Genomic DNA, 206,570 nt, shown 5'->3' with positions numbered 1-206,570 from the left:
AACCATTACCACCTGCTCCTGCAGTGTGTGTGTGTGTTTTATTTTTATTTACTTTATTTTTCTCCCTGCCCACTCCACAACATGTGCCCAATCCCAGCCTCTCCCGCAATGTGTGTGCAATGCGCCAGCTATCATTTACGCAAATGTTAAGGCTAGGCCAACTAGAAGTAGATTTGCCATTCAGAAGCCATAAAAAGCTAGGTGAGACGTTCTTACCTAGCTTTAAATGCAGTGATCACGAGGGTGCAGATTTGTTGTTCAGGTGCAGTCAGTGTATGGTGTGGTCTGATGGGTACTAAGGTGGCTGTGTAGAAGTATGAATATATGTAGTCTTCTTGTATTACTATGTATTTGCCTGTGGCCATATAATGTATGCAATGTACAAGTGAACTAGAGTTGAGCAAACTTAGTCAATTGGCTCGTAGCGAACCTCGCAGCTCGGCTGTTGATGACTTCAGTCTGCATAAATTAGTTCAGCTTTCCAAGGCTCCAGTTGCCTGGGAAAGGTGGATACAGACCTAGGAGACCTAAGACTGTCATCCTGGACTTTTCCAGGCAACCAGATCACTTGGAAAGCTGAACTAATTTACACAGACTAAAGTCATCAACAGCCGAGCTGTGAGGTTTGCTACGAGCCAATTGACTGTAAGTTCACTCAACTCTACTGTGAACCATCACAGTGTAGTACTAGATGATTTGGGCAGAGGGAGAAGACGGCAGCTCGGGACAAAAGGTGGTTGCGCGTGCACACACGTCATGACACTGGTTGAGCTGTACTTTGGGAGACTGGGTAGGTAGGACTTATAACTGATAAGAGGTTGGGTCTGCTCTGCAGTGTAGGATAGCTTGCGCCCGCCACCACCTCATTACTGTGCCTGCAAATTTTTTTACTGGGTCCTATGGGAATCCTTATCCTGATGCAGTCCTCTAGTGTACATTTTAAAGGCAATTGCATTTGCTGTATTAAGTTGACAGCTTTTAAATTGCATGTGTGTACTTCTACACACTTTTTAATGTCTACTTGCTGTTTCAGCAAACTTTGCATAAATCAATAGTACAAGAGAATAAAAAACTTTAATACATTTTATTAGACAAAAGTGCTTATTTTTCCTGTTAATCAGGTTTCTTCCCTCTCCTATCAGAATGTATTCCATTCTGAAAATAAGATGAAACCTGTCTTATCCACCAAGCCTACTTAGGCATCCCATTACAGACAGTGAATACAAGCTGGGGAGGCGCCTGTGAGCACAGCAGCACTACAGAGGGAGATAATACAGACAGCTGTCAGTAACAAACCTCACCCCAGGGCTTTATACACAGTTTAGACTGCTCACTGCTGGTTTGTTGTCTTGTCTTCCAGGCTGTATAGTTTGTATGGAGACACAGGAGTGTAGGCCCCCTCCTGTCTGTGCTTTGTATGGATGTTAGGCTCAGCCCACCACCTCTGAGAGAACTGTAATTACATATCAGGTATGCTTTAATATAAGGTGTCATGTCATCCTGAAAAACTACTTTATCACCAAACCTGTGTTAGGTGAATGAGTGTGATTTTATACATATACATTGATTATTGAGGTAATAACTGCCATATCTCCTGGTCCTTAAAGGAGTTGTCCTATTAAGAAAGATAGATCTAAATTGATGAATTATGTGAAATTACAATATTTAAAATGTACGAGCATTTCTGAAAATGTACTGATTCAGAGGATGGGAATCTTTTTTTATTCATTTTTTTTGTTTTATTGAAAAAACAAACATTGGCATTACAGAAGAAAAAAGTAGGCAAGAGCATACAAATTCCAGGGATGATATAGTATAAAGTACATATACCTAACCAAATAACAGTGGTAAAGACTGACATAAGTGAGCTAACCGATTAACAATTGTAAACAGAACAAGCACCCGCAGGTGCCTTTAAAGTCAAAAACATAAACACAGGTCCTTTATTCTTTTAAGGCTCTAGGTGAGAGTATACCCATAAATTAAAGATAATGACAGTTATGCATGAATCGAGGAAACACTAAGCTGCTGCCGCTGAGAGAACTCATTTTATAGCAAGGTAGACATAGTAAGTATACACAAATTAGATACCGTCTTGAGGCAACGAATGATCAGTTAGGCCACAAATGGAGGCTTGGGAGCAATGAGTGGATGCAGAGGAGGCCAGGGACCACACTTTCTCAAATTTGGCTGGACAGTTCCTGTGTTTATGCACCACCTTAGAGAATGGGATAGTAGAGTTCACCAATTCCCTCCCCCAAAAATGATGCCACATAGGAGCAGTCCCATATAAGGTGCCTAAAATCTGCCCTGGGGGCCGAGCACCTGTGCACCCAAAGACACACGCTCCATCTGACACTGAAGTGGCGTAATGTAGCTTATATTAAAATTCTAGAAGGGGCACTAACACAGACTTGGACCAATTAATGAAAAGTCCAGAAAATGTACCAAATCTATTCTTTGGTAAAATAAGATTATATATAAATGTGCAAATTGCAATATTGTTTGCCTTAAACATATATGCATCTACCGCTTGGTAGCAGTAGTTATATAACTCCATAGCATATAAGCTAACAAGCCAACGGCATGAACATTTGTACTTTTATTTTACTCTATTAATGTTTTTAAAAAAAAGTTAAACTGAATTAGTGTTTTATGGGTGGTCTGCATGGGCCCTGCAGACACCACACATATAGCACGATTTTATCCATATGTAGATTTTATTAATAAACACTAGGGATCGACCGATTATCGGTTTGGCCGATAATCGCGATTTTGGACATTATCGGTATTGGCAAAACCTTGCCTATAATGCCCCGCGCTGCACCACCCACCGCACCACTCCCATGTGGGTCTTTACAGACAACGGTGGGCTCCCATCATACAGACCTATGCACAAGAACAGATCCCCCCGGGATAAGTAGGTGTGGAATGTGTGCTGCGACCACCGTACCCAGGGGTGAATAAGCAAATGAATAAGCGGCTGCATAGGCATAAAGAGTGAATATTAAGGACCGTGACACATACAGGTCATCATGGGTAACTAAACATTATGTGGGTATAGAATGGGTAGGATCCACTGACCAGAGTACCGACCAGGTAACAAAAGGAAAGAACAAACATAATGTGAAGAACAGCATACAGAGGAAGTTTCCCTGTGGTTATGGCTCTATCTAGTGGGGAGAGCCTGCAATGACACATAAGAACATGCTTCTCGGAGAGGAGAAGGGCCAAGGAGAGTAAGAGGAAACCAGAAGAGCAAGAAATGAAAAAAGGAGAGGACGGGGAGACATGGGAGGAAGAGGGAAGAAGAAAAGGGAAAAAGAGCGGAAGTGGAAGGGAGAGGAAAGAGAGAGGGAGGTAGAAGGTGCAAGGGAGAAAGGATGGCAAGAGGAGAGACCAGAGACAAGAAAAAGGATGCAGAGGGAAGAGGAGGAAGAACAGGAGAGAGGAAAGGAAGAAGCAGAGGGGAGGGAGGATATTCAGACAGGCAAAGGGAAGAAGGGACAATGATATGGTAGGAAAGCGACCGAGGACAGAAGTCAGAAGAATAAGGGAGTGATCCCAACCAAGCAGTATGCACAATAGCACAGCAGCAGAGGTAAGTCAGCGTCCAGCCAGTAAAGAAATTGAAGGCAGGGATCTTCAGCAACAGCGCATGTGACCATACCATCAGAGGAGGGAGAGTAAGTCACTAAGCAGCAGCGTTGGATCACACAGTCCCGGATTAGAAGGAGCAGTTAAAGCCATAGGGTTGTAACACACAGTCCTGGATTAGCAGGAGTAGTCAAAGCCACAGCAGGAAGGTATGACAAGAGTCCATGCAGTCACCGGAGCAACAATTAACCGCTCTCAACTTGCAAAGTTACTCAGTACTGTGTTGTCGTCTTAGCCAGTCATCAGCCTCTTGAGGTGTGGAGAAAAACAGAGCGCTCTCTTCGTTCACCACCCGCAATCTAGCAGGATAAGCCATGGAGTACGCTATTCCTTTACTGTGGAGGCGTCAAAGGCAGCAAACGTGGCTCTGTGGCGTTGCAGGTCAGATGAGAAGTCCGGGAATATAGATACCTGTGCATTTTCATAACAGATCTCTGGAAGCCTATGGGTAGAGCACATGACCAAATCACGGTCATTATAGATCATGAGCCTAGCTAACAGTGGCCGCAGTGGAGCGCCCGGGATGGGCGGTTTAGCTGGGACACGGTGCGCCCTCTCCACTGCAAATGTGGGTGAAAAGTGCACATCAGGGAACAGGTCTTTGAGCCAGTTCTCTACAAATGCCCCCAGGTTTTGCCCCTCTGCACGTTCAGGCATGCCTATAATCCTGATCTTGTTTTGGCGCAGCCTGTTCTCTAAATCATCATCATTCTTCTGCTTTGTCTGCTGCACCTAAGTACGTAAGGCAGCAATAGAGTCCGGGATCCGGCCCATTTTGTCCTCCAGCACGGAGACCAGCTGCTTTGCCTCCGTCTCCCGGTCTCTAAGATAATGCATGTCCTGTCGCAGGAGCCCTACCTCCACCCGCACCTCTTCCATCTTGCCGTGAGGACGTGCAGCTGGTCTGTATGACGGTAAGCAGCATCTCACTAACCTCCCGTAGAGTAAGCTCAGGGACATCTGATTCCGGCTCCGAGGTGTCAGTAAGTGCAGGCTGGGGTAGAGAGTCAGTGTGGGAGTCCTGGGCCGCAAATGCTTGGCTGGCACCATCTTGTTTGCCAGCGCGGGCGAACTCTTTTAGCTTTTCTGCCACCGATTTCTCCTGCCCTCGGATCTTGCTTAGGGGTCATCTCCTTAGCTTTAGATCTGGTAATCGGTGTCTGGGACGCCAGCATGGGTATTCAGGATGGAGATTCAGCAGGCTCTAAGCGGGAGCACTCACTCAGCTGCTGTAGCACTTATCAGCTGCTGTATGTTCCACAGGAAGTTCTTTTTGAATTTCTTTTGTCTGACCACAGTTCTCTCTGCTGACACCTCTGTCCATGTCAGGAACTGTTTAGAGCAGGAGCAAATCCCCATAGCAAACCTCTCCTGCTCTGGACAGTTCCTGACATGGACAGAGGTGTCAGCAGAGAGCATTGTGGTCAGACAAAAGAAATTCAAAAAGAAAAGAACTTCCAGCAGATAAGTACTGGAAGGACTAAGATTGTTTTAATAGAAGTAATTTACAAATCTGTTCAACTTTCTGGCATCTGTTTTTTTTTTTTTTTAAACGTGTTTTCCAGTGGAGTACCTCTTTAACCCCTGATGTGGCTGTATTGCTTTGATAACTGTTGCCCCAAGTTACCACACACTGGGGGAGATTTATCAAAACCTGTGTAGAGGGAGAGTAGTGCAGTTGCCCATAGCAACCAATCAGATCACTTCTTTCATTTTTCACAGGCCTCTTTAAAAATGAAAGAAGCGAGCTGATTGGTTGCTATGGGCAACGGCACCACTCTACCTCTGCACAGGTTTTGATAAATCTCCCCCACTGTGTAGGGTCACACATGCTTAGTTCAACTGTCTTCTGAAGGTAATGGCAGTTGGTGTCCACTGTTCATGATTAGACACACAGGTATAGGGCGCAACTCCAGCTGACACGCCGGCAACAGAAATTTAGGTGAGTATACACATGAATGTTATGACTCACTGTTTAGTAGAAAGTTTCTTTCAGGTTTATTCAAGTGTATTCAAGTATATTCAGGTATTTCATTGTCTCGCAGGACATCAGGTTAGCAGCATAATATGCAAGCAGCAAAGGTGGATACAAGCTCCGTGCTCCCTTCAGTCATGGCCCAACGTTTCAGGGGCAAGCCCCCTTAGTCATGCGCCTCTAAGCCATGACTGAAGGGAGCACGGAGCTTGTATCCACCTTTGCTGCTTGCATATTATGCTGCTAACCTGATGTCCTGCGAGACAATGAAATACCTGAATACACTTGAATAAACCTGAAAGAAACTTTCTACTAAACAGTGAGGTCATAACATTCATGTGTACACTCACCTAAATTTCTGTTGCCGGCGTGTCAGCTGGAGTTGCGCCCTATACATGTGTGTCTAATCATGAACTATTGAACAGAGAGGCTGGAGCTCTGTCGTATAGGCGTTGTATATACGCTCTACACATTGAGATAACTCAATATTATCGTGCATACCAGTGTCCATTGGTGTCCATTGTGCATGAAAGCAAGGGGGATTGTGGGAATATGTGTGCTCGGTTACCTGGCAACAGCAGGGTCAGAGCTCAGAAACCTTATTTTCCTCAGCATCTACCTTCATGATGGCACAATGTTCATCACTGTATGGACAGGAAACAGATTAAAAAAGGCCCCTCCCCAGTGTTTAATGCTGTGCTAGTACTCCTTGGTGCAATTTCCTGGCAAAGATGCTGCTTTGTTCTACCCCCAAGATGGAATGCATGGAGGTTGTGAGAGTGTAGCATGTCTTCCCTAAGCGGAAAGTAGTGCTGGCATGGAGTCAGGCTAGGGCCATCATAAAAGCTGATCCGGACCCCATGATTTTGTGGCTAAGGTCCCGATCAGCTTCCCTAAAGGTCCAGCACACTCATTTTCCTTAGTCTAATTTTATTAGTCTAAAGGACTAATGCCAGAAATCAGTCTGATCAGTAATGTCTGAAATTAGCTTTGGGTGCTGAGAGAAACAAGATCAGTAATCACTGGACAGATCATAGGGAACCATCTTAACAAGTCTCTATATGAGAGGTGCTGACAATGGCAAAATTTGCACTTTATGCAAGAGGGGTCACATATTGCTGGGCGGGCCAGGGAAGATGGCCGGCTGGGCCAGGGAAGATGGCTGGGCGGGCTGGGCATCCAGCAATAGAGAAAACACGCAAAGACATGGGACATGTTGTCTTTGCTGGCGCGTGCCACTGAGTGAAAGCAGGAAGTTGGTCAGTTTGTAGCCTGGCAAGCTTGGCTAGAGGACCAGCATTTTCAGGTGAAACAAACAGGTAATAGAAAATGTCATCTATACCTTCTTTAACCCGTTAAGGACTCAGGAAATTTTATTTTTACGTTTTTGTTTTTTCTTCCTCGCCTTCTAAAAATCATAACTCTTTTATATTTTCATCCACAGACAAGTATGAGAGCTTGTTTTTTTGCGTGACCACTTGTAATGACATCACTCATTTTACCATAAAAAATACTATTTGTGTGGGGAAATTGAAAAGAAAACTGCAATTTAGCAAATTTTGGAATTCTTTATTCTTTGGGTCAATACGATCAAAATGATACCTATGATTACATACTTTTTTATTATTGTATCACTTTAAAAAATCGCAAACTTTTTAACCAAATTAGTATGTTTAAAATCCCTCTATTTTGCTGACTTATAACTTTTTAATTATTCTGTATAAGCGGCGATATGAGGGCTCATTTTTTGCACCGTGATCTGTACTTTTTATTGATATATTTATTTTATTTGATCATTTGCATACTTTAAAAAGTTTAATAATTATTTTTTAATCAGTATTTTGGCGAATAAAATGTTACAAAAAGCAACAATTTTGGACTTTCTTTTTTTTACGTTCTTGCCGTTCACCATTTGGGTTCATTAACATTTTATTTTTATAGTTTGAATATTTATACACACGGCGATACCAAATATGTTTGTTCATTATTTTTTAAACACTTTTTGGCGGTAAAATGAGAAAAAAATTTATTGGGGGAGGAGAGTTTTAAATTTTTTTAAAATACTTTTTTACTTTTATTTACTTTTATTTTTGCACTTTAATAGGGGATTATGTATAGCAATCATTTGATTGCTAATACTGTTCAATGCTATGCATAGGGCATAACACTGATTAGTGTTATCGGTCATCTTCTGTTCTGGTCTGCTCGATCTCAGACCAGAACAGAAGACCCCTGGAGACGGATGGAGGCAGGTGAGGGGACCTCCGTCCGTCATTATGGATGATCAGATCCCCGCGGCAGCACTACAGGCGATCCGATCATCCATTTTAGTGACCGCATTGCTGCAGATGTTGTGATTTGTATTGATCTCGGCATCTGAGGGGTTAATGGCACACATCAGCGCGATCGCTAACGTGCGCCATTACCGGCAGGTCCCTGGCTGCTGATAGCAGCCGGGACCTGCTGCGCATGACCCGAGTATTGGTTCAATGCTCGCGGTCATATACAGGACGTAAATGTACGCCCTGGTGCGTTAAGTACCAGCTCACCAGAACGTACATTTACGTCCTGCGTCATTAAGGGGTTAAGCTAGGGGAAGATTTACGCTACAAATTAAGTACTTTTCTGGCTTTAAAATTATTAAATATATCGGACTGTTGGAGATAACTTTTTACAATAAAGTCCATCCAAGCTTTTTGCAACACTTTAAACTGATTGGAAAAGTCACAAAAGTTTGCACAAAAATTGCAGGCGCCATTTTTAACCCCCCCAAAAAAAAAAAATGCCACGAATCAATTGAATGATTACCCCAATGTTTTTGTATGTTTATGATCTGCCTGTCACCCATGGGATGAATCTTGTGTAACTTTGTGCCCCAAAATCATGGCAGCCTTACAAGATTGCACCACTGACCAGACTGCACCACTGAAACCGCAATGTGATATTCAAATCATCTGTAATACTTTAAAACATAAAACCATTTACTTGTACAGAAATATTTCTTACATCATGACATACTTCTACATGAGATTCATCTACATTCATGTAAATTTGAGGTTTATTGCTGAATGAATGTAGAAAACAGTGTTTACATTCAAGGGGTATTCTGGTTTTAGTAAATAAGTTTCCAATACACATTGTATATCAGTACATAACACTTTTCAAGATCTCTGCTTGCAGTCATTCAATAGAAGCATTTTTACCTTTATGTTCATAAGAATCATTTGAGTAAATTTAGCTGTTAAAGAAGACTGCTGTTAGGTATGCTAAATATATTGCACTAAATATGGACTTAAAATCCTTAAAGGAGAACTCCGGAATATAAAAATTGTCTCCCATACTGCCGGCAGTAAAAAAATAAAGATGTACATACCTTCCTCCACTCCTCCAGTAACCGGCTTCGGGCTCCGCCGCGATCCACTTCCTGGTGGTCGGATGAATCATACTGCGCTCAGCCAATCACCAGCCGCAGCGAAGTCCGACTCGGCCGGCGAAAGGCTGAGCGGCAGTGTGAGAACGCTTCAGGACACAAAATTCTTCACTAGTCGGGACTTCACTGCGGCCGGTGATTGGCTGAGCGCGTTAAGACTCTCCGACCACCGGCAACCAGGAAGAGGATCACGGCGGTGACCAGAGCCGGTTACCGGGGGAGCGGAGGAAGGTATGTACATCTTTATTTTTTTACTGCCGGCAGTATGGGCGACAATTTTTATGTTCCGGAGTTCTCCTTTAAAATCACCTTATCTGTATTTAGCTCTATGTACATATTTTCGGAAATGTATCAAAACCAGTGCAGGGAGCAAAACCTGTGCAGAAGAAAAGTTGACCAGGTGCCCATAGCAACTAATTAGATTGCTTATTTTTTAGAGGCCTTGTTAAAAATGAAAGTGATCTGATTGATTGCTATGGGCAACTGGTCAACTTTTCCTCTGCACAAGTTTTGATAAATCCCCCTCATTGACCCAGAGCTACCAATCTCCCTGAGACAAAAATTGATTTGCCAATCGCAACCAATTACAGCGCAGCTTTCCTTTTACCAGCGCTTGTTAAATAGGCACTGTAATTTTAAAAAAAAAATGTCGTAGAAGACATATCCAAAGTTTTGATCAGTCAGGGTTTGAGTATTTAGACCTTGACTGATCACTAGGTAGAATCGGGAAAAGTGCACACTAAGCACTTTCTCTCCTGGCTTTCAGCCATTTGTCTAAAATAGTCTCATAATGCAAACCTATGGGACTATCTCAGTCCCATAGACAGAGAGCAGGGAGTGAAGCCCCAGATGCTCACTTCTCTCCCTGCTAATACTAGAGCTAGGTCAAGACCGAGCAAAACTTGTGACATGTCCCTAGGACAAGTTAAAAAGTAAGTAAAGTAACAGGGAAATATTAAGATATGAAAGCTGAGCTCGGATTGGTTGAAATGTGAATGTAGGACCAGTTTGTGTGTCCAGCAAAATGATAAATCTGGGCCAACTGAGAATAAGTAAGAGGCAGAAGATGCATCTATGTTATTATGCTTTGCCCTATGATGTGTGCAGTGAAACATTATAAAACGCTTATATCATAGTTTTACTTACAGAAAATTAACTTGAATTTCAGCAACTGAATTTATCATATATAAATATTTGTGGAAAATGTTTTCATTCAGTCAACATTCCTTTTTAAAGAGTCTATACTTTTATATCACTCAGTTGTCCTTGATGGTTAATGCAGACGTTGCCTCTTGTGGGATATCACTGCTCGCAGCTGGTGGCTCGTTCGATTCTGCTGGTTGTGTATCTTTATCTTCTGCAGCTTTTTCAAGCTCGGCTTCCACTTCAAACCTCTTCTTGGGTTCTGGGCTCTCTTCGGACCATCGTCCCACTCTTCGAACTCCCTTTGCTACTTTAGGCGCATTTTGACATGGATTATGGTCGTAGATAACAAGCTTCAGTCCTGTCAAGTGCATCAGACTTGGGAAAAATCTTATACCATTCCGGTCTACGTCAATTATGTCTAGGAAAGGCATTTGTAGTAAAACAGGTGGAAATTCCGTGAGGAGATTCCCTGACATCCAAATGCTGCGCAATTCTACAAGATTTTTCAGCTCCATGGGAATGTTACGTATTTGATTGCAGCCAATATGAAGTGTCTTCAGGAGGGTCAGTTCACATATGAAAGAAGGAAAATGGGTTAAATAATTGGATTCAATCCAAAGAGTGTGCAGGTTCTTGAGGTAACATAGCTCCTGTGGAAGGTCTCTAATATGATTATTTCCAAGGTATAATATACATAGCTGCTTTAAGCTGCATACAACTAGTGGAAGAACCTTAAAGTTGTTAAAGTCCAAGGCAAGGATCTGGAGGTTCTGTAGTAGTTCAAGCTCTGGAGGAAGGTTGTTTAAATTGTTGTCGCTCAAGTATAACTTGACAAGTTCTGTAAATGCACATACCCTTAGTGGAAACCTCCTCAGCTGCATACTGCTCAAGTCAACCATCTTATCGATAGGCATTTCTTCCAAGTCTCCTAGAAGGTATTTTTGGCAAGTGTTAGATGGGATGAAAGCAATAATTCCTCTGATCGTGTTGCCCATCTTCTATGCATTTACATACGCTTCATGCTCAGAGCCTTCTGTTTCCTCCTGGACATTATTTTATGGAGTATGCTGAGAGTGGCATTTCCATTGTTCCATTGCGACACATTGTTTACATGGTAACTGTGATTAAACTCAAGAGTTACTGATAACTGGAGGAGCGTCTGGTGATGAGAAGGACAGAAATGACTTTAAAGAACATTTCTCCCATGTCTCTAAGGTCTGAACAACTATACAAACAGTAAGGTTAACATACCATTTCAGACTCTGTGAATTGACTGTTTCTGGCAAAAGCTTACGAAAAAGCAGAGGGGGAAATAAAACATGATGTGCTATGCACATTGTTATTTATGGAGGTATCTACATCCTGATAGTGGATGTTTAAAAGTTTGGATTTTTAAACTTGGATAAATCTCCGATAAACATTCCAACAAAAGTCCAGATGTAATCGGATTCTGTTTAGAATACCTGTCAAGTGTAAAAGTAATGTTGATGGCTAATGGGTGAATAATGAAATACGTCTTTAAAGAATCCCAATTGCTAATGCACACTGGCTCTCTCACATCTCAAGTGCACCCTCAAGTATAGGTACAGAGTTGTGCAGGTATGAACAGATAAACACATTAGTAACTTCAAAGGACCCCTTTATGTCTCATATTTTCCATCTATGATCTATTTTAGCTATGAGAGGCCAGCTTTGTAGTTTACCATCTTGGCAGTTCCAAAAAGAATCCTCCAAAAGTGAACTCCATGATGTCACTACAAGACCTATAACACTACCATGCTCACCCAAAATAAGACCCTAGTTGCTAAAAACGTAATGTATGTTATTTTAGCAGTAGAAATGCTGTGTACATATCGCCTTAATTATACTGACCCACAGAATAAAGATAACATCATTTTTACAGCACAGTGAATGGCATTAAAATAAAAAGTTGCATCAAAATGTACCCCTTATATAAAGTTCAAAATGTCACAGAAAAACAATCTCAGAATTACTTCACTCAGAAAAAGCAAGTTATTACCACTGAAAGAGAGACAGGTCAGATTTGAAAGATGGGGCTCGGTCATAAAGGTAAAAATGAAGAATCACTGAAACAGTCTGTCATTCCTTTGCTGCGCTCCTGCTTGATGCTTTGGCCACTTTCCCTCCCTCCCTGCACCGGGTGTATTGTTGCTATGTGAGTACTGAAGCTTGAATAAAGTACAGTTATTTATTTACGACTGGTGAGTGCTATATAGTTCTCTTGTATTTTGGACATGTATTGGATTCTAGCTTTCATATGAACTCAGCACCGCAGTCTATGATTCACCTGATTCCTGTTATCCTGTCGAGAGCTTGTAATAGTCTCCCACAGTGCCTATCCAGTCTCCTCAATGCCTATGACATCACATAATACCACTTTTGTGACGTGTGGCAATCAAAAGAAATCCTGGCTAGGTGTGTGTGTGTGTGTATATATATATATATATATATATATATATATATATATATATATATACATATATACACACACACACAACCACCATCATTACCACCATATACTGTGCCATAAACAGTATTGCTCTTAGAGGTATTCCCAAAATTTAAAATCCTGTGGATAGGGGATAGATAGGTTATCAGTAAGGTCTGCCTGCTGGTACACCACCGATCACCAGAATGGAAAAGTAATGTCCTTGATAATGCTTCATACGTGTATGAGGGTATGGTTAGGGCGTGCCTGAGGGTGTGGTTAAAGGGGAACTCCGGAATATAAAAATTGTCCCTCATACTGCCGGCAGTAAAAAAAATTAAGATGTACATACCTTCCTCCGCTCCCCCGAGGCCTCCAGTAACCGTCTCCGGTCTCCACCGCCATCCTCTTCCTGGTTGCCGGTGGTCGGAGAATCATACTGTGCTCAGCCAATCACCAGCCGCAGCGAAGTCCGACTCGGCCGGCGATAGGCTGAGCGGCAGTGTGAGAATGCTTCAGGACACAAAATTCTTCACTACAACGGCACCTGCTGCCGGGGCCGAAAACATCACACTGCCGCTCAGCCTATCGCCGGCCGAGTCGGGACTTCACTGCAGCTGGTGATTGGCTGAGCGCAGTAAGACTCTCCGACCACCGACAACCAGGAAGAGGATCGTGGCAGAGATCGGAGCCGGAGGCCCCGGGGGAGCGGAGGAAGGTATGTATCTTAATTTTTTTTACTGCCAGCAGTATGGGGGACAATTTTTATATTCCGGAGTTCTCCTTTAAGGGCATGTTTGAGGGAGTGGTTTGGGAGCGTGGCTGGGTTATGGGTTCTAGCCCCGGGTCTTTTGGAGATCTAGCAACGCCCCTGATAAATGGTATCCTCAGTGCTGAGAAATACATGCAGATACGTATTCATCATGCAATACAACCAAGGAGGTATCAGATTGGCTCCAAATGTATTCTGCAGCAAGCCAACTCCAAACGTACAGACAATGTCATTAAGAAATATCTTCAGTCCTGGAAGGGATGGCATGGCCCCCAAAGAGCCCTGATCTTAACATCAGTGAGTCTGTCCAGGATTACACGAAAAGACCAAAGGATTTGAATGAGATCTGTGGTTAGTTCTCCAAGATGTTTAGAACAACCTCACTGTCAAGTTATTTTAAGAACTGTGTTCCACCTCTCTCCATACCATAACCTAGTGAGAATATTGTGTGCATAGTTAAAAAAAAAGTTAGCAGTATCCAGTCCCAGTATCTTGCATCAAACTATGTGGCAATATGCTTAAAGTATTCACTACATTATAGCTTTATAGCAGGATGTTTTGTTATAATGTCAACTGAATTAACTGAATAAATACTTTTGTATAAACATAGGCTACCAAGTCTATAGTTATAAACAGGGCTGGCTCCAGGTTTATGTGGGCCCTTGGGTGACAAAGCCTCAGTGGGCCCATGTGAAAGTATCTAGTGCACCTAGAAACATCTAGGGGACCCTACTGTGTTATACAGCCTTACCTTGCTGTAGCCAAATGTTCATATGTTCTGAATGGGGATTTGAAGTCATTTGCTGACAGCCCTTGTAATGTGCAGTTGAAATGTAACATGCCCAGTCCTTTTCTCCTACCACATCACCTGTTCAAGGAAAGTTTAGAAACCACCATACACACTAGATAGTCAACTGATCCAGCGGAAAATTGTATATCCAGCCAACTTTTCTCTAATGTCCTGTATTAGAAAAAGTTATAACTCTTCATTATATAGAAGAATTCCAGCTCTTTAATAGATCTAATAGCCGTCTTTATTCACACAAAGTTACATGGATCACAGGTACAGGACAGGATGTGACGCGTTTCGGCCAGGTGCTGGCCTTACTCATACACTGATTACACACTCTAAGAATCGTATATATGGACATAACTCTTCATTATACTTCAAATCAGCTTTATTTGTCAAACTGCAATACATGTTTTGGCATCTAGTTCACATTTTAGATAATTCAGGAATATAAAAATCTAACGTGTACATGTTTAATTGGCTTTCTAGTGTAATACTAAATAGTTGGACTGGAGGAATTTTTTTTCAACCTCATAGAGAATGGCGTTATGTATAAATTATGTTACAACACATTTTAGGAATGAAGTACTTATCTGTGTTCCATAACTTTTACATATGGCATACATTTATCTCTTCACTGCATAACTCTCTTCATGAAACATAAATTTTCGGTCTGCAAGTTGCCCCCTTATCTTCTGTCAATATTATTGTACTTCATGCAGCAGAACAGGTATTGGTATATCAAGCAATAATCTATTGAGATATTGCTGGGCCAAGTGGCAATATCAGGCAATGTTAAGAAGCCCCATAGAGAATAAATAAAACGTGGGCTGCAGGTGCTATTTAGGTGCAGTTTTCCTCCACACTTGTGATTGGTACGGGTCCCAGCTGTCGAAGCCCCACTGATCAATTTCTTATCCTCCGAACAGCTTCAAATAAAATGTGTGCAGCCATCTGCAGCCATCTAGGGGGAGCCTAAAATCTTTCTGCGTGCATGTAAGTTTAATGGAAGCTGTATGTATTCTATTTGTATTCTAAAGCATCCATTGAAATAAAAGTGTTTCAATGTTATACATGGCCACACCAAGTAATAGTTTTAGACACTAATTTAGTCCCCAGAGGTGAAAAGCCTTCTTTACCAGAATAACTGTGAATTTATGGAACAGTCTACCTCAGGAACTGGTCACAGCAACAACTGTTGAGGGCTTCAAAACAGGCTTAGATACATTCTTAGAAGACAATAACATTTATTTGTATGTAGAAACATAGAAACACATCCCCTTCTTTTTATACACCCATACCCCTTCCCTTCATCCATCTCCACTCCTCCTTGGTTGAACAACTTGATGGACATGTGTTATTTTTCAATGGTACTAACTATGTTCTATAACTTTGTAACCCCAATCTTACTATAATAAATGCTTTTAAATCAATCATTTGTTCCAGGACAGAATATGATCTTTCTGGAGAAAGAAACATGAGTGAACCAACAGAATTAATCATTATCAGAAATCATCAATTGTAAAGGTCATCGTGCCCCTTGGATCATTCTGAATGGCATCGGTACAAAACAGATTGTTAGCTGGAGAACGGAGGGAACATGTAATGTTGTCAATTACGCACATAGATTAAAAAAAGTGTTGTCTGCTGTTAAAGTAAAAATGTCATGGTAAGTAAACCAGACCACAGAGAAGAATTCAGTCTTTTCTAGCAAGTAGAAAGCTCAGTAAGGGCAAATAGAAATAGATATTTCCCATAATAAGAATCATTTCCCAGAATTTGTTTTAGTAGTAGTAGTGATGCAACAATGTCTATTGGTTGGAATATATGAATATATATATATATATATATATATATATATATATATTTATTTATATTTAGTGTTCAAGGAACAGCAGCACACAAAATTTGTGCAAAAAGTGGTATACGTTTATTCAGTCAATCCAGTGCAATCCAGAGCTACCTCCCTTTCTATGACTTTACTGTTATATAACATTGGAGCTGATATTTAATGTTGTAGGTCTTAGTTTGGGTCAATAGTAAGAAACACCCCAAAAACGTAATGTTCTATTTTAAAGGACAACTGTAGTGGAACACTTTTATATATGCTCGTGCCCGGGCCTCAAAAATAAACAAAATAAACGTATACATACCTTCCTACGAGCCCCCGTTGGTCCGGCACAGGCCTCACGGTCTGGCAGTGCTGACCTCATTTCACTTCCTGGGGACGGGGTCGCCGCAGAGCCGTCGGCGTATAACCGGCCACAGCGATGTCCAGCTCCGGCCTGTGATAGGCTGAGCCCAGTGTCATGTAAGAAGCCAGCCAGAGCTCCTTACATGACAGTGGGTTCAGCCTATCACAGGCCGGGGCGGGACGTAGCTGCAGCCGGTGATACGCGATGGGTCTGCGGCGACCCCGTCCCCAGGAAGTGGAATGATGTGAGCACTGCCAGACCGTGAGGCCTGTGCCGGACCAACGGGGACTCGTAGGAAGGTATGTATGAGTTTATTTTGTTTATTTTTGAGGCACGGGCATATATAAAAGTGTTAGGCTGGGTTCACATCACGTTTTTGCCATACTGTTTTCAACCCGTTTTTCAAAAGAAAACCGTATTGCAAAAAAACAGATGGAACAGTATGGGAAAAAGTAAACCGTATGCGTTTTTAAACAGTATATTGTTTTTAAAAGTGCATACAGTTCTGTCAGTTTTTGTAGAAAAAAAACCTATACGTTTTTGAAAATTTTGTACATTTTTAATGGGAGGGGTCTTGGGTGGGGACTTTAGGATGCAAATGCGCATGTGCAAAGTAAAAACGTATACGTTTTTCCCGTATGGAACCGTATACATGTGCGTTTCCCATTGACGTCCATGTAAAAAAAAAACGTATGCGGTTGCAGTACGGTTTTTAAACCGGAGACAAAATCGTGGTCAACCACGGTTTTGACTCCGGTTCAAAAACCGTACTGCAACCGCATACGTTTTTTTTTTATATGGACATCAATGGAAAACGCACATGTATATGGTTCCATATGGGAAAAACGTATACGTTTTTACTTTGCACATGCGCATTTGAATCCTAAAGTCCCCACCCATTAAAAATGGACAACATTTTCAAAAACGTATGTTTTTTTTTTTCTATAAAAACGGACGGAACTGTATGTACTTTTAAAAACAGTATACTGTTTAAAAACGCATACGGTTTACTTTTTCCCATACTGTTCCATCCGTTTTTTTGCCATACGGTTTTCTTTAGAAAAACGGATTGAAAACAGTATGGCAAAAACGTGATGTGAACCCAGCCTAACACTACAGTTGTCCTTTAAGTGTTATTTATTCAGTCAATAGTTACCCCCCAAAATTAAGAGCTAATAATATAATAATAATGCCATATATGTCTGCATTGTATAATTTATGACAAAGAGAACCAAAAATATATTTTGTTTTATATGTGTCACTTTACATGCAGCCTCCAAACATGGAGGATAGTCATCCAGATGCAGATATATATTCTTGGCACAGATCAGGCTGGGGTAAAACAGAATAAAATTGATGTCATCAGGTTAAGGTGTGGTCATTGGTGCCTGATCCCCTGGCACCCATGCCAATTGCAGTTGTGTCCCACGGGATATTTAATATTGTGCAAGCTGATATAAAGTATTGTGCACTTTGCGAAGAGGGGAACTTTGTAAGTTCTTTATGTTTTGTTAGGCTTTATTTTGTAGGTTTATCTTTTTTTTTTTCATTTCTATATATATATTTTTCATTGATATATGGGTATTACAAAAAGCCCTTTGGTTTCAGTGATGTTATCTGGACCAAGGCTGTATTTACCATTAGGCACCCTCAGGCTTGGGCCTAGGGCAACAGAGTTGAAGGGGTCAGCACTTTAAGTAAAAATTATTGCAAACACTTTTAATGCAGCTGCCCCCATGCTGTGGCCTGTCGAAAAAAAATTCCCCCCTTTTGGGTGAATCTACATGGGTCAGAACTACTGCAAAATTTACCTGCAGATTTGCAGCCCCAGCATGGTTTAGTCCAGGCATAGGAAACCTTTGGCACTGCAGATGTTTTGGACTACATCTCCCATGATGCTCTTACAGCCAAAATGCTGACAAAACATCATGGGAGATATAGTCCAAAACATCTGCAGTGCCGAAGGTTGCCTATGCCTGGTTTAGTCAATCACAAATCCATAACATATGGTTATGGATTTGTGATTGTTTTCACCGCTTTATGTGTTTAAGGGTAAGATCTATGGTGAATCTGCTACAAAATCCACATGTAACACGTCTTTTTTGATGCATATTTGTAATACATTTGCATGAAAAATTTCTAACATCTGTGGAATAAACCTAATAGGGTGTATTCAGTCCGAGTGCCATGGGGAGCACAAGCTATAAATTTGGCCCTGATCTGGACCTGAAACAACCAGATCCCGATGACTGCATGTGCACGAGAAGATGGAAGTTAAAGCCATATCTACTGGAAATATAATGCAGCTCTGCAGACTGCCACACTTGTAGCTGCCATATATTACATGAAGTGATCATGAAGGAGTTCTTTGCTATTAAAGGAGTTACCCAGGAATAGAAAAACAGAGCTAATTTCTTTTTACTTTTTTTTATTTTTTATTTTTTTAATGCTCCCTGCCCGAATCCAGGTTGGGTGTGGTTCTGCAGCTCAGTTCCATTGAAGTGAATGAAGCCAAGTTGAAATACCACACACCATCTGGAGATAGACGGGGAGAGGTTTTTCTATTCCTGGATAACCCCTATCCTTCTTTTTTTGAACAGTAGTAGTCTGGTCACCATTAACCCTTCTGATCACCAGAATAAAAGGGCTGCAGCACTACTGATCAGCACATTAAAGAGGCTTTCCAAGTAAATCTAATTGAATGTCTATCCACAGAATTGGCCATCAGCGTATTGCCCCCTGAACCCCATCCGATTAGCTTTTCTGCATAGCTACATCGCCTGCACTACATAGAATGGGGTCAGCTGGGTTACTATAATGGGAGCTACACTGCAGAACTGAGTACAAAGCCAACTACTTCTTTTCCCTATTCACTAGGTGCACCATGCTTATCAGCTTATGATGCCGTATCCTATGGATTGGTCATCAATTAAGTTTCACTGGAAAACCACTTAAATGGCTTTGGTAGCACTGTATACTCACAGAATATGCCATAAATGTGTGATAGGTAGTGGTCCTACTTCTAGGACTCTCTCTTATTGGGAGAATAGAGATCTTCTGCCCCAATTTCATATATATAGATGGAGCAACTTTTCTACCTTGCAGGAGACAAGCTTTGCATCAGCACCTCCTATTCTCTGAATATTTCACAATGACTGTGCAGGTTAATGCCCTGCAGTAATTGATTGACCTGAGCAGAAGCACATTGTGACCTTAGGAAATATACAAAAGACAGGGCATCACTTCACCTTATCAGTGACTAGCAATGAAGCTCGCAATTGTACTCGTAGTCTGTAGTCATATAACCACAGCCCTACAGAGGTAAGAATGCATAAGAAATGCCACCACAGCTGCTCTGGATGTGTGGAAGAGAAGACTGTGGTATATTATTTTTTATTTAATTTTTTTGTGCTACAGCATGGATGGTTAGGAATAGTTTTTTGTGCTTTATTACGTTATAAGGGTTTGGACTAATGAAAGTATACAGAGAATACTCTTTGTTAATGTCTGTTTTGCTGTAATTGTAGTGAGAAAAAGGAAACCTGTCATCACTTTTATGCTGCCTGAACCACAAATCATTGGGGTGGTGCGGGCTTCTTCTCTTAGTCTTAACCAGCCTTGGTTGATAGATCTCTCTCCCTGCTTGGGTTTAGGGAAAAGTCTATCAACCACAGCTGTTGGGGATGGAAAAAGCCACTGGGAACCACCTTCATGATGTGCGATTCGGGCAGCATAAAGGTGATTATAAGGTTATGGATGGTGTTGTCTCTCATCTCATTGAAATGACTGGGACTGAGCTGTCATATAACCAAAGGACAGGCGTGTTGCCATTTTCTTTAAAGAAAACAGCCATATATTTGGGTTACACTTGGCTTTTGTATTTCTTTCTTTTAGAATCCCCCTGGTAAAAGTCCAAACGATCCGTCAGCAGTTGCGGCAAAATAATGAACTAGAGGAATTTTGGTTAAATCATCGATCTCAGGTCTTTGCTCAGAAGTATGCTCAATGTTTCTCAGATTCTATCTCATTTGCAGCTGGATCAACAGCAGAATATCTCTTTGACTACATGAATGTAAGTGTTCCCCCAATAAATGTAACAAAAAAGATCCAGGATGGGGGCATCCATGTGTAAAACAGGACTATGGGATATCTGCACAAAACAAATATTGTGGAGCACTCGGATTTTACTTTTATTCATTAATTGCTAAAATGTATGTAAGGAAAAAAAACTTTATAGGGACATGTCAGACGTTTTGCTGGAAATCCGGGTGCTAAGACCTCCAAAAATGACTAAAATGAAGGAGCAGAATTGCTTAGCTAAACACTGTGCCCAGTTGGCACTGCATGGTTCTAGAAGGGCAGCTTGAGCAGTGTATGGATTTATAGAAAACCAATGGGACTTTTTATAAATGCATACATGGCACGCCTGGTTTTCTGAACAGAAATGAGTGATGAGCACAGGGTGTAGCTATGACATGTCAGAAGTTAAAATTAGTAGTGCACCTTTAACCCCTTGAGAACATGCAATATGCATATATGTCGCTGTGTCCTGGTACTCCCAACACAGTGATTGAGCCAAGCCGGCTGCGATGTCTGCCATTAACTAATAAATCCTGGAATTTTTAAACAGAAGTAATTCACAAAACTGTTAACTTTCTGGTGCCAGTTTATTTGAAAATGTTTTTTTCCTTTGAAATACCCCTTTAAACAATTATAGGGGGTTTTACCAGGATCTCAAAAACAGGGATCCAAGTTGCATCTCTGAATGAAGCGGCAAGATGCACGTGTGTCGCCACTCCGTTCATTGCCTGTAGACGCTCTGGAGCAGAGTACTCCTTTAGTATTCTTATTGGTGTGACTTAGGTCCCCGTTTCTGAGATCGCAGGGTGTCCTGGTGGTCAGGATACTCTAGATTCCCTGTGGATAGGGGATAAGTGTATTAAGTTGGAATTCCCATTTAAAAGAAAGGAGTGAAATCAGAGACTTTGAATTGTGTAAAAAGCAACCACTTTATATATTTGTAGGTCATTTTGGCATGCAACGGGTCAAGGTGATTTTGGAAACAGTTAGTAACTTAGCTGTCACTGACTCCTAAAGGCACCACCAGGGCATCATATACAAGTAGCTGATTCAACCCAACAAACAATGCCTTGCTAAAAGCCATCAGTCATCTTGGTGTCTAACTTTGCCCGTAAATGAAACTGCAACTGCACCCTGTTAAAGAGACTGTGTTTATTAGGTGTGTGGGAGAAACCAACCTGTTCTAGAGACTGTTACCATGATGTTTGTGTACAACGTCTACATAAAATAATATTATGCACCAAAAATGTTTGTTTCTGAAAGTTATGTTTTTCTATTCTTATAAAGCCCCAGTAATATTCAGTAAAGTTAAATATGTATCTTAATGGAGGCATCGATTAACTTATCAATAGATGAACTGAATCATATTACATTGTGCTGGAATATTGGATTCCATCTGTGTGGGATATGGTTCGAGGAAGGAGTTCAGGATGAGGATGTTGACATATCATGAATGAGAGCATGCTCATCCTTGAGAAAAATCTCGTTGTAAACAACAGGATGGGAGATATATGTAGAGGTTATGAAATTATGTAACTTGCAAAGCACCTATGGGCAAGAATGAGCTATAAATGCTACTATAAACAGGAATCACTCAATGTAAATATGTAATCAGAGATGTGAATGAGGCATGGGGTGATGGAAACCAGACTCAGTGTTCTTCCAGTCTGCCTGTTCATGAGCGGGCTGCACATGCTCAAGCTTTATTTTATACTTTACCTTCTAACATCCATTATGTCTGTGCAGCGCTGGTGCCCTTTAACACAGTACAAATCTATCTATTTCTTTCTCTCTCTCTCTCTCTCTTTACTATCTATCTCATATCATCTGTCTAATATCTATCTATTTATGGACTATGGGAGCGCCGGAGATACTTGAGTACATTGCTTGTGTATCTCTGGCTCTCCCATAGAGAATACATGAAGCCAATGCTGACACGCTGGTCCATGCACAGGCAGAGATGGGGCTCGGTTCTTGTGATTGCAGGGAGTCCCAGTGGTCGGACCCCTGCAATCAGACACTTATCCCAGGTCCTTCGGTTTTAAAGTACTGAAGTAACCCATTAAAGTTATAATCCCTCCCGTAAAAAATTTCTGCGGATGTCCATGGTAGGATCTCAACTATGGAACCTCCCCCTATTGGGCAGTCAGGGATCAACTAACCCTCATTCCACCAGATAATCCCTACCTATCAGCTATTATGGCTCATCTTTTTTTTTTGAGGAAAAACCCTTAAAATACCGTATTTTTCGTCATATAAGACTCTCCGGCATATAAGACGCACCCAATTTTAATGGATAAAAATCCAGAAAATAAAGATTCTGAACCAAATACAATGTAAAGTATAGGACAGTGATCTTCTCTTCAACCTGCGGACCTTCAGATGTTGCAAAACTACAACTCCCAGCATGCCCGGACAGCCGTTGGCTGTCCGGGCATGCTGGGAGTTGTAGTTTTGCAACATCTGGAGGTCCGCAGGTTGAAGACCACTGGTATTGGAGGTTGTACTCACGTGTCCCCGCCGCTCTGGACCCGTCACTGCTCGTCACTGCTGCCCTGGATGTCGCCTTCCATCGCTGTCGCCGCGTTCCCGGGGGGTCCCCGTCGCTCCGGAACATCTCTGCTGCCTGGTATCCTCGCTCTCTGTCGCCACCATCACGTCGCTACGCACGCCGCTCCTATTGGATGAAGGGATGGCTTGCGCGACGACGGGATGACGACGAAGGAGAGCGCCAGCCATGCAGGGGATCCCGGCATGGAGCAGACACCGAGGAGGCAGGTAAGGCCCCTCCCGGTGTCCTGTAAGCTGTTTGGGACGCTGCAATTTCACCGCGGTGGTCCCGAACAGCCCGACTGAGCAGCCGGGTTAGTGTCACTTTAGCTTCAGGTGCGGCGGTCAGTTTTGATCGCCGCGTCTGAAGGGTTAACACAGGGCATCACCGCGATTGGTGATGTCCTGTATTAGCCGCGGGTCCTGGCCGTTGATGGCCGCAGGGATTGCCTCGATAGGACAGGGTTTTAATGTGTATTTGCCGTATAAGACGCACCAACTTTTCCCCCCCTAGTTTTGGGGAAGAAAAAGTGCGTCTTAAACAGCGAGAAATACAGTATGTTTGTTTCCAATAAAAATGGTCCATTAGGTCCATATGTTATCAGTCTGCCTTTAACTATTTGTGAGATTCTTTTTTTACTTAACAGAATGGATGCAACAGGAAACAAAATGTTTTAAGGTACCCAAAGTTAGTCTCCATGCCCTATTATAATGGTTATTCCTGCACTACCCAAATGTTGTAGATATTTTCATGGATTTTTAAAATTGTGACATAAAATTAATCTTTATTTAGATTCCACAGCACTGTACAAAATAGGGGATACTTGCACAAACAAAATCAGTCATTAGGTTATTAATCAAAGAGGCATGAGGCCCCTGCTCACAAAAGCTTAAAATCTACGAGGAAAAAGGGGTGACACAAGACATAAAAAAGTGCTTGATTTGCACAATGGTCAAGCCATATTTCTAAATGTGAATGATCCTGTCACCCAGCTAGTCTCTGTGTATGTACGTATATGAAGCACATTAGAATGCTAAATATATTTGCGCTTTTATTCTCCTTTGAGGAGATATAATAAAATAAGTACAAGAAGTGTAACCTAATACAGCATAGGAATGCTTGTGTGTCCTCACTGGCATGTCACATTGTATTTTAGTCATCTAAAACAATTGCAAAATAGATACAGATAATGTTCTTCAAACTGTGAAAGATAATGTTTTATTTTTGGCATATCTGGTGTATAACAGGCGCCAGAGGGCAGAGGTGTGGCACTGCTTCTGAATCTCCCCCTGTATCACAGGGCACAAGCTGAACATACTATTAGGGCTGTTAGCATGCTACAGTAAATGGATAACCACTCTATGGCGACAGCTCTTCATGACATTGCCAAGGAATCTAAATACGCTATAAACTTACATAGTTATTACAAAAAGCGTATCATTTGTAAAAGAATTCTTAGAAAAGAATAAACAGTGAAAGCAATGACTGGGGGAATATAATCCTTTAGTATTGTCCTAGAGAAGCTCTACAGGTACATATTGATCAGCCATGGGTTTTCTACTTGCAGGCCCAGTATTATGGACAGATTAGTCTTGGGACTCCTCCGCAGAACTTCAGTGTAGTCTTTGACACTGGCTCCTCAAACTTCTGGGTCCCATCCTCCTTCTGTGTCAGTGAAGCGTGCCGTAAGTTGTACGATATATACCTTACAGTAAAGTAGTTATTGTAGCTACCATTTTGTAAATAATAGAGAATATAAGCAAGAATAATTTATTCAGAATGATTGATAATAACACTTGCAGTATAGAAGGTTTTAAGAGCTTGTTCACACTGCAGAAACCACATGGATTTTGACATGAAAATGCATTGAAATCTATGCAGTTTCATATAAAAAAAAACATCTCTTTTTGATGGCCACTTTTTCCATGCAGTCCAAATTGTTTCCCCCATTTATTTTTAAATATCTAAATCCAATGAATAAAATCTTTAGAAGAGAAATCACTTTACTATGTTATTAAGTAAAATGACGAAAGAAGTGGGAACTAAGAGATAGGACAGAGATCACAAATACAGTGCATAATTCCTTATTTCAGGGAAGAGATATCTTGATGGGCTAGATTCACAATAGATGTACTACTCAGTTGCGTTGCTAGGGTTGGTGTCACCCGATGCGGTAGAAAATGATGTCACCCCCGCCCTAACAACATATTTTTATGTCCTGTTGTAATGGATGCCACTCGTGTAGCACTTTGTGGAAATTATTTGCAGTGTAATAAACAAATATACCAATGCAAGAGAAGTCTTTAACTTTTAAAATGTACAGCTCCCAGTATGATCTAGGTGTATGCTGGGAGTTGTTGTTGTTTCACCTTTCATTACTGCAAAACGTACAAGTGACTACAGCTCTGATGATATTAGTGACTACAGGTGACATCTTCTCTATAGTCTTTCCTTATCTAATTCAGATGATACATACCGCCAGGACTTGTTCCAGATAGATCTTCTCTCTACTGAACTTGATGCCCATGTGGCATTGTTCCTCACTTCGTCAGTGGATTCTGATCCTCTATATGAAAACAATAATTAATATAACCCTGCCAGACACTGTACCCTCTGAATATAATACTTCCACACACTGCACTCTCTGAATATAATAATGCTACACACTGTACCCTCTGAATATAATACTTCCACACACTGCACTCTCTGAATATAATAATGCTACCACACTGTACCCTCTGTTGATAATACTGACATAAACTGTTCCCCCTGAATATAATACTGTCACACACTGAACTTGATGCCCATGTGGCATTGTTCCTCACTTTGTCTGCGGATTCTGATCCTCTATATGAAAACAATAATTAATATAATCCTGCCAGACACTGTACCCTCTGAATATAATACTTCCACACACTGTAACCTCTGAATATAATACTACCACACACTGCACCCTTTGAATATAACCTTGTTTTATACTGCAGCCTCTGGATACAATACCACAACATATTGTGGCCCATAAAAACTGCCACCCTAGAATTTTCTTATATTATACATCATACCTCTGAAATTCAAAACACTCCCGCTCCACCACTCTATTGTACTGCCTCTGCTGATATATATATATATATATATATATATATATATATATATACAGTACAGACAAAAAGTTAGTTTGGACACACCTTTCATTCAGAGTTTTCTTTATTTTCATGACTATGAAAATTGTAGATTCACACTGAAGGTATCAAAACTATGAATGAACACATGTGGAATTATATACATAACAAAAAAGAGTGAAAATATGTCATTTTCTAGGTTCTAACCTTTTGCTTTGATTACTGCTTTGCACACTCTTGGCATTCTCTTGATGAGCTTCAAGAGGTAGTCACCTGAAATGGTCTTCCAACAGTCTTGAAGGAGTTCCCAGAGATGCTTAGCACTTGTTGTCCCTTTTTGCCTCACTCTGCGGTCCAGCTCACCCCAAACCATCTCGATTGGGTTCAGGTCCGGTGACTGTGGAGGCCAGGTCATCTGGCGCAGCACCCCATCACTCTCCTTCTTGGTCAAATAGCCCTTACACAGCCTGGAGGTGTGTTTGGGGTCATTGTCCTATTGAAAAATAAATGATGGTCCAACTAAACGCAAACCGGATGGAATAGCATGCCGCTGCAAGATGCTGTGGTAGCCATGCTGGTTCAGTATGCCTTCAATTTTGAATAAATCCCCAACAGTGTCATCAGCAAAGCACCCCCACACCATCACACCTCCTCCTCCACACCAGCACACCTGTGAAGCGAAAACCATTTCAGGTGACTACCTCTTGAATCTCAACAAGAGAATGCCAAGAGTGTGCAAATCAGTAATCAAAGCAAAAGGTGGCTACTTTGAAGAACCTAGAATATGACATATTTTCAGTTGTTTCACACTTCTTTGTTATGTATATAATTCCAAATGTGTTAATTCATAGTTTTAATGCCTTCAATGTGAATCTACAATTTTCATAGTCATGAAAATAAAGAAAACTCTGAATGAGAAGGAGTGTCCAAACTTTTGGTCTGTACTGTATATATATATTTTCACACCCCTCCTGCATACCATACCCCATCTCACAAAGCCACACCCACCATTTAAGCCACAACCATTTTATTTTCTACCCTTTTTGTGCATTGGTCCGGCATGCAAGTCCCGCCCACTTCCACAGGATATGAGGATTGGATATGAGGATGGGATATGACAATGAGATTTAACGGCAGGGTATGAGAGCGTGAGATGAGGATGGGATATGAGGTGAGGATGGTAGGTTTGGGTATGAGGACGGGATATGAGGTCCGGATATGAGGATGGAATATGAGGTCGGGATATGAGGACAAGAACTTCCTCCTATATTGCTTTTCCTTCCCCACAAGGATTAGATAGGAAAAACCGTGAAACGCCAAGGACCCAGCTAGTGTATTTGTGTGTGTGTATATATATATATATATATATATATATATATATATATATATATATATATATATATATATATATATACATTTTTTACACGGCATGTATACTTCCTATTAGCACATGTACTATTTTGTGGGACTAATACCGTTTATATATACATAAATATCAAACTAATATGTCATCAATTACTCTCAGGTGTGCATGAGAAATTCCAGTCTTTTCTATCCTCCTCCTATCAGCATGGCGGAAAAACTATCTCAATCCATTATGGCACTGGACAACTTGTTGGGGTAACGGCTAAAGATACACTCCGGGTAAGAGAAGGTCTTTGTAGTCAGAAAAATAAGTTTAAATGACGCTGAGTGAATCTATGTCACAAACTATTATTACAAGTTCTACAATCCTGTTAGTTTCAGGATATGGTAACATATGGCACCTGTGGTAAAAAAAAGATGTGTGACTAGATCTTACTCAGATTCAGGTCACTGTCATGTAAACCTCTAGAGACATTTCTTCTGTGAGAGGGAGGGCAGGTGGATGCTGGGATATCTCTGTATAACAAGCATTATTGTCCAGTAGATTACTATTGTACCTGCAGGGCAATACTGTAATGTTTAATTACCAGGTATATTCCAGGTTAGATATACTTTGTATGTAAAGGTAAACAATCCTTTCTAGTCACCAGATATTACCTATTTACACTCCTAAACGGAATGTTATGGAAAAAGAGAGTCCAGGCCTATTCTCTTTTACCTGTTTGAATACAATCAACCTATAACCAATACAATCTCACTGCTGCTTTGCCATGGCTCTACATTAAGGGCCCATTTACGCTACATATTTTCCAAGCAGAATTCTGCTCCGGATGTCCGCTTGGAAAATATGAAAATGCATGAAATATGCATGAAAATATGAAATGCATTGCCGTCTATTGAGATGGCACACTTCCAATCGGTCCTAGAAGAGGCTTGTTTTACTGGCGCCCGCTGCAGACGGAATCTTCGTCCAGAATATATTCATGTAGAGATTTGTGTTTGTGTTTATCTGCTCCTATGGTAATGTGTCCTCTGTTCCCATTCAGATCAGTAACCTGACAATTGTTGGGCAAGATTTTGGACAGTCAGTGATGGAACCAGGCAGGACTTTTGTACTGGCCAAGTTTGATGGCGTTTTGGGTCTGGGTTACCCTTCACTTGCTGTTGGTAATGCAGTCCCAGTATTTGACCAAATAATGAAGCACAAATTAGTGGATAAGCCAATATTTTCCTTTCATTTAAATAGGTAAGTATAAAACTATAACACCATGATACAGGGTGAACAGTTAATTCTGTGTTTTCAACTTATCAATAATTTTTCCAGAGATGACACTTTTAAATATGGAGGAGAACTTATACTAGGGGGTATAGATAACTCCCTGTACAAAGGACCAATTCACTGGATACCCCTTACAGAAAAGGGGTACTGGCAAATACGGCTTGATAGGTAAGTGCAATATGAATAGATAGAATGTTATAATAGAGTTTTAATCATTTTGATAAACTTTTCTGTTTAAATAATGTCTAGGCAGTAAAATTCCTGTGCTTGTTTAGAATTCTAGACATATTTAGTTACTCCTTTAGGCTATGTTCACACAAAGGGGGGACTTTATCATTAGTTTTACACAGTTTGTTTTTTATGGTGGTGTAATGTCACAAATTTCCCGCAACACATTAAGACTACTTGACTACTTTGTAGTGTGATTATACCAATTACACAGATAACAAACCCTCACTGTAAGAGAGGGGTATCTAATCACCGCTATGTACTCCGAGGGTATAGATTACTGGACAATGTACCAGCTGCATAAACAGCAGCAAACTTCAAAACCATACCAAAAAAGGCTGTAAGCAGACACGTATGCAAAAAAGTGACAATCTTCTGTTTAAAAACAAAAACATATTTATAAAAATACATTGATTAAAAAGTACGAACAGATACCCTCATGCAGAGAGCACAGATGCAGCCAGCAGACGTCCACTCCTACGACCTTTTCAGACGGACTTTAGGGATGGACATCTCCTGGCTGCATCTGTTCTCTCTACATGAGGGTATCTGTTCGTTTTCCCCATAGCAGGGCTTTGTACAGCCCTCTCTAGTCTTTATATGCACTTTCTATCTATTGTAATGCATGGTGTAACCCGCGGATACCTGCTCTATTTTTCTCTTCAATAAGAATTTTATTGTAATTTTAACAAATATAGAAAAAAGTAACAAATTGAACTTCTTGTTATAGCACAGTTGTGTAAACATATACAAAGAGAGCAAGACAAATATGTAAAAGTTCAAAAAGTCTCGACAAATATGCAAGTAATATACGATAATAAACTTCTTGACAAGTTGTCTTAATAAGCTGAAACGGAGCAACTTCAACAGACCCTTTATATATCTTTCCATCTACCTGCTCTATTTTTCACTTGTATTTGTGCTATGATGTACATGCCCTTACAGATGGGATTTGCACTACTGTTTAAAGGAGTAGTCCAGTGGTGAACCCAGTGGTGAACAACTTATCCCCTATCCTAAGGATAAGGGATAAGTTTGAGATTGCGGGGGGTCCGACCGCTGGGGCCCCCTGCGATCTCCTGTATGGAGCCCCGACAGCCCGCGGGAAGGGGGCGTGTCGACCTCCGCACGAAGCGGCGGCCGACACGCCCCCTCAATACAACTCTATGGCAGAGAGGAAGCGCTGCCTTCGGCAATCTCCGGCTCTGCGTTAGAGATGTATTGAGGGGGCGTGTCGGCCGCCGCTTCGTGCGGAGGTCGACACCCGCTATCTGGCCGGAGAGCCTGGCCCCTGTACAGAGAGATAGCAGGGGGCCCCAGTGGTCGGACCCCCCGCGATCTCAAACTTATCCCCTATCCTTAGGATAGGGGATACGTTTTTCACCACTGGACTACCCCTTTCATACCTCTTGCCCAGGAGACACCCTATTTTCCAGTTGCCATTCCTTTCATTTTTATACATGTATTTTATAAATGTGCTTTTGTTTTTAAACAATAAAAATTGTCCCTTTTTTGCATACGTGTGTTTGCTTACAGCCTTTTTTTTTGGTATTGGTTTTGTTGAATGTAGTAGTTGGGGATTTATCAACTGTAACAAAAAAAATTCCCAATTTTTTTACACAAACACTCAGCCCAGGACTACACCTAAAAACTTGTTTACATCTAAGCTAGTGCACCTCTTAAAATGTGGGGGAAGTACACATGACATATGCCCAGGCAAATGGGGATATCAAGAACTTGAAAACCCTACATATGCACACTACATAATGGCCCAGATTTATTAAACTGTGTGAGAGAAAAATTGGAGGGATTTTCCCACAGCAGCCAATCACAGCTCAGGTTTCACTTTACCAGAGCATGTCAACTGAGCTGTGATTGGCTGCTGTGGAAAAATCTTTCCACTTTTTCTCTCGCACAGTCTGATAAATCTGCCCCTTGTATTAGACTTCATTCTGTATTAACGCCATCCTAACGGTCTTATTTTAACATGTTTAGCGTGTTACTTCTTTTCATGTAGTATCAAAGTTCATGGGAAAGTAGCATTCTGTCCGAAAGGATGTGAGGCTATAATTGATTCAGGCACTTCTCTTATTACCGGACCTAGCGAAGATGTCAAAAAGTTGCAGAAACTGATTGGAGCTTCACCCTGGATTTTTGAAGAGGTAAAAACATCAGATTTTGGAAATGTAATAAATATTATGTTTTTACAGCCATTGAACTGTTCTTTTCAATCCCAGTGAATGTCAATATGTGGCTTTTGTCTTATAAGTGAAATACACTGGTACGTTATCTGTCCTGGTATGAAACTGCCCTACTTTTAGGGGGACATTTATCAAAGCATTTAGTAGGGGTTTTTTTTGCTTAAAATTGTCGCAAAATTGTCGCACGTGCGCCTACACTCTTTTTTTTCTGCAACTTTTTGCATGTTCAGTGCCCTAAGCAAAAATTGAAAATCTTGCTTACCAAAGCAAAAAGTGATTTTTGACTTGCAGTGGTCAGAGATTTATCAAGTGCAAAAGTCGCAAAAAAGTCGCATGGCATGAAATAAGCTACGAAATTTACTCCAGCTCAAACATGGAGCAGAAAAAGCCGCTACCTAAGCAAAAACTGAAAAAGTGCTTACGTGAGAAAATTATTACGTAAGAAATTTATCAGCAGGCTGAAAGCAGTTGATAAATAAGTCACACATAAGCAAAAAAATTAGTAAGAAAAAAATAACTAAAAAAAGGAATACATAAGCAAACATTGATAAATGTCCCCCTTAGTGATTCATGTGACACCACTTCCAATGTTGCAGGGACACGCACCTCTATTATATTGTGTTGCCATACACGTGGCTGGCATTTTATATTTGCATGGAGTGTCATCCTCATGCATCCTACTCTGAAAGACATAGCATTGTGCTACACATGCCTAACTATGGAAATAAACTTCTATATTATAGAAATAAAATGCTACTGCTACAATGACTAATGCAATGTAATATTTTGGTGCTACAAAAGGTGTTATAAATATATATACCGTATTTTTCGCCCTATAGGACGCACCGGCGTATAAGACGCACCCAATTTATAGGTGCAAAATCTAACAAAATAAAGATTTTGAACCCAATAGTGGTCTTCAACCTGCGGACCTCCAGATGTTTCAAAACTACATCTCCCAGCATGCCCAGACAGCCGTTGGCTGTCCGGGCATGCTGGGAGTTGTAGTTTTGCAACATCTGGAGGTCCGCAGATTGAAGACCACTGCATAGGAGGTAATACTCGCGTGTCCCCGCCGCTCCGGACCTGTCACCGCTGCCCTGGATGTCGCTCCATCGCTGTCGCCGTGTCCCCGTCGCTCCGAAACGTCTCTGCTGCCGGCCTGGTATCCTCGCTCTCTGTCGCCGTCATCACGTCGTTATGCACGCCGACGCACGTACGCGATGACGAGGAAGGAGAGCGCCGGCCATACAGGGGATCCCTGAACGGAGAAGACACTGAGGAGGCAGGTAAGGTCCCTCCCGGTGTCCTGTAAGCACTAACCCGGCTATTCAGTCGGGCTGTTCAGGACCGCCGCAGTGAAATCGCTGCGGTTCCGAACAGCCGGGTTAGTGTCACTTTCCCTTCATACGCGGCAGTCAGCTTTGATCGCCGTTTCTGAAGGGTTAATACAGGGCATCACCGCGATCGGTGATGTCCTGTATTAGCGGCGGGTCCCGGCCGTTGATAGCCGCAGGGACCGCCGCGATAGGGGTGTATTCGCCGTATAAGACGCACCAACTTTTTCCCCCCAGTTTTGGGGAAGAAAAAGTGCGTCTTATACGGCGAAAAATACGGTATATATAAATATATATACACACACACATATATATCATTTTTTTTCTAATATGCAGTAGTTCTGTTGCTATGTTCACTAAGGTATTTTACTACGCTTGGATTCAAAAGAACTAATACTTTGTGATGGAAGAATAGAAATAATATAAGCATGTGTATTGCAAAATATAACCATATAAAACTGATAACTGGTACTCTAGTGGTAAAATCCTATGACAACTATCACCGATCTTTCTGTTGAATTCTTATGCCTGTGATGTATTTTATAGTACACAGTAGACTGTAGAAGCATAACAAATCTTCCAACGGTGACGTTCACCATTAATAAGAGAGATTACACCATAACTCCTGAGCAGTACGTACTAAAGGTAAGTACACTGCCAATATTTCTGTAGGCCATAGGTAACACACAATAAGGTAGCATTATTATGGTGTTTTTTCTTGGTGTTAGGAGCACACCGAAACATCAGCAAAGTGCTTGACTGGCTTTCAGCCTCTGGATTTGTCTACAAAATCTGGGCAGCTATGGATCCTGGGAGATACTTTTATGTCAAAGTTTTACAGCATATTTGACCGTGAAAATGACAGGATTGGACTGGCAAAATCCTGCAAAAGGAAACAGACTTCCTAACACAGAACCTGAAGAATCCTCTAATTTGGAAATGTTCCAATCATAATTTCTGAATATTATCTCTAGAAGGAAAACTATCACACATTCATTTTATCATGTGATCTTCATTGCTCTTTACAGAAATGTTTAGTAACAAAGCTGTAGATAAGCCTGTTCCCTGAGTTATGGAATTTTTTTGTATACACTTTCCTGAATAATATCATACCTCAATTATGAACTATGATCACCCAATTATTTTTTTTTAAATAAAATATGTAACCTTTATAAATTCTGAGAATAAATAAAAACTGACAATGTGGGACAGTTGCCAATAGCAACTGGTAACTTTACCTATTTTATTCTCTAAAATATATTTTAAAATGTAGAACGTTTGAGCAAATATTTCCCTTGTACTTTGTTTTATTTAATTTTCTCTATATATTTCTGATACATATCGTATTTATCGGGGTATACCACGCACCGGCCTATAACACGCACCCTCATTTTACCAAGGATATTTGGGTAAAAAAAGTTTTTTACCCAAATATCCTTGGTAAAATGAGGGTGCGTGTGTGTGCATGCGTATACCCCGATACACTGTTTCTGACCCCGCAGAAGCCTCCAGGAAAGGCAGGGGAAGAGAGGCCGTCACTGCCCGCTTCTCTCCCCCTGCCTTTCCTGGGGTCTAGAGCCCTGCTGCCACCGCTTCTCTCCCCCTGGCTATCGGTGCCGCTGCCCGTTCTCTCCCCCTGACTATCGGTGCCTCCCCCATCCCCGGTAGTATAATTACCTGTTGCTGGGGTCGGGTCCGCGCTGCTTCAGGCCTCCGGTGTGCGTCCCCTGCGTCATTGCTATGTGCTGCACGGCGCGGCGCAATGACGAGTGACGTCATTGCGTCTCGCAGCGCATAGCAACGACGCAGGGGACGCACACCGGAGGCCTGAAGCAGCGCGGACCCGACCCCGGCAACAGGTAATTATACAACCGGCAATGGGTACCGCTGCCCCTTCTCTCCCCCTGGCTATTGGCGCCGGCACCGATAGTCAGGGGGAGAGAACGGGCAGCGGCACCGATAGCCAGGGGGAGAGAAGCGGCGGCAGCAGGGCTCTAGACCCCAGGACAGGCAGGGGCAGAGAAGCCGGCAGTGCTGGCGGTCTCTGCCCCTGCAAAGCCGCTGCAGTTCATTGATTTAAAGTGCCCGCTTTAAATCATTGAACTGCAGCGGCTTATCGGCGTATAACACGCAGGTAGACTTTTGGCTAAAAATTTTAGCCTAAAAAGTGCGTGTTATACGCCGAAAAATACGGTACATTAGATAAATCATAAATGTATGGCAAAATGATTTTTAGAGCCAGATTTCAGATAGACACGAGTTATATACAGTATAATAAAACTGAAAATCTGTAAATATTCAAGATATTCTATCATCAAAGGGGTACTCCCCTGGAAAAACATTTTTTTTAAATCAACTGGTGCCAGAAAGTTAAAAAGATTTGTAAATTACTTCTATTAAAAAAAAATCTTAATCCTTCCTGTACTTATCAGCTGCTATATGCTCCACAGGAAGTTCTTTTCTTTTTTAATTTCCTTTCTGTCTGACCACAGTGCTCTCTGCTGACACCTCTGTGCATTTTAGGAACTGTCAAGAGCAGGGGAGGTTTGCTATGGGGATTTGCTCCTCCCCTGGACAGTTACAAAATGGACAGAGGTGTCAGCAGAGAGCACTGTGGTCAGGCAGAAAAGAACACCAGAAAAAAATACAACTTCTTCTGTAGTATATAGCAGTATAGAAGTAATTTACAAATCTGTTTCACTTTCTGGCATCAGTTGATTAAAAAAATAAAATAAAAATGCTTTCCAGGGAAGTACCCCTTTAAATAGTATTGACATCTTGCCTTAAAAGTATAACTCTGCATGTTTTTGTATTCTATTTTCCATTTGTTTTTGTTTTTATTATAATACAAATTTTATTCATTTCTTGCTGGTATGACTTCTCTATAGTCCCTGGACCTTACCTTAACCATATTGGATATGCTCTTTTTTATAACTCATTTTGAATATTCTCCTGTAAGATCATCCTTCCCCAATAAAATATTTCTTTAATCCCTTAAGGACCAGGCCAATTTTATTTTTGCGTTTTCGTTTGTTCCTCCTCACCTTCTAAAATCCATAACTCTTTTATATTTCCTTCTACAGACCCATATAAGGGCTTGTTTTTTGCTTGACCAATTGTACTTTGTAATGAAACCCCTCATTTTACCATAAAATGTACTTTTTATTTTTACATTATTCAACTTTTTTTTTAATACACTTTTAATGTCCCCATTGGGGACTATCTATATCAATCCTTTGATTGTTAATACTGTGCAGTGCTATGCATAGGACACAGCACTTCTCAGTATTATCGGTGATCTTCTCCTCTGGTCTGCTCGATCGCAGACCAGAGCAGAAGACCCCGGGAGACGGCATCTGAGGGGTTAATGGCGGACATCCGCGCGATCGCGGATGTCCGCCATTACGGGCGGGTCCTGGGCTGCTGATAGCAGCCGGAACCTGCCGTAAATGACGCGAGCACCCTTCCGATGCTCGCGGTCATACACAGGACGTAAATGTACGTCCTGGTGCGGGAAGTCCCGCCAAACCAGGACGTACATTTACGTCCGTGGTTGTTAAGGGGTTAAACAGATTTCATGCTCTTGGCCAATGCCGGTCCTGCATTTGGGATTGGTACAAAATATTAGCCCATCTGTCCTTTATCAGGTCACAAATATAACAAAATAGGAGTATATAATCATGAAATAACTATAGCATATTTATTGTAAATGACAAAAGGATTTTCCTTTGGCTAGATACATTATTTCATTCTTCCTCATGTCTGTTCAGTCATCCAGAATGCTTGATAAAGCAATGGACTCATTGGGTCCGATGGATGTAAAGCGTGATCTCTCTATAAACACTTTAGACAAACATTTTAATGTGTTTCTTGTAGGCAAGTGACAAAGGTAACATCAGCTATAACATCCAGTCAACCAGTGGCAGCCTAAATTTCATATTACAATCAAGTATTGGCAGAAAGTATTGGAGAAACACAATAGATTACAATGATGGCTGTTGACAGTTAAAGGTAGATTCCATAGTTTTATCTAAGAATAAACAATTTGGATCAATGTAATTTTGGAAGTATACCAGTGAGGGGAAATGATTAGATAAGGGAGTATTCCAGCTAGGAAAAATGTTTTATAATGGAGTTAGGTTCTTTACAAATAAAAAGGGAAGCGTGCTTAACTGTCCTGCTTCCCCCCAGCTACTGCTTTGACAGCTCCCAGTCCCCCCTGATCCCCATTCCCTCTGATGGATCAATTGTGCAGGAAATACCCACTAAGCCAGTCAACTGCCACAGCTGTGGGTATTTCCTGAAGGATCAACATGTAGGAAGTAGGGCACAGCAGTGAGCAATGGGAACCAGAAGACGTTGGAACGGTAGCTGGGGGAAATCAGGGCAAGTGATTACTGATAATAATCAGCAGGTTTGGTACACGTGTGGCACTCCAGGAGCAAGCTTACAGTCCCTAGTTTAAACACTCCTCCATCCTTCGGGTCAAGCACAGTTGCAACCTCCCCATGAGGTACAGCCCGTCCCTACCATATAGTCTATAGCTGAGAGAGAAATTCTCCATGAATCCAAACCCTTCCTTCCTACACCAGTTTTACCTCCCTAATCTTCCACTGCCTCTCTAGTATGGCACATGGTACAGGTAATATTTTTGAGGACCTTTTACCTATAACTTAGTTTGTCATTGGTGCCAATGTGCACCACTAGGTGAACTTTAGTTCCTCCTAGTAATCAGTCAACTTGATCTGTCATGTGTGAACGTACGCACCAGAAAGACAACACTGATGATCCTGGTCTTTGAGACAGATTGCCCTTGAATTCCCCACTACCACCACCAGTCTGGCATTCCCTGCTCTCCTACTCCCCTTCTAACTGGAGCAGACTTTGGTTTCAGGCTTGTTCACACTTGTTCATATGTACTTTTTGTAGCAGGAGTGTAAGATATTGCAATACAAAACCTTGCTCAAACCAAGGTAGGCACTGAAAAAATTTCAGCCCTTGCACAAGTATGGCAGAACCTTTATACAGCTGTTGGTGTGGCTAAAACCACTCCTGTTCAGCCAAGGGAGGGGAGAAGAAGTATATAAAAATTCTATACTTCTACATAAGTGTTAACATTACAACATTAACAGTATAAACATTTGCTCTACAAATTTGGGTATGTTCAGAGTCCCACAATAAAACAATGTACACTCAGAAATGTGCTGAATGGAGTCACTGACAGACTATGTTTGGCACTCGAGTCTCATTTACATATTAGGAAAAGGTTTTGTATCTTGGCGATGGAAGAGACTATGAAGATAAAAAAGGTATAAGCCCTGCCTAGCCATGGCTTACTTTTACCCCTGCTTAGCTACCGATGGGTCTGCTTTAACAATTTAGGCTACACAGGGCCTAAAGAACAGTCACTGCATTCCAAATGTTTAGTGGTACTAATAGGAAACAATATGGCACCAGTTTCACATGGAATGCTTTTGTTTTGGTCAACTTGTAGTCATTAAAAGACACAAAAATAGTATTGACTATCAGAACCCTTTGATTAGACTAAACTGAGAATGTACTATTCTATGACTATGTGTAGCAGGATACACACAGGTCAAATAGCCCTGCATTATATTCTGTAGTAAACTATGAAAAGCACTGTTTGTAAAAATAATCTTTACACAATTATAGAACTAAAGCATTACTTAGATTAGCAGCATCCCTCCTCTTCTAAAATGTTAGAGGCCCAACTAACTTCATGGCAGAAAAATGTATTTGTAACTTTTATAATAGGTTTCACTAGAGCTATTGCCAACCCTGAGCTGGTTGTACATGTGTACACACCAGGCGTTTACGTGAATGACTCACTTTATAATACATATAGAGGAAGAGCTAACATGGCCATTCTACGTTAGTGTCTCTCTGCTCTGAATGAAAAAAGGAGGTCTCAAGTGGAGGACCCCCTTATGGCACTTAAAGGGGTACTTCCCTGAAAAAAAAAATCTTAATCCCTCCTGTACTTATAAGCTGTTGTATGCTCCACAGGAAGTTATTTTCTTTTTGCATTTCCTTTCTGTCTGACCACCGTGCTCTCTGCTGACACCTCTGTCCATTTTAGAAACTGTCCAGAGTAGGAGCAAATCCCCATAGCAAACCTATCCTGCTCCAGACAGTTCCTAAAATGGAAAGAGGTGTCAGCAGAGAGCACTGTGGTCAGACAGAAAGGAAATTCAAAAAGAAAAGAACTTCCTGTGGAGCATACAACAGCTTATAAGTACAGGAAGGATTAAGATTTTTTAATAGAAGTAATTTACAAATCTGTTTAACTTTCTGATTTAAAAAAAAATGTTTACCAGGGGAGTACCCCTTTAAAAGTCTAGCTGTATAATGGGGCATAATATACAAGTTACATTACATGCCTCTACACATTAACAATGGTGAAGGAAGTTTAAAAAAATCTTAAATATGTTTGTGAATTGTAAAAACCTTTCTTCTCTTTATTAAGGTTTGAGAGTTACCAAATAGTTTATTGACAACCACAGTGTTACTTTTCTTTCTTTTCATTGTGAAATTCCACTATATCAGTTTCCTTAGCATTGATATGTTCCAGTATATGTAACAGTTCTTCAGATGGACCTTGCGGTGCACTTACATTGGAGCTGTTTTCTTGTACAGCTGCTTCATTCTGTAAAGTCAAAGAAAGGGGGATGTTTGGGAACGATGTCCTTAGTGGTTGTGAACTTAAAAGAAGACTTTGTTCTGGGAACACTGTTTCACTCCATCTATGGGAAGACAGCTGCTCTTTTTTTGTGGTCTTTCCTTCTTTCTCCTTTTCTACATTCATTTGTTTCTTTACTAAGTCTTCTTGGTTGCTTCCTTCGGAAAGAAGATCAATAGGATGCTGTTCACTTTGTTTCTCTTCAGCTTTTTCTTCTTTATATGTGTTGATGTGTGGAGCTGACTTATATTTAGCGTCATTTTGTACTACTGTTTCAGAAGCTGTTGTAACCACAACTTGAGGCACTTGTAGAGGGGAACTAGGTGTATTGTTACTGTCACTAGAAGGCTGCTTGTCTGATCCAGGGGATCTGCTAGATTCCCGAATAACAGATAGATCTGCCCTAGGAATACCTAGCTTAGCATTTCTGTCAGCAGATTCACGTCTTTTAACATGTAATAGGTGGTTTCTTCGAGGAGCCATTTCATGATAACTACCAAAATAAGTTGGTTCAGCAGGAAAAAACATATTCGATGCATCACTTCCTTGTCGACTTAATGCAGATCTGACCGGAGACTCAGGATGCTCATGAACACTTAAAAACCTCTTTACTCGTCTTATAACAGAATGTTGTCGTCTGTGCTTTTCTTCGTCAAGAAGCCAGTCTTCACTTAGAAACACAGAGTCAGGAAGTCTACAACAAGCAAAAGGGTTTTTGTATATTACTTTACTAACAATTATAACACAATGGCACAATAACATTCTTATTTCTCTATTTGTCATATCCTTTTTTGAGGGCCCCCCAGTATCACTAGTGCCACTGGCATAATGATGCTAATAGTAGGAAAAGGAGATTGTCAGGAACAGAGAGCCATGGATGGCCTCACACCTCATCAAAGACAAGACCAGAATGATCAGCTATTTGTCAAGTGTACAACAGGCTAGAACTCCTTAGCGCATGTCAGGCTACCTGCTCTGGCTTATCTCAGCCCATTTATCATGTCCGTAAGTTTTAGGCATAGTACTTTAGCTTTGGAGCTGCTAGACACAGAAGTAAATGACCTGCCTCTGACCCCAGCCCCTAAACAGCAGAGTGGGAGCAGACAGCAGCAGAGAGATAATCAGCCAGAGGAGACTACCCCTTTAACTTCCAATGAAAGTTGTGGCCTCATCTTGGCACACATATAAAAATACATTTATACAGACACTGGTTAACTAATACATATAGAAATTGGTCAACATGCGAACACTGAAGAACTTTATTTTAGCTAAAATTGGCATGCATGGATATTGAGTAATGGAATATGCAAAATATTTAGCAATATAGATCTTAAAATGCATATGTGCAGTGAAATGATATATATAGTAAATTTAAATAAATAGTCAATTAATCATAGTTACCCCTTTTGGACTGTTGATCCCAAAAATGAAGGAATACAGTAGTCAGCAGCTGCAAGTGTGTATGGTGGCCGTACATCAGTGTCATTCCAGTAGATGTCTCTGGCCATCTTTGGTAAATTCAAATGCATTTCATCTACAGCCATGAGGGAAACCTAGAAACAATGAATAGACAGTCTATTTTAGTCAATGTATCCATTTATCCTCTTTACATAAAAACTTTGGGCCATTTCTTGCAACGTAAAACAGCAAAAATTGTTCAATCTTTAAATGGTGCCACTCTATTTCAGTGTTGTACCTAGACAAAGTACTCACATTCTAATCTCCCTATCTCACACATAAATACCAGCTATGATCCTGAAGCGGATTTATGACTTAATATTCTTTAAAGGGGTATTCCAGGCAAAAGCATCTTATCACCTATCAAAAGGATACGGGATAAGATATCTGATCGTGGATGGCCCGCCGCTGGGACCCCCCGAGATCTCCCTGCAGCAGCCCGCATTCTATGCGTAGCTGCGTCTGAAGTTTCGGAAACCTCCGGGCTTCCGAGACGGGGACGTGATATCACGCCACGCCCCCTCCATTCATTTCTATGGGAGGGGGCGTAATGTCCGCAACGCCCCCTTTCGATAAGGGATAAGATGTTTTTGCCCGGAATACCCCTTTAACACAGGGAAAGCCACACACACTCCATGAAGACATTGCCCTTGTCATATTTTTTCACAGGACCCAATAACAGCAGCAATGTTTATGGGCTTGGCAAAAAAAAAAATTTTTTGTTGCTCAAGTTATAATAACAAAATGCACTTCATGATGAACTAACCTGTAGATTTCTATCTATGCACCAGTTAGTCTCAAAATCATCATCATCTTCACCAAATGGGTTAATGAGTTGTTCAGCCACCTGTGTAAAACAACCAAAATACATTTCTCAACATGAATTCTACATGTTATGCACACACTTTATTCAGAAAGATTTACCTTTAACCAGCCTGCATAGAAAAAGAACTGCAGGAGCGTGAATATGGGAACATAGAGATCCAGATCATGTCCTGCATACGCCTGTGAAGGGTCTAAAAACTGACGTCCAATTATGCAAGCAACAAAGAATGTATACACAGCCAGTGTTACTACCTGGAAAAGAAATGTGACTTTATTGTCAATCTTACTTAAGGAATCTGTCAGCACTATTTGCTGCTAAAAGCTGTAGTCACCATTGGATAACCTTTAGGTTATAAAAGTAAACATTTAGGGCTCTGTACATCAATCAAGGAATTACTGGGAGGTGAGGGTCAGAGAGTTGGCATGCCAAGAGGCTCTGGCACTTGAGCAGCTCAGCACCACCTCCTAGACACTTAGCTAAGAAATAGAAAAAGCTATTTTATAAGTTTGGCAAAACCCATCAGCTCCAAGAAAGGTTAAGTTTACTTTTATAACCTAATAGCAATACAACTGTGTCTGCAGCTCATTGCAGCACATATAGTTGACAGATTCACTTTAATAACAATAAATAATTGCAAGATATGATTAAAGGGAATCTATCATTAGTGTCACCCTCACTAATCTGTTGGTACAGGCTTGTAGTGCAGGTGACAATGATGATATTAATACTTATCTATCCTCAATCTGTGGTCCTGTTCGCCTGTTGCCTTCCTCATGGCAGGCTTGGTAGCAAGAACGAGAAGAAGCAGCAGCGGTGACAACAGCGAGCTCCTGGACCCTTCACCAAGCCTGCCACCCAAATGAGGAAGATAACAGGTGAACAGGGACACAGATTGGGGATAGGTAAGTATCATTATCATCAGTATCACCTGCACTACCAGCCTGTACCAACAGGTTAGTGTAACACTGATGACAGATTCCCTTTAAAACATTTATGTACCTGTGTATACACCAGAGGAATGCCAACCCAATCATAACCAAAGAGGAGACCACACCAGGACCTATACCGATTCATCTCCTGAGATAAAGAACATATTAATAATTATAAATAGGTGAGTACAACGATATTAATACACATGTATGTATAGTATCTCACATAAGTGAGTACACACCTCACATTTGTAAAAATATTTAATTTCATTATATCTTTTCCTGTCATAACACTCATACACTCACTACAATGTAAAATATTGAGTGCACAGCTTGTATAACATTGTTTAATGTTGTGTCCCCTCAAAATAGCTCAACACACAGCCATTAAGCCATTCTAAACTTTGGCAACAAAAGTGAGCGCACACCTAAGAGGAAATGTCTAAATTAGGACAAAAAGTGTAAATATTTTGTGTGGCCACCATTATTTTCCAGCACTGCCAAAAGCCTTTTGGCCATGGAGTGCACCAGAGCTTTACAGGTTGGCTCTGGAATCCTCTTCCACTCCTCCATGATGACATTACGGAGCTGGTGGACGTTAGAAACCTTGGGGGAGATTTATCAAAACCTGTACAGTGGAAAAGTTGACCAGTTGCCCATAGCAATCATATTTCTTCTTTAATTTTTAAGAGGCTTTTTCAGAAATTAAAGAAGAGATTGGTTGCTATGGGCAACTCAGCAACTTTTACTCTGGACAGGTTTTGATAAATCCCCCCCCCCCCCCAAACCCAACTTATGGGTCCCCACCTTTCATTTGAGGATGCCCCACAGATGCTCAATATGGTTTAGGTCTGGAGACATGCCTGGCCAGTCATTCACCTTTACCCACAGTAAATTATTCACAGTAGTTGTCTTGGCGGTGTGTTTGGGGTCATTATCATGTGTGTTGGCTGTGTGTTATACAGGCCCTGCACTTACTAGTTTACATTGTAGCAGAGTGTCAGTTCTTTATTGTTGGCACATGAAAAGACATAATAAAATATTAACAAAAATGTGAGGGATGTACTTACATGTGAAACACAGTATATGTATTTAGGTGTTCTGAAATAAAATCACCATGCAAAGAGATCTCATCGCTACAGAAACACAATGGCCCTCATTTACTAAAAGTGCAGTGTTTATTGTGGAGTGTTTTCTATATCACTCCATTTTTTTCCAGCCTTATTTACTATTCTGTCGCACATGTCGGTTATTTTTCTGTCGCATGTGTTTTTTGTGTCGCACCAGTCAATTGTGTCGCACAAACTCCAAACACGTAACACAACCTTTTTTTGGACCTTAAAGACCATTAATAAATAAAAATGTATTTGTGTGAGCCAAAAGGTTTTGGACTAGTCTGTTTATAAACAGTTTCATTAATTAAAATTATTCAGGTGTTAAATAAATAAAAAATTATTACCGTACCCAAACATTAAATACTTTATTCATAAAAGTGTTGAACTGTACAAAATGTTTTCAGGTTAGAAAACAAGTTACTTTCACACAAAACACAATGGTAAACAGTCCCTTGTTAGAAATCACTCTATTTTTGGAATTTCACTCGGCCTCTTGGCTGTCGGTTATTGTGTGAGGCAAATTCACACTTTTTCTCAAGTGATTTTGGAAGTACTCCGAGTATTTTTTGTTTTTTGTCGGTAAAACGCCCATTTTTGCATAAAACACGCCCATTTCAGAGTGAAAAAAAAACACTCCGAGTGTTTTCTAAAATGTCGGTTGTGCGACAAAAATTTGGTCGCATAATTAGTCGCACAGACGTTGCGACTAAAATTTAGGCGTAATAACCAAGAAAAAGAGTCGGTCGGACATTAGTAAATGAGGGCCAATGTGTTGTTTTTGTGCTAGGAGAGCATTCTAATATTTGTATATAAAGTACATGCTTGACTAGAAAGCAAATAATAGATTCCATTAAAGAAGCTAGTACTGTCTGTACTTACATTTAACATTAATTGTAGGTCAACACTGTCATGAATTCTTCCTTCAGACCTGGCCTTTGAAGCTATATTTCCAAACCAAACCACTGGCACCCAGTATTTAAGATGTGGGGATTTAAGGTTGTCAAATATTTTTCTTTCATCTGCTGTCATAAATCCTGTTTAGAATGAAAAGGCACAAACTATGAGCACTGACAGAGAATGTCTTTAGATTAGTCGTGAAATAGTAATATGAACTCCTATACAAGTGATATCAGTATTACTACAATGTATCATCAACATATGTCCTTGGTGAGTACAATTTTGCTCAATATATGACGGGAATGTATTAACTTGTGTAAAGGGAATCACATGGAAAATACAATCAACAGGCATCATGTCATAGATCAGGAGAAGCTGAGTAGACTGATATAAAGTGTTTTGGGGAAAGATCCAGGATAATTTGTAATTTATTCATGTAAAGCTAGGATAAGTAGTCATGTGGGCGGTTTTACTCAGTGGATGAAAGTTACGTCTTTAACCGTGCGTATAAGGGGCATCACTGAGATGGATCGCCCACACAACTACTTAGCTCAGAATAAGCTGAGAGGTCACTGAATAATTACAATATATCCTGGAACTTTTCCCACAAAACTATATTAATCTACTCTGCACCTCCTGCTCTATAACATGATGCCCGCAGACTGGACTGCATTGTTAACGTGACAGGTTCCCTTTAAAATCCATACGGGCAGATTCCCTATGTTTTAATCTTCTTTTTTATCATCATATTGGTGCTTACAATCAGCACTATGGGGGACATTTATCAAGGTATTTAGAGCCTTTTTTTTTGCTTACTCCGGGCACACAAAAAGTTGCATGTGCGCTTAAACTCTATTTTGTGTGACTTTTGTGGGTAAGCAAAAAGTTACAAACAGCCTTACCTAAGCAAATTTCAGTTTTCACTTTGCAGTGGTCATGAATTTATGATGTGTGAAAGTTGCACGTAGGCAAAAAAAAAAAAAAAAAAGTCAGATCTACTCCAGGTCTGATCTGGAGTACTAAACTCCCGTACGTGAGCAAAATTAAAAAATTGCTAAAAAGCCTCAGCTACGACTTTTTTTTTTGTTTTACTTAAGTGCTCCAAATTTATCAACCCCCTGTATAATAAATATGTAGCACATAAGCAAAACTAAAGCAAAAAAAAAAATATGTAAAAACTGCCTTCAGAACTTGCTTACCAAAGCAAACTATGATAAATGTCCCTCTATATGTTTAACTAGGTCTACAAAGCCCAGGCCTTGGACAGCACTTTATCAAGGGGTGGCAGCTGGAATAAATAAAGAATATTTTATATATATATATATATATATATATGTATATATATATATATATATATATATATATATTATTTATTTATTTTTTTAATCTTTGGCCACGATGCTAACAAAGATTTGTTACAAATCCTATGTGAAGGTGAAGCCTTTCTTACTATTCACTAAGTTATATGTATTGAGGCCACTTTCCCTGCTGGAGAAGTACTGCCCTGATTCATAAGGCAGCTGTCACTGGCACAGTGGCACCCCCAGACTGGCCCCAATCCACTCTAAAGGTGGGACCAAAAGAGGAAGGGGTAGAGTTTACAGAGCAAGGAGCAGGTCTTAAAAGGGTTCTCTGCCCCTTGACAGTTTATCCCCTATCCAAAGGATAGGGGACAAGATGTCTGATCGTGGACATCCCACCGCTGGGAACCCCCGCGATCTCTCCTTCAGCACCCGCTTGTCATTAGCTGCACGGAGCGAAGATTGCTCCGTGCTGATGACTCACGATACAGGGGACGGAATATCGTGATGTCACGGCCCCGACCCCACCCCCTCGTGACGTCTAGGGTCAGAGTACCCCTTTAAACAGAAAAAGGTGTGGTCCTGATATGAATTACGATTACAGAGGTATATGAGTTTAGCCAAAACCCAAATCTTTCATCAAAACGAGTTTGCAATCCCTCTTTCCTAGAACATATATATATATATATATATATATATATATATATATATATGGCCCAGAATATGTCTGTATAATTTCTTAAATAATATTTTATACTTGTGGTATAATATATATTTTCTCTTATATGAACTAAACAGCATTCATAGTTCTTTTGGAAGATCTATTGGCATTGAATATTTTCATACCTGCTTCTACAACGTGGTCCATGGTTGGGAATCTTTTGTAGACTGCAGTACTAACAGAGCGAAAAATAAGCAATGATGTAAGATTCACGTAACGCATAAGTGTCCTGCGAAGCAGTCGTCCATACTCATCTCTTCCATGCACATTGCTGGAGATGAGTAACATAAGTCGGTCAGGCCAAGGAAGATTTACAAACTGATTCCACCATCGATTCACAACAAGGGTGACATAAAATCCTGCAGGCAAAAAACAGCATTTAAAACTGCTACATGTATTTTATGCAGTGGATGTAGCTGAGCGTTCATTGCCATGCTCTGTAAAATGCAAAGGAAGATGGCCATCTACAAAACTATCTACAAAAATGTTTCTTAGTAATATTAGTGTCTGAAGAGGACATCAACATTCACATGGTAGCTTATACATGCAGTCTTTTAGTGCCATGCACCCTATATGTGTTTCTGCCCCTGACACTCTATCTGCCCATCTATCTAGCTTTGTCATATAATATAAATGTTTCCTGTAAAACTTTAAAGGGGTATTCTAGGCAAAACCTTTTTTTTTATATTTCAACTTGCTCCGGAAAGTTAAACAGATTTGTAAATTACTTCTATTAAAAAATCTTAATCCTTCCAATAGTTATTAGCTTCTGAAGTTTTCTGTCTAACTGCTCAATGATGATGTCACGTCCCAGGAGCTGTGCATGATGGGAGAATATCCCCATAGGAACTGCACAGCTCCCGGGACGTGAGTCATCAGAGAGCAGTTAGAAACAACAACTCAACTTCAGAAGCTAATAACTATTGGAAGGATTAAGATTTTTTAATAGAAGTAATTTACAAATCTGTTTAACTTTCCGGAGCCAGTTGATATATATAAAAAAGTTTTGGCCTTGAATACCCCTTTAACACATATTTCTATTAATGCTACAAAAAGCTTACCAATAATCAAAGCAATGTCTGTCATTTTGTTACTTAAAGTGTACCTGTCATTTAAGGGGTACTCCACCAGAAAAAAAAACATTTTTTTTAAATCAACTGGTGCCAGAAAGCTAAACAGATTTGTAAATTTCCTCTATTAAAATTTTTTTAATCCTTCCAGCACTTATCAGCTGCTGTTATGATCCACAGGAAGTTCTTTTCTTTTTGAATTTCCTTTCTGCCTGACCACAGTGCTCTCTGCTGACACCTCTGTCCATTTTAGGAACTATCCAGAGAAGGAGCAAATCCCCATAGAAAACCTATCTTGCTCTGGACAATTCCTAAACTGGACAGAGGTTCTCAGCAGAGAGCTCTGTGGTCAGGCAGAAAGTGTTGTGTGGGTTTGACCAATGGGACCCCTGCAATCTCCTGTACGGGGAGGTATATGGAAGGGCGGGGCGGGCCTCTGTTATCATCAAACCTTATCCCCAGTGGAGCTCGCATGCCAATTTCTTCATTTCAGACACACACAGACAAATTTAGTTAGATTTTAGAGTGTTGGGGGAAGCCAGAGTACCCAACAAATGTGTGGAGAACATACCAGCTTCATGTAGATGTTGCCCTTGGTTAGCATGGATGGAGGCTGATGAGGTAGCACCGCTAGTTTACCGGCACCTAACTCGGCACTAAATGGCAAATTGGGACCCGATTACTGGGATTGGAACAACGGAGAGCTGTTTTAGAACCCGCTTTGGAACCCGGGAATATGATGCGCAGCAAAACTAAAAAGAACAGTCCGGGTAAACGCACAACTTTCTATTCACCAATGGAACAAAGTGGACGTACCGGCTCGAGATGCTTTGTGACAGTGAGAGACTCTCCTGGGAACCAGCGCAGCGGAAGGGAGCAGTGGTTGGAGGAAGTGCTACAGGCTCAGATGGAAGCAGAAGAGGAGGAACCAATGACAGCCGCAGCATAGAGGACCATGAGGGGAGCGCTTCCGGAGGCAAGCGGAAGAGACAGGCGCAGGAGCATCTGATTTGGAGACTCTCCAGTTGGATGAAGAACAACCAGCGGCAGAGGAATTGACAGTGGCACGAGAAGAAACAAGGAGACAGGGACGGACACATGCCGGAGTGGGGCGAGCAAGCGGGTGAGGCAGAGAGCTGGGAAAGACAGCAATCGCCAAAGGTCAGTGCATTTGGGGGCTCGGGGGAAAAATCGGAAAATGGAGACCAAGTGGCAAGGGGGAATGAATGGCTGAGTACAAGACAAAAGGTGGATAACAAGAATGGCAGCATGGCGAAATCCTGGAATATGGAAAATATATGGGGAGTCGATTTAATTAGTGGCCCTACAATAAAGGAAGGAACTAATACTGCTAAAAAACGAATGAAGGAACCCTTAGACTAACAAAATACTCCTAATTATCGGTTAACAGTATGTTCCCTAGCAAGCCTGTCGACACCAGTGGCCTTCAGTCCGGCGTCGCGAGTAGCAGTTAACTTAACTCCACTGCTTCACTCACCCCCTTCTGGGCACCCATGGGTGCCCAGAATCCTCCAACCCACAGAGACACTATAGAAGAAGGGACTGGTAATAGCAGCATGTATAAGGGAGAAATTGGAACAGCCCCAGTAACTGAAACTGCAATGAGGCAAATGCTGCCGGAACTACAGACTTCCTTTGCGAGTATACTACAAAATGCAGTAGTTAACATACATAAGGAAATACAGGAGTTGGGTTCCCGGACATCCCATATTGAAGAAAGAATGGATGAAACTGCCGTGGCACATAATGTTGTAGTAAAAGAAGTGGGTGATATGAAAAAAGAAATAGTTTAAAAACTCTGATAATCAATATGGAGGATCGTTCACGGAGGAACAATCTTCGGATCAGGGGCATTCCTGAAACAACCAAGCAAGAGGAATTGTTCCCCTATGTAACAGAGTACTTTAATCTTTTACTCCCACAGCTAAATAAATCGGATTTGTTGAATCGATAGAATCCATGGACTACCGAAACCAAAATCAATACCAAGCTCCCAGCCAAGGGATGTCATATTGCGGATCCATTTTTTTCATATTAAAGAAAAAATACTCATGGCGTCCCGGGACCATTCCCAATTACCAGGAAACTATAGTAAAATCTCCCTATTCTCCGATTTATCAGCTGCTACCTTATCAAAAAGAAGAGAATTTGCCCATGGGACACGAGTCATAATTTCGCACCATGGGATCAAACATATGATAACGAACCTCTGTGCATAATGGGGACGCTAACCTTCTTCTCCCCTGCCCCCTCCCCTCAGGAGACAAACATACCTGTAAGCAAACCTCTGCCTCAGCTCTCACCTGAATGGACAATATTCAAACACTTGAAAAAAAAAAAGGACCCTGTAAAAATCCCCCAATAGTAATAAAGTTACAGGATAATACCTAATGGAACTCTCTTTATACCCTAGGGAAGGGTTAATTTAACCATTATTATAAAATCCCATAATAGGCCGGTTTAGCCTGTGGAAAAGGTTGGATGATTTCCAACTCCCCCTTGAATAGGGCGTATATGGATCCCCCACAAGAAGATGTTCTATGTTTGATTATTGTTTTTCCTTTTTTTGTCTTTTTTTTAGTTCTGTTTTTGTTCTTTTTTGTTCCTTGTCACTGTTAATCTTGAGATAAATTCATCACTATATATTGCTACATTAGTCTATTGTTTTCTTGACCTTAATACCCTTTTCTGGTTATCCCTTCTTTTTTTCCTAATTAATGGGGCACAATTTAGAAGGTGGGAGGAATTTTCACCATGGGAGGAAGGTGGGAGAAGGTTCGTCATGGGAAGGGTGAGTACCAACTTTTCTTGACTCCCTTGATCAACATAAAAACCGTTTTGAAGCTGTCCATGGTACTTACATTTATGTCACTTAATGTTAAAGGTCTCAACTCTCTACGCAAGAGGTCACTTCTGTATGGAGAGTTGAAATCGCAATCTGGAGACGTGTGCTGTCTTCAGGAGACACATCTTAATCAGAAAGATCTTTTCCGTCTAAGCCATAGATCCTTCCCCTTGATAATTTCATCACCGGCAGTGGGTAAAAAGGGAGGAGTTTTTATTTTAATTAAAGATTCAGTTAAAACTACAATCCATAAGCAGGTTATTGATGAGAGGGGACGCTATGTGATTCTGACGTGCAGCTTAAATGACATGCAATATACTATTGTGTGTTTTTTTATAGCCCTAATATTAAACAACATCAATTTATTAAAAGAGTATTAAAAAGGGTATATAAGATCAAAGAAGGGACCCTGGTAATTACAGGGGACTTTAATATGCCAGTATGGCCATCCATAGACTCTACATCTTCAGAAATTAAAAATGAGCCAACACCTTATGTAAGGACATTGAATGCATTTCAAATTTCAGATCCACCGGGGGAGAGGGATTATACATTATACAACAACTGGGGGAGAGGGATTATACATTATTCTCTGCAAGACACGGTACATATACCAGAATTGACTTTTTTTCAAATGGAAAAATACTGTCTAGGTAGGGTAGAGTCCACAGCAATTGGCACCATGACTTGGTCGGACCACAGCCCCATCTTCCTTAACTTAAGAGAATCTTACAACTCTTACAAAGACTCCGTATGGAGACTAAATGCATTTGTATTAAACCAACCTGACTTTTTGCCAACAACAGTAGAAACAATTAAATCATACTTTGATATTAATGATAATGGGGCAGTGTCTGAAACCACCATAAAGCTACAATAAGGGGCCATTTTATCAAACAGACGGCCTTTTTCAAAAAACAATCAAGACAAACCATATTAAAAACCTAACAGCGATTGGCTGAACTACATACCCTGAATAAACGGCAATACAATACTGAAATTGCTGTTGGAATTTCAGAGCTTAATAATAAATTGGATCAATTATATTGTAACGGAGCTGGATGTGGATCCTGTGTGGCTGATGACTCAGACCGTATCGGGGAGTGAAGTCCAAGGTGCAGCTGGTCTTCACCAGAGCCAGCCGCAAGGCAGGATGGGCTTGCTGCAGCAGGCGACACCCAGGTCACTACCCCTGACACGGCTCGACCACACATGTAACTGTGCAAGGCGAGGTACCGAAGGAAGAAGCAGTAGCGTAGTCAACGTAGCAGAAGGTCAAGGCAGGCGGCAAAGGTTCATAGTCAAAAAATGTAGCAGGAAGGTCTGGATACACGGGTAAGGAAAACAGGCAATAGGAACGCTTTCTCTCAGGCAATAGGCACTGAAGATCCGGCAGGGAAGTGTGGGAGGTGCAAACAACTTATAATGTGGCATCAGGTGTATTCACGAATTACGGGCGTACTGGCCCTTTAAATTTCAGAGCTCCGGCGTGCGGAGACGTAGTGAGAGATGGGCCGGGATTCGCATGCGGGCGTGTCCCGCGATGCGAATCCCGGCCCTGCCAGCTGGTGCTTGCGGCCGGAGCGCAGGGTAATAGACCAGGGGCACTACTAGCCAAGCAATTGAAGCATCCATTACATTTATAACCGTAATAGAGACAAAATTATAGACCCTAAGGGTATAGCAGACGTCTTTGCTGAATACTATAAGGAGCTATATAATTTAAAAGATGATGCATTGACGATTCAGCCAGCTACGTCTGCTATCACTGCATTTTTGGATAAGTTGAAACTACCACAAGCTACACATGACCAATTGACTGACATATCAAAACCTATAGTTGAGTCAGAAGTTTATAAAGCCGTATCTGTATTAAAACAAAATAAGTCTCCTGGACCAGACGGGTTGACAAATGACTATTTTAAAATCCATAGAACACTCCTAGCCCCTTACTTAACAAAGCTGTGCAATAGAATACTGATACAAGGTACATGTCCTCATGAAATGTTGAAAGCATTAATAGTTACACTACCCAAACGGGGCAAGACTGCAGATGAACCAGCACATTATAGATCAATAGCATTACTCAACACAGATTTAAAATTATATTCATCTATTTTAGCGAACAGACTAAACAGTATATTGCCACAATTGATAATTAATGACCAGGTGGGATTTGTGCGGGGCAGACAAATAACGGATGGTACCAGACATATCCTAAATATTATGTCAGTTATGGAGAAGTGGGGAATGCCTTCTCTGCTTCTCACAGTAGATGCAGAGAAGGCATTTGATAGAGTCCATTGGGGCCATCTAGCCTTGGTCTTAAATAAATTTGGGCTGGGAGGAAGTTTTGGGAAAGGACTATTAGCTCTATATTCAGAGCCCCATGCAAGGGTCTACAATTGTGGAGTAAAATAAAAAGAGTTTAATATTTCAAATGGAACTAGGCAAAGTTGCCCCCTTTCGCCATTAATATTCACTCTGATGATTGAACCACTAGCCGAAGCCATTATATGTTCATCAGATATTACGAGGGTCCAGATAGGGGAAAAGAACCATCGCATAGGTCTATTCGCAGACAACATAATTTTATGCCTTACAAACCCCAAACACTCTTTAGCCATCACTACTGTCCTATTGGACGAATTCAGAACATTTAGTTACTATAAGGTCAATATATAAAAGTCTGTGATTTTAGGCATTGTGATCCCCCCAGAAAGCAGCCTCTACCTACTCTAAATTTCCAATATCATGGACAGGACGCTTGGCGGTAGTGAAAATGACCATATTGCCCAAAGGTCCTGTTTTCTCTGAATAATCGTCCTGCTTGGATACCCAGGTATGTGCTAAAAACATTGCAGCGACAACTCATGCAGTTAATATGGCGAAATCGCAAAGCACGAGTACAGGCTAGAATATTATACCCCCCCCCCCCAGTTGATAGAGGGGGGGATGGGATGCCCAGACTTGCTAAAGTATTATCATGCTACATTACTGGATCAATTGCAGTATTAGTGGCGTAATGATATTATGAAACAGAAATAAATGAAAGTAGAAATAGAAACCCAGCTGGTCACGGAAAAATCCCTAAACGAAGCACTATTGGTCGAGAGAGTAAGACCAAGTTGTTATAGAGTTGGGCACCCTACAGTGGTGGGGATATATTATATTTGGAAACTTCCAATAGTTAAAGACCTGTTATTACCATTGACCATAGAGGAAATGCCCCTGGGAATAGTTCAATCTCAGATTTCAGACTCTGACTATAGGAAATGGGGGGACCATGGAATAAATACGGTGGCTGATATGATGAGCGGAGGAGGAAATCTCCTTACCTTTGAACAAATTCAAAGGAAATATAACTTCAACCACAGACTTTTATAAATTCCTCCAATTGAGACATTTTATCGATTCAGTAAAACTTCCAGGAAAAATTGGAACATCCCCGCTAAAACAAACACCGTGCGTTCACACGGAGTAAACGAAGAGTAATTCACGCTTAAAATTTACAGGCGGAAATTTTTTTTTTTCCGCACGAAATTCGCGGGAAATTCACGGGCAATTTGCGCGCAATTCGTGCGGAATTGCGCGCGGAATTGTGCGCGGACATGGGGGAGAAAGAAGTGAAGTGTTTTTCAGCCATTTCCGTGCAAATTGCGTGCAAATTCCACGCAAATTGCGTGCAAATTTCCTGCAAATTGCGCGCAAATTCCGCGAGAAAACGATGTCGGGCGGAATTTTTTTTACCATTGACTTCAATTGATTTCTGCTAGCGGATTCCGCTTGAAGAATGAACATGTTCTTTCTTCAAGTGGAACGGAATTCAGCGTCGGAATTCTGCTAGCAGAATTTCATCAGTAGGAACAGGCCTGCAGAAATAACATTAAAGTCAATGGGCAGAGGAGATGTGCATTAATTTGTAGTGGAGCATTCAAGAGGAATTACTCAAGTAAATTCCTCTTGAATTACTCCGTGTGAACGCACCCTTAGAGTGTTATTTCTGCTGGCCTGTTGACACTGCGGAATTTCTGCTAGCAGAATTCCGACGCTGAATTCTGTTCTGCTTGAAGAAAGAACATGTTCATTCTTCAAGCGGAATCCGCTAGCAGAAATCAATTGAAGTCAATGGTAAAAAAAAATTCCGCCCAACATCGTTTTCGCGCGGAATTCGCAGGCAATTTGCGCGGAATTCGCGTGGAATTTGCACGGAAATGGCTGAAAAATCCTTCCCTTCTTTCTCCCCCATGTCCGCGTGCAATACCGCGCGCAATTCCGTGCGAATTTCCCGCGAATTTTGCGCTAAATTTTTTTATTTTTTCCACTTGTAAATTTTTCAGCGTGAATTACTCTTCATTTACTCCATGTGAACGCACCCTTAGCCTCTGTTTCATACAGTGGGACAAAAAAAGCATTTAGTCAGCCATCAATTGTGCAAGTTCTCCGACTTAAAGTTTGAGTTGCATCCAAACAACACCATACCTACTGTAAAGCGTGGGGGTGGAAACATGCTTTGGGGCTGTTTTTCTGCTAAGGGACCATGACGACTGATCTGTGCAAAGGAAAGAATGAATGGGGCCATGTATCGTGAGATACCCTTCCATCAGCAAGGGTATTGAAGATGAAATGTGGCTGGGTCTTTCAGCATGACAATGATCCCAAACACACCGCCCGGGCAAAAAAGGAGTAGCTTTGTAAGAAGCATTTCAAGGTCCTGGAGTGGTCTAGCCGGTCTCCAGATCTCAACCCCATAGAAAACCTTTGGAGGGAGTTGAAAGTCCGTGTTGCCCAGTGACAGCCCCAAAACATCACTGATCTGCATGGAGGAATGGGCCAAAATACCAGCAACAGTGTGTGAAAACCTTGACCGCTGTCATTGCCAACAATGGGTATGTAACAAAGTATTGATATGAACTTTTGTTATTGACCAAATACTTATTTTCCACCAAAATTTTTTTCTCATTATGTCTCTGATAGTTGAGGTATACATATGATGAAAATTAAAGGCCTCTCTCATCTTTTTAAGTTGGAGAACTTGCACAATTGGTGGCTGACTAAATACTTTTTTGCCCCACTGTATGTCTCTGCAGCAAGCAGGCTTTCGGCTGGATATTTTTTCTTTTCAGGAGCCAGGCCGCTTTAAAAAAACAAACAGTGGCCCTTGGAAGGTAGTATTTGGACATTGCAATAGCTTACTGTGGCAAGCCTTCCAGGATTCTGATATTACCATGGTCACTTATATTGACATATGTATATCACAAACAGAACATCTTTAAGGATACACTGAAGACCAAAAATATTTTGTACCTCCAGTGCACTCATCCGAAGATTGCTCAATGTGTATATTTTAAAAATAGGTTGAGAACTTAGCAGGATGTGAGCATGGCTGCCCTCTAGTGAAAAATGTAGGTGTTACTATTCAAGAGAAAATAAAATGAGGATCATCATATGATATTGCATGGTTAAAAAAATGTTGTGCTTGGGAAGAGAGCCCTCCGTACAATTATAAAAAACAATTTGTTTAAAATGTAAACATCCAATACTATGTTGAATACTTATAATAAATATTAAAAACAGCCATTTCCAACATTTGTTAATTAATATATTCATTCTTATTACTACTATAACATTTTATGTTAAATAACATATAAAGAATGGCATATGGTGTATGATGGTACACAGTACATGTTCTCCAATATAAAAGTGGAAGAAAAAGACACTATAATATATCATAAGATTAATTCTTGAAATATCTCCCAAAGAATTCACCAAATGTATTGGACTATATGCAATACAGTTTAAAAAAGTCTGCCAGTGACTTCCATTGTAAAAGAAAACATATAGCTCACAGGTATTTTCTTTTTTTTTTTTTTTTGCATGATGCCCTTGTATTAAAAAGCACCGTGGACGGAATAAAGAAAAGCTGACACATACTGGTCATGGACAATATTTTGTTTTACATCCTGTCTATTACATGCCATGTTTGCATTCGTTATGTACCCTGGTGGCATCTCTTATCATTCAGGTTACATGTACACACTGAATGCTGTGTGAACCAGGGACAAACTGACAGTTCAGGCTTTTGACAGTGCCCAAGGACCAGAATCAGAGGACTGGCTGCTGCTTAACCCCTTGGGGACGGAGCCCATTATAACCCTAAGGATGGGAGCATTTTTTGCAAATCTGACCACTGTCACTTTAAGCATTAATAACTCTTGGATGCTTTTACTTATAAATTTGTGTCGATACTTGCATCATTTCTTGGTGAAAAATTTCAAAATTTGATGAAAAATTTGAAAATTTTGCATTTTTCTAACTTTGAAGCTCTCTGCTTGTAAGGAAAATAGACGTTCCAAATAAATGATATATTGATTCACAAATACAATATGTCTACTTTATATTTGCATCATAAAGTTGACATGTTTTTACTTTTGGAAGACATCAGAGCGCTTCAAAGTTCAGCAGCAATTTTCCAATTTTTCACAAAATTTTCAAAATCGGAATTTTTTAGGGACCAGTTCAGGTTTAAAGTGGATTTGAAGGGCCTTCCTATTAGAAATACCCCACAAATGACCCAATTATAAAAACTGCACCCCTCAAAGTATCCAAAATGACATTCAGTAAGTTTGTTAACCCTTTAGGTGTTTCACAGGAATAGCAGCAAAGTGAAGGAAAAAATTCTAAATCTTCATTTTTTACACTCGCATGTTCTTGTAGACCCAGTTTTTGAATTTTTACAAGTGGTAATAGGAGAAAAAGCCTCCAAAAATTTGTAACCCAATTTCTCTGGAGTAAGGAAATACCTCATAAAATACGATAGGGCTCTGAAGTGAGAGAGCGCCATGCGCATTTGAGGACTAAATTAGGAATTGCATAGGGGTGGACATAGGGGTATTCTACGCCAGTGATTACTAAACAGGGTGCCTCCAGCTGTTGCTTAGCTCCTAGCATGCCTGGACAGTCAGTGGCTGTCCAGAAATGCTGGGAGTTGTTGTTTTGCAACACTGCCATACAATACGTTTTTCATTTATTGGGGGGGAGGGCAGTGTAAGGGGGTGTATATGTAGTGTTTTACTCTTTATTATGTGTTAGTGTAGTGTACTGTAGTGTTTTTAGGGTACATTTGCACTGGTGTGTTACGGTGAGTTTCCCGCTAGGAGTTTGAGCTGCGGCGAAAAATTTGCCGCAGACCAAACTTGAAACAGGAAACTTACTGTAAACCTGCCCGTGTGAATGTACCATGTACGTTCACATGGGGGGACAAACCTCCAGCTGTTTCAAAACCACAACTCCCAGCATGCACTGACAGTGCATGCTGGGAGTTGTACTTTTGCAACAGCTGGAGGCACACTGGTTGGAAAACCTTCAGTTAGATTCTGTTACATAACAGTATTTTCCAACCAGTGTGCCTCCAGCTGTTGCAAAACTACAACTCCCAGCATGTACTGACATACCGTGCATGCTGGGAGTTGTAGTTTTGCAACAACTGGAGGCACCCTGGTTGGAAAATACTGTTAGGTAACAGAACCTAACTGAAGGTTTTCCAAACAGTATTTTCCAACCAGTGTGCCTCCAGCTGTTGCAAAACTACAACTCCCAGCCCAGCATGTACTGACAGACCGTGCATGCTGGGAGTTGTACTTTTGCAACAGCTGGAGGCACACTGGTTGGAAAACCTTCAGTTAGGTTCTGTTACCTAACTCAGAATTTTCCAACCAGTGTGCCTCCAGCTGTTGCAAAACTACAACTCCCAGCATGTACTAATCGCCGAAGGGCATGCTGGGAGATGTAGTTATGCAACAGCTGGAGGTTACGCAACTACAACTCCCAGCATGGTGAGACAGCTGTTTGCTGTTTGAGCATGCTGGGATTTGCAGTTTTGCAACATCTGGAGGGCTACAGTTTATAGACCACTGCACAGTGATTTCCAAACTGTGACCCTCCAGATGTTGCAAAACTACAAATCCCAGCATGCCCAGACAGCAAAGAGCTGTTTGAGCATGCTAGGAGTTGTAGTTTTGCAAGATCTGGAGGGATACAGTTTAGAGACCACTATATAGTGGTCTCAAACTGCAGCCCTCCAGCTGTTGCAAAACTACATATTCCAGCATGCCCAAACAGCAAACAGCTGTCTGGGCATGCTGGGAGTTGTAGTTTTGCAACATCTGGAGGGCTACAGTCTCAGACTGTAGCCCTCCAGATGTTGCTAGGCAACTTACCGGCTTCCGTAGGATCCAGGGAGCCGTTTTCTTCTGCCGCACGCCGCCCGTGCCGATCTCCGTCGCCGCCCACCGATCACCGTCACACGCAGCCTCCGGAGGGGTAAGTGGACCTTCGGCGTTCGGTCCCCGTCGTTTCCCCGTCCTGCCCCTCCTATTGTGGGTGGGCAGGACGGGGAAAACAAAAGTAAACCCCTCCGCCCCCGATCTGCTATTGGTGGTCGCGTCTAGACCACCAATAGCAGGGATAGGAGGGTTGGCACCCCTGCCACCTCACTCCTATCGCTTCAGGGGGATCGTAGTTGTCTTAGACAACCGCGATCCCCATTCTATTCCGGGTCACCGGGTCACCATAGACGCGTAATGACCCGGAATCGGCGCAAATCGCAAGTGTGAATTCACTTGTGATTTGCGCCGATCGCCGACATGGGGGGGGGTCTAATGACCCCCTGGGCATTTGCACGGGGTGCCTGCTGATAGATCTCAGCAGTCACCCCGGTCCGGTCCCCGCCCGGCACGTGGCGGGGACCAAAATTCCCACGGGCGTATGGATACGCCCTTCGTCCTTAAATAACAGGAAGCAAGGGCGTATGCATACGCCCTTCGTCCCTAACAGGTTAAAGGATATCTGCAGTGAAATAAACTTATCCCCTAGCCACAGGATAGGGGATAAGTGTCTGATTACGGGGGTCTGAATTCTGGTCTGAACGCAATCTCCTGCACGGGGCCCCACGATCTCCTGCATGGGGCTTTGCATTATGGGCTCCTGTGCATTAGGCGTGCTGGCCGCAGCATGATGCTGCGGTCGACACGCCCCCTCCATGTATCTCCATGGGAGAGGCGGGAATGCAGAGTTCGTGCATCCCCGCTGCTAGCATAGAGCTGTACGGGGGGTTGGGGGGGTGTTCGTCGACCTCAGGGAGGTCGACAACACGAGCATTCACTGGCGCACAGCGCGGCAATGCCGGGGCCCCTCACAGGAAATCGTGGGGGGTCCCAGTGGTCAGACCCCCCGCGATCAAACACTTATCCCCTATCCTACTACTGCACAGGGAAAGAGGACAGAAACAAGTAAGGTATGTAAGTTTAGTCTGTGTGTGTCTGAGTTAGTAATGTCTGTAAGTGTGTGCAAGTACATGTGTGTGTGTGTAAGTGGTGTTTGTGTGGGTAAGTGATGTCTGTGTGGGTAAGTAGTGTCTGTGTATGTGAGTGTTTGTGTAAGTGAAGTGTGTATGTGTGTTAGTAATGTCTGTGTGTGTGTAAGTGATGTCTGTGTATGTGTGGGTGGGTGTAAGTAATGTCTGTGTGTGTGTGTGTGTGTGTGTGCGTGTGTAAATGATGTCTGTGTGTGCACATTAGTAATGTGTGTGTAAGTGATGTGAGGGAAGTCAGCTTGTTATACGTTTCATATATTCTTTTATATTACTCTTTTTATATTTTATACTCCATCTTGTATATCATCATATGAACAACATATGAAGGAATCCATTGAATTCCCTATCAGTGATGTCTGTGTATGTGTGTGTGTGTGTGTGTAAGTGATGTCTGTGTGTGTAAGTGATACAGGCAGCCAATCTGTTGTGCTGCCTACACTTACAGGGGAGGAGAACACTGTACATGGTCATCGCTACTACCCTGACAATCTGACGCACACTTACAATCTGTGCTTATTGCTGTGCTACTTACACTTATCCAGGGGTGGTGAGTCAGTGCAGCCAAGCATTAGGCACTACAGGAAGCCTGCATGCCTAGTGCCCAATGCCTGGCTACGCTGACTCCACCTCCCTATGGGTGTATGTAAATTAGGCAGTAAGCGCCAGCATTGTGACTCCCTTTTGGCCGTCAATAACTGGAGTGGTGATTTAATTTCAATAGGAGCATTGTGGCCTTCACCACGTTCCTATCAATATGAGATCTCAGCATGTACAGGCTGCCTAAGAGTAATAGAAGTGTGATTAAAACAACCACAGTACAATCACCCTCATCAGACGACAGCAGGCTCATGGACACATGGAGGTGCTATGGTCTTCTATTTCCAGGGGGCCACATGAGCTGTCAGTCCACCCCTAGTGTGAACACATCTCAAACTGTGCAAAACATTATAAAATGTATTTGCCACTTTCCTCAACCCCACATATGGGGGATAAAATGTACACTTGACTTGGTTACATGTTCCAAAATTGAAATGACATAACTATTTAGACCTTGTGTGCCGCATCAACAAGATGACATTTGATGATACCAGTAACCTTATTCTAATATTATCAGCATTGTTTACATTTCAGAGATTCTTTCATAGATGTTTGTGTGTACCTGCTATGTGGTGTGATGAAAAGAAGGAATTATAGTATGTGTACTATGTGGCGCTGTGGAACTGATTTCACTTAGACTTCTTATAACAGTGGTAGTGTAGGCCTTTACTTAGAGCTGTACACTATGACCATTGTGTTAGTGGTAATCTAGGGCATTGGAAATCTACTAGAGTTTATTGAAAGTCATCACATGATTCTCTTTATCATGGTCAATATTCTTACAAGAAAATATTAACTCACTAATCGGAAATTCAGAAATCTGTGCAAGTCTCTAAAATCCAGTTATTTCAGCCACACCTCATCACATATTAGCTGAGTACCCGGCGTTGCCCGGTTTTTCCTTCCTAATCCTTGTTGGGGAGGAAAAGCAACAAAGGAGGAAGCTTTTAACCTTATATCCCGTCCTCATATGCTGTCCTCATATCCCGACCTCATATTCCAACCTCATATCCTGTCCTTATATCCTGACCTCATATCACATCCTCATATCCCGGCCTTTTATTCCGTCCTTATATCCTGTCCTCATAATCTAATCCTCATATCCCGTCCTTGGGATATGAGGAATTGCAAGAAAGTGAATTGCAAGAAAGTGAACGAACTATGAAAAACAGGAGCAAAAGTGATGTAATACTGATGAATAAAATAATGGGGATGTTTCAGTGAATACCCCTTTAATAAATACTTTTTAGTATAACTCCCTTCTGCCTACTTGCTAGGGGTCTACTTCACCTGTAACAATTTTAAGAAAGGTGATATGTGTCAGACAAGATGGGCTAGCCTTCGCTCCCCATATACATTAGTTAGCCTTGGGAAAACAATACTTTGTCGCTGGATCAAGACGGTCTTCCCTTGGAGCATTTCTGATAAGCACTAACCCCTGAATACTGGGAACACACCTCAAGACCTGCGGTTTTGGAAATGCTCGGACCAACATATGTCCAACCAAAACAATTTTGCCATTGACAAATTCACCCACATCCTTAAATTTTTTTCTGCTTCTGACAAATAAATTTTAAGAACTGACTGGTCATTTGCTGCCTAAAGTTCTACCCCTTGACAGGCACCATTATAACAATGCCCCTTGTCACGGGGTATAATCTTACTGTGTAGCACTTTACCAGTTGCTTTATCTACTTAAGTTCAGAAAAGTTGTGTCACATGCTCCCTCTGATTCAATTACCTGGAGCCCAAGTTATGTGTAAGGAACACTACAGATTGTTTGTAAAATATATGGTGCGCACAGTGGCGTTGCTAGGGGGTGCGGACCGCAACGGGTGACAATCCCATGCAGGGTGACATGCAGGAAATTGCTATCTCCAGGGCCTTATTTACCACTTTTGTCAGGAAACATTTCATTCTATTTTATTTTTTAAATGCCCTCCCTCTCCCACCTGCCAAACTCATGAGATGTGTGTGTGTTTTTGGCAAGGAGAGGGGCGCTCACAAGAAAAGCATGGCAGATGCAGTGAGGGAGAGAGGCAGCTAATCTCCTCCCTCTAGTTGTTACTAAGCATGGAGCTGACACAGACACAGATACGCCTCTGAGGAAGCTGTATACAGCAAGAAATGTCATATCTTTTCTCTTTCTTCATGGGTGAAGACTCTTATAGTTCATTACAATCCCAGGTCAGGGGTGGAAAGGTAACCTCGTCATCAGGACTAGAAACCTGCACCTCAATCTGGCTGCTCCTTTCTTCTTATCACTAAGGTTTGCTTATTTCAGCAAGCCAGTAGGTTTAACTCTTTCACTGCCTATCTGGCACTTATGTAAAAGGAGTTTATGCAGGAAGGCAGGGTCTCCTGGCTTTCTGGTATAATAAGTGATAATAAAAGAGCAGAAACATATACAGTAGTTAATATAACAGACAGTATGTCCCCTCCAGACCCACTATTCCTTGCAAACCCTTTTGTCCACCCCCTCTAGACCATCATTTCCTCTCCAGATCTCTTTATCCATCTGTGGCCCCTCTGTCCTCCACCAGACACGTCTGTCCATTGCTGACGCCTCATTAATTCTTCAGACTCCTTAGCACTTCCCCAGACCCCACTGACCATTCCTGACCTCTCAGTACTCCTCCAGACTCCTCTGTCCCCTGCAGACCCCCTTGAAGCCTCAATACACCCTCTATATGTCTATATTGCAGTACAGAGGGCATTATGACTATATGGTGGCACAGGGTGCATTTTTACTATAAGGGGGGCCGGCACAATGGCATTATTACCATTTCCAATGGCATTATTACGTATATTATGTATAGGGGCACAGGGTGCATTTTTACTGCATGGAGGCAGAGAGGGGGCATAGTTGTATAATTGCTGGCAGGGAATCAGAGACCTTTAATGGAGCTGTTGTGGCATTTAAATCCACAATCTTAAGTTCACATGCATTGACAATGAAAATTGTGTAAACCTTCAACACCACTCCTGTGGCTCCCACAGACATCTTGCTAGCCTGCCACAGTCAGTGATCCATAAAAAAAATTACTTCCAGGTAGCGGCAATGAGACCAACCCTAGTGACGCTACAAGGTGCAAATAATTACAATTATTTTGATGGTCAAAGCCGCTGATTAGATTACATTTTTAAAGTGAAGGTTAGGAAACAAGTATCTGGTTACTGAGGGCTAAAAATTAGGCACAACTGGGCACAACTAACTAAACATGACCGCTACTGCGTATAGTGTCAGCTGCATGCACTGTGCACCACACCTTCACACAAGAAGCTGCTGTGTGCATCAAACCACCAGTGGCCACCACTTACCTAGCACAAAGGTTACTGGGATTTGTTCTGCGTATCTGTCACAGTAAAGTGATAGCTTTTCAAAATAGCGTTTTTGAGAATCTGTAAGAAAAAATCTACAGAAGAAGTAAGAAGATTGTACAACTGAAGTTTGATTTTTTTTGTGTGAATGTGTGCTTATTATTTAAAAATTTACAAATCATCATACATGGACTCAACATTCTTCACAAAGGTGCCAGTGTGTCTGCCAAAATTGTTAGCAACAGGCAACATGCCAAAAAGCAAATTTCTGTTACAAGAGGCCACAAAAAACACACTAGGGCTTATTTTCAGGGGTAAGTGTCTGATCGCGGCGAGTCCAACTGCTGGGACCCCCTACGATCTTCTGCATGGAGCACCGTCTCTCCCTTGCACTGAGCGGAGGTTGGTGGGCACCCTTCATTCATCTTTATGGGATAGCTGAAAGGCTGTACTTGTGTATCTCTGTCTCTCCTATGAAGATGCATAGAGGGGGTGTGTTGACCACCACTTGGTTAGGTGGTCGACATTGCCCTGTACATGGGGAAAGCAGGGGCCCTAGGCAAGAGATTGCGGGGGTCCAAAAGGTCAGACCCTCTGTAATCTGATACCTCATACATTTTATTAAACTGCACATATATATATAAAAAATTAGATGCATCAAATACTCCATTTTTTAACGACACAGGTACAAACACATTAGTGAATCTGCCACACTGTGTTCATGTTGAGAAAATGGTAGTCCAGTAATATGAAAAGGAAATGTTTCATACATTAAAATTACAGAAAAATGTATCCCCTTCCAGCAGGATAAGGCATAAGTTTTAGTACAGGGGGGTCCAATCGCTGGGGCCCCCGCGATCTCCTGTACGGAGCCCCGGCTCTCTCTGGGAGCGGCATGTCACGACCCCCCCCCAAACCAGTGGCTGCCACGCCCCCTCTATATATGTTTTTGAGAGAGCCCGAAGATAACCAATTGGTTCTCTTATAGAGATATATGGTCGTCACGACCGCTCCCGAAGAAGAGCCAGGGCTCAGTCCAGGAGATCATGGGGGGGGGGGGCAGTGGTCGGACCCCCCCAAATCTAAAACTTATCCCCTATACTGCAGATAGAGGGTAAGTTTTTCTGTAATTTTAAGGTAAGACATCTCCTTTAAGACCACCTTGTCTTATGACTCAAGGCTCTTATTAAGTGTTATTCTAAACTTTTTTTTTTAACCCATGTGGCATTGGTCCATTGGCTTAAAAGGAGAAAAAGTCCTACCAGACCTCATGGATCAACATTCAACCAGGTGCTTGAATAAATACAATGACTAAACATCATGCCACAGTTCAGCTGCCATCTGTTCTCTAGGTAATATTCGACACGGCATGGCATTGTCCACAGAAAGTGTACACCAGTAAGTGTAACTTACACTTGTAAACCAGATAATGACTACTATGTCATAGAAAGCCAGGTCATGTGAGGAAATTTCGGAATGGCTGACACATGACTGTCACTGCTAACTAAGAATTGCACCAGTAAGGATAACTGACATAGCTTAGGAATGCCACTGGGACCTCTGGGTTAGTATGAAACTCTATAGAGGCTACAGTACAAGCTGACACATGCTTACTAGATGTGAAGCAATATTACCAAGCAGTTGAGTATGATACCAGACCTTAAAGATGGAAAATCTGAACTAATTCTTCCCTCCTAATATATTTCTATTAACAAATTCCTGATCAAATAGCTTTCTGCAGAAACAATTTCAGCTCACCCAATGAACAGTTTGTGTATAAGACCATTGCTGATAAGCACCCTCACAGAGAAGACTTCGAAAAATAGAAGAATGTCCAGCGCGGATAAATGCACTTAAAGGGGTACTCCAGTGAAAAACTTTTTTTTTTTAAATCAACTGGTGCCAGAAAGTTAAACAGATTTGTAAATTACTTCTATTAAAAAATCTTAATCCTTCCTGTACTTATTAGCTGCTGAATACTACAGTGGAAATTCTTTTCCGTTTGAAACACAGAGCTGTCTGCTGAATCATGAGCACAGTGCTCTCTGCTGACATCTCTGTCCATTTTTAGGAACTGTCCAGGGTAAATCCCCATAGCAAACATATGCTGTTCTGGACAGTTCATAAAATGGACAGAGATGTCAGCAGAGACCACTGGGCTCGTTATGTCAGCAGACAGTTCTGTGTTTCAAAAAGAAAATAATTACCGCTGAAGTATTCAGCAGCTAATAAGTACATGAAGGATTAAGATTTTTTAATAGAAGTAATTTACAAATCTGTTTAACTTTCTTGCACCAGTTGATTTAAAAAAAAAAAAGTTTTTCACCGGAGTACCCCTTTAACCCCTTAAGGATGCAGGACGTAAATGTACGTCCTGGTGAGGTGGTACTTAACGCACCAGGACGTACATTTATGTCCTAAGCATAACCGCGGGCATCGGAGCGATGCCCGTGTCATGCGCGGCTGATCCCGGCTGCTGATCGCAGCCAGGGACCCGCCGCCATTAACCCCTCAGGTGCCGGGATCAATACAGATCCCGGCATCTGCGGCAGTTCGCCATTTAAATGAACGATCGGATCGCCCGCAGCGCTGCTGCGGGGATCCGATCATTCATAACGCCGCACGGAGGTCCCCTCTCCTTCCTCCGTGCGGCTCCCGGCGTCTCCTGCTCTGGTCTGTGATCGAGCAGACCAGAGCAGGAGATGACCGATAATACTGATCTGTTCTATGTCCTATACATAGAACAGATCAGTAATAGCAATCATGGTATTGCTATGAATAGTCCCCTATGGGGACTATTCAAGTGTAAAAAAAAATGTAAAAAAATGTAAAAGTAAAAAAAAGTGAAAAATCCCCTCCCCCAATAAAAAAGTAAAACGTCAGTTTTTTCCTATTTTACCCCCAAAAAGCGTAAAAAACATTTTTTATAGACATATTTGGTATCGCCGTGTGCGTAAATGTCCGAACTATTAAAATAAAATGTTAATGATCCCGTACGGTGAACGGCGTGAACGAAAAAAAATAAAAAAAAGTCCAAAATTCCTACTTTTTTAATACATTTTATTTAAAAAAAAATTATAAAAAATGTATTAAAAGTTTTTTATATGCAAATGTGGTATCAAAAAAAAGTACAGATCATGGCGCAAAAAATGAGCCCCAATACCGCCACTTATACGGAAAAATAAAAAAGTTAGAGGTCATCAAAATAAAGGGATTATAAACGTACTAATTTGGTTAAAAAGTTTGTGATTTTTTTTAAGCACAACAATAATATAAAAGTATATAATAATGGGTATCATTTTAATCGTATTGACCCTCAGAATAAAGAACACATGTTATTTTTACCATTAATTGTACGGCGTGAAAACAAAACCTTCAAAATTAGCAAAATTGCGTTTTTCGTTTTAATTTCCCCACAAAAATAGTGTTTTTTGGTTGCGCCATACATTTTATGATATAATGAGTGATGTCATTACAAAGGACAACTGGTCACGCAAAAAACAAGCCCTCATACTAGTCTGTGGATGAAAATATAAAAGAGTTATGATTTTTAGAAGGCGAGGAGGAAAAAATGAAAACGTAAAAATTTAATTGTCTGAGTCCTTAAGGCCAAAATGGGCTGAGTCCTTAAGGGGTTAAAATCCCAGTTTTATTTTGTAAATGTGCAGGACATCACAAATATGTGGATGCAGAGTAACAGTGATGCGTTTCAAGCTCTTTTGGTGCCCTTGGTCTGGTAGTCTACTACATGTATTTGATGCCCTGCACACTAACAAAATAAAACTGGGTTTTTAAGTGCATTAATCCATGCTGGACATTCTTGTATTTTTTTTTTTTTTTTATAAATCTTTCTAGGGCCATAGAATACAAGTGCAAAATAATCCTAAGAGAACCTTCACTTAAATGAGTCCAACTCATATTACTCATATATAAGGTTAGATTCACATGTCGGGCCGTATGGTGGTCAGGGCCAGATTAAGGCTGCCTGGAAGACAGAGCTCTTCAGTATGATAGGGCGCCCAAGACAGTCCCCCCTCCACTCCCCTCCCACTAAGACTTGTTCCCCTCCCTCTGAGACTTGTTCCCCTCCCACTGAGACTTGTTGCCAGCTAGCAGGGGTGGACTGACAACTCATAGGGCCCCCCATGCACACACACCCATATAGATGCCCTGCCCGCATACAATAAATGCATTTTTCAATTCCTAAAGAAAATATAGCAAAGTAACGCAATTTTGCGAAGTTTTTGGGGGTTTGGGTTCATTTCTACGCAATATATTTTATGGTTAAAACTACACATTATCTTCATTCTGTAGGTCCACAGATTACAACGATACCCAATTAATGTAGGTTTTGTTATATTTTACTACTTTTTGTGAGAAAATTTACATGCATACAATTTTCCCAATCAGAACCCTATAAACACTTATTTTTCCCTATACAAAGCTATATGAAGGACCATTTTTGTGTCATGATCTGTAGTTTTTATTGGCATCATTTTTGTTTAGATGGGAATTTTTTTTATCACTTTTTATAAAAAATTTTATGGTTTATGATGTGACCAAAAAGAAGCAATTCTAGACTTTGGTATTTTTTTTATATTTATGCCATTCACTGTCCTCTCCTAATCTCACCACTGAGTGCTGAGTGACATCACCCCCGACATCACCACTGAGTGCTCACTGACATCACCCCACGACATCACAACTGAGAGCTCAGATATCACCCCCGATATCACCGGTGACATTACTCCTGATATCAACACTAACTGCTCACTGACATCAACCCCCAACAAGTAATGTAATGTATGTACACAGTAACCCCACCAGCAGAATAGTGAGTACAGCTCTGGAGTATAATACAGGATATAACTCAGGATCAGTACAGGATAAGTAATGTAATGTATGTACACAGTGACCTCACCAGCAGAATAGTGAGTACAGCTCTGGAGTATAATACAGGATATAACTCAGGATCAGTACAGGATAAGTAATGTAACGTATGTACACAATGACCTCACCAGCAGAATAGTGAGTACAGCTCTGGAGTATAATACAGAATATAACTCAGGATCAGTACAGGATAAGTAATGTAATGTATGTACACAGTGACCCCACCAGCAGAATAGTGAGTACAGCTCTGGAGTATAATACAGGATATAACTCAGGATCAGTACAGGATAGGTAATGTAATGTATGTACACAGTGACCCCACCAGCCTCCAGATGTTGCAAAACTAAAACTCCCAGCATGACAAAACAGCCTTTCACAGGCTTTGGCAATCCAGGCATGCATTGAGTTATAGTTTTGCAACACTTGGAGGGACCCTGGTTGGGAAACACTGATGTACACAGTGACCCCACTAGCAGAATAGTGAGTGCAGCTCTGGAGCCTACATGTATATACTGTATATTAGTGTCTTCCAACCAGGGTGCCTCTAGCATGCTGGGAGTTGTAGTTTTGTAACAGCTGGAGGCACCCTGGTTAGGAAACACTGCTGTATACAGTGACTTCTCACCAACAGATTGCAGGAAGAACTCACCACACTACTCTCCTGGCTGCTCCGGGAACTTTAGCACCGCCCCCCCAAGTCACATGGTCGTGACATCACCACAGGACCTCAAAGCAATCACCCTCTCCAGTACAGTGGTCCCTCAACATACGATGATAATTCGTTCCATCCGAGCCATCGTTTGTCGAATCCATCGTATGTTGAGGTATTCGTGCAATGTAAAGCATAGGAAGCTGTACTCACCTGTTCCCGCCACTCCGGACCGCGTCCCGCCACTCCCGATGGTGTCCCCGCCACTCCCGATGGTGACCCCGGGCCTCCGCTGGGCTCTCCTGGTCTTCTCCGGTCCTCTGCTGGGCTCTCCTGGTCTTCTCCGGTCCTCCGCTGTCTTCCACAAGGCCTTCCTAGGCCTGCGTAGCGACGTCATTACGCCGCTGCGTACGCCGTTCCTATTGGATGACGGGACGGCGTGCGCAGCAGCATATTGACGTCATAGGAGAGGGCCGAGAAGACACCGGAGGACCAGTGCTGGACCCAAAGGGCACCCCGGAGCATCGTGGAGGGGTAAGTAATACTCACCGCACCACACGGGGAACATTAAGCTGCTATCCGGCAGCAGCTTAAGCATTTTGCGCTGCCAGATAGCACTTAATGCGATGGCCCCGACATAAAAAAAGCATGGTATGTCGATGCTGACATCGACATGCGATGGCCTCTGAGAGGCCATCGTATGTCAATTTGATCATATGTCGGGGCCATCGTATGTCGGGGGGTCACTGTATTCAGAAGGTACAAAGCAGGTCCTGATCGGGCAGTCACTGCCATTATGTTCTGTGTGGAGATCCCTGTTTTTTAATGACTGCCGACCAGGACCTGCATGATGCAGAGGAAGCAGGGCCCCCTTTCTTTCCTGGCCGTTCCAATATAATCCGGCCCTGGTTGTGGTAATGTGACAATGAAACCACATGCTGTGAATTTCCTATTGCTTCACCTTTACTTGCAATGAAACCATGGCAATGTGAGTTTAACCACATGAACTTACCTTCCTACCAGAAACTCAAGTGACCTTGAAGAGTTTTTCAGTAGAAGAAACTGGTAAACACTGTGATATTTTATTTGAACGTTGTATATAAAAACAGGTGCTGTTCACAAAAATGTTCTAATGTGGGGGTAAGGTAGTGTATTCCCCTCTGATGCAATATATTGCGCCATTCCTCCTTACTTCTTTGTCCAGACTTCATACTGTTGCCTTAGTTCTGGCTTGTGGTTAACCTAAAAATCCATGGCTCTATCTGCTTGATAGGCATGTCCCTTTCATATCTGCCTTGGCCCTTTTAACCTTCCTCCCCCTTCCACTATTTCTCCTTCTTTCCACCCTTATATCCCCTTGATGTATTTTGATGCGATTCATTGGTTCATTATTGTACTTTATTGTGATTTTCTTTATCTTGTTTACAAAGTGTTTCTGTTTATGTTTAAAAGTACATTGAATACTTTTATGTGATATTGTTGTACAATGATGTTACAAAAATTGTGATGTTACATTTTTATTTTTACATATGTAACATAGTAACATAGTTCATAAAGTTGAAAAAAGACCAAAGTCCATCAAGTTCAACCTGTAACCCTAATGAGTCCCTATTGAGTTGATCCAGAGCAAGGCAAAAAACCCTCATACTAGAGGTAAAAATTCCTTCCCGACTCCAAATACCTATGCTACTTTTCAATAAAACAAGTTAAAAACTTGTTTTGATACAGGATTCCCGGTCACGATGTATGATATACAGTAGCTCCATAGCTGCAATAAGTACAAAACAGCCATAAAATTAGAGCTAAACCTTTTTTTCTTCTGGTCATGCACAATAATACAACCATATTTTAGAATGTAGATAGGGAAGTAAACATCCCCAAAACATCCCAATTGAAAACAGCTGCTTTTTGGGCTATAACTATTGCTGCAGGCTAAAAGAAGGAAGTTTTACACGTCACTCTTAAATAAACCATCGCCAGTGTAGGACTTCACTGGATTTATCAAGAGACACATGCCTCTTTATAAATCCAGACGTATCTGAGGCTGTGTGGTGCGACAGCCACATGATTGTACACCAGCTCTGAGTTGGTTTTGATCTCTACTACAATTTAAATTGTAGCAAGCAAGGGAATGAAGTGCACTACTGCACACTTCTCCCCAATTGTTCTCCTGATTGGTGGAGGTCTCCGCAATTGATAAAAAGTTTTGGCATGTATCTGTGACATGTGAAAAGTTGTTTTATTTTTTATTTTTTTTAAATGACAAGTAGACATTAAGTAACCTATATATAACATTTCTATTAGCTGTAATGACCGCAGTAAAAAAAAAAAAAAAAAACACCCATATGTAATAATCATTACAAAAAGTAATATTAAAAAAGAAAAAGAAACACAATAGTAGTTGTGTAAGTGGAAATTCCCAGTAATCGTATTTTATGCTGTCACATAGTTCATTATGACCTAGGTCAAATTACATATAAGGAAATAAGTATTAAGCAAATGATAAGACAATTAAGACAAAGAGCAGCCCTGGCAAAAAGGCACTAACAAAAACCTTCCAAATATTTATATGTTAATCTGTCTTCTTTCCTAATACTATTGTTCTTGATCTTTTTTCAGGCAAGATTACTGGACCACCAACAATGAAGACATGCAATGTAAATTTTAAAGTAAGAAAAACATGCAAGCACTGACAAAATTAAACAGAGAGGACTTTGTTAAATAGTGAAGTGTGGCTGCAATTTCCAGTGTGGCTTAAACTTCAGTCATTATTCTACGGTTTGTATATGGATACCCGTATATTGCGTATAATCAATGGCATCAGACTGCATCATGGGAGTCCCTTTTTTACAGTACTTTTTTTTAGTATATACAATTAGGTCCAGTAGTATTTGGACAGTGACACAATTTGCATAGTTTAACCTTTGTACTCCACCACAATAGATTTGCTACAAACAATGAATATGTGGTTGGAGTATAGACTTTAAGATTTAATTTAACAATTTTACCAAAAAAAAAGTAGCATTGACTTTTTAACAAATACAGCTATTTTGTCAATGGAAATGTCATGGTCCAGCATAACATTTTACCACATTGTTTTTGTGACAAATTATAGGGGTATACCAACATTAGGTAAAAAAAAAAAAAATTTAATTCTGCAGAAGTAAATAGCACTGCTTACCTGTCTGACATAGTTCTGGTTGTACTTCCTTGTTGAGCAGTTGCTCAGTACTACAATTCTCAGAATGCATTTCTTTCCCTCAGCTTTGCTTCACAGTCCTTCCTCACACCAGTTTAATGCCCAGAGCTGTTGCAGAACATTGGATTTCACAGCATACTATTATTGAGGTTGCAGCACCTGCTATTCATTGCGTAGTGACGTAATAACGACGCCGAAAAGCAAGGCCCGGACCCTGGAGAAGATGCGCAAGACACCGGAGGATCGCGAAGTGGACCCGGAGCAGCGGGGATAGGTAAGTGAACCTGCCAGGGATGCTTAAACTGCTATCCGACAGCAGCTTAAGCATTTTGCGCTGTCGGATAGCAGTTAATGCGATGGCCCCGACATATAAAAGCATCGTATGTCGATGCTGACATCGACATGCGATGGCCTCTGAGAGGCCATCGTATGTCGATTTGATCATATGTCGGGGCCATCGTAGGTCGGGGGGTTACTGTACAGTAAAATCTCCCTTAGCTTACACCTCCCAATAGGGGACACCTCTCAATAGTGGACAGTTTTTAATTCCCCGGCAGGGTCCCATAAGACTTAATGTATTTGACAAACCCAATAGGGGACAAAGCACTCCCACTAGAAGAAAAAACACTCCCATTAATGGACAAAAAACTCCCAATAGGGGACATCCAGGCTTTTGTGCCCTACCTTGTACACAGGGCCGCTGTCAGGGGGTACAGCCAATACCCCAGTAAGGGGCCCAGGTCCCCGCTGCTCCTCCCTGCAGAAGCCCCAGCACAAAAGCAGTAGATCAATGTTTAAATAGTGGTCTCCTGCTTCTATAAATCCTCCAGCCACATCATTCACCCCCCTCCTTTCCTGATCCCCCCCGTGCCACTTTATTCCCCTGTGCCAAATCATCCCTCCCTCTATTATCCCCTGTGCCACATCATTTCGTCTTGATCCCCCCTGTGCTATTTTATTCCCCCTTTATTACCCTCAGTGCAAATTCATCACCCCCTCTTTACCACACCCTGTGCCATTTTATTCCCCCTTTATCCCCCTGTGTCACTTCATAAAGAGGAGGGTGATAAATTTACACAGAGGGTAATAAAGGGGGAATGAAATGGCAAGAGGATATCAAGGGGAAATTATGTGGCACAGGGGGTAAGGGGGAGGGGTTATTTGGCACAATGCACAGGGGAATAAGATGGCACAGGGTATAAAAGGGGGGATTGAAATAATACGGGGGTGATAAGGGGAGATTAATTGACACTGCAAGATCCTACTGTAATGCTGCTTTTTATTGTGTTTTATAGGTAATTACACTCTGGAGTAAGTATAGGACAGTATTCCATCATATAGGAAGAATTTTGAGCCTTTTTCCCAATATGGGACATCTCTCAATAGCGGACACTTTTTTATTCCCCGTGAGTGTCCCCTATTAGGAGATTCTACTGTAATATATCTTGGGGTAATAATTATTTGAAATTTAACTACCTCTTTTAGGAGTTGAAAAATTGTCAATAGTCTACAATCAAGAGGCGCCTTCAAAAATACAAATGCAAGTGGTTTATCTTAACTTGCAAACCCCAAGGAATACTCAAGAAGAGAGAGACCAGGTAAAACTTTGATATAAAAAAAAAGCATCCAAAAAGCAGCCCATTTCAGGAACAAGATTGCTTCGACAGATGAAACCAAGATACCATATAAAATGACCCTACACATTATATTACCGTAATGTTAGCTAAACCAGCCAACCATAACAAATGACTTGAACACAGCTAACTTTGTACAGAAGCCAAACATCTATTGTGATATCTGAGCAAATCTGTGATATCTAATCAAAACACTCATACAATGTCTTTCTATCTTTATAGTGGTCAGACCTTTATTTTCTTCTGTACAAGCCCCCAAAATTTTTTTGCATACACATAGATTTGACACATTACACTCAGTCTGCTTGCTGCTGCCACTAGAGCAGGGGTACCCAACTAGCCAATTGTCCACATCGGCAAGCAGGACCTCCACCAGAGCCACTTGCCTTCCCCAGCCAGTTAGGGGAACTGGCAGGTGGAGAGATCCGATCCCCTGCACTCAATTGTATCAGTGTCTGTAGCCGTCTAGCAGTGGCCGTAGACAGTCAGCAAGTCATCTTTTGAATCTATACAGGGGTGCTGGTGCTTTGTGTCAGGCAAACAAAGCTCTAAATTCTATAAAGATACAGAAGGAAATTAAGCAACACGGTTTCTTACATTTATCTAGAAAAATGTAAACAGCTTCATAGAGTTGGCATTTACTTTCACAGCATACACAGCATAGCAGTGAAATTGGATCTCTGCATAGGAGAAAGAGAGCTCTGACCCCTATGAGGTAAATGCAGAACTTCATGTTTATTTATTGAGAGTAAGGCTTTCAAAAATAGAAAGCATGGTACTAGGTAAACCATAAGGTACAGAAGAAACACATACACAACATCTGCGCCACACATGCTGTTAATCTCCATAAATATGTAGGATGCATTTTGCTGAACAATACCAATATAGTCTATGGCAGAAAGTTATAAACATCACTCCATTCTGAATCCATTTCACCAATTCACCAGATAAAACCCAAGATAATTAAGACTGATAGTTATTCTATATGTAATTATGACTTGTGACATGTGGACTCCTGGCAAAAATACCATGCAAGTGGCAATGGTGTAACAAATTTCATGCAGGACTTATTTTCATACCGTTTCACAACCACAATCTGGTTTAAAAAAAAAAAAATAAGCATATATATACATGACAATTCTACAGTGCGCATAAAAAAGTAAGAAAAAGTAATTTATACCTGTATATAACACTCAATGTGGTATATAAACTGATGAACAATAGGAACTCCCTGTAGAGCAATTTGTAAATGCTACCTTTCCACCGGAGCAGCAGTCGATGAAACCCAAAGAATGTGGCATTTGCCACTTTACTGGAGTAGGTGACTGTCATCTTCTAGCAGGTTTTCCTTCTGAAAGATAGAATACACTTTTTTAGAGCAGTTAATAAAAAATACAGATATGCATAAAATTAATGTAAAATTTTGTGCAGTTTTTTGCACTTATTGTGTGCATATTGTAGCGGAAACTGAAAGTGAATACTAAAGCAAGGAAGCTTTGGGTACTACAGAATCTCCACCGTTTGCTCGGACTGTCTCCATAGATGGCAATGCATTTCCAAGCACATTCTGCTGAACTAATGAATATTTTAAAGAGTAGTCCAATCCTGAAAAACGTATCCCCTATCCTAAGGATAGGGGATAAGTTTCAGATCGCGGGGGGGGGGGGGGGGGGTCCGACCGCTGGGGATCCCGCGATCTCTTGTACGAGGCCCCGGCGGCCCGCAGGAAGGTGGCGTGTTGACCACCACACAAAGTGGTGGCTGACACACCCCCTCAATAGGGGGGTGTCGGACGCCACTTCGCCACTTGAGGTTACAGGAAGATGTACTAATTTCCTTACAGGGCCGGCCTTAGGGGTGTGCGAGCTGTGCGGCCGCACAGGGCGCCATAGCAACAGGGGTTCCGGGCGACCGACACAGCTCGCACCAGGTATATGTCATTTGTATTGCCCGACGTGCAGTCCGGGCAGGTAACTTTAGCGCTGCTTCGGGCAAGCAGTGCTAAATGCCAGTGTAATGAAGAAAACTATGCCCTGTAGTGGAATGTGACCCTCCGCACAGGGACACAGTTTTCTGCTTTGCAGGCCGCTCCCTCTCATTCCATTCCCACTACCCTCCCTCAAGCTAACCCACAAGGTTAGCTTGCACAGGGCACATGAACACCTAAGGCCGGCCCTGCTTCCTTATATATCACGTATAAATCAATCTACAATGACACGTGCATAGTATTTATTTAGTCTAGTACCCATCTAATCATAAGTGTTTAGTTGCTGATAATAATATGGGTGGTTTGGGCAGGTATAGGGGGTCCTATGGCCTCTTAATCATTGCTAATAATCAGAACAATTATCTATCTATCTATCTATATATTTATAGCACCAGCATACTCAGCATCAGTCAGCAAGGAGTACTCCGGTGGAAAGCAAATGTTTTCAAATCAACTGGTGCAAGAAATTTATACAGATTTGTAAATGACGTCTATTTAAAAATCTTAACCCTTCCAGTACTTATCAGCTGCTGTATGCTCCAGAGCAAGTTGTGTAGTTCTTTCCAGTCAGACCACAGTGCTCTCTGCTGCCATCTCTGTTTTTGTCAGGAACTGTGCAGAGTAGGAGCAAATCCCCATAGCAAATCCTGCTCTGGACAGTTCCTGACACGGACAGAGGTGTCAGCAGAGAGCACTGAGGTCAGACTGGAAAGAACTATACAACTTCCTCTGGAGCATACAGCAGCAGATAAGTACTGGAAGGGTTAGGATTTTTTAATCAACATAATTTACAAATCTGTTTAACTTTTTGGCACCAGTTGATTTGAAAACATTTGTTTTCCAACGGAGTACCCCTTTAACAATACAGGGGTACATATATTGTAAAATCAGACATATTGGCCCTGATTTACTAAGAGTGGAGTGGAGTTTTGTTTGTGGGTTTTAATTCCCTACAATTTTTTTTCACGGTATTTACTAAGGTTTCCCTACATTTTGCACTTTTCCCCTACATTTATTTATTTATTTTTTACACATGCTCTCATGTAGTGTTTTTCTCAGCTGAAATCCACCACATTTTCTGTGGAAACCTTAGTAAATATGTTTGGTTTTTGTAAAAATGTTGGGAACATGCCCCTTTTTGGTGACCACACCCCCTTTTATTGACGTCCACGACCCTTTTTCGTGTTCTCTTAGTAAAATGGAGAGTTAGTCGTTTTTTTTTTTCAATTCTGGCCCAAATTCTGGCGCAGACAGAATTTCTGAGACCCCTGCCTTAGAGACCCCTGCCTCTAAGACCCTGCCCGCCGAAGCTATGTATGCGCAGCAATACCTACAATAAAGATCCCTGAATGGTGAGTGCTGGGTACTGTCCCTTCTTCAGTTTTCTTGCATATTTGATGTGACTTGGCTATGTGCAAACAGGGCAGGTGCATGAAGTGTAGCGTTACATTGGATCACTTTGTTAACTACTAGTGGTGTACGTGCCGGGGCTTCTGCTTCTTATTTTTTGATTTATGTCTACTTTACCTCATAATAAATAGAATAAAAAGCAACCAAAGTGTTACATGTACCCAAGAATAGTACCAATAGAAATTTCAACTGATCTCGCAAAAATATTTGGTTACCCCTCTGCAGCTCTAGATGATGTCTATAAAATATGCTAAATATGAGAGAGCCCCACAAATAAACTTCCTCAATGTCGTTTTAAATACTTTGAGAGGTGCAGTTTTTTAAAATGGGTTGATTAATGGGGGTAACATACAGGTGCTTTAAATCTACTTCAGAACAAATCTGGTTTCAGAATCACCTGGACAGGTAAATGCATTATAAATTTATCCCTACAGAAAGTTGTTCATGTCAGGTTTTGAAAAATAGGACTTTGGTATTGAGGCAAGAACTGTGTGCAACGGCAAGGGGTTAAACTGTGCACCTATGCAATAACAAGTTAGCCATTATTTAAATTACAATAGCTATATGATTATGGCAAAATGCTGTGGAGTGTCAAAAAGTGTGCAAAATGGCCAATATTTAAATACCCAATATTAGGAGACATTCCATAGACCGTCTAATGGGATACTTTGAACAGCCTTGTAACTCTTTCAATGACAAAGGTGCAATAAATTGGATGGATTGGATAAAAAAATGCAATGAATAGACAATATTTATAGTAAATTATTTGTCACCTCCTAAATCAAGGGGTTTCTTCTTTTGTTTGGTCACCCTATTTGTTCTACAAATAGAAAATGGTTTACTCAATTTGTCATGTTAGATTTATCACAGATATTAAATTGCTCTTGAAAAAAAAATGTTCCTACTTTAAAAGGTCAAGTTGGCTCCTTGAAGGTTATAGTCTGACAAACAAGTTATTATTTACCTTTTGCCAGAGACCAATGTGTTTGGTTTTCTACTTGTGTCCAGTGCATCTTTTACGGCTATTGTTTAAGAACATTAAATGCAACATTTTGGGAATTATAAAAAGTCCATGTAGTTGTCTTAAAGCCCAGAACTCACATAATGACACATTTTCGAATGATATTATAGCAATAATGGAATAAGATATGCTGGTTTGTTAGTGCTAAATTGTAGTGATGTTGAGTAACATAAAAATAGACTGAGGTCAATGAATGTGTCATATAAATATGTAATGGGTAATAATTTAAAAATACAGAATGAGTACATAGGACTAGAAGTACAAATGGCACCCCTTGCTTGGCAAGACATATTCAAGTTCTTAAAATAATCATAGTTATTGAGAAATTGTCACCAACCTGATATGTGAATCCGAACAATATCCCCGATGAGTCCTTGTGTTAGAGAAGGATTGTGAATGTCAGTATTGGTACAGTCCCAGTTGTCTGCTGCTGGTTATGGTGTCTCTTCTCAAGGAGGAGTGAGGAGTCCCTGGAGACCAGCTTTATGAACACAGCAGGGAAGAGAGTCCTTTTCACTTGTAGCCTGTTTGTGCCAACATACACTCTGTAAGTTACATCACAGACTGTTCCATGCCACGAAAACAGCCAGCAGCTGCTGATCTTGCTCCCTCTTAGTCTATATTTATAAATACACCTGCCATTTAAAGAACGCTATTGACTAAGTGAATCTTTGGAGACATCTAGATGTCACTAAAGCCTCACAGATAACCATTCTGTGCAGAACGTTCCCTAAGGAATCTGAGTAGCTCTCTAAATTTATTGACTACCTGGAAGTAAAAAGATCATAATTGTAGAAAATGGCAAAAATACATTGGGGGAGATTTATCAAAGGATTTAGACAGTTTTTTCCGTTCTAAAATTGTCGCACAGAAAATCGCAGTCTTAATACGCGCGACTTTTTCGTGACTTTTGCTTTAGAGGATTTTTAGAATATGATGCATTCAAGTCTATTTTAGACGGAAAATGCATTGGTGCTGAATTTATCTATTTTCTGCCAAAAGTTGAATCGGCCAAAAGTACGCTGAAATGTCAGACCATGCTGGGGCAGGTTTAAATACAGTCTAAACTGTAGATCCCGAAGTCTGTGTACAGAGTTTATCAAGAGCCTTACGCTCTGTAGGTTGGTCTATATTGATGCAGGAAATAGACAGCTTTGATAAATCCCCCTCCATTGTCTTGTGTGATGTGTATCTGTATTTTTTGGACTATTAGATGCACGTGACTGAAACTGAAGACAGAAAAAAAATATTTCATATTAATTAAACTTAAACTTCGTCCACCACCACATATGCAAATAAATTCATAACTTATTTAAAAAGTGTTTGTTGCAATTCAGTCTCTTACTGTTTAAATGAACCTGCCATCAAATTATAGACTGATCATTTCTTTTGTCAGTGGGAACACAAACAACATCATCAGGGGGTCAAATATTTTTTCCTTTATTGTATATTTGGAAATATAGTGTATTGATATGGACCAGCTTAATTATAGAAATGAAAATAAAAAAATATTACCATACAATAATATTAACTCCTTAAGGACCCAGCCCAAATATACCTTAAGGACCCGGCCATTTTTTGAACATCTGACCACTGTCACTTCAAGCATTAAATGGGCACTGTCATGAAGAATTATTTTTGATATCTTGTAGTACTTAAGTACTACAACATATCTCTAATATACTTTTATTTAAAAAAAATGCTTTTAAAACCTTTTAAAAGCTATTTGAAATTCGGCCACTAGGGGGCGCCCTCCTAGTGGCCGAATGCAGTGTGGAGTGACGTCACTGCAAAATTCCGACTGATTCCGGCAAGGCATCAGTCGAAATTTTGCTCAGGCGCAGTAACAGCCAGGGCTGCGCATCGGCTTCCCGCACTCGCCGACGGCCCTGCTGCAAGGTTCGGGGGGTGCTGCTGCAAGGTACGGGGGGATGGGGGGTGCTGCTGCAAGGTACGGGGGGGATGGGGGGCGCTGCTGCAAGGTACGGGGGGATGAGGGGCACTGCTGCAAGGTACGGGGGGCGCGTGGGGGGGGGGGTGTTTGGGTTTACTTACCGAGCAGCAGGAAGAGTCTCCAACGCACCCTTCCCTCCCGCATCGGCTCCTGGCTCACTCCTTCCCCCATGAAACTCCTGTCCTGGGGGCCTCCAGTTGTTTTACCACTACAACTCCCAGCATGCCCTGACAGCCAGTAGATGTCAGGGCATGCTGGGAGTTGTAGTGGTGAAACAGCTGAAGGCACCCTGTTAGGAGAACTAAGGGCGGAAGTGCCGGCCCCAGCAGGCATCAGTGACGTGGTGCCTGCTGGGGAAGTCTGCCTGGAAGTCTGCACACTACCAGCCAGACTAAATGCCATTTTAAAAATAGTAAAAAAAAATAAAAATAAAGGCAGGGAGGGTGTTAGGGATAGAAGGGCAATAGGCAGGGACAGAAAAAAAAATCATGATGTTGGGAGCTACCCTTTAATAACTCTGGGATTCTTTTACCTTTCATTCTTATTCTGAGATTGTTTTTTCGTGACATATTCTACTTTATGCTAGTGGTAAAATGTTGTCGATACTTGTTTCATTTCTTGGTGAAAAATTCCCAAATTTGATGAAAAAATTGAAAATGTTGCATTTTTTTTAAATTTTGACATTCCAAATAAATTATACATTGATCCACATATACAATATGTCTACTTTATGTTTGCATCATAAAGTTGACATGTTTTTACTTTTGGAAGACATCAGAGGGCTTCAAAGTTCAGAATCAATTTTCCACAAAATTTTCTAAATCTGAATTTTTCAGAGACCAGTTCAGTTTTGAAGTGGATTTGAAGGGCCTTCATATTAGAAATACCCCACAAATGACCCAATTATAAAAACTTCACCCCTCAAAGTATTCAAAATGACATTCAGTAAGTATGTTAACCCTCTAGGTGTTTCACAGGAATAGCAGCAATGTGAAGGAGAAAATTCAAAATCTTCATTTTTTACATTCGCATGTTCTTGGAAACCCAGTTTTTGAATTTTTTATAAGGGGTAAAAGGAGAGAAATCTTCCTAAAATGTGTAACCCAATTTCTCTCGAGTAAGGAAATACCTCATATGTGTATGTCAAGTGTTCGGCGAGCGCAGTAGAGGGCTCAGAAGGGAAGGAGCGACAATGGCATTTTGGAGAGTGAGTTTTCTGAAATGTTTTTTTTGGGGGGGCATGTCACATTTAAGAAGCCCCTATGGTGCCAGAACAGCAAAAAAAAAAAAAAAAACACATGGCATACTATTTTGGAAACTACACCCCTCAAGGAACGTAACAAGGGGTACAGTGAGCCTTCACACCCCACAGGTGTTTCATGACTTTATGTCAAAGTTGGATGTGTTAATAATTTTTTTTTTCATTAAAATGCTAGTTTTCCCCCAAATTTTTAATTTTTACAAGGAGTAATAGGAGAAAATGCCCCCCAAAATGTGTAATCCCATCTCTTCTGAGTATGGTAATACCCCATGTGTGGACGTCAAGTGCACTGTGAGCGCACTACAATGCTCAGAAGAGAAGGAGTCACATTTGGATTTTGGAAAGCACATTTTGCTGAAATGGTTTTTCTAGGGCATGTAGCATTTAGGAAGCCCCTATGGTGTCAGAACAGTAAAAAAAAAAAAAAAAAAAAACACATGGCATACTATTTTGGAAACTACACCCCTCAAGGAACGTAACAAGGGGTACAGTGAGCCTTATCACCCCACAGGTGTTTGCCGACTTTTCGTTAAAGTTGGATGTGTAAATGAAAAAAAAATTTTTTCACTAAAATGCTGGTTTTCCCCCAAATTTTTACAAGGGGTAATAGGAGAAAATGCCCCCCCCAAAATTTGTAACCCCATCTCTTCTGAGTATGGAAATACCCCATGTGTGTACGTCAAGTGCACTGTGGGCGAACTACAATGCTCAGAAGAGGAGTCGTCACATTTGGCTTTTGGAAAGCACATTTTGCTGAAATGGTTTTTGGGGGGCATGTCGCATTTAGGAAGCCCCTATGATGCCAGAACAGCAAAAACAAAAAACAAAAAACCACATGGCATACTATTTTGGAAACTACACCCCTCAAGGAACGTAACAAGGGGTACAGTGAGCCTTAACCCCACCGGTGTTTCACGACTTTTCATTAAAGTTGGATGTGTAAATGAAAAAAAAAATTTTCACTAAAATGCTGGTTTTCCCCCAAATTTTAAATTTTTACAAGGGGTAATAGGAGAAAATGCCCCCCAAAATGTGTAACCCCATCTCTTATGAGTATGGTAATACCCCATGTGTGAACGTCAAGTGCACTACGGGCACACTACAATGCTCAGAAGAGAAGGAGTCACATTTGCTAATTTTGCTGAAATGGGGGTGCATATCGCATATAGTGCCAGAACAGCAAAAAAAAATTTAATTTGTGAATACATTTCTTTGGAATAAGGACATACCTCATATCTGGACCGGTCACAGAAGAACAGGAGTGCAGTCAGGGGTCTTGAGCTTCGAAATCGCTGCCTGTTGAGCCAGAGCAGTGGGACCCCCCCCCTCAAGGGGCATTACATGGGGTAATTAATAAACCTTACATGGGGTAAGTTACTAAAATGGGGTACAGTGGGACATGAATTATAAAACAGGTTATGTTCCCAGAATGATGACCCAGAGCATAGCCAAAACTAAAAAATATGCCCACCCAAACCCTATGCTCTAAACCATTATTCTGGGAAAGTGATGTATGTGGCCATCCCTAACCTGTTGCCTCAAATGCGCACCCCGTTCACGTGGAGAGAGAGCGCTGAGCATTTGAGGGAACATAAAAAGTCCCCAATGATATTGACTCAGTGACCCATGACCGTTTTTTTTGAAAAAATACCCCCAGAGGTCTTATCAGTTTATTTTATTTTTTTGCTGAAAATTTTTTGGGGCAATTTAGTGGTTTTATGGGGTTAAAATTTGGAATGTACTCTGGACTTGGTACATTGGGGTCAAATTATGAAAAATTTAAATGAAAAGGGAAAATTTAGTACCGCATGGAAGTGTGATACTCCCTGAAGCAGTTTTTAATGCAGAGGCCCGGATGATCGGAGCAAGTGTCACATTGATAGGTGGTATCCTTCCGTATCCCCCTCCTGTGACACACTCTGCATTTTTTCTGGGTTCGTCCCTTTTTTCCAGTGTGGGGGATCTCACCTGGAAAGTGTTGGCCTGGGACGATCCTGGCACCTATATTTCCAGTTTCTTGGGAAGTCCGGCCTGCTCTTTCCCGATCAGCAAAGATCAGGGCCTTTAGGACTTCTTCTTGGAACTGGAGGAATGTCCCTGTGCTGCCAGCGTTCTGGTACAGTACAAAAGAGTTGTACATGGCAACCTGTACCAAGTAGACCACAACCTTCTTGTACCACACACGTGTTTTCCGCATGGCATTATATGGCTTCAGGATTTGATCAGAAAGATCAACTCCCCCCATATACCGATTGTAGTCCAGAATACAATCAGGCTTGAGGACCGTTGTTGTGGTACCTCGCACAGGGACAGGTGAGCTGCCGTTGCCATGAATAGTGGTCAACATAAGGACATCCCTCTTATCCTTATACCTGACCAGCAATAGGTTTTCATGGGCAAGGGCACGGGACTCACCCTTTTGGAGGGAGGCCTCTCTGATTCTTCCGCACGGTCCCACAAGCAGACATGGATCTGGCGGCAAGGGATGTGAAGAGAGGGATGCTGGTAAAAAAGTTGTCCACGTACACGTGGTAACCCTTATCCAGCAATGGGTACATAAGGTCCCAAACGATTTTCCCGGTAACACCCAGAGTGGGGGAACAATCTGGGGGTTCAATACGGGAATCTTGTCCCTCATACACCCTAAACTTGTAAGTGTACCCGGAGGTACTCTCACAAAGTTTATAAAGCTGCACGCCATACCGCGCCCGCTTTGAGGGAATATACTGGCGGAATATGAGTCTCCCCTTAAAACTGATGAGAGACTCATCTACAGAGAGCTCCCTAAGCGATACGTAGGCCTCCAAAAATTTGGCCCCAAAGTGATCGATGACCGTCCTCACTTTGTAAAGCCGGTCATAGGCGGGATCACCTCGGGGTGGACATGCCTCATTATCTGCATAATGGAGGCATTTCCGAATGGCCTCGAACCGCTTCCGTGCCATGGCCATACTGTACAGCGGGGTCTGGTATAGGACATCCCCGCTCCAGTACTGCCTGACACTTGGCTTTTTGACCAGGCCCATGTGCAGCACGAGGCTCCAAAATTTCCTCATTTCGGCTGCACTGACAGCGTACCATTCATTGGACCTGGCCAAAAAAGAATCAGGGTGGTGGGCGATGAACTGCCTGGCATACAGATTCGTCTGCTCCACCATTAGATTGACCAGGCCGTCACTGAAAAAATAACTGAAAAAAGTCAAATTCAGTGAACCCAGCCGTGTCAATCCAGATTCTGGAGTCGCCAACAAACTCCGGAACCCGTGGCTGATAACCCTCTTAACCCTCTGGGGGTCTCCAGACAGGTTCACCGGAAAGGAGCTCCGGTAAAATCGCCTGGGGGGTCGGACTCCTAGTATGAGCGGCATTGTCACTCGTACTAGTGCCGGCCACTGGGCCACTTTCATGGGGGGTGCGTGGCCTCGCCTGGGGGTGTCTCCGCCGCTGTGCAGGGGGCTCATCATCACTGCTAGATGATGAGGAGGACGATGAAGAACACAGGAATGTTGGATCTTTATCGTCCTCACAAATTCGGAGTCGGAGGCAAGAAAAGCGTATGCCTCAGCTGCCGAAAATGCCTGGCGAGCCTTGGCTTTTTTCTACGGTAGCGGGGGGGGGGGCGGTACGTTGGCGGGTTTGGGAGGGTGTGTGTGGGGGGGGGCAGGGATGTATGTGGTGAGTGCTTGGTGTAACTATTAGATATAATGGTGTGTGATTAGAAATCACACACCGTTATATAAGGGAGGATAAAAAGTTGCGGACAAAAAAAAAATGGGGGGGGGGGGGGTGCAAATGCAGCGCCCTGAACCCCTAATAGGGCCCGAGTCACACTGAAAAATTTAAGGTGGACCCTTGGAGACCTATTAGGGTTTTTTTTTTTTTTTTTACTTTTTTACACTCACTCCTACCTTGCCCTGGAGTGTATTATTTCCCTGCTCTGTCCCTGCAGATCTTCTTCCCTGAGGGGGCTCTGATCGCACAGAGGGGGGGGGGGTCCCTGGCACCTTCGAGCAGCTTTGCCCGCTGACTGAACTCAGTTAATGGGCAGAGCTGCAAGAACAACTTATCCCCTATCCACAGCATGACGCCGCAGCCACACACCTCCTCCATGTAGTTCTATGGGAGAGGTTGGAAGGCAGCATTTGTGCCTCCCCACCTCTCCGATAGAACTGTATGGGGAGGGGGCGTAACCGTTGACCTCTCTAGGTCGACGCTACACGCATTATCGCTCTCACTGAGCCCCGTTCAGGAGATCGCGGGGGGTCCCAGTGGTCGGACCCCCCACGATCAAACACTTATCCCCTATCCTGTGGATAGGGGATAAGTATGATAACTCTGCAGTTGTCCTTTAATAATGTGTGGTGAGCCACACGGAGCCTTTGTAGCTGTGTGAGTGGTGGGGTCGGATGGTATTAACCCCTGGAGCAAGCTGTTGTTAACCCCTAGTGTTCGTGACACCAGGATGTGGTTGTATGGTGTAGGGCACCGCAAACAAGCAACCCAAAAGAGCATATATTAAATGAGAGTCCAAAGCAGGTTTTGATGCAACTGGACCTTTACTGAAGAAGGCATAAAACTGTTCTTACAGACAGCCAACTTACACAGAGGTGACCGGGACACAGGGAACCTCTCAGGCTTGCTTGGATTTGTAGTGGTAATAATGATGATGCAGGCCACTGTGCGACTGTTATGACTTTGGTTGGGACAGTAGAGACTTGACTTGTAGACAAAGAAGACTTACTGATTAGATGTGGCTGCAGGTTTATAGGCTTTGGCCGAGCTGGACTGAACTTGTACAGGACTTGTGCTTGCTTTAGTCCCTTATATATCAGGGGCTGGACTAAAGCCCATTGGTAGCTGGTTGCCTGTGGTTACTTGTGCCTCTGGAACTCTGGGTATCAGGTTATCACATATCATGACCATGTCACATGACATTAGGAAGGTCATAGACAGCATAAACATCCTAATAACCTTTATACACAGTTTATATTCACTGTACAATACTTATAATAAATATACATAAGTAATATACAATAATAATGACCCAGGAGGATTCTGCAGGAGAGCCCTGTGGACTTGACGGACTCTACCTGAGGGGACTTTAGGACTGTACAGAACCAGGTTCTATACTGGGACACGACAAATGTAATGACATTTTTTAAACTTCAAGAACACTTATGGAGTCCTTATTTTATAATAGGCGGATATGGATGGGCTTCGGCACAATAATGTGTCTAAAACTATATTTTTGGTGAGTGATCCAGTCCTGAGACTAATCGCAGCAAATTATATAAAAAGTGGCACTCATCTTCCTCCTGGATTATATAAAAAGTGGCACTCATCTTCTTCCTCCTGGATTATATAAAAAGTGGAACTCAGATCTTCCTCCTGGAACTGCAAAAATGTTAGCTCTGCTTGTAATTATAATTTTTTTTGCAAATGACATAGCCATTTTAGGTATGTATTAGGTAGACTGCTACTTTTTGTACCAGGCTCTGGTTTTGTACATTCCTAGATAATGTTGAAGCACCTGGTCATACATATCTACAGCATCCATAAAGTCATAATCTGTCACACAGACAGGTTTCCATGTATCATGGTAGTCCCTCTCTCCCTCACCACCACTAAGGTCATAAACAGCGGAAAGCATATACAGTATATGTCTTTACTGTTACTCTAGCTGCTTGCTTGTGCAAATGGCACCCCCCCCCCTTTCTACGTGTCTTGACATTAGCTATGGTTGGAATACTGCTGTAGTGGGAGTCCCCCTATTTCTTTAGATACAGGAACAAATAGGTCAGCACAGTAGTAGTGTAGGTGTCTGTCTGTGGACAATGATGCAAATAGAAGTAGAAAAGATCCCAGCACTTAAAATCTTCATGCAGTTATCTCTTTTTATGGAAAAATATATCAGTACAGGTATAACACAGCACTGGTTCCGGCCAGAACATGTGCTGCGTTATGCCTGTACTGATATATTTCAATAAAAAGACAAAGAATTGCATGAACATTTTAAGGACTGGGATCTTTTCTACCGCTCTTTCTTCATACTGTCCCACAGGCCTCTGTGTTCGCAACATGGAGTGATTTTAAAAGGGCCACACTAGAGAAAAAGCATCTGTATGGACTGTACCCTATCTGCTTGAAGAGCGCCATAAACTCCCAAATATTACACCTGTGTCTGGGCAGCCTGGGGGATTAAAGTGGTTGTTATGCTTGTATAATTTTATTTCATATCTAGCTTGTTTTGAGGAGACATATTTGTAAAAGGAAAGGTAGCCTTTAAAATCCATTAGGTAAATTTTGCTATGGGGGTACATAAAGGATTCTTTTAAGAGGGACATAAGAGGTTTCAGTTTATGTAGGCGTTAATAATCTATGTGAATTCTTAAGAGGGGATTGTGCATTATTCCATAAATGCATTAGTATTTCCATAGTGTTTGCCATAACTGCTGCAAGTGTACAAGCGACAGCGCTAGCAGTGCCATAGGACCATAAAAGTGGTTTCTTCACCAGCCCCATTAGCAAAGTTATTCCCAAAATATTTTTTTTATTTCAGGGACAGTTGTGGGGATCCAGGCACTAGTGTGGGAGAACATGGGCATTTGGGCTTCTGCTAGACAATTCCCCTGTAAATAAATAAAATAAAAAATTAAAAGGATAAAATTTATGAACCCATGTTAAAGAAAAACTGACAGATGGATCAACCTCACTAACCTGAATATCCAGGTAGTTAATGTGGGTGATTCTGAGTAAAATTATGTATTCCTTACCCCCAATCCATTCAGCCATTTCCTAAATATAGCCCAATCTTGCGATATGCAAATAAAGACTATAAAGACTATCTGCACCTCTGACACCATCCACTTCATCCCGTTCGCTCCACCCCACTCATCAATATTCATCTTCTTGATGAGTGGGGCAGCACAAACAGGACTCAGGGGACAGTGTCAGTTGTGCAGATAGTCTTTAAACTTGTCCCTGGTGCAGTTAAAGGGGTGCTCCGGTGCTAAGACATCTTATCCCCTATTCAAAGGATAGGGGATAAGATGCCTGATGGCGGGGGTCCCGCCGCTGTGGGGTCCCATCTTTCACGCAGAACCCCATTACCATCAGCCCCCGGACCATGTTCGCTCAGGGTCTGATGAATGCCGATCACGGGGCCGGAGTATTGTGACGTCCGGCCCTGCCCCCGTGTGACGTCACGCTTCAGGGGCTGAAGGCAACGGGGTGCTGCGTCAAAGATCACAAGGGTCCCCAGCGGTGGGACCCCCGCGATCAGGCATCGTATCCCCTATCCTTTGGATAGGGGATAAGATGTCTTAGCGCCGAAGTCAGTGGCGTAGCGTGGGTTGTCAGCACCCGGAGCAAGTAATTTGCGCCCCCTAACCCGTGGATTTTAGCACTCGAGTCTCTTCCACTAGATTAGTTAAAGAAACCCTTACCCCCTAAGCACATGTATTGTTTGTTATAAAAATACTGATGTAATTAAAGTAAAATGCATCTAAATACAAGTTTATTTTCAAACACTTTATTGAGTGCGAACATGCATTACACATTCTACACATTTTCAGCAGGTCTATGAATACAAATCTATAAATGTAGTAACTTAGCATGGGCCATGCTATTATATGTCGTCTCACAACCATCCTAAACGACAAAAAATATCAAGAACAAAAACTAAACATCAAAATGGAACCATACCCTGGAGATGATCCAAGGCACATGACTTTGGGTATTATAAGTAAGCGGCAAATGTCAGGGGGGCCCCTGTCATGTGCCCCCACATATATTTCCCCCTGACATGTGCCCCTCACATATAATGCCCCCCTGTCATGTGCCCCCACATATAATGCCCCCCTGACATGTGACCCTGACTTATAATGTCCCCTGTCCTGTGCCCCTCACATATAATGCCCCATGTCCTGTGCCACTCACATATAATGCCCCCCTGACATGTGCCCCTCACATATAATGCCCCCTGAGGGGGCAGGACAGGGGGCATTATATGTGAAGGGCACATGTCAGGGGGGGCATTATATGTGAGGGGTACAGGACATGGGGTATTATATATGAGGGGCACATGACAGGGGGGGGTCCTGTCATGTGCCCCCACATATAATGCCCCCCTGACATTTTCCCCTTACTCATCATTTGCCCCTCTCACTTATAATTTGCTCCCCCCTCCCCTTTCTCACGCCCGTCACCTTTCTCCCATGCTGCGGCTGCTCCATTCCTGCAGTCAGTGAGAGCCGCGGGGACGTGATCTCCGGGTGCCGGCGAGATGATGTGATGTCATCGCGCTGGCCTGCCATGATTGGCTCTCACTGACTGCAGGAATGGAGCAGCCGCGGCGTGTGATAGCAAGGTGACGGGCGTGAGAAAGGGGTGGTGGAGCGGGACAGCCGACAGCTCCCGCTCCACCATGCGATAGTTCAGGAAGAGGGGCAACAATCTCGGGGGGGGGGGGGGGGGGCAATTGCCCCGTTGCCCCCCCCCTGGATCCGCCACTGCCTCCACAGTGGGCGGTGACCCGGTGGCTCGGATCGGATTCGCACAGCCAGAACTGCAGAGAGAGTGAGTGAGCCAGGCAGGGGCAGAGAGCTGCGAGTGCGAGCGCGCCCCCCCAGATGTTGCGGCCGGTGCGGCCGCCCCCCCCTGCACCCCCCACGCTACGCCGCCTCTGGCCGGAGTACCCCTTTAAAAGTACATATTGCAAGATTGTGATACGGTATATCTCAGGAACGGCTGAACAGATTGTGGTAAGGAATACATCTCTTTAATTAGGATCACCCACACTAACCACCTGTATATTCAGGTCAGTGGGGTTGATCCATCTGTCAGTTTCCCTTACATACCTGGAGTAGCCAAAGTTTGGGTAGCTTGGGGGAAAACTAAATTGCAGGATCCTAAAAAGCAACACTATGGGGGAGATTTATTTAAACCTGTGTAGAGGAAGAGTGTTGCAGTTGTCCATGGCAACCATTCAGATTGCTTCTTTCATTTTTCACAGGTCTCTTTAAAAAGGAAAGAAGCAATCTGATTGGTTGCCATGGGCAACTGCACCACTCATCCTCTGCACAGTTTTTGATAAATCTCTCCCTATGAGCAGGGACACTACCCAGCCTTCTGCCTGACAATTCCACAGTGCATCTACAAGCATAGGACTATGGGGTCCAAAAGTAGATGCAGAAATAGTGTTGTCAATATTGCTATGTTAGTTTCTGGAGCACAGCCTGGTGTATGCATGCTCTGCACTAAAATTTTACTCAAACAACTGAAAAGGTCAAAAACATTTTTAAAACATTTAGAGGGAATTTTTTCTAGATGGTGTGTAAACTGCAACAAACAGATGATGTTAAAGCAAACCTGTCTGGTCCTTTGGACCTCACATACCTAAAGGGTCAAGTCTGGACTTTGTATTCCCGCAAAACGACAGTATATGTTTAGAAAAGGACTGAATGTGGTCACTAATAGGCAACATTCAGTCCTAATGAGCATGGCTTAGGAACACTGCATTGTATGTGGGCATAGCTTTCTTCTGGTATGCCAACATATACCCATATACCTCTAAGACTAAGTTTCTACTTGTTTTTTTTTTTTGGGGGGGTGGGGGGTACAACGCCAAGAAAAATGCCAATTCTACCGCATGGCGTTTTTTCGGCCAAGAAACGGTGCGGCCAGATGTTAGCTGTAAATCAATGAGAAATCGCTAAATTCTTTTTCCACTTGGCGTTTTTCAGTTTGGCTTTTTTTTTATCCATTTGGCATTTTTTCACTCTTTTTTTTTAGCTCCTTGGCAGTTTTGCAAAGTTGCAGCATGTTTAGCCAATAGCGTTTTTTACCCTGAAATCGTGGCGTTTTTCTCCCATAGAAGTCTATGGGAGTGAAAAAACGCCAAGAAAAACATGTGGGTTTTAAATTTGGCGTTTTTTGCAGGCGGTTTTTATTCTTTATTGGACTTTAGCGATCCAAAAAAGTGATGGAGATACCTTTTTTAATAAAAATTCATAGGGTACCATTAAAAAAAAAAAAAAAAAAAAAAGATACAGTAGTGAAGGAAAAAAATGTATTTAGCGAAATGTATCTTTTTTATAACAACATTTTTATTAATTTTTAAAACAGGGATCAATTTATGTGGGCGGGCAGGGACCTAAAAATGTAGCCGACAATAATAAAAATGTAGTGTGTGTGTTTTTCACTTTTTTTCTTTATTTTTTAAATATTTTTAGGTAGTACTACTAATCCCAGCATGGAACACACTGATCACTCGGGTCCATTGTGATCCTCCTGTATAATGTATAGATGCAGGCTGCTGCTCTTCTATGGTCCCCTGCACTGACGTATATATACACCTATTCATATTTCCCGCAGCGAGATGTAATTGGTCAGATGGTTCCAGCCAATTCCAACTCTCTGTGGGAAATATGAATAGGTGTATATATACGTCAGTGCAGGGGACCATAGAAAAGCGTCCGCTGCATCTATACATTATACAGGAGGATCACAGCGGGTGTCAGGAGTGATACCTGCTGTGATCTGTTCTTAAAGTGTACCTGTCATCAACAAAAAGTTTTTAAATAATGTAGATAATACAATTATATGTATATTTGTAATATACATTGGTTAAAAAATGTGTATATTTATGGGTGAAAAAGTGCTGTCCCTTCAGCTATTGCCTGTGAGGAGTCCAAATACAGGAAGTGAGGGCAGGACAAGCAGGGCTCTGTGCAGGCTCCTGGCTTGTCAATCATCCTCATGTGTGAGCATGTCACAGAGCCCTGCATGTCCTCACTACACGGAGCCCCACTTTTCCACCCTCACTTCCTGTATTTGGACTCCTCATAGAGGCGATAGCTGCAGGGACAAAAATATACCAATTTTTTAACCAATGTATATTACAAATATACATATAATGGTATTATCTATGTTATATAAAAGTTTTTGTTGATGACAGGTACACTTTAACTGCAGGTACTACTACTCCCAACACGGGGCACACTCTGCTCCATGCTGGGAGCTGTAGTACCTGCATTAATAGACAGATCGCAACAGGTGTCAGAAGTTACACTCGCTGCGATCTCTCTATTAATGCAGGTACTACAGCTCCCAGAATGGAGTAGAGTGTGCTCCATGTTGGGAGTAGTAGTACCTGCAGTTAAGAACAGATAACTCCTGACACCCGATGTGATCGTCCATAATATAGCAGAGATGCGGAGCGGCTCTATACAGCGCTCGCATCTCTGCACTATACTGACATGACTGACACCCGGGGCGATATATCCATTAGTACAGGTACTACTACTCCCATCATGGAACAGTCTGTAGTAGTGTAGTAGTACTACTTAAAAAATTTTACAAATAGAGAACAAAAAGTGAAACACACACACATTATTAAAAATTAATTAAAATTCAGTTATAAAAAATATAAATTTTGTTAAATACATTTTTTTCCATCACTACTGCATCCTTTTCTTTTCTTTTTTTTTTTTTTTTGGTACCCAACAAATTTTTGGTACCAGAAAAACGCCAAAGGGGACAAAAATGCAATTTCCACTCGAATGCAAAAAACACAAGAAAAAAAACGCCAAACACAGGAAAATGCTGTGGCGTTTTTTCTGGCGTTTTTTTGGGCCACAAGCCACAAGTAGAAGCTTACCCTAAATGTGCTGTACTTTTTAAGTTGGAACATACCAAATTTATGGGGTGGTGGCAAAAAATAAAAAAAAATAAACTAAACTTCAGTGGTTTTAAAATCTGCAATGCATACTTTTTTTATACTCTAAATTTAACAGGACTTTATAGCACAGTAAACTGTGCTATTGAGCCCCATTAAATTAGTGTAAACAAGCCAAAAGTGGCCTGAACAGAGTCACTTGGCGACTCCATTCGGACCACTGAAATAGATAGGGATGATAAATACTAGAGATGAGCGAACTTACAGTAAATTTGATTCGTCACGAACTTCTCAGCTCGGCAGTTGATAACTTTTCCGGCATAAATTAGTTCAGCCTTGAGGTGCTCCGGTGGGCTGAAAAAGGTGGATACAGTCCTAGGAGACTCTTTCCTAGGAATGTATCCACCTTTTCCAGCCCACCGGAGCACCTGAAGGCTGAACTAATTTACGCAGGATAAGTCATCAACTGCCGAGCCGAGAAGTTTGTGACGAATCAAATTTACTGTAAATTCACTCATCTCTAATAAATACCTGTGAGGGACAGATTATATGCAGTGTGAAAAGACCTCAGTTGCAAATGACAACAAATCTATTAAAAGGGTATTCCAAAGAAAAAACTAATGTTTTCAAATCAACTGGTGCCAGAAAAGTATACAGATTTGTCAATTACTTCTATTTAAAAATCTTAATCCTTCAGCTGCTATATATTCCAGAGGAAGTTTTGTAGTTCTTTTCAATCTGAGAAAATCCCCAAAGCAAACCTATCCTTTTCTGGACAGTTCCTGATAAGGCGGCAGCAGCGAGCACTGTGGTGAGACTGGAAATAACTGCACACCTTCCTGTGGAACATACAACAGCTGATTGATAAGTACTGGAAGGATGAAGATCTTTAAATAGAAGTAAATTTACAAATCTGTTTAACCACTTGGGGATGCCGGGCGTACGGGTACGCCCCCGTTCCCAAGTCCTTAAGGACTCAGGGTGTACCTGTACGTCCTGAGTCCTGTTATCAGCGTTTAAAGCGTTCTCATGGGCGGAGAACGCTTTAAACCTGGTGGGTCCCGACTACTATTAGCAGCTAGGACCCAGGGTTAATGCCGGGCATCACTGATCGATCCGATGCCCGGCATTAACCCTTTAGATGCCGCGGTCACAGTAGATTGCGGCATCTAAAATGAAAGTGAAAGAATCTTGGCAGCTCAGTGGAGCTGATCGGGACTATTGCGACAACATCACGATGTCCCAATCAGCTGAGAGGACGGCAAGATGGCACTTACCTGGCTCCTCGCTGTGCGATCCGTGTTCTATTGCTCCAAGCCTGCCGTGCAGGCTGGAGCAGCAGAGCACCGATAACACTGATCAATGTTTTGCTATGGCATAGCATTGATCAGTATATGCAATCAGAAGACTGCATGGTTTAGCCCCCTAAGGGGGCTAAAAAAATAAAATAGTAAAGTGTAAAAAAAAACTAAAGAAAAAGTTAATATATGTGAATAAGCCCCTCCCCTAATAAAAGTTTTAAGTACCCCCCATTTTCCATTAAAAAAAAAATTTTTTTTTATAAAAAATAAAAATAATCGTATGTGGTACAGCCGCGTGTGTAAATGTCTGAACTATTTAAATGTAAGGGTAGCTAAACCGCACGATCGATGGCGTACATGTAAAAAAATATCAAAGTCCAAAATGTAGCATTTTTGGTCACTTTATACACCATAAAAATATTAATAATATGCGATTAAAAAGTCCAATCAAATAAAAAATGGTACCAATAAAAACTGAAGATCGCATAGAGCCCTCATAGAGCCCCAAATGTGGGAAAATAAAAAAGTTATAGGGGTCAGAAGATGCCAATTTTAACCCCTTAAGGACCAGGCACGTATGAGTACGTCCCTGCGCCCTGGGTCTTAAGGACCAGGCACGTACTCATACGTCCGTGGGAATTTCGCATCCCGCCACGCGCCGGGCGGGTTGCGAAACCTGACGCCTGCTGAAATCGTTCAGCAGGTGTCCAAGGCAAACGCCGAGGGGGGTCCTGAGACCCCCCCATGTCGGTGATCGCAGAAAATCGCATGTCAATTCAGACCCGATCAGCCCGGAAAATAGTGATGATCTGACCTGTCAGTGACAGCCCAGATCATCTTGCAGGGTAGGAGTGAGGTCGCAGTGCTGCGATCTCCTCCTATCCCCTGCCATTGGTCAGAACTGATTCTGACCAATGGCAGAGCATGACAGTGGGTTGCCATGGCAACCCCCGTTCTGCCCATCCCTGGATGTCGCGGGGAACATGGGGAGAAGATGGAGGTCGGTACCTGCAGGAGAAGATGCCTGGGAACAGCTGATCGTTGCTGCAGACTGCTGGATCCTGGCTCAGGTAGGGAAGCGACGTGGGGGCTCAGGTAGGGTAGGGGGCTCAGGTAGGGAAGCGACGTGGGGGCCAAAGGGTGTCTGGGCATGCTGGGAGTTGTAGTTTTCCAACATCTGGAGGGTCACAGTTTGGGGACCACTGTTACAGTGGTCCCCAAACTGTAGCCCTCCAGATGTTGCCAAACTACAGCTCTCAGCATGCCTAGACTGCCCAGGCATGCTGGGAGTTGTAGTTCTGTAACACCTGTCCCTTGAGATTTTGCAATTTTCATGAAATTTTTGAAAATTGCTGCTCTACTTTGAAGCCCTCTAATTTTTTCAAAAAGTAAAAATGTGTCCATTTTATGATGCCAACATAAAATAGACATATTGTATTTGTGAATAAAAATAAAATTTATTTAGAATATCAATTTTCCTTAGTAGAGAGCTTCAAAGTTAGAAAAATGCTAAATTTTCATGAAATTTGGGGATTTTTCACCAAAAAAGGATGCAAGTAACGACGAAAATTTACCACCAAAATAAAGTAGAATATGTCACGAAAAAACTATCTCAGAATCAGAATATTCGGTAAAAGCATTTTAGAGATATTAATTCTTAAAGTGACAGTGGTCAGATGTGCAAAAAACGCTCTGGTCCTACAATGAAAATTGGCCTGGTCCTTAAGGGGTTAAACATACTAATTTTGGTGCATGTAGTTATAATTTTTTTAAATTGGTATCCTTGTAACCGTATGGACCTACAGAATAAAGATAAGGTGTAATTTTTTTTCGAAAAGGAAACTGTAGAAATGGAAGCTCTAAAATGTTGAAAAATTGCGTTTTTTTTATTTCACCCCACAAATAATGTTTTTTGTTTTTTTTTCGCCCAGGTTATGTTATCTAATAAGTGATGTCCTTACAAAGTACAATTGGTGACGTAAAAAACAAGCCCTTATATGGGTCTGTAGGTGCAAAATTGAACGCATTATGATTTTTAGAAGGTGATGAGGAAAAAACAAAAGTGCAAAAATGAAAATTGTCCTTAACCACTTAACGACGCAGGACGTAAATGTACGTCCTGGTGAGGTGGTACTTAATGCACCAGGAAGTACATTTACGTCCTAAGTATAACCGCGAGCATCAAAGCGATGCCCGGATCATGCGCGGCAGGTCCCGGCTGCTGATCGTGGCCAGGGACCCGCCCGTAATGGTGGACATCCGCGGCGCCATTAACCCCTCAGATGCCGTGATCAATACAGATCACTGCATCTGCAGCATCGCGGTCACTAAAATGGATGATCGGATCGCCCGCAGCACTGCCGCGGCGATCCGATCATCCAGCACGGCAGACGGAGGTCCCCTCACCTGCCTCCGCTGCCTTCCCGGTGTCTTCTGCTCTGATCTGCCTCCCGCAGACCAGAGCAGAAGATGACCGATAATGCTGATCAGTGCTATGTCCTATACATAGCACTGAACAGTATTAGCAATCAAATGATTGCTATAAATAGTCCCCTATGGGGACTATTAAAGTGTAAAAATAAAAGTAAAAAAGTAAAAAATAATTGAAAAACCCCCTCCCCCAATAAAAACGTAAATTGTACCATTTTCCCTATTTCAGCCCCAAAAAATGTTAAAAAATATATTTTATATACATATTTGGTATCGCCACGTGCGTAAATATTTGAACTATTAAAATAAAATATTAATGATGAAAGAAGAGATAAATAATAGGGCACTCACCGGTCCGGTCTCGTGTGAAGAGTTCTTCATTTGAAATGTAAAACATACATGGCGTGGGAACACGGTTGAAGGTGCAGGACGGACAGACTGAAAAGCAGGGCTAACTGGGCGGGCTACGGTGCCGTTTCACGCTGGATCACGCTTCGACTGGCCCTTCTGCATCATCCCGTTCTCAGGTACATAATATTTACGGTGTCTCCAAGTAGCCATGGAAACGAGGTAAACTACTGGCACTTGGAGACAGGGTATATTATGTACCTGAGAACGGGATGACGCAGAAGGGCCAGTCGAAGCGCGATCCAGCGTGAAACGGCACCATAGCCCGCCCAGTTAGCCTGCTTTTCAGTCTGTCCGTCCTGCACCTTCAACCGTGTTCCCACCCCATGTATGTTTTACATTTCAAATTAAGAACTCTGCACACGAGACCGGACCGGTGAGTGCCCTATTATTTATCTCTTCTTACGTTCTGGATTACTTTGGGGTTACTTCTATAGTGAGCACCACCACTTTGCCGGATCATCAGTGTATATGCCGAGCCATTGGACCGGTTGTTTTCCAGTAGACTGTTGCGGTTGTGGGTTGTCATTGACTGACCAGTGGATACAGTACTGACTGCAGTGCCCAGTACCTACCAGTTTTGAAAAAAATATTAATGATACCGTACGGTGAACAGCGTGCTTTTTTATAACATTTTATTCCCAAAAAATTACAAAAAAATTGATTAAAAGTTAAATATAAGCAAATATGGTATCATTAAAAAGTACAGGTCACGGCGCAAAAAATGAGCCCTCATACTGCCGCTTATACGGAAAAATTAAAAAGTTATAGGTCTTCAAAATAGGGGGATTTTAAACGTACTAATTTGGTTAAAAAGCTTGCGATTTTTTTTAAGTGCAACAGTAATAGAAAAATATGTTATCATGGGTATCATTTTAATCCTATTGACCCAAAGAATAAAGAACACACGTAATTTTTACCGTAAATTATACAGCGTGAAAACAAAACCTTCCAAAATTAGCAAAATTGTGGTTTTCTTTTTAATTTCCCCACACAAATAGTATTTTTTTGGTTGCGCCATACATTTTTTGGTAAAGTGAGTGGTGGCATTACAACGGACAACTGGTCGCGCAGAAAACAAGCCCTCATATTAGTCTGTGGATGAAAATATAAAAGAGTTATGATTTTTTGAAGGCGAGGAGGAAAAAACGAAAACGTAAAAATAAAATTGTCTGCATCCTTAAAGGGGTACTCCCACCCTAGACATTTTATCCCCTATCCAAAGGATAGGGGATAAGATGTCTGATCGGGTGGGTCCCGCCGCTGGGGACCCCCGCAATATTGCGGCACCCACCTGTTTCTTGTCTGGAAGCGCTGGAGGGTCTGGGTCGCGACCACGGGAACGAAAGTCTGTGACGTCAGGACTCCGCCTTTGGATAGGGGATAAGATGTCTAGGGTGGGAGTACCCCTTTAAGGCCCAAATGGGCTGCGTACTTAAGGAGTTAAAGGGGTACTCAACTGGAAAACATTTTCTTTTAAATCAACTGGTGCCAGAAGGTTAAAGGAGAACTCCGGAATATAAAAATTGTCCCCCATACTGCCGGCAGTAAAAAAATAAAGATGTACATACCTTCCTCCGCTCCCCCGGGGCCTTCGGTAACCGGCTCCGACCTCAGCCATGATCCACTTCCTGGTTGCCGGTGGTCAGAGAGTGTTACTGCGCTCAGCCAATCACCAGCCGCAGTGAAGTCCCGACTCGGCCGGTGATAGGCTGAGCGGCAGTGTGACGTTTTCGGCCCCGGCAGCAGGTGGTGGTGTAGTGAAGAATTTTGTGCCCAGAAGTGTTCTCACACTGCCGCTCAGCCTATCGCCGGCCGAGTCAGACTTAGCTGCGGCTGGTGATTGGCTGAGCACAGTATGATTCATCCGACCACCGGCAACCAGGAAGTGGATTGCGGCGGAGACCGGAGCCCCGGGGGAGCGGAGGAAGGTATGTACATCTTTATTTTTTTACTGCCGGCACTATGGGCGACAATTTTTATATTCCGGAGTTCTCCTTTAAACAGATTTGTAAATTACTTCTATTAAAAAAATCTTAATCCTTCCAGTACTTATTAGCTGCTGTATGATCCACAGGAAGTTATTTTCTTTTTGAATTTCCTGTCTGTCTGAACACAATGCTCTCTGCTGACACCTCTGTACATGTCAGGAACTGTCCAGAATAGGAGCAAATCCCCACAGAAAACCTGTCCTGCTTTGGATAGTTTCTGACATGGACAGAGGTGTCAGCAGAGAGCACTGTGGTCAGATGGAAAGGAAATTCAAAAAGAAAAGAACTTCCTGTGGACTGTACAACAGCTGATAAGTACTGGAAGGATTAAGATTTTTTAATAGGAGTAATTTATAAATCTGTTTAACTTTCTGGCACCAGTTGATTTAGGAACCAGTGGAGTACCCCTTTAGGGTCTATTCACACAGATTTGATTCTGCGTTCAGTCATTTAGTTTACATTGAAATCTGCAGCAGAAAATCCTGCGCATCAAACCTGCACAGAATACTGTACGTGTGAATAGACCATTAAGGTGAAAATGGGCTGAGTCCTTAAGGGGTTAACTTTCTGCCAAAAGTTGACTTGAAAACCTTTCTTCCCTCTGGAATAACCCTTTAAAGGGGTACTTCGCTGCCCTGTGTCGGAAGCTCCGCTCCCCAGCGTCCGGAAGTTTATTGTTCCAGATGCTGTGTGCGGGCTTCCGTGTTCAGGGCCGCCCCTCGTGATGTCACGCCTGCCCCCTCAGCGAAAGTCTATGGGGAGGGGGCGCGATGGCGTGACGTCACGAGGGGCAGCCCTGAACACGGAAGCCCGCACACAGCGTCCGGAACAATAAACTTCCGGACGCTGGGGAGCAGAGCTTCCGACACAGGGCAGCGGAGTACCCCTTTGATTCATGTCACCGTTTGCAAATTCTGTGATACATTGGTGACCACTGTAGCCTTGCCTAATACCATATACAGTGATCCCTCAACTTACAATGGCCTCAACATACAATATTTTCAACATACAATGGTCATTTCTGGACCATTGTAACTTGAAACCAGACTCAACATACAATTATATGGACAATCCAGATCTGTGAAACCTGTCAATGACTGGAAGAACTGACCAATCGGAATGGGCAGTTCACTGGTAAAACACCTGTAATCTTAAAGTGCAAACACTGACTGGCTTTCTGGTAGCGCCCCCTACAGTACAGGGAGGTACTACATGTTCTGTACTATTTACCTGTGCCAGGGATAGCTGCTGCAGGTGGGGGGCAGCTCCATTTTAGGACACTGTGTGTACTGTACAGGACCCTGAAGAAGCTCCTGTCCTCTACATATACAGTGATTTACAGCCCCCAGCAGATCTTTCTTACTTTTATATGGAAGGATTTACTTTATCTATATTAGTTATCTACTTATTTTTCTTTAATCCTCACTTTTTCCTATTTTGGATGACATTTTGATGGCTTCAAAACCAATTACCGGGTTTCCAGAGTTATGATCTCAACATACAATGGTTTCAACATACAATGGTCGCCCTGGAACCAATTAATATTGTAACTTGAGGGACCACTGTATATATATATATATATATATGTATGTGTGTGTGTGTGTGTACATATAAATAGTCTTTTTTTTTTTTTTTTTTACAAAGAAGTACTTCACTGAGAAGTAAAAAGAAAACTGGTATTGTCGTATTATTCAATATCTACCCAAAACGTATTTGAAGCCACGTGCTCGAATAAAAAAAAGAATATAGGTCCTGGACTCATTCATAAACACCCCCGTCCTTCCATACCACACGCAGTCCCCATCTACAGTCCAAAGCTGAGAGGACGCCTGGCCTCTGCACGCTCTGACGTCACACACACTCACAATCCCTAGCGAGCTGATTGGTAACAGTTCCCAGTCTGGACGCAGGTGCAGCTGCTTCTCGAGTTCCAATTGGTCGCCTCTCCTGTGGTGACGTCACGTGGGCGGATCCAGTCGGTGTGTGCTTGTGTGTTCTCGCTGTGCACCTGCCCGTCTTTGTTGGTGGCGCGCAGCGCGGGCAGGGCGCGGATCACCTTCCCTCTTGTGGTTGTGGCTGGTGAGTGTGGTGGGGTTGTACGGGGGGTTTGGGGGGGGCGGCACATGGTGTTCTTGTTCGTGGGAGGCTTCCTGTGAGAGGTGCGGCTGTCGGTGTGTGAGTGTGCAGGCTGACAACAGGCGCTGTGGCTTCCATGTTTACATAGCAGAGCCCTGGGGGAGAGGGGTTACGTAGAGGACGTCTGCTGCCCTGTGGATAGTATCCCGTAAGGAAAGACAAGTGTTCGCGTTACCTCAGAATTTTCTACACAGGTCCTTTATGCCAGGGAGGCCTCTACGCCGGTGCCCACTATTCACCTTGGCAGCCCCATAACTGCACAGTCCTAGGGCATAGAAGTTTCTGGGGTGACGTTCTGTGTATATGGCATCTCAGGAGGGTATATACTGTAGGGCTGGGTGCTCACATACTTCATTCTTGTTGTGTCACCTTACCCATAGGGCCCAGGCTCCAAAGGAATGTCTGCTATGCAATGCCTGGCACAAGGTGGTTTATAACTTTTTCCCTTCCCTGTAGGCCAGTGTTTTTCAACCAGCGTGCCTCCAGCTGTTGCAAAACTACAATTCCCAGCATGCCCGGACAGCCTTTGGCTGTCCGGGCATGCTGGGAGTTGTAGTTTTGCAACAGCTGGAGGCTAACTTTTCTAACCCTGCATACTTGATGAGTCCATAAACATCAACTTGGCACACAGCAGTAATGTGCGCTGACTCTATGCTTATTATGTGTGCCAGATGTCACATGAACATACCCGCTTTGGGTTGCCTGTTCTGTGCCACGAGATCCATTGTTTTTGCTAGCTGATGCATGCTTTAGGGCTGGACAGCCAGTTTAGTTCCGACCTCTTATTTGACACATTACTCGGCACTACAAGTTAGTAAGTTGGCATACAATATATTCGGTCATGTTCACACTGATGGCATGGCTTCCGATTATAACAGCCATGTGGGATCTATTTATATATGACATAACGTGTATCGTTCACATGATGCGCCAGCCAGTCACTGGCCTTAGCGGGCACATGCAGGAAGGGACTGATAAGGTCAGTGATTGGCTCCAGTGCAAGGTGTACAATGTACTTGGCATCATTGCAGCAGGCCTGGAGGTGAGTGATAGTGGTGGCTTGATGGGCCAGTAAAGATATATTTCAGACTATTTTGTAGGTCCAGCTGCTGGGATCCTTACGCAATAGGCTTCATCAATTTTCTCCTGCATGGCGGTGTGCTATTCTCTCGTTCACACTGAGGAATTCACGAGGAATAATTTCGGTCAGGAAATTGTTGCCTTCTCCATCGAGTGGAATTCGAGCGGAATCTCCATGCGGAAATGAAGAGGAATGAAGGAGGAGGCTATTAAATCTACTTTTCTGTATCCTGCTTGAAGGGTACGGTCACACGAGCGGATTTACAGCGTATTTTACGCTGCGGATCCGCTGGTGAAGGCCCGCTCTATGCTGTCTTTACATGTGCCTGCTCGTAGCAGCAATACGCCGCTATGAGCAGACACACTGCGATATGCGAGTTGCAGTATACTCTCACATCGCGGGAGCTCTCTGCCTAGCTCAGAGCAGGGAGAGTGGCCGCAATGGGCGCAACGAGCAGGCACATGTAAAGACAGCATAGAGCGGGCCTTCACCAGCGGATCCGCAGCATAAAATCCGCTGTAAGTCCGCTCGTGTGAACGTACCCTAATTCCGCTTGAAAACTATGTCGGGCAGAATTTTTTTTAACCATTGACTTCTATTGAATTCTGCTCACGGATTCCGCTTGAAGAATGAACATGTTCTTTCTTCAAGCGGAAAGGAATTCAGCGTCAGAATTCTGCCAGCAGAATTTCCGCAGTGTGAACAGGACAGCAGAAATAACATTAAAGTCAATGGGCAGAGGAGATGTGCAGCACATCCAGAACAACTCCACCAGTGATGAAGTATCTTGGCATACTGGAACAATTGATGGAACCCCAGAACACAAGTGTACTCAAGTCATTTATCAGTACATCATTAGTAGACTGGTTTCACACAGGCATATGGATAACTTGGTCCGGTCCAAGCCTGGCTTGGTCTGTTTTCCTGAATTGACAGGTGTTTGGGTCATCAAATCTTTGGTCAGGCCAGGACTTGGCAGCTGTAATATGAAAGAATGTCCATAATAAGCCTGTGTAAGACTTCTTTCACACTGCCGTAATGACACGGCAGTGTGGCGGCCATCGGGGGAGCCGGGAAGAATAGCGGGAGAAAACTACTGCATGCGCCATCTTTTTCGCCGCTATTCCTGTAAAAAATGGAAGGAAATGGGAGCTGTCGGGACCTGTTGCATCCCATCTCTAGAATGGCCGTTAAAGTCACAAAATAAAAGACTTTAACAGCCATTCTTCACAGGAGCAACGGCAGTATGAAAGGGGCCTCAGACTGGCCTTGATGTGATGTGGCTCATAATAAAGTAAATTGTCAGGGAATTGATATTTTATGTACAAATTATATCACACTATAACTGGCTTCAATGCAGTGTTGCAGTATGGTTTTTCAAACTTTAGAGCGTTCTAATCATTAAAAAACAAAAAACTTGCATGGCAGATTTTAATTGGTTGGGAGCTCTGTGCTGAGACCCCCACTGATCACTAGACCTAACCGGGCAGCGTGCTTAACTCAGTCTCAGCACCCAATCCGTCAAATTGCAGATGACAGTGCAGTATTATACATTATAGTCTATGAAGTCTGAGTGCCAAGTTATATCTAGAGATTGGTGGGGATCTCAGCACTGAAACCCTGACCAATGTCTGGATACCGACCTTGTGGCGTCCTATGGCGTGTGATGTCACAGGCAATCGGCAAGATTACCTGGATGCTGGATCAGGATAATACGGCTGGCTGGATAAGAACCTTTGGCTGCTTTCAGGCTGGTCTGGAAGTCCTTAGGTAAATATGTGCTCAATGGATATCGGTGATATAATAAAATTTGTTAGAAATCACCTAGACGCGTTTCAGGGCTTTTGTGGATAAAAACGGCCCTTTCCTCAGTGGGCATTCCTTTTATGCCTACTGAGGAAAGGGCCGTTTTTATTTCTAGGTGATTTCTAACAAATTTTATTGTATCACCGATATACATTGAGCACATATTTACCTAAGGACTTCCAGACCAGCCTGAAAGCAGCCAAAGGTTCTTATCCAGCCAGCCGTATTATCCTGATCCAGCATCCAGGTAATCTTGCCGATTGCCTGTGACGTCACACGCCATAGGACGCCACGAGGTCGGTATCCAGAAGTCGCTTGTTACCATCTATCAGCGAGCACCTTGGGAGCAGCACAATTCCAATTACATCTCGGTCTGTGGCAGGCAGACCGCCGCGGTAACGCATGCCAGCGTTGTACACCACCAAAGGATTGCGGACCTCATCTATTGTCCCAAGGAGACCACAGCTGAGCCATCTACCAGGCTGGTAAATATATCTCTATCCTATCATCATATCAGGACTTTAAGTACGGGACATTCTATCATTGTCTGGATTATCAGATACCGGATTACCGGAAAAACTCATCTTCTAGTTATCGGTGTTAATTAAGTTGTGATAATATAACTCCATTACACCGTATTTATCAGCGTAAAACACGCACTTTTTAGGCTAAAATTTTTAGCTAGCTAAAGTCTATGTGCGTGTTATATGCCGATACACCCCCAGGAAAGGCAGGGGGAGAGAGGCCATCGCTGCCGGCTTCTCTCCCCTGCCTTTCCTGGGGTCTAGAGCCCTGCTGCCGGCCCTTCTCTCCTCCTGGCTATCGGCGCTGCTGCCCGTTCTGTCCCCCTGACTATCGGTGCCGGCGCTCCATTGCCGGCGCCGATAGCCAGGGGGAGAGAAGCGGCGCCGACAGCCAGGGGGAGAGAAGGGGCAGCGGCACCCATTGCCGGCGCCGCTGCCCCGTTGCCTCCCCCCATCCCCGGTGGCATAATTACCTGTTGCCGGGTTCGGGTCCGCGCTGCTTCAGGCCTCCGGCGTGTGTCCCCCTGCGTCGTTGCTATGCGCTGCATGGCGTGGCGCATGACGTCAGTGCGCCGCGCCGTGCAGTGCATAGCAACGACGCAAGGGACGCACGCCGGAGGCCTGAAGCAGCGCGGACCCGACCCCTGCAACAGGTAATGGGGCACCGGCACCGATAGTCAGGGGGACAGAACGGGCAGCGGCGCCGATAGCCAGGGGGAGAGAAGGGCCGGCAGCAGGGCTCTAGACCCCAGGAAAGGCAGGGGGAGAGAAGCGGGCAGCGACGGGGTATACATGCGCACACACGCACCCTCATTTTACCATGGATATTTGGGTAAAAAACTTTTTTTACCCAAATATCCTTGGTAAAATGAGGGTGCGTATTATACCCCGACAAATACGGTATCTGTTTTTCTGATACTAGCTTTGAGGGGTTGGTTTATGTTAAATTTTTACTATATTATCCAACACCAGGTGTAGGTGTACAATCTCCTTACCTCAGCTAGTTAATTGTGAGCTGCACATCCCCTTTCTTTACCCTTCCAGTACTTTTTAGCCGCTGTATGCTACAGAGGAAATTCTTTTTCTTTTTTAATAAATTTTTTGTCTTGTCCACAGTGCTCTCTGCTGACACCTCCTGTCCATGTCAGGAACTGTCCAGAGCAGCATAGGTTTGCAATGGGGATTTTCTTCTGCTCTGGACAGTACCTGATATGGTCATCAGGTGTCAGCAGAGAGCACTACAAGACAAAAAAGAAATTCAAAAAGAGAAGAACTTCCTCTACAGCATACAGCTGCTAAAAAGTACTGGAAGGGTAATGATTTTATTAATAGAAGTCCTTTACAAATCTGTTTAACTTTCTTGCACCAGTTGATTTAAAATAAATTTCCACTGGAGTTCCCCTTTAACCCCTTAAGGACCAAGCGTTTTTCTGTTTTTGCACTTTCGTTTTTTCCTCCTTGCCTCTTAAATCATAACCCTTTCAATTTTGCACCTAAAAATTATTTTTTGCGCCACCAATTCTACTTTGTAATGACACCAGTTATTTTACCCAAAAATCTACGGCGAAACGGGAAAAAAAATAATTGTGCGACAAAATTTAAGAAAAAACACAATTCTGTAACTTTTGGGGGCTTCCGTTTCTACGCAGTGCATATTTTGGTAAAAATGACACCTTATCATTATTCTGTAGGTCCATACGGTTAAAATGATATCCTACTTATATAGGTTTGATTTTGTCGTACTTTTGGAAGAAATCATAACTACATGCACGAAAATTAATACATTTAAAATTGTCCCCTTCTGACCCCTTTAACTTTATTTTTCCGCATATGGGGTGGTATGAGGCCTCACTTTTTGCGCCGTGATCTGAAGTTTTAATCGGTACCATTTTTGTTTCGATCTGACTTCTTGATCGCTTTTTTTTTTTTATGGTATAAAAAGTGACCAAAAATATGCTATTGACCGTGCTGTTTAATTAACAATATATTTTTATAGTTCGGCAATACCACATATGTTTTTATTATGTTTATATTTTTTACATGGAATTTGGGAAAAGGGGGTGATTTAAACTTTTTAATAAGGAAGGTTAATGTGTTAAACTTTTTTTTTAAAACGTTTAATTTTTACACTTTTAGTCCCCTGAGGGGACTTTCAGGAGGAATCATTAGATTCCTCATACAGATAATTATGGTTCCATAGAACCATATTGATCAGTGTGCTCTGCGCTCAATTGATAAAGCCTGGCCCTGTCAGGCTGTATTATTCAGAGCACCGGAGCCGCTGCAGCATGAGAGGTAAGCCCTCAGGCTACCTCAGCAGTGGATCGCTACCTCAGCAGTGGATTCCCAACAGTCGTTTGAGGCTACCTGGCAACCTTGGGTGGACTATCTGGGTAATACTTCTTGAAGTTTCTGTCTCTTTTCTTTTCTCCTCTTACCTTCCTTTCATTTTCTCCTACTGGAACTATTCTCCCTCCCCTGTTTCGTTCCTTGTGCGGTTTCCCCTTGTGTGTATGTCTTTGTATTGTTTAAAACTCGGTGTCTCCGGGCTAATTTGTCTGATCATATACTGGTTGATTCAGGTAGCTTTGACTCCTTCATCTTGTGTCTCTTGTTCATGCGGAGGAGCCTACATAGGAATCCCTTAAAGGGGTAGTCCAGTGGTGAAAAACTTATCCCCTATCCTAAGGATAGGGGATAAGTTTGAGATCGCGGGGGTCCGACCACTGGGGCCCCCTGCGATCTCTCTGTACGGGGGCCAGGCTCTCCAGCCAGATAGCGGGTGTCGACGTCCGCAAGAATCGGCAGCCGACACGCCCCCTCAATACATCTCTATAGCAGAGCCGGAGATTGCCGAAGGCAGCGCTTCGGCTCTGCCATAGAGTTGTATTGAGGGGGCGGTGTCGGCTGCCACTTCGTGCGGAGGTCGACACGCCCCCTTCCCGCGGGCTGTCGGGGCTCCGTACAGGAGATCGCAGGGGGCCCAGCGGTCGGACCCCCCCCCCCCCCTGCAATCTCAAACTTATCCCCTATCCTTAGGATAGGGGATAAGTTGTTCACCACTGGGTTCACCACTGGGTTCACCACTGGACTACTCCTTTAATGGGAAGCCACAATTGATTTGTGACTTTGCGATCCGAACCTTTCGGACTTATGCCTAATATATTGCTAATTACTTGTTGAAGTTTACAATTCTTTACAGTTGGCATAATGTGTACTGCTGACGTTATATGTTTTGTCTGCTTATTCATTTTTGATCACCTTAATAATAATAAAAACATTGAAACAGAAAAATTGGAAGGAGGGGGGGGGGGGTGCAATAAAAAAAAATGTTGTAACACTTGGGGCTTCTGTTTCTACGCAATGCACTTTTCGGTAAAAATGACTCCTTAGCTTTAATCTGTAGGTCCATTTTATTTTACCACTTTAAAAAAATTCTAACTACATGCACCAAAATTGGTATGCTTAAAAATGTCATCTTCTGACCCCTACAGGGATATGAGGCCTCACTTTTTGCACCGTGATCTGTAGTTTGTTTTATTTTTTATTATTTTTGTTGGGTCCTTTTTGATCCCATTTTTTATAATTTTTTTTTTGTATTGTAATAAGAAGTAACCAAAAATGCACAATTTTGGACTTTTTTTTTAAAATGTATTTATTTTTTATTTTTTGTGTAAGCCATGACCGTACATTTAACTAACCTATGTTTTATTTTTTATTACATAATTATTTAAAAATGGGAATAGGGGGGGTGATTCAAACTTTGGCAGACTCTCTTCAACTTTGGTGTCCTTATTCTGTTTTCATCTGTATCTTTTGTTGATATCTTTACATAACTGCTCATGGCAGCTGGTTTTGGCACTGAAACCTGTGGTTTAACTTGGATAATCCTGGCTAAAGTTTGTAAGTAGCTTTAGTTGGAAGAATTCTATTTATGAATCCTCAGAGAAATACCGTAAATAACGTGTGTGTGTGTGTGTGTGTGTATGTATAATATATATATCTATATAATGTGATATATATATATTGAGAAAAATGTTAGAAATGAGAACAATGTTGTGCGCCCCAACTGTCAATCAATTGCGCAACATAAGCAATAAGAAGCAGTGCGGCATCAGAGCAGAGCAGACCCCGACTCTCTCTCTATTTGCCTGACTTCACAAGCATATTCTTGGTGACAGTTGCGCTTTAAGTCCATTAAAATTGATTATTTCAATCAATTGATTGGGTTATTTTGTTTGGGGAAAAAAATGGCTAAGGGGTGATCTGATGTACAAATATATAAATGGATAAAAGTAATCTTAATACTTAGACCTATAACCATGGCAAGGGGCATTGCCTTAGTCTATAACAGGGATGGGGTACCTTTTTTCTGCCAAGGGCCTTTTGGATATATGTGTGAGCACTTGTGAGACATACAAAATTATTGTTTGCTGCTATATTTGGTCAAACATTTAATAAACTCTGCCCTAATGTTACGGCTGGTGAGCGTGGGATGTAACCTAGTGTTGATTGTTTGTGTAGAGCTGTTGGGCAGTAGATTAGCCGAGCGCACAGCCCCTAAGCAGGTTTATTATTTTTTTTATATGTATGGCACACTGGTTACTGCTACAGATGTTGCCAGGCAAAAGCAGAAAGTTTTGTGTGCAAAAAAAAAGTCTCCGGGGCAGTAAGCACAGATGTTGCTGGAGTCGGAAAAAACCCATGCACAAGTTTAAAAAAACGCACCAACTTTTGAGAGATCCCCAGAACCTTCTTCGTTCACCATTTTATAAAGAAAAATAAATCTTCTTTTAGATGTCCGAATTCCACTCTTCTTCCTGTGAAAAAATAAATAAAAGGTTATTAAAGACAAAAAAAAATAAAAACTATTCAGAATGATATCCCTCCTCAGACTCACACTTCTGCTCTCCTTTTAAACTGTATCTCAAATAAAACTGTATAGTGTTTGTCTAGTCACGAGAGTTGAGTGGAAAAAAAAATGACAATGTCCGAACTTATTTTTTTTTCTCCTAAACTTCTGTAAAATAGGGGATCTGTCGGGACTCGGGGGGTGTCGGATGTGCTCCAACCCATCCTTTAGGTACAGGGAAACAAAAAAACTGGCACAATGGCGGTAAGAACCTAGCCTTAAAGGGGTACTCCGCTGCTCATCGTTTGGAACAAACTGTTCCGAAGGCTGGAGCCGCCGCCGGGACCTCGTGATGTCATAGCCCCACCTCCTCATGACTTTTTTTTTTTTTTAAACAAAGTACATTAGAAATATTTTTTTATTTACCATAAGGAGTGCAATAGCAAAATACATTTTAATGAGTGCCCATTTAAAAGGAATGGGGAAAACTGCAGTGGCAGCTTTCCAAAAACGCCAGAAAAACACAGCTGTGGAAACCTAGCCTTAGGAGAACCTTATCAGAGGGAAAATGAATGTTGTGCACTCCAGTGGACCAACGTACATACTTTGATTATGGGACAAAAGCAGAATACTGACCATGAGGTCCTAAAAATGTATCACCCCTATTCCGTGCGTCCATTGCGGAGATATAAAGGAAAATGTTTGCTAATTCAAAGAAGCTAGCAGTGTTCCCATTGCTCTTTTAGCAATGCTTTTGGTGTCATCTCCCTCCCGTCCAGCCCGCCTCCTTTGTCTGAGCAGAGCCGGAAGCTGCGCAATCTCTTCTGCAGCCGCCCTGTGCATGTGCCCCTGAATCTCTACACCTGGATATTTGGTAGTGATTCAGAGAGAGAGAGTAGTGAATAATAATGAAGGGCTGGATGGTAGGAAGATGCCACCGTAAGCATTACAAAAAGAGCAATTGGAGCACCCCTATTGCTAGTTTGTGAATTAGCATGTATACGTTTTCTTTTATATCTCTGCGACTGCCTTACAGAAGATGGCTGCCGCACAGTTGGAAAGATGGTCACCCGCGCTAGAAGTCTGTATACTCAGGGTAGTGCGGGTGACCCTCCTGTCAGTTGGAGAAGGTCGCTTGCTGCTTATTCACATAAAACCTGTTAGACATCTATATGTGCATGCAATAATGGAATTACTGTAAAAGTAAAAATTCACATTTTCTCCAGATCTGTAGCTAAGACCCCCAAACCCCTTCAATATGTCATCAATTATCAGCACAGGGTTTGAAAGATGAAGGTGTTCTTGTACTTATTGAAAGTTTTGGGAGGTATACAGCTCACCAGAATTTTCTAGTTGGGTTATGTCTTAAGTTTTTTTTTTAAGCAGTCATATTTATGGTTTCCCTTTTTTTTTTTTTTTTTTTTTTTTTTTTTAAATCAGCTAATATCAGTATAAGCCATTACAAAATTGTGCCTAGTGGAATGAACTTTAAAGGGGTTATCCATGAAAACAGAGCTAAATTCTTTTAAAAACATCTGTCTGTCTCCAGGTTCAATGTGGTTCTGCAGCTCAGTTCCTTTGAAATGAATGGAGCCAAGTTGTAATACCAGACACAACCTGGAGACAGATGGGGAGCATTTTTTGAAAGAAATAAGCTCTGTTTTTCTATTCCTGGATAACCCCTTTAATTTGTTTATTGTATGTTGTCATATAATTTAGTAACACTAAGCTACAGTATATTTGTATATTTCAATCAAGAAATGAATGTCATGGTACAGTGGTCCTTTTTGAGTTACTGTGGCCTCACGTGACAATATTTTCAGTTCAGATCTGCAGCACATGTGAATAGCTAGGATGGCTGGTCATTTTACTGGTATAATTCCTGTATTATTCAAAGGTTTGCACTGTAGGTTGGCTGTCTATTAATTAATTCCCTGACATAGTGCAGTACTAAATGTTCTATACTGCACTTTACCTGTGCCAAGGCTATCTGCTAATTTGAAAATTGGATGAGGACAACTCTATGCTGTATTTCTGGTACACTGTGTTCTGTACAGAATCATTAAAAAAAAAAAAAAAAAAAAAAAAAAATATCCCCCCCGCAGCCCATTTATATATGTGTCCCCCCCCCCCCCCCCGCAGTGCATTTATATATGCCCCCCCCCCCCGCAGTGCATTTATATATGCCCCCCCCCCGCAGCACATTTATATATTGTTCCCCCCCCGCAGCACATTTACATATTGTTCCCCCCCTCCCCCGCAGCACATTTATATATTGTCCCCCCCGCAGCGCGTTTATATAAGGTCGCCCCCCCCCGCAGCGCGTTTATATATGGTCCCCCCCGCAGCACGTTTATATATGGTCACCCCCCCCCCCTGCAGTGCTATCATAAGCCCCCCGCAGCGCTATTAATGAAAAGTATTCTATATAGAATATATAAGTATTGTATATAGATGCGCTGCAGGGGTCAGACATGTATCCATATGTCTGGCCCCCACAGCGCTTCTATAATCATATGAAACAAAAATGTAGCCAGCACCTAGCCCAATACACGGATGCATGCTGCTGTGGCAAGTACAAGACATATAAAAAAAAGTAAATGGCAGCAGCACACTTGGTCAACAAAATGGAGGCTCTTAGCGCACTTTTTGATCAAAACGTGTCCCCCCATACACCACGTGGAGGTGGCCTCATATAGGATGGGACCCTAACATTCACTCACCTCAGGCTGGGCGACATGCTGGATCCACTAACAACCTAAAACCACCTCCTGTGAAATAGGGGAGGGGATGCACGGCTAAAGTGGGAGCCACTCCCCCCATATTGCACAGCAAAAACAAAATGAATCGCAGGGGAGTGGAGTATGCCGCTCGCTCCCCTGTTTTTAATAACTTCTAATCGCATCGGGTCTCAGAAGTGAGACCAGGTGCGATCAATCCCTCAGCCCCTGTACTACAACCCCAATCATAGAGCAGAGTCTGTTCCATGATGGGGGTTGTAGTACAAACACTAATGTAGCCTCCGCAGCTGGGGTACTACTACTCCCATCATGGAAACAAGTCTGTTCCATGATGGGGGTTGTAGTACAAACACTAATGTAGCCTCCGCAGCTGGGGTACTACTACTCCCATCATGCAAACAAGTCAGTTCCATGATGAGAGTAGTAGTAGTCCCGGCTGTGGGAATCTGTAGGCAGAGGTGTTAAAACGGCCGTACGTAAGGGATGTTATGACAGCTCTTGATGGATGAATATGCCCGTTATTTTGACACATTATTCAGCTGTTAGCACCCGTTATTTCATACGTTATTATACATCCGTTTTTACACAGAAAACGTATGTTTAATAACTGATGAATACTCATAGTGTGAAAGGAGCCTTAGTAACCCCCATTAATTTCAGTGTTGAACAGATGCACGTGCAGAGGCTATTTCCCCCCCCCAGCAAGTAGTAGCAATTCCTGCCGTTCTCAGGACTAATGAATGTCGTGGTATCCTATTGAGTTGCCAATGATTCTACAGCTATGTGTTAATGTGTCTTTCCCACCCCAATTCTTGGAGGGATGGGGAGTCCGATGGTGGGATGTTATCTTTGTCTTCTAGTATTTTAGTATTTTGCTAAGCGTTTTGCCTTTCACATAGTTTTCACATCAGATAATGTAACCCAAACCTTTTTAATAATTACTACTTGTTGACAGTCTCCTGGCATTTTAGATTAGTTTTTACTGTAGTCTTTTAAAAGCTTTTAGAATGCATCATCTATACTTTAATCCGTTTTGGCAGAATGTTTGCTGTGTATTAGATCGTGGCTTAGAAAATGAGAATATTGCAGTATCCCCCGGGTTGTCATTGCCAGGAATATGCTCAAGAATCTTTGACCATTAGGGAGTCCTGCAGCAATTAGTTTTGTTTCAAATGACAATTTTTTTTTAATTCTTTTTCTTTCTTTTTTCTTTTTTTTTTTATAACTTATAGCACACTTGTAATTTCAGGTAACATTTCTGGTTAAGGCTGCATTCACATCTCGTTTTGTACATACGGGTGCCGGATCCGGCTGGGGGAGGGGAAAACCGGGCGCTCCCGTACCCCAGCCGGATCAACCTGTGAGTCCATTTACATTAATGAGCTGCCCGTAGCCTACCGGAGTCAAGCGGTGACTCCGGTCAGCTCAGTTTTGAGCCGTATGCGGTTTCCTGACCGGACCTCAAACTGTAGTATACTACGGTTTTAGGTCCGGTCCAAAACCGCATACGGGTCAAAACTGAGCTGACCGGAGTCACCGTTTGACTCGGGTCGGTTACGGACAGCTCATTAAAGTAAATGGACTTACTGGCTGATCCGACTGGGGTATGGGAACGCCTGGTTTTCCCTCAAACTGCCCCCCCCCTTTCCGTATGTACAAAACAAGATGTGAATGCAGCCTAAGCTGTCGTGTGTGTGTGTGTGTGTGTGTAAGTGAGGAGTAAGACTATTTGTGTATATGGCATTATTCATCCTATTCTTTACAGGTTTCATGGAGACAACTGGTGCCAAAAAGTTAAACAGAATTGTAAATTACTTCCATTTTAAAATCTTAAACCTTCTAGTACTTATCAGCTGCTTTATGCTGCAGAGGAAGTTCTTTTCTTTTAAAAAAAAATTTCTATGTGACCACAGTGCTCTGTGCTGACACCTCTGTCAATGTCAGGAACTGTCAAGAGCAGGATAGTTTTGCTTTGGGGATTTGCTTGTACTCTGGACAGTTCCTAAAATGGACAGAGGTGTCAGCAGAGAGCACTGTGGTCAGACAGAAAGGAAATAAAAAAAAATTATACAACAGCTGATAAGTACTGGAAGGATTAAGATTTTTTAATAGAAGTAATTTACAATTCTGTTTAACTTTCTGGCACCAGTTGATTTAAAAAAATAATTTCAGTACATGCGTGTAATATATTTTGATGCATGTGTGGGATTTTTGATTCTGTAAAGTTGTTGTTAGCAAGTTTTGTAAAGGAATAGATTTCTGTTATTGGTTTGGGACATTTGGAGAAAAGTCGCACATGATAAATTCACAACCATTGCAAAGTCAAAAGGCAATCTTGTTCAACTAAGCAAGCTTGACAAAAACCACTTCAGGACAAAAAGTCGCAAAACAATTGATGCACCTAATTTGCTTCTTTGTTAAACACCAAAAGTAGCGTTTAAGGACCCTTGGTAAATTCCCACCTGTTCCTGATCTAGTGGGTGAAGTATAGCCTTTGTCTCCCTTATGCTGTGCGCACACACAGTACCTGGATCATAGCGGGCTTGTCATAGTGGTGATGCCCAGAATGAACCCCTTAGACGCCAAAATCAATGTTGAATACGGCGTCTAAAATGGGACCACTACAGTGAAATCACGGTGTCCTGATCAGGCGAGAGGAGGGCAGGAGGGCCCTTACCTGTCTCCTCGCCGTCCGATCGGTTCTTCAAGGCTCCAGTCAGCCTAGGCAGGCTGGAGCACTGATCAATGCTATGCCATAGTCTTGAACAGTGTGTGCAATCTGAAGACTGCATGTAATTGTGGTGAAATGATTGATGTCATTTAGGGCTGCAGCTAACAATTATTTTAATTTTAATCGATTAGTTGTTGATTAATTCATTGATTAATTGGAAAAAATTTTAAAATGCCAAAAAAAGGGGTTCAGCTGATTCTACTTGAATACAATGACCATATTAAAAGTTTCTAGCATGTGATGTGACCAAACAGCAGCTATTTTATTTTATTTTTTATGTTTATGCCGGTTGCTGTACAGGATTATAATTAATGATCCTGTAAAGAAACCAGTGTAAATTTTATATTGCCACATGGGTAACTGTCTGAACTATTAAAATAAAATGTTAGTGATTCACTAATATTTTACTTGTTCAGACAGTTAGCCATGCTGCAGTATCATGTATGTAAAAAAAAAATTATATTCCTTTTTTTTTTTTTTTTTGTGGAGCAGTAGGAAAGGGGAGCTAATTTTTATTGGGGGGGGAGCTGTTAATTTACACTTTTTTTTTTTTTTTTTAAACTCTTTTTATATAGCACTCATACACATGGGAGTATATGCAGACGGCAGAGCATTGCACCCGACCCATGTCTCAGGGATGTACCTAGAGCATTTGGCACCCAGGGCGGACCCTGTGTTTGGCACCCCACCCGGAGCGGACCCTGTGTTTGCCCCCATCCCCCACAACCCAAGAAAGTAAGAAAACACACACACAAACTTTTTTCAATGTTTTCAATAATATTTATTGCACAAATGCAGGAGTTTTGCAGAAGGGGGCCAGGATGGTGGGTTTGCAGAAGGGGGCCAGGACGGGGTTTTTGCAGGGTTTTGCAGAAGGGGCCTGTGAAAAACTTCTAGAAAACGCCTGCCTTGCCCCTGTCTACAAATCCCTGGTCTACCCCTTTATACAAAAACCCTGTACCCCTATTCCATAAAACTCTGCTTCGGCACCCCCCACACATCAAATCCATACCCCTTCCCCCTTCATATAAAAATCCTGCACAGCCATCACATAAAGTTCATGCACCGCCATCACATAAAGTTCATACACCCCCTTAATAAAATAAAACCTTGCACCCCCTTAATAAAATAAAACCCATTAACCCACTTTAATAAAACCTTTTAACCCCCTTTAATAAAATAAAACCCTGCACCCCCTTAAAAAAATCACTTTCCATCTGCACCAAATAGAAACAAATCCAAATCCCCAGCAATAAAACGAACAAATCGTGCTCCCCCCTTAATTACACCCCCTCCCTTCACATAGAATTATTTACTCACATTTTGATGATGCCTCCGTCTGACCGCTGGTGATGGGTCCTTCCGCTCCTTTAAAAGATCCGTGAAGGCGGCGTCAGCGTCGTGACGTCACGTTGCGCGCCACTGCAACACTCCTCTCTGACTCCACAGATGCAGGCACCAGGCGGAAAAGCGTTGTGGTCGTGGTGCAGCAGTAGATGAGGGCGGGGGCCCCCGGACCAAAAAATGGCATGGGCCCCTGCTAGGCTCTGCAGCTCGTCAATCTTCTGCCACGCCCCTATTCCACCCAAATCTCACACTAAACTAAAATTTATATATGTAAGAAACAATTTAACATAGGTAAATTTCCATGACTAATACTGGTATACAAGAAGTAAATATATACTACCACACAATAATTTTTTTTCTGGCGCAAAAAACAAGCCCTGAAAGGTGGAACATTGAAAGCATTATGATTTTTAGAAGGAGAGGAGAAATAACAAAAGTGCCAAAATGAAAAATGGCCTAGTCTTCAAGGGCTTATGAAAACATAAGTTTATCATTTTAAACTACTTTTTTATTTTTTCCCCCAATGAGCCCTTGAGGCCCTAGGTCATTGGCCACTCAATTAGCTGATCAGGGGGGTGCTTAGTTTCGTTACCCTCTTTAACAACCTGAACTGCATTATTATAATGTAGGTCAACTTAGGACTCTTACACCACCAGCAGAAGGACCATTGCTGTAGCCGGTGTGGTGAAGAAAAATGGTTCCCTGTGGCTGAATGTGACCGCACAGCTGATCAAAAGTGCGGAGTCCTCAGAGGCACTGTGATTGGCTGAGACGGGTTCCTGATGCAAAAAATTTGGATCAGACAGAAAACGTATTTGAACAATTAAACTCTCCAGAGGCTACAGTCAATAGCAACCTCAGCATCTAATGTCTATGGGGGCATTCAGGGCCAGAAGGGACCTTTCAGGGGTCTGCCTTTTAATAGCTACTGTCAGGAGGTAATGTCTAATCAAAAAAAAGACTGGGTTTTGTCCAGCAATTCCTACACATTAACCCCTTAAGGACAATGGACGTACTCCTACGCCCCCGTTTCCGTGTCCTTAAGGACCGAGGACGTAGGAGTACGTCCTGTCCTTTCCCGGCCCCCCGCCGCTAGCCGGAGGGGAGCCGGTGCCCGATGCCTGCTGAAATCGTTCAGCAGGCATCGCGGCATATCGCCCAGGGGGGTCATTATGTCCCCCCATGTCGGCGATGGCCGCAGATCTGCGGCGATTCCGGGTCAATCGGGTCTCCAGTGAAGAGCCAGAGCCTGCAGGGGTGAGGTGGCACTGGTGCCACCTCACGATCGCCCTGATTCGTCGGCCGGATTACCGGCCGACCAATCAGGGCGCCTGCTGCGGGTGTCACTCCCACACCCGCTCCGCCCCTCTTCCGGAGGACGTGAGCGGGTGCGGGACGTGCACCCCTGGTGCTGGGGACCCCGATCCCTGGCGTTAATGTTGGGATCGGGGCCCCAGGAGCGACGACGGCGGCGGCGGTGGGACTGACCTGTGCGGCGATCAAGCAGCAGCAGGAGGTGAGTGACAGCCTCCTGCTGTTGCTTAGCAACAGCTCCCAGCATGCAAAAAGGGCATGCTGGGAGCTGTAGTTATGCAACAGGAGGAGGCAGACCACCACAACTCCCAGCATGCACTTATGGGCATGCTGGGACTTATGGTTTTGCAACAGCTGGAGGCACATTCTTTCTATGGAAAAGTGTACCTTCAGCTGTTGTGTAACTACAACTCCCAGCTTGCACAAACAGCTTAAGTGCATGCTGGGAGTTGTAGTGGTGCATCTGCTGGTTGCATAACTACAACTCCCAGCATGCCCGTTGGCTGTCGGTGACTGCTGAGAGTTGTAGTTTTGCAACAGCTGAAGGCACACTGAGTTAAGTAGCAAACCAGTATGCCTCCCGCTGTTGCATAACTACAACACCCAGCATGCCCTTCCGCTGTCCGTACATGCTGGGGGTTGTAGCTTTTGCAACAGCTGAAGGCACACTGGTTGCAAAACACTGAGTTTGTTGCCAAACTCGGTGTTTCACAACCTGTGTGTCTCCAGCTGTTGCAAAACTACAACTCCCAGCATGCACTGATAGACCGTACATGCTGGGAGTTGTAGTTTTGCAACAGCTGGATGTTCCCCCCCCCCCCCCCCAATGTGAATGTACAGGGTACACTCACATGGGCGGAGTATTACAGTAAGTATCCGGCTGCAAGTTTGAGCTGCAGCAAATTTTCTGCTGCAGCTCAAGCTGCCAGCGAGAAACTACTGTGAACCCCCCGCCCGTGCGACTGTACTCTAAAAACACTACACTACACTAACACAAAATAAAATAAAAAGTAAAAAAACACTACATATACACATACCCCTACAATAAAAATGAAAAACGTCTGGTACGCCACAGTTTCCAAAACGGAGCCTCCAGCTGTTGCAAAACTACAACTCCCAGCATGCACTTATAGACCCTACATGCTGGGAGTTGTAGTTTTGCAACAGCTGGATATTCCCCCCCCCCCCCAATGTGAACGTACAGGATACACTCACATGGGCGGAGGATTACAGTAAGTATCCGGCTGCAAGTTTGAGCTGAGGCAAATTTTCTGCCGCTGCTCAAACTGCCAGCGAGAAACTACTGTGAACCCCCCGCCCGTGCGACTGTACCCTAAAAACACTACACTACACTAACACAAAATAAAATAAAAAGTAAAAAACACTACATATACACATACCCCTACACAGCCCCCCTCCCCTCCCCAATAAAAATGAAAAATGTCTGGTACGCCACTGTTTCCAAAACGGAGCCTCCAGCTGTTGCAAAACAACTACTCCCAGTATTACCAGACAGCCACTGACTGTCCAGGCATGCTGGGACTTTTACAACAGCTGGAGGCACCCTATTTGGGAATCACTGGCGTAGAATACCCCTTTGTCCACCCCTATGCAAGTCCCTAATACAGGCCTCAAATGCGCATGGCGCTCTCACTTTGGAGCCCTGTCGTATTTCAAGGCAACAGTTTAGGGCCACATATGGGGTATCGCCGTACTCGGGAGAAATTGTGTTACAAATTATGGGGGGTATTTTCTGCTATTACCCTTTTTAAAAATGTAAAATTTTTGGGAAACCAACATTTTAGGTAAAATTTTTTTTTTTTTTTTTTTTTACATATGCAAAAGTTGTGAAACACCTGTAGGGTATTAAGGTTCACATTACCCCTTGTTATGTTCCCCAAGGGGTCTAGTTTCCAAAATAGTATGCCATGTGTTTTTTTTTTTTTTTTTGCTGTTCTGGCACCATAGGGGCTTCCTAAATGCGGCATGCCCCCAGAGCAAAATTTGCTTTCAAAAAGCCAAATGTGACTCCTCCTCTTCTGAGATCTGTTGTGCACCAGCAGAGCACTTCTCACCCCCATATGGGGTGTTTTCTGAATCGGGAGAAATTGAGCTTCAAATTTTGGGGGGTATTTTCTGCTATTACCCTTTTAAAAAATTTAAAAATTTTGGGAAACCAAGCATTTTAGGTAAAAAAAAGTTTTTTTTTACATATGCAAAAGTCGTCAAACACCTGTGGGGTATTAAGGTTCACATTACCCCTTGTTACGTTCCACGACGGGTCTAGTTTCCAAAATGGTATGCCATGTGTTTTTTTTTTTTTTTTTTTTTGCTGTCCTGGCACCATAGGGGCTTCCTAAAGGTGACATGCCCCCCAAAAACCATTTGACACTCCTTCCCTTCTGAGCCCTCTACTGCGCCCGCCGAACAATTAACATAGACATATGAGGTATGTGCTTACTCGACAGAAATTGGGTTTCACATACAAGTAAAAATTTTCTCCTTTTTACCCCTTCCAAAAATTAAAAAATTAGGTCTACAAGAACATACGAGTGTAAAAAATGAAGATTGTGAATTTTCTCCTTCACTTTTCTGCTATTCCTGTGAAACACCTAAAGGGTTAATACACTTATTGAATGTCATTTTGAATACTTTGGGGGGTGTAGTTTTTATAATGTGGTCATTTATGGGGTATTTCTAATATGAAGACCCTTCAAATCCACTTCAAACCTGAACTGGTCCATGAAAAATAGCGAGTTTGAAAATTTTGTGAAAAATTTCCAAATTGCTGCTGAACTTTGAAGCCCTCTGGTGTCTTCCAAAAGTAAAAACTCATAAATTTTATGATGCAAACATAAAGTAGACATATTGTATATGTGAACCCAAAAATGTTTTATTTGGAATATCCATTTCCTTACAAGCAGAGAGCTTCAAAGTTAGAAAAATGCAAAATTTTCATTTTTTTCATCAAATTTTGGGATTTTTCACCAAGAAAAGATGCAAGTTACCATAAAATTTTACCACTAAGTTAAAGTAGAATATGTCACGAAAAAACAATCTCGGAATCAGAATGATAACTAAAAGCATTCCAGAGTTATTAATGTTTAAAGTGACAGTGGTCAGAATTGCAAAAAACGCTCTGGTCCTTAAGGTGTAAAATGGCCTGGTCCTTAAGGGGTTAAAGGGGTACTACCATTGAAAACTTAATTTTTTTTTTTTTTTTTTATCAACTGGTGACAGAAAGTTGAACAGATTTGTAAATTACTTCTATTAAAAAATCTTAATCCTTCCAGTACTTATAAGCTGCTGAATACTACAGAGGAAATGGTTTTCTTTTTGGAACATAGAGCTCCCTGCTGACATCTCTGTCCATTTTAAGAACTGTCCAGAGTAGGAGAAAATCCCCATAGCAAACATATGTTGCTCTGGACAGTTCCTAAAATGGACAGAGATGTCAGCAGAGAGCACTGTGGTCATGATGTCAGCAGAGAGCTCTGTGTTCCAAGAAGAAAAGAATTTCCTCTGTAGTATTCAGCAGCTAATCAGTACTGGAAGGATTAAGATTTTTTAATAGAAGTAATTTACAAATCTTTTTAACTTTCTGGCACCAGTTGATTAAAAAATAGTTTTCCACGGGAGTACCCCTTTAATGATATATTCCTAACCCCAGAGCTTTCAGCCGCTCTGGATATATAGCACAATCTTGCAATATGCAAATTAACGCTTAACGCTTGAAGCGGTTTGAAGACTATCTGCACCTCAGACACCATTCCATGGGTCCCATTCGCCGTGCCTTATCAAGGAGATGTGGGAGGGAGGAGATAATTAATGAGCGGGGCAGCGTGGACAGGACTCAGGGGACAGTTTCAGAGGTGCAGATAGTCTTCAAACCTGCCTCCAGTGCAGTTAAGTGTTAATTTGCATATTGCAAGATTGTGCTATACCAGGAATGGCTGAATGGAATGGGTTAAGGAATATATCCTTTTACTCAGGATCACCTGGACTAACCACCTGGATACTCAGGTTAGTGGGGTTGATCCATCAGTCTGTTTACCTTAAGGGTGCGTTCCCACACGGCATATACGCAGCGTATTTCACGCTGCGCAAAATTTACGGCAGCAGCGGGAAATGCGCTGCATATACCTTGCTCACTATACACACAGGGCTTTACGGCGGCAGCCCTATGCGTGTACTGAGTTTTGGAGGCGGAGCTGCTCGTCAGTCACGCCGGCACACGTCCCCGCCTCTAAAACTCAGTATACACATAGGGCTGCTGCCGTAAAGCCCTGTGTGTATAGTGAGCAAGGAATATGCAGCGTATTTCCCGCTGCTGCCGTAAATTTTGCGCAGCGTGAAATACACTGTGTATACGCCATGTGGGAACGCACCCTAAAATAGGGATTCAGATATCAGTAAAGACCACCTCTTCTTTTAGATTATTTTTTTTCTTCAAGCATTTGTTGTTTGAGGGGAACGTTAAAAAGATAAGAGAAAATGTCCTAGTGTATTTTCTATAACTTGTTGCTAGACTACATTTCACTCCAAAGCAAACACCTCTGTATAAAACCAGCATGAGATGTGTGCGACAGATAAGTTATCTATTCAGTGGGTCTGTTAAATGTATTTTGCCTTTTACTTTTTGATTCTTTCTTGCACTTAAACAGCTTTAACCCCTTAATGACCAAGCCCATTTTCACCTCAAGGATCAGGCCAATTTTATTTTTGCATTTTCTTGTTTTTTGCATGAACAATTGTACTTTGTAATGAAACCTCTCATTTTACCATAAAATGTACGGCGAACCCCCCCAAAAAAATTTTTTAGGGACAAAATTTTAATGAAAACCAAAATTTTGCACATTTTGGAGGGTTTTGTTTTCACACTGTACACTTTACGGTAAAAATGATAGGTGTTCTTTATTCTGTGGGTCAATACAATTAAAATGATACCCATGGCTAGATACTTTTATATTTTTGTACCGCTTAAAAAAAAAAAAAAAAAAAAAAAAACTTTTTGTACAAAATCAGTAATCTAAAATCGCCCTATTTTGACCACCTATAACTTTTTCATTTTTCCGTATATAAGGTGGTATGAGGGCAATTTTTTTGCGCCGTCATCTGTACTTTTTTTAGATACCACATATGCATATATAAAACTTTTAGATCATTTTTTTATAAATTTATTTTTTTGAATAAAATGTGACAAAAAAGCAGGATTTGTGGACTTTTTTAATTTTTTACGTTTACGCCATTCACCGTATGGGATCAGTAACATTATATTTTGATAGATCGGACATTTACGCACACGGCGATACCAAATATGTTTGTTAAAAAAAAAATTTACGCTTTTTGGGGGTAAAATGGAAAAAAATGGACAATTTAAATTTTTATTGGGGGAGGGGATTTTTCTTTTTTTCTTTTTATATTTTTCAACTTTTTATTTACACTTTATGTCCCCATAGGGGACTATCTATAGCAATCGTTTGATTGCTAATACTGTGCAGTGCTATGCATAGGACACAGCACTGCTCAGTATTATCAGTGATCTTCTGCTCGATCGCAGACCAGAGTAGAAGACCCCGGGAGACAGCCGGAGCTAGGTAAGGGGACCTCCGGCTGTCATGCTGGACGATCGGATCGCCGCGGCAGCGCTGCGGGCGATCCGATCATCCAATCCAATGCCGCAGATGCCGTGATCTGTATTGATCATGGCATCGGAGGGGTTAATGGCGGACCATTACCGGCGGGTCAGCAGCCGGAACCTGCCGTGTATGATGCTCGCGGTCGTATGATGCTACCGATGCTCGCGGTCATACACAGGACGTCCCGCCAAACCAGGACGTACATTTACGTCCGTGGTCGTTAAGGGGTTAATAGTAGAAACTGTGAGCAACTGAACCTATTGCTTTATCACATAGTCCCCGTACACCCGAGAACCATTCTGTCATGCAAGAGATCTTAAAAGGCTGCCAAACCCTTCACTTCAATGGTTCAAAGAGTTAGATTTATAACTTGCCGATAATTAGTTTTTCAGGAGTCCATCATGACAGCATCCTTTAATTTACTTATGGTGGTGCTGTCATGACAACCTGAAAAGAAAATTACAGAGTAGCCAAGGATCCAATGAATTTCCAGCTGCTTAATTTAGTTTAACAAGTGCAACATTTCAGCATGTATAATATCTCCTCCTTAAAGCATCATCACTTGAAGAAAAAAAATCACAAAACTGCAGGAACGTGTGTGTAATGACCATGACTTCCTTGCAGCAGTACTATTTTCATTTTTTCTCTTCACTCTGTTTATAAGCTACCCACCTGAGGATATGCAATAAAAGCCATTTTGCTTGAAGTGCTGGTGAGTGCCGGGACCTCCTTTTCTACTATATAAGCCACGCACCAGCAGCATCACAACTTGCTGTCCATTTTCTAACTGGGTGTTCCTTGGTAGTGGGACTCATATCTTCTGCCCTCCATTCTGTGAGAGGAGGACTACAAAAACAGGACAGCACAATGTTGCGAGGGAAAAGAATGGATAGTTCCCAAGAAAGGTTGTAATTTGCCACAAGTGCTCTGTCTCCCTTTGCTCTAAGAGCCAGCCAGGAATGTGCTACAGGGAAGGTTAGGCCTGCCCAACTTCCAGAATTCCAACTTCTCTAGTTGTTGCTAGAGAAAAAAATATAGCTAACGGTCAGTAAAACTCCTATAGCCTGGTAGTGAGACAGATAGTGGCAATCGTATAAAAGGTTTCTTTTGAGGCAAAAATTTTCATGCAAAAGTTCATTTTCACATGCTATTTTGGGGAGAAAGAAATCACTATACACACCTATTGTTATAAGCACCTCAGACTAGAGCCCTGCATTGGGATTGGGAACCTGTGGGACTCAACCCAAAATGTGCGGGTGCTCAGGAGGCTGCTGCGGGCAGTCAGGCGCTATGCCTCAGTGACTCAGCCCCACCCTCCGCTTACAGTCAAGGTCGGATGCCACCAGGTAGGCACCCACCTAGAGCGCACAGTAACATCCTGGCTGGTGCCATAATATCTCTCTCAATAGCTGCATAGCAGCAGACAGCATGGAGGAAGAAGCAGAGGAGACTTGTAGTATTGTTTCTGTACACCCTTCTTATCAGGCTCCCTCCCAATCTGTGCTGCTTGAGCAGACACACAGGGGGCCGGAGGTGACAGGTCCCGGAGCTTCTGATACAGATTTCTTGTGTACACAGAGGGAGAGTTTAACAACTTTTGCTGTTCCCTCCATAAGCACATTCTTCTCTTGTTTCAGGTTAAGTCAGACTCTGGAATACACGGACACTAGAAATGAGCGAAGTTACAGTGATTTGATTCTTCACAAACTTCACGGCTCTGTGTTTCCTGACTTTAGTCTGCATAAATTAGTTCAGCTTTCAGGTGCTCCGGTGGGCTGGAAAAGGTGGATACAGTCCTAGGAGACTCTCTTCTAGGACTGTATGTATCCACCTTTTCCAGCCCACCGGAGCACCTGAAAGCTGAACTAATTTATGCAGACAAAAGTCAGGAAACGCCAAGCCGAGAAGTTCGTGACCAATCGAATTACTGTAACTTTGCTCATCTCTAACTGACACTGCACACTACAGTTGCCCTTGCACATTACATTTATCCAAGTGTATCCCAGTGTTTACAACCAGGGTGCCTCAGCTGTTGCAAAACTACTACTCCACGCATGCCCAGATAGCTTTTGGTTGTCCGGGCTTGCTGGGAGTTGGTTTTACAACAGCAGCAATGTGCATTTTTTTTATATTTTTAAGAGCCATAACCTTTTTATTTTTCATCTATAGAGCTGTATAACCCCTTAAGGACTGAGCCCTTTTTCACCTTAAGGACTCTGCCATTTTTTGCAAATCTGACCACTGTCACTTTAAACATTAATAACTCTGGAATGCTTTTAGTTATCATTCTGATTCCGAGATTGTTTTTTCGTGACATATTCTACTTTAACATAGTGGTAAAATTTTGTGGTAACTTGCATCCTTTCTTTGTGAAAAATCCCAAAATTAGATGAAAAATTTGAAAATTTTGCATTTTTCTAAATTTGAAGCTCTCTGCTTGTAAGGAAAATGGATATTCCAAATAATTTTTTTTTTATTCACATATACAATATGTCTACTTTATGTTTGCATCATAAAATTGACGTGTTTTTACTTTTGGAAGACACCAGAGGGCTTCAAAGTTCAGCAGCAATTTTCCAATTTTTCACAAAATTTTTAAACTCTCTTTTTTTCAGGGACCAGTTCAGGTTTGAAGTGGATTTGAAGGGTCTTCATATTAGAAATACCCCATAAATTACCCCATTATAAAAACTTCACCCCCCCAAAGTATTCAAAATGACATTCAGTCAGCGTTTTAACCCTTTAGGGGTTTCACAGGAATAGCAGCAAAGTGAAGGAGAAAATTCACAATCTTCATTTTTTACACTCGTATGTTCTTGTAGACCCAATTTTTGAATTTTTGCAAGGGGTAAAAAGGAGAAAATTTTTACTTGTATTTGAAACCCAATTTCTCTCGAGTAAGGGCATACCTCATATGTCTATGTTAATTGTTCGGCAGGCGCAGTAGAGGGCTCAGAAGGGAAGGAGCGACAAATGGTTTTTGGGGGGCATGTCACCTTTAGGAAGCCCCTGTGGTGCCAGAACAGAAAAAAAAACCACATAGCATACCATTTTGGAAACTAGACCCCTCGGGGAACATAACAAAGGGGTAAAGTAAACCTTAATACCCCACAGGTGATTCACTACTTTTGCATATGTAAAAAAAAAAATATATATATTTTTACCTGAAATGCTTGGTTTCCCAAAAGTTTAAAATTTTTAAAAAGGGTAATAGCAGAAAATACCCCCAAAATTTGAAGCCCAATTTCTCCCGATTCAGAAAACACCCCATATGGGGGTGAAAAGTGCTCTGCTGGCGCACTACAGGTCTCAGAAGAGGAGGAGTCACATTTGGCTTTTTTGAAGGAAATTTTGCTCTGGGGGCATGCCGCATTTAGGAAGCCCCTATGGTGCCAGGACAGCAAAAAAAACAACCCACATGGCATACCATTTTGTAAACTAGACGCCTCGGGGAACGTAACAAGGGGTAAAGTGAACCTTAATACCCTACAGGTTGTTTCACGACTTTTCCATATGTAAAAAATTTTTTTTTTTACCTAAAATGCTTCTTTTCCCCAAAATTTTACATTTTTAAAAAGGGTAAAAGCAGAAAATACCCCCAAAAATATGTAACACAATTTCTCCAGAGTACGGCAATACCCTATATGTGACCCTAAACTGTTGCCTTGAAATACGACAGGGCTCCAAAGTGAGAGCGCCATGCGCATTTGAAGCCTAAATTAGGGATTGCATAGGGGTGGACATAGGGGAATTCTACGCCAGTGATTCCCAAACAGAGTGCCTCCAGCTGTTGTAAAAGTCCCAGCATGCCTGGACAGTCAGTGGCTGTCTGGTAATACTGGGAGTAGTTGTTTTGCAACAGCTGGAGGCTCAGTTTTGGAAACCGTGGCGTACCAGACGTTTTTCATTTTTATTGGGGAGGGGGGCTGTGTAGGGGTATGTGTATATGTAGTGTTTTTTACATTTTATTTTGTGTTAGTGTAGTGTTTTTAGGGTACAGTCACACGGGCGGGGGTTCACAGTAGTTTCTCGCTGGCAGTTTGAGCTGCGGCAGAAAATTTGCCGCAGCTCAAACTTGCAGCCCGATACTTACTGTAAACCTCCGCCCATGTGAGTGTATCCTGTACATTCACATGGGGGGTGGGGGGTAAAATGTGGGGTAAAATGTAATGCCATAAAAAAAATAATGAAAAGCGATCAAAAAGTCCCATTAAAACAAAAATGGTACCAATAAATCTACAGACCATGTGCAAAAAAATTAGCCCACATACATCCCCATAGGCCAGGTATGTGCAGATCGTTTCATCTGTCAGTGAGTTCTGGGAAAAATGCAGATCATTGTATTTTTTTAAGTTATGGCAGTCCTGTGCAGGGCTCTACCTCAGACCTTGCTGGTTATCTACAACATGATCTTCACACATAGGATATGTGACATTGATGGCTGCATGTGACTAAAGAGGGGGAGTGAGACGTTATAGGTGACTTCTCCCACTTTATGCCTACACAGTGTACATGTCTGTAGTCCTGACTTGTTTAGCTCATTGATAGATCCACACGTGATATGAACAGCACCTAGCATTGATGCCAGAAGCCTATACTAATCTTTTAATGAACACCTAAGGCCTCATGCACTCAAGCATTATTAGATCTTTATCACACACATCCAATATAGAGCTGCCATACATTTAAGTGAGGATGCAAAATGTAGCAAGTTATGTAAAACATTGCGAGTTGCTACATCATATGGCGCATTATGACCTATACCTGGTTATATGGCACCCAGTAATTAAGAGTGGGCAGAGCCTTTTTATTTTTTATTTTTACCCAAGCAATAGGAAATCTTAAAGCATACACCAGTGTTTGGATGTAATGGTCATGTATCTGTAAATTCTGTAAAACCTGAAATCTTTAACAATTATTTTTTTGTTAGATTTTGCCTGAATATCTGCAGTGAGATGGATCACTGCTGTTAGTTCATCCTTGTATTTGGCAACTGTTGTGCATTGTCCTTATGGGATGTCTTTTGTATTTCTGCTTCCATCTTCCCACTAGGAGGGAATTAAAGATGCATGAGAAGCTTTAATACCATGTAATTTTACCCCTGGCCAAGACAGATATTTGCTTTTCTATTGCACGGATAATTATCAAAGTAATTTACTGTAACATGAGAAGAGAATTTCCTAGAGCTCACAGGTTACATTCATCTCATTGCCATCTTACTTAAAGTGATTTTCCCACTAAGCTAATGCAGGGTTAAGAAAAAGTCAAGAAATGATATCCACAGTTTATTTTTTGTGCACTTCTTCTGTCCCCCCCCCCCCCCCCATAAGCAGATGTTTACATAACTAATTGTGGGTTTCAATCTCTTACTGCTTCATTTTTTAGTGATCTCACATGCACAGTTCCATTGTCCTCTTCTTAGATGTAGTCCCCAGTGTTTGATCATGACGCCATAACACTGATGGACTACATTGGCTAATTCTCCAGCATGTGGGTATGTCCTGGGAAATTAGTACAGAAAGCATGTAGAGACATACCCTCAGAGCCTGGAGTGTTATTTTGGAAGTGAATGGCACCAATGGGGTTATCAGTCTACTAAAAAAAAAAAAACTTAGGCTGCATTCACACTTCGTTTTTACATTACGGGTGCCGGATCCGGTTGGAGGAGGGGCAAACCGTGCTCTCCCATACCCCAGCCAGACCAGCACTGAAATCCATTTACTTTAATGAGCCGACCAGAGTCAACGGTGACTCCGGTCGGCTCATTTTTGACCCGTATCCGGTTTTGTGACCGGACCTAAAACTGTAGTATACTACGGTTTTAGGTCCGGTCAGGAACCGCATACAGGTCAAAAATGAGCCGACCGGAGTCACCGTTTGACTCTGGTCGGCTCATTAAAGTAAATGGATTTCAGCGCTGGTCCGGCTGGGGTATGGGAGAGCCCGGTTTGCCCCGGCACCCAGAACGTAAAAACGAAGTGTGAATGCAGCCTTACATTGGGTTGGGATATTTGACTGTCCTTTTATTAGTTGAAAACCCCTTTCAAAGTCCTATTGTACCACCTTTTGTGGTAATAGACCATGTCCGCCATTAACCTCTCAGATGCCGTGATCAATACAGATCACGGCATCTGCAGCATCACAGTACTTTGAATGAATGATCGGATCGCCCGCAGCGATTCCGCGGCGATCCGATCATCCAGCATGGCGGCCGGAGGTCCCCTCACCTTGCTCTGGCCGTCTCCGGGGTCTTCTGCTCTGCGATCGAGCAGACCAGAGCAGAAGATGACCGATAACCGATGACCGATGTCCTATACATAGCACTGAACAGTATTAGCAATCGAATGATTGCTATAAATAGTCCCCCTATGGGGACTTTTTTTAAGTGTAGTAAAAAAAAAAAAAAAAAGTACAATTGGTGACGTAAAAAATAAGCCCTTATATGGGTCTGTAGGTGCAAAATTGAACGCATTATGATTTTTAGAAGGTGTTGAGGAAAAAACAAAAGTGCAAAAATGAAAATTGTCCTTAACCCCTTAACGACGCAGGACGTAAATGTACAACCTGGTGATGTGGTACTTAATGCACCAGGAAGTACATTTACGTCCTAAGCATAATCGCGAGCATCAAAGCGATGCCCGGATCATGCGCGGCAGGTACTGGCTGCTGATCGCGGGCAGGGACCCGCCCGTAATGGTGGACATCCGCGATCCCGCGGATGTCCGCCATTAACCCCTCAGATGCCGTGATCAATACAGATCACTGCATCTGCAGCATCGCGGTCACTAAAATGGATGATCGGATCGCCCGCAGCACTTCCGCCGCGATCCGATCATCCAGGACGGCAGACGGAGGTCCCCTCACCTGCCTCCGCTGCCTTCCCGGTGTCTTCGGCTCTGATCTGCCTTCCCGCAGACCAGAGCAGAAGATGACAGACAATGCTGATCAGTGCTATGTCCTATACATAGCACTGAACAGTATTAGCAATTAAATGATTGCTATAAATAGTCCCCTATGGGGACTATTAAAGTGTAAAAATAAAAGTAAAGTTAAAAAAAAATTTGAAAAACCCCCTCCCCCAATAAAAACGTAAATTTTCCCATTTTCCCTATTTCACCCCCAAAAAGTGTAAAATAAAAAATAAAAATGTTATATACATATTTGGTATCGCCGTGTATGTAAATATCCCTACTATTAAAATAAAATGTTAATGATACCGTACGGTGAACTGCGTGAACGTAAGAAAAAGGCCAAAATAGCTGCTTTTTTTATAACATTTTATTCCAAAAAGAATCAATAAAAAATATTGTTTTATATAAGCAGATATGTTATCAATAAAGTACAGATCACGGCGCAAGAAATGAGCGCTCATACTGCTGCTTATACGGAAAAATGAGAGTTATAGGTCTTCAAAATAGGGGGATTTTAAACATACTAATTTGGTTAGTTGCGATTTTTAAAAAATTTTTTTTTTTTAAGCGCAACAGTAATAGAAAAATATGTTATCATGGGTATCATTTTAATCCTATTGACCCAAAGAATAAAGAACACGTCATTTTTACGTGAAAACAAAACCTTCCCAAATTTTTCTAAATAGCGGTTTTCTTTTTAATTTCCCCACACAAATAGTATTTTTTTGGTTGCGCCATATATTTTATGGTAAAGTATGTGGCATTCCAACGGACAACTGGTCGCGCAAAAAACAAGCCCTCATACTAGTCCGTGGATGAAAATATAAAAGAGATGATTTTTTTGAAGGCGAGGAGGAAAAAACGAAAACGTAAAAATAAAATTGTCTGCGTCCTTAAGGCCCAAATGTGCTTCGTCCTTAAGGGGATAAGGGTGGGAATAAAAAGGTGCTGTCGTGATGGACTCGTGAAAATTGAATTATCCGTAAATTATAATTACGACTTTTCAGACCATCCCTCACAACAGCACCAAGTGAGACATATGAGGTAAATGTAGACTTAGGGAGGGACCACTGCCTGCAGCATCTTTCGACCAAATTAAAGGTCCTGCGAAAAGGCCACATCCAGCTTATAATGCTTTTAAAAAGTGTGTAAGAAGACAATGTAGCCGCTCTGCAGATCTGTTCTACACAGGCCAAAGCTATAAGCCAAGGAGACTGAAACAGCTCTAGTGGAATGAGCACTTATGCCTACTGGAACATCTTGACCTGTAGCAGTATATGACTGATTGCAGACTTGAGCCATCTGGAAATTGAGTTTTTTTTAATGCCTTTTCCCCCTGTTTGGCCCTTGATATTGAACAAAAAGATTGGTCTCTAGATAGTCCACTCTCCTAACATCCAATTTATGAAAACCTTCTACTTTTTGTTCTTGGGATTGGCACAAAAAGAAGGAATAATTATGTCTTGAAACCTATGGAAATTGGTTACAACTTTGGGGAGAAAGGAAGGATTGACCCCTTAAGGACTGAGCGATTTCACGTTTTTGCATTTTAGTTTTTTCCTCCTTGACTTAAAAAAATCATAACCCTTTCAATTTTGCACCTAAAAATCTGAATTATGGCTTATTTTTTGCGCCACCAATTCTACTTTACAGTGACATTAGTCATTTTACCAAAAAATCCATGGCGAAACGGAAAAATTCATTGTGCAACATACTTGAAGAAAAAAATGCCATTTTGTAAATTTTGGGGGCTTCCGTTTCTACGCAGTACATTTTTTGGTAAAAATGACACCTTATCTTTATTCTGTAGGTCCATACAGTTAAAATGATACCCTACATGTATAGGTTTGATTTTGTATTACGTCAGAAAAAAAATCATAAATACATGCAGGAAAATTTATACGTTTAAAATTTGTCATTTTCTGAGCCCTATAACTTTATTTCTCTGTGTTCAGGGCGCTATGAGGGCTAATTTTTTGCGCCTTGATCTGAAGTTTTTAGCGGTACCATTTTTGTTCTAATCAGACTTTTTGATCACTTTTTATTCACTTTTTTGTGGTATAAAAAGTGATCAAAAATGCGCTATTTTGGACTTTGGAATTTTTTTGCGCGTACGCCATTGAACGCACGCAGTGTTTTATTTTTATTTACACTGTTTTATTTTGTTACTAGGAAATGCCGGGTGATTTAAACTTTTAATTCAGAAGGGAATACCTTGAAAGAGTTAACTTTTTTTTTTTTTACACTTTTTTTTTTGCGAGCTCATAGCTCCTATAGGCACCTATGAGCTTGCAATGGCTGATTGCATACAGATTGTTGCATTGCCATTGCATGGCAACAACCTGTGTAATCGGCGGTTGATTGCTCCAGCCTGTAACTCAAGCATGGAGCAATCAATCAGACCCGGGACGCCGACGGAAGAAGGTAGGGACCTTCTTCTCTCCAGGTAGCTGATCGGGGCATCGCGATTTTATCGCGATGACCCCGATCAGCCCGACTGAGCAGCCGGGGAAGCATTTACTTTCACTTTCGATGCGGCGCTCAGCTTTGAGCGCCACATCGGAAGGGTTAATAGCGCGTGGCCGAACAATCGTGGCCGCACGCTATTAGCCACGGGTCCCAGCTGTGAATAGGCGCCGGGACCATCCTGCTATGATGCGGGGTCCCGCCGGGACCCCGCATTATAGACAGGGATCGGACTTAGGATGTACTCATACGTCCTAAGTCCTTAAGGAGTTAAGGACCTGGGGTTTTTCCATTTTTGCACTTTTGTTTTTTCCTCCTTACCTCTTAAAAAAATCATAACTTTTTCAATTTTGCACCTAAAAATCCATATGATGGCTTATTTTTTGCATCATCAATTCTACTATGTAATGACGTCAGTCATTTTACCCAAAATTCTATGGCGAAACGAAAAAAAAAAATCATTGTGCAACAAAATTGAAGAAAAAACACAATTTTGTAACTTTTGGAGGCTTCCATTTCTACGTAGTGCATTTTTGCAAAAATTACATCTTATCTTTATTCTGTAGTTCCATACGATTAAAATGATATCCTACTTATATAGGTTTGATTTTGTCGTACTTCTGTAAAAAAAATCATAACTACATGCAGGAAAATGTATACGTTTTAAAATTGTCATCTTCTGACTCCTATAACTTTAAAATTTTTCCACGTATGGGGTGGTATGAGGGCTCATTTATTCCGCCGTGATCTGAAGTTTAGCGGTACCATTTTTGTATTGATCGGACTTATTGATTGCATTTTATTAATTTTTTCATGATATAAAACGTGACCAAAAATATGCTATTTTGAAATTTGGAGTTTATTTGCACGTACGCCATTGTCCGTGCGGTTAAGTTAATGATATATTTTTATATCACACATATGTTTAATTTTATTTTTATTTACAGTTTTAATTTTTTATTTTTATATGGGAAAAGGGGGGTGATACAAACTTTTATTAGGGAAGAGATTAAATGATCTTTAACTTTTTTTTTTTTTTTGCAATGTTATAGCTCACATAGGGGGCTATAATACCTCACACACTGATCTCTTACCCTGATCCCTGCAAAGCCATAGCTTTGCATGGATCAGTGTGATAGGGGCTTGATTGCTCAAGGCTGTAGCTCAGGCTTGGAGCGTTCAAATGCCGGGAAGCGTTTACTTTCATTTTTAGACACGGCGATCAACTTTGATCGCTGCATCTAAAGGGTTAATAGCGCGCAGCACAACGATCGGTGCCGCACGCTATTAGCCTAGGGTCCCGGCTATTGTTAACAGCCGGGACCGACCCGGTGTGATGCGGGGTCACTGTGTGACCCCGTTTTAAACACCGGGACCGGGCGAGGGGCGTACAGGTACGCCCTTCGTCCTGAAGGAGTTATGGACGGACCCAGTTTTTTACCTCAATGACCAGGCTTTTTTTTTTTTATTTTATTTTATTTTTTATTTGACATGTATCTCTTTAAATGGTAGTAACTTTAGAACGCTTTTCTGAGATGGTTTTTTCGTGGCATTGTACTTTATAGAAGTTGTGCATTTTTGTTGACACATGCAGCATTTTTTGTGAAAAACTTCAAAACATTGTGAAAAATTGGAAAATTTCTGGCGGTTTAATTTATGGTGTACACTGCGGAAAAAGTGGTGAGAAAAAAAAAATATATATATATATATATAATATAAATATATATATATATATATATATATATATATATATAATATATATATATTCTGTGGGTAGGTACGATTATGGTGATACCCATTTTATATCCATATCCATTTTATTCTTTTTTTCCTTTTCTGAGCAAAATGTTTTTTCTGCCATAAATTTTCCAACAGCCTTAACTTTTTGAGTAGGGGCTTATTTTTTTTTGTGGGATGAGCTATACTTTTTTTATTGGTATCATTTTTGTGCTACGTGCTACCTTTTTGATCTTTTTTTATTCCGCTATTTGTACCAAAATTGGCGAATTTTGCACTTTGTGGCTGCGGAGAAGAGCCACACTATGACAAAAACTTTTTCCACTGTTTACGATAAATAGATGATGTAGAATGCTTTTTGCTCTCCCATATGCCAAGCTGACAACTGGAGATTCTTTAGATCCTTGTGGAATAAAGGACCATGGCACAGTAGGTCGTCCCTCTTAGGAAGGAGAATGGGCTCCACAATGGCGAACTTTTTTTTTTTTTTTTCTTTTAGAAGACTGAACCAGCTTCTCTTTGGCCACATCGGGGCTATAAAGATGAATTTCCCCCTTCCAAATCTCACCTTTTGGAGAGCTCTCATAAGGGGAATTGGTGGAAATGCATAAGCCAGGTTGAACGACCATACTTGATAAAGGGCATACACTACCTCTGGATTTTCTCTTGGGTTGAGAGAAAAAAAATTGATGGACTTGATTTTTCTGAGAATCGAAGAGATCTCCGGAAGGCCCCAAATTTGAGTCAGAGAAAGAAAAACCTGAGAATTCCGGGGCCATTCGCCCGGATTCAGAACATGGCTGTCCATTCCTTTCAGATGTACGTATTACAGATCTTTTATACCTGAGCAAAGCCTCATATTTGTATCTTTTGATCCTAGATCTGTAATGCGAAATATTTGAGGAGGAGGGAAGGTAAACTCTATTCTGAAGCCAAACTCCAGAGAGTTCAGAATAGATTTTTTAAAAATATTTGCCCATTGCCGACAAAATTGCGCAAGTCTTCCCCCACTTGAAGACAGTCATTGTTTTTTAGAGGGAGGGTTAAGCAAGAATTCTCTGCCCTTACTTCCCTTAGGGTAACTCCATCTACCCGATTTACCCTTTCCTTTGTAGTGCTTATTTTTGGAAAAGGAACAAAAATTTTTTTTCTGTTTGGTAGGTTTTTCTTCAGGAAGGATCTTTTTCCTGTCTGCAGCTTGTTCTAGGATCTTATCTAGAACTGGGCCAAAAACAGTGTTACCCTGGAAAGGAATACCACAAAGTATACTTTTTGGAGTGGAATCCCCTTGCCAATTTTTTAAGCCATAAGGCTCGCCTGACTGAGTTGGATAAAACAGCGGATCTAGAAGCCATTCTAATCGACTTAGTCGAGGCGTCGACTATAAAGACTGTCACGAGTTTTAACATAGGTACAGAAGACAAGATATTTTCTCTAGAGGTCTTATTAGCCAGATGCTTTTCTAATTCCTCCAACCAGATGAACAAAGATCTTGCTACAGTAGTGGTGGCAATATTAGGATTGATTTGAGCAGACCAAGAATCCCACAATTTTCTTAATAATCTGTCCATCTTCCGATCTAATGGATCTTTTAACTGAGAGCTATCTTCAAACGGCAAAGTCTTTTTAACCACCTTAGATACTTGTATGTAAATTTTTGGAATTTCGTTCCACAATTTCGTGCCCTCATTAAACGGAAATCTGGAAAGGAATTCCTTGAAAAGTAAAAGTGCCTTTTTATAGGTTCTTTCCATTCCTCAAGAATAAGATCCCTGAGTGTCATGAACAGTAAAAACCTGTTTTTTTATTTATTTATTTATTTATTTTTAAGGTTTCAATCCCGCAAACATAAGATCTTGTAGAAAGAAGATTCAGCAGTTTTGGTAATGTTCATAGCATTTGACAGCATTAACCAATACTTCAGTTTTTTCAGAGGAGAAATAATATATTTTATCATTCCTCTGAGTGCAAGGTTCAATCATTTCACCTTCTTCTTGTGAATTGGAACCCAAAGATACAATATCTATTTCTGAATCAGAATTAACAAATACAGTAGTTTTTGGTCTTTTTAATCCCTTAAGGACTCATTTTCACCTTAATGACCCGAGCATTTTTTGCACATCTGACCACTGTCATTTTAAAACAACCTAAAAAAGAGTCCAAAAATGGCTCCTCAAAATAAGTAGAAAAGGGGTCTAAAAAGACAAGACCAAATATGTAAACCTACAATACGCTACAAAAGAGCGTAAACCTTATGCCCCAATAATGAAGTACAAATAGTATAAAAATATATATGTAAATTTTATTAAGTACCGAAACATAAATTAAAAATATATAGTATAAAATAGGAAAAGAAAATTCATACACAATCAATATAAATCCATAGATATAAGTTGATAAAAATTCATCTCAAATTACAACATGTAATTATTGCTGATAATAAAAGCAGGATAAAAAAGGTACATATAAAGGGAGAGTTGGGTCCGGTAGATGGATTAAAATGTGTATATATATGTATTAAATCTATATGTACATACAGGTGATAGAATAAGTGGACAGAAGTAACCAAGAATAAAGTGCTAAAAAACTGTAAACACTTCTTACATAGTGAAAAATATCACACAGTGAGTAACTAAGCAATGTGCAACGTGCTAGGAAAGCAGTGGTGTTGAAGCAACATAACATGTAATGTGTTAAATACAAAAACAAAAGTGCACAATAGAAGTGACAGTTACAGAAGTGACAGTTCTCGAGGAGGAAGCCCGATTGCGGGCGAAACGCGTCGGAGACTCATAGCAGGTGTAGGGTCCAGTCCGGTATCTATATGTCCTCTGCCTTCTATTTTCATCTAACTGTCACTTCTATTGTGCACTTTTGTTTTTGTATTTAACACATTACATGTTATGTTGCTTAAACACCACTGCTTTCCTAGCACGTTGCACTTTGCTTAGTTACTCACTGTGTGATATTTTTCACTATGTAAGAAGTGTTTACAGTTTTTTAGCACTTGCACTTTATTCTTGGTTACTTCTGTACACTTATCCTATCCCCTGTATGTACATATAGATTTAATACATACCGTATATACATTTTAATCCATCTACCGGACCCAACTCTCCCTTTATATATACCTTTTTTTATCCTGCTTTTATTATCATCAATTATTACATGTTGTAAATTGAGATGAATTTTTATCAACTTATATCTATGGATTTATATTGATTGTGTATGAATTTTCTTTTCCTATTTTATACTATATATTTTTAATTTATGTTTCGGTACTTACCGTATATACTCGAGTATAGGCCGAGTTTTTCAGCACGATTTTTCGTGCTGAAAACACCCCCCTCGGCTTATACTCGAGTGAACTCCCCCACCCGCAGTGGTCTTCAACCTGCGGACCTCCAGAGGTTTCAAAACTACAACTCCCAGCAAGCCCGGGCAGCCATCGGCTGTCCGGGCTTGCTGGGAGTTGTAGTTTTGAAACCTCCGGAGGTCCGCAGGTTGAAGACCACTGCGGCCTTCAACATCATCCAGCCCCCTCTCACCCCCTTTAGTTCTGAGTACTCACCTCCGCTCGGCGCTGGTCCGGTGCTGCAGGACTGTCCGGTGAGGAGGTGGTCCGGTGAGGAGGTGGTCCGGGCTGCTATCTTCACCGGGGAGGCCTCTTCTAAGCGCTTCGGGCCCAGCCTCAGAATAGTCACGTTGCCTTGACAACGACGCAGATACGTCGTTGTCAAGGCAACGGCTCTATTCCGGGCCGGAAGCGCGGAGAAGAGGCGCCCCCGGTGAAGATAGCAGCCCGGACCACCTCCTCACCGGACCACCTCCTCACCGGACCACCTCCTTACCGGACAGCCCTGCAGGACCGGACCAGCGCCGAGCGGAGGTGAGTACTCAGAACTAAAGGGGGTGAGAGGGGGCTGGATGATGTTGAAGGCCGCAGTGGTCTTCAACCTGCGGACCTCCGGAGGTTTCAAAACTACAACTCCCAGCAAGCCCGGACAGCCGATGGCTGCCCGGGCTTGCTGGGAGTTGTAGTTTTGAAACCTCTGGAGGTCCGCATGTTGAAGGCCGCAGTGGTCTTCAACCTGCGGACCTCCGGAGGTTTCAAAACTACAACTCCCAGCAAGCCCGGACAGCCGATGGCTGCCCGGGCTTGCTGGGAGTTGTAGTTTTGAAACCTCTGGAGGTCCGCAGGTTGAAGGCCGCAGTGGTCTTCAACCTGCGGACCTCCGGAGGTTTCAAAACTACAACTCCGGGCTTGCTGGGAGTTGTAGTTTTGAAACCTCTGGAGGTCCGCAGGTTGAAGACCACTGAGGGCGAATGATGAGAAGAGGATGATGAAGGGGGGGGGGGGTGTGGGGATGATGAAGGGGGGGGGGATGATGAAGGGGGGGTGTGGGATGATTACAAGGGGATGATGAAGGGGGGATGTGTGGGATGATAAGGGGATGTGTGGGATGATGACAAGGGGATGATGAAGGGGGGATGTGTGGGATGATGACAAGGGGATGATGAAGGGGGGATGTGTGGGATAAGGGGATGTGTGGGATGATGACAAGGGGATGATGAAGGGGGGATGTGTGGGATGATGACAAGGGGATGATGAAGGGGGGATGTGTGGGATAAGGGGATGTGTGGGATGATGACAAGGGGATGATGAAGGGGGGATGTGTGGGATAAGGGGATGTGTGGGATGATGACAAGGGGATGATGAAGGGGGGATGTGTGGGATAAGGGGATGTGTGGGATGATGACAAGGGGATGATGAAGGGGGGATGTGTGGGATGATGACAAGGGGATGATGAAGGGGGGATGTGTGGGATGATAAGGGGATGTGTGGGATGATGACAAGGGGATGATGAAGGGGGGATGTGTGGGATGATGACAAGGGGATGATGAGGATGTTAATGACGGGTCTGGATGATGACAGGGGGGGATGAGGTATTTCCCACCCTAGGCTTATACTCGAGTCAATAACTTTTCCTGGGATTTTGGGTTGAAATTAGGGGTCTCGGCTTATACTCGGGTCGGCTTATACTCGAGTATATACGGTAATAAAATTTACATATATATTTTTATACTATTTGTACTTCATTATTGGGGCATAAGGTTTACGCTCTTTTGCAGCGTATTGTAGGTTTACACTGTCATTTTAAGCATTAATAACTCTGGGATGCTTTTACTTTTCATTCTGAATCCAAGAAGAAAAATTAAAATTTTTTATGAAAAATAAGAAAATTTGGCATTTTTTTTTACTTTGAAACTCTCTGCTTATAAGGAAAATGGACATCCCAAATTATGTATTGATTCACATATACAATCTGTCTACTTTGCTTTCAGCGTAAAATTGACGTGTTTTTACTTTTGGAAGACATCAGAGGGCTTTAAAGTTCAGCAGCAATTCTCCAATTTTTTACAACATTTTCTAAATTGGAATTTTTTTAGGGACCAGTTCAGTTTCTGAAGTGGATTTGAGGGGCCTTCATATTTGGAAATACCTCATAAATGACCCCATTATAAAAACTGCACCCCTCAAAGTATTCAAAATGACATTCAGAAAGTGTGTTAACCCTTTAGGTGTTTCACAGGAATAGCAGCAGTGTGAAGGAGAAAATTAAAAATCTTCATTTTTTACACTGGCATGTTCTTGTAGACCCAGTTTTTGAATTTTTACAAGTGGTAAAAGGAGAGAAATCACCCTAAAATTTGTAATCCAATTTCTCTCGAGTAAGGAAATACCTCATGTGTATATAAAGTGCTCTGTGGGAGCACTAGATAGCTCATAAGCGAAGGAGTGACAATGGGATTTTGCAGAGTGAGTTTTTCTGAAATGGTTTAGGAAGCCCCTATGGTGCAAGAACAAACAAAAAAAAACAAACACATGGCATATTATTTTGGAAACTACACCTTCAAGGAGGTACAGTGAGCCTCAACACCCCACAGGTGTTTGATGACTTTTCGTTAAAGTTGGATGTGTAAATGAATTTTTTTTTATTTTTTCCACAAATGCTTTTCCCCAAATTTTACATTTTTACAAGGGGTAATAGGAGAAAATGCCCCCCCCCCCCCCCAAATTTGTTACCTCATGTGTGGATGTCAAGTGCACTGCGGACACACTACAATGCTCAGAAGAGAAGGCGTCACACTTGGCTTTTTTAAAGCAAATTTTTACTGAAATGGTTTTTGGGTGCATGTATTTTGGAAACTACACCCCTCAAGGAACGTAACAGGGGGTACAGTGAGCCTTAACACCCCACAAGTGTTTGACGACTTTTCGTTAAAATTGGATTTGTAAATGAAAAATTAGATTTTTTTTCACTAAAATGCTGGTGTTACCACAAACTTTTTATTTTCTCAAGGGGTAATAGGAGAAAAAAACCTCCCAAAAACCCTGTTTCTTCTTAGTATGGAAATACTAATCTGCGGGCGAACTACAATGCTCAGAAGAGACGGAGCGCCATTGGGCTTTTGGATTTTGTTTGGAATGGAAGTCGGGGCCATGTGCGTTTACAAAGCGTTTACAATAACATGCTGGCGTAGACCCAAACTTTACCTTTTCATAAGGGGTAAAAGGAGACAGACTCCCAAAATTTGTTAGGCAATTCCTCTTGAGTACGGAAATATCCCATATGTGGCCCCAAACTGTTGCCTTGAAATACGTCAGGGCTCATAGAAAACATGTCCCACTGTCTGTGGTTCTCTCTCATAATGTAAGGGCAACATGGATATTGGCTCAACACAGAAGGTGAGGAACAATCAACTTTTTCATGGAGTGAAAATTCATGAGTCCAATTGCCCCCCTAAACAATGCCAGAACATGTCCGTAGCACAGAGGTTAAGAAATGACAAGCTCGGAGTCCTGTCTACAAATGCTTGCATGTTAAGGAAACAAAATCAATTAAAGAGGTTATCCACAATAAGGTGATTTTACTACATACCTGGCAGACAGTAATGGACATGCTTAGGAAGCATCTGCGCTTGTCTTGGGGCTAAATGGCTATGTTGTGAGATTACACTGTGGCTAGCTTTTTGTGAACTAGTATTTCCTGTTTGACTTTTCTTTTTTTGACTACAAATCCCATAATTCCATTTTCTTTCCTCCTACACATCATCCACCCCACCCATTGAAACATAAATGAGCTGCATCCATTCAAAAGACCTGTTGTTTTCAATCAGGGTGCCTACAGCTGTTTCATTAGTTGCAGATTGATCTCTCACCCACCAAGCGATATCTCCACCCATTGAAGCAGACAGGCTCCCTGTCATCAGCTGACCAGTGAGTCAGGTCTCGGCCTCATTACAACCTGGGAAAAATCTGAGACAAGTCATTTTGTATGCTGTTAAAAATAAATATTAGGGTGAAAATCACGTAAGAATTGTGAGAAAACTGTCACACACAGGTACAGACGCCATAGACTTCAACGTATCCGTTTTTTTCTGTTGTTTTCTTCCGTTGTTTTCTTCTTCTTCTGTTGTTGTTGGTTTTCTTCCGTTGTTGTTGTTGTTTTCTTCTGTTGTTGTTGGTTTTCTTCCGTTGTTGTTGGTTTTCTTCCGTTGTTGTAGTCGGAGTCTCTGAGTCGGGCGAAATTTTGGGTACCTGGAGTCGGCAAACAATGCACAGACTCCGACTAAATTTAGATTGGAATAAAAAAATTCCCAATTCACAAAAAGTAAATAATGACTTCTTCACTGTAAGAATAAAGACCAATGCATGCAGTGCTTCACGTAACCGCAAAACAAACACGTTAAGTGACCGTGAAGAAGAATTGCTTTTCATGTGCTTTACTATATGGCACACAACGTACAATTAGGAGAGGCAATACTTATACTTTCCATAGTGTTGTGTTCTGCTCTTACAGGGAACCCATGAGTAACCTAGCCTCTCACTGATAAGGGATTAAGTAAATGTTTTTTGCAGGACTAGAGACACTTGCATAAGTGAAGGGAATGGAGGGTCAATAGTTCAAGACTAAAGCTGTAAACCATTGGAAAAACTGCTTCCATTCAGCTATGGCTATAAAAACTTGTAAACTCCGATTGTTAGCTTAAACTTTAAACATGACTATGGGATTCTACTAGGGAAATCATGTTTTATAATAAATGCCCCTTCCTGGATCCTCCCACTGCCCTATCTTCAGCAGCAGATCAGCAGACAAAAAGAAGGCAGCAGCTTCTGCCCAACTACCTCTCTCTGCTAGAAGAGTTTAGAAGAACTTGGTCGAACAGCTTCTTGAATTCAACTGTAAGTGTTTATAAAACATTTGCATATTAATACAGAGGAGTCTGAGTCGGAAGTACAAAAAATGTTGGAGTTGGAACGTTTATCTACCGACTCCACAGCCCTGGTTGTTGTTTTCTTCCGTTGTTGTTTTCTGTTGTTGTTGTTTTTCTTCCGCCGTTGTTGTTTTCTTCTGCCTTTTTCTTCCGTTTGTTTTGATAGAAGAAAAAACTGCATGTGCCTTTTTTCTGCCGTCAAAAAACCAGAAATGAGTGCAGACGGGTACAAACGGATGAATGGGATTTTTTTTAAAACAGTTTTCAGTCTACAGAAATGGGGATAAAAAAACAGGGACAGATGGCCATGTGAAAGCACCCTTAAAGGTAGGAAGACAATGTTATAGAGCAGCAGGAAACGCTAGCAGAATGCTTTGATGTATAGGCAGAGGTATAAGCAGTAGAAAGAGAGAAGGGCTCATGCCTCTGTACAGAACACTGGTGAGGCCTCACTTGGAGTATTAGTACATGGATTGCAGGATAAAACTTACCAGGAAAGATTAAAGGACCTTAACATGTATAGCTTGGAAGAAAGAAGAGACAGAGGGGATATGATAGAAACTTTTAAATACATAAAGGGAATAAACATGTAAAAGGAGAGCATATTTAAAAGAAGAAAGACTACCACGAGGACATTGTTTTAAATTAGAGGGGCAAAGGTTTAAAAGTAATATCAGAAAGTATTACTTTACTGAGAGTAGTGGATGCATGGAATAGCCTTCCTGCAGAAGTGGTAGCTGCAAATACAGTGAAGGAGTTTAAGCATGCATGGGATAGGCATAAGGCTATCCTTCATAGAAGATAGGGCCATGGACTATTTATAGGATTCAGATTATTGGGCAGACTAGATGAGCCAAATGGTTCTTATTTGTAGACACATTCTATGTTTCTATGCTTATTATATCCTTCATGCAATAAATATAACGGCACAAACTCCACATTTTTTAGGTTTAATTTTGGGTTCCTAATCTCTAATCCTTAATCCTACTCGCTGGGTCCTATGCGCTCCAGAGATGCCGAGTGAGCAGACACAAACTATCCATGTTGGAGGATGCTGGATAGACCTGGACTGCTATTTATATTCCAAGATTCAAAATTGGTGCCCGACCTCCGGAAATGCGTTTTTTGGCATCCTCTGGTGGGCGCCGCTATCTTGGATGCGGGACTTCTGGTCTCTGGCCAATCCTGGAGGTCCTGATGACACTTGCGCGCAACGTCCCGGCCTACAGCACCTGAAAGCGATCAGGGGGAACTATAGTACCCTTGGCTGGCCAGATGAATCGGGTCCCCTGCATTGACTCACGGAGCGCCGCAGGGGACAGGGAGCAGGACCGGAGAGGTACCAGAATAAACAGGCCACAACCCGGTACGGGACCTAGAGAGGGAGGCCAATGGCGACTCGGGTACAGAACCTCTCTGCACCCTGCTCCATAGTAACAGGAAACACTGATGGGTATAGAGGGAGGGGCCTTTTTAAACTCTCTTGTGCTTCCAGTTCCTATGCAGATAGGGGGCAATCTCGTGGTGCTGTCGTGAGGGACTATCTGAAAAATGAATTTTAGCAGTCAGCAAGTTAGTCTGTAAGTCTGCAAAGGTGTCTTTTGTGAAAAATGCGTATCGTGCAAGATATGTTCCATAGAGCCAGGCAAAAAAGTATTTAGTCAGCCACCAACTGTGCAAGTTCTCGAACTTAAAAAGATGAGGCTGTAATTTTCATCATAGGTATACCTCAACTATGAGAGACGTAATGAGAAAAAAATCCATGAGATCACATTGTCTGTCTGATTTTTTTTTTAAAGAATTTATTTGCAAATTTTGGTGGAAAATAAGTATTTGGTCAATAACAAAAGTTCATCTCAATACTTTGTTATATACACTTTGTTGGTAATGACAGAAGTCAAACGTTTTCTGTAAGTCTTCACAAGGTTTTTACACACTGTTGCTGGTATTTTGGCCCATTTCTCCATGCAGATCTCCTCTAGAGCAGTGATGTTTTGGGGCTGTCGCTGGGCAACATAGACTTTCAACTCCCTCCTAAGGTTTTCTATGGGTTTGAGATCTGGACACCGGCTAGGCCACTCCAGGACCTTAAAATGCTTCTTAAGAAGCCACTCCTTCATTGCCCTGGTGGTGTGTTTTGGATCATTATCATGCTGAGACACCCAGCCACGTTTCATCCTCAATGCCTTTGGTGATGGAAGTAGGTTTTCACTCAAAATCTCCCAATACATGGCCCCTTTCATTCATTCCTTTACACGGATCAGTCGTCCTGGTCCCTTAGCAGAAAAAAAAACAGCCCCATAGCATGATGTTTCCACCCCCATGCTTCAAAGTAGGTATGGTATTCTTTGGATGGAACTCTGCATTCTTTATCCTCCAAATAAGACAAGTTGAGGTTTTACCAAAAAGTTCTACTTTGTTTTCATCTGACCATATGACATTCTCCCAGTACTCTTCTGGATCATCCAAATGCTCTCTAGCAAACTTCAGATGGGCCTGGACATGTACTGGCTTAAGCAAGGGGACATGTCTGGCACTACATGATTTGAGTCACTGGCGGCGTAGTGTGTTACTGATAGTAGTGTTTTACTTTGATTCTAGGTCCCCCCTGTGTGGTTCTCGGACTTTTGCTCCCCATTCTTTTCATCATTTTGACACCATGGGGTGAGATCTTGTGTGGAGCCCCAGATAGATGCAGATTATCAGTGGTCTTGTATGTCTTCCACTTTCTAATTGCTCCCACAGTTGATTTCTTCATACCAAGCTGCTTGCCTATTGCAGATTCAGTCTTCCCCACCTGGTGCAGGTCTACATTTGTGTTTCTGGTGTCCTTTGACAGCTCTTTGGTCTTGGCCATTAGTGGTTTGGAGAGTGACTGCTTGAGGTTATGGACAGGTGTCTTTTTAAACTGATAACAAGTTTAAACAGGTGTCATTAGTACAGGTAACGATACTCTTAACCTGTTAAGGACCCAGAGCGTACCTGTATGCCCTGAGTCCGCTCCCGATCTAGAACGCGGGGCCACGGCGTGGCCCCGCGTCATATCGGGTCGGGCCCGGCCTCTAACAACGGCCGGGACCCGTGGCTAATAGCGCGCGGCATTGATCGCGGTGCCGCGCGCTATTAACTCTTTAGACGCGGCGTTCAAAGTTGAACGCCGCGTCTAAAATGAAAGTGAACAATTGGTGGCTGACTAAATACTTTGTTGCCCCACTGAAGCAGTCAGAGAACGGGACACGGAAGTGAAGTTTAATTAGGGCTTCTCCTGTTTTTGTTGACCAGCACCAAAAAAAACAGCCTGCACATTCAGGCCTATAAATTCACAGAAAATTATCCCTGTCAATACATGTGGCTTACTACCAGCCACCCAACACAACTGTCAACAAATATGTTACTCACCCAGGTAAAAATGTCTCCTTTTTGAGACTGAAAACCTCTGGTTTAAAACTATCAGAGCTAGGTTCCATACCACATCAATTGCAGGCTGACTCGCGCAAGTTTCTAAGAGTACCTGTCATCAAATAAACTTTTCTAAACTAACTCGGGCTATGTTCCTTAACTACTCCTAACATACCTCCCACCCTTAAAAAAAAATTTTTTTCAGAGGTTTAACCTGTTTGGGTTGGAGGGCGTACCTGACAACGGCCGGGACCCGTGGCTAATAGCGTGCTGCACTGATCGCGGTACCGCGCGCTATTAACCCTTTAGATGCGGCGTTCAAAGTTGAATGCCACGTCTAAAGTGAAAGTAAACGAATGCCTGTTTGCTCAGGGGGCTTCAGCATCCTGAACAGCTGTAGGACAGCAGGAGGGTCCCCTACGTTTCTCCTCGTGGTCCGATCGCCGTATGACTGCTCAGTGCCTGAGATTCAGGCATGAGCAGTCAAGCGGCAGAATCATCGATCAATGGTTTTCTATGATAAACCGTTTATCAATGTAAAAGATCAGTGTGTGCAGTGTTATAGCCCCCTATGGGAGCTATAAAATTGAAAAAAAAAGTTGAAAAAAAAAAGTTAATAAAGACCATTTAATCCCTTCCCTAATAAGTTTGAATCACCCCCCCCCCCACCTTTCCCATTTAAAAAAAAAAAAAAAAACTGTAAATAAAAATGTGGTATCGCCACGTGCAGAAATGTCCAAATTATATAATTATATCGTTAACTAAACCGCATGGTCAATGGCATACGGGCAACAAAATTCCAAAGTCCAAAATAGTGTATTTTTGGTCACTTTTTATATCGTGGGGAAAAAAAGAATAAAAAGTGATCAAAAAGTCAGCTCAATACAAAAATGGTACAGCTAAAAACTTCAGATCACGGTGCAAAAAATGAGCCCTCATATCGCCCCGTATGCAGAAAAATAAAAAAGTTGACAATTGTAAATGTATACATTTTCCTGCATGTAGTCATGATTTTTTCCAGAAGTACGACAAAATATAAACCTATAGAAGTAGCGATCAGTTTAATCGTATGGACCTACAGAATAAAAAGGTGTAATTTTTACTGAAAAATGTTCTGTGTAGAAACGGACCCCCCAAAATTTACAAAATGGCGTTTTCTTCAGTTTTGTCGCACAATTATTTTTTGGGTAAAATGACTGTCATTACAAAGTAGAATTGGTGGCGCAAAAAATAAGCAATCATGGATCTTTAGGTGCAATATTGAAATGGTTATGATTTTTAACCTCTTAAGGACCACAGGTTTTTTCCTCCTCACTTTTCAAAAATCATAACCTTTTCAATTTTGCACCTAAAAATCCATTTGATGGCTTATTTTTTGCGCCACCAATTCTACTTTGCAGTGACATCAGTCATTTTACCCAAAAATCTACGGCGAAACGGAAAAAAAAATCATTGTGCGACGAAATTGAAGAAAAAACGCAATTTTTTTACTTTTGGGGGCTTCCGTTTCTATGCAGTACTTTATTCTGTAGGTCCATACGATTAAAATGATACCCTACTTATATAGGTTTGATTTTGTTGTACTGTAAAAAAATCATAACTACATGCAGAAAATGTTATACGTTTAAAATTGTCATCTTCTGACCCCCTATAACTTTTTTATTTTTACGTATATGGGGCGGTATGACGGCTCATTTTTTTGCACCGTGATCTGAAATTTTTAGCGGTACCATTTTTGCATTGATTGGACTTTTTGATGGCTTTTTATTCATTGTTTTTTCATGATCTAAAAAGCGACCAAAAATGTTATTTTGGACTTTGGAATTTTTTTGCGTGTACGCCATTGACCGTGCGGTTTAATTAATGATATATTTTTATAGTTCGGACGTTTACACACGCAGCGATACCACATATGTTTATATTTATTTTTATTTACATGTTTTTTTTTTTATGGGAAAAGGGGGGTGATTTTGAACTTTTATTAAGGAAACGGTTAAATCACATTTTTTAGCTTTTTTTTTTTTTACACTTTTTTTTTTTTGCGGTGTTATAGCTCCCATAGGGACCTATAACACTGCACACACTGATTGCCAGCACTGTTCTCGGTGGTTATCGGTGGTTGATTGCTCAAGCCTGCATCTCAGGCTTGGTGCAATCAATCGCCGAGGGGACACACCGGAGGCAGGTAAGAGGACCTCCGCTTGTGTCCCAGCTGATCGGGACACCACATTTTCACTGCAGTGGTCCCGATCAGCCCCGCTGAGCAGTTGGGCAGCTTTCCCTTTCGGTTTAGACGCGGCGTTCAATTTTGAACGCTGTGTCTAAAGAGTTAATAGCGCGCGGCACCGTGATCGCTGCCGCGCGCTATTAGCCCCGGGTCCCGGCATCAGATACATGCCGCGACCGACCCGATATGACGAGGGGGTCACCGCGTGACCCCGCGTTATTTCGCGGGAGCCGGCCAAGGACGTAAATATACGTCCTTGGTCGTTAAGGGGTTAAAAGGAGGAAAAAACGAAAGTGCAAAAAAAAGCTGTGTATCTTACTGTTCTTCTTGCTCAAATACTGCAATTTCCCATCAGGAGAAAGTGGGTGTTTCCCAGCAGGCGTGACATCACTGAAGCATGCTGGGGGATTACTTCCGCCCTCACATGGTTGCAGTACTTTGATGAATAGAAGACCTCAATCTCTGTGCATCTTTCAGTGAGGCTCTGGAACTTTCAGTGAGGCTCTGTGAAGCTGTCAATAAAGCTCAGTGCAGAGAAGCACTTCCTGAGTTTGGTCTTCTGCCAGGCCGGGAGGAAACCAAACTCACTGTATTAATTGTGGCAGAGAACAGAATAGAGCCACCTAGTGGCCGTTTTTTCTATAAAATTTTAAACCTATTTGTTTATTATTTTAAAAGCAAGTGAATGGGAAAGTGTCTGCGAAGTACACAAGGAATGCTATATTAGCGTTTATTTGGTGACAGGTACTCTTTAAAGCCCATTGACGAGTTGTCTAAATCTCCAGGCCTAATAAAAGGCCTTACTAAAGTCATTAGCAAGAAAAGTCTCACCAGGGATTTAACCCCTTAACGACCATGGACGTAAATGTACGTCCTGGTATGGCAGTACTTTGCACACCAGGATGTACATTTACGTCCTGTGTATGACAGCGAGCATCGGAGTAGTGCTCACATCATACACGGCAGGTTCCGTCTGCTAACGGCTTTCATTGCGTGGATGTCCACCATTAACCCCTCCGTACATATCACAGCATCTGCGGCAATGCGCATGTTAGAATAGATGATCGGATCGCCCGCAGCGCTGCCACGGGGATCTGATCATCTGTAATGGCGGACGGAGGTCCCCTCACCTGCCTCAGTCTGTCTCCCGGCATCTCCTGCTCTGGACTGAGATCGAGCAGACCAGAGCAGAAGATAGCCGATAATGTTGATCAGTTCTATGTCCTATGCGTAGCACTGAACAGTATTAGCAATCAAATGATTGCTATAGATAGTCCCCTTTAGGGACATAAAATGTAAAAAAAAATTGTGAAAAATCTTTTTTCACATTTTATTCCAAACAAAATGATATAAAACTTTTAGATCATTTTGTATGTAAATGTGGTATCAATAAAAAGTACAGATGACGGTTGAAAAATGAGCCCTCATACCGCCCTATATATGGAAAAATGAAAGTTATAGGTGGTCAAAATAGGGCGATTTTAGATAACTGATTTTGTACCCAAATTTTTTTTTTTTTTTGCGGTACAAAATTATAAAAGTATCTAGCCATGGGTATCATTTTAATCGTATTGACCCACAGAATAAAAAACACATCATTTTTACCATAAAGTGTATAGTGTGAAAACGAAATCCTCCAAAATGTGCAAAATTGTGGTTTTCATTTAAATTTCCTCTTTTTTCTTGGGTTGGCCTGGTCCTTAAGGTCAAAATAGGCTTGGTCCTTAACCCCTTAAGGACCGGGGTTTTTTCCGTTTTTGCATTTTCATTTTTTGCTCCTTGCCTTTAAAAAATCATAACTCTTTCAATTTTGCACCTAAAAATCCATATGATGGCTTATTTTTTGCGCCACCAATTCTACTTTGTAATGACGTCAGTCATTTTACCCAAAAATCTACAGTGAAAATGAAAGAAAATCATTGTGAGACAAAATTGAAAAAAAGCCGTTTTGTAACTTTTGGGGCTTCCGTTTCTACGTAGTAAATTTTTCGGTAAAAATGACACCTGATATTTATGCTGTAGGTCCATACCGTGAAAATTATACCCAATTTATATAGGTTTGATTTTTTCGTACTTCTGGAAAAAATCATAACTACATGCAGGAAAATTAATAAGTTTTAAAATTGTCATCTTCTGACCCCTATAACTTTTTTATTTTTCCACGTATGGGGTGGTATGAGGGCTCATTTTTTGCGCTGTGATCTGAAGTTTTTAACGGTACCATTTTTGCATTGAATAGACTTATTGATCATTTTTTCATTATACAAAAAGTGACCAAAAATGCACTATTTTGGAATTTGGAGTTTTTTTTTGCGCGCACGCCATTGACCGTGCGGTTTAATTAACGATATATTTTTATAATTCAGACATTTCTGCACGCTTCAATACCATATAAGTTTATTTTTATTTACATTTGTTTTTTTTTGTTTTGTTTTTATGGGAAAAGAGGGGTGATTCAAACTTTTAATAGGGAAGAGGTTAAATGATCTTTATGCACTTTTTTTTTTTTTTCTCTTTTTTTGCAGTGTTATAGCTCCCATAGGGACCTATAACACTGCACACACTGATCTTTCACATTGATCCCTGGTTTCTCATAAGAAACCAGTGATCGATGATTCTGCCGCTTGACTGCTCATGCCTGGATCTCAGGCACTGAGCAGTCATTCGGCGATCGGACAGCGAGGAGGCAGGTAGGGACCCTCCTGCTGTCCTGTAAGCTGTTCGGGATGCCACGATTTCACCGCGGCTACCCCGAGCAGCCCACTGAGCTAACCGACACACATTCACTTTAGAACGCCGCGTCTAAAGGGGTAATAGCGTGCGGCACTGCAATCAATGCCGCGCACTATTAGCCACGGGTCCCCGCCGTGGCCCCTTGTTATAGATTGGGAGCGGACACATGACGTTCCAGTACGTCATATGTCCTTAAGGGGTTAAAGGGGTACTCCGCCCCTAGACATCTTATCCCCTATCCAAAGGATAGGGGATACGATGTCATATCCCTGGGATCTCGGCTGCGGCACCCCGCTATCATTACTGCACAGTGCAGCCTCGCTCCGTGCGTAATGACGGGCTGTACAGGGGCCGGATCATATTTATGTCACGGCTCTGCCCCCTCATGACCTAATGGCCCACCCCTCAACACAAGTCTATGGGAGGGGGCGTGGCGGCCATCACGCCCCCCTCCCATAGACTTGCATTAAGGGGGTGGGCCATGACGTCACAATGCTCCGGCCCCTGTATTGCTGGTCATTACGCACAGAGCGAGTCTGCTCTGTGCAGTAATGATAGCCGGGTGCTGCAGCCGAGATTCCGGGGGTCCCCAGCAGCGGGACCCCGGCAATCTGACATCTAATCCCCTATCCTTAGGATAGGGGATAAGATGTCTAGGGGCGGCGTACCCCTTTAAGGGGTTAAAGGGTATTCCAGTAAAAAAAATATATATATAATTATATTATATATATTATATATTATATATATATATATATATATATATATATATATATATCATTATCATTATCATTATTATCATTATTATTATTATTTATATTATATATATATATATATATAATATATTATATATACTGGCTCCAGAAAGTTACAGATTTGTAAATTACTTCAATTAAAAAAAAAAAATCTTAACTTCAGCAGCTGATAACTACTGGAAGGATTGAGTTGTTCTTTCCTTACAGACAACAGTGCTCTCTGCTGACACCTGCTTGTCTCAGGAACTATCCGACGCATTAGAGGTTTGCTATGGGGATTCACTCCTACTCTGGACAGTTTGAGTCGAGCAGAGAGCACTGTTGTCAGACAGAAAAGAACAACTCAACTTCAGCAGCTGATAACTGCTGGAAGGATTAAGATTTTTTTATTAGAAGTAATTTACAAATCTGTTTAACTTTCTGGAGCCAGTTCATGTAAAAAAAAAAAAAAAAAAAATTTCATGGAATACCCATTTAAGATTAGTATTTTTTTTTTATCCCCTCTCTGTGATAATAAAAAGGGCACGTTAGTACTTTTCCATTTGAAAAGTGCAAACTGTTGATGTAAGGTCTGTGCACCACTACCTGGCTACTGTAAAGAGCATTACTGTTAATCAGGATTAGTTGCAAGCAGATAAGCCTTTGCCCTTGACAGAATAACTGAAAAACATTTTTTTCCATTCTGTATCTGACACTGTATGTAATGTGTATGCAATATTTACACTATATGAACAAAAAGAATAAATACTGGAAGCATTTGAGATTCAGATCAAAACAATGTAAAGTTCTAGATCATGTCCTCAGAGAGCTAAGGCGCGTAGTTTATATGTCACCAGAGCTCTGCTCAGTGCGGAGCTCCAAACCTTACCTGGCATTAGAATCTGCACAGAACTGTGCCTCACCTGGAGCTTCATGGAATGGGTTTTCAGGCCTGGGCAGTCGCATGCAGGCTATAAATCACAAAGCACAGTACCTGGCATTGGATACAGTGGTGTAAAGTGCACCACCACTGGAGCATAGGATTCATATTCTTTAGGGTGACAAATCACACCCCTTTTTTTTCTGGCACTCTGATGAAAAGGGCTGGATTTGGTGAATGCCAGGAGTACTGTATGAACTGTTTTTCAGGGGATGGCCCAGGCCTTCTATTACTAGTGAAGGGAAATCTTAAAGTTTTAATTTCATTAGAATCAACTTTTGAGGTGTCAAAAGTTGAGTGCATTGGGTCTTACTCATTTGACCCGCTGGGGGAGTGAGCGGCATTCTCCTTTCTCTTAAAAGGAACCTGTCACATTAAAGCGCAACTGTCATGTATATTGTACCCCCCAGACTAATAACATGATAGTATAGATGATGATACGTGTGATGCATCTGTACTTTGGCTGCTCTTTATCACACTTTATCAGCAGCAAAATAGTTTTGTTGTGCGGTCAGCAACAGACGGGTTAGTGTGGCTGGGGATCGTAATGCCCCACCTCCGCCACGCCTATCCCCTGTAAGTGAGCGCTGGGACCACTGTGTGATTGACACACATGTCCCCACCCCCGATGTCCATGATGTGCGGGCCGGCGTGACTCCACTGAGCATATACATATAATGTGCACCTTTATGATATGATACTAACTATGTAACTATGTACTAACTATGTAACTATGTAACTATATACAGTGCCCGTACTCCTCTTCTTCTCATGGTGCCGGAGACGCACTGCTTCTGCTTTCACTAGAGGCACAGAGCTCTCTCCCTGCCTCTAGCACTGCACAGGCGCACTGAGCTGGTGGCAGACAACGGGAGCGAGCTCTCTGCCTCTAGAGAAAGCAGAAGCAGCGCGTCTCCGGCACCATGAGAAGAAAGGAGTACGGGCACTGTATATTATAAAGGTGCACATAATATGTATAGGCTCAGTGGAGTCATGCCGGCCCGCACATCATGGACATCGGGGGCGGAGGTGGGGACCTGTGTGTCAATCACACAGTGGTCCCAGTGCTCACTTACAGGGGATAGGCTGGGCATTACAATCCCCAGCCACGCCTATCCAACAGTTGCTGACCGCACGATAAAACTATTTTCCTGCTGATAAAGTGTGATAAAGAGCAGCCAAAAGTATAGCCGCATTACAAGGGTCATCATCTATACTATCATGGTATTAGTCTGGGGGTACAATATCCATGACAGTTGCGCTTTAAATGTGGTGCTTTATCTGCAGGAGAGAAGGGTAAGGAGCTGAGTGGGTCAACTTTGTGCTGCTGTATATTTATTATTTTTTTATTTTATTTTTTTAAGGTCTCTGGATGATGTGGTTACTATGGCTAGCGACCCCCTTGAAGGCTTTCATGAAGTAAATCTTGCTTCACCCACAACTCCAGATGTTGGTGTTATTGATATAAAACCTCAGGAATCTACTACCTCGCCTAATGTCATCTACAGACATTTAAGTGTCAGTCCAAACCCTGTCCAACCAAACACACTAAATGCATCAGACTTACCAACACAGCCTGTATATTCTTCTCCAAGGCATTTAAACTGTCGGGACATTACAGGAATAAGGTGAGACATAGCAGATTAAGAATTATCTGTTTAAGCAATATCCCATGGAAGTAAACTGTAACATTCCAATTGGATAAAGAAATGCTTGAAACTATAAGGAATTTTTGTAAGAATGGTCCTCATCATAGCAAACTGCTGGCATATATTGGTGTCAGACCCTTAGTAATTGATTATTTGGAATACTTGCATAAAAAAAGGGGGTGGGGGTTTGTGGACAATCTGTTTAAAAGGCATTTTCCAAACCCATGCATTTATTATAAACAGCTAATTGATTAATAAAATACCTTACCAGGTAGCTGCCTCACCAGTGCCAAACCTTTTCTTGGTCTCCTGCTGGTCTCTGTTCATACAGTTTTGCCACTGTTATATCAAAACAACACGTAGCTGGAGTCTGGTAATAGAGATTGGCAGGGGCCCAAGGAAGCATTATTTTATAGCTTTGCAATCTTGTTGCAGTTACCGTATATTTCAGAATGCTCAGAAAGAGATTCCCTAAGGCTGGGTTCACACCACATTTTTGCAATACAGTTCCTGTATACGTTTTCAATTTGAAAACCATACAGAACCGTATTGAAAACCGTATGCATTGACGAGAGTCAATGCATACGGTTTTCAATACGGTTCTGAAAACTGAATGCCAAAAGATGCACCAGGTTGAGTCTGTTGTGCATCCTGTACGGTTTTGTCCGTTTCTTTTTCCCGTACCCAAAACCGTAGCCTATCACTGTTTTTGGTCCGGGTGAAAAACTGTATTGAAATGTGTTTTTTTTTTTTTTTTTTTTTTTTTTTTTTAACATGGGAGTCAATGGGAACCGTACAGAACCGTATGTGCGTACGGTTCCATCCGGTTTTTGACTTTGCACAGTTTTTTTTTCTTGGAATTTCAATCAAACAAGTGAAAGGTTCTTCATAATGGAGTGGAAAATTAAAAACGTATACTTTTTTTAATTTTTTTCCCTTCAAAACTGATGCAACATGACATCATTTTTCAATCTATAAACGGTTTTCAACCTTATACGGATTAAAATTTGTACACACATTTTGAAAGTTTAGTCAGGTTTTGAGGTATCCGTTTTTATCAAAAACCTGATACAGGAACTGTATTGCAAAAACGTGGTGTCAACCCAGCCTAAAGAGGGCTTCTTCCTCCCACCCTCCGACCTGCTAGTGGCTGCCATAGGTTGTCAGGAAGCCAAAACAGACAGCTGTTTTATGCAGTTTTTGTAACTGACCACCTGCAGGAGCCCCAAGCAAATAATGTCTCATTGAGCAGACTGCTAGGTTGGTATAGTCAGTTTTGTAAGCCATGTAGTGTTGCCTGGGGAAAAAGTATGCAAAGTAGCGCTCCTCCAGAAAGTAATGGGCTTGCTATCTGGTGCCACCTGTGGGAGGTAGACTCACTGTAGGTCAGTGCTTGACCCTCCTAAGCAGCCTTGAAACATGACTAGGGATTATCAACCAAACTAGAATCTCCTCCAAAAATGAAGATTCACCCATCTGTATGCAGCTGTTTCAGGGTTTCTGCCCCTCAGTAAGCCAACTTATTTTCCTTCTGGAGAAAAGCTTATTTGCATAGGGAGCATTGCATGGCCTATAAGACTCCTTAAGACAGCTTGGCATACCCAGAAATAAATCTTTCTCCCTCTTTGCCAGCCAGTCAACACCCTGCTATTAAAGGAATAGGGGATAAGATGTCTAGGGCTGGAGTACCCCTTTAATAGCAGGGTGTTGACTGGCTGGTAAAGAGGGAGAAAGATGTATTTCTGGGTATGCCAAGCTGGCATAAGGAGTCTTATAGGCCATGCAATGCTCTCTATGCAAATAAGCTTTTCTCCAGAAGGAAAATAAACTGGAGGTTCTGGCTCCCGACCACGGGAACGGAAGATCGTGACGACACAACTCCGCCCCCGTGTGACGTCACGCCCTGCCCCCTCAATGCAAGTCTATGGGAGGGGGTGTGATGGCTGTCACGCCCCCTCCCATAAACTTGCATTGAGGGGGCGGGGCATGATGTCATACGGGGGCAGGGTCGTGACGTCACGATCTTCCATTCCTGTGGTCGGGAGCCAGAACCTCCAGCGCTGCCGCAAGGCAGATACAGGTGGGTGCTGTATGCTATATTGGGGGGGGTCCCCAGTGGCGGGACCCCCGCGATCAGACATCTTATCCCCTATCCTTTGGATAGGGGATAAGATGTCTAGGGCTGGAGTACCCCTTTAACAAGGGACAAGAACCCTGAGACAAAAATAACTCTAGTCCTGTATTGACCGGGAAACTACCTGCAATAAACGACACTAGAGAGCAAGCTTTTTGTGTACAGAAATTGCAAAGGTTTATCATTGTATTGTTTTCCTAATACTATTTAAACAGAAAAGTTTTTTGTTTTATATAAATCTATTTCTACAAGTATAGCCTGAGAAAAGGCAATCAATAGGTGGAATTTTAAGACCTTTCCCAAAGTCCTCTTAACTGATACATATATATTTTATATAATTTACAGCACCAGCCTAATAGACACTTTATCTTGTTCTACCTCTGGATGTCAGACATGTTCTCCCAAACATGGACGAAGAAAGGACAGCAACCGAGCAGAGCGGGAATTTTTGCAGGGAGCTGTGACAGATGCAGTGGAGGGACCAGATGATGTCCTTAGCTGGAGTACAGACAGCCTATCCCATTTACGGAGCCCCTCTGTTCTAGAAGTCCGAGAGAAAGGATATGAGCGACTAAAAGAGGAACTTGCTAAAGCTCAAAGAGTAACCATACAATAAATATATCTATAATGTCCATTATAGTTTTTATCTATCTGGCTTCTGGTGCCAAATTATACGTTGATCTCTTTTGTTACATTTTCCCAATAGCATGCAGTAGTATGTAGAGCTGCAATTCTGTTTGTCATAATGCCCACTTTAGCAGAGGGCCCGCAAAATAGGACATAAAGATACTATTGTAAGTACAGGAAATATATGAAAAATGCAAAATAATAAACCACCCTTCCACTTTCACAAAGAAAGAAAATAATTTTTGGGTTATCTGAAGGAGATTTGTTTTTCAAAACACGTTATAACAATAAATGTCACCTTTTTAAAAAAAAAATATATATAAATGGTTCATTATTTTGGCTTTTTTTTTTCTTGCGTTTTTTACTCATATTCCCTATAGGAAGACAGCTTTGACTGCTATATGAAGCCAAGGGAAATCATTACCAGTTTAAACACCCTAAATGCTATGTTTATAATGAACATGGCATCTAAAAGATTTGCACAAAGTGTGGGGCTTCTTTTGTCCCAACTAGAGATGAGCGAACGTACAGTAAATTCGATTAGTCACGAACTTCTCGGCTCGGCAGTTGATGACTTGTCCTGTGTAAATTAGTTCAGCCTTCAGGTGCTCCGGTGGGCTGGAAAAGGTGGATACATTCCTTGGAAAGAGTCTCCTAGGACTGTATCCACCTTTTCCAGCCCACCTGAGCACCTGAAAGCTGAACTCATTTATGCAGGCTAAAGTCATCAACTGCCGAGCCGAGAAGTTCGTGACGAATCGAATTTACTGTAAGTTCGCTCATCTCTAGTCCCAACATCAGCCTGGATAATGGTTCATTCATTGAACGTGTTCAAGGGGGACATGGATGCCTCCTTAGTATAAAATTACAAGCAGGGATCCAAGGATAATTATTTTCATTGGCACAATTGGAGCTGGAAAGGAATTTTTTTGCTTGTATGGCGCAGTTCACATCTACATAATTTTTTTTTTCATTTAGCCTTCTTGATCAACTGCTTTTTTTTTTTTAATTTTCTTTAATTTTATGAACCTTACATGTAATCACCATGTATTTGGACAGGAGTTGGGGGAGGGATTGATTGTTAATGAATGGCCCCCATTAGGGATCGACTGATTATCGGTTTGGCCGATATTCACGATTTTGGACATTATAGATATCTGCAATTACTTTGCCGATAATGCCCCGCTTTGCCCCGCCCCCAGCCAGAGACGACCACCGCTGCCCCATTGCCTCCCCATCCTCTGGCCACATACCACCGCCGCTGCCCCATTGCCTCCCCCATCCCCGGTGTTATAATTACCTGTTCCCGGGGTCCGCAATACTTCTGGCTCCTGTGACGTCCTGCGAAGAACGCCGCCGGAGCCAGAAGTATCGCGGACCCTGGGAACAGATAATTAGAACACCGGTGATGGGGGAGGCAATGGGGCAGCGGTGGTGGTTGGACTAGGGAGGACCCCAGGACAGGCACGGGGAGAGAAGCGGGCGCGGCGGTCTCTGGCACCTGCAAAAGCCGCTGCAGTTCATTGATTTAAAGTGCCCGCTTCAAATCATTGATCCGCAGCGGCTTCCCCGCCTGGGGGGGTAATATCGGTAGAAGTCATCAGCCTGAAAGGTACCAGATTATTGGTATCGGCCCTAAAAAATCAATATCGGTCAATCCCTAGCCCCCATGCATACCATGTGTAAATGTCTGTAAAATGCAAACAAAATAAAGTATATACACTGAATTGTTTTCATAAAAATATAATTTAAGTGATAAAACACAAAGAATTTTGTGTATTTAATATCCCTGTAAACTGTATAACTGCTAACAAAATAAAGTTAATTTAAAACAGCAAGTTAAACTTGGGGGAAAAAATATATGGGATATTTGCAATTGAAAAATAAGATAAACAGTGTGTACCCCAAAAATGGTACTTTTCCATAATACATCATCTTGCAGCCCACGATAAACAAGCCCACACACACTTATAAATGGAAAAAAACAGGTTATGGCTGTTGGAAAGAATTGAGGCAAAACAAGAATTTCCCTGTGTCTTCAAGGCCAAAACTTGCTTTGTCGTGAAGTTGTTCGTATTTTATAATTTGTGCACTCAAGATGTATAATACCCACCAATTGCTATTCCTTTCAGGAGCTGAAACTTAAAGATGAAGAATGTGAAAGACTTTCCAAAGTACGAGACCAACTGGGACAGGAACTGGAAGAGTTGACAGCCAGCCTTTTTGAGGTAGTTTAATAAAGTAGATAAGGAAATTTCCTGCAGAAATTCTGTATATAAGTTATAAACATCATTTAATTTTGACAGCATTAGTATGATTTACATTCAGTGGTAAGACGTAGATGGGATGGTCACTACAACACCTGAATTAAATCAGCTGCAAGCATAGACCATGTAAAGGAGACTCGGTGTGAATAAGGTTCTATGGGGTGCCAGACAAAAAGGAGTAGAGTCAATTCCACAATTCCAATAGTAGAGAAGAAATAGTCTGCACTCACCATAGGCTTCCTTTTAAAATCGGACTTTATTAAGCCGGCAGGCAGTGTCCATACATAGAAAAGTTCACACACGAGTGCACAGGGAGGGGGGGAGCAGCTAGCGGCTAGGCAGCCGAAGTATACTGGAACAACAGCACCGTTTCTAGTCTATGACTCTTCTTCCGGTTCCTAGGTCTTTGGATTACTATCCAGGTATATATAACAGGAGAGGGGGGAGGAGTGACCCATCACCAGGTGAATATATAATAGTAAAAACAAAGCTAAAACAATATCCTGCGATCTTATGGAAAGGAACTGTAAAAACAGCGCTTTTAACCTGTTAATCCAATTAGTTTCACATTGCAATAGTTTTTGGTGCCTGTTCAGACCTACTGGTTGTGCTGGGATAACCTATTGTTGTGAGCATCATTCATGTGCATTATAAAGCATGTTGCGCCTATTTTAGTTTGCAGTGAATAAATATGTTCACGTATGCGAGTATATAGGTTTCTTTTTGTTTTACCTATATAGTATAGGCCGCATTTCCAGACAAAGCAATATACTATATAGGTACTTTTGCAAGAGATGAATTGGTTAACAGTAATCGAGTTACCACCGAGGTTTAGATTCTCGGTGGTAAAGTCCGATTTTAAAATGAAGCCTATGGTGAGTGCAGACTATTTCTTCTCTACTATTGGAATTATGATTTACATTCATGTCGTAACATTTAATATTTAAAATCCATTTATAAGCTATATTTATAGCTTATTACCACATACACAGGTTTATATAAAATACCTTGCCAAACTTTCTTAAAGGGGTACTCCGCCCCTAGACATCTTATCCCCTATCCAAAGGATAGGGGATAAGATGTCAGATCGCCGGGGTCCCGCTGCTGGGGACCCCGGGGATCGCTGCTGCGGCACCCCGCTATCATTACTGCGCAGAGCGAGATCGCTCTGCACGTAATGACGGGCAATACAGGGGCCGGAGCATCGTTACATCACGGCTCCGCCCCTCGTGACGTCACTGCCCGCCCCCGTCAATACAAGTCTATGGGAGGGGGTGTGGCGGTCGTCACGCCCCTTGCCATAGACTTGCATTAAGGGGATGGGCCGTGATGTCATGAGGGGCGAAGCCATGACGTCACGCTGCTCCGGCCCCTGTATCGCCCGTCATTACGCACAGAGCGAACTCGCACCGATCATCCTGAAGGATAGGAGTGATAGGTGCCACCTCCTCCTATCCGACCGGCTAGCGGCGGTGACCGGAATTCCCACGGGTGTATCCATACGTCCTTAAGGGCTCGGGATGCAGGGCGTATGCATACGCCCTGTTTCCTGAACAGGTTAAATCAATGAACTGTAGTGGCATTTGCGGCGCCAGAGACTGCCGCCACCCACTTCTCTCCCCCTGCCTGTCCTGGGGTCCTCCTGAGTCCAACCTCGACCCCCCCCCCCCCCCCCCCCCCCCTAATCCTCTGGCCAGAGACCGCCGCCGCTTCTCTCCCCCTGCCGGTCCTTAGTCCAACCACTGCCACTGCTGTGCTACTTCTGGCTCTGGCGGCGTCCTGAGCAGTCACTGTGCGCACAGACTGTGATGTTGCATTGAGGAAGTCACTCGTCATTGCGCAGCGCACAGCGTAACGCAGGACGCCGCAGGAGCCAGAAGTAGTGTGGACCCCGGGAATTATGTATTCCCGGGGAATTAGGTAATTATAAAACCGGGGATGGGGGAGGCAATGGGGCAGTGGCGGTATCTGGCCGGTGCGTTGGGGGGTGGCCGGGGCATGATCGGATTATTGGCAAGGTAATTGCCGATACCAATAACATCCAAAATCGTGAATATCGGCCGACCATATCGATAATCGGTCGATCCCTATGTAGTTTACAAAATGGGGTCACTTGTGGGGGTTCTGTATGGTTCTGGCAGCTAAAACCCTTTGCAGGCATGAAGTGCGGCCTACGATCCATTCTGCCTAAAATGATGCCTAAAAGCCAAATGTCGCTCCTCTCCTTCTGGGTCCTACCACGTGGCCAAGGAACAAAATATGGCCTAAGGTGGGGGGGGGGGGCAAGCAGCTCAATACAATATAGGGTGCATTTCTTGCAATATCAGAAGTGATGTACAAAAAATATGCCCCACAAATGATGCATTTGTGAAAAAAGCTAATTTTAAATTTTTACCACTGACTGTAATAATTCCTGCCAAAAAAACTATGTTGTTAAAATACTCACTGTACCTCCTAGTGAATACCTTGAGGGGTCTAGTTTTTACAATGGGATCATTGGGGGGGGGGGGGGGGGTCCTATGTTCTACCGCCTTCAAATTTCTGCAAACCTTGCATAGCCCATAAAAAAAATTAGTTTTCACATTTTCTAAATTTCAAGTTAAATTGTTAGGCTTCTAATTCATTTGAAATGTTAATTAAAAACAAAAGAAATGCTTTCAAAATAAAGTAGACATCTGAAAGTATAAGTTTCATAAACTATTTGGTCAGAAAGTATAAATATATGACCTATTAGTGTTAAAAATAGCAAAAAATCTTTGTTTTGTTTTTTATTTCATGATTTCTTTGCATTGTAAAAAAAAAATTGTGATATCGGCTTACTTTTATGTACATGAAGGACAACTTGCGACAAAAAACAATGTCAGAATTATCGTGATTGGCAAAATGTTACCAGAGTTATTCTCTAAAGTCAGACATCCCCAATTTGAAGAAACAGGCCTGGTCTTTCAGGGGCGTACAGGTTTACCTGTTTTCTCAGCTTGTTGTAATGTGATGGCTATTATGGGCTCATTTTGCAGTGACAATGCTGGAATCTGTAAAACTACCAAAACGCTATGTCTTTCTCATTCCTTCTGCTACTATTACTGCCATTGCCAGGTTTGCTTAAAGGGGTACTCCGGTGAAAACCTTTTTTCTTTTAAATCAACGGGTGCCAGAAATGTAAACATATTTGTAAATTACTTCTGTTAAAAAATCTTAATCCTTCCAGTCCTTATTAGCTGCTGAATGCTACAGTGCAAATTCCTTTCTTTTTGGAACACTGATGACATCACGAGCACAGTGCTCTCTGCTGACATCTCTGTCCATTTTAGCAACCGTGCATAGCAGATGTAGTCTAGGGGCAGCATGGTGGCTTTGTGGTTAGCACTGCTGCCTTGCAGTGCTGGGGCCTTGGGTTCAAATCCCACTAAGGACAACAATAAATAAAGACTTATTATTACTATTATAATAACGTCAGCAGAGAGCACTGTGCTCGTGATGTCATCAGAGAGCATTCCAAAAAGAAAAGAATTTCCTCTGTAGTATTCAGCAGCTAATAAGTACAGGAAGGATTAAGATTTTTTAATAGAAGTAATGTAAAAATCTTTCCGGAGCCAGTTGATTTAATAGAAAAAAGGTTTTCACCGGAGTACCCCTTTAAGCTTGGTACAGTTCGAAAGCTCAGCAAGCTGCTGTCACCACATAGGTCTGAGTCAGACAGGGTTCTCCAGACTCTGCTCGCTCATCTCTAGTAACTACAGATGAATTGGAGTGCTATACCTTAGATCAGTGATTTTCAACCTGTAGTGTTCTTACCACAAATGGTACATGACGCAGGCTAAAGGGCATATGCCAGCCGGACGCCACAGCTTTCAACTGAGTCAAATTACTGAGATAAAAAAGCTATGGCGACAGCAAATTTTTTTTGTAGGTTGCAGAGTGCTTGATGCCTGCAGCCTACAAGTGCTTCTGACGCTACTAGGGCCTCCTGACTGTCAGCAGCGAATTCATCGCCCATGCATCCTGCTGACAGGAGCCAGCGCTGGAGCAGTGGGGAGGTAAGTTAATTATTTTTTGTTAGGAAAGGGGTCATTATTACTACTGGCATCTTTATTTGTGTACAACATTTTAGTGACAGCATAGGTAATATGAGAAAGCTGTGTATATCTACATTTATCTGCAATAGTTTTCAAACCACCTGCCTATCCCTTATATCACTAACAATGAACTTACCTGTTGAGTCATGTACTTCACAAGACCTCTGAATGTGTCTGGTAGTATTTGGCACCAAGACATTAGCAGAAGATCCCTTAACCCCCTTGGGGACCGAGCCCATTTTGACCCAAAGACCAGAGCATTTTTTGCAATTCTGACCACTGTCACTTTAAGCATTAATAACTCTGGGATGCTTGTACTTGTGAATTTGATTCAGAGAGTGATAGTTTACTTTATGTTAATGGTAAATTTCCGTTGATACTTGCGTCATTTCTTGGTAAAAAATGCCAAAATTTCATGAAAAATGAGAATTTAGCATTTTTATAACTCTCAAGCTCTCTGCTTGTAAGGAAAAAAAGACATACCAAATAAATTATATATTGATTCACATATACAATATGTCTACTTTATGTTTGCATCATAAAGTTGACACGCTTTTTACTTTTTGAAGACATCCGAAGGCTTCAAAGTTCAGCAGCAATTTTCCAATTTTTCAAGTAATTTTCAAAATGAATGAATTGAATTTCTGAAGTGAATTTGAGGGTCTTTTTGTTAGAAATATCCCATAATGGACTCAATTATGAAAACTGAGTTAGGAAGCAGACAATGTTTCCCAACCAGTGTGCCTCCAGTTGTTGCAATACTACAACTCCGAGCATGCCCACACAGCCAAAGGGCATGTTACGAGTTGTAGTTATGCAACAACTGGAGGAGAACAATTTGGAGACCACTGTGTAGTGGTCTCCAAACTGTAGCCCTTCAAATGTTGCAAGACTTCAACTTCAAGCATGCCCAGACTGCCCAGGCATGCTGGGAGTTGCAGTTTGGCAACATCTGAAGGGCCAGATGTTACAGAACTAAAACTCCCAGCATACCTGTACAGTCTGGGCATGCTGAGAGTTGTAGTTTTGCAACATCTGGAAGGACAGGGGTCTCCAAACTTTGGCTGTCTGGGCATGCTGGGAGTTGTAGTTTTGAAACTCCTAGATACAGCAGTAAAGATTACTTTACTGCAATCTTCACTGCTGCATCTGGGAAACCGCCGCCGCTGCCTCCACTTGCCTGCCGCATCCTGTCAGCCGCCAGTCCCTGGTCGCAGCTCCGATCATCCCTATTTTCCGGGCTATCGGGTCATCAGATCAGCCCGGAATAGCCGCAAATTGCCGATCTGAATTGATCGGCGATTTGCGGCGATCGCTGACATTGGGGGGGATGCCTGCTGAATGATTTCAGCAGGCATCCCGTTCCAATCCCCGTCCGGCTAGTGGCAGGGATTGAAATTCCCACGGACGTACAGTTACGCCCTTGGTCCTTAAGTACCAGGACGCAAGGGCGTAGCCATACTCCCGTGGTCCCCAACAGGTTAAAGGGGTACTCCGGTGGAAACCTTTTTTTTTTTTTTTTTTTCCCATCAACTGGTACCAGAAAGTTAAACAGATTTGTACATTACTTCTATTAAAAAAATGTTAATCCTTACGGTACTTATTAGCTGATTAATACTACAGAGGAAATTATTTTCTTTTTGGAACACAGTGCTCTCTGCAGACATCACGAGCACAGTGCTCTCTGCTGACATCTCTGTCCATTTTAGGAACTGTCCAGAGAAGCATATGTTTGCTATGGGGATTTTCTCCTATTCTGGACAGTTCTTAAAATGGACAGATATGTCAGCAGAGAGCACTGTGCTTGTGATGTCAGCAGAGAGCTCTGTGTTCCAAAAAGAAAAGAATTTCCTCTGTAGTATTCCGCAGCTAAGTAGTACTGGAAGGATTAAAAAAAAATTATAGAAGTAATTTACAAATCTGTTTAACTTTCTGGTGCCAGTTGATTTAAAAAAAAAATAAAAAATTCCACCGGAGTAAGGCTGGTTCACACTACGATTTGAACTGCGGTTCCCGTATTCGGCTGGGAGGAGCGGTGGGTCAGGGCTTAACCGCGGCGCCCGCACTCAGCCGTATTCGGGAACCGTAGTTAATGTATGTCTGAGCCGACCGGAGTGAGCCGCAGCCTCCGGTCGGCTGCTTTTTCGGCCGTATGCGGTTTCCCGACTCATAGACATACAAACTACGGTTCCCGAATACGGCTGAGTGCGGGCGCCACGGTTAAGCCCTGCCCACCCCTCCTCCCAGCCGTATACGGGAACCGTAGTTCAAATCGTAGTGTGAACCCAGCCTAACTCATTTTCACCTTAAGGACGCAGCCCTTTTTTGCAAATCTGACCACTGTCACTTTATATATTAACTCTGGGATGCTTTTACCTTTTCATTCCGATTCTGAATTTTTTTTTGCCCTGACATTCTACAGGGTGGGCCATTTATATGGATACACCTTAATAAAATGGGAATGGTTGGTGATATTAACTTCCTGTTTGTGGCACATTAGTATATGTGAGGGGGAAACTTTTCAAGATGGGTGGTGACCATGGTGGCCATTTGAATCCAACTTTTTTTTTTTCAATAGGAAGAGGGTCATGTGACACATCAAACTTATTGGGAATTTCACAATAAAAACAATGATGTGCTTGGTTTTAACGTAACTTTATGCTTTCATGAGTTATTTACAAGTTTCTGACCACTTATAAAATGTGTTCAATGTGCTGCCCATTGTGTTGGATTGTCAATGCAACCCTCTTCTCCCACTCTTCACACACTGATAGCAACAATAGGCTTCCAGTATCCATAGTTTCAGGTGCTGCACATCTCGTATCTTCACAGCATAGACAATTGCATTCAGATTACCCCAAAGATAAGTCTAAGGGGGTCAGATCGGGAGACCTTGGAGGCCATTCAACTGGCCCACGACGACCAATCCACTTTCCAGGAAACTGCTCATCTAGGAATGCTCGGACCTGACACCCATAATGTGGTGGTGCACCATCTTGCTGGAAAAACTCAGGGAACGTGCCAGCTTCAGTGCATAAAGAGGGAAGCACATCATCATGTAGCAATTTCACATATCCAGTGGCCTTGAGGTTTCCATTGATTAAGAATGGCCCCACTATCTTTGTACCCAATATACCACACTATACCATCAATTTTTGTGTTCCAACGGTCTTGGAGGGATCAATCTTCTGCGTAAACTTAGGGTCCTGTTCCAATTTTTGTTTTGCCCATTCTGCAGCACCTGAAACTACGGATACTGGAAGCCTGTGCTAGCATTTCTCCTGCGGTGTTGCTATCAGTGTGTGAAGAGTGGGAGAAGAGGGTTGCATTGACAATCCAACACGTGTGTGTGTGTGTGTGTGTGTGTATGTGTATATGTATATGTATATGTAGTGTTTTACCCTTTTATTTGATGTAGTGTCCTTAGGGTACATTCGCACTGGCGGGGGTTTACGGTGAGCTTCCCGCTAGGAGTTTGAGCTGCTGCGGAAAATTATCCGCAGGAAACTCGCTGTAAAGCGAAAAAAAAAAAAACGTATGCAGTTGCAGTACGGTTTTTAAACCAGAGTCAAAACCGTGGTTGACCACGATTTTGTCTCCGGTTTAAAAACCGTACTCCAACTGCATACTTTTTTTTTTAACATGGACGTCAATGGGAAATGCACATGTATACGGTTCCATACGGGAAAAAGTATACCTTTTTACTTTGCACATGTGCATTTGCATCCTAAAGTCCCCACCCAAGACCCTTCCCATTAAAAATGGACAAAATTTTCAACAACGTATGTTTTTTTTTTTCTATAAAAACGGATGGAACAGTATGCACTTTTAAAAACAGTATACTGTTTAAAAACGCATACGGTTTACTTTTTCCCATACTGTTCCATCCGTTTTTTTCCCTTACGGTTTTTGATTGAAAACGTATGCGGGAACCGTAGTTGAAAAACATAGTGTGAAACCAGCCTGAGTGACCTCCGGCGCTGGTCCCAGCACAGTTCTGCTCTGCCCGGACTGCCGTGGGTGGGCAGAACAGATAAACCGAACTTTAACCCCCCACCCCCGATCTGCTATTGGTCGACTAATAGCAGGGAAAGGAGGGGTGGCACCCCTGCCACCTCACTCCTATCCCTTCAGGACAGCCACGATCCCCAGGCAGGCCAGTCAGGGTGTCACCCGATGTGGTAGTGGTAGTGATAGTGATAAAAAGCCAACTTTAACACCTCCCATACTTAATGATTGAGAGCTAATATCCTAGCGCTGCCACCAATAAAACATTTCAAAATTGGGGTGCTTTGGTCTCCCAAACGAGTAGACAAATTACAGGTAAACAGCACATCTGTGATTTCTACTGACTAAATGGTCTAATCAGGTAATGTGAGTCTTTACTAGATGAAGGAAGAACTTAATAAAGGAATATTAATTATGAATAAAGTCACAATAAAACAGAAAACAGATGACAGACAAATTTAGCCCAAAAAGATACAAATAAAATTAAGAAAATAACAGAAAACCTAACAAGTCACTTGGATGGTAAGCAATGGAATTTTCTGTCCATGGGCCGCTGACAATGGAGATTGGTACCAACTCCAAATCAGATCTTGACCCCCAGAAAGTACAATAGCCATTTGACACTGGCTGGATTTATACATTCAGAGTTCTTCAGCTTCCAAGCTGCCTCATAGGTGGTACAGGCAGAAGTGAAGTGTGCTTATAGAACAAGAAGTGGCCTTTCCCTTGACTGTTAAACACAAATGGCACACATTGTACAAAGGTGAAAGTAAAACAGGATTGCACTCACCATCCAACGAATCTTTAGTCGATAGCAGGCATGACAAGCAAGGTGTGGAGGCGGGGGACGTGAACCGTAACAGACTGTCTCGCGCACCGGCTGGAAGAAGCACCGCAAGTGCGCGAAACGGTCTGTTCCGGTTCTCGTCCCCCGCCTCCACACCTGCACACTTTGCTTGTCATGTCTGGTATTGAATAAAGATTCATTGGATGGTGAGTGCAATGCTGTTTTCCTTTCACCTTTGGACATTTGCTATTTTGAATATATGCACCACCGCTACCCACGATCTACCCGAGGTTCTCCACGCTCACCACTATCATCCATGTTTGGCTCACCTGAGTCCTAGTCCTGTTAGTGCCGGACCATTTGTTCTCACCCATTTAATTTTTTTTAGCACACATTGTACGTTCTTTCTGGAACTTATCACATAAGTAATTCTTGTATCTCTTTCCTTTTCACGATTCATCAAATCCATAGATAGTCATGGCCGTAAATATTGGCACCCCTGAAATGTTACAAGAAAATGAAGTATTTCTCACAGAAAAGGATTGCAGTGACACATGTTTTGCTATACACATGTTTATTCCCTTCTGGTGTATTGGAACTAAACCAAAAAAGGAGGAGAAAAAGAAAATTGGACATAATGTCACACCAAGCTCCTAATATGGACTGGACAAAATTATTGGCACACTTTCAAAATTGTGGATAAATAAGATTGTTTCAAGCATGTGATGCTCCTTTAAACTCACCTGGGCAAGTAACAGGTGTGGGCAATATAAAAATCACACCTGGAAACAGATAAAAAGGAGAGAAGTTCACTTAGTCTTTGCATTGTGTGTCTGTGTGTGCCACACTAAGCATGCACAACAGAAAGAGAAAAGGACTTGAGAACCGAAATTGTGGAAAAATGCAAGCAATCTCAAGGTAAGAAGTCCATCGCCAGAGCTCTAGATATGCCTTTGTCCACAGTGCGCAATATTATCAAGAAGTTTGCAACCCATGGCACTGTAGCTAATCTCCCTGGTCGTGGACGGAAGAGAAAAATTTATGAAAGTTGTCAACGCAGTGTAGTCCGGATGGTGGATAAGCAGCCCCAAGCAAGTTCCAAAGATATTCAAGCTGTCCTGCAGGCTCAGGGAGCATCAGTATCAGCGCGAACTATCCGTTTACATTTAAATGAAATGAAACGCTATGGCAGGAGACCCAGGAGGACCCCACTGCTGACACAGAGACATTAAAAAAGCAAGACTACATTTTGCCAATTTACTTGAGTAAGCCAAAATCCTTCTGGGAAAACGTCTTGTTCACAGATGAGATCAAGATAGAGCTTTTTGGTAAAGTATATCATTCTACTGTTTACCGAAAACAGAATGAGGCCTACAAAGAAAAGATCACAGTACCTACCACAAATATGATGGAGGTTCAATGACGTTTTGGGGTTGTTTTGCTGCCTCTGGCACTGGATGCCTTGAATGTTGCAAGGCATCATGAAATCTGAAGATTTCCAATGGATTTTGGCTCGCATTGTACAGCCCAGTGTCAGAAAGCTGGGTTTGCATCCAAGATCTTGGGTCTTCCAGCAGGACAATGACCCCAAATATATGTCAAAAAGCACCCAGAAATGGATGGCAATAAAGCACTGGAGGGTTCTGAAGTGGCAGCAATGAGTCCAGATCTAAATCCCATTGAACACCTGTGAAGAGATCTTAAAATTGCTGTTGGGAAAAGGCGCCTTCCAATAAGAGAGACCTGGAGCGGTTTGCACCGCTAAGTAAGAGTGGTCCAACATTCCGGCTGAGAGGTGCTTATTGATGGTTATAGGAAGCGACTGATTTCAGTTATTTTTTTCCAAAGTGTGTGCAACCAAATATTAAATGGGCACTGTCAGATACAAAAACTTTTGATATGTTTTAAAGCACACAAAAACAATAGGTTTTGCAATTGCTTTCATTAGAAAATTTTCAGTATTTCATACTGAAAAAGCCAGTCAAACTGCCCCCCCCCCCCTGCCTGCTTGGACATATACTAGTCCTGCTGTGTCCATGCGTCATCACCTATGTCATGGACACACTTCCTTGATTGACAGATGTGAGCGCAGGGCTCACACCTAGAGGAAAAATCCTCCCACTGTCATCTTGTGTCCCGGTACTGTCAGTGAGGACAAGCTGGGAGTTGTAGTTTTGCTAATGCTAGGTAAGATGTGAGCAGACAGCATACTGAGGGAGGGGGCGGAGACCTGCACAGTGAGGCCACGCCCCCTCTCTTTGAGAGAAATTCAGACTAGTGATCTAAATTAAGTGTAATGAAAAAATAGATAAAGGTGCTAGACACATAAAAATGAGATGCACATGGTCAGGATTAGGTACTGAGTGTTATATATAAAAAAAAAAAAAAAAAAATTGTTTGATCTGACACTTTTAAGGGTGCCGATTAATTTTGTCCAGCCCATTTTTGGAGTTGGTGTGACATTATGTCCAATTTTAATTTTTCCTCCCTTTTTTTTGTTTAGTACCAATACACACAAAGGGAATAAACACGTGTATAGCAAAACATGTGTTACTGCAATCCTTTTCTGTGAGAAATACTTAAAGGGGTAGTCCAGTGGTGAAAAACTTTTCCCCTATCCTAAGGATAGGGGATAAGTTCGAGATCGCAGGGGGCCCCAGTGGTCTGACCCCCCCCCCCCTTAGGATAGGGGATAAGTTGTTCACCACTGGGTCACCACTGGACTACTCCTTTAATTTTCTTGATAAACTTCAGGGGTGCCAACATTTACGGCCATGACTGTATGTCATACTCCCTACTTATGGCTTAGCATCAAAGACTTCACAATTCCTTCTGGCTGGCTTATGGTAGTCTAGCCATGTTTGTACTTTTTTTGAAGGGAGTGCTTTCCCCCTTCTGAATATGTATCAAAGGATGCATGATTATTAATCTTTGGAGTGTTATTTATCTTTTGGGGGGATATGTCCCTGAAGGTAACTGGTCTCTGACTGCTATGGGTCACTTAGTATATCAGAAAAGTGTTCAGGATGCAGGCAGATCAGCATTTGTTTGCCTTGGAACCTAAACAACCAGACTACTAATTTGATCTCTGATGGGGCATTTCACACCATGCAGAGGAGCCACAGCTTCACAAAAGGGGTTCATGCTGTGAACCTTCTGACATCTACCACAAGTAAATTAACCTCTCTCATACTGATACTGTATAGGCCTCTAATAGGAAGCAACTCTATGTATGCACTGCGCAGATCACTTTTAATTGCAATATTCTATAGTACAAGAATGATTTATGTGACTTGGTGTGACGGCCAGCATTACCTTACATTACCAGCTATTTTTGCCACAGTTGGTCTTTTATGTGAAACCGTTCAAAAATATAAATACAATTCTGGCGTAGCCAAATAGGACTTACAATATGTAGAAGCTGTGAATGATTTTTATTTATTCCACTGTATCTCCAAACCACGATATAGGAACATGGGAATTATGCAAAGTGCAATATGATGCTATACTGCTCCAATGATGTATATATGTATACATATATACGTAATTAGAGCAGTATAGCATCATATTGCACATTGCCTCATTCCCATGTTCCTATATCGTAGTTTGGAGATACAGTGGAATAAATAAAAATCATTCACAACTTCTACATATTGTAAGTCCTGTTTGTCTGTGCCATTATTTTATTAAAATGTTTGAACTGTTTTACCATAGGGAACCATAACATACCAGGCAGCAGGGTAGGCACATGGCGGCATACCCACAGATCCAGTAGAGCGCTTGTGCTTATTTAATTTTTCTTACTTGGTCTTTTATGTGGTTGGCCCAGACAACCTATCTTCATTGCCCATGCACATCAGTGAACTTTGGGCATCCATGCCAATTCAGTGGTTAGATTTCCTTGGAACACTGCATACCGTGAACACTCCACAAACGTACTATTTTGGAGACGGTCTGACCCAGTCACAATTTGACTCATGTCAAAGCTGCTAAGGTTCTTCTATTCTCCCCGTGTTTCCAGCTTTTAATGCATTAGCTTCAATAACTGATCGTTTACTTTGTATCTAATGTATCCCAGCTTTCTCAATGTCTCATCTGGTTTTTCAACTTTTCACTGATCAAAGTGCATCAGATGTAGTATTTTCACTTTATAGTTCTTGATGGTTTTCTCAATACATTTCTTTATGTACCAATCACTGGTAAAGGTGAGCAAGTATTAAATGGTCACTATTATTAAAACAAATTTTTGCTATTGCATTCCGTATGGTAAATTAAAAATATTTTTAATATACTTTGTTTAAAAAAATGAAGTTGTCTGTTTTATTTGTGCTTAAAAAAGCTCAAGAGCACATTTTCCCCCATCTTATACACAGACTTGGTACCAAAGCCCAAACACAGAAAGTGCAGCCTGGAGTGCTGAGGGGGGTGTGTCCAACCAACAGCATATGGCAGTTAAGTGTGAGAGGAGCTATGATTGGATGAGGTTGGACACACACCCCTCAGCACTCCAGGCTGCACTTTCTGTGTTTGAACTTCAGTCCTAAAAGTCTGTGTATAAGATGGGGGGAAAATGTGCTCGAGCTTTTTTAAGCACAAATAAAAGATAGAAAACTTCTTTTTTTTTTACTAAGTATATTAGAAATATTTTTTATTTACCATAAGTAAATAGCAATAGCAAAAATTTATTTTAATTTTTTAATGAGTTACCCTTTAACCATGCACTAGATTTCGGTTACCAGTAATGGACATAGATGTACATGCAAATTCTGTACCTGCAATTCTGTTAAAGGTAAACTGACAGCAGGGTTACCCATAGTAACCTTAATATAAAGGTAATTAGAAAAAGGGGCACATGCACTAACACTAGTTACCAGGTGAAAGTCTGTGCAGCCATTAGATATTCATCTTGTTGGTAGTATAGTATTCTTAACTGCACTGGGAGGCTACTGCTTCTGCTATATGTGCAATGCTTTCACTTTCCAGGTCTGGCACTAACCACTCCCCTTCTTCTGACAACTCTGCCCTTTTCGTAAATATTCGCTCCTCTTCCTCAGCATGGCCGAAGCATGAGAATATGTTGCACATACAGCAGCAGCCTCCAGTGCAGTTAAGAAGAAACTACCACATTAGCAACAAGATGTATAACTCCTGAACAGCTGCGCCAATTCTTTTTTTTACCCGGTAAGAAGCGTTAGAAACAGGGTCAACCTGTATATTCAGATTAGAATAAGTGGCTCTGCTGTAAGTTTCCCTTTAACTTGTAGGACAACATTAATGATGTCATGGGAGAGTTCACTGACAGAAAACAAATACATTTTTACTTAATTTTAATGTTTGGACCAGCTTATAATTTTATATACGGATTCATTTTGGGCCATCTGCTATTAGACCACCCAACTTAAATTTATATCACCTTAGAAAAAGGCCCTGTAAAGGCCAACTGCTTACGGTCAGTGGTTGAGCAGATTTATTTTCTTAAGATGTTTATAGGTTGTATTCTTAGATGCCTAGTGGCACGTTTATACAATGAATGTGTATTAAATATATGGACCTTGCCAAGATTTTAAGCTGTTTAACGTTCCATTTATATCCTGTTCTATCGCTTAAAAAAAATTGACCTCAGCTGCACAAAGGTTCTTTAGTAGTGCTTCAGCACAGAAACTAGTTTTACAAGACACTGTTAATACATTTTCATAAAGGTTTAACTTCTTCCTAGAAAAATATAGTAAATTCCTGGTTTTACCTTGACCTAACCGGTCCCTGAAAAGTCCTAATTGCTTTCTTATTTAATCAGTCTACCACACAGACTTCCTCTGCTTCTGTCTTGTAACATTTCAAAGTTTTTTCTAGTTTTCTGTTGAGAATGTATGCTTGAACTGCTGGATTCAAAGTTTACTATTAATGGGATTGAGGTCATTCATCTGATTGGTAGCGGATATGGAGGACATCCAAATGATCAATGTATATTTATTCCAGGAGGCACACAAAATGGTTCGTGAAGCAAACGTAAAACAGGCCACAGCAGAGAAGCAGCTCAAGGAAACGCAGGGAAAGGTATGTGTCGAAGGAAATCTGTCAACTCTATTTGCTGCTAATAGCGTTAGAAATAGCAGTTAGAAAAACAAACTACCTTTCCTGTGGCTGATAGTGGATGCAAACGTTTAAAAAGTAAATTTTTTCGCAGCCAAGTGTCTAGGAGGTGGAGCCATTGTGTATTTATTTATTCATATGATTTATACTCTTGTGTTTAAAACATCAACATGTGCTTCAAGCTTGTTTGGATTATTTCCTTTTATATTTTTGTGGACTTAAGAATTTAACACTACTCATTCATTGTACATCTGCAAACCATACATACTTTACTACCGTACCATTCTTATCTAGTAGAATAATATTTTTAATAAACCCATATCCATCAGATAAACTTCAGCAAGATCTTCAGAATATATATATATATATATATATATATATATATATATATATATATATATATATATATATATATATGTATATATGTATGTATGTTTTAACAAACAGGAGGATCAGGCATACCAGCACCTTGTCTCTCTTTATGCATGCATAGTAGTGATTACAGGAAGGTCGGGGAAACTGCATACACATATGGCAAGCATAAGTTTATGTTCTGTTTATCTACATTATGCCAGAGATCTAGGTGATTTGTTCATGTACACAAAGTTACTGAGTGGTACAGAGGCACTAGGTGGTTGGGAACCAAATAATGGTACTATTTTTATTATTTTTAGTGAATAATAAAATATTTTTTTAATAGATTGATGTTTTGCAAGCAGAAGTTGCAGCACTTAAAGCTCTCCTGTCCACATCTCCAACCTCTCCGACAAAAGAGTTACAGCCAGGTGGAAAGACTCCATTCAAGAAAGGCCATGCAAGGAACAAAAGCACAAGCAGTGCTATGGGAGGTGGCACTCTGGACCTTACTGTAATGCAGCCAATTGTGAAAAAATGTAAAGAGGTAATGAAAATATTTATTGGCTTTTATTTTATTGTTAGTGTTGACAGTGGCAGTCATTATTTGTAATGGCCTGCTAGGTTGGCTCATCATGGTTCTTTTTCCTTTCAAATAGTTGATAGTCAACTACTACTTTTTTTTTGTGTGTTCTTTAGGTCATGTTAACATGTTCCTTACTTGTTGTTGAGATTTTGCATACACAGGTAATCTCATAGCTTGTAATCATGGACTCAGCCTATACGCACGCTCCCAAGGACTCCATATCCCATAAAATTTACGCATGGCCTTACTTTTTTCATGAATCACCCATGGGTGTTATAATTTAATTTAATTTCTGCTGTTTAAACCCTATTAGCTCCATAGTCAGGTTTGTCTTCTAGTTTATACATGAAATTGCAATATTCCAGCACTTTTTTTTTTTTAAGTTCTGCATTGTGCTAGTATACTTATTACTCCTGTAAATAATGTATGTCTTTACAGAGATTGTAGAGACTTGGCCATTAGAGACGAGCGAACTTTCAGTAAATTCGATTCGTCACAAACTTCTCGGCTCGGCAGTTGATGACTTTTCCTGCATAAATTAGTTCAGCTTTCAGGTGCTCCGGTGGGCTGGAAAAGGTGGATACAGTCCTAGGAGACTCTTTCCTAGGAATGTATCCACCTTTTCCAGCCCACCGGAGCACCGGAAAGCTGAACTAATTTACGCAGGATAAGTCATCAACTGCCAAGCTGAGAAGTTTGTGACGAATCAAATTTACTGTAAGTTCGCTCATCTCTAATGGCCATGATTAAGCAGACTTAGCTGTAAGGCTAGGTTCACACTACAGCATTCTCGAGTGTAATTCCATTTAATACTTGAAAATTCCAGTGCAACAGAATCCCATTGCTTTCAATGGGATTCCGCTGCATGGTGCAGTGGTGAAATCCCACCGCCGGAAGAATGATCCTGCTAATTTTTTCACTGGAATCCAAGCAGAATACATTGCTGTCTATGGGGACTTGATTCAGTCACTGCAACTGCCTGAAGGAGTTTTCCAGGAATTTTTCAATGATGGCCTATCCTGTGGAAATGAAGTGTTCTGGAAAATGAGTGATATCTGTGCATATTCTACCATTCCAAGGCAACAAACAGACAACTTTTGTTTGGCAGATTTTGCTGTGTTTTTATTTCTTTTAAAAAGGTAGATTAGTGTAGGGGTTTTTAATTTGGCATTTTACACCTGCCCTTTTCTTATTACCAGTCGTGATTCTTTCATCACATGACTCGGGAATTTCTTTTTAAGAATTGGGGGGAAAACCTTCTTATATTTTCAAATTTCAAATACTGTCAAATACTGTGTGAACATAGCCTTATGCTAATTTTAAGCTAGATGTATGATTTTTTTTCTTTTTCTCTCTTTTTTTATAGGCTGACTTATCACTTTACAATGAATTCAAAGCATGGAAGGAAGAGCCACTGATGGACAGAACATGTCCATTTTTGAAAAGAGTCTATCAGGAGGACATCTGCCCCTGTTTATCATTTCCAAAGAATGAGGCAAGTAACTCTTTTTCGATTTTTCTTTTTAAAGGGGTATTCCAGTGTGGTCCAAATTTTATATAGTGCTAGGGATGTAGTGAAATGAAAACAAATTATACTTACTATACATGCCTACACTTGGTCTCGCTGCAGCTCCCATTGATCTTATTCCAGTGCCCTGATGCTCCTGTCATCTGTAATGAGATCTCATTGTAGAACCTGCCTGCCCAGCCAATTTATGATCGAGGTTGGACACCATTTGGGCTGATGATTAGCTCAGTGGGCAGATCATGCATAGAACTCTCGCCTCAGAAGGACAAAAGAGACTTTTATAGGAGCTGCAGGGAGACTGGGTTTAGGGAACTATAGCTTTTTTTTATTTGGTATTTTTTTTTATTTGATTCTCTACACAATGAAAACATAATTTTTTTTGCCCACATTGAAATACGCTTTTAATGGCCTTTATAGTCATTTGTTTTAATAGATAGAAGATAAAGTTGACTTTGATAGTATGAGTAGAGATGAGCGAAGTTAGTGATTTGATTCGTCATGAACTTCTCGGCTCGGCAGTTGCTGACTTTAGCCTATATAAATTAGTTCAGCTTACAGGTGCTCCGGTGGGCTGGAAAAGGTGGATACAGTCCTAGGAGAGAGTCTCCAGCCCACCGGAGCACCTGAAAGCTGAACTAATTTATGCAGGCTAAAGTCAGCAACTGCTGAGCCCAGAAGTTTGTGACGAATCGAATCACTGTAACTTCGCTCATCTCTAAGTACCATGTAATAGCATGTTATAAGTTTCCTGTTATAAGGCCCCTTTTCTCCACTTAACAGGCTTCCCCCTTCTCCTCCTTCTAACTTGGCATTCAGTCAGAATATATGTTAAATGTCTATCTTGAGAAACCAGGGATCAGAGAGCGACACACTCTGAGGTAGCATACCACAGTGCTTGATTTACATCTAACACTACACTATAATTTACGCCTTGTTTCTGCTGCTTCTAAAGGTGTACAATAGAGCGATATGGGCACAGTATGCCATCTTATATGTGTAAGCAGTGTATGAGCCTTATTACAGCAGCGATTTTGCAAACCCTTGTTCTGGAACAACTAAAAATTTGATAGCATGAAAAAACTTAAAAACTGTTGAAAAATGGAAAGTACAAGCTATATAATAGCCATAAATTGTGCTTCCTATTTACACATATGCATGACTGCTTATTTTTAAGTCACCTGTAAATGCACCCTGACTTTTTAAGGATTGGGCTACATTCACATATATTCTGCCTCATCCTGCATTGCAGAAACTTGCCATGCACAAATTGCCATGCTGTAGGTTGAAAAACTGCGCTGCGGGAAATTTTATTACATGGATTGGTTGTGGATATTTTGTAAACTTCTCCATAATGAAGAATCTGCCACAAAACCCAATTTTTGTGGATTTTGCAATATAGCAGAAATAAAATCTGCACCAAGAACGTATGTTAACTAACGTAGGGTACCAGGGTTGCTGACTAGGTTAATATTGTTACTAGTTTTATTAGAATGTGACATGGCAGGATGGTGCTGTGGGAATAATTTTTTAGGGTATGTTCACACTACAGTGTGTGAACGGAATCTCCGCTTGCTGAATTCAGCGAGCGGAGATTCAGCCTGGCAGCCGACGTCGGCGGCGGTAGGATGGCTATGCAGTGCTCGCGGACTTCTGCTCAAAGAATGAACATGTTCTTTCTTTGCGCGGAGCAATTTCTGCGTTGGAATTGTCCACCGCTGAAATTCCGCAGAGTGAACGGGTCTCGCAGAGACCCATTCATACTAGTGTTAAGTTCACACCGCGGAATTCCGTAGTGTGAACATACCCTTAGAGATATCATGTGGAGTTGCTGGACAGTGACATCTCTGGATCTGTCCTGTGCCCTATTCTGTATTATAGTGGCAGCAGGATTTGTGTGAGTTATTGTTGCCACTTAATTGTTTAAACAGCTTGGATTGTGTGGTCAAGTGTGTGTTTGCTGAGGTGCTTTGGAGTGTGAGTCATAGCAGTAGCTTGAATTTTCATGCAAAGTTGGTTGCGCTTAAACTCGCGCTGACAGCACAACCTGATCTTGGGTGAGAAATTCTAACTGCTACTATATGTAATACCTCAGCTGATTGCAATATAGAATTCACAGCATCAAATCTCCAATATTCTCCAAGTTCCATTCTGCAATTGACTAGAGTCCTGCTTCATTCAGGTTCTCCTCTTCTAAACACCTTTGCTATCCATCCGCTTACCGTCAGCCCTTGTATTAGCCTGACCTGTAGAGGTGGGGTAAACTTAGAATTCTCGATTCTGACCAACATCAGAAATATACTCATTTGAAATAATTTTGGATTTTCTTCTGTAGAAGATGCTATAATTATGTGTCATTAATGAGACTTAATGGTATTTATCTTGTAGCTGGCAGCGGCTGTACTTGAAGCTGTTGAAAATAATACTTTGAGTGTTGAGCCTGCTGGCCTTCAGCCTGTTCCATTTGTGAAAGCTTCAGCTGTTGAATGTGGAGGACCAAAGTAAGTAATTCAAAAATTAATAAATGTACTGGCGTGCACTTGGCTGTTTTCATCAGTCCTATAGACTTTACATGGAGCGGTAGCACACATACCTGACTGCTACTCCATTAAAACTTTGCCTGTTTGGTAAAGTGTGGTGCTTAGAATCACACTTCCACTGATCTATTGGGTCCCAGGAGAAGGGCTGTTGGTGGTCAGATCTCTTCACAAATTCCAAGGAAAACTCAATTTATTGTAATATACATCAGTCAGGTTACCTCATTAGGATACCGTTATTTAGCAAAAACACAACAAGGGGATTTCTGTAGCTTCTAAATGGGATGACAACCTTTAAATAAAGGGGTTATCCACCATAAGGTGATTTTAGTACGTACCTGGCAGACCGTAATGGACATGCTTAGGAAGGATCTGCGCTTGTCTTGGGGCTAAATGGCTGTTGTGAGATTACCATAACACTGTGGCTAGTTTTATGTGAACTTGTATTTCTTGTTTGACTTATGGTTTTTTGACTAAAAATCCCACAATGCCACTTTCCTCCCTCACACATCAGCCACCCCACCCATTGAAACAAAAGACCTGTGGTCTTCAATCAGGGTGCCTACAGCTGTTGCATTAGTTGCAGATTGATCCCTCCATCCATTGAAGCAGATAGGCTCCCTGTCATCAGCTGACTAGTGAGTCAGGTCTCGGCCGCATTGCAAGCTGGGAAAAATCCGAGACAACAGTCATTTTGTATGCTGGTAAAAACATATAGTGAGGTGAAAATCACAGAAGAATTGTGAGAAAACCAATACACACAGGTACAGACACTATATTATGAACTACACTAACTTTATAGCCCCTGTAGCATAGTCAAATAAAAAAAAAAATCCTGGAATACCCCTTTCATTCTGGTTCTCGCCGATACCAAGTATGAGTACTTTTATTTTAAAGGGAATCTGACACCAGGGTGACCTGGTTTCTAGCGCTGTTTACCATATATGTGGGTTCCTTGTGTACAATGGAGGCGCCTGCTGTAGTATGAGCCAAGATTTTGCTCTTCTCCATTGGACAGAACAGGGAATTTGTATTGGGGCGAGACTGAGGACCACATGGTGAGCAGGGGTAGAAACTGGGTCACCTGCACTATCTACCTATAAATTCAAGTTAGTGCAGGTGACTCTGCTGTAAGATTGCCTTTAATTGTAGGTAGTATCCCCTTGCAGACACTAGCAGCAGCCCCGCCTTTAGACATTAGTAGCAGCCCCCCTGTAGAACGCAGCCCCCCCTTGTAGACAGCAGGCCCCCCTTTAGACAGCAGCCCCCCTGCAGATGTTAGTAGCAGCCTTCCTGTAGACCGCAGCCCCCCTTGTAAACAGCAGGGCCCCCCCTTTAGACAGCAGCCTCCCTGCAGATGTTAGTAGCAGGCCCCCTGTAGACCGCAGCCCCACCCTTGTAAACAGCTTACCTGTGGCTGTCATCTGACGGGTGCTGCTGCTGCCCCGTTCTCCCGTCCGCATAATGGCGTTCTATGGAGGAGCATGTGACATGCACGTCACTCTGCTTCCTCCGTAGCGTTACGCTGGGCGCAGTGGAGAAGGTGGAGTGACGTGTGCGTCACATGCTCCTCCATGGAATGCCATTATGCGGACGGGAGAACGGGGCAGCGGAGCGGCAGCAGGTATCGGATTTTGTATCGGGCACATTGAACGAGCCCACGATACCAGGAAAATGGCTAGTATCGGCCCCAATACAGTTACTAGTATCGGTATTGGGACATCCCTACTTTAAATATACGTAAACAGTCATAGCAGGAACACCATGTGAATAACCTAGATTTTGTTGTCAATGGACCCTGTCAATAAGTGGCATATTTTGGTCTGCATTTTAATAGTTCTTGCAGTTGATATGTTGGAAGCAAGAAAAATGTGCAAATGTAAGTTTCTGAGCAACTTGAATAGGGTCTAAATGTAATGGCCTGACAACTGGGTCGGAGTATTTTTGAACAGCAGATCCTGTGGCCTGGTTTTGGTATGCAGTGGTTAGTACCTTTTCAGAAATGGTCAAACATAGGACAGCTGGTCAACATGACCATCAACACCCTGGGCTCATTGATGCTTGTTGGGAGAAAGCTACTGCAGCACATTGCTCACAAAGTTACTGTAGGCTATGATAGAAAGCAGGAGCTTAGCTAATGATTTATAGGCCCTGTTGCAGAAGCTCAGCTCTTTATAGATATGCTTTCTCATATTTATCTTTCCAACCCATGCCTAGCTCCCCACTTCAGCTGGCTCAGGCAGAATCGATAGAGTAACTGTGGGCCCCTGCAGACCAATATACTGGTGGGGTCCCCTTCTGAAGCCATCTTTCTTTTCTATATTAACTCCTGGGGTTTCTATATTAACCCCTGGACCAGGGGTTTTTCTGTTTTTGCACTTTAGTTTTTTCCTCCTTACCTTTTAAAAATCATAACCCATAAAATTTTGCACCTAAAAATCCATATGATGGCTTATTTTTTGCTCCACCAATTCTACTTTGTAATGACATCAGTCATTTTACCCAAAAATCTACGGCGAAAAATAAAAATAAATCATTGTACGACAAATTTGAAGAAATAAACGCCATTTTGTGAATTTTGGGGGCTTCTGTTTCTACACAGTACATTTTTCTGTAAAAATTAAATTTTATCTTTATTCTGTAGGTCCACACGATTGAAATTATACCCTACTTACGGTATATAGGTTTGATTTTGTCGTACCTCTGGAAAAAATCATAACGACATGCAGGAAAATTAATACATTTAAAATTGTCATCTTCTGACCCCTATAACTTAATTTTTTGTGAGGAGGGCTCATATTTTGTGCCGTGATCTGAAGTTTTTATCGGTACCATTTTTGTTTTGATCAGACTTTTTGATTGCATTTTTTTTTTTTTAATGGTATAAAGTGACCAAAATAAGCTATTTTTGACTGGAATTTTTTTTGCGTATGTCATGGACTGTGCAGTTTAATTAACAATGTATTTTTATAGTACGGACATTTACGCGTGCGGCGATACCACATGTTTCTTTTTATTATGTTTATATATTTTTTTATATTAAATAGACAAAAAGAAAAAAGGGGCGGTGTGCACCTCGTGCAGGTAAATTAGGAGAAAAATAGGGGCCAGCAGGATGGACCTTTACCTTGAGGTGTAATGCTAAGGGCACAACACCTAAAGTAGATTGTAGATTGTGTGGGTCGCGGCATCCTGGTTCCTCTGGAATTTCTGCAGGGAAATCCAGTACATCAAAGAAAGGCAGAGTTGATCAAGGTGATCATCAAATGGTGGAACATCGGAATGGAGCGCAGACCTCTGGATGGTAGGTAAAACTTCTTTAATGGATAAAAAATGGTGCAACGCAAAATTACAGAGCGTTTCTAGCCCGTACTGGGTTCTTCTTCAGGCAGTAATACAGTGTAACATACATGTGTAGATTTATGATGGTACAAGGATTTACTTCTGGGTTTGGTATGGCGTGAGCTATGGCAGAACCGAAAGGTAAAAGATAATGGTAAAAATGCAAAATAATTTAAATATTAGTGCTTAAAATACTGAGAACACATTAAAATGTCATATATAAAAATATCTGATGAGAATAAAAATAGAATATGTGAAATTACCGCAAGATGAATTAACAATGGAAGGATATGTGCGCAGGCGCAGAAGGGAGTAGTAGGAACGGCTGGAAGTCAGATGTTAGAGACAGCTGTTTGGAGCTGCGCTGGCGCAGGGCTACCATAGAGGAGTCCGATAAGTAAAATGATGCGCACGCGCAATGCAAGGAAGCACGGAAATATAACTGGGTGAAGAATTAATGCTGGAATGTGAGTACTGATTATATGATTTCTTTAAGCTACGAACTTTATCTCCCCACAGCCTTAATGAGGTTAAACACCCAGAACATTTCAATTGTTCAATTTCAATTGTTTGAACTGGTTGTTTACTAAGGAGTAAATCAATTGGGGTGATGGTAATCTGTGGAACAGTTTCCGGATGTATAAGACATCTAAGTATTTGTCAATACTGTTTAAGCCTTCTTGGCAAACAGTATTGTCAAATACTGTATGTGGTAGCCACAGAGTATCCAGACAAATGGAGGCTATGGGGTTAAGATGCAGTGATCTTCTCTGCTCCTTTCAGGGCAGCCACTTGTTTTCTGAGTTTACTCCTCTGACCTTACACGCCATGCTCCTGTTGCCCAGCCTATGTAACACCTCTGCTTCTGTCAGTGACAGTGTTCTGCTCTGGGGCTGAGCAGACAGAGAACACTTCCACCTCTTGTTGCTCTGAGCATTGGTGCAGCAGGTCAGGCAGAAGCAATCCACCTTAACTTGGTCAGAGAGGCCTCTGGGCCTAGTCAGAGCTATGATCTGTGACCCCTAGCTACACCACTGATAGAAAGATGTCAGAACACTCTGTGCATTGCAGCTTCCTGAATTTTAGGCAATGAAACTGCACACTGATCGGAGTTCTCACGCTGATCCTTGTCCACTGCAGAAAGCACCTACAGTGAGCATTGATGTTTGCCCTTAGCAGAAAGTGTTCTATTCTGAGCTTTGTTCTGCTGAGAACTCCATGGGTGCAAACATTTATTTGGATTTACATTTACGAATAGTATCAACCTAAACATAATTGCAGTGTACAGCTTCATATCCTTTGATTGCAGTGGCTAGAGATGAGCGAACTTACAGTAAATTTGATTCGTCACGAACTTCTTGGCTCGGCAGTTGATGACTTTTCCTGCATAAATGAGTTCAGCTTACAGGTGCTCCCGTGGGCTGGAAAAGGTGGATACAGTCCTAGGAGACTCTTTCCTAGGAATGTATCCACCTTTTCCAGCCCACCGGAGCACCTGAAGGCTGAACTAATTTACGCAGGAAAAGTCATCAACTGCCGAGCCGAGAAGTTCCTGACAAATCGAATTTACTGTAAGTTCGCTCATCTCTAGCAGTGGTTGCAGGATAACTAGTCCTGCCACTGTGTCATGGACTTGAAATCATTACTAAACAATTTTTGCAAAGTTTGATGTTTTGCCTACAAATTCACCATATCGTAATCCGTTTGAGTATATGTTGCAGAATATAAAGTCTAATCCATACCTTACAACTTGCTAGACTTAAAGGGATGGTCCAGCCACAAAAAAATGTAACCCCTATGGACAAGATAGGGCATAAGTGTGTGCTCATGGGGGTGCAACTGCTTTGAAACCTTCCTGTGATGTCCAGAACAGGAACTCTGCTTTGTGTGTGCTTATATCCTAGATTATCCATTTATTTCTATGGGACAGATTACACATAACACTTCCATAGATCTTGTGGAGTCCATGTCTAAACAGATTAGATGTTTTGCAGATACGAGGGGGAGCTAGACAATGTTAGGTAGTTTTAATGTTATAGCTAAATGGTGTGCTTTTGTTGAATAAAAATAACCTTTAAGTAGGTCGCTATCAGAGATTTAGCAGACATTTATTTTAACATCCTAAAACATGTTTACAGTTAGAACAAAACAGAATGGTCCAGCGCTTGTGATGGTAAATTCCCGAGGATTTATTAAGCAGATTCAAAGACAGGTACAGACTGGGTGACATGTTTCGGCTGCTAGTTCACAGCCTTAGTGATAAGGCTAAGGATGTGAACTAGCAGCCGAAACACATCGCCTGGTCTGTACCTGTCTTTGAATCTGCTTAATAAATCCTCGTGAATTTCCCGACACAAGCGCTGGACCATTCATTTTTGTTCTATATTGCCTGGAATTGGTCTGCTCCGGTCCGAGACGCTCGGGGCTGCATAGGGAAAGCTGGACGTTGCAGCACTTTGGAATGTTTAAAGTTACTAATGTTTTATTACAGTATCTATTGTTTTTTAGAAAATGCGCCTTGAGTGGTCAAACAAAGTCTTGTAAGCACAGAATCAAACTTGGAGACTCCAGCAATTATTACTATATTTCTCCATGCTGTAGATATAGGGTGAGTAGGATGCTTATGATTATTTTATCAGTCTTTTTAAAGTGTTCGTGTTAATACAGTATAAGCTTTTGACATGTCATTCACACACAATGGCTCAAATATCTATCCATGTTGCATTGTGATTTGTATGACATTAAGTATAAAAACATTTGTCCTGTATAAATGTCCATCTGCATGCACAACTTGTCATTCTGTTACCCTCATCTGTGTGAGTTTAGTATCACAAAATAATTCCCTTTTGCTCAAGAAGACTGTGCAGACCGTACGTCCACCGGACTGGTGTATTGGTGTGACTAGTTGGAGCAAGTGGGGTCATTAACACAGCTGTTCTATGACCGTACATTTAACACCATTTCCAGCCAACCATGCACCAGGTTGTGGGGTCAATAAAGAGGTGCATGGAAGTGGCTCACTTGAAAAATGCCATATCTTCCAATTATTAAATAGGGAGGTATGTCCGTATCTTATACGGCTGGATTCTTCATATTCATCATACCTTGACACCAAGACCCTTTTGTATGGATCCCTGCCCGAACTGTACCTGTTGGGTAAATCTTACACAATAAGTGGGTCATGTCTGGTACCCCTAGAAAGACGATTTGATGAAAAAGCCAAGTAGAAGAAAATTATTTGGGCGCCTAGCCCATGATGAAAGAATTAGGCATTTTTTGATTTCTTGGGCACAAAGGTATGACTTGGAAAGGGGATGGACTGCCCCTGGAGGTATAAAACTCCTATCTTAGAGAGCTGGGGTGTGCTTGCATGGGGGACAAGGTCTAATTTTGGATGCCAGACTCCATTTTCTACCAGACTCTATATGGCTGTCCAGGAATCGCCTCATCTACACCAGGGAGGACATGTCCATCCAGGACTGCAGCAGGCTGATCCATAGCCTGCTTAGAGACTTTTCCATCTTGGACAGTCTAGACATCGATGAAGAAGAGGACTAAGGCCCCTCTACTTCCCCACCTCATGTGTTTGCTGAGTAGTTTGGCCCTGTGATTCTCCCCTACCTACCCCCCTAGATCCCACACCCCTCCCCAATCACAGACTGTAATGTATTGTTGTTTCTTTTATAACAAGTGATGGAGTGGAGTGTTAGTGTAGCATGTGGTATATGCGTACTTTGTCTTATTTACATTTTCTATGTACTGTGAGTATTTTTGTTCATAATAAAACAATTTATTAAGTCCGGCCTTAGTATGGTAAAACGAGCATACTTTGTCCTTAAAGAGAGTGGAGTTATAGCTCTAAATTAACTTACCTGTTCGGCTACAATATAGATTTGGATGAATCTTTTTCCTGTTTAGTAAACTACTGGGGATAGTAGATTATATTTGGGAATTGTAGCATATCCAGATTGGATTGGTAGCTTTCTGTCGGCTAGAAATTGACAGCTGGTGGCAGTGATACCTTTTAAGTTTGGGTGATCTAAGTGTGGGACCCCCCCGTGATGTCCTGTACCGGGTCAAGGCATTGCCTTGGCTGTGCATGATTAAATGCGCGTGTCGATGAGAGACAGAGAGAGACCATGGAGGGGGAGTATCGGCTGGGGCGTCATGCTGTGGCCAACACGTCTCCTGCACGGGGAGAGCCGAGGCAGAGCCGGGACCCCGTACTGGAGATCGCGGGGGGGTCCCAGCGTTCGGACCTCCAGCGATCAGACCCTTAACTCCTATCATGAGGATAGGCGATAAGTGTTATACACCGCAGATCTCCTTTAATATTTAATATAATAACTAATGTGTATTATTCTATTTTGCAGATTACCTCTGTATGTAATTTCTTTACATATATTAGGTACATCCATCAAGGACTTGTTAAACAGCAGGATGGTGAGTAATTATTGTGGAGCTGAAAATATTACTGTGGATCATGTTAAAGGCGATATTTCATACTGGAAAACGTATCCCTATCCCAAGGATAGGGAATAAGGTTTAGATTGCAGGGGGTTCGACCGCTGGGACTGCCGCTATCTCCTGTACGAGGCCCCGGCTCTCCCCGGCAGCGCTGCGTCACGACTCCTGCAGAAAGTGGAGGCCGACATGCCCCCTCCATATATCTCTATGGAAGAGCCGTTCAGTTGTCTTCGGCTCTTCCATAGAGATATATGGAGGGGTGTCAGCCGCCACTTTGTGTGTGGGTTTTTCAGCATGAGAGATCTCCTTTAAAGAGTACCTGTCATCAAACCATATTTGCTAAACTAACTCAGACTATATTCTATAACTACTCCAAACACATATCCTGCAATAAAAAAAAAAAAATGTCCGCGCTTTAAAAATCTCTATCATACCTTTTACTTTCTCCTGCCTGGAGCTCACACAATGTGAGCAAGGGGAGTGTTCCCCAGCAGGTGCAATGTCACTGAAGCCTGCGAGAGCTGTGCCATGCCCTGCTTCCTGAATTTGGTCTCCTGCTAGGATGGCTGGAGACCAAACAAACTGACTTGCGGCAGGGAACAGAACAAAGCCACCTATAGCCAGTCTTTTCAATCACATTAAAAACATATAAAGGTTGAGAATTTTAACAGCAAGTAAATAGCAATGTGTCTTATTACATAAGAAACAATATATTAAAAGTTTAATTTGGGGACCCGTACTTTTTAAGTTTTATTTATTACACACACATCAACCAGAACATTAAACCTAAAATAATACGTGTTGCATGAGAGCAGTTAACAGACTTACTTTTGACGCAGTTAGCATGAGCACACTGCCCAGTCTAGGGCTCAGCAGTCTGTGCCATTCACAGCAATACACTGGGCTACTGGGCCCAGGAAATGTAGACCCACAAACAAAAAGAGAGCACCAACAACATAGCATGGAAAAATATAATTCTACATCCAAAGGTTAAAAACACCATTAAAAATGGATACTGAAGAAACAAGTAATACAATAAACTTGAAAGACAATTATGCAGGGGAGACACTTAGAGACACTGGCAAGTAAAGTATGCAAAAGACAGAATCAGTTGACCCAGCTGAGACTATAGAAAAGCAGTCTACAAGAGACCTGTGGGGAATATGCACAGCAAAAGAGTAAATCGGACAAGAATAGCCAAGGATAACACCTAGGAACGAACATACTAGTCTGCCATGTGTAGTATCACAAGCCCACCGCATATACTTCGCAGTCAAGTTGCTTCCCCTGTCAAATATAAAATATTTTTTCAAGTATACTACATGTATTTGTATGTAACTTATGTTTTTCCATATTTTTTTCTTTTTTTATAGCTGATCAGATGTTTTGGGAAATTATGCAGTTGAGAAAAGAAATGTCTCGAGCAAAACTTGGATTTTTCAAAGAAGAACTTTGAGACTAATGTATTTGGACTATGATATCTTTCCAAAACTATAAAGATAGAATACAGATGGATAGCGGTAACACAGGGATCTGCATATCTAAGCCACTGAAATAACAACATATCACAACATATCTATACTCTGTTCTTTGTGAGCTACACTACTTAGAGTTCATGTGGTATTCTGACTTTGACTTGTCCTGTGTGCGCTGATATTATTGGCTGCTCACATTCTGGTAAGCATTTGCAAAAGTTACATCTGTAAATTATTAGTGACAACTACATTTTAAAAATAAACGGTAGTTTGAAGTTTCCCTTGTTGTTTGTTTATATTTCTAATACAGTAGTTAGGCTCCTGGGGCTTTAACCCCTTAAAGGGGTATCCCGCCCATAGAACTCTTATAAGATGTCTGATTGCGGAGGTCCTGCCTCTGGGACCAAACGGCACTTTTGTTTTTTTCTCCTCCTCTTCTGAAAATCGGAAAGCTTTAAATTTTCCGCCTACAGACCCACGAGGGCTTGATTTTTGTGCCAATAATTGTACTTTGTAATGACATCAATTACCACAAATTCTACTGCAAAGCAAATAAAAATTATTTATGAATAATTCTATTCAAATAAATTTGTATAGGTTTAATTCTATTATAGTTTATTTTTAAAAAAATTATAACTTATAACAAAAAGAATTATACTTAAAATTGTCGTCTTCTGACACCTATAACTTTATTTTTTCGTATATGGGGCTGTATGAGGGCTCATTTTTTGCGCTGTGATTTGTAGTTGTGATGGGACTTTTTGATTGATTTTTATTCATTGTTTTATGATACATGAAGTGACCAAAAATACACAATTCTGGACTTTGGTATTTTTTTTTTCTGGTTATGCCATTGACCGTGCGGTTTAATTAACATTATATTTTAAGTTCGGTCATTAATGCATGCGGCGACACTACATATGTTTGTTTTTGTTTGCTATATTTTATTTAAAAAATAGGAAAAGGGGGGTGATTCAAACTTTTATTAGGGCAGGGGTTAATCAACTTTGATCGCAGTGTCTAAAGGGTTAAAGGGGTACTCCATTGGAAACCTCTTATGGATAGGGGATAAGATGTAAGATCGAGAGGGTCCCATCGCTAGGGACCCCAATGATCTCTGGGCCGTCCAGAAGACAAAAGCTTGCAGCTTCCACGTTCGTGACATCAGGCCATGCCCCCTCTATTCATGTCTATGGGAGGGGGAATGACAGCTAGTACATAGCAGTCACGCCTCGTCCCATAGAAGTAAATGGATGGGGCGTGGCGGCTTGTATCGCCAGTTGTCGGGCACGGAGCAGAGTTCCCCGCGATCTAACATTTTTTTCCTTTATCCTTTGGATAAGGGATAAGATTTTTCCAATAGAGTACCTAGTTAATGCCGTACATCAGCCTGATCACTATCATACATATCATACATCGGGAGGTGGCAGTGGATGCAAATATATGTCCATAGTTATTAAAGGATTAAGGGTCATCCCCATGGCCAGCATTTTAGTATCTTATTCAACTTCAGCATTCCACTGTTTTTTTTATGAAACTGTTCTATATTGCATAAGTAAACATTAGGTGTTGTAGATACTTGCAGCCATTTGCCCTATAACCCTTGAGAATGCCACCTGTTGTTGGTGAAACGTCGTGGGGCGCAATGTGTATATGGTTTTAAATATCAACAGTTAGGACATGTATACCGGACTGCAGCCGCAACAATACATGGTGAAACACATGTAGTTACATGATTAGAGTAGTAACTAATACATATAGAGATACATATGTTGGCATTTTAATGATAAGCATACTTTTAATAAAAGTAACATTTTATTTGAAACAATGTAGTGGATGGTAAAATTAGGGTACTAGTGATCACATTGTGATTAATTGTAAAAAGATAGAAGGAATTTACCCTCCATCCATAGGTCCTTTTTTTGTATGTGTGCTTGCAGGCATATATGTCTCCAAGCCACAAGATATGTGTAAATATGACTTGGGCTTTAATCCTCTAGTTTATCAATTTTCTTTCAATGTTTGGTGCTTCTGTATTTTCTTTGTTAAAGGGGTAATCTGGAGAGATGTTTTTAAATAAGCTGGTGCCAGATAGTTGTACTGTCAGCTGCATGTATCTTTCCAGTCTGACACTTTTGACACAGACAGAGGAGGCAACAGTGGACAAACTACTCTCGGGCATTCTTTTTAATGGCCTGAACATGGTCAGCTATTGACTATGTTTGGGACATTTCCCACATTAATATGTTGACCGTTTTATCTAACCACGTTGTGGGGTTTTTATTTTCGGGTCCCCCCCCCCCCCCCCCTTTCCATCTTGGCACCTTTCATTTTTCCAGAGTACCTTACACGTGAAAAGGAGGTTTAGGTAAATTGGATAGAGTGGAAACAAGTTTAGTGTAGGTTGTAGGCCTTTTTGAAGAGATGAGTGTTTCATGTTGGTTTTGTGGATTTTAGGGTTGCGGGAGGTTTTAATGGTTGGGGTGGTGAGCTCCATAGCATTGGTGACATCCTAAAGATGGTTGTGTGACAACAGATAAGATGAATGCAAAAAAGGTAATCTCACGAGGAATTTGGGTACTGGGAAATTATATAAGCATTGTATGGCCAGAACTGGTTGTGCACAGCCTAGACGGTGAGATATGGTAATCGTTTACATATGTGGTTTTAAAGATAGACGGAATTAAAGACTGTCATGAGGCAGTGTACATGTGTAACTGGGGGATTATATGGGGTGGCTGAGTGAGAAGGGGGATTACTCACCTTTTATCCAGCATTGGGAAAAACAAAGCCACATTTGTCTTCAGGTTGTGTCTGGTATTGCAGCTTAGTTCTATTGAAGAAAATTGACCCAATTTGTAATAGCACCAACAACCTGCGGACAGGTATGGTATGAAAGAAGTTGGCTCTGTTTTTCTATTGAACTCTATAAGTTTTAGAAGACGAGGAGGATATAGCTCTAAGCTGAAACTCAGAAGTCCTAGATAGCAGAGAGGTAACATCTGGGTTGAAGAGGTAAATTTGAGAGTCATCTGTGCTTGTTTGTTGCCTCCAGTTGGCCATCTAAGGCTGTGTTCACATGATTGAATTTCTGTGCAGTCTCCCTTTGATTTCAATGGGATTCTGCTGCACTGTGCACATGATGGAATGCATCTACCATGAAAATAGAGTCCACAGAAAGAATAGGCATTTCTTAATTAAACTGTAAATTTTTTAGTTTTTAGTTGTACAAACAAAGATAAGAACAGCAGGTCAAATATACAAAGGGCCCTCAAGGCCCAGGTATAGCCAGTAGAACCACCCCAACAGTGCAGGAACGTAGGCAATACTAGGCAGCAACAAAGGTTATGCTACAAAATACAATCACACCCCCCCCCCCCTTCCCACCAGAAGAAATACACAATTGTGGCAAAAAACCTTAACACATTTGCTAAACTCAAGGGGGAGCAGCCAGTACCACCACAAAGAACGCATGAGTATATATGTAACAAATATACAGAAGACAAACACGGAGAACACACTACAGTACAAGAAACGAGACAACAGAATAAGAAAGAAACCAAAGAAAAGGAAAGTAGAACTGCAAAAAGAAAAAGCAAATCGGGGGGTTGGCGATCAGAAAAGCGGTCCCATGGTTCCTAAACGGAGAGGAATAAGGGGATAGTATTATTCAATGCGGCCATGAGTGATTCGAGAGAGAATCTCGCGTATGGGGGCCACCAGGTCATCCTCAGATGGAGAGAGTCCTTTTCCATTTCTTAGCAGTGAGGACAATGTGCATGAAGAGCTTAAACGGCTTCTTATCTAAAACCCGAGTAGACAAGTGCAGAACATAGGGCAATTAATCTAGGGGTACAGACTCCAAACACTCCCTGAATCAATCGACTCGCCACTCTCCAGAAGTTCACTATAAGCGGGCAGGACCAGAATATATGAAAGACAGTCCCCAGGCCAACCCCACAGTGCCAACATTGGGGGGAATAGTGAGTGAGATTCAACTTGTTCAACACCTCCGGTGTGTGATACCACCCCATAAGCAGTTGAAACTGAGTTTCCTTATATGCAGTGCAAATAGAAGCCTTAGAAGGCTGTTCCCAAATAAAATGCCACTGAGGGAGAGTAATGGTGACACCCAGGGCTTCCTCCCAACAATGCATATAGTGATCAGAAGGGGCAGCGCCCAAAGGACAGAGTAGATATCAGAGAGAAGTCCCCTCGTCTGAGGTCCACCATGGCACAAACTTTCAAAATTCGTAGGCAAGGATACGACAGTAGAACAGAGCGTGGAGGTCATAAAATGGCTAAGTTGTAGGTAGTGGAACCGCTCAGAGGAGGGTAGATCCCATCGGGGAAACCAGCTGTTCAAAGGGCAAAAGAGTGTGAGAAAGTGGATCCACCACATCAGCCCAGCAAGAGAGACCCCTAGAACCCCAGTCCCGTACCATACTTGAAGAGAGACCAGAGGGAAGAGCAGGATGGTAAAGGAAGGAACGCAAAGGAGGCGAGGAGGAAGATAGATTAAACTTCCTAGATCACTATCCCCATACATAGCCTGAGAAAGACATCTGACCCAGCAAGGGAACTGGAGGGACAGAAGAGAAGGCAGTAAACCAGAGGAGGGAATTAGGATGGATTGGAGCCAACCATAATTTCTCCAACTCAATCAAGCTATATGCATGATAGGTAGACGTAGGTTAGCTGCCCATTAGTATTTAGTGACATCCAGTACCACTAAACCACCTAGGATCAGCCAGCCAGCATCAGACATCGGGAGGCAATGTCGCTTAGCATCCCAAATAAAACGGATAACAGCCGACTGAAAAGACTGCAAAGCCGATAAGGTCTCGGAAAAGTAATTTAGGTAAGATCGTCATTTTGACCGCCGCTATACGCCCAAATAACGAGATCTATTGGGACCGCCACTTTTCCATAAGGGCCCGGAGTTCCCGAGAGGAAAGTCACGCACTCAAATATTTAATAGAAGAAGAGGACCACTTGAAAGAGTAGTTAGCACGTAAGAGGGTATACAGAGAAGCGGGAAAATTGAGGGGAAGTGCCCCAGTTTTAGAGAGGTTAACCTTATAGCCAGAAACCACACCAAAAGAGAGAACCCTGTAAAGGTTAGGAAGAGAGAGCAGCAGATTAGAAAGAGTGAGAAGGACATTGTCCGCAAAAAGGCAAATTTTGAATTCCCGGTCATGGAAGGAAATGCCAGAGATGTCCGGGTCCCCCCCCCCCCCCCCCCCCGGATCATGGCAGCGAGAGTTTCAATGCACAATGCGAAGATCAAGGGGACAGCGGATAACCCTGTCTAGTGCTGTTAGAAAAGTCGTGAAAGAAGCTTGAGGGAAGCAGTGGGAGAGGAATAAAGACTCTGTAGTGCAGTCAAAAAATGACCAGAGATATCAAACTTCTGAAGGGTGGCAAAGAGGAACGGCCAACCCAGCCTATCAAAGGCTTTTTCAGTGTCCAGACTAAGAACCAGGGCTTGCTCAGACCGGCAATTGATCAAGTCAGTCAGGTCTACTACACGTCTAGTGTTGCCCCCTCCCTGGTGGCAAGGAATAAACCCAACCTGGTCCTTATGCACAAGGGAGGGGAGAAGCAAACTAAGGTGAGATGCCAAGACTTTAGAAAACCATTTCAAATTGGAGTTAAGGAGAGCTATGGGCCTATAACTGGAGGGTCTTTGCCGGGCTTAGGTATCAGAGTAAAAAAGGAGTGCAAAAAAGGAGAGGAACAAGTCTAAGGAAAAGAATAGAGGAAGAAGTCTTTTATAGTACAGCTAAGTAAAACCATCTGGCCCAGGAGAGCACCCCGCAGGAAGAGCTTTAAGCTCCTCGAGAGTGATTGCAGCATTCAAGGTCTCTCGGACCCTCGCCAATTAGGTCAGCAAATGACAGCGGCATGCTCAACCGGGTAAGACGGAAGCTGAGAAGGAAGGGAGTAAAGACTAGAGTAATGGTCCACAAATAGATGGGACATCTCATCGGGGTTGTAATTAAGAGTGCCAGAGAGGGGTCTTTAAGAGCCGAAGGGGATTGGGCCACTGTAGAATAGGCATTTCTATTCTATCTGCAGAGTCCGCATGGAAATGCATTGCTGGCGCTCCACTGTCGGTGGAATGTTTGCATAGCCTAAAAGGCCCATTAGTTTAGACCAGCAATGTTTGGCTTACTTCAATCTAAAATCATGTGCCAAAATTTTGGTGCATTAAGGCCACAACCCTTTCACCCTCTTGGCCATTCATGTCGTGTCACATATAAAATGCCATGCTGGAGATGCTGAACCACCTGAAATTGGCTGCAGGTACTGCTTCATGCTTCCAGAAGTGACAAAGACACTAGTAAAATGCTAAGCTGAAGACGAATTAGTAAGTAGAGAGTAATTGTAGCCACCACCTGCAAAATCATTACCCCTATCCCCGGGGTTGTCATGCTTTTGTCACTCCAGTGCTTACGCCACAAATCTGGCATAAAAAGCTGTGAGTTATTGCAAAACACAGAAAAAATGCAAATTATAAGCAAAATGAGGCTTGCTCAAAAAAAAAAAAATGTTCACGTCCGAAATCTGGTGTGCAAGCCATAAGTTCTGTGGCCTTTTATTTACAGGAGCAGATGAAATTCATTCACAATCTCTTATGTTTCCTAACTGGATAAATTGATAACCATGAAGTTTAATTGACTTGATATCATACTGTGATGTTAAAGCATTCCTTAGGTTTTCTTTTGTACAGTATATTATAGTATGACTTGAGTGGTATTTATATACATTATGCTGCCATTTTTTAGTACAGCAGTCTTGTACCAGAATAAGACACTAGTTTGTCAACCAATAAAGCATGGATAGACAATAAATCCCACAATTTTCTACTATTTGTTTTGTTATAAACATGAGAGCATTCATTTGAGCAAAGGTATAACGCTGGCATTGGTCATGGAAATTATCCTTGTATCACTTATGTTTTCTTATACACCTTATTTACTTATAACAGGAATGAGAAAGAGGATTCCTTATTCAAACCTATGCTTTTCAGGTGACATTCCAAAGCTGTAGCGCTCAGAAAACTACTTGTATGGAAGAATGCTTTTTGCAAGTGCAATAAAGGGTCTTATGTAGAAAAAAAAAAGTTTCGTTTTGCTGACCCTTTCAGATTAGCAAAAGTGATATAAAATATTCTAGACTGGTACAAGTCTTACAAGTTCTTGCATGGACACTATAACCTGAAATGATTAACAAATGTCACAAAATAAATATTCCAACTGTGACTTTTATTTGCTTCAGAAAAACTATACCAAATATACACCTAATCTAACAGAACAGGAACAAATCCCTAATAGCAAACCCCTTCTACTCTGGACAGTTCCTGACATGAACAGAGGTGTCAGCAGAGAGCACTGTGGACAGACAGAAAAGAAGTTCCTGTGTATTATACAACAGCTGATAAGCACTGGAAGGATTAATATTTTTAAATAGAAGTCATTTACAAATCTGTTTTACTTTATCGCACCAGTTTTCCACCGGAGTATACCATTTAACCATAGGGGTTTGTGGGGATAGCAATACTCTTAAGATAAAGAGTCTTTAATAAACATTAAACTAGCCAATAATTCTCCGTATTGCCAAAATTTTTATTACTTCTAAGAAACGCATATCTACAGTCATATTGAGTATCCACTCAATCTAATCTATTATTTATGGTGTTAAATATGATTCCAGTACTCTTAAATTGTATTACAAGTCCAAATTATGTGAATAGTCAGCTTGCCCCTCCCATACCTAGGACACTTCACGTTATCCCTACATCCATATTCCTCCAAACTAAGCAGGGAGTAATATAATCTATATAGTAGTTTTAAACTGAATAGGCCTATGTTCTGAATTAACCAGCCTTAGTTTACACACACAGAATTCCCTATCTATTATTCCTGAATCCTCCTTACATTTGTCTTCCCTCTCCTCCTCCCTTCCTCCAGCAAGTGTAAGATCATTTCCCAGCCATGTGGCCTATAAATTAGAACCATGTATTATGATGGGATTGAATATCAAAAACCCTATTTAAGTGACAATATGCATTATATTTTTGGAAATATCTTTTAAACTAACATTTTTATTCAAAGGATACATATTTTTAATTTCAAATGTAGCCACCCTCTACTCTGTCTCCTACTTTCCTTACACCTTGTGTTGTCCAAAATTTACTTCTTCCATACCTAAAAATTCTGGTATATTCTGGTAATTCAAGTTGATAAAATTCACTCCTAACTATGTGACATATTTTATTGTATAATGTATCATTTTAGTATGAGTAAATTATCGTCCCCCATGTATCATGCTTTTAAAAATTCTCCCAGTGCACTTTAGTATTTTTTTATACATTGATTTGGGAATATTGTCATCCTATTTGTTTTTGTTTTTTTAGCTAAGAAATAAAGCTAAAAATTGGGCGTAGAGACCCCTCCCCCTCAACTCCTACATGGCTGTATGTATTATGGTCTCTCCCTCTTTCCTCTCCAAACAAATTTACCTGTGGGAGAATAACCATATTGACCAATGATGTTCTTTCGACCATAAAGGCATTCTCCCCCCCCCCCCCCCCCCAAATGTTCACAACGCCGGCTCTGCTAGGGTTTAGCCAGCCGTGGTCGTCACGCTCCCGTCCATTGTCCATGGGAGGGGGCGTGACAGCTGTAGTAACCCATAATCCGAGCGGAGTTCGGGGTGTCGAGCTGGAGATTGTGAGCGGCCGGGCCCCACGCGATCAGACATCTTATCCTACTATCCTTTGGATAGAGGTGGAGTACCCCTTTAACCCAGGGCATTCCTGTACGCCTGTGAAAATTCCAGTCCCTGCCTTGCGCCGGGGGGGGGGGGGGGACCTGACTGGGATGCCTGCTGAAATCATTCAGCAGTAGTGGGTGAAGACTTCCCGAGGACAGTGGGTTACGGCGGCGCTGACCAGGGATAGGCATGTCAGGCTTCATGTTTTGCCGGACAGCCGTTGATGGTCCAGGCATGCTGGGAGTTTTGCAACAGCTGGAGGCACCCTGTTTGGGAAACACTGCCGTAGGGTAATTTTAGTATCGGAGGCAAGTGTCATTCTTGCATCCGGGTTCGTCTCTATGCAAATCCCTAATCTAGACCTCAAATGCGCATGGCTTGCTCATTTCGGAGCCCTGTGGTATTTTGAGGAGAAATTGCCTAAGAAATTTTGGTGGGCTTTTTGTCCTTTTACCCTTATGAAAAGGTTGAAGTTGGGGTCTAGTCCAGCATGTTAACATACTGGTGTTGCTCCATACTTTTCATTTTCACAAGAGGTAAAAGGAAAAAAAAATTGTAACACAATTTCTTGCGTTTTTCTCCTTTTTACCCTTAAAAAATTGATTTTGAATTTTCTCCTTCACTTTGCTGCTATTCCTGTGAAACACCTAAAGGATTAACAAACTTTCTTCCAAAAGTAAAAACATGTCAACTTTATGATGCAAATCTAGACATATTGTATATGTGAATCAGTATATAATGTATTTGGGATGTCCATTTTCCTTATAAGCAGAGAGTTGCAAAGTTAAAGAAATGCTACATTTAAGATTTTTCATCAAAATTTGGAATTTTTCACTAAGAAATTATCCAATTATCGACAAAAATGTACCACTAACATAAAGTAGAATTTGTCATGAAAAAACAGTCTTGGAATTAGAATGAAAAGTAAAAGCATTGCAGAGTTATTAATGCTTAAAATGACAGTGGTCAGACTTGCAAAAAAATGCTTGGGTCCTTAAGGGGTTACATTTCGGGGACTATCTACATTTTTTTTAAAGGGGTATCTCTGTGCATAAGAACAGAGACACCTGCCAAGTAATTGAAAATGTCAAGTGGAACTGGAACCTAGCTCACCTCCTTTCCACTATATTCATTGAGCTGAGTTTTGAGGGAAACTATTGCTGGCAAATGTTTATGCATTAGATGAAAAATGGCACGTCTCTTAGTTCCATCCACCATTCCCCTTATAAGTCTTATCGTAATACTATGTTTCAGAGAAAGTAAATCTCCCTACCCCACAATCTGAGGAAATGAGAATAATTCTATATACAGTAACAGCCCTGCAAATCCAATCATTATGAGACTTTTCTTGGTTCCTGAAATAAAAGCTCCTAGTCGATATGTGTCAATCATTCTAGTCAAACAGTCTTGTTTTTACCTCTTTTATAGAAAATTATTTTATTCTGAGTTGATCTTAAAAAAATCCATATAGAAGGCTACCTTGGTCCCAATAAATGGAATGTCCTTTTTGTTTGAGGCTCTAAGGTTTGCATCCCTATCCACCGAACATAGTTTTAACAATGATCATTCTAGATGGATCTTCTGGAGATGGCCTTTTCCCCATGCTTTGTGCATGTTCTATTGTTATAGGAAAAGGAGCGAAATGCCTAAAACATGTTTATTGGTATGCATTAAAATCCACAAAAAATAGTGTACCCTATCCAGAAGAATACATAAAATTAATAACTCAGTATCAACACATGGGGAAAAATTCTCCCAAGCGGTAGGCAGCAGAGTGCTGTCGATCTTCTAATAGACGAGCATAGGCCAATCCGGCCACCACACAATATTTGCAGATGTGTCTATATACCATAAATTTTTGTGTCAGAATAGTACAAGTATGTCACCAAAAAGAAAAATGTTCCCAACACACGTTTCTATCCCTGAGTATAGTTGTGTACATAGGGACGTTCTCAGGGGAACCACATTCATTTAAGCATAGTATAATTACATGCATATATGGCAAAATACTTGGTGTATTAGAACAAAATTAAACGTTGCTCATAAACTGAGCATACAACTGGAAAAGTGATCAAAATGAGTCATCCGTTCTGGATATCACGGACCTAAAAGACAAACCTAAAACACATACACTGCTCAAAAAAAAAAAAAAAAAAAAAAAAAAAAAAGGGAACACTAAGAGAACACATCCTACAACTGAATGAATGCACTAATTGTATGAAGTACTTTCGTCTTTACATAGTTGGATGTGCTAACAACAAAATCAAATAAAAATGATCAATGGAAATCAAATTTATCAACCCATGGAGGTCTGGATATGGAGTCACACTCAAAATCAAAGTGGAAGACCACACTACAGGCTGATCCAACTTTGATGTAATGTCCTTAAAACAAGTCAAAATGAGGCTCAGTAGTGTGTGTGTGGCCTCCATGTGCCCGTATGATTTCCCTACAACGCCTGGGCATGCTCCTGATGAGGTGGCGGCTGGTCTCCTGAGGAATGTCCTCCCAGACCTGGACTAAAGCATCCCCCAACTCCTGGATAGTCTGTGGTGCAATGTGGCGTTGGTGGATGGAGCGAGACATGATGTGCTTTGCGGGCCAGTCCATAGCATCAATGCCTTCCTCTTGCAGGAATTGCTGACACACTCCAACAAAATGAGGTCTAGCATTAGAAGGAACCCAGGGCTAACCGTATCTGCATATGGTCGCACAAGGGGTCTGAGGATTTCATCTCCTAATGGCAGTCAGGCTACCACTGACAAGCACATGGAAGGCTGTGCGCGACCCCACAAGAAATGCCACCCCACACCATTACTGACCCACCGCCAAACTGGTCATGCTGGAGGATGTTGCAGGCAGCAGAACGTTCTCCACAGCGTCTTCAGACTCTGTCACATGTGCTCAGTGTGAACCTGCTTTCTTCTGTGAAGATAGCAGAGCACCAGTGACGAATTTGCCAATCTTGGTCTCTCTAGCAAATGCCAGATGTCCTGCACAGTGTTGGGCTGTAAGCACAACCCCCACCTGTGGACAACGGGCCCTCATACCACCCTCCTGGAGTCTGTTTCTGACCGTTTGAGTGGACACATGCACATTTGTGGCCTGCTGGAGGTCATTTTGCATGGCTCTGGCAGTGCTTCTGCTTCTACTTGCACAAAGGCGGAGGTAGTGGTCCTACTGCTGGGTTGTTGACCTCCTTCACATATCCTGATGTACTGGCCTGTCTCCTGGTAGCGCCTCCATGCTCTGGACACTACGCTGACAGACACAGCAAACCTTCTTGCCACATCTCGCATTGATGTGCCATCCTGGATGAGCTTCACTACCTGAGCCACTTGTGTGGTTTGTAGACTTCGTCTCATGCTACCGCTAGAGTGAAAGCACCGCCAGCATCAAAACAGGAAGCATAGGAACAGAGAAGTGGTCTTTGGTCACGACCTGCAAAAGCACTTCTTTATTGGGGGGTGTCTTGCTAATTGCCTATAATTTCCACCTGTTGTCTGTTCCATTTGCACAACAGCATGTGAAATTGTCAATCAGTGTTTCTTCCTAGTGAACAGTGTGATTTCACAGAAGTGTGATTGATTTGGAGTTACATTGTGTTGTTTAAGGGTTTCCTTTATTTTTTTTTGAGCAGTGTAGTTGTTGCATGGCCTTGCCCCGCCCCTCAAGGGTGCCATTTTCAAACAATATATAAAGCATGTTTATCACTATCACTGTGTGCCAATCTGAGGAAGAGGGTTGTACTCCTTGAAACACGTAAATTGCCTTTTATGAAATAAACTCCATGTTATGGTATCCACAATGCACTAAAATACATTAAAGGGACAAAAAGTTTTGCTAGAGTTTTTCCTTTTGTGTAGGATACATTCTACACTCCTAGTACTGGCATACAAATACTTACCAAAATATTGCTTGTGTGAAGTTCGCCCTAGTCCCAGCTGAAAATAAATTGCTTACGGTGCTTACTGAGCTTGTTGGATTGGGTTATTGAAATTATATGGAATAAATGCATATTATTGCAAAATGAAAATATAACAGAGATTCTGGAAAAGATGATGGTGGTTCCCAGTTAGCTGTGTTTGCAGGTATGCAACAAAATGTGAAAGTTTTATAAAAGGAAAACATGCCAGTAGACCAAGGAAAAAGTTTTAAGATAGAAAACTCAAAGCAGTATACATTGGAAATAGAAAATTCACAGCGGAACAAATGGATGGGAACAGGAGTCAATGTTTGTAACAAAAATGTGAGTATTCAGCAGAATGAATTACATTTACGAGGAGATCTAAACCTGTCTAGAGGAGATGTGCAATTTCCCATAGCAACCAGATTGCTCTTTCTTTCTCTTTTTTTTTTTTTAAAGGCCTAGAAAATGAAACAAGCAGTCTGATTGCTATTGGCAACAGCACAACTCTGCATATACACACATTTTGGTAAATCTCCCCAATAGAACCTCAAACCTAATCAGGAGAAAACAAGTTTACAGTGGGATAAAGAGAAGCAAGCCTGTAGGCACAGAGAATTGGAAGAAAGTGATATCTCGTGATTAGAGTTTAGCGAACTTACAGTAAATTGATTCGTAACGAACCTTGCGGCTCGGCCGTTGATGACTTTAGTCTGCATAAATTAGTTCAGCTTTCCAAGTGCTCCAGTTGCCTGGAAAAGGTGGATACAGTCCTAGATGACCTAAAACTGTCATCCTGGACTTTTCCAGGCAGCCAGAGCACTTGGAAAGCTGAACATCACTAAAGGATGATGCCTGAATCACATTTCCCCTCTAAGTTATGATATGGCGTTGCATGTAAGATAGATGACTGTTATTACCTCAGCAGTCAGTGTGTACACAGAACTATTTTTTATAATTTCCTTGTACTGTTGTGATAAAAAGTAGACCTGCCCCCTTTTTAAACTCACTAGCCTCTAGGTTTCTTTTATTGCACACTTATATAGCATCAGCACAATATTCTGCACTGTTAAAAATTAAGAGACCACTTAAATAAGCATCCCTACCTGAAAGGCAGCCATTCCATTCCAGTGTCTGTCAAATTTCAACACAGCCACTCCTCGTTTTACTTAACCAACCTAAACAGTACCTTATTATCTGAGCTCAATTTAATATATCGAGAAAAACTACAAAACCGCTGCTGTGGTCATCACTATCCTTTTGCAATAGGCCCTACTGGATGGCAAAAACAGTGCAAGTAATGCCTCAAAGATAGTGGAAGCCATACCGCCATGCCTTTTTTGTATATATCTCGAATGGACGATTAATAAAGATATTCTATTCCATACACGCTGAGTGCTCCACCTCACTTTCTTTATATGGAAATTAAGAAACAGAAACGTTCGGCACTGCCTACTTCTGCTGGATCTGGGTCACCATGTCTAGTGAGGGAAGGAAACTGTCTCTTGCTTATCGGTGGTGCTCTGACGTCATACAGCAATAACATCAACGTAAAGGAAAGGTAAATGAAAACATTTCCATTTCTTATTTTTATTGCAAATACATACTCACTGTATACATAGTAGTATCAGGGGTGGACACACACGGGGGGAGGGGGGGGTACAGTTAGGCGACAGCAGCTGTTGTTTCCCACTAGTTCAGTGCTTCATTGGGCCTCAAACATAATGGACTTCACTGGGGTTAAATACAGATGTGTGATTCCTATAACCTATCACCAACTAGAAACAACACCACGTGATCTAAAAATGTAATGGGTAACAGATAGGAGGTGTTTCATTAAATCTCTTGGAGCCAACTTTGGATTTTAAAAAACTGACACAATTATTCCTAAAAGCATACTGCCATATCAATTTTATCGTTCAGTCCTAATGGTCTTTTGGCTTGTGTGTTAATAATCCAATGAATTTCTTTTTGTAACAAATGTAAATCTGCTCTGGTACCGGGTATAGCTTTCTTCCAGTTCATCTGCTTGTGCGTGGTAATTTTCTTCATTACTATCATTCCTTTTTAATCTTATAAACTGGCCGTATGGTATTCCTGTCATTTTCTGCCGGGACCCTGGACTAATAGTGTGCGATCATTGGGCCGCATGCTATTAACCCCATTAGACGCGGCGTTCAAAGTTGATCGCCGCGTCTAAAATTAAAGTAAAAGCTTCCTGGCAGCTCAGTCAGGCTGATCGGGACCATCGCGGTGAAATCGCGATGTCCCGATCAGCTGGAACACGAGCGGAGGTCCCCTCATCTGCTTCCATCGCGTCTGATCGGTGATTGATTGCTCCAAGCCTGAAATCCAGGCTTGCGCAAACGACCGCCGATTACACTGATCTTTGCAGTGTCAATGCACGGCAATGATATGTGTATGAGATCGGTATGTGCAGTGAAATAGCCACCAGGGGGGCTATAACACTGCAAAAGAAAAGTGTAAAAAAAAAAAAAGTTAATAAAGATCATTTAACACCTTCCCTAATAAAAGTTTGAATCACACCCCTTTTCCCATAAAAAATATGACTGTGTAAATAAAAATAAACACGTGGTATCGCCGCGTGCGGAAATGTCCGAACTATAAAAAATATATCGTTAATTAAAGCGCATGGTCAATGGTGTAAGCGCAAAAAAAATTCCAATGTCCAAAATAGCGTATTTTTGGTCACTTTTTATATCATAAAAAAGTGAATAAAAAGCAATCAAAAAGTCCGATCAATATAAAAATGGTACCGATAAAAACTTCAGATCACGGCGCAAAAAATGAGCCCTCATACCCGTCCATACACGGAAAAATAAAAAAGTTATAGGGGTAAAAAAAAAAAGACAATTTTAACCCCTTAAAGATATAACGCGGGGTCCCACGTTGACCCCGCATCATATCGCGGCGGGCCCGGCGTCATAATGAAGCCGGGACCCGCCTCTAATAGCGCGCGGCACTGATCGCGGTGCCGCGCGCTATTAACCCTTTAACCGCGAGCTCAAAGCTGAGCCACGCGGCTTAAAGTGAAAATAAAAAGTGTCGGTTAGCTCAGGGAGCTGTTCGGGATTGCCGCGGTGAAATCGCGGCATCCCAAACAGCTGTACTACAGGAGGAAGGTCTCTTACCTTCCTTCCTGCAGTCCGATCGCCGATTGAATGCTTCAAGCCTGAGATCCAGGCTTGAGCGATCAATGCATCCCTACGGAGATGCATTGAACACAGTTAAAGATAAGTAAATGCAATGTTATAGCCCCTATGGGGTCTATAATATTGCAAAACAGAAGTGTAAAAAGAATCATTAAGCCTTTCAATGATCCCTTCCCCTAATAAAAGTTTGAATCACCCTGCATTTCCAATAATAAAAAAAACTGTGTAAATAAAAATAAACATATGTGGTATCGCCGCGTGCGTAAAAGTCCGATTAAAAAAAAATATACCACTAATTAAACCGCACGGTCAATGGCGTACGCGCAAAAAATGTACTACGTAGAAACGGAAGCCCCAAAAGTTACAAAATGGCTGTATTTTTTCAATTTTTTCGCACAATGATTTTTTTTCCCGCTTCGCCGTAGACTTTTGGGTAAAATTACTGATATCATTACAAAGTAGAATTAGTGGCGCAAAAAATAAGCCATAAAACAGATTTTTAGGTGCAAAATTTTAAGAGTTATGATTTTTTAAAGGTAAGGAGGAAAAAACGAAAGAGCAAAAAACGAAAAACACTCGGTCCTTAAGGGGTTAAACATAATTTTTCCTACATGTAGTTAGTATTTTTTTTTTTTGAAGTAATACAAAATCAAACCTATATTAGTAGGTATCATTTTAACCGTAAGGACCTACAGAATAAAGATAAGATGTCATTTTTACTGAAAAATGCACTTCGTAGAAACGGAAGCCCCCAAAAGTTACAAAATGGCATTTTTTCTTCAATTTTGTCGCACAATGAATTTTTTTTCTGCTTCGCTGTGGATATTTTGGTAAAATGACTGTCACTGCAAAGTAGAATTGATGGCGCAAAAATAAGCCATAATATGGAATTTTAGGTGCAAAATTGAAAGCGTTATGAAGGTGATGAGGAAAAAATTAAAATGCAAAAACAGAAAAACCCTGCGTCCTTAAGGGGTTAACGAAACACCTCCTATCTGTTATCTGTTACATTTTTAGATCACGTGGTGTTGTTTCTAGTAGGTAATAGGTTATAGAAATCACACACCTGTATTTAACCCCAGTGAAGTCCATTATGTTTGAGGCCCGATGAAGCACTGAACTAGTGCGAAACAACGGCTGCTGTCGCCTACCTGTACCCCCCCTGTGTGTGTCCACCCCTGATGCTACTATGTATACAGTGAGTATGTGTTTGCAAGAAAAAGAAGAAATGGTGAGTGGCCGACGTTTTCATTTACCTTTCCATTTCGATGATGTTATTGCTGTATGACGTCAGAGCACCACCGATAAGCAAGAGACAGTTTCCTTACCCAGAGACACTGTTTCCTTACTGGACTCAGATCCAGCAGAAGTAGGGCTAAAGAAATATCTAGAAAAAGAATCCCTTTATAAATTAGATGAATTGCTGACCACTGCAAAAAGCTAGCCATACCATACTACATTAAAGTTGTTTTCTTGAAAGACTCTGTTTTATTTAGCAATTTTTTTTGCAACTTTACACCCATTGCTGATAATTTGTGGCTTTTCAACACGAAGCCTAACTTGAAAAAAAAAAAATGAATATGTACATTGATCTCTGTGTGTGTAGAATAGAAACATAAAATGTGCCGGC

General features: G+C 41.9%; 4 protein-coding genes across 16 annotated transcripts; 2 read left to right on the top strand and 2 right to left on the bottom strand.

Annotated features, from left to right (window-relative positions):
• Window positions 1-10,184: 10,184 nt before the first annotated feature.
• Window positions 10,185-11,646, bottom strand: LRRC10 (leucine rich repeat containing 10). Of its 2 annotated transcripts, XM_056574156.1 has the most exons (2): window positions 11,063-11,646; window positions 10,185-10,762 (listed from the first exon to the last, which is right to left on the bottom strand). In XM_056574156.1, the coding sequence occupies exons 1-2, from the start codon at window positions 11,201-11,203 to the stop codon at window positions 10,319-10,321; spliced, it is 585 nt and encodes a 194-aa protein (XP_056430131.1). In that variant the 5' UTR covers window positions 11,204-11,646; the 3' UTR covers window positions 10,185-10,318. The 2 variants fall into 2 exon arrangements, with proteins under 2 accessions (XP_056430131.1, XP_056430130.1); XM_056574155.1 differs by having other exon boundaries at window positions 10,185-11,646.
• Window positions 11,647-19,570: 7,924 nt separating this feature from the next.
• Window positions 19,571-34,194, top strand: LOC130369215 (cathepsin E-like). The gene is given in 10 exon segments (XM_056574158.1): window positions 19,571-19,735; window positions 20,309-20,486; window positions 24,613-24,730; window positions 27,690-27,808; window positions 28,576-28,775; window positions 28,854-28,976; window positions 31,054-31,198; window positions 33,121-33,219; window positions 33,303-33,469; window positions 33,471-34,194. Coding segments are annotated over 10 exon segments (1,263 nt in total). The 5' UTR covers window positions 19,571-19,679; the 3' UTR covers window positions 33,529-34,194.
• A 4,834-nt stretch (window positions 34,195-39,028) lies between these two features.
• On the bottom strand, window positions 39,029-101,499 carry BEST3 (bestrophin 3). 9 transcript variants are annotated; one of them, XM_056574142.1, is made up of 11 exons: window positions 101,426-101,499; window positions 78,876-79,062; window positions 75,301-75,471; window positions 63,749-63,843; window positions 46,647-46,880; window positions 44,482-44,636; window positions 42,558-42,635; window positions 41,657-41,809; window positions 41,499-41,579; window positions 40,676-40,827; window positions 39,029-39,968 (listed from the first exon to the last, which is right to left on the bottom strand). In XM_056574142.1, the coding sequence occupies exons 3-11, from the start codon at window positions 75,450-75,452 to the stop codon at window positions 39,101-39,103; spliced, it is 1,968 nt and encodes a 655-aa protein (XP_056430117.1). In that variant the 5' UTR covers window positions 75,453-75,471; window positions 78,876-79,062; window positions 101,426-101,499; the 3' UTR covers window positions 39,029-39,100. The 9 variants fall into 9 exon arrangements, with proteins under 9 accessions (XP_056430117.1, XP_056430116.1, XP_056430119.1 ...); XM_056574141.1 differs by lacking the exon at window positions 101,426-101,499 and adding an exon at window positions 101,263-101,387; XM_056574144.1 differs by lacking the exon at window positions 101,426-101,499 and adding an exon at window positions 101,263-101,387 and having other exon boundaries at window positions 39,029-39,944.
• On the top strand, window positions 101,495-189,359 carry RAB3IP (RAB3A interacting protein). 4 transcript variants are annotated; one of them, XM_056574151.1, is made up of 12 exons: window positions 101,501-101,639; window positions 104,966-105,068; window positions 154,520-154,783; window positions 157,284-157,539; window positions 159,698-159,793; window positions 174,680-174,757; window positions 175,494-175,694; window positions 177,100-177,228; window positions 179,647-179,759; window positions 185,646-185,745; window positions 187,511-187,580; window positions 188,978-189,359. In XM_056574151.1, exons 2-12 carry the CDS (start codon window positions 104,986-104,988, stop codon window positions 189,058-189,060), a joined length of 1,473 nt encoding a protein of 490 aa, XP_056430126.1. In that variant the 5' UTR covers window positions 101,501-101,639; window positions 104,966-104,985; the 3' UTR covers window positions 189,061-189,359. The 4 variants fall into 4 exon arrangements, with proteins under 4 accessions (XP_056430127.1, XP_056430126.1, XP_056430129.1 ...); XM_056574152.1 differs by lacking the exon at window positions 104,966-105,068 and having other exon boundaries at window positions 101,495-101,639; XM_056574153.1 differs by lacking the exons at window positions 101,501-101,639; window positions 104,966-105,068 and adding an exon at window positions 101,731-101,844.
• Window positions 189,360-206,570: the final 17,211 nt, after the last annotated feature.

Source organism: Hyla sarda, chromosome 4 (assembly GCF_029499605.1).
Source record: "Hyla sarda isolate aHylSar1 chromosome 4, aHylSar1.hap1, whole genome shotgun sequence".
Classification (NCBI taxonomy): Eukaryota; Metazoa; Chordata; class Amphibia; order Anura; family Hylidae; genus Hyla; species Hyla sarda.
This window is presented reverse-complemented; position numbering and strand designations above follow the sequence as displayed.

Coding starts and splice junctions, on each gene's coding strand:
- RAB3IP (XM_056574151.1), top strand. CDS start 104,986: ATGCCAGCGTTGTACACCACCAAAGGATTGCGGACCTCATCTATTGTC. Junction 157,540..159,697: donor AACTTGCTAAAGCTCAAAGA/GTAACCATACAA, acceptor TATTCCTTTCAG/GAGCTGAAACTTAAAGATGA. Junction 177,229..179,646: donor TATCATTTCCAAAGAATGAG/GCAAGTAACTCT, acceptor TTTATCTTGTAG/CTGGCAGCGGCTGTACTTGA.
- LRRC10 (XM_056574155.1), bottom strand. CDS start 11,203: ATGGGCAACACGATCAGAGGAATTATTGCTTTCATCCCATCTAACACT.
- BEST3 (XM_056574142.1), bottom strand. CDS start 75,452: ATGACAGTCACCTACTCCAGTAAAGTGGCAAATGCCACATTCTTTGGG. Junction 46,881..63,748: donor CCCAGTAACCTTTGTGCTAG/GTAAGTGGTGGC, acceptor TTTTGCCTGCAG/GATTTTATGTCACCCTTGTT. Junction 41,810..42,557: donor TTCCTCTGGTGTATACACAG/GTACATAAATGT, acceptor TTTCTTTTCCAG/GTAGTAACACTGGCTGTGTA.